The sequence below is a fragment of the Pelodiscus sinensis genome, chromosome 18 (assembly GCF_052426305.1).
Source record: "Pelodiscus sinensis isolate ZL-2025 chromosome 18, ASM5242630v1, whole genome shotgun sequence".
Lineage (NCBI taxonomy): Eukaryota > Metazoa > Chordata > Testudines > Trionychidae > Pelodiscus > Pelodiscus sinensis.
The window spans coordinates 31,770,724-32,037,972 of record NC_143069.1 but is presented as its reverse complement, the minus strand read 5'-3'; the positions used below and the strand labels follow the sequence as shown (position 1 = coordinate 32,037,972).

Sequence of the window (267,249 nt, the reverse complement as noted above, 5' to 3'; positions counted from 1 at the left end):
GTGTGTGTGTGTGTGTGTGTGTGTCTGTCCATCCATGCTGTGTGTGTGGGTCCATCTGTCTGTGCTCTGTGTGTGTGTGTGTGTGTGTGTGATGCCAGGCAGTGACAGCTGGCTCCCCCCGGCCTGCCCACACAAACTGCCTTTGTCCTTGTGGCCTGTGACATAACCGGCTGATGTGACACACGGAGGCAAAGCCTGGCACAGCCCCCCCCAGCGCCCCCCCCTCTGGGGCCACGGACCCCTCCCAGGGCTGGCAGGGGGAGGAGCGGGCGCAGTGGTGTCAGGGGAGAGCTCTGATAGGTCGTGACCTTCCCCCCCATTGCCTCCTCTCCACTTAACCCTCCGCCCCCCTTTTGCCCCCCCCGGCCTGATCTTACTTCCCCTGCCCCCCCACCCCCTTCCCCCTGAGGCCCTCCCCTCCCCCGCTTCCCCTGCCCCTCCCCCGCCCCCTTGGCCTCGCCCCCCAGGTACCTGGTGCTGGAGCACGTCTCGGGCGGGGAGCTCTTCGACTACCTGGTGAAGAAGGGGCGACTCACCCCCAAAGAGGCTCGCAAGTTCTTCCGGCAGATCGTCTCCGCCCTGGACTTCTGCCACAGCTACTCCATCTGGTGAGACCCCCCGCGGCTCGGAGCCCCCCCCACCCCCCGGCTCGGGGCGCTTTCCTTGCTGGCAGCGGTCGTAGGGCTTTTATCTCCTTCCCTCACTGAGAGGGCAGGGGCATGGCCAGGGTCTCATCTCAGCCCCCTGCGTTCAATCCGGAGTCACCCCCGAGTCCAGTGGAGAGAGGGTTCCGATCTCAGCCCCTTGTGATCAATCCGGAGTCGCTCCTGTTCGCCCTGGGGCAGGGCTGGTTCCGATCTCAGCCCCTTGTGATCAATCCGGAGTCGCTCCTGTTCGCCCTGGGCAGGGCTGGTTCCGATCTCAGCCCCGTGGGTTCAATCCGGAGTCACTCCTGTTTGCCCTGGGGCAGGGCTGGTTCCAATCTCAGCCCCTTGTGATCAATCTGGAGTCACTCCTGTTCGCCCTGGGCAGGGCTGGTTCCGATCTCAGCCCCGTGGGTTAAATCCGGGTCGCTCCTGTTGGCCCTGGGCAGGGCTGGTTCCAATCTCAGCCCCTTGTGATCAATCCGGAGTCGCTCCTGTTTGCCCTGGGCAGGGCTGGTTCCGATCTCAGCCCCGTGGGTTCAATCCGGAGTCGCTCCTGTTTGCCCTGGGGCAGGGCTGGTTCCGATCTCAGCCCCTTGTGATCAATCTGGAGTCACTCCTGTTCGCCCTGGGCAGGGCTGGTTCCGATCTCAGCCCCGTGGGTTCAATCCGGAGTCGCTCCTGTTCGCCCTGGGGCAGGGCTGGTTCCGATCTCAGCCCCGTGGGTTCAATCCGGAGTCGCTCCTGTTCGCCCTGGGCAGGGCTGGTTCCGATCTCAGCCCCGTGGGTTCAATCCGGAGTCGCTCCTGTTCGCCCTGGGGCAGGGCTGGTTCCGATCTCAGCCCCGTGGGTTCACTCCGGAGTCGCTCCTGTTCGCCCTGGGCAGGGCTGGTTCCGATCTCAGCCCCGTGGGTTCAATCCGGAGTCGCTCCTGTTCGCCCTGGGGCAGGGCTGGTTCCGATCTCAGCCCCTTGTGATCAATCCGGAGTCGCTCCTGTTCGCCCTGGGGCAGGGCTGGTTCCGATCTCAGCCCCTTGTGATCAATCCGGAGTCGCTCCTGTTCGCCCTGGGCAGGGCTGGTTCCGATCTCAGCCCCTTGTGATCAATCCGGAGTCGCTCCTGTTCGCCCTGGGCAGGGCTGGTTCCGATCTCAGCCCCTTGTGATCAATCCGGAGTCGCTCCTGTTCGCCCTGGGGCAGGGCTGGTTCCGATCTCAGCCCCTTGTGATCAATCCGGAGTCGCTCCTGTTGGCCCTGGGCAGGGCTGGTTCTGATCTCAGCCCCTTGTGATCAATCCGGAGTCGCTCCTGTTCGCCCTGGGCAGGGCTGGTTCCGATCTCAGCCCCGTGGGTTCACTCCGGAGTCGCTCCTGTTCGCCCTGGGCAGGGCTGGTTCCGATCTCAGCCCCGTGGGTTCAATCCGGAGTCGCTCCTGTTGGCCCTGGGCAGGGCTGGTTCCGATCTCAGCCCCTTGTGATCAATCCGGAGTGGCTCCTGTTCGCCCTGGGCAGGGCTGGTTCCGATCTCAGCCCCTTGTGATCAATCCGGAGTGGCTCCTGTTCGCCCCGGGGCAGGGCTGGTTCCGATCTCAGCCCCTTGTGATCAATCCGGAGTCGCTCCTGTTCGCCCTGGGCAGGGCTGGTTCCGATCTCAGCCCCTTGTGATCAATCCGGAGTGGCTCCTGTTCGCCCTGGGCAGGGCTGGTTCTGATCGCAGCCCCGTGGGTTCAATCCGGAGTCGCTCCTGTTGGCCCTGGGCAGGGCTGGTTCCGATCTCAGCCCCTTGTGATCAATCCGGAGTGGCTCCTGTTCGCCCTGGGCAGGGCTGGTTCCGATCTCAGCCCCGTGGGTTCACTCCGGAGTCGCTCCTGTTCGCCCTGGGCAGGGCTGGTCCCGATCTCAGCCCCTTGTGATCAATCCGGAGTCGCTCCTGTTCGCCCTGGGGCAGGGCTGGTTCCGATCTCAGCCCCCCTGGGTTTCTAACCCCCCTCTCCCCACATTGCAGCCACCGGGACCTGAAGCCGGAAAACCTGCTGCTGGACGAGAAGAACAACATCCGCATCGCGGACTTCGGGATGGCGTCCCTGCAGGTCGGGGCCAGCCTGCTGGAGACCAGCTGTGGGTGAGCCCCGCAGGGCGGGGGGCCGGCGGGGCCGGGGGCCGAGAGCCACGGGGACCCGGGGGTCTGGCCAGCAGGGAGCAGGGACTGCCGGGGGCGCTGTCTCCCACAGAGCCCCCATCCCTGCCCCGGCTGGGGGTGGGGTGTCTCTGGGGGGTGGGGCGGGGGGTCCGGGCCTGTGTGACTCAGCCGCCCCCCTCGGGACTGAGCCTCCTTTTCACTCCGTCTCTCCCTCTGTCTGTCTGTCTGTCTCTCTCTCTCTTGCTCCCCCCATTGCTGGCCCCCCAGCTCTCCCCACTATGCATGTCCCGAGGTGATCAAGGTAAGTCCATGGAGTCCCGTCCCTCTCCCTGCCCCACACGCCAGCCCCACGGCCCATTGGCCCCCATATCCTGCCCCCTCTGTGCCCCGCACACCAGCCCCATGGCCCATTGGCCCCCATATCCTGCCCCCTCCATGCCCCACATGCCAAAACCCATGGCCCATTGGCCCCCCATCCTGCCCCATGGCCCATTGGCCCGCATATCCTGCCCCCTCCCTGCCCCACACGCCAGCCCCACGGCCCATTGGCCCCCATATCCTGCCCCCTCCCTGCCCCACACGCCAGCCCCACGCCCCATTGGCCCCCATATCCTGCCTCCTCCCTGCCCCACATGCCAGCCCCATGGCCCTTTGGCCCACATATCCTGCCCCATGCCGGCCCCATGGCCCATCGGCCCCTATACCTGTCCCCTCCCAGCCCCACGCATCAGCCCACCTGCCAGCCCCATGGCCCATCATTCCCCTGGCCCCCACCCCCTGTTCCACATGTCTGCCCCATGCCCATTGGCCCCATATCCCGACCCCTCCCAGCCCCACACACCAGCCCCATCGTTCATTGACCCCGGTGTCCGGCCCCATAGTCCTCGGAATCCCATATCCTGCCGCCTCCCAGCTCAGCCCCACGGCCCATGGAGCTCGGTGCCTGGGGGCTGCGGATGCTGGCTTGCGGGGAAGGGACGGACGGATGTTCGTGGGGTCTCCAGGCACTGGGGATGGCAGCCGGTGCCGAGTGCTGCCAGGGCAGTGGGGGGTACGGGGCAGGGGGGGAGTTTCCCTCCAGGAGGGTGGGGTGAGGGCGGGGTTCTTTCCCTGGGAGGGGGCCAGGCTGTGGGTCCCTCCTCCCCCTCCCCCTCTGTTCCCAACCTGTCCCCTCCCCCTCGTCTTGGGGCCTGTGGTCCTGCGTGTTTGGGGGGGGGGTTGGGTTCCCAGGGAGGGACAGGGCTGGGGGCGGAGTCTGGGCCCTGGGAGGGTGGGGGCGCATCTCGGGGGGAGGGGCGGGGGGGCGTCCCTGGGGAGCCCCCTGCCCGTGCCAACCCCGTGTCTGTGCCGCGCAGGGCGAGAAATACGACGGGCGCCGGGCGGACATGTGGAGCTGCGGGGTGATCCTCTTCGCCCTGCTGGTGGTGAGTGGCCCCCGCCCCCGCCCCCCGCCCAACCCCAGCTCCGCTGCAGCCTGAGCCCCGGGTCCCTGCCCCACCCCCTCACTGCCAGCGCCCCCAGTCCCCCTGCACCTCCACCTCCGACCCCCCTATTGCCGCCCGGGCCCATCGCTGAGTCCCCGGACACCCCTGAAACCAGCCTCCTGCGCCCCCAGACCCCACTGTACCCCCGTTCCCAGAACCCCTCCACCCTGCACCCCATCCCCCACCCCAGACCTCCAGACCCCACCCCATCCTCCATCACCTTTCCACCCCGAACCCCAGCCCCGTATCCCATCCCCCCCCCCTAGAGCCCCTCCACCCCTGCCCCTTTGGCTCCCCACTGCCCCTAGGTCTGGGGGCTCCTACCCCGGGTGGGGTCTCAGGGTGCCCCCCGCTGAGGCACGTCTCCCCACTGGCCTGCAGGGGGCGCTGCCCTTCGACGACGACAACCTGCGCCAGCTGCTGGAGAAGGTGAAACGCGGCGTCTTCCACATGCCCCACTTCATCCCCCCCGACTGCCAGAGCCTCCTGCGCGGCATGATCGAGGTGGAGCCCGACAAGCGGCTCAGCGTGAGTCTGCCGGGTGGGGGCAGTTGTGGGGGGTGGGGGTAGTTGTGAGGGAGTGGGGGGGCGGGGGCAGTTGTGGGGGGTGGGGGTAGTTGTGGGGGAGTGGGGGGGGCGGGGGCAGTTGTGGGGGGCGGGGGTAGTTGTGGGGGAGTGGGGGGGTGGGGGTAGTTGTGGGGGGTGGGGGTAGTTGTGGGGGAGTGGGGGGGCGGGGGCAGTTGTGGGGGGCGGGGGTAGTTGTGGGGGAGTGGGGGGGCGGGGCAGTTGTGGGGGGTGGGGGTAGTTGTGGGGGAGTGGGGGGGCGGGGGCAGTTGTGGGGGGTGGGGGTAGTTGTGGGGGAGTGGGGGGGCGGGGCAGTTGTGGGGGGCGGGGGGGGGCGGGGGGGTAGTTGTGGGGGACTGGGGGGGCTGGGGGCAGTTGTGGGGGGTGGGGGTAGTTGTGGGGGAGTGGGGGGGCGGGGGCAGTTGTGGGGGGCGGGGGTAGTTGTGGGGGAGTGGGGGGGCTGGGGGCAGTTGTGGGGGGTGGGGGTAGTTGTGGGGGAGTGGGGGGGCGGGGGCAGTTGTGGGGGGTGGGGGTAGTTGTGGGGGAGTGGGGGGGCTGGGGGCAGTTGTGGGGGGCGGGGGCAGTTGTGGGGGCGCAGGGAGTGGCTGGGGGTAGTTGTGGGGGGACAGGGGGCTGGAGCAGGTGTGGGGGCCGTGCCCGGCGGGCTAATTCAGCTGCCATCTCCTCTCCTAGCTGGAGCAGATCCAGAAGCACCCCTGGTTCCTGTGAGTATCCCACGCAGCCAGCCCTGGGCCCATCACCCTTGTATCCCGCCCCTGGGCCCATCACCCTTGTATCCCGCCCCTGGGCCCATCACCCTTGTATCCCCGCCCCTGCCCTGCCCCTTGGGCCCATCACTTGATGTCCAGCTCCTGCCCCGCCCCTGCCCCGCCTCGCGGGCCCATCACCCGGGTGTCCTGGCTTCTCTGGTTGGTGCCAAGTTAATTCCTGCAGCTGAATATTTTTTTATGACCCATGAGCTGCAGAAATTTCCCCACCCCCAACTTATCCTCTCCCACCATGACCCCCATCCAGCCCTCCCCCTGCCTCCCCTGGGCCCCCCGCAGTCACCCCCCCCACCAGGACCCCCATCCAGCCCTCCCCCCGCCTCCCCCGGGCCCCGGCAGTCACCCGCCGGCCGGTCGCAGAGTGGGCTGTTCTACAGGGGAGGGAAGAACGAGCCGGAGCCGGAGCAGCCGGTGCCGCGGAAGGTCTCCATCCGGCGCATCCAGTCGGCGAGCGAGCTGGACCCCGACGTGCTGGAGAGCATGTACTCGCTGGGCTGCTTCCGCGACAAAGGGCGTTTGCAGCAGGAGCTGCAGGTTGAGGGGTACGGGGGGGCTGCGGGCTGAAGGGCATGGGGGACCAGAAGCCGAGGGGTACGGGGGGGGGGGCTGCGGGCCGAGGGGTATGGGGGACCAGAAGCAGAGGGGTACGGGGGGCTGCGGGCTGAGGGGAATGGGGGACCAGAAGCCGAGGGGTATGGGGGGGCTGCGGGCCGAGGGGTATGGGGGACCAGAAGCCGAGGGGTACGGGGGGGCTGCGGGCTGGGGGAGGTGTATGATGGGGGACCAGAAGCAGAGGGGTACGGGGGGGCTGCGGGCCGAGGGGTATGGGGGACCAGAAGCTGAGGGGTATGGGGGGGCTGCGGGCCGAGGGGTATGGGGGACCAGAAGCCGAGGGGTACGGGGGGGGGCTGCGGGCCGAGGGGTACGGGGGACCAGAAGCCAAGGGGTACGGGGGGCTGCGGGCTGAGGGGTATGAGAGACCAGAAGCAGAGGGGTATGGGGGGCTGCGGGCCGAAGGGTATGGGGGACCAGAAGCAGAGGGGTACGGGGGGCTGCGGGCTGAGGGGTACGGGGGACCAGAAGCCAAGGGGTACGGGAGACTGCGGGCTGAGGGGTATGAGAGACCAGAAGCAGAGGAGTATGGGGGGCTGCGGGCCGAAGGGTATGGGGGACCAGAAGCAGAGGGGTACGGGGGGGGGCTGCGGGCTGAGGGGTACGGGGGACCAGAAGCCAAGGGGTACGGGGGGCTGCGGGCTGAGGGGTATGAGAGACCAGAAGCAGAGGGGTATGGGGGGCTGCGGGCCGAAGGGTATGGGGGACCAGAAGCAGAGGGGTACGGGGGGCTGCGGGCTGAGGGGTACAGGGGGGCTGTGAGCCAAGCCGTATGGGGGGGCTTTGGGCTGAGGGGTACGAGGGGGCCAGCAGCCAAGGGGTACGGGGAGGCCTGCAGGATGAGGGGTACAGGAGGGCTGTGAGCCAAGCCATATAGGGGGCTGCAGGCCAAGGGGTACAGGGGGCACAGCTGTGGGGGAGGGGAAGAGGGTTGGGGGAAGGGGGGAGGGGCTGAACAGCAGGAACAGGGGTGGCCAACGCCCCTGTGGTGCTGCCCCCCCCAGGGAGAACCAGGAGAAGATGATCTATTACCTGCTGCTGGATCGCAAGGAGCGGTACCCCAGCTGTGAGGACGAGGACCTGCCACCCCGTAACGACGTCGGTGAGACCCCCCTGTGCCCCTCCCCCAGCGCCCCTTCCCCCCAGAGCCAGCCCCACCGCCGGGACCCCCCCTGCCCCTACCCCGGAGCCAGCGACGCACCTGGCACCTCTCCTTGCCAAAGCCAGCCAGACCCACGCGTCCCTCCGCCCAGGGCCAGCCACCCACCTGGCGCCCCTCCCTTCCAGGACCAGCCATGCCTCCGGCACCCCCCTGCCCCTACCCCGGAGCCAGCGACGCACCTGGCACCTCTCCTTGCCAAAGCCAGCCAGACCCACGCGTCCCTCCGCCCAGGGCCAGCCACCCACCTGGCGCCCCTCCCCTCCAGGACCAGCCATGCCTCCGGCACCCCCCCGCCCCTACCCCGGAGCGAGCGACGCACCTGGCTCTCCTCCCCCCCAGAGCCAGCCCCACCTCCGGCACCCCCCCACCCCTACCCCGGAGCCAGCGACGCACCTGGCTCTCCTCCCCCCCAGAGCCAGCCGCACTCCTAACCCCCCCAATCAATCACCCCCCCCCCCAGCCATGTGCATCCAGTGTCCAAGCCGGCCCCACAGCCCTCAGAGCTGGCTGTGTGTCAGTCCCCATACCCCCCCAGGGCCGCGTTCCACACTCACCCCCCCATTCCCTGGCAGACCCCCCCCGGAAGCGGGTCGACTCCCCGATGCTGAGCCGGCACGGGAAGCGCCGGCCCGAGCGGAAGTCCATGGAGGTTTTGAGCGTCACCGACGGGGGCTCCCCGGTCCCGGCCCGACGGGCCATCGAGATGGCTCAGCACAGTCAGAGGTGAGGGGGCACCGGAGTGGGTGGGGGGACTCTCATCCCTGGCCCAGCCATACCCCATTGCCCCCACCTGTCCACAGGGGGCCCTGCAGCTCTGTCATCCCCCCCCCCCCCGTCCTAGCCGTGCCCCCTCGGAGCATCCCCCATTGTGCTGCAAACACGCTGTGTGTCAGAGCCCCTGTACTGCTGAGGGGGATTCCCCGTCTGTGTCCCTGTTGCCCTCCAGTTCGGCACGGCCTAGTCCCCTACCCCTGTGGGGGGAAACCCCAGAGCTGGGCCTATCTCTGCCTCATGCCCCCTCCCCCCCCGTGCCCCTCACCCAGGTCTCGTTCTGTCAGCGGCGCCTCTACTGGCCTCTCCTCCAGCCCGCTCAGCAGCCCCAGGGTGAGTGACTGATGGGCCCCTAGCTGGGCGGGGGTGGGGGGAAGCTAGCTGTGTGGAGTGGGGCAGGGGGACTGTTCTGGGGGCAGGGCTGGGGGAGGCTCCATGGACCAGGGACGGGAGGGGGGGATTGCTGTGGGGCCAGGGATGGGGCAGGGACCAGGGGACTTGGGGGGGGAAGGGGGGGTCACAGACCCTGCAGCCTCATTCCACCTCATTCGTCCTCTGTGCAGAAAGAAGAGGGCGGGGGGAAGGCTGGTGGGGGGGAGAGATCAGGGCTTGGGCCTAGCTGGCGGGAGGAGGATAGACGGGGGATGGGGATGGATGGGGGAGAGGTGGGTTTTGGGGGACTGAGGGGGGGGGGTGGGGTTGTGGGTGGGCAGATGGGGTGTTCAGGAGCTGGGGAGGGGTATTGGGGGCTGTGGGAGAGGGGTTGGCAGGGAAGTGGCGGTGGGAGAAAAGTGGGGGGCTGGGGAGGAGAGCTGGGGCGGTGGGGGTGTTGTGGGGCTGGGAGGTAGGCTGGCAGGGCAGCAAGTGTGGGGGGTATTGGGGGCTAGGGGAGGGGAGCTGGGGACAGATGGGGTGGGGGAGGGATGTTGGGGGTGGGGAGGTAGCTGGTGCGACAGTGGGAGCAGGCGAGGGGTATTGGGGGCTGGGAAGGTTGGTGGGAGAGTGGAGGCTGTAGATCAGAGTGGGGGTGGGAGGGGTTTGGGGGGCTGGGGAAGTGGGGGTGGGATGGAACAGGGAGGCAGAGAGGAGGGGTGGAGGTGTTGGGGGACTGGGGGAGGGGAACTGGCATGGCTGTGGGAGGCAGTGGGGGCGTAGGGCATTGGGGGATGCGAGCTGGGGGTCAGTGGAGGTAGGAGGGGTGTTGGGGAGCTGGGGGCAGTGTGGGTGGGGGGGATGTTGGAGGGCTGGAAAGAGGAGCTGAGGGGCAGTGGGGTGGGGGAGGGGTATTGGGCTGGGGAGGAGAGCTGCGGGGCAGCAGGGACGGGGCAGGGGCATTGGGGGGCTGGGGAGGGGAGCGGAGGGGCAATGGGGATTGGGGAGGGGAGCTGTGGGTCACTGGGGCGGGGGAGGGTCATTGGGGGGCTGGGGAGGGGAGCAGAGGGGCGGTGGGGGAGGGTCATTGGGGGGCTGGGGAGGGGAGCAGAGGGGCAGTGGGGGGTGGGGGAGGGTCATTGGGGGGCTGGAAAAGGTGGGGCAGCGAGGGTGGTAGACGGGGGGCTGGGCTGACAGCTGGGGGGCGGGGGGGTCATCGCCGCGCCTCACGTTCACCCCATCTCACGGCTCTCCCCTCCTGCCCCCTCCCCCCGGGGGGGCCTCTCTCTGTCCCTCCTTCCCCTCCCCAGAGCCCCGTGTTCTCCTCCCCACCCCCGACGCCGGAGCCCCCCGCGCCCCCCAAGACCCAGACGCTGCCGGCCAAGGGCAGCCTGGCCGGGGGGCGGGGGCTGCACCAGAGCCGGCGCTCGGCCCCCTTCCCGCTGCCCCCCGCCGCCTCCCCGCCCCCCGCTCCCTCCTCCCGCTTCCGCTTCCCCCCAACTAAGCCCCCCCCCGCCTCTGTGCCGCAGGTCACCCCCCACCCCTCCCCCCGGGGCAGCCCCCTCCCCACCCCGCTGGGCACCCCCGTCCACACGCCCAAGGACAGCCCCTCGGGCACCCCCGGGGGCACCCCCCCCTCCAGCCCCGGGGCCGCCGGCCTGGCCTGGAAGAGTCGCCTCAACTCCATCAAGAACAGCTTCCTCGGCTCGCCCCGCTTCCACCGCCGGAAACTGCAAGGTGAGGGGCCGCGGGGGTGGGGTGCGGTGGGGGGAGGGGTGCGAGGGCGGGAGGTTTGGGGGAGGGGTACGGTGGGGGGTGGGAGGTTCGGGGGAGTGGTGTGATGGCTGGGGAGGGGTACGGTGGGGGGTGCGAGGTTCGGGGGAGGGATGTGATGGCCGGGGTGGGAGGTGTGGGGGAAGGGTACAGTGGGGCTAGGTTCGGGGGAGGGGTGTGATGGTGGGGGTGGGAGGTGTGGGGGAGGGGTGCAGCGGGGCAGTGGGAGGTTTTGGGGGAGGGGTGCAGTGGGGGGTGGAAGGTTTGGGGGAGGGGTGTGATGGGGGTGGTGGGAGGCGTGGGGGAGGGGTGCGGCGGGGCGGTGGGAGGTTTTGGGGGAGGGGTGCAGTGGGGGGGTTGGAGGTTCGGGGGAGGGGTGTGATGGGGGCGGTGGGAGGTTTTGGGGGAGGGGTGCAGTGGGGGGGTTGGAGGTTCGGGGGAGGGGTGTGATGGGGGTGGTGGGAGGCGTGGGGGAGGGGTGCAGTGGGGGGTGGGAGGTTCGGGGGAGGGATGCAGCGGGGGGGGCTCGGTGGTGTCCCGCTGCTCTAACCCCCCTGCCCCCACAGTCCCCACCCCGGAGGAGATGTCCAGCCTGACGCCGGAGTCCTCCCCAGAGTGAGTGTGGCCCCACCGTGACCCCCGGCCCCGCCCCTTCCCTGAGCCCCGCCCCCAGCCCAAAGCCGCCTCCCCCAGCGTGGGCCTGGCGAGGGGTGTCTCCGAGGGGGGCAGCCAGAGGGGACTCCCAGCCCCCTGGCAGGGAGAGCTGGAGGGGCTGAGGCGACAGGGACCCAGGGCAGCCCAGCCTGGGGCCCAGAGCCCGGAGCCAGGCCCTGCCCCCTCCCTGCCCCCTAAGCCAGCGAGAGCAATTCAGCCCCCGCCCAACATCCTCGCCCCCTCCCTGGCCAAAGGCGCCGCCCCTCCCCCCCAGCTTGGGGTACCAGGGCGCTGGCCGGTGTGTACGGGCTGGACCGGGGCAGCCTCCCTCAGCGAGCCCCACCCGGAGTTCCCCTCCCCGCCTAGGGATTGGTGCTGCTCCCGGGGAAACTGAGGCACACACCCGCGGTCACTGGAGGACAGGACCTACCGGACACTGTATGTTATGCAGCATAACACGAGGAATAAACCGCCTCCGGGCCCTCTTTGGGACTCCCCCCCCCGGCCCTGACCCCTGCACCAGCACTCCGCCCCCCCAGCCTGGCCCCCTGTCCAGCCCCCCCCAGCTCACCCAAGCCCCAGCCCCCTGGCTCACCCACCACCTCGCTGCCCCCCCCCCCCCGGTCTGGCCCTGGCCCTGGCCCTGACCCTGCTGTGTCCTCTCCCCCCCCCCCCCCCCCGGCCTGACCCTGCTGTGTCCTCCCCCCCTCCCAGGCTGGCCAAGAAGTCCTGGTTCGGGAATTTCATCTCACTGGAGAAGGAGGAGCTGATCTTCGTGGTGATCCGGGACAAGCCACTCGGCTCCGTCAAGGCCGACATCGTCCACGCCTTCCTCTCGGTGCGGGGGGGGGGGCTAAGGGGCGGGGGGCCAGGTGTGAGAGCCTGGGGGATGGGGGGCTGGGCTGGGGACGAGGGGGCAGGGCAGCAGGGTGAGCGGCTGGGCCGGGCGAGCCGGGGAATGGTCGTGGAGACCCTGACCCCCCCATCTGCCCCCCAGATCCCCAGCCTGAGCCACAGCGTCCTGTCGCAGACGAGCTTCCGGGCCGAGTACCGGGCATCGGGGGGCCCATCCGTCTTCCAGAAACCCGTCCGGTTCCAGGTGGACATCAGTGCCTCGGACGGGGGGGCCGCCCCCAAGGACAGCGGGGTGTTCTCCGTCAGCTTCACCCTCATCTCAGGTGGGGGGCCAGGGACCGGAGCCCCGGCGCCCCCCTTCCCCCTGGGACCTCTACTACCCCAGCACCTCCTCTCTTCCCCTGGGACCCCTTCTCCCTGCACCCCCTTCCCTGGGACCCTGTTCTCCTGGGACCCCCTTCCTCCGCTTCTCCCTGCACCCCCTTCCCCTGGGACCCCTTCTCCCTGCATCCCCTTCCCTGGGACCCTGTTCTCCTGGGACCCCCTTCCTCCGCTTCTCCCTGCACCCCCTTCCCTGGGACCCCTTCTCCCTGCACCCCCTTCCCTGGGACCCTGTTCTCCTGGGACCCCCTTCCTCCGCTTCTCCCTGCACCCCCTTCCCCTGAGACCCCTTCTCCCTGCACCCCCTTCCCCTGGGACCCTGTTCTCCTGGGACCCGCTTCCTCCGCTTCTCCCTGCACCCCCTTCCCCTGGGACCCTGTTCTCCTGGGACCCCCTTCCCTGGGACCCTGTTCTCCTGGGACCCCCTTCCTCCGCTTCTCCCTGCACCCCCTTCCCCTGAGACCGCTTCTCCCTGTACCCCCCTTCCCCTGGGACCTCTGCTATCTCCAGCACCCCCTTCCCTCGCCTCTTTCCCCAGGACACCCCAGTACCTCCCTCTACTGCCCTGGGACCCCCAAAACTTCCCCCTCATGCCCCCAACGATCCCCCAACCCACTTCCCCGGGACCCTGCACCCCCATTTTCCCCAGACCACAGACAGGCCCCCCACCCTCCTTTGACCTCTCCCGTTCCCTCCCCAGGTCCCAGCCGTCGATTCAAGCGGGTCGTGGAGACCATCCAAGCTCAGCTGCTCAGCTCCCACGACCAGCCCTCGGTGCAGGCGCTCGCTGGTGAGTGGGGCTGGGCTGGCAGGGGCTGCAGGACAGCAGTGGGGGCGCCGGCAGGACGGGGGGGCAGGGCTGCAGGGCGGCAGTGGGGGGCAGGGCAGCAGTGGGGGCGCCGGCAGGACGGGGGGGCAGGGCTGCAGGGCGGCAGTGGGGGGCAGGGCAGCAGTGGGGGCGCCGGCAGGACGGGGGGGCAGGGCTGCGGGGTGGCAGTGGAGGGCAGGGCAGCAGTGGGGGCGCCGGCAGGACGGGGGGGGCAGGGCTGCGGGGCGGCAGTGGGGGCACTGGCAGGGCGGGGGGGGCAGGGCTGCAGGGCGGCAGTGGGGGCACTGGCAGGGCGGGGGGGCAGGGCTGCGCGGCGGCAGTGGGGGCGCCGGCAGGGTGGGGGGCAGGGCTGTGGGGCGGGAATGGGGATGCTGGAGGGGCTGGGAGGGGCAGGGCTGTAGAGCGGCAGTGGGGGCACCGGCAGGACGGGGGGGCAGGGCTGCGGGGCGGCAGTGGGGGCACCGGCAGGACGGGGGGGCAGAGCTGCGGGGCGGCAGTGGGGGCACCGGCAGGACGGGGGGGCAGGGCTGTGGGGCGGCAGTGGGGGGCAGAGCTGCGGGGCGGCAGTGGGGGCACCGGCAGGACGGGGGGGCAGGGCTGTGGGGCGGCAGTGGGGGGCAGGGGCTGCGGGGCGGCAGTGGGGGCACCGGCAGGACGGGGGGGCAGGGCGGCAGTGGGGGGCAGGGGCTGAGGGGCGGCAGTGGGGGGCAGGGGCTGCGGGGCGGCAGTGGGGGCACCGGCAGGACGGGGGGGCAGGGCGGCAGTGGGGGGCAGGGGCTGAGGGGCGGCAGTGGGGGGCAGGGCTGCAGGGCGGCAGTGGGGGCGCCGGCAGGATGGGGGGCAGGGCGGCAGTGGGGGGCAGGGGCTGCAGGGCGGCAGTGGGGGGCAGGGGCTGCAGGGCGGCAGTGGGGGCGCCCCTTTCCCACTCCATGTCTCTGCCCCCCCCCAGATGAGAAGAACGGGCAGCAGCCCCGCCCGCCGGGCACCCCCACCCGCGGGGCCCCGCCCTCCCGGCGCTCCGACCCCGACGTCTCGGAGCAGCTCCGCCGCGGCTCCTGCAAGGACAAGAAAGTCGTGTCGTCCAACGGGACGCAGGCCCCCCCGCCCCCGCAGCAGCCGTGAGCCCGGGCGCACGGGGAGCCCAGCTCCGGTCTGGATCCGGACCCCGTCCCAGCCTGCGGCCGGCGCCGGGGGAGAGCAAACGAAGAAAGACGCCCAGGGCCGCGCGTCCGCCCGCCCGCCCCGGCTTGGTCTGGAGGGGGCTTGCAGCGGGGGGGGGCCCTGGAGATCGAACCCCCCCAAAGGCTGAGCAGGCACCGCCGTGCCCCGCCCGTACTGTGAACCTGTAAATATTTCAAACAGAAAAGACACCCCCCCCCGACACAGCCCGACGCAAACGAAACTGAAAACGACACCGCACCACGAAGAAATTCACCGCTCGTAACAAACCGAACCTGGGGGGGGGTCGGCTGGCTGGCCAGGGCGGGAAACGAGACTGGAATTTCATTTATTTAGTGGGGGGAGGGAGTGGGGGGGGGGTTTCTTTACGTCCCTCTCCTCTTGCTTTCTGCGTCCCTTCCCTCGTTCACCCCCCTCCCCCCAACACCTCCACCTACCCCAGTTTGTCCCCCCCCAACATAGGCTGGCGTTTCCTGGACCCCCCCCATCCCCGCCGGCTATGCTGACGTGAGGCAGGAGGGTCAGTCCCCTCTTGATCCCCCCATGGGGGGAAAACTCCCCCCCCCTCCTTTCATATCCTGGGCCGCGGCTCTGCTGGACGCTGGCTCCGGCGGGCCCCCCTTTCTGCGTGGGCTCGTGCCTCGCCGGACCCGTGGCACGAAGGGACCGTGGGCAGAGCAGGCCAGCGGGCGTTGGGGCAGCAGCCCGTCCGCACGGTCTCAGCCATGGACCCCCACGCGGCCCGGGGCGCCCCTCCGCAAGCACTCGTCATACTGGGCTCCTCCCGCCTGCCCCCCATTTCTCCGTGCCTCCTTTGCGAGGCGGGCGGCTGAAAATCAAAGGCTTCCCTGCGCTAACGATCCCCCGGCAAGCTGCCCTAGGCCTCGGGGGCACGGCGCCTGTTCAAAATCAGTTTTGTTAAACCGGAGTGAGACCCCTTGCCCGCTCCCAAGTGTAGACGCACGGCAGCCCGCTTCTGGCCGGGGAAAAGCACAGGGGCCGAGCCAATGGCTTTGGGGGTTCTAGCTGGCCCGAGAGGGGTCTGTTCGGGGGAGTGAGTGAATAGCCTAGTGGTTCGGGCCAGGTTCAAAGCCCCCGGCTGCTTGATGCCTTCCTGGCCGGGGGTCCAGCGAGCGATTTAGACACAGAAGTGCTGCTCTGCCCAGCTGGGGGGGGGAGAACGGGGACGACACATTGCGTGGCCCGTCCCAAAAGCAGCTCCCCCTAGGGTGGGAACGAGCGCCCTTAATGAACCAATGCACCTGGGGTGTGTGGCACCCATGTCAAAGTCAGGTTTGTTAAACTGGAGTGAAACCCCTTTCCCGCTCCCCCGTGTAGACGCGCCTCCTCCGGTTTCCCAGCCGCCCTGTCTCACACTGCATGAACGTTGGCCCAGTTGGTCAGTCCGGACTAAAGCGGACACTTTCGCCCAGAGTCACCAGCCCCCTGCAGAGACCCGGCGAGCTCTCTCACTTAGGGCTAACCGCAAGCCCATCCCCCACCCTATGGGAAGCCACTAAACCAGAGTGAAGCCTGGTTCAAACCCAGGCCCAAAATGGTGCTCAAGAGAAACGCTGCTCTGGGGCAAAGCTGGGGGGGTGAATTTTCCCCACACCCTACTTGGGGGGGGGGGGTAGCAGGCCTGAAAGGGGCAGCATCTGTCCATGCCATAGCTACATGAGAGGCTGGAAAATGGAATCAGATTGAAACAAAACCAATTTGAAACTGGATTAAGAGCATTTACATTGGGGGGGGAGCAAAGCCATCAAGTGTCCAGGTGTAGCTCAAAGGTGAAGCGCTTCCCCCACACTCCACTTCCCCCTCTGCTGCCCCCCCCCCCCCAGTTCCCAGCATGGAGCCAACCAGACCCACTGTCCCCATGAAGGGGGGGCATCGGACTGTTCCCCCCTCCCCTGCAGGATTCCTTTTCAGCCTTGGAGCGATCATGAGATGCGGCTCCTCTGGGGAGGGGCAGGGGCTGCTTAGGACAGGAAGCGAAGGAGGGGCCAGGCAGGGGGGCTGCGGGTCGGGAGTGAGGGGCACCTGGTGGGGTCACTGCAGCTCAAAAGGAATCCTGCAGCCCCCCCCCCCCGGCCGGGTGTCTCCCCCCACTGGTGCCCCCCCGGAGGGGCGATGGGGGGGGGCGCTGGAGTGCATGCTGGCGTGCTGCTGCCTGCGAGAACTGGCCGACCCACCCCCTGTCTGCACCCCCGCGTCTGTCTCTCGCTCTGTCCCCCCCATTCCACTCTCTGGGACTCAGTATCGCTCGAAAAAACCAGAAATACAAACCGACAACAGATCATGAACCAACCCCCCACGGCGGGGGGGCCTGGCCCTGTTTGTTCCCCCCACACACACACACCTTGGGTCTCAAGCCCCGCCCCTTCTCCTCCAACCTTCCTCAGTTCCTCCACCCTGCCCCCCCCGGGGGGTTTCTCTCCCACCTCACTCAACTCCCCCTTCCCCCAATCCCATCCAGCCCCCCCACAGCAGGGCCACCAAATACAGGGTCCTCCCCATGCTGGGTTTGAACCCACAGTGTGAGGAATGGGAGGGGGAGAATGGACCACAGGGTCCTGTAGGGGGTGCCAGCTCCCACCCGGGGCAGGGGCCTGTCCCCTCCAGGGGGTGCCACCCCCCCCACATGCAACACAGGCAGCAGGTGGCAGAAACTGCCTGTTTATTGCAGCCCCACCCTGTGGGCCAAAGCCGGGGCTCCGGGGGGGTCACTGGCGGGGGCTGATCCAGCTGCTCCCCAGGTGTGGGGGGTGGGGAGCAAAGGCGCCACCAGTCTCAGGGTCAACCAGCCCCCCCGCTGTGAGCTTCCCTTGGCAGTGCCCCGAGCTGAGGGCGGCCCACGGGCGCCAGGCCCCGCGCGGCTGGCAGCCGGCCCTAGAGCGCCAGGCTCTGTGTGGAGGTGGCCCCCAGCTCGTGGGGCGGGGCAGGCGCCCGGCGCTGCAGGCGCAGGGAGCACGACGCGACGTGCCGGAAATCCACGGCGAAGAGGCCGAAGAGCAGGAAGAGGGCGAGGGCCAAGGCCCACTCGCAGCAGGCGGCTTCCGACCGCAGGCCCAGCCCGTGCAGGGGGAACACGGAGCCCGAGTCAAGGGGCAACGGCTGGGCGGTGCCCCCCCCCCCACCGCAGCCCTGCCCCCCCAGCCATGCTGGTGCCCCTCACTCCTACCTGCCCTGCCCCTTGCTCCCCCCCGCAGCCCTGCCTGCCCCCCAGTCATTCCAGTGCCCCTCACTCCAGCCCTGCCAGCCCCACCCTGCCCTGCCAGCCCCCCTGGCTCCCCCCCACAGCCCTGCCAGCCCCCCAGTCATTCCAGTGCCCCTCACTCCAGCCCTGCCAGCCCCACCCTGCCCTGCCAGCCCCCCACTGGCTCCCCCCCCACAGCCCTGCCTGCCCCCCAGTCATTCCAGTGCCCCTCACTCCAGCCCTGCCAGCCCCCCGGCTCCCCCCCCTACAGCCCTGGCAATGCCGCTCAGTCCCAGCCCAGCTCTATGCCAAGGATACTGGCCACCAGCAGGGCCGTGCTGGCCGCACTGAGACAGAACCGGGTTGGGCCGATCCAATTGCCCCCATGACGAGGCTTCATCCGATGGGTCAGCGCAGCCTGGACCCAGAAGTACACGACGCCCAGGACGAAGGCCAGAAAGGCACCGAACAAATGTGTCTCCAGCTGGTTACTTTGCTGCCGGGGCGGGAAGGGAGCAGGTGGGAGGGCGCCCCCTGGGGGGAGCCGCCCTACAGCGTGCCCCCCTCATAGCGCCCCCTGGGGGGAGCCCCCCTACAGCGCGCCCGGGACACAGGCCCCCCTCATAGCGCCCCCTAGGGGGAGCCCCCCTACAGCGCGCCCGGGACACAGGCCCCCCTCATAGCGCCCCCTGGGGGGAGCCCCCCTACAGCGTGCCCGGGACACAGGCCCCCCTCATAGCGCCCCCTGGGGGGAGCCCCCCTACAGCGCGCCCGGGACACAGGCCCCCCTCATAGCGCCCCCTGGGGGAGAAGCCCCCCCTACAGCGCACCCAGGACACAGGCCCCCCTCATAGCGCCCCCTGGGGGGAGCCCCCCTACAGCGCGCCCGGGACACAGGCCCCCCTCATAGCGCCCCCTGGGGGAGGAGCCCCCCTACAGCGTGCCTGGGACACAGGCCCCCCTCATAGCGCCCCCTGGGGGGAGCCCCCCTACAGCGCGCCTGGGACACAGGCCCCCCTCATAGCGCCCCCTGGGGGAGGAGCCCCCCTTCGCAGCAGGCCCTGGGGGAGGAGCCCCCCTACAGCGCGCCTGGGACACAGGCCCCCCTCATAGCGCCCCCTGGGGGAGGAGCCCCCCTACGGCATGCCTGGGGCACAGCGCCCCCTGGGGGAGGAGCCCCCCTCTCAGCGCCCCCTGGGGGGAGCCCCCCTACAGTGCGCCCGGGACATAGGCCCCCCTCATAGCGCCCCCCAGCACCTCCTGGGGGAGGAGCCCCCCTTGTAGTACCCCCTGGAGGTAGCCCCCCTACAGCACACCTGGGGCACAGCGTCCCCTGGGGGAGGAGCCCCCCCTCTCAGCGCCCCCTGGAGGTAGCCCCCCTACAGCACACCTGGGGCACAGCGTCCCCTGGGGGAGGAGCCCCCCCAGACTCCCACCCATTTCCCCCCCGAGCTCCCGCCCAGCCCCCTACCTGGAAGTTGCCCACGATGGAGGCTCCCAGGGCACAGAGCAGCCCCAGGGCGAGGCCGGCCGTGTTCAGGGCACAGGAACCCCCCCCGTCCCGCACCTGCTGGAACCTCAGGTAGCTGATACAGACGACTGGGAGGGAGAGAGCCCAGGTCAGAGGGGCCGGTGCCCCCCAGAGGAGACAGGCCCCTCACTCTGAGCCAGCCAGGCCCTGCCGGGGGAGGGGAGCCTGGAGGCATCACTCACCGAGGAAGGCCCCCATGTTCAGTATTTGGGCGAAGATGCAGCTTTGGGGAGGGTCGGAGCCACAGGTGCTGGGGAAAGAGCAGAGAGACCCCGACAGATGCACGGCCAAGCCCTGCCCCTGCCCCACGTTCTGCAGTCCCAGGGGGCGGAGATCAGAACCCCGCCCCCCCCCCAGTGCAAACAGGACTGACTCTGGATTAACCCAAGGGGCTGAGATCAGAACCCCACCCCGCCCCCAGTGCAAACAGGACTGACTCTGGATTAACCCAAGGGGCTGAGATCAGAACCCCGCCCCGCCCCCAGTGCAAACAGGACTGACTCTGGATTAACCCAAGGGGCTGAGATCAGAACCCCGCCCCGCCCCCAGTGCAAACAGGACTGACTCTGGATTAACCCAAGGGGCTGAGATCAGAACCCCGCCCCGCCCCCAGTGCAAACAGGACTGACTCTGGATTAACCCAAGGGGCTGAGATCAGAACCCTGCCCTGCCCCCAGTGCAAACAGGACTGACTCTGGATTAACACAAGGGGCTGAGACCAGCCTGTGACCTACCTACCTGATATACGGGAACACGACTGTGACGTTCACGGACCCGTTGGCCACGGCCATGGCGTAACTGCGGGGGAAAGGGAGGGAGACAGAGCTGGCCCGATGGAAGGGGAACCGGAGTTCAGCGTTGCTGCTCAGCACCCTCCCTCTGAACCATCCCGTGGAGAGGACAGGCCCCGGGCCCCATTCCCTACCCCCCCTGCAGCCAGTCCCTGCTCTGGGGCCAGATGGGAGCCAGCACCCCCTCGACGGACAGGCCCCTGCCCCATTCCCACCCCAGGCAGGCAGGGAGCCCCAGGCAAAGCAGCCCCCCATGTTTTACTTACACCACCCAGAAGCCCACGGTGCCCGAGATGGCCAGCAGGATGGGGAGCAGGGCCCAGCCCCACATGGTAGAGACCTAAGCAGGGGAAGGGGGTGAGACGCTAGGGAAGGGGGGAGAGCCCCCCCCTTTCCCTCTCCAGAAGGCTGGGCTCCCTCCCCCCACCAAAGAGAGGCTGTAGCCTGGGGAGCCCTTTAAAACATCCCCCACCCCACCCCACCCCCTCCTGCTATTTAAAGGCACGGGGTGCCTCTTATGTCCTTCCCTCTTTGCAAGAGTGTGGGGCTGCCCTGGGAGAAAGGGGAGGTGCTGGGGGATCTTGGAGGCACCTGCTGAGGTATAATTAGGAGCATTAAATATACACACACACACCCCACCCCCTGGCCCCGGGTCAGGTCTGGAGGAGGCAGCCCCCCCCACGAGTCAAGGGGTCTGGGTTCTCTCCCAGCTCTGAGCAGGGAGTGGGGCCTAGTGGCAGACAGGACTCCTGGGTTCGCTCCCAGCCCTGAGTTGGGAGTGATGTCTAGGGGTTAGAGCGGGGGGGGCTGGGAACCCACGTTCCTTTCCTGCTTTTGCCATTTCTGACCACCCCATCTGGGTGCCTCAGTTTCCCCCCGGTGAGCGAGGGTGGATGTGTACCTACCCCTCAGCTGAGCCTCTGGCACAGAAACATTGTCTGAGCCGGCTGCCTGGCTCCTCTGTCCTGCCCCTGCACCTGGCTGGGGGTACAAGGGCCCTGTCACCTGCTATGGCTCCACCCCGGGACAGAAAGCAAAACTCTGTGACAGCTGGGGCCAAAGTGCAGCACGCAGAGGGCTGTAGTGCGGAGGGACTCTCCGTGCGGGCGGGGCTCCCCCTGATACATCACAGGCGGTTCTGGGGCCCCAGCTAGCTTCCTCCATCATATTGGCTTGCATGGGACCCTGGGCAGGTGAGTGTTTAATGTTCTTAAAAACACAGACTCAGGACTCCTGGGTTCTCTTGCCAGATCTGGGGGGGGCAGTGGGGTCCAGTGATTGGAGCAGGGTCTGGGCACCCTCTCCCCCTGGCCTGGAGCCAAGTCAGGAGTGGTGCTTCCTAGAGAGAAAAGATCCTGTATCCTGCCCCACAGTCAGCCTGTCCCCCCCACCCCTTGATCCCTCCCTCGCCAGCCCCATGTGGGCCTCACCAGCGGTTCGGGGTGGTCTGCGTGTCACTTGGCAGCACTCTCCATCCTAACCGAGCCCAGGCGGCTACCCAGCGCATCTCAGCTGGGAGCCGTGAGTCCTGCCGCAGCTTGTCACAGCCAAATTCCTGTTGAGTATGGAGACTGGCTTGGCCGTGCCCCCAGGAGCGACATTCACTGCCTGGCCTGCGGGAGCTGTGCGCATAAAGGAACTGGCACTGAAATGCAACCGCCTCTGGGGTGGGGAATAACGGGGCTGGTTATCCAGGAATCCCCTTGCCTGCCTTAATAGCTGCTTCCCACCCGTAACTGTTCTGTCGCCTTCTCAGCGTGTGGCTTTGAGGCGCCTCCTTCCCATGCGCCCTGTTTGGGTCCCCTTCCCGCCTCTGAAATCTCCTCACTTGGATGTAATGGGTGGTGAAGATTTATGTTTACAGTAGGGCCTACCAAAACTGGAGGCCTGGGGGAGGCTTGCAGGATGCAAACCCATCTATCTTCTATTGAGCCTGTTTCCATTGTTTAAAATTTATGTGACACGCGAAAAATATTTGTGAGGCGTTTACAGTAGGACCTACAAAAACCACAAGGCCTGTACCTATCTGAATGGGGTGGGGTTAAACCAGCTGGGCCTTGATCAGATGGGCCTTATTGACCAGCTGCCCACTCTCAGTCTTTATTTACACCCAAGGGAAGGAACACACAGTTCATCAGTGTTTATTGTAGGGCCTACAAAAACTCAGGGCTCTGTGTCGTCCCCTCCCCCCCAGCAGTGTCAATAAAGTTTTGTGGAGATACTCCCCCTTCCCCCCACCCGACTAGACACTCACGTGAGCTACCTGGCTAACAATAGATGATTGACAACTGCTTGGGCCAATAATAGGAGACAGCGGGCCAATCAGGGCGGAACAGGGGTGGGCTTGCGATTGGGTGTGACAAAGGGTAATGACAGCCAGATTGACTGTCCAATAGAAGAAGCCAGAGGACGGCCAATCAGAGAGGAAACTAAAAGTATGAGGCGGGTATAGAATGATAGACAGTGGCTTCGGCCAATAGACGCTGGTAGAGACACAGAGGCGCACGTTTCTCGGTGAGTGGGCGGGAGTGAGATTAGATTGATAGTTGAGAGACCAATCGGAGAGGGAGAAAGATAGCGAGCGACCAATGGGCGCCCAGGGCAGGATGGACAAGGTTGGCACCCGAGCAGTCCAATAGGAGGCGGCAGAGGTGTGCGTCGGATGGCAGTAGCCTGTCAGGCGCCCAATGGGGAGCGAAGGGGCCGGACGGAAACGGACAGACACCTGGTTTCCCCAATGGGCAGCGCGGGAAGCAGGGCGTCCCGCGGGGGCGGGGGGAGCGTGTGACAAACACTCCGACCGCCCAACGGCCGCGGGCGGGGGCGGGGCGAGCAGCGATAGGCAGCCGGGCTGGCCCAATAGGAAGCGGCGCGGCCGGGATAGGGCCCAATGGGCCCCGTGGGGGGCGGGGCGAAGGCCGCGAGGGCTCCGCGACGGGCGGGGGAGGGGGACACACAGAAGCGGCGGCGGCTGGGGCAGGTGAGGCGCGAGCGGGCGCGGCGCGCGCGGAGCGGGGCGGGGCCTCCCCAACGGTCGCTCGCGTAGCCCCGCCCTCGTCATGCCCCCCCCATGGTGCCAGCCCCTCCCCCACCCCCTGACCCCCCCAGACCCCCCCATGTTGTCGGCCCCTCCCCCACCCCCCTGAGCGCCCCCCTTATTGGTGCCCGCCCCTCCCCCACACCCTGAGCCCCCTCCCCCACCCCAGAGCCCCCCGTGGTGTCAGCCCCTCCCCCACCCCCTGAACCCCCCCGACACCCCATGGTGTCAGCCCCTCCCCCACCCCCTGAACCCCCAGACCCCCCCATGTTGTCGGCCCCTCCCCCACCCCCCTGAGCGCCCCCCTTATTGGTGCCCGCCCCTCCCCCACCCCAGAGCCCCCCGTGGTGTCAGCCCCTCCCCCACCCCCTGAACCCCCCGACACCCCATGGTGTCAGCCCCTCCCCCACCCCCTGAACCCCCCTGACCCCCCCATGTGTCAGCCCCTCCCCCACCCCCTGAACCCCCCTGACCCCCATGGTGTCAGCCCCTCCCCCACCCCCTGAACCCCCCCGACACCCCATGGTGTCAGCCCCTCCCCCACCCTGAACCCCCCTGACCCCCCCATGGTGTCAGCCCCTCCCCCACCCCCTGAACCCCCCCCCGACACCCATGGTGTCAGCCCCTCCCCACACCTAAGCCCCCCTCCGTGGTGCCAGCCCCTCCCCCACCCCAGACCTCCCCCCCCCCCGTGGTACCAGCCCCTCCCCCATCCCCTGAGCCCCCTCCCCCCCCCCCCGTGGTGCCAGCTCCTCCCCCACCCTCAGAGCACAACCTATGGTGTCAGTCCCTCCTCCACCCCCCCCAGTGCCAGCCCCTCCCCCCTGACCCCCAGTCCTCCCTGTGGTGCCAGCTCCTTCTCCCCCCTCCCTTGGTGACAGCCCCTCCCCCAATCCTCCCTGAGGTGCCCTGGCTTCCCCAGGTTCTCCCGGGTGCCCTCCATCCTCTTCGCCCCACGTGGTGCTGCCCCCCCCCCCCCCCCATGCCGGGCTCTTCACAGAGGTGCAGCGGGTGCCTGGTCCCTGGCCCCAAGGAGCAGAGGCCCAGATGCCCAACCTGCCCCCCAGCTGCCTGTGTGTGTGGACGCTCACATCCCTGCACACGCCCTTCCCCGCAGCCCCATGGGCAAAGCCGCTGCTGACAACTTGCCCGGCTGAATGTGGGGAGCCCTCCCCAGCGGGCGCCTGAAATTGGCGGCTTTTCCCGGTGTCCCCACAAGGGGGCCCCCGTCTGGGGGGGGTGGCGAATCGAGGCAGAACAGGGTGAATTTCGTGGCCTCATGTCTTGCCGTGAAGCTCAGCTGAGGACTCGTTTCACGCTGGGTTCGGGCAGCGTCTGGTCTGGCACGGCCGGGGTCACAAAGGCTGGGTCAGGGGCGATTGGTAATTGGCTGTGAGCTGGCCCTCCCTGGACCGCTTCTGGGCGCTGGGCTCCGCTCAGGGGCTGCCCCGTTGTGCTAGGGGCTGGCCGAGCGAACAGCTCGCTCCTTGTCAGGACACCTGGGTTCTCGTCCGCTGATCATCTGGATGTCCAGCCAAGCAAGGCCCCTCTGTGCCTCGGTTTCCCTGAGTCCCTCTGTGGCTCCTGGGCTTCCAGGAGGAGGGAGTTCGAGCGGCCCGGCCGAGCTCTGTCCTGGGGGTCTGTGCAGATACTACTGCAGTGGGTGCGCCCAACCAGTTTCTAATACACAAAGCGCTGTGGGGAAGGGAGGGCTGGCTGGGGGTGTATGAGAGGAGGGGACAGGGATGTGTGGGCCCCTCTGCTGATGCTACAGCTTGGGCAGTCCTCATCCCAGCTGGAGTGGGGGTGACTCATGCGCTGCGATTGGATTCACACATGGGGCGGGGGGGGGGGGGAATGGCTTTTGGTGGCTGGATGGCTGCTGGCCCCCTGCCCCATTCCCCGCCCCCCTGAGCCAGGCAGGCCCTGCCCTGCTTCTGTTCCCCTCAAATTTCCCCCAGCCAGGGTCAGCAGCTGCTCTCCGCTCAGTCTGGCAGTTGTTGCTATGGGGCAGGTGGGGGGGGAAGCCTCCCAAATAGGAAATCCCTCCCCTCCTTGTCAGACAGCCGCGAGTCCTGGCTCCCAACCCCCACTAGGCCTCACTCCCCTCTCACAAGCAGGAGAGAACCCAGGAGTCCTGGCCCCAAGGCCCCTCGGGTGATTAGCGGTGGAGCTGCAGTGGCTCAGGGGCTCCCCCCCCCTCCCAGATGTTTTCAGTGTTCCTGCGGGGTGGGCCAGGCTGGCTGCAGGGAGGCTGAGTGGCTCGAAAGAGCCCAGGGCACAGTGCAGGGAGATGACCTCAGACAGGGATTGGAAGCTAACAGGAGGGTGGGGCTCGGACTCCGGGGTCCTCTCTCTGGGGGGTGCGGGGCCGAGAGCTCCGACTCCGGGGTCCTCTCTCTGGAGGGTGCGGGGCCGAGAGCTCCGACTCCGGGGTCCTCTCTCTGGGGGGTGCGGGGCCGAGAGCTCCGACTCCGGGGTCCTCTCTCTGGGGGGTGCGGGGCCGAGAGCTCCGACTCCGGGGTCCTCTCTCTGGGGGGTGCGGGGCCGAGAGCTCCGACTCCGGGGTCCTCTCTCTGGGGGGTGCGGGGCCGAGAGCTCCGACTCCGGGGTCCTCTCTCTGGGGGGTGCGGGGCCGAGAGCTCCGACTCCGGGGTCCTCTCTCTGGGGGGTGCGGGGCAGAGAGCTCCGACTCCGGGGTCCTCTCTCTGGGGGGTGCGGGGCCAAGAGCTCCGATTCCGGGGTCCTCTCTCTGGGGAGTGCGGGGGGCTGAGAGCTCCGTCTCCGGGGTCCTCTCTCTGGAGGGTGTGGGGGGCTGAGAGCTCCGACTCCGGGGTCCTCTCTCTGCGGGGTGCGGGGACTGAGAGCTCCGACTCCGGGGTCCTCTCTCTGGGGGGTGCGGGGCCGAGAGCTCCGACTCCGGGGTCCTCTCTCTGGGGGGTGCGGGGCCGAGAGCTCCGATTCCGGGGTCCTCTCTCTGGGGGGTGCGGGGGGCCGAGAGCTCCGACTCCGGGGTCCTCTCTCTGGGGGGTGCGGGGCCGAGAGCTCCGACTCCGGGGTCCTCTCTCTGCGGGGTGCGGGGACTGAGAGCTCCGACTCCGGGGTCCTCTCTCTGGGGGGTGCGGGGCCGAGAGCTCCGACTCCGGGGTCCTCTCTCTGGGGGGTGCGGGGCCGAGAGCTCCGACTCCGGGGTCCTCTCTCTGGGGGGTGCGGGGGGCCGAGAGCTCCGACTCCGGGGTCCTCTCTCTGGGGGGTGCGGGGCCGAGAGCTCCGACTCTGGGGTCCTCTCTCTGGGGGGTGCGGGGGCTGAGAGCTCCGACTCCGGGGTCCTCTCTGGGGGGTGCGGGGCCGAGAGCTCCGACTCTGGGGTCCTCTCTCTGGGGGGTGCGGGGGGCCGAGAGCTCCGACTCTGGGGTCCTCTCTCTGGGGGGTGCGGGGCCGAGAGCTCCGACTCTGGGGTCCTCTCTCTGGGGGGTGCGGGGACTGAGAGCTCCGACTCCGGGGTCCTCTCTCTGGGGGGTGCGGGGCCGAGAGCTCCGACTCCGGGGTCCTCTCTCTGGGGGGTGCGGGGCCGAGAGCTCCGACTCTGGGGTCCTCTCTCTGGGGGGTGCGGGGGGCCGAGAGCTCCGACTCTGGGGTCCTCTCTCTGGGGGGTGCGGGGCCGAGAGCTCCGACTCTGGGGTCCTCTCTCTGGGGGGTGCGGGGACTGAGAGCTCCGACTCCGGGGTCCTCTCTCTGGGGGGTGCGGGGACTGAGAGCTCCGACTCCGGGGTCCTCTCTCTGCGGGGTGCGGGGACTGAGAGCTCCGACTCCGGGGTCCTCTCTCTGGGGGGTGCGGGGACTGAGAGCTCCGACTCCGGGGTCCTCTCTCTGCGGGGTGCGGGGACTGAGAGCTCCGACTCCGGGGTCCTCTCTCTGGGGGGTGCGGGGCCGAGAGCTCCGACTCCGGGGTCCTCTCTCTGGGGGGTGCGGGGCCGAGAGCTCCGACTCTGGGGTCCTCTCTCTGGGGGGTGCGGGGACTGAGAGCTCCGACTCCGGGGTCCTCTCTCTGGGGGGTGCGGGGACTGAGAGCTCCGACTCCGGGGTCCTCTCTCTGGGGGGTGCGGGGCCGAGAGCTCCGACTCCGGGGTCCTCTCTCTGGGGGGTGCGGGGACTGAGAGCTCCGACTCCGGGGTCCTCTCTCTGGGGGGTGCGGGGCTGAGAGCTCCGACTCCGGGGTCCTCTCTCTGGGGGGTGCGGGGCCGAGAGCTCCGACTCCGGGGTCCTCTCTCTGGGGGGTGCGGGGGGCCGAGAGCTCCGACTCCGGGGTCCTCTCTCTGGGGGGTGCGGGGCTGAGAGCTCCGACTCCGGGGTCCTCTCTCTGGGGGGTGCGGGGGCGAGAGCTCCGACTCCGGGGTCCTCTCTCTGGGGGGTGCGGGGCTGAGAGCTCCGACTCCGGGGTCCTCTCTCTGGGGGGTGCGGGGCTGAGAGCTCCGACTCCGGGGTCCTCTCTCTGGGGGGTGCGGGGCTGAGAGCTCCGACTCCGGGGTCCTCTCTCTGGGGGGTGTGCGGGGCTGAGAGCTCCGACTCCGGGGTCCTCTCTCTGGGGGGTGCGGGGGCGAGAGCTCCGACTCCGGGGTCCTCTCTCTGGGGGGTGCGGGGCTGAGAGCTCCGTCTCCGGGGTCCTCTCTCTGGGGGGTGCGGGGCTGAGAGCTCCGACTCCGGGGTCCTCTCTCTGGAGGGTGCGGGGCCGAGAGCTCCGACTCCGGGGTCCTCTCTCTGGGGGGTGCGGGGCCGAGAGCTCCGACTCCGGGGTCCTCTCTCTGGGGGGTGCGGGGCCGAGAGCTCCGACTCCGGGGTCCTCTCTCTGGGGGGTGCGGGGCTGAGAGCTCCGACTCCGGGGTCCTCTCTCTGGGGGGTGCGGGGCCGAGAGCTCCGACTCCGGGGTCCTCTCTCTGGGGGGTGCGGGGCCGAGAGCTCCGACTCCGGGGTCCTCTCTCTGGCGGGTGCGGGGCCGAGAGCTCCGACTCCGGGGTCCTCTCTCTGGGGGGTGCGGGGCCGAGAGCTCCGACTCCGGGGTCCTCTCTCTGGCGGGTGCGGGGCCGAGAGCTCCGACTCCGGGGTCCTCTCTCTGGCGGGTGCGGGGCCGAGAGCTCCGACTCCGGGGTCCTCTCTCTGGAGGGTGCGGGGCCGAGAGCTCCGACTCCGGGGTCCTCTCTCTGGGGGGTGCGGGGCCGAGAGCTCCGACTCCGGGGTCCTCTCTCTGGCGGGTGCGGGGCCGAGAGCTCCGACTCCGGGGTCCTCTCTCTGGGGGGTGCGGGGCCGAGAGCTCCGACTCCGGGGTCCTCTCTCTGGGGGGTGCGGGGCCGAGAGCTCCGATTCCGGGGTCCTCTCTCTGGGGGGTGCGGGGACTGAGAACTCCAACTCCGGGGTCCTCTCTCTGACTCTGGGAGGGGGGCGGTTGGTGATTAGAGGGGAGGGGCTGAGGGCTCAGACTCCGGGGTCCTGTCTCTGGCTGAGGAGGGAGCCTCAGAGCTCCGATTCCTGGGTCCTCTCTAGAAGTGGGGGGGAGTCTCCAGGAACCAGCTGTTGCGGGAGGCCCATGAGGGGTTCCCGCCGGTGCTGTTGTTTTCTCTCTGTTCTTTGTCCCTGTCACTTGCTGCAGGGAAGCCCCCAGGGCTGGGGGGCGGAGGAGGGGCAAGCCTGCCCCTAGCTGTGGGCAGCAGGTGAGGGCGTGTTTTCCAGTCGGGGTCCCCGGCTGCGCAGTCCTGGGCGCTGGGGCTGTGGGATGGAATGGGGGCTGGGCTGCAGGGCGCACAGTGGGGGAGGAGTCCCCTTGGCACACGCTGGAGGGGCTGTGTCCCGGCCCCAGATGCCCCCTCTGCCGGCATGTGGTGGGGCAGAGATGCCGGGGACACCCAGGAGCTGCAGGATCCCCCCCGAGTGGAGCTCCAGGGCGCCCCTGTCTGGCTTTCTGACACCCCTCCCCCGCCGCAGGCAGCAGCATGCGTCTGGTCGGACCATGGGGTCCACGCGGGTGACGGCCAAGGAGCTGTGTGAGAATGACGACCTGGCCACCAGCCTGGTGCTCGACTCCTACCTGGGCTTCAAGACCCACAAGATGAACGTCAGGTCAGGGCGTGGCTGGCCGGGGGACAGGGGCTGTGGGGCGGGAGTGAGGGGCACCGGGAGGGGCTGCGGGGCAAGAGTGAGGGGCACGGGCTGGGCTGGGCTGGGCTGGCAGGGGCTGTGTCAGGAGTGAGGGGCACTGGCAGGGCTGGGCTGGCAGGGGCTGTGTCAGGAGTGAGGGGCACCGGCAGGGCTGGGCTGGGCTGGCAGGGGCTGCGTCAGGAGTGAGGGGCACTGGCAGGGCTGGGCTGGCAGGGGCTGTGTCAGGAGTGAGGGGCACCGGCAGGGCTGGGCTGGCAGGGGCTGTGTCAGGAGTGAGGGGCACTGGCAGGGCTGGGCTGGCAGGGGCTGTGTCAGGAGTGAGGGGCACCGGCAGGGCTGGGCTGGCAGGGGCTGTGTCAGGAGTGAGGGGCACTGGCAGGGCTGGGCTGGCAGGGGCTGTGTCAGGAGTGAGGGGCACTGGCAGGGCTGGGCTGGCAGGGGCTGTGTGTCAGGAGTGAGGGGCACCGGCAGGGCTGGGCTGGGCAGGCAGGGGCTGTGTCAGGAGTGAGGGGCACGGGCTGGGCTGGGCTGGGCTGGCAGGGGCTGTGTGTCAGGAGTGAGGGGCACCGGCAGGGCTGGGCTGGGCAGGCAGGGGCTGTGTCAGGAGTGAGGGGCACCAGCAGGGCTGGGCTGGGCTGGCAGGGGCTGTGTCAGGAGTGAGGGGCACCGGCAGGGCTGGGCTGGGCTGGCAGGGGCGGTGTGTCAGGAGTGAGGGGCACGGGCAGGGCTGGGCTGGGCTGGCAGGGGCTGTGTGTCAGGAGTGAGGGGCACTGGCAGGGCTGGGCTGGGCAGGCAGGGGCTGTGTCAGGAGTGAGGGGCACTGGCAGGGCTGGGCTGGGCTGGCAGGGGCTGTGTCAGGAGTGAGGGGCACCGGCAGGGCTGGGCTGGGCTGGGCAGGCAGGGGCTGTGTCAGGAGTGAGGGGCACCGGCAGGGCTGGGCTGGGCTGGCAGGGGCGGTGTGTCAGGAGTGAGGGGCACGGGCAGGGCTGGGCTGGGCTGGCAGGGGCTGTGTGTCAGGAGTGAGGGGCACTGGCAGGGCTGGGCTGGCAGGGGCTGTGTGTCAGGAGTGAGGGGCACTGGCAGGGCTGGGCTGGCAGGGGCTGTGTCAGGAGTGAGGGGCACGGGCTGGGCTGGGCTGGCAGGGGCTGTGTCAGGAGTGAGGGGCACGGGCTGGGCTGGGCTGGCAGGGGCTGTGTCAGGAGTGAGGGGCACCGGCAGGGCTGGGCTGACAGGGGCTGTGTCAGGAGTGAGGGGCACCGGCAGGGCTGGGCTGGCAGGGGCTGTGTCAGGAGTGAGGGGCACCGGCAGGGCTGGGCTGACAGGGGCTGTGTCAGGAGTGAGGGGCACCGGCAGGGCTGGGCTGACAGGGGCTGTGTCAGGAGTGAGGGGCACCGGCAGGGCTGGGCTGGCAGGGGCTGTGTCAGGAGTGAGGGGCACCGGCAGGGCTGGGCTGACAGGGGCTGCAGGGCAGAAGTGAGGGGCACTGGCAGGGCTGGGCTGGCAGGGGCTGTGTCAGGAGTGAGGGGCACCGGCAGGGCTGGGCTGACAGGGGCTGCAGGGCAGAAGTGAGGGGCTCCGGCAGGGCTGGGGGAGCCCAGGGCTGGGGTGGCAGGGGTGTGATGAGGACTCTCTGCCCCCCAGCCCGCTCCCCGCCATCAGGAGGCAGCACCACCTGCGCGAGGCGGTGGAGGGGTTCCGCCGGCGCCGGGACCTGGAGGCCGCGTACCGGGCCCTCATGCTGGGCGAATGGGCCGGCCCCTACTTCAAGAGCCGTAGCCGCCAGCAGGAGACAGCGCTCAAAACTCACGTGAGTCCTGGGGCCTGGCCTGGCGAGGGGCAGGGCAAGGGGTCCAGTGGGTGGAGCAGGGAAGGGCGGGGTGGGGCTGGGCTGGGCTGGGCTGGGCGCTAGGACTCCTGGGTTCTCAGCCTGGGTCACGGTCCCTCTCGTGTTCTCCCCAGATATTCCGCTACCTCCGCATCTTCCTCCCTGAGAGCGGCTTCGCCATCCTGCCCTGCAGCCGCTACTCCCTGGAGACCAACGGGGCCCAGGTGGTGTCCACAAAGTCATGGTAGGAGGCTCTCGACTCCCTGCACCCCATGGGCAAAGGGCTCCCTTACGCCTGTCCCGCCCCAGAGCAGCTGGCTCCCACACTGGGCAAGGGGTCCCCCTACGCCTGCCCACCCCCCAAAATGACTGGGTCCCATGCTAGAAGGGGTCCCCCTATGCCTGCCCATCCCCCAGAGTGGCTGGGTCCCGTGCCAGAAGGGGTCCTCCTATGCCACTCCCCCCCCACCTGCCCCGAATGGCTGGGTCCCGTGCCAGGCGAGGGGTCTCTGTGTATCCAGCCTCCCCACCCACCCCCAGTGCCCGATGGGGGGCTGTGCAGCAGGCCCTTACCTGCCCCCCAATGCCGCAGGAGGAAGAACGACAAGCTGGAGCTGCTGGTGGGCTGCATTGCGGAGCTGACGGAGCCAGACGAGAGCCTGCTGCGGGCCGGGGAGAACGACTTCAGCATCATGTACTCCACGCGCAAGCAGTGCGCCCAGCTCTGGCTCGGCCCCGCCGCCTTCATCAACCACGGTGCGGGCAGCTGCTCCCGCCCTGCCGCCCCTCCTGCCCACCTCGCCGGGCCCCTCGCCAGAGCCCCCGCCCCTCCCGCCCACCTCGCCGGGCCCCTCGCCAGAGCCCCCGCCCCTCCCGCCCACCTCGCCGGGCCCCTCGCCAGAGCCCCCGCCCCTCCCGCCCACCTCGCCGGGCCCCTCGCCAGAGCCCCCGCCCCTCCCGCCCACCTCGCCGGGCCCCTCGCCAGAGCCCCCGCCCCTCCCGCCCACCTCGCCGGGCCCCTCGCCAGAGCCCCCGCCCCTCCCGCCCACCTCGCCGGGCCCCTCGCCAGAGCCCCCGCCCCTCCCGCCCACCTCGCCGGGCCCCTCGCCAGAGCCCCCGCCCCTCCCGCCCACCTCGCCGGGCCCCTCGCCAGAGCCCCCGCCCCTCCCGCCCACCTCGCCGGGCCCCTCGCCAGAGCCCCCGCCCCTCCCGCCCACCTCGCCGGGCCCCTCGCCAGAGCCCCCGCCCCTCCCGCCCACCTCGCCGGGCCCCTCGCCAGAGCCCCCGCCCCTCCCGCCCACCTCGCCGGGCCCCTCGCCAGAGCCCCCGCCCCTCCCGCCCACCTCGCCGGGCCCCTCGCCAGAGCCCCCGCCCCTCCCGCCCACCTCGCCGGGCCCCTCGCCAGAGCCCCCGCCCCTCCCGCCCACCTCGCCGGGCCCCTCGCCAGAGCCCCCGCCCCTCCCGCCCACCTCGCCGGGCCCCTCGCCAGAGCCCCCGCCCCTCCCGCCGGGCCCCTCGCCAGAGCCCCCGCCCCTCCCGCCCACCTCGCCGGGCCCCTCGCCAGAGCCCCCGCCCCTCCCGCCCACCTCGCCGGGCCCCTCGCCAGAGCCCCCGCCCCTCCCGCCGGGCCCCTCGCCAGAGCCCCCGCCCCTCCCCGCCGGGCCCCTCGCCAGAGCCCCCGCCCCTCCCGCCCACCTCGCCGGGCCCCTCGCCAGAGCCCCCGCCCCTCCCGCCCACCTCGCCGGGCCCCTCGCCAGAGCCCCCGCCCCTCCCGCCCACCTCGCCGGGCCCCTCGCCAGAGCCCCCGCCCCTCCCGCCCACCTCGCCGGGCCCCTCGCCAGAGCCCCCGCCCCTCCCGCCCACCTCGCCGGGCCCCTCGCCAGAGCCCCCGCCCCTCCCGCCCACCTCGCCGGGCCCCTCGCCAGAGCCCCCGCCCCTCCCGCCGGGCCCCTCGCCAGAGCCCCCGCCCCTCCCGCCCACCTCGCCGGGCCCCTCGCCAGAGCCCCCGCCCCTCCCGCCCACCTCGCCGGGCCCCTCGCCAGAGCCCCCGCCCCTCCCGCCGGGCCCCTCGCCAGAGCCCCCGCCCCTCCCGCCGGGCCCCTCGCCAGAGCCCCCGCCCCTCCCGCCCACCTCGCCGGGCCCCTCGCCAGAGCCCCCGCCCCTCCCGCCCACCTCGCCGGGCCCCTCGCCAGAGCCCCCGCCCCTCCCGCCCACCTCGCCGGGCCCCTCGCCAGAGCCCCCGCCCCTCCCGCCCACCTCGCCGGGCCCCTCGCCAGAGCCCCCGCCCCTCCCGCCCACCTCGCCGGGCCCCTCGCCAGAGCCCCCGCCCCTCCCGCCCACCTCGCCGGGCCCCTCGCCAGAGCCCCCGCCACTCCCGCCTGCCCTGCTGGGCCCCCTGCCGGGCTCCCCACCACTCCCGCCCGCCCCGCTGGGCCCCCCGCTAGCCTCCCCACCCACCCACCCTGCCGGGCCCCCCGCTGCCTCCCCGCCCCTTCCGCCCGCCCTGCCGGGCCCCTCGCTGGACCCCCCTCCACTCCCGCCCGCCCTGCCATGTCCCCCGCCCCTCCCGCCGTGCAGGGCCTCCCGCCACTCCCACCCACCCTGCCAGGCCCCCCGCCGGACCCCCCGTCACTCCCGCCCCCACTGCTTCCACCCACCCGCCCTGCTGGGCCCCTGCTACTCCTCCTACCTGCCCTGCCAGGCCCCTGCCGGGCCTCCCACCCACCTTGCCAGATCCCCACTCTTGCCGCTCTGCCAGGCACCTGCTGCCTCCACCCGCCCACCCCGCCAAGCCCCTTTCCTGCCCTGCCGGTGCCCCTCAATCCTGACCTGCAGCCCCACCCTGGGCTCCCCCAGCTCTGCCCCATCCTCCTGTGGCCCCTCCCTCCCAGCCTCTTTGGGATCTCTCAGACCTGTAGGGGGCCTCTCAGTGGTGCCCCCCGCACTGGGGGGGGTCATTCAGCACCAGCTCTGCCCCTGGCACGGCTGATCCTCTCCAGCCCGTAGGTATTGGCAGGGCTGGGCGGGGGGGAGGCTTTGTCCCACCCTGGTCCCCGTGGCGGCAGCCTGTGGTCACTCACCTGGGGCGGCAGGGCTGGGGACGTGCTGTGAGCCGGGGGGAGTGGCAGGCGCCTGACCCTGTCTTCTGCCTTCTCTCCACTCCCGCTGCTCCTGGACTGCCGGGGGACCCACCAGACTGCAGGCCCAACTGCAAGGTAGGGATCACAGGGGGCCAGCCTGGCTCCTGCAGGGGAGCAGGGCGGGGGGCCGGGTGGCTGAGGCGGAGCCAGGACGTGGGACCCCGGGGAAGGGAGGGGCAAGAAGTTGCCCCCGTTGGTAAGTTGGGGCGGAGGGTGAACGAGCCTTTGCCCAGGGCTGGGAGATCCCTGCTGGGGGGTGCAGCTGTCGGGGGTTATGGCCCCCCCGCTGACGCCTCGGTCCCGCCAGTTCGTCCCGACGGAGGGGAACACGGCCTGCGTCAAGGTGCTCAGGGACATCGAGCCGGACGACGAGATCACCTGCTTCTACGGCGACGGCTTCTTTGGGGAGAACAACGAGCTGTGCGAGTGCCGCACCTGCGAGAGGTGGAGCGGGGGGCCAGGCCGCCTGGCTCGGGAGGGGAGCGGGGGCTAGTGGGTAGAGCAGTGTGGTCAGGAGCCAGGACGCCTGGGGAGGGGAGCGGGGGCTAGTGGGTAGAGCAGTGTGGTCAGGAGCCAGGACGCCTGGGGAAGGGAGCGGGGGCTAGTGGGTAGAGCAGTGTGGTCGGGAGCCAGGACGCCTGGGGAGGGGAGCAGGGGCTAATGGGTAGAGCAGTGTGGTCGGGAGCCAGGACGCCTGGGGAGGGGAGCAGGGGCTAATGGGTAGAGCAGTGTGGTCGGGAGCCAGGACGCCTGGGGAAGGGAGCGGGGGCTAGTGGGTGGAGCAGTGTGGTCGGGAGCCAGGACGCCTGGGGAAGGGAGCGGGGGCTAGTGGGTGGAGCAGTGTGGTCAGGAGCCAGGACGCCTGGGGAAGGGAGCGGGGGCTAGTGGGTGGAGCAGTGTGGTCGGGAGCCAGGACGCCTGGGGAGGGAAGCGGGGGCTAGTGGGTAGAGCAGTGTGGTCGGGAGCCAGGACGCCTGGGGAGGGGAGCGGGGGCTAGTGGGTAGAGCAGTGTGGTCGGGAGCCAGGACGCCTGGGGAGGGGAGCGGGGGCTAATGGGTAGAGCAGTGTGGTCGGGAGCCAGGACGCCTGGGGAGGGGAGCAGGGGCTAATGGGTAGAGCAGTGTGGTCGGGAGCCAGGACGCCTGGGGAGGGAAGCGGGGGCTAGTGGGTAGAGCAGTGTGGTCGGGAGCCAGGACGCCTGGGGAGGGGAGCGGGGGCTAGTGGGTGGAGCAGTGTGGTCGGGAGCCAGGACGCCTGAGGAGGGGAGCAGGGGCTAGTGAGTGGAGCAGTGTGGTCGGGAGCCAGGACGCCTGGGGAGGGGAGCGGGGGCTAGTGGGTAGAGCAGTGTGGTCGGGAGCCAGGACGCTTGGGGAGGGGAGCAGGGGCTAGTGGGTGGAGCAGTGTGGTCGGGAGCCAGGACGCCTGGGGAGGGGAGCAGGGGCTAGTGGGTAGAGCAGTGTGGTCGGGAGCCAGGACGCCTGGGGAGGGGAGCAGGGGCTAGTGGGTAGAGCAGTGTGGTCGGGAGCCAGGACGCCTGGGGAGGGGAGCGGGGGCTAGTGGGTAGAGCAGTGTGGTCAGGAGCCAGGATGCCTGGGGAGGGGAGCGGGGGCTAGTGGGTGGAGCAGTGTGGTCGGGAGCCAGGACGCCTGGGGAGGGGAGCGGGGGCTAGTGGGTGGAGCAGTGTGGTCGGGAGCCAGGACGCCTGAGGAGGGGAGCGGGGGCTAGTGGGTAGAGCAGTGTGGTCAGGAGCCAGGATGCCTGGGGAGGGGAGCGGGGGCTAGTGGGTGGAGCAGTGTGGTCGGGAGCCAGGACGCCTGGGGAGGGGAGCGGGGGCTAGTGGGTAGAGCAGTGTGGTCGGGAGCCAGGACGCCTGGGGAGGGGAGCGGGGGCTAGTGGGTGGAGCAGTGTGGTCGGGAGCCAGGACGCCTGAGGAGGGGAGCGGGGGCTAGTGGGTGGAGCAGTGTGGTCGGGAGCCAGGACGCCTGGGGAGGGGAGCAGGGGCTAGTGGGTGGAGCAGCGTGGTCGGGAGCCAGGACGCCTGGGGAGGGGAGCGGGGGCTAGTGGGTAGAGCAGTGTGGTCGGGAGCCAGGACGCCTGGGGAGGGGAGCAGGGGCTAGTGGGTGGAGCAGCAGGGCCGGGAGCCAGGACTTAAGGCCTCTGTTTGCGCAGGAAGGGGGAAGGCGCCTTCCGCCTGCGGAAGAAGGACCCCTCGCAATCTACCTCAGCGCAGGAGAAGTACCGGCTGCGGGAGACGGACGGGCGGCTGCAGCGCTGGAAGGGGCGGGTCTCCAAACAGACGCAGCAGCCGGGCGCGCGGCGCCGGCGGAAGGCCCGGCGCAGGAGGGAGCGTGCCCGCGGTAGGCGCCCCGCCTGGGGGGTCGGCGGTGGCGCTGTCCCGGTGCCGGGGGTTTGCCTGACCTCTCCCTTTGTCCTCTTGCAGCTTCCCGGCTCGGAGCCCGGAGCCGCGGGCTGCCCTGGTCTCTGGTGGCGCTGAAGGACCTGCGGGTCGCCCTGCACGACTGTGTGGCCTGCCGGGGCGCGGGGCCAGCTGGCTGCCGGCTGCGGAAGCCCCTCTGGGTTTCCCTGCCGCGGTGGGAGCCCAGAGCCGGGCGGACGCCGGCCAGCGCCGAGGGCTCCGGCACCGTCCTCCGTCGCTCGCTGCGCAGACGCCGCCCGGCGCACTGGGACGACAGCTGCTGCACGGCCACCGGCCTGGCCGGCCCCCGCCTGGCCCCCCCCAGTCCCAGCTGCGCGCTGCGTCTGGGGCTGGGGGGCAGGCTGCCCCCAAGAGGACTGGCTGGGCAAGGCTCAGGGGCTGGGGGGCCACATGGGGTCCGCTGCCCCAGCCGAGGCCTGCGGGAGACCCTGCCCTCCATGAGGCTCTCGGGGGGAATTCTGGAGCTTCGGGCTGGCCTCACTGGGCCCCCTTGTGGAGCTCTGAAGCTCTGTGCTAGAGACATGCGGCTCCACACTGGGGATGCGGGGCCCTCTGGGGCAGCGCTGGGGGCCAGGGACATGGGACCCCCTGGGGTAGCGCTGGAGCCAGGTTCCAGGGACACGGGGCCTCCTGGGGTAGCGCTGGAGCCGGGTTCTGGGGACATGGGGCCCCCTGGGATAGCGCTGGAGCCGGGTTCTGGGGACATGGGGCCCCCTGGGATAGCGCTGGAGCCAGGTTCCAGGGACACGGGGCCCCCTGGGGCTGCGCTGGAGCCAGGTTGCAGGGACGCGGGACCCCCTGGGGCAGCGCTGGAGCCGGGGACTGGGGACTTGAGGCCCCCTGGGGCCATGCTGGAGCTGGGGGCCGGGAACGCAGGACCCCCTGGGGCAGCGCTGGAGCCAGGTTGCAGGGACGCGGGGCCCCCTGGGGCAGCGCTGGAGCCAGGGGCCAGGGACGCGGGGCCCCCTGGGGCTGCGCTGGAGCCAGGGGTTGGGGACGCAGGGCCCGCTGCTGGAGCTGTGAAGCACCGCGCCGGGGACACAGCTCCCCAACCCCTGACCCCCCCAGCTCCCCCGCCCCCGAGCCAGCTGCTCTGTCGGACCAGGAGTATGGCCCGGCAGCAAGCCAAGGCCACGCTCCCTGCCAGCCCCTGCTCCCACCCCCCGAACCGCCAGCAGCCGGCCAGCCAGCCCCCCCCGGGCAGAGACGACCCCAAGCTCTCCCTCTACGCCCACGTCCGCCTGGAGGCGGGGAGGCTCTGCCGGGCGGAGCAGGAGCCCAAACGGACGGTGACCTTCCACCCCTTCACCCCCCCCAAGCGCCTGCGGCTGGTGGTGAGCCACGGCTCCATCAACCTCGACATGGCCTCCAGCGAGGAGTCGGCCTGAGGCTCAGGGACCTCGCCTGGCTGCCGGCCCGTGGGCCGGGGCCCCAGCTCTCTGAGGTGCATGCCTGGGGCGGCGCTGGGCTCCCCCTCCCCTCGGGCTGGGGCCGGGGGTCATTATCCCTCTGACGAGTGCAGAGAACCAGCAGGGCTGGGGCCTGGCTCCTCAGCTGGGGCGGCAGGACCCCCTTGCCTGCAGGGGAGCCCTGTCCTGGGGGGCGGGCGGGCCCCGCTCTCGCCTGGGCGGTGCTTGCACAAGAGAGTGGAAGGGCCGACCTCCCCTCCCCCCCCCAGCTCTGCAGGCGTCTGGGGCCGGCGGCCGTCCCCTCCCTCTGGTGCTATTCGGGCTTTCCTCCCTTGCCCCCCCAGCCCCCGGAGGCACAGTCCAGCTGTGGCCCCGGGAGGGGGTGCTCAGGGACCCCCTGCCCCCGATCAAAGGGCCCCAGTGTTCTTACTGCTTGATGCTGTTCTCAGGGCTCACTGGGCCAAGGGCCCCTGGTGGATTTGGGGTTGGGGGGGCGAAGGGGCTAATTTCTCACAGAGTCCCGAGCTGGGGGTGTGTCCCCTGCCCTCCAGGTGGTGGCTGATCCCTGCCCGTGTCACTGGACCTCGGTACAGACGATGGATCGTGGGGCAGGAGCGAGCCCGGACTCCTGGGGGCTGCAGCCAGCTGCGGGAGGGGAGTGGGGGCTAGTGTTTGGGGGGGGGCAGGACTCCTGGGTTCTCTCCCCAGCTGCACCTTGGCTTGGGCCCAGTCATCACTTGTGTGCCTCGGTTTCCCCATCTGGAAAATGGGTTTCACACTTACCTACCTCACTGGGGAAGGGAGGAGGCAAAGCCATTGGCCAAGTATCCGGGCCATTCCCCTGGTCACCTGCAGTGCCCCCTTTCCCTGCCTCCCCCAGCTGGAGACCCCCAGAGCTTGGGCACTGCAAATGGGGGGGGCTCCCATTCTAGCTCAGCTGGCCTGAGACTCCCATGTGGTTTGTAACGACCCCCCCACCCCTCTGGGTCCAAGGCAGAGGGTCGCTGGCCCCAGGGCTCTTCTGGGGGGAGGCAAGGTGCTAATGCTATTAGAGCTCCCCCCAGGGGCCTGCACTGCATGAGGGGGTTGGGCTAGAAATGTGGGGGACATTTGCCCAGGCCAAACCCACAGCTGATCCCAGGGGGTGGGGGGTTGGATTGGTGCTAGGGGCCCGTGGGGTACGGTGGGGGTGGGAGACGCCCCATAGGGGAATGTGCCCAGCTCTGGGGAAGGGGGGTATATGAGGGGGTTCCCAGCCCCCCTTTGGAGCTGGGGCCTGTGGGGAGGAGCCGGGCAGCGCGCGTTTGGGGGGGGTGTAGGGAGTGGGGCAGAAAACCCACTTTTGAAAATGGACAAACAATGGTTGGAATAAAGATTTTGTAAAACATTGTACCTGTGTCTGCTCTGAGAGCAAGGGGGCTAGGAGCCAGGGCGCCGGGTTCTCCCACCTCTGGGGGGGGGCTTGGTGCCCATCCCCTGGCTGGGGCATGGGGGCGTCCCATGGATTGCTCTGGCTGCAGAAACTTGGGGGTTGCTTTTCCTCTTGCAGGAGATAGAGCTGAAATGCTCCCCCACCGCATCACACTGCCCGGCACACTGGGCTGGCAGGGGGTGCGGGTCGGGAGTTAGGGGCACCCCCAGGGCTGGGGAGGCAGGGGGTGCGGGTCGGGAGTTAGGGGCACCCCCAGGGCTGGGGAGGCAGGGGCTGTGGGTTGGGAGTTAGGGGCACCCCCAGGGCTGGGGAGGCAGGGGGTGCGGGTCAGGAGTTAGGGGCACCCCCAGGGCTGGGGAGGCAGGGGCTGTGGGTTGGGAGTTAGGGGCACCCCCAGGGCTGGGGAGGCAGGGGCTGTGGGTTGGGAGTTAGGGGCACCCCCAGGGCTGGAGAGGCAGGGGGTGCGGGTCGGGAGTTAGGGGCACCCCCAGGGCTGGGGAGGCAGGGGGTGCGGGTCGGGAGTTAGGGGCACCCCCAGGGCTGGGGAGGCAGGGGCTGCGGGTCGGGAGTTAGGGGCACCCCCAGGGCTGGGGAGGCAGGGGGTGCGGGTCGGGAGTTAGGGGCACCCCCAGGGCTGGGGAGGCAGGGGCTGTGGGTTGGGAGTTAGGGGCACCCCCAGGGCTGGGGAGGCAGGGGGTGCGGGTCAGGAGTTAGGGGCACCCCCAGGGCTGGGGAGGCAGGGGCTGTGGGTCGGGAGTTAGGGGCACCCCCAGGGCTGGGGAGGCAGGGGCTGTGGGTTGGGAGTTAGGGGCACCCCCAGGGCTGGAGAGGCAGGGGGTGCGGGTCGGGAGTTAGGGGCACCCCCAGGGCTGGGGAGGCAGGGGGTGCGGGTCGGGAGTTAGGGGCACCCCCAGGGCTGGGGAGGCAGGGGGTGCGGGTCGGGAGTTAGGGGCACCCCCAGGGCTGGGGAGGCAGGGGCTGCGGGTCGGGAGTTAGGGGCACCCCCAGGGCTGGGGAGGCAGGGGCTGCGGGTCGGGAGTTAGGGGCACCCCCAGGGCTGGGGAGGCAGGGGGTGCGGGTCGGGAGTTAGGGGCACCCCCAGGGCTGGGGAGGCAGGGGGTGCGGGTCGGGAGTTAGGGGCACCCCCAGGGCTGGGGAGGCAGGGGGTGCGGGTCGGGAGTTAGGGGCACCCCCAGGGCTGGGGAGGCAGGGGGTGCGGGTCGGGAGTTAGGGGCACCCCCAGGGCTGGGGAGGCAGGGGGTGCGGGTCGGGAGTTAGGGGCACCCCCAGGGCTGGAGAGGCAGGGGGTGCGGGTCGAGAGTTAGGGGCACCCCCAGGGCTGGGGAGGCAGGGGGTGCGGGTCGGGAGTTAGGGGCACCCCCAGGGCTGGGGAGGCAGGGGGTGCGGGTCGGGAGTTAGGGGCACCCCCAGGGCTGGGGAGGCAGGGGGTGCGGGTCAGGAGTTAGGGGCACCCTCAGGGCTGGGGAGGCAGGGGGTGCGGGTCGGGAGTTAGGGGCACCCCCAGGGCTGGTGAGGCAGGGGGTGCGGGTCGAGAGTTGGGGCACCCCCAGGGCTGGGCTGTGGGTCAGGAGTTAGGGGCACCCCCAGGGCTGGAGAGGCAGGGGGTTGACTGAGGCAGGGAACAGTTGGAATAGGGCTGGGAAGACCCGTCCTCTGCTCCTCCCCCTTTCAGCCCACTCCCCCCGCCTTCCAGGCCAGAACCTCCTTCCCTCCCTTAGGCCATGACGGCCCCAGTCGCCTGGGTCCCCTTCCATCCCTCCCCCCCCCGTGGCTCCCTGCTGGTCCTGGCCATCGTGGTCTCCATGTTCGGCCACCTGACGGGCTGGTTCCTTGTCTGAGGTCAGAGGTTCGCCTCCCCGCACACCCAGGAACGGCCCCCAGCCATGGAGCTGGCCTCTCCCCATGGTAGAATGAGAATCTGGTGGAAAAGACCCGGCTACCAACAGGATCTGCCGGGACAGCAGGCCAGCCCTTGGCAAGGGAAGAGGCCGATGGGCAGGTCAGGGTGTATCTGAGCAGATGTAGATCAGGTGCAGGGAGGAGTCAAGCAGACCTGGGTTTGCTCTGTGGGCCTTCTCCTAGGATCCCCCCGAAGGGAGCATCTTGTTCCTTGGCTGAACTGTGACCACAGGGGAGCTGGGAGTCAGGCTCAGAGGGGAAGTAAAGCCAACTATCACAAATATTGGGGTGGTGGGTAGCAATGTATATAAATCTGAAGGGAGGAGATGTAGAAAATTGATAAGGGAAGCAAAAGGCAGGAAGGCCACGTCGCTGGCCCACAGTGTTAAAGACAATTAAGGAGCTGTTTTAAACATAGATTAGGAGCACAAAGAGCTCTGCCATTGCTATGGGGACATTGTAGATGGAGAGGGTAGAAATTTCAGTGCTGCCACGAAGGGAGAATCTTTCCTTAAATATTTCTTGTGTCTGCGCGTGGAAAAAGTACACTGTCAGGGTGGTCAAATATTGGAATAAATTGCCAAGGGAGGTGGTGGAATCTCCCTCTCTGGAGATATTTAAGAACAGGTTAGATAGACATCTGTCAGGGATGGTGTAGACGGAGCTTGGTCCTGCCTTGAGGGCGGGGGGCTGGACTCGATGACTTCTTGAGGTCCCTTCCAGTCCTATTATTCTATGATTCTATGATTCTATGATGTTGCCTGAGCAGGTGATGATGGTGGGCAAGCTCTTGGTTCTTCTCTTGACTCAAGTGAAAGTAAAATAGCAGGTACAAAAGGAAATCACCAAGAGTTTGAAAAGAGCTGGCCGAGGCATCCGGAGCCCTCTTTGGGCTGAGAAAGCTAACCTTGGGCCAATGTTTTAAATGGGATTTGGGGATCTCCCAACTAATTGTGGACCTGTCGTCCTGACATCAAGCCCGGGGGGATAATGGGAGGGCAAATCCGTGCTTCAATTAATACAAATTAAAGGAAAGTGCCATGATTCCTCAGCATGGGAGTATGGGGACTCGCCCCCTCACACTGACCAGCTGGGCTCTTTTGCTGCGATGCCCCGTTTGGCTGAGGAAGGTCACGGGGCAGAGGCAATGAAGCTTGGGGAGGGACGCCAGCTGGGATCACTCGGCTGTTGGCTGGCAGCTGGGTTGAGTGGTTAGAGCCCATCGCCCTTCCCTTGGCCTGCTCCACCCCCCATGGCAGCCACAGAGCCCGGGTGCTATTGACGGGGGTGAGGGGGTTAGCCCTTGCATTCCTGCCCAGCTTCCCTGAGCCTCCCACGTGGTGTGTGTCAAAATCGTCCCCCGCTCTGCCTCTCCCAGGATCAGCCTCACCTGCCCCCCCCTTCTCCCCAGCGAATACGTCAGGGCTCATGCCTGGCCCAGCCCCTGCAGGGCTTCTTCCCTAGGGTGGGGAAGCCGCTGACCCAGAAAACCTGGTGAACTTTGTATCCTGGGGAGGGGGGGAGGAGCCAATTTCCCCCACGGCTGGGCTCCGCCCCCCAACCATCCAGGGTGGGTGCTCCCGAGGGACACGCCCCTCCCGAGGGGAATGCGCCCAGCTCTGGGGAAGGGAGACTTTGGGGCGGGGGTGTAAATCTTGGCGGGAATCGGGGTGTTCTGGCACCAGGGGTGCGCCTGTTCCTCCGGCCCCCGAGCAGGGGGGGGCCTGATGGTCGGGGGAAGGGCTGGGAGCCAGGACTCCCGGGCTGTCTCCCGGCGGGGGCTGGCGGATGGGTGTCGATTGGCGTGGGGAGGAGCAGCCTGCAGCTGCCTCTGGCCCGGCGCCAGCAGGCTCAGAGCCCAGCAGGGGGCGCTTTCCCCTGGCCCAGCTGCCCTTGTGCCCAGAGCAGCGCCCGGGGGGAGGGGGGCTTGGAGCTGCAGGGGGCGTCCGCTGCCTGGCTGGCTCCGGGATTTGGCTCCGGGACTCTGGGCTCCCCCCCGAAGAGACATGGAGGCAGCGAGGAGGCGCAGATCCGACTCCTGGCACCAGGCTCCCTCTGGCTCTCCCTGGTCCGCCCCCCCCTCCCCCTCCGCCCGGCAGGGACTCCCAGCGCCTCCCCATGCAGAGACAGGTTCCCCTCCCATCTGCCTGGGACGCAGCCGCCTGAGCCTGGAGCCGCCGGAGCCACCGGCATCCCCGGGCCGGCTCCCTCCTGCTGCCAGGTGCGGCGGGTGGGACGAGCTGAGCGAACACTGCACAGGGTGCGGAGGTTCGGGGGGGGGGGGGTGAAGACAGGGGAGGGGGCAGGGCTGGAGGGGAGACCCCAGGGGGCGGCCATGAGGGCCTGGAACAACGACCCGGTCCCAGGTGAGGCGGGGAGGGAAGAGAACCCAGGAGTCCGGGCGCTCTGCCCCGCGATAGACCCAGTGACTCTTCTCCTGCCCTCGGGCCGGGGCCTGTTTCGAGCTGGGCTCAGACCCGCTGCAGGGCACCTGACGGCCTGGCTGGGCGCCCCCGGACGCCTGGGTTCTCTCGGTGGCCCTGAGAGGGAAGTGGGGTTCTGCTCGGAGGGACGGGGGTTGGGGCTCGGCGCCCCTCCCCCGCCAGGGTCACCAGGAGCTCCCCGGATTGCTCTGGCGGCCATAAATGTTTGGTGTTTGCTTTTCCGTGGGTTGGATCTGGAGAAGAGGAGGAACTTCCCTGTTCTACACCCCATAGAGGGGTCCCACGCCCTAGTATAGCTCCGGCACTAAACCAGGGCTGGGCTGGCAGGCGCTGCGGGGCAGGAGTGAGGGGCACCGGCAGGGCGGGTGGGGGCAGGGGCTGTGGGTCTGGAGTGAGGGGCACCGGCAGGGCTGGGGGCCACAGGGCCGACAGAGGGAAAGCCAGATCGGTTGGGACCCTGGCAAGGGTTAGAATCGGGCCAGAAAGACCCCTCCTCTGATTCTCCCCCTTTCACCCCACTCCCGCCCCCCTTGCAGGCCAGAACCTCCTTCCCTCCCTTCGGCCATGACGGCCCCTGTCGCCTGGGTCCCCTTCTGGCCACCCCTGCGGCTCCCCGTCATCCTGCTGCTCCTGGCCATCCTGGCCTTCTCCACGTTCGGCCACCTGAAGGGCTGGTTCCCTGCCCAAGGTCGGAGGTTCCCCTCCCCGCACGCCCAGGAACAGCCCCCAGCCACGGAGCGGGGCATGTGGACTGTGAACTCCATGGGGCGCCTGGGGAACCAGATGGGGGAATACGCCACCCTCTACGCCCTGGCCAAGATGAACGGGCGCCAGGCCTACATCCCGCCGGAGATGCACCAGCAGCTGGCCCCGCTCTTCCGCATCACCCTGCCCGTGCTCTCCAGCGGCGTGGTCCAGAGCATCCCCTGGAGGGATTACGCACTCCACAACTGGATGTCGGAGGAGTACAGGCACATCGAGGGGAAATACGTCCGGCTCACGGGCTACCTATGGTCCTGGACCTTCTACCACCACCTCCGGCAGGAGATCCGCCAGGAATTCTCCTTCCACGACCACATCAGGGAGGAGGCCAACCGGTACCTGGCCGGGCTGCGTGGCCAGCGCCGGAACGTGACCTACGTGGGGGTCCACGTCCGGAGGGGGGACTACGTCCGGGTGATGCACCAGGTCCGGAAAGGGATGGTGGAAGACAAGGCCTACCTGGACAAGGCCATGGGCTACTTCCGGGCCAGGTACCAGGAGCCGGTCTTCGTGGTGACCAGCAACGGGATGGACTGGTGCCGGGAGAACATTGACGCCTCGCGGGGGGACGTGTATTTCTCGGGGGACGGGAAGGAGTCATCGCCGGGGAGGGATTTCGCTCTCTTGGCCCATTGCAACCACACGATCATGACCATCGGGACCTTCGGCATCTGGGCCGCCTACCTGGCTGGGGGGGAGACCATCTACTCGGTCAACTACATTCTTCCCGATTCCCCCTTCCTCCACTTCTACAAGTCCACAGCCGTCTTCCTGCCCGAGTGGATCGGGATCGACGCCAATCTCTCCCTACTGTTGAATGGGAAACAGGCAGAATTGAACTGACCTGCAGGCTACCAACAGGACCCTCTGAGATAGCGGCCCAGGCCCTGGCCAGGGAAGGGGGCATTGGACAAATCAGGGTGTATCTGAGCAGATGTTAGTGAGGTGCAAGAGGGATCAAGAGGACCTGGATTTGCTCTGCCGAACTTTTCCTAGGATCCCCCAAAAGGGACCATCTTGTTCCTTGGCTGAACTGTGACCAGAGGAGAACTGGGAGTCAGACTTATAGAAGACGTGAAGTCAAGTATAAAAAATATAGGTGTCCTGTGTTACAATGGGTATAAATCTGAAGCTAGGAGATGTAGAAAATTGATAAGGGAAGCAAAGGGAGATAAGGCTGTGGATAAATCCCTGTAATTATCACTCTCATATAACTTTGTATTAAGATCTTATCCTTTTAGATAAATATTTGTTAAGTGTTCTTATAGAATCTCTGTGACATTTCTCCTATAACTTCCTATTAAGAGAAACTTTCCTTTTTATATAGATAGATCTTGTAAGAGAAAATGTCTTTTGAGCTCTTCCCCTTTCCTTGATGGTCCTGTAGAAATGAATGAGGTGTGAATAGAGACTGAAAGGGGAGCACCTCCAGCAGCAGTTGCAAGGGTGGAGAAGGTCTGGGAGCCAGATCTAAACAATACCTGCAAAGTGAGCGCATGAAGAAGACTGGACATACAGAGGCCTTGGGAGTGAAGCAGCAAGTGCCTGCCCTTGGAAGAACTCTCTTTGAAGCAGCATTAAGAAAGCCGAGGTGATGACTAATTGGCTGCATGAGAGGGATAAATAGGAGGCATCTTGCAGAGGGACCCCGGGTTTTCGGCTTGTCCACATGGGAGCATCGATCTGGATCGACAGAAGCCCAGCTCCACCCCTCCCCCATCTAACTCACCTGGCCAGTGCAGTTAGGGGGAGCAACTTTTGGTAACAAGAAAATGGAGTGTGCTTGTGTGTGTGTGTGTGTGTGTGTGAGTGCATGCGTGTAATGTATCCTATGCATATGATAAATATTGATTGATCTATGTATGTTCAATACATGTGGCGTGTTGCCTTATCCCCCTGAAAAAGATCCCGGGTGCTTCTTTTAAGCACAACAAGGCCACGTCTCTGGTCCACATAGTGAAAGAGAATAAAAAGGCGTTTTCAATGAGAGTTAGCAGCAAAATGTGTCTGGCCCATGCTATTGGTCCATTTTTAGCTAGAAGTGATGGAATTTTTAATACCGCCAGGAAGGCAGAATCTTCCCAGAAACATTGGTAGTCTGTGTCAGGAAAAAAAATACGCAGGCGCTGTCGTCGTAGCAGATGATAATGAAAGCCCTCGCTTGTTTCCACGCGGGCCGCGGGGGCTAGTTAAATAGCAGCTACAGAAATGAGACATTTCAAAGGGTGGAAGAGTTTGAAAAGAGCTGGCCGAGGCATCCAGAGCCCTCTTTGGGCTGAGAAAGCTAACCTTGGGCCAATGTTTTAAATGGGATTTGAGGATCTCCCAACTAATTGTGGACCTGTTGTCCTGACATCAAGCCCGGGGGGATAATGGGAGGGCAAATCCGTGATTCAATTAATACAAATTAAAGGAAAGTGCCATGATTCCTCAGCATGGGAGTATGGGGACTCGCCCCCTCACACTGACCAGCTGGGCTCTTTTGCTGCGATGCCCCGTTTGGCTGAGGAAGGTCACGGGGCAGAGGCAATGATGCTTGGGGAGGGACGCCAGCTGGGATCACTCGGCTGTTGGCTGGCAGCTGGGTTGAGTGGTTAGAGCCCATCGCCCTTCCCTTGGCCTGCTCCACCCCCCATGGCAGCCACAGAGCCCGGGTGCTATTGACGGGGGCGGGGGGGTTGGCCCTTGCATTCCTGCCCAGCTTCCCCGAGCCTCCCACGTGGTGTGTGTCAAAATCGTCCCCCGCTCTGCCTCTCCCAGGATCAGCCTCACCTGCCCCCCCCTTCTCCCCAGCGAATATGTCAGGGCTCATACCTGGCCCAGCCCCTGCAGGGCTTCTTCCCTAGGGTGGGGAAGCCGCTGACCCAGAAAACCTGGTGAACTTTGTATCCTGGGGAGGGGGGGGAGGAGCCAATTTTCCCCACGGCTGGGCTCCGCCCCCCAACCATCCAGGGTGGGTGCTCCCGAGGGACACGCCCCTCCCGAGGGGAATGCGCCCAGCTCTGGGGAAGGGAGACTTTGGGGCGGGGGTGTAAATCTTGGCGGGAATCGGGGTGTTCTGGCACCAGGGGTGCGCCTGTTCCTCCGGCCCCCGAGCAGGGGGGGGCCTGATGGTCGGGGGAAGGGCTGGGAGCCAGGACTCCCGGGCTGTCTCCCGGCGGGGGCTGGCGGATGGGTGTCGATTGGCGTGGGGAGGAGCAGCCTGCAGCTGCCTCTGGCCCGGCGCCAGCAGGCTCAGAGCCCAGCAGGGGGCGCTTTCCCCTGGCCCGGCTGCCCTTGTGCCCAGAGCAGCGCCCGGGGAGAGGGGGGCTCGGAGCTGCAGGGGGCGTCCGCTGCCTGGCTGGCTCCGGGATTTGGCTCCGGGACCCTGGGCTCCCCCCCGAAGAGACATGGAGGCAGCGAGGAGGCGCAGATCCGACTCCTGGCACCAGGCTCCCTCTGGCTCTCCCTGGTCCGCCCCCCCCTCCCCCTCCGCCCGGCAGGGACTCCCAGCGCCTCCCCATGCGGAGACAGGTTCCCCTCCCATCTGCCTGGGACGCAGCCGCCTGAGCCTGGAGCCGCCGGAGCCACCGGCATCCCCGGGCCGGCTCCCTCCTGCTGCCAGGTGCGGCGGGTGGGACGAGCTGAGCGAACACTGCACAGGGTGCGGAGGTTCGGGGGGGGCGGGGGATGAAGACAGGGGAGGGGGCAGGGCTGGAGGGGAGAGAACCCAGGAGTCCGGGCGCTCTGCCCCGCGATCGACCCAGTGACCCTTCTGCTGCCCTCGGGCTGGACTGGACTGCAGGGCACCTGACGGCCTGGCTGGGCGCCCCCGGACTCCTGGGTTCTCTCGGTGGCCCTGGGAGGGACGTGGGGTTCTGCTCGGAGGGACGGGGGTTGGGACTCCCATAAATGTTTGGTGTTTGCTTTTCCACTGGTTGGATCCGGAGATAAGCAGGAACTTGCTTCCCTGCCCTCCGTCCCATGGAGGGGTCCCACGCCCTAGTATAGCTCCGGCACTAAACCAGGGCTGGGCTGGCAGGGGCTGTGGGGCGGGGGTGAGGGGCACCGGCAGGGCGGGTGGGGGCAGGCGCTGTGGGGCGGGGGTGAGGGGCACCGGCAGGGCGGGTGGGGGCAGGCGCTGTGGGGCGGGGGTGAGGGGCACCGGCAGGGCGGGTGGGGGCAGGCGCTGTGGGGCGGGGGTGAGGGGCACCGGCAGGGGCAGGGCGGGTGGGGGCAGGGGCTGTGGGGCGGGAGTGAGGGGCACCGGCAGGGGCTGTGGGGCGGGAGTGAGGGGCACCGGCAGGGCGGGTTGGGGCAGGCGCTGTGGGGCGGGAGTGAGGGGCACCGGGGGCGGGTGGGAGCAGGCGCTGTGGGGCGGGAGTGAGGGGCACCGGCAGGGTGGGTGGGGGCAGGGGCTGTGGGGCGGGAGTGAGGGGCACCGGCAGGGTGGGTGGGGGCAGGCGCTGTGGGGCGGGAGTGAGGGGCACCGGCAGGGCGGGTGGGGGCAGGTGCTGTGGGGCGGGAGTGAGGGGCACCGGCAGGGTGGGTGGGGGCAGGGGCTGTGGGGCGGGAGTGAGGGGCACCGGCAGGGCTGGCGGGGGGGGGGGGGTACAGAGGTAGAGGCAGAGGAAAGAGCTGCTCAGCTGGAATCGGGCCGGGAAGACCCCTCCTTTGATTCTCCCCCTTTCACCCGATTCCTTCCCCCCTTGCAGGCCAGAACCTCCTCCTCTTGACTCAGCCATGACGGCCCCTGTCGCCTGGGTCCCCTTCCGGTCCCCCCCGCATCTCCCCGTCATCCTACTGCTCCTGGCCATCCTGGCCTTCTCCACGTTTGGCCACCTGAAGGGCTGGTTCCCTGCCCAAGGTCAGAGGTTCCCCTCCCCGCACGCCCAGGAACAGCCCCCAGCCACGGAGCGGGGCATGTGGACTGTGAACTCCATGGGGCGCCTGGGGAACCAGATGGGGGAATACGCCACCCTCTACGCCCTGGCCAAGGTGAACGGGCGCCAGGCCTACATCCCGCCGGAGATGCACCAGCAGCTGGCCCCGCTCTTCCGCATCACCCTGCCCGTGATCTCCCGGGACGTGCTCCAGCGCATCCCCTGGAGGGATTACGCACTCCACAATTGGATGTTGGAGGAGTACAGGCACATCGAGGGGAAATACGTCCGGTTCACGGGCTACCCGTGGTCCTGGACCTTCTACCACCACCTCCGGCAGGAGATCAGCCAGGAATTCTCCTTCCACGACCACGTCAGGGAGGAGGCCAACCAGTACCTGGCCGGGCTGCGTGGCCAGCGCCAGAACGTGACCTACGTCGGCGTCCACGTCCGGAGGGGGGACTACGTCCGGGTGATGCCCCAGGTCCGGAAAGGGGTGGTGGCGGACAAGGCCTACCTGGACAAGGCCATGGGCTACTTCCGGGCCAGGTACCAGGAGCCAGTCTTCGTGGTGACCAGCAACGGGATGGACTGGTGCCGGGAGAACATTGACGCCTCGGGGGGGGACGTGTATTTCTCGGGGGACGGGAAGGAGTCGTCGCCGGGGAGGGATTTCGCTCTCTTGGCCCATTGCAACCACACGATCATGACCATCGGGACTTTCGGCCTGTTTGCCGACTACCTGGCTGGGGGGGAGACCATCTACTTGGCAAACTACATGCTCCCCGATTCCCCCTACCAGCGGTTCCTCAAGCCGGAAGCCGCCTTCCTGCCCGAGTGGATCGGGATCGATGCCGACCTCTCCCCGCTGCTGAATGGAAAACAAAGGCAGAAAAGGTCTGTCCCACAGTCTACGGAAAGGACCAGTCAGGATAGCGGGCCTGCACCTGGGCACTGAAGGGGGCCTTGGCGTGGTCAGGGTGGTTCACAGCAGATATTGGTCAGGTCCAGAGTGAGGTCAGGGCAACCTGACTCCCTTCTGCCAAATTTTTCTTAGGTTTCCCCAGAAGGGGGCATCTTGTTACTATTTTGAAATAGTTAGTGCAGGGAAGCTGGGTGTAAGGATCAGAGGGGAAGTGAAGCCAGCTGTAAATGGAACAGGGAATATGGAAGATATATTATAGTTACGTCAGAAATGGGGGATTGTAGAAAATTGATAAGGGAAGCAAAGGGACACAGCGTAATATCTGTGATCAGCAGAGTTAAAGCACATGGAGCAGGGTTTTTTTTAAAATGCACGTTAGGAACAGAGAGAATGAGGACGATGATACTGGGGCGTGGCCGATGGAATTTTCAGTCCTGCAAAGGAGGCGGAATCATTCGGTTCCTATGTCTGCTCTGCGGCTGGACAAATAAATGGCCACTGGGTTCAGCTAGCACAACGTGAGTTGAATGCCAGCCAATTGTGGCCCGGATCCCACCCCACGCCAGCCAGCTGTGGCCCAGATCCCACCCCATGCCAGCCAATTGTGGCCCGGATCCCACCCCATGCCAGCCAGCTGTGGCCCAGATCCCACCCCACGCCAGCCAATCGTGGCCCGGATCCCACCCCACGCCAGCCAATCGTGGCCCGAATCCCACCCCACGCCAGCCAATCGTGGCCCGAATCCCACCCCACGCCAGCCAATCGTGGCCCCTAAGGCCGGCAACCCCGTTGTGGGGAGGAGGGTGGGCGTGGCCATGCAAATGCGATCCGCTCCTGGCGTGCTCTGCCCCCACTCGCCCCTAGGGGGCCGTGGCCAGGTGTCCCTGCGTTTGGAGCCGATCGGGGGGGGGGGGGGGGGGGGGGGGGGGAAGTTACAGACTCACAGTGGAAATCGGGTGTTCAGGGCGACTCGTTCTCCAGTTTCGCCCGTGGAATGTCTTACAGGCCCTGTCCTATCACGGCCACCCCGCTTTGGGGAGCTTGGGGGGGGGGGGGCGCTACGACAGCACCTGTGAGAAATGTAAGTGGGGGGGGAGTGCAGGGGTCAGGGCAGTGGGGGGGCTGTGCATGAGTTAGGGCAGGGGGCTGCAGGAGGCAGGGTTGGGTATAGGAGGGGCTCCACCTGGGGGGGTACAATGAGGAACTCAGAGTGACAGGGGGCGGTCACAGACGCTCCCTTTGGGGTCTTCCCGGGGTGCTGGGAAAGCCACTGACGGGCTCTGTGTTGCTCCTCACTACCCCGTCCTGCTGGGCCAGGTCGCCTGGCCTCCCCCAGCCAAGGCCGAGATCTGAGACCCCCCCCCCCCCGAGCAGCAGACGCTTTTCAGGTCTGAGGACAATGCAGTTTCGGGCCCAGCACCCAGGGCTGCCAGATGGTTTCACAAAAAATCCCGAACCCCTCCCCCCAAAAGAACAGGCCGGGACAAAATTCTGTTGAGCAAAAAAGGAAAAAAAACAATTCCCCAGGCCTCTCCCTCCTCCCCAGAGCTGCCCCGCACGTCCCCCGGGGCCTCCCGTCGAGCCGGGCCTCGGGAACACCAGAAAACGCCGCACATTTCAGATGGCCGATATTTGCTGAATTTTCATACCGGACGGAAGGCGCAAATACTAGGCTGTCCGGTTCAATGCCGGACCCCCGGCAACCCTGCCAGCCCCCAGGAACCCAGTCCCCTAGCGGCACCAGGACCCCGAAGGAATTCCTTGGGGAAGCCCCTCTAGCCAGGACAGGAGGGTGTCACTCTGATTGCTCCCCCGGGTATTTCCCTGGGGCTTGCTAGTGCAGACAAGTGCTTTTATTCAGTACACGCAGTAGGGTTTAAACCAGGGCTACTCCACTTTGGAAGCCGCGGGGGCCACACGGATGCTCCCAGCACGTACCGAGCGCCGCAGCTCGAGTGTGGTCGCATAGACTGAGGCAAACGGGGTGACGTTTAATAAGGACGAATGCCAAGTGCTCCACTTAGGAAGGAACAATCCGTTTCACACACAGAATGGGAAGCGACTGTCTAGGGAGGAGTCCGGCAGAAAGGGATCTAGGGATCGGAGTGGACCACAAGCTACATATGAGTCAACAGTGCGATGCTGTTGCCAAAAAAGCCAACGTGATTCTGGGACAAAAGACAGAACTATGTAGCACTTTCAAGACTAACGAAGTTTATTACGAGAGCTCATCACCTAAGAAACCATCTTGTTAGTCTTGAAAGTGCTACATAGTCCTGTGGTTTTTGTTTCAGCGACACCAGACTAACACGGCGACATCTCTATCATGAGTCTGGGAGGCATGAACAGGTGTGTTGTGAGCCAGACACGAGGAGTCGTTCTGCCGCTCTGCTCTGCACCAATTAGGCCTCAGTTGGAGGATTGTGTCCAGTTCTGGGCGCCGCATTTCAAGAAAGATGAGGGGAAACTGGAGAGGAGCCAGAGAAGAGCAACTAGAATGCGCAAAGCTCTGGAGAACATGAGCTATGAAGGAAGAGTGTAAGAATCGGGCTTGTTTAGTTTGGAAAAGAGAAGATTGAGACGGGAGATGTGTGACGGCGCGTCGGGGTTCCCCCGCCTCCTGCACCCCCGTAATGGCACGAACAGACTCCACCAGCCAGTAGACTAGAGGGAGTTTATTGCTTCTCCAGGATACAGCACAGCACAGATGTGATCTGGTTACAGGGCCAGGCCTAGGATGCCTCAGCCCCCCTTGAGACGGGGGAGTCTGGGCCCCTAAATCCCAGCCCCCTTGCTTAGGTTGCTTCCTCCATGATACCAGCCAGAAACTAAAACTCTCTCCCAGCCCTGCCCCCCAGCCAGGTGCGGGTCTCCTCCTCCTCCCTTTGTCTCTCTCCCTGGGAGGCGACCTGTCGGACAGGTTGGGAGCCCCTTGCCTAGTGACTCATCCGCTGTCCTGTTGGGCTGTGCTACAAACAGCCGCCAGTGGGGGTCACCCACTGCCCAAGCCCAGCAACCAGCAAGGCCCCCCCATAGCACACTGGGTTATAGACACGCCCCCACTACCGCACAGACAGGAGAGCGGTTTTCAGGTATCTAGAAGGGTGTCACAAGGAGGAGGGAGGAAAATTGTTCTGCTTCGCCTCTGAGGACAGGACAAGCAGCAAGGGGCTTAAACTGCAGCAAGGGGGGTTGAGGTTGGACATTAGGAAAAAGTTCCTAACTTTCAGGGTGGTTAAACACTGGGATAAATTGCCCAGGGGGGTTGTGGCCTCTTGCTCCTTCCTCTGGCCTACTGAGCCGTACTTTGGCGTCCCGGTTTTCCCTCTCGGAGAGCGGGGGTGGGGGAATCGGTAGTGACCTGGGGCCACCCACTACTCCGGGTTCATAAAGCGGGGGGGGGGGGGGGTTGTGCCATTCAGAACGGGGGGGGGGGGCTAAGGGCTGGGTGCAGGGTTCAGGTCAGGTGGTTCAAGGCAGGAGGCAGGGGGGCTCAGGACAGAGAAGATAGGGGTGGGTGGGGTTCAGGGCAGGGCGCTGGGGGCACAGTGCAGAGAAGATGTGGGGGTGGGGGGCTCAGGGCAGGGGCTCAGGGCAGAGGAGATGTGGGGGGTGTGGGGCCCAGGGCAGGGGGCTCAGGGGCGAGGAGATGTGGGGGGTGCAGGGCCCAGGGCAGGGGGCCCAGGGCAGAGGAGATGTGGGGGTGCGGGGCCCAGGGCAGGGGGCTCAGGGGAGAGGAGATGTGGGGGGTTCAGGGCAGGGGGCTAAGGGGAGAGGAGATGTGGGGGGTGTGGGGCCCAGGGCAGGGGGCTCAGGGGAGAGGAGATGTGGGGGGTGTGGGGCCCAGGGCAGGGGGCTCAGGGCAGAGGAGATGTGGGGGGTGTGGGGCCTAGGGCAGGGGGCTCAGGGGAGAGGAGATGTGGGGGGTGTGGGGCCCAGGGCAGGGGGCTCAGGGGCGAGGAGATGTGGGGGGTGTGGGGCCCAGGGCAGGGGGCTCAGGGGAGAGGAGATGTGGGGGGTGTGGGGCCCAGGACAGGGGGCTCAGGGGCGAGGAGATGTGGGGGGTGTGGGGCTCAGGGCAGGGGGCTCAGGGGCGAGGAGATGTGGGGGGTGTGGGGCCCAGGACAGGGGGCTCAGGGGCGAGGAGATGTGGGGGGTGTGGGGCCTAGGGCAGGGGGCTCAGGGGCGAGGAGATGTGGGGGTGCGGGGCCCAGGGCAGGGGGCTCAGGGGAGAGGAGATGTGGGGGGTGTGGGGCCTAGGGCAGGAGGCTCAGGGGAGAGGAGATGTGGGGGGTGTGGGGCCTAGGGCAGGAGGCTCAGGGGAGAGGAGATGTGGGGGGTGTGGGGCCCAGGGCAGGGGGCTCAGGGGCGAGGAGATGTGGGGGGTGTGGGGCTCAGGGCAGGGGGCTCAGGGGCGAGGAGATGTGGGGGGTGTGGGGCCCAGGGCAGGGGGCTCAGGGGCGAGGAGATGTGGGGGGTGTGGGGCCCAGGGCAGGGGGCTCAGGGGCGAGGAGATGTGGGGGGTGTGGGGCTCAGGGCAGGGGGCTCAGGGGCGAGGAGATGTAGGGGGTGTGGGGCCCAGGGCAGGGGGCTCAGGGGCGAGGAGATGTGGGGGGTGTGGGGCTCAGGGCAGGGGGCTCAGGGGCGAGGAGATGTGGCAGTGCGGGGGGCTGGGGGTATAGGAGTGATTTGGGGGGCAAGGGCACCATGTTGTGGGGGGGGGCTGCAGCTGCCTTTACCCAATCACTGGGTGTTTTGTGCCTGTTCGCTGTGACTAGGGAGCGGGGGCGAAGTGCAGAACCTGCCCCTCCCCTGGGCAGCCGGGGGGGGCGAGAGGGACGTGGGGGGCTGCCCGCCTTCCCCCCCCCCAGCCCCAGTGACGTGCGATACACACACAGCACCCGGGGAAGGGCAGCGTCCGCCCCCCCCGACCAGCCCCTCCAACCTGCCGCCCCTCCCCCAGCCGGCCGGCCTCGTGCCGGAGCGCGGCACCTGGGCGCACCTGCTTGCTTCCGCCTCGGAGACCCGCCCGCTGATCAGGGCAGACGCAAACCCCACGTCGTCAGGAGCCCTGGAGCTTCAGAGGGGAAGTGGCCCCGGGCAGGAGAGGGCTGAGCCGGGCCCTTCACTGCTGAACGCACTACAAAGGCAATTCCCTCGCGCTGCGTTTTCACATCTCCACCCCTGGCTCGCTCGGCCGCCTTTGCGCAAGGGCCCTCGCGCTCCGGCTGCCCGTAGAGACCCCCCCGCCTCCGCGAACGCCGCTCCCGCACGCCGGATGAAAGCGAACGCCCTTGTCAGTCTGGGAGTCTCTAGGGGGCGCCGGGGCGCCTCGTTATCCCCCGGCCTGGGCTAGGCACGATCCCGAGACTTCAAAGAAAGAATCTACCTGGCGATTTCGGCGCGGGGCTGGGGTGGACCAAATCCGGCCCGCGGCTCGCTGGGACGCTCAGGCGGGAGCCGTGCCGGCTGCAGTCCTGAGCCGCTCAAAGCAGCCGGCTGCTGGGGCCGCGTGCCCCTTGCAGTGGGGAGATGTGCGCTGCCCGGCCCCCCAGCACAACCCTCGCAGCTCCCATTGGCCGGTTTCCGGCCAATGGGAGCTGCGAGGGTTGTGCTGGGGGGCAGGGCAGCAGGCAACGTCTCCCCCCTTTCTGGGCACGCAGCACAGAGGTACTTGGTGCCGGGGACTCTGCTCCAGGTCCCCACCCAAAACCTCTGCTCCAAATCACACCCCTCACCCCCCCCCACCTCTCCCCTAGGCCAGAGTCCCACGCCAAACCCAGAATTCCACGGTGACCCCCCACCCCATGTGGACACGCGTCCCTGGGGTTCGTCCGTGCTGCTCGCCCGGGCCCCGCGCCGGTGGGGGCGCCTTTCACGCGTCTCCTTAACTCTGCCCACCGTCCGCCGCTCTCCCCAGACAACGTGCCGCGAAACTCCTGGCCACCAACCTTTGCGGCGACGTCAGCCCGGCGGCCGGTTGGGGACGGAAAACCCAGCGGGACCGGGAACGCCGAGAGGAAAGGAAGCGCACGGCGGCCGGCAGGAGCGCCGGGGCTTACAAGCAAATCAGGGTGCAGGGTTTATTGCTGCCGTGGCACGTCTGTTCTTGTACCAACCGTGACGGGGGGGGCCACAGACGACCCCTCGGGGGCTGACACGGCCACTGCCCCTCGCCGTCCCGCTCTCTGGGCTCCTCACCGCCCGGTCCGCTGGTCCCCCCAACCACGGCCCCGAGCTGAGGCCCCCGCCCCCCTGAGAGCAGCACAGACACTGAGCCTGTTAAAGGCCGAGGAGAGTGAAGTTTGGGGTCTGGCTTCCCAGGATCCCACTCCCCAAATGGGATCAGACCCCAAACAATTAGGTGAGCCCCCTTTAACAATGACAGGGGAACATGCACACTGATCCCCCCCCCCCCCGGTAACAGGGGAACGTGCACACTGATCCCCCCCCCCCGGTAACAGGGGAACGTGCACACTGATCCCCCCCCCGGTAACAGGGGAACGTGCACACTGATCCCCCCCGGTAACAGGGGAACATGCACACTGATCCCCCCCCGGTAACAGGGGAACGTGCACACTGATTCCCCCCCCCGGTAACAGGGGAACGTGCACACTGATCCCCCCCCGGTAACAGGGGAACATGCACACTGATCCCCCCCCGGTAACAGGGGAACGTGCACACTGATCCCCCCCCCGTAACAGGGGAACGTGCACACTGATCCCCCCCGGTAACAGGGGAACGTGCACACTGATCCCCCCCCGGTAACAGGGGAACGTGCACACTGATCCCCCCCCCGTAACAGGGGAACGTGCACACTGATCCCCCCCCCCGGTAACAGGGGAACATGCACACTGATCCCCCCCCCGTAACAGGGGAACGTGCACACTGATCCCCCCTGTAACAGGGGAACGTGCACACTGATCCCCCCCCCGGTAACAGGGGAACGTGCACACTGATCCCCCCCCGGTAACAGGGGAATGTGCACACTGATCCCCCACCCGGTAACAGGGGAATGTGCACACTGATCTCCCCCCCGTAACAGGGGAACGTGCACACTGATCCCCCCCCATAACAGGGGAACGTGCACACTGATCCCCCCCCGTAACAGGGGAACGTGCACACTGATCCCCCCCCCGTAACAGGGGAATGTGCACACTGATCCCCCCCCGGTAACAGGGGAACGTGCACACTGATCCCCCCCCCCGGTAACAGGGGAACGTGCACACTGATCCCCCCCGGTAACAGGGGAACGTGCACACTGATTCCCCCCCCCCCGGTAACAGAGGAACGTGCACACTGATCCCCCCCAGTAACAGGGGAACGTGCACACTGATCCCCCCCCCCCGGTAACAGGGGAACGTGCACACTGATCCCCCCCCCGTAACAGGGGAACGTGCACACTGATCCCCCCCCGTAACAGGGGAACATACACACTGATCCCCCCCGGTAACAGGGGAACGTGCACACTGATCCCCCCCGGTAACAGGGGAACGTGCACACTGATCCCCCCCGGTAACAGGGGAACGTGCACACTGATCCCCCCCCCCAGTAACAGGGGAACGTGCACACTGATCCCCCCCCGTAACAGGGGAACATACACACTGATCCCCCCCGGTAACAGGGGAACGTGCACACTGATCCCCCCCGGTAACAGGGGAACGTGCACACTGATCCCCCCCCCGTAACAGGGGAACATGCACACTGATCCCCCCCCCCCAGTAACAGGGGAACGTGCACACTGATCCCCCCCCCGTAACAGGGGAATGTGCACACTGATTCCCCCCCCCCGGTAACAGGGGAACGTGCACACTGATCCCCCCCCCAGTAACAGGGGAATGTGCACACTGATCCCCCCCGGTAACAGGGGAACGTGCACACTGATCCCCCCCCGGTAACAGGGGAATGTGCACACTGATCCCCCCCGGTAACAGGGGAATGTGCACACTGATCTCCCCCCCCGTAACAGGGGAACGTGCACACTGATCCCCCCCCCGTAACAGGGGAACGTGCACACTGATCCCCCCCCGTAACAGGGGAACGTGCACACTGATCCCCCCCCCCGTAACAGGGGAATGTGCACACTGATCCCCCCCCGGTAACAGGGGAACGTGCACACTGATCCCCCCCGGTAACAGGGGAACGTGCACACTGATCCCCCCCCCGGTAACAGGGGAACGTGCACACTGATCCCCCCCAGTAACAGGGGAACGTGCACACTGATCCCCCCCCCCGGTAACAGGGGAACGTGCACACTGATCCCCCCCCCAGTAACAGGGGAATGTGCACACTGATCCCCCCCGGTAACAGGGGAACGTGCACACTGATCCCCCCCCGTAACAGGGGAACGTGCACACTGATCCCCCCCCCCGTAACAGGGGAATGTGCACACTGATCCCCCCCCGGTAACAGGGGAACGTGCACACTGATCCCCCCCCCCGGTAACAGGGGAACGTGCACACTGATCCCCCCCCCGGTAACAGGGGAACGTGCACACTGATCCCCCCCAGTAACAGGGGAACGTGCACACTGATCCCCCCCGGTAACAGGGGAACGTGCACACTGATCCCCCCCCCAGTAACAGGGGAATGTGCACACTGATCCCCCCCCGGTAACAGGGGAACGTGCACACTGATCCCCCCCCGTAACAGGGGAACGTGCACACTGATCCCCCCCCCCGTAACAGGGGAATGTGCACACTGATCCCCCCCCGGTAACAGGGGAACGTGCACACTGATCCCCCCCGGTAACAGGGGAACGTGCACACTGATCCCCCCCCCGGTAACAGGGGAACGTGCACACTGATCCCCCCCAGTAACAGGGGAACGTGCACACTGATCCCCCCCCCGGTAACAGGGGAACGTGCACACTGATCCCCCCCCCCGTAACAGGGGAACGTGCACACTGATCCCCCCCCGTAACAGGGGAACGTGCACACTGATCCCCCCCCCCCCCCCGTAACAGGGGAACGTGCAAACTGATCCCCCACCCCGGTAACAGGGGAACGTGCACACTGATCCCCCACCCGGTAACAGGGGAACGTGCACACTGATCCCCCCCCGGTAACAGGGGAACGTGCACACTGATCCCCCCTCCCCCGGTAACAGGGGAACGTGCACACTGATCCCCCCCGGTAACAGGGGAACGTGCACACTGATCCCCCCCCCCCGGTAACAGGGGAACGTGCACACTGATCCCCCCCCGGTAACAGGGGAACGTGCACACTGATCCCCCCCCAGTAACAGGGGAACGTGCACACTGATCCCCCCCCGGTAACAGGGGAACGTGCACACTGATCCCCCCCCCGGTAACAGGGGAACGTGCACACTGATTCCCCCCCCGGTAACAGGGGAACGTGCACACTGATTCCCCCCCCAGTAACAGGGGAACGTGCACACTGATCCCCCCCGGTAACAGGGGAATGTGCACACTGATCCCCCCCGGTAACAGGGGAACGTGCACACTGATCCCCCCCCCCCCACCCAGTAACAATTACTGACACGGGGTTTGGCAGAAAATAGACATGTCATGATTTTCTGAAGAGGAAGTGGTTGGGTTTACTAGGTAACAAGTGAGAACGAAGTAGGTTCCAAATCAAACAACACAAACACGCTCGGCCAATTCTACCCTGAAACCTCCGCTCAGCCTGAAAGCGCGTCTCCCGCAGCCCCCCCCCACCTGGCCTGTCCCCCCCCCGGGTTCTCAGGCTCCTTCCTTCAGGTGCAGCGCAGCCTAAGACCCCGGCCTCCCTCCCCTGTTCTCTTTGTTAAAGAATCCAGGCCCCTCCCGGCCGGAAGGACAAACGAGATCGTTTAATCAACCCCCCATGTCTCCCATTCACACACGGAAACCCCCAAAGTCGCCCCGCGCCGTGGGTCAGGCCGCCTCAGACAGCTGGGACCCCCCACCTGAGCCCCTCCTCACCCCCCATCCCCACACCCAGCCCCCTGCCCCAACTCCTGAACCCCCCCAGCTCCCTGCCCTGACTCCTGCAACCCCCCCACCAGCCCCCTGCCCTGACTCCTGAACCCCCCCAGCTCCCTGCCCCGACTCCTGAACCCCCCAACCCCCTGCCCTGACTCCTGTACCCCACCTACCCCAGCCCCCTGCCCTGACTCCTGCACCCCCCCACCAGCCTCCTGCCCCGACTCCTGAACCCCCCCAGCCCCCTGCCCCGACTCCTGAACCCCCCAACCCCAGCCTCCTGCCCTGACTCCTACTTGCCTGGATGTGACCCCCAAGGCTCAAGCTTCCCCCCAGCTCACTCCTGCACCCCCTACCTCCTGTCCACATCCCAAACCCACTTCCCAAGCCCCCTCCTTTACCCAGAACCCCTTGTTTTCAGCCTCACCTGAGAGACTGGGGGGCCCACGAAATCTCCTAGCCAGGCCCCACTGGGCTGTGGTGTGGGGGGGGGGGGCATGTGGGGGCACGTCTTTCTCCTCAGCGGGGGACCACATCCGTGAGGTGGGTTTTCCCCCCTCGCTTCTATGCCCCCCCCAGCGCCCCCCTCCCCCCGCGTGCAACGCTCTGCCACCGACTTGAAGGGACCAACGCGATTATTTCGCCCAGGCGTCGCTCTGAGGTGAAGCTGCCCTTTGGGCTCCGAACCCGCAGGGAGGGCGACCCACGGGTGTGCCCTGCCCACAGGGGCTACCAGGGCTGGGGTTCCCGGCTTGGCCCCTCTGAGCCACGGCGCCGGCTCGGCACAGGGCAGCGACAATGGCTCTATTGTCACGTGAGGCCTCACACCACCGGGGAAGGGGAAGTTTCCCGGGGAAGGGCTTCGCCCCCAGATCTGTCCTACCCTGGGGGGGAGGGGTCTTGTAATTAGAGCTGGGGGGGAGGGGCTGGGAGCCAGAACACCTGGGTTCTCTCCCAGGTGCACAGGGAAGGGCATTGTTCAGTGGGGACCTTCCCTGGTCAGGACTTGGCCAAGCCCATGTACTGGGGGAGATCCGGGGCCAGGGATCGGCTTTGAGGGGTGGGGCTGGCCCGGATTATGGTGTTTTATTACACTCATTTTATTATCCCTTGGAAAGATCCCATGTTTGGCCTTTAGTTCTGGATTTACAGCCCTGTGCCCCCCCCCCCCCACACACACACACACACGTGCTCAGACATGCCCTGCCCTCTCCTCCTCCCCCCCCCCCCCAAGCCATGTCCCAACCCGGAGGCTAAGATAGACCCAGGTGTCCTGGCTCCCAGCCCTCCCGCCTGCTTTTTTTCAAAGGGTCAAAATCACCCAGCTGAACAGAATGAGGAGCCAAAGCAGCCTGGGTGATGTGGGTGAAAATTGGAGCTTCTTTCCCCAACACCTGACTAGGAGCTCCCCACAGCTGCCGTTGTACACTTGAGGAAGGAGGCCATGCCGGTTTCAGACTGACCTGGTTTGGAGGGGCAGAGACGGCTGCAATAACACATGGACGCACAGGGGAAGCGGAGAGTATACAAACTAGAAACTAAGGATTGTAGGAAACTGATAAGGGAAGCCAAAGGTTAGTAGAAGAATTCTATAAGCAGCAGCAGACAGGCCTGGGCCCAATGCCCCAGGACAGTGCCAGAGCCATGAAGAGCCAAACCCAGGTGCCAGATGAGCCAAGAAACAAATTCAGCACTGTGCCCACCCCAGAAAGCAGAGCTCGGATCCCCTCTCATCCACTGGGGCACAGCCAACCCCAGCTGCTTTGAACAGTGGACCCTGCTGCCAGCCCCGGGTGGGTGGGAGAAGAAGGGAGCCCAGTTGTGGGGTAGGAGAGGCAGGGACGGCGGGAGCAGTGTATGGGGGCGAGAGTCCCATGCCCCCCTAAGCGAAAGAGGGTAGGGGGAGTTTCCTCTGGGCTCAGGAACAAGGGAGTGAGACACGCCAGTGGAGAAAACCCAGGAGTCCTGGCTCCTAGCCCCCAGCGTTCCAACCACTAGACCCCGCTCCCCTCCGACAGCCGGGCTGGTTTGTGTCTCTCCGCCAGTGGCTGGTGAAGGGTTACTGGAAGGGAAGGAACATCTGGGGCAGAGGTGGCATTTGGCTCCCACCTCCTCCTTCTCACGCTCCCAACTCCAGGTGGCTCAATCCCATGGCTGGGGAATAGGAGCTAGGAAGAACCCGGCTACAAATAGATGCCCAAAGGAAGGGGGAGGGGAGAGGAGTGGTTAGAGTGGGGGAGGGTTGGAAGCCAGGACGCCTGATTTCCCTCGCTGACTCCGGGAGGGGAGTGGGGCCTAGTGGTTAGAGGGGAGGGCAGGGGGGCTCAGCGCCTGGCCCGGACTGTGTCCTGTTCTCGGCGGCTCTGGTGACTCTCCCGGCTCAGGGGAATGTTCCTTGTTTGCTTTTCACCTGATCTGATCGGGGACTGGGCAGAAAGCCGTCCCCCGTCCCCCGTCCCCCGTCCCCACCCCCCCGCCTCAGCCGGGCCACGCAGCAGGGGCCCTGTCTCGGGGGGGGGGGGCTTTAACCTTGATCCCAGGGCCCCCAGACACCTCGAGGGCCGCCCGGAGCGCGGGATCGGAAGCCTGCGCTGGGGGAGACAATGAAACACTCGTTAGACCCACCCCCGGCGCTATCGGCTTCTCCCATCTCGTGGCCGCTTCTGGGGCCCGGCTCCATTGAACGCTCCGGAATGCAACAATGGGAACCCTCGTGGGGAACCGGCCAGCTGGGCTGTCGCTCGCTGGGGCCCTTCCCATCGCTCTGTAACCGGGGAAAACACCTGCCTGGCCGCCCCCGCCCCGCCCCCGTCTGTGGATTTCCACGGCCCCTGCCCGGAGCTGTCCGGGCGTTACCGCGCTTCGGAGACCAGCCTAGAAACTCACCTGGAACGGCAGCGAAAGCGGCACCCTCCCGGCCCGAGCCGTCCCGCGTCAGCCTCCCCGGGATCCCCAGAGTCCTTCACACCCATGCGATTGTGCAACCATCATAGATCCGGGCGGGAGGGGGGAGGTTCCTTCGCTTTGCCTTTGGGAGCCTTTAGGGTGCACCGGGGTCACATCTGGAAGCGTTCTGCACAGCCCCGAGGGCGAGAAATCCCCCCCTTAGCCACCTGAGTCCAGGCGCCGGGGCTGTAAGGAAAACAACAATTATCCAGAGGCTGGTGACAGAACCGTGACTTTCCAGGAACCCCTTAGGCACAACCCAAGGGTGACTCACAGGTCTCCCGGGAGAATATTTCAAACCAAACTCCAAGAAGCGTCTGTGTTTTCCCGTCGAGAAAAACACCGAGAATGTGGGGGTCTCTCAGGGCCACTGGTGTAGGCAGGAAAGGAAAATAACCAGTCCCCTAGCTCTACAAGTGGGGCATTTTGAAATCAACCGGTGCTCCCAGTAACATGACTCCAAGAGTTTGAAAGGAGCTGACCGAGGCTCATTCCTCGCATGCGTCCCGTTGTGTTTGCATGGAGGGTGGAGATTAAGGTTGTGCTGAGTTTTAAAAGGAGCACAGGGATTCGCCTGCACAATTACGGGCCCATCAACCTCGAATAGATGCCAGGGAAGGTAACGGGCCGGCTGATCCAGGAGCCGGATACTGAAGGACGCGCTGAGGGTGCCGCAAACCAGAGCTCTCCCATGACCCTGCGGGCCTCTTTCGCTGTGCTCATCTGTTTTGCCAAGGACGGTCCCATGGCTTTGCCTCCACAGAGGCAAGTTCGGCGCCGGGCCCCATGACCACTAGGAAATGAGCGTGACCCACATCACGGGGGTCACCGCCAGCCCGCTGACCGGTCTCCAAACGTACCGGTTGGTGGAGACCCGCAGTGGAGTGGGAGGGGCCCTGAGCTCGTTAACGCCTATGACAGGGGCCACGTTTGCAGAGGCCAGCAAACCTGCGGTGGGACCCCCCCAGCCGGGATGTCCCGCTTATCTAGTGGTTAGAGCCAGGACGAACCCCAGCCCTGGGAAGGGAGTGGGGTCTAGTGGTTAGAGCAGGGAGCTGCAGCTGTCTCTGCACTGTGTTGCAGGGAGCCCGGTGTTGCCAGCAGGGCTCAGCAGGAGGCGCTCTCCCCTTGCAGGTGCAAGGGTCTGACGCAGAAGGCCCCCACTGGGGACTTGGGTGGGTATTAATTAGCCGCTGCAAAAATGAGACAACTTAAAACCAGCAGGCTTCAGCAATATGCACTGAAGAGTTGTAAAGAGCTGGCCAAGGCGTTCACTGCTCTGTTTCTGTTGATTTTCCATCTGTTTGGGGGCCTGGGACCCATCCAGAAGAAAGCTAAGAGTGTCTGGCCAAGTGCCATAGAACGGGAGAGGGGGGCGGCGTTTGCGTGGGGAGGTTCCACGGCCGGGGTGTCAGAGCTCGGCTGTGAGTTTGCTAATGTCACTGACGCGGAAGAAACAATCAAACCTCACCAATCAAGTTTGCAGAGGCCACACAGCCGGGGGAGGAGGCCTCAGCTGGGGGCGATTGGTCATCGCTCAGCAGTGGGGTCAAGTGGTTAGAGCCGATTTCCCTTCCTCTGGTCCCCAGCATGGGGCCTGTACCAGGTGTGGAGACCGGACGTATTGGAGCCAGACATTTTCGACAGGGGGGGGCTCTCACGTTCCAGCCCAGCTGCCTACACCACCCACTTGGTGTGTGATAGACAGAGGGATCCCCTCCTGCTCTGCCTCCCCCCAGTTCAGCCACCCACAAGCCCTCGGGCCAGGGTGGAGCCCAGATATGCCCCCCTTCACAGAGCCATGTAAACCCATCTCAATCCTGTTCCAAAAGCCTTAAAGAGTTCCAGGAGTCCTGGCTTGCAGCCCCGCCTCCTGCTGTTTCAAAGGCTCAGTTTCACCCAGTTGGAACCAAAGCAGCTGGGAGGAAGGATGTAACCAGACCCACGTGGGTGTTAAATTGAGGCACATTTCCCAAACAAACACCAGGTTAGGAGCACTCCCACAACTGACGTTCCACGTTCGGGGAAGACGCCCATGCCGATTGCAGACTCTGCTCTGGGAAGTCGTGGTTGACAAACCAGCGAAGGGGTTCACACAGTGCAACTTTCATTGGGGGATGGAAACTCCTAGTGTTGGCGACAAAAAACGTCCAGCCCTAAGAGAGACTATTGTCTTTTTCCCTCCCTTGGTGGTCAACAAAGAGCTGGTGTGGAACTAGCTTCCACCAGTATCCCTCAATGCCTGCCCTGGTGGCTGTGCCCAGTGTTCTGTGATCTCTGCTGCCCTGCAGGCCTGCACCCCTCCCCCTACAAAGCTCCAGGAAGTATAAGGCAGGTGAGTGAGCTGCTCCATTTGGGGAACAAAGAGCAATTCATTGGAGCGCACCTGTTCTGCCCTGCCCTGCTAGGAGCTCAGTGGCTGCCAGGCTGCATTGCCCCTTTGACATTCCTCACCACGAGAGCTCCCAGACCTACGCAGAAATCCAGAGAAGCAGGGATCAGCTCTGCCTCTTGATACCTACTAGACCTGTGCTCTTGGGGAGCCAGGGAGTGACGCTCATGGACAGGGCTTGACGAACGGCGGCGAAAGCCGCTCGTCGGCCCCACACTGCGCAGGCACAAGACCCATATTGCGCATGCGCGTGCCGGAAACAAACAGGGCGCAAGGCTGAAATCTACTCACCACGGGCGAGTAGGCTCAAGGCTTTGTCGAGCCCTGCATATGGAAAAACCATCCCCCTCCCCCAGGCCTCTGCTAGAATCACAGACAAAGCAATGGAAAGGCCGGGGAAGACCCCTCCAGACAAGGGGGATAGAATTAAGGAAACAGCCCGGCCTCTTCTGCATGGAAGATAGAACCTAGAGACATCTCCATTAGCTCTTCCAAAGCAGGAACCGCACTGAGCTATGGGATACCGCAAGCAGAGAAGCACTGCCTGATGGGAAATCTCTGCTCCAGAGGCTAATGAACCCAGGCCTGCTCACCCCCAAATTAGTCATGATCAGCCCCATTCTAGTCATGGATCCTATTGACATCCAAAAACTGAAACTGCCCAGTTGCATTGTGAGCTCCTTCAAGGAGCATCACCCACAGCCAGGGGTGCTCGGTCTATTGTCTCGCCTCTGTTTACCCAGAAACAAATCCAGTGTCCTCCTCCAACTATTGTCCTGAACCTACCAAAACTCCTACCCTTGCCCAAGAAAAACTGTCCCGGGGTCTCTCTTTCTGCCCCACGTCCCCCACAAACTGGATACAATTTTGTGGTGACCTTGAGGCTTTTTTTCGCCGCCTCCGTCTCCGAGAATATTTCCAAACCACCACTGAACATCAATCTGATCTACCAGATCCCCCCTACCAACACCAAAGGAAAAATAATTCTATATGGACTCCCCCTGACGGTCGGAATTACAATCTGGATTTCTATATACACAGCTTCCGCAACAACGCACAGACTGACATTATTCACAAACGACAACAAGCGACACACAATCTTAGCCGCGCTGAACACCATGCCATCCAGAGTCTCAAAAACAACCTGGACATTGTAATCAAACCAGCTGACAAAGGGGGTGCTGTGGTCATTATGAATAAGGCCGACTATAACCAGGAGGCAACCAGACAACTCTCGAACACCACATTTTACAAACCTCTCCCCTCTGATCCCACCTTGGACTACCAAAAGAAACTACACTGTCTCCTTAAAAGCCTCCCCACAGCTACTCGGGAACAAATCCTCACAGAATCACCTTCTGACCCCCGACCAGGATTGTTCTATCTACTTCCCAAGATCCATAAACCTGGGCACCCCGGACGTCCCATCATCTCTGGTATTGGCACGCTCACTACTGGTCTATCCAGCTATGTAGACACTCTTCTCAAACCCTTCGTAACCAATACCCCCAGCTATCTCCGAGACACTACTGACTTCCTAAGGAAATTACAAAACATCGATAACCTCCCCAATAATACCATCCTTGCCACCATGGATGTAGAAGCTCTATATACCAACATCCCACATGAAGACGGATTACAAGCAATTAGAAACACTATCCCAGAGGACACTACTGCCAACCTGATAGCAGACCTATGTAACTTTGTTCTCACCCACAATTATTTCCGGTTTGAGAACAACTTATACCTCCAGATCAGCGGCACAGCCATGGGTACACGCATGGCCCCACAGTATGCTAACATCTTTATGGCTGACCTAGAACAACGTTTCCTCAACTCCCGTCCCCTTTCACCCCTCCTCTACCTACGGTACATCGATGACATCTTTATGATCTGGACACATGGCCAAGAAACACTGGAGATATTCCACAGAGATTTCAACAACCTACACCCCACCATCAACCTCAGCCTAGACCATTCTACACGAGAGATCCACTTCCTGGACACCACCGTACAAATCAACAATGGAAAATTAGACACCACTCTCTACAGAAAACCCACTGACTCATACAGTTACCTACATGCATCCAGCTCCCATCCAGAACACACCACACGATCCATCGTCTATAGCCAAGCCCTTCGATACAACCGCATCTGCTCTAACCCCACTGACAGAGACCAGAAGCTTCAGGATCTCTACCAAGCATTTATAAATCTCAACTACCCACCCAGAGAAACAAAAAAGCAAATTGAAAGAGCCAGACGAATACCTAGAAACCATCTACTTCAAGACAGACCCAAGAAAACCAACAATAGAACACCACTTGTCATCACCTACAACCCCCAACTTAAACCTGTCCAACACATTATCAAGAAACTACAGCCTATATTGGAACAGGATACCATACTCAAAGAGGCTCTGGGAGACAGACCCATAGTCTCCTATAGACAACCACCTAACCTCAAGATGATTCTTACCAACCACCACAGGACATACCACACTAATACCAACCCTGGTACCTTCCCTTGCAACAAACCCCGTTGCCAGCTTTGTCCACATATTCATTCTGCTGATACCATTATTGGACCTAACCAAGTGAGTTATAAGATCAAGAACACATATTCCTGCGCATCCAGAAATATAATCTACGCTATCATGTGCCGAAAGTGTCCGTCTGCTATGTACATTGGACAAACATCTCAGACACTTCGCCAAAGGATTAATGCCCACAAAACAGATATTAGACAAGATCACAAAGAGAAAACAGTTTCTTGCCACTTTAACCAGAAAGGACACTCTCTAAATGACTTAGCCACCTGCATTCTGCTACAAAGACCTTTTACATCTGCACTTGAAAGGGAATCCTCTGAACTGTCATTCATGTTAAAATTCGACACTTACCACCAGGGACTTAACAAGTCTTTGAACTTTCTCACCCATTATCAAGACAGTTTCCCCAATTATCACCTGTAATACCATTAACTCACAAACATCCCACTCTCCCTACCTTTAATATCAGCAATTCACAGACACTTACCTTCCTTCCTCCCCCTTCCCACCCCCCCGCATCCTCCTTCTGTTCTGCAATGTGATTTGTCCTTTTCATATTTGTTCATTTTTTTAAATTGTATCCTTTGGTATATATGGTTGTGACTACTTTCTTCCACTATTTGATCTGAGGAAGTGGGTCTGGCCCACGAAAGCTCATCATCTAATAAACCATCTTGTTAGTCTTTAAAGTGCTACATTGTCCTGCATTTTGCTTCAACTACCCCAGACTAACACGGCTACATTTCTATCACTGTTCTGATACCTGGATTTAAACTGTGTCCGTTCCATTGAGACGTCTTCATCTCCTGCCTGATCGTGCTGGGGGCTCTGGTCTGCTCGTCTCCTGCCCTCGGGACCCCCGGGTCCCATCGCCACCTGGGAACCCCGATCAGTGCAAGCTCCATGGAGTGGTGAGGTCTCTCTGGGTCTGTCTACACTGCCACCCTAGTTCGAACTAGGGTGGCTAATGTAGGCATTCGAAGTTGCAAATGAAGCCCGGGATTTAAATATCCCGGGCTTCATTTGCATCTTGCCGGGCGCCCCCATTTTTAAATCCCCGTTAGTGCGGACTCCATGCCCGCGGCTACACGCAGCACGGAGTAGGTAGTTCCAATTAGTTCGAGGTGTACCGGTAGTTCGAATTAGAAAGCCTAATTGGAACTACCTACTCCGTGCTGCGTGTAGCCGCGGGCACGGAGGCCGCACTAACGGGGATTTAAAAATGGCGGCGCCCGGCAAGATGCAAATGAAGCCTGGGATATTTAAATCCCGGGCTTCATTTGCAACTTCGAATGCCTGCATTAGCCACCCTAGTTCGAACTAGTGTAGACAGACCCCCACTCTCTCTCTTCCTCAGGGGCGGATATAGGGCAGGGCGAACGGGGCGGCCGCCCCAGCCCCCGCGCTTCAAAAAGCCCTGCGCATGCGCCGTGGCAAAGGGGGCCCCCGCGAAATTATGCTACCCGGGGCCCCGCAAAACAGTCATCCGACCCTGCTCTTCCTCCTCCCCACCTCTCTCTAAGCATAGCCACCAGACCTTGCCCTGTGTAAACTGTTCTGTGGTTAGCAAGCCCTAACATTTGTAACCAGTTCCAATTTAGATTTAATATTGTAACGGTTTTGTGTGTTTGGCTCCCTATTTATCTATTCACTACCCAGAAGTAAATCACTTTCATTGGTAAGCTGGTTGCTTCTCTCTCTTTCCTTCTCTTTCTCTCCCTCTTCCTCAAGGGGTGTTGTTTGGGCTTCCCCATTCGCTCCGCAACAACCCTTCTTGTACCCAAGCTAAAGATTCTTGTGGTGCCCAAAGTCCTGTGGGGTTTGCTCATGGTGTGGTTTATGTGTGATGTGAAAGTGGGGACGGGGAAGTGCTGAACCTGGAGGCATATGAGGAAGGCAGCTTAAAGTGCTGTTTAATCCAGCCCTCTGAGTCCAAAGGCACAGGAGGGTGCAGTTTGGCATCGCTGTGAAAGCAGCCTGCTGAGTCCAGGGACCTATGAGGGGTCAGCGTGTGAGTGCTGATGACCCAGTCCTCTCAGATGAGCTGTTAGTGGGGGTGAGTGTCCGTGTGTTGCTAAGGTGGGAAGAACCCCGTCCTGAGGAACCTAATTCCTGCAGGAAAGCTCCAGTGAGAGGGGGAATTGGCAGCAGGGAGAATTCAGCTCCATATGAGAGCACAAGCAGCACACGGATAGAATTGTGAACCTCCGCCCCAGTCCCATAAGAGTAACCCTAATCAATGAGCACACCCCAGAGTATTGGACAAATCTGGTAACACTTCCCACCACGCTGCCCTGCAGGCTGCTAACCCACAGTGCTTTGCTCTATCTGTCAGCAGGGCGCTAGCCATGTGGCCAGGAAACGTGACAATGGGAGGCACTTACACTGGTGAGACCAGTTTTTACTTTTGGCAACATTTGCATGTCGACAGCACTTTTGTGGCCAAACCTTCCCCATGTAGCCACAGCCTGACCTGGTTCAGTGGGGAAGTGAAAACTGCAGTCACACATGGAAAGGGGGGGGAGGGGATAGTGTATAAACCAGAAGCTAAGTATTGTAGAAAATTGATAAGGGAAGCAAAAGGACAAAAGGCGACAACTATGGCCAGCAGAGACAAGGATAATAAGGAGGCTGGGTTTAAAAAAAATATATATTAGGAACAATCATATTGGTCGATATTAGATGGAAACGGTAGAATTATCAATAACATCGAAAAGGCAGTATTGTTCAATAAATATTTTTGCTCTGTGTTTGGGGAAAAACATCCAGATGATCTTGTACCCTCTGCTGACAATAACACGCTTTCCAGTCTGCTTATATCTGAGGAGGTTTCTAAGCAGCACTTACCAAAGTGAAACATTTTAAAACCAGCAGATCCAAACACTTTCCAGTCAAGAGTTTTAAAAGAGCTGCCTAGGGAACAAGCTTCAGGATGGACTCATTTGGGGTGCCCCCCCCAGGAGGAGGTTGCCAGAGTCAAGATCTTCTCGACCCCCCCCACCCGCCTCCATGCCCAGGAAAGGTCCATGCTGATGTCCCTTAAACTCCAAAGCACCGTCTACCCTAGCTGGGCACTGAACAACTGTTCCAGTGTATTCTGCTGGTGGCCTGTGGGCGGCTTCATTTCTGCCCTTATGTCTTGCCCCGTAGTGGGGAGAGGTCGGCGTCGATCCCGATCCACTCGGGCAGGAAGGCGGCTTCCGGCTTGAAGAGGCGGAGGAAGGGGGAATCGGGGAGGGTGTAGTTGGACAAGTAAATAGTTTCCCCCCCAACCAGGTAGCCAACCCAGATGCCGAAGGTCCCGATGGTCATGATCGTGTGGTTGCAATGGGCCAAGAGAGCGAAATCCCTCCCCGGCGACGACTCCTTCCCGTCCCCCGAGAAAAACACGTCCCCCCGCGAGGCGTTAATGTTCTCCCGGCACCAGTCCATCCCATTGCTGGTCACCACGAAGACTGGCTCCTCGTATTTGGCCCGGAAGTAGCCCATGGCCTTGTCCAGGTAGGCCTTGTCTGCCACCACCCCTTTCCAGACGTTGGGCATCACATGTACATAGTCCCCCCTCCGGACATGGATGCCCACGTAGGTCACGTTCCGGCGCTGCCCACGCAGCCCGGCCAGGTACTGGTTGGCCTCCTCCCTGACGTGGTCGTGGAAGGAGAATTCCTGGCTGATCTCCTGCCGGAGGTGGTGGTAGAAGGTCCAGGAGCAGGGGTAGCCCGTGAGCCGGACGTATTTCCCCTCGATGTGCCTGTACTCCTCCGACATCCAGTCGTGGAGCCCGTAATTCCTCCAGGGGATGCGCTGGAGCACGTCCCGGGAGATCACAGGCAGGGTGATGCGGAAGAGCGGGGCCAGCTGCTGGTGCATCTCCGGCAGGATGTAGGCCTGGCGCCCGTTCATCTTGGCCAGGGCGTAGAGGGTGGCGTATTCCCCCATCTGGTTCCCCAGGCGCCCGATGGAGTTCACGGTCCACATGCCCGGATCCCTGGCGGGCGTTGTGGCGGGGGGCGGGGTGGGGGTTTGGGCGGGAGGGCCCTTGGCGTGCAAGGGTGGAAGCCTCCATTCCATGTCGGGGAACCGGCCCTTCAGGTGGATGAAGAGGGAGAGGCTGAGGATGACGAGCAGGTAGAGGAAGACGTGGAGGGGCGCCCGGGAGATCATGCAGGGGACTGTCATGGCGCCCGGCGGTGGTGCAGGAAGGGGCGCCCGGCCTGGGGAGAGAAGAAAGAGCGGGCAGTGAACGGAAGCGGGGGAGCTGGGGAGGGGGACGGTCAGGGGCAGATGGGGGAGGGCTCTCCCACGCCCAATGACCCCTGTTCTGCCCCCTAGGGGTCGCCCGCTCCGGCCGCATGTCATGAGAGAAGCAGACGGACCAGGTGTCTGGGGGCCCAAGTCCCACAGCCCCTTTCAGCCCCAAGCGGACACGGGGCCAGGCAAGAGCAGTCGGAGGAATAGTGCCCCCCCAGCCCTGCCGGTGCCCCTCCCTCCTGCCCTCCGAGCCCTGGGCTCCCCCCACCACCACCCTGCAGCCTCTGCCAGTCCTGCCCTGCCAGTGCCCCTCCCACCTGCCCTCTGAACCCTGGGCTCCCCCCACCCTCCTGGTGCCCCTCACCACCACCCTGCAGCCTCTGCCAGTCCTGCCCTGCTGGGGCCCCTCCCTCCTGCCCTCCGAGCCCTGGGCTCCCCCCACCACCACCCTGCAGCCTCTGCCAGTCCTGCCCTGCCAGTGCCCCTCCCACCTGCCCTCTGAACCCTGGGCTCCCCCCACCCTCCTGGTGCCCCTCACCACCACCCTGCAGCCTCTGCCAGTCCTGCCCTGCCGGTGCCCCTCCCTCCTGCCCTCCGAGCCCTGGGCTCCCCCCACCACCACCCTGCAGCCCCTGCCCCCCCAACCCTGCCGGTGCCCCACCCTTCTGCCCTGCAGCCCTGCCCCCCCAGCCCTGGGCCTTTCCAAACAGACCTGGGAGGTGGGGGTGGGGGGGGGAGCTCCATTTGAGCAAGGAAGGGGCGACAAAGAGCAGCCGCCCTGCCCGAGTTGCCCCCCCCCCCCGGAGGGGGTGAGGCAGCTCCCAGGTGGAGCCCTGCGCCGAGCCCAGCCGAGGGGTGAGAGGTCTGCAGCAGGGAGGGGCCATGGGGCAGGAGCCATGGTTGCTGGTAAACAGAGGCAGGGCCCTTATCACTAGCAAGGGCTGGGGGTCGAGGGGGCTCTGGAAATCCAGCCTGCAGAAGAGCCCCCCCCCCCTGCCTGGGGGGGACAGGGGGTGCACGGGGGGGTTCCATAAAAATCCCGCCAGGCCTTGGCACCGCTCATTCAGAGCCGGGGAACTCCGCGGGCAGGGGGGCAAAGCAGGTGCCCACCCCCGGGCCGGGCCGGCTGGCTACCGAGGCGTTCCCACTCTAGGTCTAAGCGCCCCTCGAGGTCTAACTCCCCCCCACGCCCGGCTGTTCTCCCCCTGGGCCGGGCCGGGTGGGGCGTTCGCCGCCCCCCGCCGGATTTTCAAAGCGATTCAGTCTAGGGGGTTCGGCGCTTTGGAAGCCCCACCCCAGCCCCCGCTGCACCCTTGGGTGCCCAGAAGCGCTTGACATTCGGGCCTGGAAGGCCCGGGGCTGCGGGGAGGCGAGAAGTCCATGGCTGGAGAGGGAACCAGGTCTCTCAGCTCCGTCGCGCACAAGGCAACAGCCGCCTCGCTCGGCGAGATGGGAGCATAACCAAGGCGACCGGCTCTCGGCGGCTCCAGCGGCCCGTCCCCGGAGGGCCTCGCGGAGTTAGGAAGGACGCAGAAGGCGCAGCAGGTGAGAGGAGAGCTCTGGCCTGCAGCAGGTGTTGCCCTGCGCCGGGGGCGCACGACGGCTGCCAGGCAATTGGGCATCGTCCTGCAGACCCGGGTTTTGTGGGGAGGACGGGAGAAGGCGCAGAGGGGAGGCGCCATGGCCGGGTCGGACACGGAGGCTTTGGACCCAGTTCTACCCCGGCCCCACGCCCAGAACGTGCAGCCCCAGAACCGGGAACAGTCAACTGTTCCGGGCGCGGTTTCTCTTGGTCGCCGGGCACCCGGTGAGCACAGAGCCGCCGGGAAATGTATCCCGGGGCCTGCGGGTATCCAGCGGGCAGCCCCGGGGGGCCTGGCTCAGAGAGCTGAAGCGGAAAGTTCCCAAACGCGTGTGAGTTCCCACGCGGGGCGGCGCTGGTGGAAATACAACCCTGGCTGGAGGACGGACGAGAAGCCGCCAACATTCACGCGGAGACCTGCCCAGAGGTCCTGCGCCGCTTTCTTTCCCTTTCCTGCCCGCCGTGGTCCCGAGACCCCCCCAAAGTCTCCGCGTTAAAACGCGGACGCGTCTTGGAGTTTGCGTTGGAATATTCTCCCGGAGACCCGCGACTCGCGGTTGGAGGCGCTCGGGCTTCCAGGAAAGCCGCGAGCCGCTAAGCAGAAGGGACAAGCAGCGTTACGAGCTCTCACGGTTCTGTCACCAGCCTCTGGATAATTGTTTTCCTTACAGCCCCGGCGCCTGGACTCAGGTGGCTAAGGGGGGATTTCTCGCCCTCGGGGCTGTGCAGAACGCTTCCAGATGTGACCCCGGTGCACCCTAAAGGCTCCCAAAGGCAAAGAGAAGGAACCTCCCCCCCCCCCCGCCCGGATCTACGATGGTTGCACAATCGCATGGGTGTGAGGGACTCTGGGGATCCCGGGGAGGCTGACGCGGGCCGGCTCGGGCCGGGAGGGTGCCGCTTTCGCTGCCGTTCCAGGTGAGTTTCTAGGCTGGTCTCCGAAGCGCGGTAACGCCCGGACAGCTCCGGGCAGGGGCCGTGGAAATCCACAGACGGGGGCGGGGCGGGGGCGGCCAGGCAGGTGTTTTCCCCGGTTACAGAGCGATGGGAAGGGCCCCAGCGAGCGACAGCCCAGCTGGCCGGTTCCCCACGAGGGTTCCCATTGTTGCATTCCGGAGCGTTCAATGGAGCCGGGCCCCAGAAGCGGCCACGAGATGGGAGAAGCCGATAGCGCCGGGGGTGGGTCTAACGAGTGTTTCATTGTCTCCCCCAGCGCAGGCTTCCGATCCCGCGCTCCGGGCGGCCCTCGAGGTGTCTGGGGGCCCTGGGATCAAGGTTAAAGCCCCCCCCGGAGACAGGGCCCCTGCTGCGTGGCCCGGCTGAGGCGGGGGGGCGTGGGGGGACTGAGGCGGGGGGGTGGGGGCGGGGGACGGGGGACAGCTTCCTGCCCAGTCCCCGATCAGATCAGGTGAAAAGCAAACAAGGAACATTCCCCTGAGCCGGGAGAGTCACCAGAGCCGCCGAGAACAGGACACAGTCCGGGCCAGGCGCTGAGCCCCCCTGCCCTCCCCTCTAACCACTAGGCCCCACTCCCCTCCCGGAGTCAGCGAGGGAAATCAGGCGTCCTGGCTCCCAGCCCCCCCCCCCCTGCTCTAACCACTCCTCTCCCCTCCCCCTTCCTTTGGGCATCTATTTGTAGCCGGGTTCTTCCTAGCTCCCATTCCCCACCCATGGGACTGAGTCACCCGGGCCTGGGAGCGGGTTGGGGGCGTGAGAAGGAGGAGGTGGGAGCCAAATGCCACCTCTGCCCCAGATGTTCCTTCCCGTCCAGTAACACTTCGCCAGCCACCGGCGGAGAGACACAAACCAGCCCGGCTGTCGGAGGGGAGCGGGGCCTAGTGGTTGGAACATCGGGGGCTGGGAGCCAGGACTCCTGGGGACTCTGCCGGCTTGTGTCACTCCCTTGTTCCTGAGCCCAGAGGAAACTCCCCCCCCTCCCTCTTCCTCCGAGGGAGGGACTCGCCCCCCCCCTGCATCCCCTGCTCCCTCTGTCCCTGCCTCTCCCCTCTCCGCTCCCCCCCATCCCGTACCTGGGCTCCCTGGCTCCCACCCGGCCCGGCAGCACCTGTCAGCAGGAGCGGTCCAGCCCGGGGCTGCCAGCAGGCTCCAGTGCCGGGTGCAGCTGGGCTCGGCTGTGCCCCGGTGGATGGGAGGGGACCGGAGCCCTGCCTCCGGGGGTGGGGCAGGGCTGACTTGGTGCCTTGACTCACCTGGCTTCCCGGGCCCGGTCGCTCACGGCCCCAGCTCCTCCAGGCCTGGCAATTCCTGGCTGCCGGTCCCCTGCCAGGGGAGAGCGCCTCCGCCTCCCTGCCCTGCACTGGGCCCAGCGGGACCGGCCTGGCTCCCCCTCCCCCGGCCGAGCCTGTCCCCAGGGAGAAGGAGGCCGCCACCGTCCGGGGCCGTGCCAGGCTGCGCTGCTGGCCCGGTGCCACGCATTGCGGCTCGGGGTGAGGCCGGAGTATCCTGGAGCCTGGCCGGCCCCACACACCTGCCCGGGGTCCTGTGCACCTGTGGGGGCCAGCAGGGAGTGCCAGGGGGCGCTGTGGTGCTGGGCTGATTGCTAGGGGGCGCTCTCTGCTCTCCGGCAGTCTGGGCCAAGCCCTGGAGTAAATGTCACCCGGGGAGAGACCCCTGAAGTCCCCGATCCAGAGCCATCTACTCCCCTTCCCCCGATCTCTTGGAGGACAGCCAGCGTCTGGGGGGGACCGTATCCATGAATGCGACAACCCTGTCGGACTAGTTTGACCCTGAACCGGGAGCAACAGGACTCCTGGATTCCCTCTCCGGCTCAGGGAGGGGAGTGGGGCCTAGCGGTTAGAGCAAAGGAAAGTGGATCTCCTGGATTCCCTCTCCGGCTCAGGGAAGGGAGTGGGGCCTAGCGGTTAGAGCAAAGGAAAGTGGATCTCCTGGATTCCCTCTCCGGCTCAGGGAGGAGAGTGGGGCCTAGCAGTTAGAGCAAAGGAAAGTGGAACGCCCGGATTTCCTCTCCGACTCAGGGAGGGGTGTGGGGTCTAGCGGTTAGAGGACTCTCGACAAAGAATCCCAAGGCCATATTGCCCCTTTAATGCCCCACCCGGGCCTAAGCTGGCTGGGCTTGCAGGGGCTGTGGGGCGGGAGTGAGGGGCACCAGGAGGGCTGGGGGAGCCCAGGGCTGGGCTGGCAGGGGCTGTGGAGCGGGAGTGAGGGGTCCTGGCAGGGGGTGTGGGTCGGAAGTGAGGGGCACTTGCAGGGCTGGGGGTGGGGCCTGGTTAAGAGGGGGCTGCAGGTCAGGAGTGAGTGGCACTGGCAGTCCGCAAAGCTGTAGGCTTGAGGGGAACCATGTCAGATGGGGGAGGGCGAACTGTGCATGCCCTGAAGGGGCGGGCACGAATGAGAGCATGGGGGGGGCAGACCGAGGACAGCAGCTTCAGCAGTGTTACTGAGCACGCTCAGTACAAGCCAAGCAGAAAATTGGGGGGGGGGAACATTCCATTTGTCCCCTCTCCCCCCACATAACACCTCTTTCTGGGGCTACTAAGGCACCGGGCACCTCTCGGTTTTTGGCAGCTCCGGAGCCGGTCTGGCGGGAGCCCTGTATTGATCGCCTATATACAAGACAGAACATGGAATTAATATTAGACCCGCTCAGCTGACACTAGCATGTCCTGGCATCTTGCAGCGCGACACGGAAGGGGCACTGGTTAGCCTGAAAGTTTTAATGTATCCTCTTTGCTACTAACTGCCCCAGTGCCCCAGGGCAGCACTAGGGGGCGCTGTGTTGCAGGGAGCAGGGCAGCGGGGCCAGCAGGGGGCGCACTCCCCTGGCAGGCAGGGCTGCCTCGTTGCCCCAGCGCTAGGGGGCGCTGTGTTTCAGGGAGCAGGGCAGGGGGGCCAGCAGGGGGCGCACTCCCCTGGCAGGCAGGGCTGCCCCGTTGCCTCAGTGCTAGGGGGCGCTGTGTTTCAGGGAGCAGGGCAGGGGGGCCAGCAGGGGGCGCACTCCCCTGGCAGGCAGGGCTGCCCCGTTGCCCCAGCGCTAGGGGGCGCTGTGTTTCAGGGAGCAGGGCAGCGGGGCCAGCAGAGGGCGCACTCCCCTGGCAGGCAGGGCTGCCTCGTTGCCCCAGCGCTAGGGGGCACTGTGTTTCAGGGAGCAGGGCAGCGGGGCCAGCAGGGGGCGCACTCCCCTGGCAGGCAGGGCTGCCCCGTTGCCCCAGCGCTAGGGGGCGCTGTGTTTCAGGGAGCAGGGCAGCGGGGCCAGCAGGGGGCGCACTCCCCTGGCAGGCAGGGCTGCCTCGTTGCCCCAGCGCTAGGGGGCGCTGTGTTTCAGGGAGCAGGGCAGCGGGGCCAGCAGGGGGCGCACTCCCCTGGCAGGCAGGGCTGCCCCGGTGCCCCAGAGCTAGGGGGCGCTCTCTGCTCTCTGGCAGTCTGGGCCAAGCTCTGATAAAATGTAACCCAAGGGAGAGACCCGGAACCAGAGCCAGCTACCCCCTTCCCCCTGCTCTCTTGGGGGGGCGGCCAGTGTCCGGGGAGGGGAGGGCAGAGCGGTATCCATGAATGCGACAACCCTGTCGGACTAGTTTGACCCTGAATGGGAGCAGCTGGACTCCTGGGTCCTCTCCCCAGCTCAAGGACAGAGAGAGAGAGAGTGTGTCAGGACTGTCGTGGGGTTCGATTTATTTTAGATCCAAGGGAAACCAGGACACTCCAGGGCTACTGAACCGTTTTCTTCTTTGTTGCCAGCTTTAAGCTTTAATACAGTTGTGTAAGTTTTACAAGCCTTACAAACCATTGCGACACAATGTAACCCTTAACCGCGATAGATTCTAGAGCAATGAATACAGCCCAAAGCAACCCAAAAGCAGTATATAGAAGAGCGACGATACCAGCAGCCCCCGACTTACGAATGGGTGACGTTCCGAACACCTGGGCGTAACTCGATTTGGTCGGAAATCGGAAACACCCTTAAACACGCTGCCCGCGCTGTTCGAAAAACTTGACGCACCTGGTTCTCAACGTGAAAATATTGTAATGGGTTAATGGGAGGTTGGTTGTAAGTACAGACGGTCGTAAGTCGGCGTGTTCGTAAGTCCGGGAGTGGCTGCAATACAATCAGAAAGCCTAGTTCACTGACATTTCACCTGTATGCCACCTACAGTGCCAGGCAGGAGGTCCTACCCGTCGGGACGCCAGGCACTGGGTCGCCGGTGGGAAGGGGCTATTTACGTCTAGTTACAATGAACAGGACGTGTGGGTCACCCCTGTCCATTCCCGCCTGTCGATTGTTCTTCCTAAGCCCGCGTTCTAGCAAAGCGAGACTCGGTCGTTCTAATACTATTTACCAACTGATTACGTGTTGGGTAGGATACATCGAATGCCCCTATGGAGGTATATCCTGCTACTCCGGATCTTGCAAAAACGGTGTGCGTAGTTGACAGTTTTATGGCTGTCTCTGTCATTTTTGCTTATCAGAATCTGAAATACCAGGACACGGTGGCTTGGCCTGTGTTCTCGCTGGGCGCTTAACCTGCATTGCTATGCAAAACATTCCTGCCTCCCAAAGCGCCCCCCCACCCCTCCCAACCTTGCCTGGTGCTTTTGTGCACCACACTTGAGACAGGCCTGGGTTTTGCTTTTCAGGGAGCCGCACTGTGGTCGAGGCAGGATGGTCCTGGCTCCCCTACACAGGACTCCTGGGCACTCTCTCAGTCCTGGAAGGAGAGTGGGGTCTAGTGGTTACAGCAGGGGGGCAGGTACAGCTGGATTCTATATGGGTCAGTCCGATGGTCCATCTTGCCCGGTGCGCTGTCTGCTGCCAGTGGCCAGTGCCAGGTTCCCCAAAGGGAGTGAACGGAACAGGGAAACATCCCCCGCTCTCTCCCGTTGCCCGTTCCCAGCGTCTGGCCTCCGAGGGCGAAGGGCCGGCTCGCACGTCTTCTCCCTCGCCTCGGCGCCTCTTGCCTGCCAGCTGGGGGACGGGGAGAGGCGGGTGTGGGTGGGGATGCGCAGGGCAGATGCGGCCGTTCCTTGCCGGCAGACACAAGGCCTGGTGAAGCAGAAGGGCGACGCCCCAGACGCGCCGGGTGCCAAAGTAAACGCAGAGTCACTGAGGAGCAAAGTGACGTGACTCCCGGGGAATTAGCCGCTTGCTCCCTTGCTGTAGGGCTGGCCTGGGCGGGCTGGGAACAGGTACAGGGTTCAGGGACCGGGAGGGGCTCCCCGGGGAGCAGGCTGGGACAGGGGGATGGGTGGGCCCCCATAAGGCCCCCTTGTCCGATGCTTGGCTGGAGACGAGGGGGGCTGCGCTCACAGGACACAGCCGCATGGGGGGCCCCGCGCCCAGCCCGCCGGCGTGGAAGCCCCCGGAGCCGTTCGGGAGCCGCTCGGAGAAAGGCCCCGGCCAGCTGCCCCCGCCGTCCTGCACGGCGTGGAGCCGGGTGCATCGCCGGACGGGGTCTCCCCTTCGCTGGGGGGCCGGGAGCCACGGCAGCCCCCCGCACCGGCGAGCGCCCGGGGAGAGAGCCTGCGCGCAGAGATGGGACGTGGCTCCGGGCAGGAAGTGGGAGTCAGAAGCAATAGAAGGGGTCTCTCTACTGCTGGCCGGATCCCCCCAGAGGTGAGTGGGGGGCTAGCGGCTGATGAAGGGGGTGGGTGTGGCCGGCTGGGGGCCGGCTGCTCCCCTGGCCGCAGAGAGCCAGCCCCTGGTCGGATAATTCGGCTCCCTACAGCCTGGCTGGCCAGCTGCGGCCTCCCCCCACGGCCTCTGGCGGGGCTGGCCCCCAGGGGAAGCTCCCGCCCTCTGGCCAGGAGGAGCCAAGCCTTGCGTGTGTCAAAGCCCCGCACTGCGCCGGCAGGGGGAAGATTCTCCACCCCTCAGCTATGCTCCGTTGCAGCAGGGAGGAAGCTGGTTCTGGCCTGTTTGCTTAGCACCCGCTTCGCGCCTTCCCCACCCTCCCGCCTGCCCCCAGAGATGTGGGGGGCTGCTCTGTCCCCTCCCCGGCCGAGCTCCCCTCTGGCTGCAGGTTCCCGTCCTCGGGGCTTCACCCCTTCCTGCCCACGCTGTCGCCAGGAGGCGGCTGGGTTGTGCTGGGGACCAGCATCAGCCTGGCAGCCTGAGCTGCCTTTCGACTCCCTGTGGGGGAGGGGGTTGAGTGGCTTCCAGCCACTGTGGGGGGAGGGGGCAGGAGGGGAGAGGCAGCCTCTGGAAAAACATGGGCCAAGTCAACCCTACGCCCCAACCCGTCGGCTGGCAGCAGCCCCCGTCCCGCCGAAAAGCTGCTGGACGGGGCGAGGGGGGGGGGTGTCTGTGACCCCGTGTCTCCCCAGTTGCCTGGAGAAGATGCAGCATCAGGCCCCAGGAGAGGCGGGTTCATGGAGGGCGGGGAGCACTGGGTCGGCCAGGGCAGAGGAGTCCCGGGTTCTCTCCGAGGGCAGTGGGGGCTAGTGGTTAGCGCAGGGAAGGGCTGGGCGATTGGTGCAGGGGAGCTGTGCGTGCACCCGCTCTCCGTGCAAGCCTCAAAGACAGGAAGGTGGATACAGAGAGGCAGCCCGGGGCAAGGCGGTGGCCTGAAATAATAATAGAAATGGCAAGAACTCGACGGAGCAGTTCTCCCCCCCCCCCCCGCCACACCCTCGATATTGCAGCACACGACAAAGAGGTTTCGCCCTTGAAATCCGGGCCCGTCCCCTCTGCTGAAATCTCTGCATGTCTTGCCGTGTAGGCAGGGAGGAGATAGAACCAGGCTCCCCCCTCCCTCCGTGCTCTGTTTTACGCCCTCGGTCCATGCAGAGCATTCAAGTCCAGGCACGGCTGCTGAGCCTCTCACCCCATACGCTGAGCTCTTGGGGAGATTCCAAAGCCGCCCCACTCACTCGCTGAGCGCCCAGCCTGTTTTGGTGGGTGGTGCACACCCGCACCTGTGTATGTGACAAAATTTATTCTGCACATGGGCGGGTAAAAATGTGAAAGGGACGGGTGGGCCGTGCGCAGGGGTGTCTCTGGGGAGCGAGTCATTGAATTGCAGCTGCCTCGCGGGACAGGGCGGGTGATGCCGATTCAGCACCCAACCCAGGGGCTGGGGACCTCCCTTGTCCCCCAGAGCTGTTCTCTGGGCGCTTCCCAATCCCCGTTCTCATCACGTCTGCTGCGTGCGCGAGGCTCGGCTTTCCCCAGCTCAGGACTTGCAGCCTGGCCTGGCCTTGTCCCCACGAGACACAAAGGAGGAATTGGGAGGGTGGCAGGTTGTGACCTCAGAAATGTCCCAAATTGCATTGTGATGCTATAGGGAGGGGGAAAGGATGCAAGGGGGTGGGAGGGGGCAGAGCGGGGACAGGAGGACTGTAGGCCTCGCCTGTGAAAGCAGAACAGGGTAAAGGCACACCAGGCCAGGTTTCATGGGAGGAGACCAGCAGGAGGCATTTTTTTGGCCTGAGTTTGGTGTGGCCCTACTAATGACTTTGCAGAAGGAAGCTGCTGACCTCACACGCCCGCCTCTCTCCTTTCTTTCCCAGGCGAGATTTGCATCGAGCCGTGGCATCGAGCGTGTCGGTGCCCGCACGTCCCCTCCCTCCTCCCCGTGACAGGAGTCAAACAGTATCCAGGAGATGGTGGCATCTGTGGTTTCCATGGTAGCCAACTCCCAAGACGGCTTTGGCAACGCGTCTGGTTCCTCAAGGATTTACCTGCAGCCTCTGCCCTGCGTGCCCCGCGAGGCTGGAGGTGAGTTTCTCTTCATCTCGCACGCTGCAGTTGCACACTCGCTCATAGCCAGCCGTCGGGCCTTTGCGCGCAGCACGAGAGGGTATCGTGGCTGCCAACTTTGTAAGTGGTGTATGTACGGCAGAGGGCAGGGGAGGGAACGGGCTGCTTAGCACCAGCGTTCCCTCTCATCTTTTCCAGCCGCATGTGGATTTTTTCCAGCCACATACGGATTTTTTCTGTCCGTGTGCGGAATAATTTTTTTTATGTGCACCCAGGCATGTGCAAATGTGCACCACCCATAGAGCCGCAAAACCTCACTGTGGACAATGTGGGCGCTCTGCTAATTAGCTGATTATTCAGCACATGGATGGAAAAGATTAGAGGGAATGCAAGTGCGTGGCTGCCAGGGGAACATTGCTTGGCACCCACCAGCCAAAAGCAGGAATGGGACAACATCAGTGCTGCTCACAGCTTCTCCCCGACAGGGAGGTTGTTTCCAAACCGAGGCGGGGGATTCCGATAACGAAAGAGTTACCGTTCGATTAAATGAAGGATCCTTCCCTGTCCCCGGGAGCACGGCCAGGCACCCTACTTAAAAGAGAGGAAACCAAAGGGTCCCATCTATGAATGGAGAGAAAGAACTAGAGGTGCCTCTCCCAGCGCAGATGCGCCATTTCAGATTTTTTTGGGGGGGTGTACATGTGGCAATGGGGGGGGGTGGAGTGAGGGCCTGGGGCAGGGCAGACTGAGAACAGGGGCTTTAGCTGTGTTACTGAGCATATTCAGCACAAATCAACCCCCCCCAACTTAACCCCCCCCAGATCTCCCCTTTCCAGGAGCTACGAACGCCCTAGAACTGTTTCCCAATTTTGTTTGGCCATGGAACCTTTTAAAAGGAATGCTAGGGAAAACTGGTCGACCAAAAAAAAAAAAAAAGTAGAAAAACTGTCAAGCAAAAATCCCCCCCCCCCCAAAAAACCCGTTGGCCTGCTCCTAAAACTGGCTCGGGGGAGGAAGGGAGAGTAGGTTCACACAGAACCCTTACTTTCACTTCGCAGAAACACTGCACTAGAAAACTCTAGGGTTTTTTGGGGCAGATATGTAGCAATTTGCTGACCGGAGCACTGTATCTAACGCCTATAGAAAAGAAAAGAAATTAAATAAATATTAGACCCACTCAGCTCTCACACTAGCATGTCCTGGCATCTTGCGGCAAGTCACTTAAGGGCCTTAAAATTGTATTGGAGTGGGGTCTGGTGGATTAGAGCCGATAGATCTGGGCTTTATATAAGAATATCAGACTGGCCAGATTGGGTCAGGCCCATGGTCCGTCTGGTCCAGTATCCTGCCGACAGTGGCCAGGGCCAGGTGCTTTTGTTGTACTTAAAAGAAGTACTTGGGATCTTTTTCAGAGGGATAAGACAACACGCCACATTTATTGAGCATATATATAGATTAATACTTATCATATGCATGTGACACATTACACTCACACACACACACACACAAGCACACTCCGCCTTGCTGTTACCAAAAGTTGCTCCCCCTAACTGCACTGGCCAGGTGAGTTAGATGGGGGAGGGGTGGAGCTGGGCTTCTGCCAATTTGGATCGTTGCTCCCATGTTGAAAAGCCGAAAACCCGGGGTCCCTCTGCAAGATGCCTCCTATTTATCCCTCTCATGCAGCCAATTAGTCATCACCTTGCTTTTCTTAATGCTGCTTCAAAGAGAGTTCTTCCAAGGGCAGGCACTTGCTGCTTCACTCCCAAGGCCTCTGTATGTCCAGTCTTCTTCATGAGCTCACTTTGCAGGTATTGTCTTAGATCTGGCTCCCAGACCTTCTCCACCCTTGCAACTGCTGCTGGAGGTGCTCCCCTTTCATTCTCCATTCACACCTCATTATTTCAACAGGACAATGGAGGAAAGGGGAGCGCTCAAAAGACATTTTTTCTTACAAGATCTATATATCTTAATACAAAGTTATAGGAGAAATGTTACAGAGATTCTATAAGAACACTTAACAAAGATAGATCTAAAAGGACAAGATCTTAATACAAAATATAATATCACAAGGATTTATCCACACCTCAGCAGGCATGAACAGAACAGGGAATCAATCATCAGATGATCCATCCCCCGTCGCCCATTCTCAGCTTCTGGCAAACAGAGTCTTGGGACCCCATCCCTGTCCCCGCTGGTTAGTAGCCATTGATGGCTCTGACCTCTATTAACTTATTTTGTTCTTACTGGAACCCTGTTATAGTTTGGGCTGTTCCCCCTGTCATGGCTCCTTCCCCACTCTGGCATTATAAATGCAGACGTGGGGGCCAGCAAGTGTACCCCAAAGCCTTCTCTACCAGGCTTTGGTATAAAACTTCCCCCAAAATCTTAATAACCTAGATTTTGGGAATAAAACTTCCGCTGCCACCACCCAAATATTAATAACGAGATTAGGGGAAAGATCATTTGGGAAATCTCGCCCCTATTATAAAAATCAGGACACACAAGTAACCAATGCCAGGTTAATAAAAAGAAAAGAGAAACTTTTATTATTACAATATTCCTGTTGCAAGCATAAAGATCAGATGGAAAGGTAACAAAATATACTCATGGAGGAATTACACCATGGGCTAAAACTTAGTTAAAAAGAAAGGCCAAACATCTCTTAAGCAGTGCCAGATCTCAGATCCCATACCCAACCCTTAAAACAATAAAGCCTAACGAAACTACCTAAACTTTACCCTACTTACAGGAAATGAAGAATGGTGTCTTGGAGAGAGAGAGACATGCTTGTCCCTCTCTGTAGCTGCAGAGAACACACCCCGAGAGACAAAAGAAGAAAGAAAAAAACCCAAATTTCTTTGTTCCAGTTTGAAAGTCCCACCTACATTCCTACTGGTCACTCCACCTGGCTAGGTGTACTTAACCCCTTAATCCCCAGGCTGCTGGCTAACCCTCATAATCATGACACCCCCGTCCCTTGGCAATGAGTTCCACAGGTTAACCGGGTAGAACTAATTTGGTTGGTTTGTTTTAAACCTGCTGTTTGTACAGTCCATGGGGTGAGCTTCTTGTGTCATGTTATAGCGAAGGCATAAAGAACATTTCCTTATTCTATCCATCTGTGATTTTCTAGACCTCGAACACATCGTCCCTCCTTTACCCATGTCTCTTCCAAGCTGAAAAGTCCCAGTCTTGTTAATCTCGCCTCCTACGGAAGCTGTTCCTTACCCCGAATCATCTCCGTCCCCCTTTCTGTCCCTTTTCCAAATCCAACAGATCTGTTTTTAAGAGGGACGTGATCAGATCTGCAGGCCGTATTCAAGCCATGACTTGATATACAGGCAAAATGATATTTTCTGTCTGATTATCTAGTCCTTCCCCAACGATTGTCAATTTCCGGTGAGCTTTTCCCACCGCCCCTGCGCACCGAGCGGATGTTTTCCGGGAACTATCTACACAAGCGTCCCAAGCTCTCGCTCTTGAGTGGGAACGGCTATTTCAGACCCCACCGGTTCTGTATCGGTAGCTGGGATTCGGTTTTTCCACGTGCGTCACTTGCCGACACCGAATTCCACCTGCCCTTGGGTCGCCCCCTCGCCCAGGTCTGTGAGGCCCCCTTTGTGGCTCTCTGCAGCCAGCTGTGTGCTTGAGGAGCTTGAGTAATTGTGTGTCCTTGGCAAATTTTGCCATCTCCCCGGTCACCCCGGATCGTTTCTGAAGAGCGGCCCCAATGGAGCTTCCCTGTTCATTCCTGCCCTTCCTTTCCTCTCTTTCCTGAGGAGAACCCGGAAATATTTTCCTGATCTTCTAAGGATCTTTCAATTACTGGAATGACAAGTCCTTTATTACCTCCAGCAGCCTGCCTCCCTCTGCTTATGAACAAACTCCCTGCCCCCGGGTAAAGCGGGAAGCAACCCAAGTTTGGGCGCAATTAAGAGCTACCTCTGAAGACAGGGCATGCGATTTCAGTAGACTTCAAGTATGAAACTCAGGAGTTCCAACTTCAGGAGGGCTGCAGTCCCCTCTTGGCTCCCCCAAATGGTGCTTCCGCCCCAGCGGCTTGTACTGGGACAAGTCCTAGCCATAAATGGGCTGCAAAAAAGGGGGGGCAGGGAGGTCCCAAAGTTTGCAGCTGATACAAAACTACTCAGGCTAGCAAAGTCCAAAACAGACTGCAGAGGGTTTCAAGGGGATCTTCCAAAACTGGGTGCCTGGGCAAATGGCCAGCGAAATTTGGCGTTCAATGCAAAGCAAAGTAGCCTCACAGCCGGATGATTCAGCTGCAGAAGTGAGCTCGAAGGGCAGGTCTACGCAGCCGGGCTGACGTCGGAATCAGCCCCGCAAGTTCAGCTACGTCAATTTCGGCTTTGGCCACTGTCTACGCCGCAGGAAGTCGGAGAAAGCGCGCTCTTCCTCCGCCTTCCCAGGCTCCTTGTGACATGAGGCTTATGGAAGCCGGAGGAAGGAGTCCTCCAGCACCCTGTTATTCCGAAATCGAGGCTTGCAGCGGAGACGCACGCTGCGTGATCTCGGAATCATGTCGTCCGCGATGTGGGTGCGCCCGAAGGCGCTGCAGGACAATGCGTCGTTTTTTCCGGGGTTTTTTTTCAGGAAGGCCATGCCTAGACGGCGGTGCGATTTCGGGATCCCGCAATAGCCATTCCGCGTCTTTGCAAGCAGCCTGTGATCTCGAAATAGCGTTCGAAATAACGGGCGCGCTGTTCCGGTATCCCTGCAAGCCCTCCTCCCACGACAGTTAAGGGGCCTTTCGGAAGTGCGGCCGAGTTCGAAAGCTGGCGCTGAGCAGACCGCGCCCGATTGCGCAATAAGCTATTTCGCCGTGAGATTGAAATAAGCGCCACCATCTGCGCCGCTGAAATGGCGTTTCCGGGAAGGAGGGAGAGGTGGGTCTGGCAGTGTTGGGGCTAAACAAAGCTTTTCTACCCAACCAACCCCGCCCTGTTTTACCTGCCGAGTCGTGCGGATCGATTTATTTTAGATCCAATTGAAACCAGGACACTCCAGGGCTACTGAACCCCTTTCTTCTTTATTGCCAGCGTTAAGCAGTTAATACAGTTGTTTAAGTTTTACAAGCCTTAAAAACCATTACTACACAATTCACACCTTGGGGGGAGGGAGAGGTCAGCGGTTTGAGCATTGGCCTGCTAAATCCAGGGTTGTGAGTTCAATTCCTGAGGGAGCCATCTGGAGCAAATCTGTCAGGAATAGTAGCTGGTTCTGCCATGAGGGCAGGGGAGTCCATGACCTCTCAAAGTCCCTTCCAGCTCTATGAGAGAGGTAAGATATATTCTAAAGCAATTAATACAGCCCAATGCAAAAGCAATTAATAGATCTACAATAATAAAGCCTAGTTCACCTGTATGCTACTTGCAGTGCCAGGCAGCAGTGCCAGGCAGGAGTTTGTGGTCTCTTTGGTCCTACCACCTAGCAGGCCCAGGATGGAAATTTCCACACCTGCTGAACCCAGCTTAGTATAGGTGGACCCCTGCAAGCTCAAACAGCAGCTGGACTTTATCAGCTCCAGCCTGCGACTTGAGCTGGGAAACTACTGAGCAATGAACAAGTTTGATCTTAGCTTAGAAGAATGGTGATAAGAATGGCCTTGAGCCAGGCACATGCACACCCAGTAGGCAGTAAACAATAGGATGTGAGTAGGAGGCTCCATTACTAGAATTGGTCTGAGAATGATTCATTAGGGGGTGAGCAGGCCTGGGTTCATTAGCTTTTGGAGCAAAGTTTTCCCTTCTGGCCGTGCTTTTTTGGTATCCCATAGTTCAGTGCGGTTCCTGCTTTGGAAGAGCTGCTCTCCATTCTGTATGCTAATGAGTTCTATCTTCAATGCAGATGAGGCTGGGGTGTTTCCTTAATTAGTTTAGGTGGGTCTTCCCTGGCCTTTTCCTTGCTTTGTCTGATTCTAGCCAAGGTCTAGACCAGTGGTCTCCAACCTTTTTACACCCAAGATCACTTTTTAAGTCTCAGAACAGGCGAAGATCTACCGCCCCGCCCCTTCCTTGAAGCCCCGCCTACATTACATGAGGAAAGCTAATGTAAATGTACTGCGCAGGTGCGCAGTTCAGAGAGGGCTCAAGAGCTACTCTGAGAGTCCCTGAGATCGACCGGTAGATCGCGATCGACTGGTTGGTGACCACACGTCTAGGGAAAGGGGGGATGGTTTTCCATGAGTCTCACTCCCTGGCTCCCAAGAGCACAGGGCTGGTAGGTAACACTGGTATATGCATTGCGCTTTGTTGTATGACTTTGCAGGAGCTGTGTAACCATCTGGCAGTATTAAGCCTGTAATAGTAGTCAGATTAATAAAAGCAACTTTCTATCCCTAATTGACTCTGTTTTGTAGCAAAGCCACAACCCCGTTGTTCCCTGGCCCTGTGACTTGACAGCCATGCACTGGGGTCGCCGGTGTGAAGGGCCTATTACGGTGATTCTTAAACTTTTTAAGACTGAGGAACACCAAACAATATTTTTTTTAATGAGGAACACCAAAGATTTTTTGTTGAGCCAAAAAAAAAGGGGGGGGGGAGTCAGGGGAAAGATTGTGAGAAAAAAAAAGTCGCCCCTTTAAGGGCGGCCATTTTTAATTCTGTTGTTCTCCATGGCACATGGTGTGACCCGGAACGCAGTTTAAGAAACGCTGGTCTATTACTTCTAGTTACATCGAGCAGGACCTGGGGGGGTCAAACTGCTCCCTCCCTCCCATCGATTCTATTTACTAAGTCCATTTTATAGCAAAACGGCACTTAATCGTTCTAATACTATCGACCAATTGATTACCTATTGGGTAAGATACCTACAGTGCTCTATTTGGGGGACATCCTGCTATGCCAGATATTGCAAAAACTGTGTGCATAGTTGATAGTTGTACAGCGGCCTCTGTCATTTTTGCTTATCAGAACCAGAAGTACCAGTACTAGGTTGCTTGCCTGGTGATTTTGACGTGGTTTCGCTGGGACACTTAATCCACCTTGTTATGCAAAACATTCCTGCCTCCCAAAGCTTCAGCCTCGCCTGCCTGCTACATGCACCAGACTTGAGACAGATTTGGGTTTTGCTTTTTAGGGTGTGATGGCACGTCGGGGGGCCCCCGTCTGCAGCAAGATGGGACTCTGCCAGCCAATAGACTAGAGAGGGTTTCTTGCTTCTCAGAGACACAGCCCAGCAAATGCTTGAGAGGAGTGGGGTCTGGTGGATTAGAGCCGATACATCTGGGCTTTATATAAGAATATCAGACTGGCCAGATTGGGTCAGGCCCATTGTCCATCTCGCCCAGTAGCCTGTCTGCCGACAGTGGCCAGCACCAGGTGCCCCAGAGAGGGTGGACCAAAGACAATGATCAAGCGATTTGTCTCCTGCCATCCCTCTCCAGCCTCTGAAAAACAGAGGCCAGGGACACCATTTTATCCCCTGGCTAATAGCCTTTTATGGACCTAACCTCCATGAAATTATCCAGCTTCTCTTTAAACTCTGTTCTAGTCCTAGCCTCCACAGCCTCCTCTGGCAAGGAGTTCCACAGGTTGACTACACGCTGTGTGAAGAAAAACTTTCTTTTATTAGTTTTAAACCTGCTACCCATTCATTTCATTTGGTGTCCTCTAGTTCTTCTATTATGGGAACTAATAAATAACTTTTCTTTATGCACCCTCTCCTCACCACTCATGATTTTATAGACCTCTATCATATCCCCCCTCAGTCTCCTCTTTTCTAAACTGAAAAGTCCCAGTCGCTTTAACCTCTCTTCATAACCCTTGAGGGGGAGGGGTTCACAGGCCCCTGAACCCCGTATACTGGTTTTAGTCGGATTCCTCCCTGCTTCCCCACACTCAGTCTGCCCCTTCTCCAAACCACCGAACACTCATTTCCCCACCCCCACCCCCCATGTAGCCACACCCCTTCCTTGTTCAACTCCTTCCCCTGGGCAGGTGTGAAGTTGCTAGTCAGGGTCTATGTCATGGGTTTCCAAACTGGGGGGGGGGGCGTGAAGAAATTCCACCGGGGGTGCGAGGCAACCCAGCCCCCCCCCCATCAAGTTTTCCTGCCCCAGAAACAAGTTTTGCTGTTGGGGGGCGGGGGCATGAGGGTTTTTCAAAAACCAAAAAGGGGGCGTGATGCCGAAAAGTTTGGGAACCACTGGTCTATGTGCACTGTCCTCAGGGACACCCCGCCACCCCCCCCCCCCCGGCTGGGCAGTGCTTACAGACACAGGCCAGTAGGGGTCACCCATAGCACAACCCAGCAACCAGTGAACGCCCAACCACAGTGGGCCCAGGGCCCCCCCCACTTTGTCACATAGGGGTCCACACTGTGATTAAGGCAGACATCACCGCCTATTGTCAAGGCAGGGTCCCTCCACTGCAGCCCACGCCAGGCCTGGAGGGAGGATAAAAGAGAGCAGCCTGGCTCAGTTTGGGGCTGACCAGAAGAGCCTCCCCCTGGGGCGAAGGGGGAGAACCTACGGGGAACCCTCCCTGAGCGGGGGAAATTGGACTCTTGGGGCCACGCCCCAAACTTAAGAACTAGACTCAGATAAGCGGCCGGCGTTCCTAGGCCTGGACCCCAGCGGCTGGGGCCCACACCCCTTTGCCACCGGCTAACTCCGGCTAGACCCGGCCAGCGTGTTTTATTTCAAGGCGCCGCGATAACGCCGCCTTCCGGACTAGCACGGCCGCCCCTCGGAAACGTTTGCCCTCAACGAGCCGTGCGCAAGGGCGGGGCCCACGGCAGCGGCTGCCCATCAGGAAGAACCGGCATGCGGGTGAGAACCGGGTGCAAGGGTTGTCACGGCACCAGGCTGCGAGTTTGGCAAGGACCCAGATACCAGCTCTCCAGAGACAACAAAGGAGGCTACCAGCACCTGGGTGGATGCTCAAAAGACACCAGCAGCCTCCCTACGGCCAGGTGTTGTACTTAAAAGAAGTGCTCGGGATCTTTTTCAGGGGGATAAGGCAACACGCCACATTTATTGATCACACATAGAATAATTAACAGTTATCATATGCATATGATATATATAAATATAAGTCACTCATGCACTCACACACACACACAAGCACACGCCGTCTTGCTGTTGTTACCAACAAGTTGCTCCCCTTAACTGCACTGGCCAGGTGAGTTAGATGGGGGAGGGGTGGAGCCAGGCTTCTGCCGACCCGGATCGATGCTCCGATGGTGACAAGACGAAACCCGGGGTCCTCTGCAAGACACCTCACTTTTATAGCATCCCTCTCCTATGCACATATATATCCCAGATTCAAACTCTGGGTCTGTGTCCCTTGGTCCCTTTGTGCTGCAGAGAGGGTGTTTTCCAGAGAAGGTGCCTGCTTCTAATCCCCAATATGTCTGCTCTTCTTTCTTCAGCCCACTTGACACCTTGGGTCTGGCTTCCACCCCCTCTTCAACTGGTGTAGCTGTCTGGAGGGGCTTGGCTCCCAAGTCTTACTCATTCTCACCTCATTCATTCAACAGGGCAATTGATTACAGAGTGGCGGAAAGAGAGGGTATGTCTACACTACCCTCCTATTTCGAACTAGGAGGGTAATGTAGCCATACCGCAATTGCAAATGAAGCCCGGGATTTGAATTTCCCGGGCTTCATTTGCATAAGCCGGGCGCCGCCATTTTTAATCCCGGCTGGTTCAAACCCCGTGCCGTGCGGCTACACGCGGCACGAACTAGGTAGTTCGAACTAGGCTTCCTAGTACGAGGAGTAACGGTAGTTCGGACTAGGAAGCCTAGTTCGAACTACCTAGTTCGTGCCGTGTGTAGCCGCACGGCACGGGGTTTGAACCAGCCGGGATTAAAAATGGCGGCGCCCGGCTTATGCAAATGAAGCCCGGGAAATTCAAATCCCGGGCTTCATTTGCAATTGCGGTATGCCTACATTACCCTCCTAGTTCGAAATAGGAGGGTAGTGTAGACATACCCAGAGTGGGGGGAAAATCTTATTCTTCTACAAGTTTTCTATGTAGGGTTCTAATACAAAGTTACAAGGTTCTATGGATTTAGGTGTTACAAGGTTATATGGATTAATACAAAGTTTCAAGGTTATATGGGAGAGGCACAATTTCAAGTCATATGAAGCAATATATAATACATAGATTTATATGAAGCAATATATAATACATAGATGTATCTCCACAGGCAGCTATAATTCAATGAGTAACTCGTCGGAGACACCCTAAACCGTGCCCACCGGCCCTGCCTGGACTTGTCCTCCGAGCCTGTGGATGAAGGGTGTGAAGCAGAGCACGGGGACCCCCAGCCCGGCCTTACCTCCTCCCCCATCTTCCCTGCGACTCAGCCGGACTCTCAGAGGACCCAGGTTACCAGGGGGAACCCGGGTGCTCTGAGCAGGCAGGCCTAGTGGGGCGAGAGGAACGGCTTCGTCTGGGGGGTGCCCCGTCTCAAAAGGGGTTTACACTGGTGGGGGGCGGGATTCGGGGCCCGAACTAAAAAAGGGCGCAAGCAACAACAAAAAAGAAAAAGCTGGGGCGCAAGGTGTTATGATGCTGTGTGTTTGATGGGTCCAAAGAGCCCGGTTCCACCACGCCGAGGGATTTCGGGGCCTTGTTTCCCAGCACTGTGTGGGGCGAGCCCGGCAACGGAAGAGAGTCAGGAAATGAGTTTTGACCGACAGATTCCTTACGCGGTGTATTCACACCCACCGGTGCCATTCACAACTGTATGTCCTCCCCCCCACCTCCCGTCGCCGGGGCAGGGCCATATTTGGGGGAACGGGGGAGCAACGGGGTTTGCTGAGAAACAGCCGGGGTGAGGATTTGCAGGACAGACTGCATGCCCCCAGAAAGGGGCGGAGCCTCGGGCAGAAGGGGCGTGGCTGAGGACCTGCCGCCCAGAGCATGGTGCTGGTCCCCCTTGTTCATCACGCGCCCACACAGTCGTGCAGAGTTGCCCTGGGACGTCGGGTCCGACTGGGGGGGGGGGCTTGCGTTTCCTCTTCCTTTGGTAGCTCTGCTCTGTCCCCTGGGGGTGGGCGTAGGAGGGTGAATTCCAGAGCTGCGCGGCGGGGGTGGGCGGGGGCCTTTCTCCGCGGCTCTGGGTGCGCCCATGGGACCCGGCGGGGCGCCAGATGCCGTGGTGCTGCAGGATCGCAGCCCTGGAGGGGTTTGCTGCTTGCTGGAGAATTCAGGGGGCCCAGCGGTCCCACAGTCCCCAGCTGCACCCCGTCACCCCCAGCCAGCCAAGTCAAACATGGGGAGGATGAGCTACAACGGTATTCACCGTCTAAAACGGCACCAACTCGGTAAAGGAGGTGCAGCCATGGAACAAACCACGCCCACCAGCGTGGATTGGTGGCTGGAGGAGGGGCTTACGGCGGAATGTGGGCGGGGCCTCAGAGAAGGGCAGGAAACAAACTCAGCTGCGTCTATGTGAAAAGTTTTACGCATCCCGGGAGGCCAGACGGATTCCCTGCCGGGTCGAGGAAGAGCTCAGCTCCTCCCCCAAGACCCGCGTCCAGCTTGCTCTCACTAACGAGCCGGAGCTTGGACCAACGGGCAACGCGGGACTGAAGCATCCTGGCTTATGAATATGCATGCGCATAGCTCCAAGAGGCCCTGTGCGAACGACATCACGGGACTTGTCCTTGTCAAAATTGTCGTCTGCTGAACCTGCGTGTCCTGTGTGTGTGTGTAACCCACACGCCTCCTGGGTGAGCGCGACTGGCACTTAGCCCACGTACAGCGAGAGAATGCGTTTGCTCTACATAAGAACATCAGACTGGGTCAGACCAAAGGTGCACCCAGCCCCGTGTCCTGTCTGCCCACGGCAGCCAAAACCAGGTGCCCAAAAGGGAGTGAACAGAAACAGGGAATCAACTAGTGATCCCTCCCTGTCACCCATTTCCAGCCCCTGACAACCAGAGGGCAAGGGACACCATCCCTGCCCGGCCTGGTTAAGTAGTATTCATGGACCCTCCATGAATTTATCTGTTAACGTCCTGGTCTTCACAACATCCTCTGGCAAGGAGTTCCACAGGTTGTCAACGACCTGTGAATGGGTTTGTTTCTCCCGAGAGCCCAAACTGTGGTTGGTCCTAGAAAGACATGTGACGAGAACACCTGGGGCTGGACTCCATCTTGAATCTGGTATTTTTCCATGGGCACAGGGAATCTAAACAAAGGGTTCCCATCCTGGGGGAAAGTCAGTTGGAGGAACAGAAAGCAATCTGGCTTTTTTGGGTCTTCACCTGGCTTTTGAAACTGCTTCCCCTTTGTAAGAGGAGACACATGAAGAAACCTGAAAGCAAGGAACTCTAAAGATCAGAGAGCAGTCAGCCCGGGCCAGACAGAATAAATGCCAGCTTTTCCCAGAAGCGTTTTCCATGTAATAGGGAACAAAGGTGAGGCACAGACTTTGCATGTAAAACCCACTTAGTGGATTAGGGTTAGTGGATTAGAGTTTTGTTTGTTTTGGCTCAGTGACTCACTCCCATCTGCTTTCACTTGCAAGGCGTTAAATCCCGTATTTGATACTTAATAAAACCCTTTTTGTTTATGATCATGCTCAGGGTACCTGGGGAGGGGAGAACCACCCTGTGTCTCTCATTGATAAAGGGGGAGGAGCTTATGAGCTTCCTCTGGGCAAAAGTTTCTCTGAGGGGGACGGACTGATTAGGGGGTTCGGTCCCCTTTGGGGGGCTGGGTTCCGGGGGGCTGTCATCAGCCTTGTAGCTGAGCCCTCCCTGATCTGAGCTGGTTCAGCCTCTGTGCTGCTCTGCTGGGGGGGGCTGTTACCCCCCTCTGGGCCCGGCTCTCCTGGGCTGAAGAAGCGGCCGCCCAGCGCGGCTCAGAAGCCGGTTGTGTTTCCGAGGTACGTGCAGGGACTCGGCTGCCTCGAGCAGCGTAAGTCCTCAAATGGGGGGGCAGGGCATGAAGGAAGGTTGCAGGGGTGGGGGAGACTCGGGCTGGCCCCAGAGGGAGCAACACGCAGCCCCGCTCTGTCCCAGCTGCTCTCAGCCCCGCCCCCAGCCCTCTTCATAGCCCCACCTCCAACCTTGGGCCCTATCCTAGATGGAGCTCCTGGCCCTAGCCCTGCCCCCAGGCCTGCCCCCAGCCTTGGGCCTGGACCTTCACCCAGCTCCTGGACCCTGCCCCACTTTCAGCCCCCCCCCAGCCTTAGCTCCACCCTCCACTTCAGCCCCAGCCCTGCCCCTCACCTTAGCCCCGCCCCCAGCCTTAGCTCCACCCTCCACTTCAGCCCCAGCCCTGCCCCTCACCTTAGTCTCAGGCCCTGACCCTGGCCCACCTGAAGCTCCAGCCTCGGCCGGACCCAGCTCCCGGGGGGCACAGCCGGGGTAAAGGAGGTGGCATGAAAAGTTTGGGGCCCACTGGCTTAAGGCCTCTACCACTCAAAAGCCGGTACAGGCTCCACAGCAGGGCAGAGCCAGGGCTGGGCAGGCAGCATAGTCCCCGCCCCCCCCAGGCCGCTCCCTTGCTTGGCCTGGCTTCCGCCTCCTCCAGCCCATTCACATCGGAGCGGCCCAGGACACCCAGCCAGCGCCAGCTTCTAATGTGCCCGCCCCCTGCTCCTGCCCCAGCTGTGTATGGCGGCAATGGGGCGCGAAAGGCGGGTGTGGGGCATGAAAGGTGGGCGGGGGTGTGAAAGGGGCGGGGGTGTGAAAGGCGGGCGTGGGGCCCTCCACCCACCCAGGTTCAATGCCACCAGCAGAGCAGGGAGCCAGGTTCCCTCCAATGGCGTCCGTCCGCGTGCGGAATAAATTGTGTGCCGTGCGCCGAGGCAGGCGCGGGTGGGCAGTGCCCGGAGAACCGCGAGCGCTCTGCCCGCCAGCTGGGCAGTACGAGACTCTCCCGAGCGAACGCTGACGGGAGCCAGGCGGAGCCGGGTGTATCCCCCACGCTCTTCCACTCCAGGGCCGTTCCTGGACTGTGGGATGGACAGATCTCCCCTCCCCCCCCCGCACTCCCTCCTCCCTCAGCTGTACCCCCCCATGAGCTCACCCGCCCCAGTTTAGAACAAAGCTCACTGACAGGTGCACAGGGACAGCGGGGGGGGGGGGTAGATCAGGCATCTGGGGAGAGAACCCAGGAGTCCTGCCTCCCCCCCCCCCGCCCCCGGCCTCTTGGCTGTGCTTGGGAATGCGAAACATGGAGTCTGAATTACCCCACTTGTCAGCCCAGCCCCGCCCCCGCCCCGAGCTCTGCCTGGTGCCCCTCTCTCCCACCCCACAGCCCCTGCCCCCCTGCCCTGGGCTCCCCCCCCCCCCCGGCTATGTTTGTCTCCCCTCTGACAGCTGCAGCGGCTCGGGTTACCCTGACATTTCAGCCCCGGCATCCCTGGAACAATGGACTTCGAGGTGTCTATTCTTTCCCCCACCCCCACCTCCTGGCCTCCTTGTTGCGGGCACTGCTGCAGGGAAGCTCGCAGCACTGGGTTCCCCAGCTCACAGCACCGGGGTCCCCTCACTGGGGGTACTGTTGTGGGGAAGCTCGCAGCACCCCTGCCCCCAAAATCTGTTTGGTCATGTCCCCCTATTTCTATTAATAGGATTCCCCCCCTCCCCCGGGAATTTTCTGATGACATCACCAGTGTGTCACACCCCTTCTGACCAATCATGTGGGAGGGAGCTGGGGGCCCAGTGTCCAGTTCCCCCTAATAAATCCCCCCCCAGTGCAGACAGTGACTGTGCGGAGCCCTGAACCGACTGCCCATCCCGAGGTACCAGGGCGGGGAGGGGGGGCCTGCAGGGTGGGGGCACTGGGGATCCCCCATTGGGGGCATCTTGGGGGACCTATGGTCAGAGACAGAACTGCCATAGACCCCTGCACCCCATCACCCTGACTCCCAATCCTTCCCCTGAATGCTCCCCACAACCGGCCCTCAAACTCCCCAAACCTGTCCCCAAACTCCCCCATCCCCCCAAACCAGCCCCTCAAACTTCCCCCATCCCCCCAAACCAGCCCCTCAAACTTCCCCCATCCTCCCAATCTTCCCCCAAATTTCCCCAGCCCCCCAAACCAGCCCCTCAAACTTCCCCCATCCTCCCAATCTTCCCCCAAACTCCCCATCCCCCCAAGCTCCCCCATCCTCCCAATCTTCCCCTCAAACTCCCCCATTCCCCCAAACCAGCCCCTCAAACTTCCCCCATCCTCCCAATCTTCCCCCAAACTCCCCCATCACCCCAAACCTGCCCCCAAACTCCCCCATCCCCCCAAACCAGCCCCTCAAACTTCCCCATCCTCCCAATCTTCCCCCAAACTCCCCCATCCCCCCAAACCAGCCCCTCAAACTCCCCCATCCCCCCAAACCTGCCCACAAACTCCCCAAACCTGCCTCCAAATTGCCACATCCCCCAAACTTGCCCTAAACTCCTCCCAACCTTCCAAACCTGCCCCCAAACTCACCCCCACACCCACCAGGCCGGGGTCATGAGGGATGGCTGAGGCAGGAGATAGCTGGAGCGTGGGGAGCGGCATGGAGGGAGGTAGGGGTGCAGGGTTGGCTGCGGTAGGGCGCAGGGGGCCTGGGTGGGAGGAGCAGGGGGGCAGAGGTGGCTGGAGCGGGGGGCTGTGGGCCGGGGGAGCAGGGTGGCTGGCTTGGGGATGCAGGGCGACTAAGGGGGGGCTGCGGGGAGCGCTGGGGTGGGCACACGGAGGGCAGCCGCCCCACAGGCCCAGGGAGCCGAGCGACTGCTTCTTCCCACCACTGAGGCCCTGCAGAGTCAGCTGAGGCCGGGACGCTCAGCACAGGAGTGACAGCTGCTGGGGGGCGGGGCGGGGGGGGGGGGCTGGCAGAGGGGCAGACGCCGGCAGCTTGGCCCCCCGCCCACATTGTTATCTGCAGACACAGAGACACAAATGCCGGAGGAGACAATAGCTGCCAGACCCCAAAATAGCCATGACCTTTCAGCAGCTGCTGCCCCTCCCCCCGCGCACCCCTAGCCCTAAGGGCACCCCAAGGACAGCCCAGACCCCCCCACCCCCAAGATCAGGCCTCGGCCGCTGCCCCTCAGGGCTGGGGCTGGCATGGGGCTGCGGGGCAGGGGCAGGGACGTTAAATATCGGTTCATTGACTAATCAATTCCCCTTGCGGGCCAGCTGCCAGTCACCCGGTGCTGCTGCCTCTGATACAGAGGCAGCAGTGCAGGTAGCAGCAACCCTTCTCTGGGGGGGGGGGAGGTGTCTGAAGTTGGGGGGGCAGGGCTGGGCCAGCAGGGGCTGTGGGTCATGAGTGCGGGCACCGGCAGGGCTGGGGCAGGGCAGGGCAGGCAGGGGCTGGGAGTCGGGCGTGAGGGGCACGGGCAGGACTCGGGGGGCGGTGGATACATTACAGCGCTCATGCAGGTTCCAGCCCTCCCCCCAATCGCCAACCCACTTCCCAGCATGCTTTGCTCCTGAATCTTCTGCTCCTAAACGCCGCCCCCCCCCAAAGTGCGAATTTGTCTATTTCTCTCCCCCCAGGTGAACTCCACCAGCCCCCGCCATGTCTGACGCTGAAGAAGTGGAGTATGAGGAGTAAGAGAACGGCCCCCCACCCCCACCCCTGAGCCAGCCACCCCTGGGGCCGGGCAGGAGATGACGCCCCCTAGAGGAGACAGACCCCGCGCCCCATTGCTTGCCCCCCTGAGCCAGCCAGTCCCTGCCCTGGAACCGGGTGGGGCTGGCGCCCCCTAGAGGAGAAAGGTCTGTGGTCTAGGGCCGGGTGGGAGCCAGCGCCCCCTGGAGGGGAACAGCACCATGCACCATGTGCCATTCCCCACCCCCCTGAGCCAACCAGGCCCTGTCCTGGGGCCGAATTAGTTCAGGCTGCCCTGTGGGTCAGTGGGGGGGGGAAGAGGAAAAGGGGGCAGGTTCCTGGCCTGCAGCAGCCCTGGATGGGTCGGGACCCAAGCCAGGTGCTGGGTACACTAATGAGCAACAAGCTTTTCTTTCTCTCTCTCCCCCCCCCCTCTCCTTTTCTCCCCAGGGAGCAGCAAGAAGGTAGGTGGCGCACACACACGCGCGCACACACACACACACACACGTCACACTGGGCACCAGGCACTCCTCCCACGATCCCCCGACCTCTTGCTTCCTATTAGGGCAAAAGTCCAATCTAGTCTTGTTAATCATCCAAACGTAGCCAATCTATGGTTGAATTCCTGTGTTACTTGCCTCATTGGGAGGTGTGTTATAGACTAAGGGTCAATGACAGGGAAGTATCACAGGAATTTAATCATTGATTGGCCACTAATTATTTCCAGTACCAAATGGTGAAACATTTACTTCTTTTTAGATGTTAATATTGAAATATTCATTGGTGGGGATACGTATGAACAATAACAAATAGTTTAAATATTACATAAATAGTTTAGAATTCCAATAGCTAATAATTACAATCAATAAAGCAGGTAACTTAATTATTATACCCAATTGAAATATGTACATAGTCCACGAGAAGTGGTTACTGAATACGATCTATAGTAAATCGTTAATAAAACGATTATTTAAAGATTTACTATTTAAATATTTAATGATAGTGAGGTAATTACTGCCCAGGATAAATGTACAATAATTTAATTATTCTCCACAGATTTTAACAGCTAATTATTTAATGGCCAATGGCTGACAGTTATCAATAACAAATGGTTAAGAATGTATTATATACATTTTAAATATTTTAAATATCAATATCAACTATAAATCATAATGGTTAATCATTTAGTTGCATGCTTTGTGTTCAATAACAGATGGCTAATCAATAAAAGTGATTCATTTACATACAGATTTGATATTCAGATGTTCACTGATCGGTCTCAATAATCAATTATACATTATTACTAATATATTAAATGCAGATTTGAATGGTTAAGGACTGGAATTTAATCATTACCATCAATCAGAAATTATTTAGTAGTAAGTAGCCACACTTGCTACTTTCCCTTAAAGGATCTTCATTATGGGTGTTATTAATTGTTCCTTGAGTTTTATGGCTATTCGTGTGACTCACAACTTATGGCTGCCCCATATGGACTTTTGGCACCTTGGCAGGGGTTGGGTTTTGGGTGAATCTTTCTTAGACTCCTCCAACTCCCCTTTAATTTGTAAATTTTTGTCTTAAGATAAGTATTGGTAGGGCCTTCCTTCTGAAAGGGAAAGTCACCACCCCATGTATTCTTTTGGGGGCTCTACCCATTATCAGCCCTCCCCTCCCCAAACAGCAAGGCAAAGTGGCTTCCTTAGATCCCCTTTAATTTTGTCAATTTCTGTCCGCAGACAAGCCTTCTTAAAGGGCAAGTCCGTGTGGCTGTCCTTTCATAGATTTTAGCTGCTTTTTTGAATGAAATCAGATTGGGGAGGGAGGGGCTTAATCCCCGGGTCCACTTTAAATAATCCCATTTGTGTCTGAAGACAAATATTCTATCGGTCTGGCCCCAGCACAGTGGGGAGCGGGAAGGGTGTGGGGGTGGGGGGCTGGAGGCAGAGCAGGGTGTGGGGGTGGAGAGCGGGTATCTGGGGATGGGTGGATGGGGGGGGGGAATGGAGCAGGGGGAGGGATGGAGGATCCCTGCTCCCCCCTCTCCCCGTCTGTCTCTGTTTTCCACCCTGCACAGAGCAGGCAGCCACAGGGGAGGGGACAGAGCCACCGGCTTCCTGGAGGGGCTATCGCAGCTTCGGGGAGATCCTGCGAGGCCTAGTTCCCCCGCCCCATAACCCTCCTGCCCCCTAGCTCCTGCCCCAACCCGCTGCACCCTCCCCGGCCCCAGCTCACAACTCCCTCCTAGACCCTGCACCTCCCCTCCTCCCAGGCCTGCACCCCGATCCCCTGCCCCAGGTCACCCCCCTTCACTCCCGCTCCGACCCCCCACCTCCTGCACCCCAGTCCCATACCCCGAGCTCCCTTCTGTACCCGCCCTCCCTCCCAGACCCCACACCCCTCCATAGAAAAGTGCGGCCTTCGCCCACTGACCGAAGCCTTGGAATGGGGCTGCCCATTAGCAATTATTGCCCGTCCCTGTTCTTGCTAATCCCAAAGGATCGGACTCCATCCCTCCTCCGAGCATGTTTCACATCTGGCGCCAAACGCAGGCTCCTGGCTAGACCTTCATTGGTAACTCTGAGCACGAGGAAGCAAAGGAACAAGAAAGCGCCAATGGCTTTCCCTGGTCACAGCTCCAGCTCCTAGTGCCGAGGGCTGCGAGTTTATAAATGTCTCTCTGGGATCGAGCCGATGGACTATAGCCCTAGAGACAGCTCCGGGGCAGAGCGACTTCCCTGGTAATCCAGGCGTCTGCCTGGAGACCTTGGTCCTACAGCCCGGTTAAAATGTAAGTGGCTCTGAGACAACAGGGTCAGGCCCGAAGGTTCCTTTGCAGCTGAAGCCAGGTGGAACGGCAGGTTTCGAGAGATGAGGACGGTTCCATTATTCCACCGCGGATCAGATTTTCTCTCTGAATTGCTAGCAAACAGCGAGGGAACATTAGGGGACAGGTATGGGAGGCAGCATATACATGCTAACTCGAGCCTGCCGGTTGTTGTCAGGAGACAGAGACACATTTAGCAATGGCCCTTTGAGTCTCCATCAATGCAGGCAAATGGGCGAAAGATTTGAGGCTATGCAACATGACTCCAATACCCGTCTACCAGAAACGGCCCTGTTCACCATGACTGTGCCCTTTCGAAACGTCCTTAACGTCGTCTTCCGCATCAGCCATATCACTGCTGACTGTTCAACCTTCGCTGGTCCAGCACAGCATCCCCACAATTGTCTGCCCCCCAAATCTTCCCCCCCAGACAACTTATTCCCCCCTGAGATCTGCCCCGAGATCTGCCCCCACAGAGCCCAGCACTAATGCTGCTTTCTTTTTTCTTTCTTTCTCTCTTTTTTTCTTTCTTTCCTTGAAGAAGAGGAGCAGGCCGAGGAGGAGGAAGGTGAGACGGATGCAGCATGCACCCTGTGTCACAGAGACCCCCCCTTCTTCCTTCTAGGTCATCAGAAGCAGAGACCTCCCAGCCCCAGCTGTTGTCTGGAACAAGCAACTTGATGGGAGCAGCGGCTAAGGGTAGAATGGGGGGCTGGGAGCCAGGACTCCTGGGTTCTTGCCCAGCCTCTGGGAGTGGAACTGGGAGTGGGTGGAGCCAGGACTCCTGGGTTCTGTTCCCATCACGTTAGCTCTCTTGTCCATGTTAATTTTTCTCTTCACAGGCGCCTTCCCCTCTGGTTTGTCGGCTGAAGGGTTTTCTCTTCCCCGCGTGGCTGGAGGGGGGCGGGAGGGGAGCAGCCGTGGGCAGTTCAGCCAGGGTGGGGGCAGTGTGGAGGATGCCTGTGGTAGAGCCAGGCATGTTCCTGACCTGGCCTCCCCCACCCCGGCACTGGGTCACTGCAGGGCCCTTCTCCCTCTCCCCACTGCATCATTCAGGGCCCTCTCCCCTCCCCCCACTGCATCACTGCAGGGCCCCTCTCCTCTCCCCCCACCGCATCACTGCAGGGTCCCTCTCCCTCCCCCCAACCCATCACTGCAGGGCCCCTCTCCCCTCCCCCCACTGCATCACTGCAGGGCCCCTCTCCCTCCCCCCAACCCATCACTGCAGGGCCCCTCTCCCTCCCCCCAACCCATCACTGCAGGGCCCCTCTCCCCTCCCCCCACCGCATCACTGCAGGGCCCCTCTCCCCTCCCCCCACCGCATCACTGCAGGGCCCCTCTCCCCTCCCCCCACCGCATCACTGCAGGGCCCCTCTTCCCTCCCCCCACCGCATCACTGCAGGGCCCCTCTCTCCTCCCCCCACTGCATCACTGCAGGGCCCCTCTTCCCTCCCCCCACCGCATCACTGCAGGGCCCCTCTCCCCTCCCCCCACCGCATCACTGCAGGGCCCCTCTTCCCTCCCCCCACCGCATCACTGCAGGGCCCCTCTCCCCTCCCCCCACCGCATCACTGCAGGGCCCCTCTTCCCTCCCCCCACCGCATCACTGCAGGGCCCCTCTCCCCTCCCCCCACTGCATCATTCAGGGCCCCTCTCCGCTCCCCCCAACCCATCACTGCAGGGCCCCTCTCCGCTCCCCCCAACCCATCACTGCAGGGCCCTTCTCCCTCCCCCCACCGCATCACTGCAGGGCCCTTTGCCCCTGCTTTACTTCCCCTCCCCTCCCATTGTGAATGTGTTGGGGGCACACTGTGATCTCACCCTGAGAAGGGAATGGGCAGGAACACTGGAGGGGGCCGGAGGGGGCAGGCTCCCCCCACTAACAAGTAACAGGATTTAACTGGCTCCCACCCAGGCTGTCTTGGTTTAACCGGCTCTCCGTTTCTCTCCCGCGCTCGCTCCCCCACCCCCTCTCCTCTCCCCCACTCTTCCCTCCCTCCCCCACTCCTCCCCCCATGGCTGTGTGCAGTGTCTGAGGAGCCCCAGCCAGCTGCAGAGCCAGGTATTTTCCTGCTTCGCTTCCTTCTTGGAGAAATACCCCAGAGATGGGGGTCGCGGGGGGCACCCCCTGCCAGCCTGGCCACTGCTGGGGATGGGCAGAGCAGGGCGGGGCCCCACACCCCATGCCCCACACCCGGGGATGGCTGGCTGGCTGGATACGGAGAGTGAGGGTAGATGGATGCATACGGGGGAGGGTGAGTGGATGGGTGGATACGGAGGTGGATGGCTGGATGGACGAATGGATACAAGAGTGGATGGATGGATGGATGGATGGATGGATGGATACAGGATGGATGGACAGACAGGTGGATGGATGGACAGACAGGTGGATGGATGGATACAGGATGGATGGACAGACAGGTGGATGGATGGATGGATGGATGGATACAGGATGGATGGACAGACAGGTGGATGGATGGATGGATGGATGGATACAGGATGGGTGGACAGACAGGTGGATGGATGGACAGACAGGTGGATGGATGGATACAGGATGGATGGACAGACAGGTGGATGGATGGATGGATGGATACAGGATGGATGGATGGATACAGGATGGATGGACAGACAGGTGGATGGATGGATGGATGGATGGATGGATACAGGATGGGTGGACAGACAGGTGGATGGATGGACAGACAGGTGGATGGATGGATACAGGATGGATGGACAGACAGGTGGATGGATGGATGGATGGATACAGGATGGATGGACAGACAGGTGGATGGATGGATGGATGGATGGATGGATGGATGGATGGATACAGGATGGATGGACAGACAGGTGGATGGATGGATGGATGGATGGATGGATGGATGGATACAGGATGGATGGACAGACAGGTGGGTGGATGGATGGATGGATGGATGGATACAGGATGGATGGACAGACAGGTGGGTGGATGGATGGATGGATGGATACAGGATGGATGGACAGACAGGTGGATGGATGGATGGATGGATGGATGGATGGATACAGGATGGATGGACAGACAGGTGGATGGATGGATGGATGGATGGAGGGATGGATACAGGATGGATGGACAGACAGGTGGATGGATGGATGGATGGATGGATACAGGATGGATGGACAGACAGGTGGATGGATGGATGGATGGATGGATGGATGGAGGGATGGATACAGGATGGATGGACAGACAGGTGGATGGATGGATGGATGGATGGATGGATACAGGATGGATGGACAGACAGGTGGATGGATGGATGGATGGATGGATGGATGGATGGATGGATACAGGATGGATACAGGATGGATGGACAGACAGGTGGATGGATGGATGGATGGATGGAGGGATGGATACAGGATGGATGGACAGACAGGTGGACAGACAGGTGGATGGATGGATGGATGGATGGATGGATGGATACAGGATGGATGGACAGACAGGTGGATGGATGGATGGATGGATGGATGGATGGATACAGGATGGATGGACAGACAGGTGGATGGATGGATGGATGGATGGATGGATGGATGGATGGACAGACAGGTGGATGGATGGATGGATGGATGGATGGAGGGATGGATACAGGATGGATGGACAGACAGGTGGATGGATGGATGGATGGATGGATACAGGATGGATGGACAGACAGGTGGATGGATGGATGGATGGATGGATGGATGGACAGACAGGTGGATGGATGGATGGATGGATGGATGGAGGGATGGATACAGGATGGATGGACAGACAGGTGGATGGATGGATGGATGGATGGATACAGGATGGATGGACAGACAGGTGGATGGATGGATGGAGGGATGGACGGATACAGGAGCGGATGGACCGGGTGGCTGGAGACACAGTTACACTGGCATGGAGCGATGGCGCCACCTAGCGGCCGAGGTCGCTGCACCAATGACTGTGCCCGGCCCGGCCCGACCCGCCCTCGCTCTGCCCAGCCCAGGGCGGCCCCGCCGTACGTTTCTCTATATATCTCAGCCCGCGGGGGCGGGGCGCTTCCCGTGCTGGGCTGCGATATATACATGGGCTCCCGTGAACCCCGCGTGCGTGGCCGGCGCTGCATGCGTCCCCGTGCATGGGTGGCGAGTGTGCTCCCATGTATCCGTGCCGAGTCGGGTGCGCAGCCCGGGCGGGACTGAAGAACGTACCTGTACGCCCAGCGGCCGTATGGGGTACAGTTCGGTTCCCCGGTGCATGGCCAGGACCCAAATATACATTCACGGGGCTCTGTTGTTGCAAGGGAAGGTCTGTGCTCAGCTTCCCCTGGGACCAATCTGGAGTCACCCTGTTTGAAATGGGCATGGAACAGGGTACTCGTATCATCCCCCAGGACAATCGGGAGTCACTCCTGTTTGCAGTGGGGACAGGGAAGGGTTCTGGTCTTACCCCCCAGGTCAATCCGGAGTCACTCCTGTTTGCAGTGGGGACAGGGAAGGGTTCTGGTCTTACTCCCCAGGTCAATCCGGAGTCACTCCTGTTTGCAGTGGGGACAGGGAAGGGTTCTGGTCTTACTCCCCAGGTCAATCTGGAGTCACTCCTGTTTGCAGTGGGGACAGGGAAGGGTTCTGGTCTTACTCCCCAGGTCAATCTGGAGTCACTCCTGTTTGCAGTGGGGACAGGGAAGGGTTCTGGTCTTACTCCCCAGGTCAATCTGGAGTCTCTCCTGTTTGCAGCGGACCTGGGTTCTAATCTCAGCTTCTCCAGGACAATCTGGAATCACTCCCGTTTGCAGTGGGGATGGGTCACGTCTCCCAAATCTGGAGTCACTGGAGAGAGGGCTGCAGGGGAGGGCGGGGCGGGTGGGGTGCTGAATGTATATGAGCCTCTGTCCATACAGAGACCAACAGCTGCAGTTTGCTCGCTTCTAAAACTACTCACGAGATACAAGGTCTGGGTCCCCTGGGGGGGGGGGAATGTTCAGCCCCCCCCCAAAATACCTTCCATTGGAAGGACTTTTTTGCCCCCCTACAGCCTCCTCCATCTTTGCCCTCCTCCAAATCCTTTGTGGCTATTTCCGGTGCTGCTCCCTGCTCCTGCCCTTGCAGCTCCCCAGACCTGATGGATTTTCTCCTTCTCCTCAGGGATGCATTTTTCTTCCTCTGTTCCCCCCCTCTCTGGTTTTATTTAACAGCCCGGTTTGCTCCCCGCGCCGTGTCCCCGCCCCCCCCCCCCCCAATTCTCATCCCGCCCTCGTGAAGGCGCTCAGCTGCAGACAGGCAGAGTATCGGGGCCTTTCTTGCTACAAGGGTTTTGGGGTGTCCCCCCCCAGCCCCCTGCAAGCTGTTTCCCTCCCTCTAATAGTGTTTTTCTTGTTCTCTTGACAGAAGAGGAGCGTCCCAAACCCAGGTAACTGGGGTACCCATGGGGGGTCAGATAGGGGATCCCTGCTTCCTTTTATCCCTGGGGTGCAGCTAGCACCCAAGAAATCAGAGCAGAATATGCCACAGTCTGGACAGAAGTGCTGTCCCCCAAGTGACTGTGTACCCAGCCCCTGTGCTCCACCCCAGAGGGGCCGCATTGCAGTACCGGGTGTGGGGGCCCTGTGTACCCAGCCCCTGCACTCCACCCCAGAGGGGCCGCATTGCAGTACCGGGTGTAGGAGTCCTGTGTACCCAGCCCCTGCGCTCCACCCCAGAGGGGCCGCATTGCAGTACCGGGTGTAGGAGTCCTGTGTACCCAGCCCCTGTGCTCCACCCCAGAGGGGCCGCATTGCAGTACCGGGTGTAGGAGTCCTGTGTACCCAGCCCCTGTGCTCCGCCCCAGAGGGGCCGCATTGCAGTACCGGGTGTAGGAGTCCTGTGTACCCAGCCCCTGTGCTCCGCCCCAGAGGGGCCGCATTGCAGTACCGGGTGTAGGAGTCCTGTGTACCCAGCCCCTGTGCTCCACCCCAGAGGGGCCGCATTGCAGTACCGGGTGTAGGAGTCCTGTGTACCCAGCCCCTGTGCTCCACCCCAGAGGGGCCGCATTGCAGTACCGGGTGTGGGGGCCCTGTGCACCCAGCCCCTGTGCTCTGCCCCAGAGGGGCCACATTGCAGTACCGGGTGTAGGGGTCCTGTGTACCCAGCCCCTGTGCTCCACCCTAGAGGGGCCGCATTGCAGTACCGGGTGTGGGGGCCCTGTGTACCCAGCCCCTGTGCTCCACCCTAGAGGGGCCGCATTGCAGTACCGGGTGTGGGGGCCCTGTGTACCCAGCCCCTGTGCTCTGCCCCAGAGGGGCCACATTGCAGTACCGGGTGTAGGGGTCCTGTGTACCCAGCCCCTGTGCTCCACCCCAGAGGGGCCGCATTGCAGTACCGGGTGTAGGAGTCCTGTGTACCCAGCCCCTGCGCTCCACCCCAGAGGGGCCGCATTGCAGTACCGGGTGTGGGGGCCCTGTGCACCCAGCCCCTGTGCTCCACCCCAGAGGGGCCGCATTGCAGTACCGGGTGTAGGAGTCCTGTGCACCCAGCCCCTGTGCTCCACCCCAGAGGGGCCGCATTGCAGTACCGGGTGTAGGAGTCCTGTGTACCCAGCCCCTGTGCTCCACCCCAGAGGGGCCGCATTGCAGTACCGGGTGTGGGGGCCCTGTGCACCCAGCCCCTGTGCTCCACCCCAGAGGGGCCGCATTGCAGTACCGGGTGTAGGAGTCCTGTGCACCCAGCCCCTGTGCTCCACCCCAGAGGGGCCGCATTGCAGTACCGGGTGTAGGAGTCCTGTGTACCCAGCCCCTGTGCTCCACCCCAGAGGGGCCGCATTGCAGTACCGGGTGTGGGGGCCCTGTGTACCCAGCCCCTGTGCTCCACCCCAGAGGGGCTGCATTGCAGTACCGGGTGTAGGAGTCCTGTGCACCCAGCCCCTGTGCTCCACCCCAGAGGGGCTGCATTGCAGCATTGGGTGTGGGGGCCCTGTGTACCGAGGCCCCATGCTGCACCCAGAGGGGCTGCACCTCAGGGAGCAGCGAGGGGATCTGAGCTTGTAGCTGTTGTAATATTCCAAGCGTGAACCCCTTTCCTCCTTGTCATGTTTCCTATTCCTCCCCCTTCCCCCCCAGCAGGCCGGTGGTTCCCCAACTGGCCCCCCCGAAGATCCCCGATGGAGAGAGAGTGGACTTTGATGTGAGTGCTGCAAGAGAGCCCCCACTGGGCTGCAGGGGGCAGGATGGGGAGTCACTGGGGGTGCCCTGCCCTGGCAGTCAGTGCTGGCCCAAATAATGCAGGGGCGCTGGGCTGCAGGGGGCGGGGGCTCAACAGGGCGTGCTGGCCTGGGGAGAATGGGGGGCCAGCAGGAGGTGCTCTCCCCGCTCGGGCCAGCCCAGCTGATGCGGTCCCTCCCCCCAGGATATTCACCGCAAGCGCATGGAGAAGGACCTGTTGGAGCTGCAGACACTCATCGACGTGCACTTTGACCAGCGCAAGAAGGAGGAGGAGGAGCTCATCGGCCTGATGGAGAGGATTGTGGGTGCCAGGGAGAGTGGGGAGCACAGTGGGTACATGGGGGGGCCACTGTGTGTCCCGGGGGATACGAGGGGCAGGCAGGGGAACCGTGAGGGCGTAGGGCGCAGCATGGGGCGTGCCAGGTGGGTGGTGGATACGAGGGGCATGCCAGGTGGGTGGCTGGGGTGTGCAGGGCATGCCAGGCGGGTGTCAAGTCCAAGGGGTGTGCCAGGCGGGGTCAGCTGTGAGGGGCGTGCCAGGCGGGTGGTGGATACGAGGGGCATGCCAGGTGGGTGGCTGGGGTGTGCAGAGCATGCCAGGCGGGTGTCAAGTCCAAGGGGTGTGCCAGGCGGGGTCAGGTGTGAGGGGCATGCCAGGCGGGTGGTGGGCATGTGGGGTGAATGGCAGATGCGTGGGGCATGCCAGGCAATTGTGGGGAAGAGGCAGGGTAGGTCGGGGGCACTGTGGGTGGCCGACCACCCTGACCCAGGCCGGGCCCCTGGCAGGAGCGCCGGCGAGCGGAACGGAATGAGCAGGTGCGGTTCCGGACGGAGAAGGAGCGAGAACGCCAGGCCAAGCTAGCGGTGAGTCCTCCCAGCTGCCCTGGCCTGGTGGGGGAGCATCCGCTCCCATCTGTGCCCTCCATCGCTGACAGCTCCCCCCCATGCAGGAAGAGAAGCTGCGGAAGGAGGAGGAGGAGGCCAAGAAACGGGCCGAAGACGACGCCAAGAAGAAGAAGGTTCTGTCCACCATGCCTCATTTCGGCGGCTATCTGGTCAAGGTGAGCGGGGTGGGGACACTGCAGGGGGCTGCAGCCCCAGAGAGCGGGGGGCTCTGGAGTCAAGGCTGTCCCCAGGGCTGCAGTGGGGGGTATGGTCTAGAAATCACCAGCCGCCCCACCCCAGAAGCAGCTGCATGGAAGCGCCAGGCGAGCAGTCCCCGCAGAACCAGCCCTTGTGCCCCACACCAGAGAGGCCACGTCCCGGTGCCGGGCCAAGGGCCCCCCTGCACCCAGCCCCCACCCCAGAAGGGCTGCCTCTAGAGGGAGCCTGTGTTGACATGTGTCCCCCCCCCCGTGCCGTTCGCCAGGCCGAGCAGAAGCGGGGCAAGCGGCAGACCGGGAGGGAGATGAAGAACCGGATCTTGGCCGAGCGACGGAGGCCCCTAAACATCGAAAGCATGAGGGAGGATGAGCTGAGGTACCAGGGAGCGGGAGGGGGGGCACCAGGGGACTTCATTTCCCATGATGCTCTGTGCTTGGTTCCTATTTCCCAGCATCCCCTGGGCTTAGCCGCTGTTGCTGCCTTGGGCATCTAGGCTACCCTTTCCCATGATGCACTGCACTTAGCCCCCCCCCCCCATTTCCCATGATCCCCTGGGGTTATCCAGTATTGCTACCTTGGCCCTCTATGCCCCTATTTCCCATGATGCTCTGCAGCATGTTTCTGTTTCCCATGATGAGCCTTTGGGGTTCACCAGCTGATTGCTACGTTGGTCATTGGTGTCCATTTCCCAAGGTGCTCTGCCCTTTCCTCCCATGATCCCCTGGGATTGGCCGGCACCGCGCCCTTGGCCGTCCACGCGCCGCTTTCCCCCGCTGCCCTGGTATCAGCCAGCACCGCGCCCTTGGCCGTCCACACGCCGCTTTCCCCCGCTGCCCTGGTATCAGCCGGCACCGCGCCCTTGGCCATCCACACGCCGCTTTCCCCCGCTGCCCTGGTATCAGCCGGCACCGCGCCCTTGGCCGTCCACACGCCGCTTTCCCCCGCTGCCCTGGTATCAGCCGGCACCGCGCCCTTGGCCGTCCACGCGCCGCTTTCCCCCGCTGCCCTGGTATCAGCCGGCACCGCGCCCTTGGCCGTCCACACGCCGCTTTCCCCCGCTGCCCTGGTATCAGCCGGCACCGCGCCCTTGGCCGTCCACACGCCGCTTTCCCCCGCTGCCCTGGTATCAGCCGGCACCGCGCCCTTGGCCGTCCACACGCCGCTTTCCCCCGCTGCCCTGGTATCAGCCGGCACCGCGCCCTTGGCCGTCCACGCGCCGCTTTCCCCCGCTGCCCTGGTATCAGCCGGCACCGCGCCCTTGGCCGTCCACACGCCGCTTTCCCCCGCTGCCCTGATATCAGCCAGCACCGCGCCCTTGGCCGTCCACGCGCCGCTTTCCCCCACTGCCCTGGTATCAGCCGGCACCGCGCCCTTGGCCGTCCACGCGCCGCTTTCCCCCGCTGCCCTGGTATCAGCCAGCACCGCGCCCTTGGCCATCCACACGCCGCTTTCCCCCGCTGCCCTGGTATCAGCCAGCACCGCGCCCTTGGCCATCCACACGCCGCTTTCCCCCACTGCCCTGGTATCAGCCAGCACCGCGCCCTTGGCCGTCCACGCGCCGCTTTCCCCCGCTGCCCTGGTATCAGCCAGCACCGCGCCCTTGGCCGTCCACGCGCCGCTTTCCCCCGCTGCCCTGGTATCAGCCAGCACCGCGCCCTTGGCCATCCACACGCCGCTTTCCCCCGCTGCCCTGGTATCAGCCAGCACCGCGCCCTTGGCCGTCCACGCGCCGCTTTCCCCCACTGCCCTGGTATCGGCTGGTCCAGGACACCCTGGCGCTGTGCGCGCTGCTTTCCCATTGCGTTCTGGGCACGAGGGGCTCTGACCAGCTCCCCTCCCCGATCCCGACGTGTCTCCCTCTGGCCCTGCAGGGAGAAGGCCAAGGAGCTGCACGAGTGGATCCACCAGCTGGAGTCAGAGAAGTTTGACCTCATGGAGAAACTCAAGTACCAGAAATACGAGGTGAGGGAAGCGGGGCTGGTCCTGCCGGGCTGGGGATGGGGGGGAAATTGGGGCAGCTGGGTAATAACCCGCTTCCTCCCCCCCCAGATCAACGTCCTTTACAACCGCATCAGCCATGCCCAGAAGTTGTGAGTAGCCTCCCTTGCCTCGGGTCTGGGCCAGAGACTGACCCCCAGCCCCCTCATCGCTGGTCCCCAGGGGGGACGGGGGCACTGGGATCCGGGGGGGAGGGGCATAGAGGGCTGGGGGGGAAGGGACGGGGGGGCGGGACCCCGGGGGGCGGGGCACAGGGGGAAGGGCCGGGGGGGGTCGGGATCCGGGGGGGGAGGGGCACAGGGGGAAGGGCCGGGGGGGGCCGGGATCCGGGGGGGGAGGGGCACAGGGGGCAGGGCCGGGGGGGTCGGGATCCGGGGGGGGAGGGGCACAGGGGGCAGGGCCGGGGGGGTCGGGATCCTGGGGGGGAGGGGCACAGGGGGAAGAGCCGGGGGGGGTCGGGATCCGGGGGGGGAGGGGCACAGGGGGCAGGGCCGGGGGGGGCCGGGATCCCGGGGGGCGGGGCCAAGGGCGCTGGCTCGTGTCTCACCCTCCCCCCTTTTCTCCCGCAGCAAGAAGGGGGCGCCCAAGGGCCGCCTGGGCGGACGCTGGAAATGAGCCCGGAGCCGACCCCCCCCCCCGCGCCCACGTGGGCGGACCCCGCCCCCCAATAAAGCGGCCCCGCCCCCCGCAGTCGTAGCCTCCGCGTGGTTTGTGTCGGGGGGGGGGGGGAGCGGGACACAGCCCCGCCTCCGAAACATTGAGGGGGCGGGGGCTGTGTGAGCCCCGCCCACAAGGGGAGGAGCCAGGAGGTCGGCACGCGGTGGGGGGGCGGGCCGGTGCTGCCAGGGCCAAAGAAGTGCCAGGCATCCCGTGAGCCTTTGCGGGGGAGGCGGTGCTGCAGCTCAGCCGGTAGGGGGCGGGGCCGAGCTCAGAGGGCGGGGCCGGCTACAGAAGCCGGCGGCGAAGCGGGGGGCGGGGCTAGATATGGAAGGGGGCGGGGCTAGTTACGGAAGCCGGCGGGGGGCGGGGCTAGTTACGGAAGCCGGCGGGGGGCGGGGCTAAGTACGGAAGCCGGCGGGGGGGGGCGGGGCTAACTACGGAAGCCGGCGGGGGCGGGGCCGAGTACGGAAGCCGGCGGGGCGGGGCGGCCCGCCGGGAAGATGGCGGCGGACGGGGGCGCGGCGGCGGCGGCCCGCGAGCGGCGGCGCGAGCAGCTCCGGCAGTGGGAGGCGGCCCCGGCCCCGCCCTGCCCCCCGCGGCCGCCGCGCGCCCGGGCCGTGCGCTTCGAGCGCGCCGCCGAGTTCCTGGCCGCCTGCGCGGGGGGGGAGCTGGGCGAGGCGCGCGCCATGCTGCGGGGGGGGCCCGGGGGGGCCGCGCCCGGCCTGGTCAACGGCACCAACGCGGACGGGATCAGCGCCCTGCACCAGGTGCGGCCGGGGGGGCGGGGCCGGGGGGTTCGGGGGGGGGCGGGGCCGGGGGGGATGCGACTTGGCCCCGCCCCACAGGCAGGTGAGTCCTGGCTCCAGTGGCCCCGCCCCCATCCGCCGCGGGAGCCCCCCCCCCCCCGGGCCCGCTGGCTCCTCGGAAGCCCCGCCCGGGGGGGGGGGTCTGCAGCTTGTGGGGCGCCCCCAGGCCTGGCACACGGGGGGGGCTGCCCTGTGACCGACCCCCCCCCGGCCCCTGTTCGTTCCTGTCCCGCTTGTGCCAGGCTGGGTGATGGGGGGGGGGGGCTGCCCCGGCTCAGACTCTCCTCCTGCCCCCTGGCAGCCCCCAGCTCTGCGGATGCCCCTTCCCCCAGCCTGCCTATCCGCCCCCACCCACAGCCCCTGCCAGCCCGGCCCCACGCTGCCCCCGATCCTGCCAGTGCCCCTCGTTCCCGACCTGCTGCCCCACCCCACCGTGAGCCTGGGGGGCTCTAGACAAGCGACCCATTGGCAGGGCCTGTAGAACAGGGGGTGGGTTGTGTCCATTCACCGATATCCTGGGCCTGTCTCTCCCCCCCCCGCCCCCCAAGCCCTCATGATCCAGCCAAGCTCGTCTCGTCTCTCCCCCGCCCGGTCTGGGAGGTTATTTAAGGCTCCAGCCCTTTTCTGGGTTTCTCATCAGAGAAGCTGCCTCCCCCCCCCCCCCCCGCCCCAACTTTCCATGACTTCATTCCCCTGACGGCCTTGGCTTCCTTCCCTGGACCCCAGCCTCCCTCCGCCTCCTGCTCCTCCCCTCGTGGCCGGCAACTGACCGCCTCTGCCTCGGAGCGGGACGGGGGGCCGGTGCCCCCACAGGGAGCCCCCCGCCTGTTGCAGAGCCCCCTGGGCATAGTTGGAGGAGAACTGGGGGGGACTGTTAGCTGAGAGGGGCAGGCATGGATTATGGGGTACTACCCAGCCTGCCCCCAAGTGGTTACACACCCCAGGGTGTGTGACTTCTGGGCTGAGGGCCCCTGAGAGTGATTTTGGGGTCTCCCACGGCAGTGATTTTTGGGGACTCCCCATGGAAGAGGGGTGCCTCACCTCTTAGTCATGGGATGCCTCATAGCTTTCCATCCCATGGCATTTTGGGGGGCCATGGCGCTTGAGGGGTCCCCATGGCCCCTCCTTTTGTGCCCCCACCCCCAGATCCCTGATCTTCCATTGAGGCAGCTTTTTCCAGCACCCGGTTTGCCAAGGAAAGGGCCGCGGTTGAATTGAAGGCGTTTCCAGATCCTCAGGGCTGCTCGATACCCCATGGGGGCTTAGGGGATGAGTCGGGGGATGGGGGTGAGCCCCAGCTCAGCAGGGCAGTGATTGGCCAGAGCCCCACGGCGATTCCAGCCCCACAGAACTGAGGGCCCTTGGTGCTGCGTCCACTTTCAGTCCCTGTGCTTGGCATCTGCCCCTGCTCCTGACCCCTTCCACCTGCTGCCCTGCTCTCCCCCGGCGCCCCTCGAATCCCCCTGCCCCTTGCGTGGCTGCATGCAGCAGTTGCACCTGTAAGCCTGGCCCAGGGCCAGTGGGGAGCAGGGATCCCCCAGTTCCTCAGCTCACGGGGGCCAGTCACTGCGTGTATCTCCCCTAGGCCAGGCTCAGGGACCCCCAGTGCTCAGCCAGGAATGGCGCAGCACAGACCCCACTGGGGATCGGGGTGGGAGTTTGGTCCTCAGTGCTCTGAGGAGCCTACGGGTCGAGACTGGGGCTCGGGACGAGGGCAGGGTTAGGGTAGGGCTGTGGGTCAGGAGTGAGGGGCACCAGCAGGGCTGGGGTGAGGCCCCTGCTGCTCCTGTTCTGGACCTGGGCTCCTGCCCCCCACTCCGACCCGCAGTCCTGGCCCAGGTTGGTGAGAGCCAGGCGAACCCGCCCCCCTCAATCTATTTCTAGCTGGGCTTTGGGAGCTGGTGCTGATGCAGGATCCCACGTTCCCCCCCTCGTGTCCCAGAGGCTGCAGGGCCCAGTGAACCTGGCCTGGCCCAGGGCTGCTCTGGCCCCAGGCCAGACAGATGGCTGAGAGGGATCAGCTACCGGGAAGGGTGCCTGAGTTCTGCCCCAGCTGTGGGAGAGGAGTGGTGCCTTGTGGGTAGAGCCAGGGGCTGGATCTGCTCAGGCTCTGACCTGCCCTGCTGGCTCCCCCAGGCCTGCATTGACGAGAACCTGGAGGTGGTGCAGTTCCTGGTGGAGAATGGAGCCAACGTGAACCAAGCCGATAATGAGGGCTGGACGCCCCTGCACGTCGCCGCCTCCTGCGGCTACAAAGAGATCGCCCAGTGAGTGGGATGGGGTATCCCGCCCTTCTCTGCCCCATGGGCCCCTCTGCCCCGGTATCCTGCCTCCTCCGTGCCCCACGGGCCCATCTGCCCCGGCATCCTGCCTCCTCCGTGCCCCACGGGCCCATCTGCCCCGGCATCCTGCCTCCTCCCTGCCCCATAGGCCCATCTACTCCAGTATGCTGCCCCAGTCAGACCCCTCCTATATTCACACTGGGCTGGAGCAGGGGGTATGGCTGTGTGGGTCCGTGCCCCTGGTCCTGGCGTGCAGGAGGGATCCCGCCCCAGCTGGGCCCAGCGCAAGGCACATCTCCCGGAGGGCAGGCTGTGGGGTGCCAGGTGTAAGTAGCAGGCCCCCCGGTGCTCTCCTCTGCTGCCCGCCTGCACAGCCAGCCCTGTCGACTCGTCACTGGGATCCTGGCTGCCCGCTGCCCCCAATCCCCCCCCCGCCCCGTAATCCCTGTCGGGTGCGCTAATCCCTGGTCATGGGCCATGTAATCCCCTCTCCCGGCTGTAGAGACCTGATCTCACCCCTCCGCCAGCTCCGATCCCCCCCCTCCCTGCAACCATCGCCCCCCCTAACACATCAGTGTCCGGTTTCTTCCCGCAAGGGGGGCAGGAGCCGCCTCCTTGCTTGCTCCTCGAGGGGCTCCTGGGGGAGGGAGCTGGTGTCCTGCTGCCGTGGGCAGGGCGGGGCTCCTCACAGACCCAGCACAGCCCAGGCCCCTGAAATCGTTGTGCAGGGCACAGCAGGCGATGAGGAGGGAGGGGGCAGCCTTGGCCCCGCCCCTTCTGCCTTGGCCCCGCCCCTTCCCGGAGCATGGGTCCCCCCCCGTTGCGACGCTCTTGCCCCCTCCCCAGGTACCTGCTGGCCCACGGCGCCCACGTGGCAGCGGTGAACAGCGACGGCGACGTTCCCCTCGACATCGCCGAGGACGACGGGATGGAGGCCCTGCTGCGGGAGGAGATCGCCAAGCGAGGTGGGGGCAGGGGCGGGAGGGGGCGTGGCCGCTCCAGGAGGCGGAGCCAGGGCGGAGCCCCGGGCGCCTGGCCCCGCCCTGACCTCGCCCTTCCCCCGGCCTGTCCCCGCAGGCGTGGACGTGGCGGCCGCCAAGCGGGAGGAGGAGGAGCTGATGCTGCAGGACACGCGCCAGTGGCTGAACGCCGGGCGCATCGAGGACACGCGGCACCCCCAGACCGGGGCCAGCGCCCTGCACGTGGCCGCCGCGAAGGGCTACATCGAGGTCATGAGGTGAGGGGCCCCTCCCCACTCCCTGCCCCCCTGCGCCAGCCCAGCCCTGCCCTGGGGCCGGGTAGGATCCGGCGCCCCCCAGCGAGGACGGGCCGTGTTCGCCAGCCCCTTGCTGGGCTCCCTGCTGCACGTTCCCTTCTGGCCCTCGGGCGTTGCTGGCAAACCGGCTGGTGGGGTTCTGCTCCTGCCGGCTCCCGCCCCCACTGGGCTGCTCTGGGGCAGCCGCCTGCCTCCCAGAGGCTGCCGAGTCCTACCCGCCCAGCCCCCGAGGGTTGAGCTGCCCCTCCCTGTCTGACCAGCTTGGCAGGTCAGAGGGGCGCCGAGTCATTGCCTTGGGATTCGCAGACGCCACCCCCCCCCCCCCTTCCAGGACGTGTTCATAGCCTGCCCAGCCCCCTTTCCCTGAGCAGCATGTGGGGCTGCAGCATGTGGGGCTACACCCTGGGGAGACCCCCGTACCCCACCCTCGGGCAGTGCGTGATAGGAGTGGCCCGTGCGTTCAGCTGGGGAAACCGAGGCACAAGATGGGGAAGTGGCTTGGCCAAGATTAGGAGAGTAAGAAAGCTGGAGACTCTGCTCCGAGTCCCCCCCCTGCTCTAACCAGTAGACCCCACTTCCCTCCCTGAGCTGAGAAGAGAACCCCTTGTCCCCCCCCACTACTGCTCTAACCACTAGACCCCACTCCCCGAGCTGAGAAGAGACTCCCCCCACCCCCCCGCTACCCCCCCCCCCCCGCTGCTCTAACCACTAGACCCCACTCCCCGAGCTGAGAAGAGACTCCCCCCACCCCCCCGCTACTGCTCTAACCACTCGACCCCACTCCCTGAGCTGAGGTGAGAACCCAGCAGCCCTCACTTTGTTGTGCTTTCCCCCCCCCCCCCCCCCCCCCCCCCCCCACGGCGCAGACTGCTCCTGCAGGCCGGCTACAACCCCAACGTGCGGGACAAGGACGGCTGGACCCCCCTGCACGCGGCAGCCCACTGGGGGGTGGAGGAAGCCTGCCGCCTGCTGGTGGAACATCTGTGCGACATGGACACTCTCAACAACGTGGTGAGGAGCTGGGGTCCCGGCCGGGGGCGGGGCTGTGGGGAAGGGAGGTGGGGGGAGCAAGATCCACTGATCCCAGCAGCCCCGGCGGCTTTGGGGAGAGGGGGAGGAGGCCTGGGAGGGTGGAGCTGCTGGGGAGGGAGGTGTGGGGCAGGGCATGTGGAGCCTGGTGACCCCTGGCTCCCCATCAGGGCCAGCGGCCGTGCGACCTGGCGGACGAGGACACGCTCAGCCTGCTGGAGGAGCTGCAGAAGAAGCAGGAGGATGTGAGTTCATCCCCCCCCCAGTGTTCTCCCCCCCCTCCACACCGGGGCAGCACCCACATTGCAGCTTGGCAAGAAAGGGTTAATCCCAGGCAGGGTTGCTCAGCTCCCGGGGCTGAGAGGAGCCCCTGACTCCCGGTCCTCCCAGCGAGGGAGGGTCATAATGGAGGCCCCCCCCTCACTGGCCACCCGGCCCTAAGCCCACCAGTGTCCCCCGGCCTGGCGGGGAGCTCGGGGGGAGCTCACAGGGGCCCTGGGAAGGCCGTGACCGAGCCACCCCCGTCCCTCCCCAGCTGCGCAGCAAGAAGGAAGCTCACCTGAAGCAGGCGGTGATAGACACCAGCATCGAGCAGCAGCCGGTGTACAGCGCCAAGCACAGGCGGTGAGTGCGCAAGCCTGCGCTTCGGGAGTGGGGGGCGCCGGCAGGGCTGGGGGCCAGGGTGGGATAACGGGGGGGCTGTGATTGGAGAGTGGGGGGCGCCGGCAGGGCTGGGGGGCAGGGTGGGATAACGGGGGGGCTGTGATTGGAGAGTGGGGGGCGCTGGCAGGGCTGGGGGGCAGGGTGGGATAATAGGGGGGCTGTGATTGGAGAGTGGGGGGCGCCGGCAGGGCTGGGGGGCAGGGTGGGATAATAGGGGGGCTGTGATTGGAGAGTGGGGGGCGCTGGCAGGGCTGGGGGGCAGGGTGGGATAATAGGGGGCTGTGATTGGAGAGTGGGGGGCGCCGGCAGGGCTGGGAGGGCAGGGTGGGATAATAGGGGGGCTGTGTTTGGCGAGTGGGGGGCGCTGCGGGGCGGGATAACGGCGGGGGGTCTTCGGGGTGGGAGTGAGGGGCACCAGGAGGGCTGTGGGGGCTACGATTAGGGAGTGGGAGGCGCCGTCAGGGCTGGGGGAGCAGGGAGGGTATAATGGGGGGGCTGCAGGTGGGGAGTGAGAGGCGCTGGGAGGGCAGGGCGAGATAACGCGGGGTGGGGGTTGGAGTGTGTGTGAGGGGCGCGAGCAGGGCAGAAGGGGCAGGGCAGGATAACGGGGGGGGCCCTCAGCGTGGGAGTGAGGGGTGCCGGCAGGGCTGGGGGGGGCTGCGGTTGGGGAGTGAGGGGGGCCAGCAGGGTGGCGGGGGCAGGGCAGGATAACGGGGGGGGGCTGCGGTTGGGGAGTGAGGGGGGCCAGCAGGGTGGGGGGGCAGGGCAGGATAATGGGGGGGCTGCGGTTGGGGAGTGAGGGGGGCCAGCAGGGTGGCGGGGGCAGGGCAGGATAACGGGGGGGCTGCGGTTGGGGAGTGAGGGGGGCCAGCAGGGTGGCGGGGGCAGGGCAGGATAACGGGGGGGCTGCGGTTGGGGAGTGAGGGGGGCCAGCAGGGTGGCGGGGGCAGGGCAGGATAACGGGGGGGGCTGCGGTTGGGGAGTGAGGGGGGCCAGCAGGGTGGGGGGGCAGGGCAGGATAACGGGGGGGCTGCGGTTGGGGAGTGAGGGGCGCCAGCCCCGTAGGAGTCTGGGGCTCGCTTTGAGCACCGTCAGGGCTGTGGGGGGGGTGGCCCCATTGCCTGGGGGAGCGTAACAGGCCCCCACTGCCCCCCAGGAGCTCCGTGTGCCGCATGAGCAGCCGGGAGAAGATCTCGGTGCAGGACCAGTCCAAGGAGCGCAAGACTCTGGGCCCCATCGTGCCTGGGGACGAGGAGAGCAGCTCCGCCTCCGAGGGGGAGGGGCCAGAGAAACCCACTGGTAGGTGGGGCTAGCAAGTTGGCGGAGGGGGTGGGGCAAGCACTACAGGGAGGACCTGGGAGGGGGGTGCTGGGCTGGGTAGGTCCGTCAGGGCGGGGGGGCTGAGCAGGGGGGTGCCAGGCTGGGGGGGAGGTGCCAGGCACCCACATCACCCCGGCTCCTTCGTGCTCCCCACAGAGGCCGGGAAACCCTCCCCCCAGGAGAGCAGTGGCCTGAACGGGGTCGCCCTGCCCCCCGTCTCTCCCACGCCCACAGGGCCCAAGGTGAGTCCCCTCCAGCGCCCGGTCAGAGGGGTCGCCGGCCCCCTTCTCCTCCCCCCCCCAGGGCTGGATTGTGGGGCCTGAGCAGTGCTGGTGTTTCCTTGGGGGGCGTGGCATAGGGCTGTGGGGGCGTGGCTTCATGGGCGGGGGCGGGGGCATGGAAAGGGATGTGGTCAGGTGACTGCTACCCCACAAATGCCTCCCCCCATTACAGCCAGGCCTTGGCCATAGTGATACCATGGGAGGGGGGCTGGGAGCCAGGCCAATGCACCCCCTGTGGAGACCCCCCGCCCCCCAGCACGCTGGCACCGCCCGGGTTCTCCCTTCCCCCAAAGGGCCGGCTCTTGCACCAACATCTGCTTATTACACGCGAGGGGGCGGGGCTGCCTGGAGTGGGCGGAGCATGGAAGGAAGCTCAAACCTCCTCCCCCCCCTTCTTACCACTGGTGGGGAGGGACTGAACCTGACCAGCCAGGAACGGGGTTGGGGCCCCCCGACCCTCCATCTCTGCTCAAACCCCCCTGCCCTAAGCATGAGCTAGGGGCCTGGCCCCACCCCTCTCTGTTCTGGCCCCGCCCCTCCAAGCTGGCCACCTCTGGACTCTGTTTGTTCTATCTCTGCCCTACTTTCCCCCTCTCGCCTGCACCCCATATTTGTCCTGCTGCTGCTCGGATCCCCCTGCCTCCCACCTCGACACGCCCTCAGCCCCAGCTGGCCTGCCCCCCTCCCCCCCTGCCCGCCCCGGACCCCCTGGGGCCTTCCTTGTGGCGCCAGAGCCTACGCAAGACGGGCATCGTCCTGGTCCCCCAGGGGGGCGAAAAAGCCACAGTGAGCGCCTCCTTCTCTCCCCCCCCCGCCTCCCCCCCAGCACGAGAGGCTCTGCGCTCTGCCCCTCGGGCGAGGCCTTTCCGAGGGCCTGCGGCCTGGCTCTCACCACTACGTGCTGCCCCGAGGATCTTGGGGCAGGATCGACTGGTTGCAGGGGGTCTAGCGCGTCCAAGCTGGGGCAGCAGGACTCCTGGGTCAGGAAGCCGTGAGCCCCAACCCCCCAGGCTACCTGGCTCGCCATGCTGCTGTCCCTGCTTCATGAGATATCGGGGTTCACTCCCCCCTCCCCCGTGTCTCTAGCCTGGGATCCCGCCCCAGCTGCGAGCGATCTCGGCTCTCCTGTGGGCGCCGCCTCGGCTGGATCCGTCCCCAGGGCACGGCTGCTTCCCGCCGGGAGTTTGCTGTTCTGATTCGTCCCCTGGGGTCGATGCAGGCTCCGATCCTGCTCCCGTGGCCCCGGGGAGGCTCGCGGGTGTCCCGGGGAGGGGGTGGAGGGGTCCCTGCTGGCCGTTCGACCCCCGCACACCTGACGTCAGCAGCGATGCGGAGACTAGGTGGGCGGGGGGAGCCCTTCGCTGATGTCATGCTCCTTTGGCTGGGGAGGGCGCAGGCCTCACTCTGTCCCAAGGGCAGGGACTGGCTGGCGAGGGGGAGAGGGAGGGAACGGGGCAGGGGGAAGCCCATGAGGCAGCCTGTCCTGGGTGTGCAAGGGGGGGTTCCCCTTCTGTGGGGGATTAGGCTGCTCGCCCTCCCCCCTTCTCACCCTGGTTAATTTCTAGCTCACTCCCCTTGTGTTTGAACTAGACTAGAGACCCCGCGTTTAACCCTGTCCCCGTAGAATTGGGGGGAGCAGACTGGGAAGAGGATTCCTGCTTCCCCCGCCCCCTCCCCCGTTGTGGTGGGGGGCAGGTGGGGAAAAGGCTCCCCCAGCTCCTTCACCCTGCTTCTACCCGTAGCCTAGCACACAAGGCGATCGAAGGCCGGGGGCGCTGGCGGCGAAGGGTTCATTAATGACCCCCCCCCTTCCCAGTTTTGTGACATGAAGATGGCAATGTGGGGGAAGGGAGTGGCGCATGTTGGTTCCTATGGGGGATAGGGTGTGGGGTCCGTGTTGGATGGGGGGGATCAGCGGGTGTGGGGCAAATGGGGGGGGTCGGGAGGCAGGGAGGAGGGGGGGTGCATGGGGCAGGCCATACCCACTGGCTTAGCACGTCCGCTGCCTTTCGATCCCCTTCCGCGACCCCCCTCCCCCCGAGGTTCAGCTCCCTGCGCCCGTCCTGACTCCGCCCCCTTCTCCACCCCCCCACCTCCCCTCCCCATTTTTCTCGTCCGCCCTCCCCCCACACAGTTCTCCGGAGGCCCCAGCCGCCCTGCCGCGCCGGAGGATTCGGCAGCGCCCGCCTGGAGGGCGGGGCTACGGAAGACAGGCAGCTTTGGGGTGCTGCCGGACGCCCGGCTGGACGAGGAACCCCTCAAGGAGGCTGGGATTAGGCGCTCGGCCTCCAGCCCCAGGCTGGACACGGAGGAGAAGGTGAGAGCCGGCTGGGGAGGGGGAGAAACGCCAGCGGGGTCAGCCCGGGAGCCGTGGGGCGGCCCCGACACTAAGTGCCACAGCAGAGAGGATCCTGGGAGAACGGGGCTCCCCATAATACAAAGCGTGGGAGGGCAGGTGTTCTTTTCCCACAATGCAAAGCGTGGGAGGGCAGGTGTTCTTTTCCCACAATGCAAAGCGTGGGAGGGCAGGTGTTCTTTTCCCACAATGCAAAGCGTGCTCTTGCTCCTGTCTGTCTGTCTGTCTGTCCCACTAACTCTCCCGCTTTCCCTCCCCCTCAGCCACAGGACATCTGGGAAATCCTTCAGAAGTGGAACAGGACTCTGATTGGCCAGGAGTTAGCCAATAAGAGCATAGCCTCAGAGCTAGCCAGTCGGGAGGAAGGGAGTTCATCAGGTGACCGGGTAGGAGGCTCCGCCCATAGAGGAGTGGCCTTATTCCCTACCCACCTGCTGCTTAGCGTGTGTCAGCTGTGTCCTGATGCATTCTGGGACGTTTTAGGTCTAGTGACGGCTGTTAGGTGCTTAGTTGGAGCTGCCTTTCCTGAGGATCCGGGGGGGCCTGTTGGAAGCTGGGGTCCCCGTCCTGGAGCATCAAGCAGGGATCACATAGGATCCCACTGGATCTCTCAATCCCGATGCCTGTTTTCCCCTTAACTCTGCCCTCCCTCCAGTCTATATCTTGCTCTTTAATTTTCCTGATTCCTGACTCTGTGACCTTAGATGCTCTCCCCTCCCAGAGCTGGGATGGAACCCAGGTGTCCTGGCTTCCAAGCCCAGCTCCCCCTCACCACTAGGCCTTCACCCTTGCTGCGGCAGGGAGTGACACCTGGCTCCAGAGGGTATCCGCTGTGCTCTGGGCAGCGCCCCCTCCTTCCCGGAGCCTGGGCTAGCCCTGTACGTCCAGCCTCGGCCAACACATTCACGGCCCCTTTCTCTGTTTGCTCGCTAGAGCAAGGAGCCGCGGCTGGCACGGGTCCCCCCGACACCCACCCGGCGCATCTTCACCCTGCCCGACGCAGAGACACGCCGAGCGTGAGTCCCCCGGGCGCTGGCCTGGCTTGGGGAGGCGGGGCTAGTGGTTAGACCAGAGGGAGAGCCAGGACTCTTGGGGTCTCCCCAGGCCGTGGTGGGAAGTGGGGTTGAGTGGTTAGAGCAGGCAATGGAGGGCAGGGAAGTGGGGTTGAGTGGTTAGAGCAGGCAGCGGAGGGCAGGGAAGTGGGGTTGAGTGGTTAGAGCAGGCAGTGGAGGGCGGGGAAGTGGGGTTGAGTGGTTAGAGCAGGTGAGACTGGGCGCCAGGATGTGGGTTCCATCCCATCTCGGGGAGGGGGGTAGTGATTATGGTCTGGGGGCTGGGAGCCAGGTCTCCGGGGTCTCTCCCAGCTGTGGGGAGGGGAGTGGGGGGCCCCGGGGTGGCAGTGTGTCTGATGGATCAGTCCCTGCTCTCTGACGCCCCCCCTCCATATGCCTTGCAGCGGCAGCTCGGAAGGCGGCCTGCAGATGAAAATCGACGTGGGGCCTGTCCCCAGCCAGCCCCCCACTTCCGCTGGCGGCAGCTCCAGCACAGACCTCCGCGAGCGCCGAAGGTGGGGAGCTGCCCGGGGCCTGCAGGGTCTGGGTCGATGCAGACGGACCTCAGGGTGGGGGGGCACCATGTCTGCTGGGGAAACCCTCTCCTGTGGCCCCCTGTCCTGCCAGCCTGGGGCCTACCCCAGCTGGAGCAGGGCTAGGGCAGGCGGTGCTGTGTGGGAGAGAGCCCATGCTTGGTAACTGTTCCCCACCCCAGAGAGGCCGCATCCCAGCCCCGGGCAAGGGCTCCCCCTATTCCTGGCCCCTGCGCCCCACCCCAGAGAGTCTCACTAACCCGCCTCTCCCAAGCAGATCGTATCAGACCCCCGTGCGGGACGAGGAGTCGGAGTCACAGCGCAAAGCCCGGTCACGTCTTATGAGGCAGTCCCGGCGCTCCACCCAGGTACTTCTGCTGAGGACATTGGGGGCTAGTGGTTAGAGCAAGGGGCTGGGAGCCAGGACTCCGGAGTTCTCTCTGGGAGGGGAGAGGAGTGGGGGCTAGTGGTTGGAACAGGGAGCTGGGAGCCCTGGACCCTTCATGCCCGTCCCTTCCTCTCGGGGTGTGTTGTGGCCGCAGTGATCTGGCCCACTTCTGGGGGGGTGCTGTGGACTCAGCATTTCCTTTCTGCTCCTGTACCCCCGGGGTGCCAGGCCTCTGGCCATGCCGGGGTCCCGGCTCGCCTCATGCCCCTCTTTGACCCCTCTGCCCCTCTCCCAGGGCGTCACCCTCACAGACCTGAAGGAAGCTGAGAAGACTATTGGCCGATCCGGGGACACCAGGGCGGCGGAGCAGCGAATCGGGGAGGATGAGAGGCGGGACCGAGAAAAGGAGCAACCGCCGGAAGCCACGGTGAGGGCAGGGGCGGAGCCGGGGGCAGTCGACTCCGCCTCCAGCTGCAGCCCTGCCGTTAAGCTGTGGGACTCCCTGCTGCAGTCGGGGCTGGGTTTGGGATTCGGTGACATCATGGGGGGGGGGAGCACCAGTGTTGATGGGCCCGTGCATCTGACCTTCCGCTTTCTGAGGCTGTTACCCAGGGAGGGGGGTTGTGGGCCTCTGTCCTGCTCTCCTCCCGCCTCCGAGCTTCCCCCACATCTGTGGGTCATTATCCCCCCGCTGTAGGACTCGGCCAGACGCTGCCGACCGGCCCCCTCTGACGGCGCCTCGGTTTATACTGTGAATCCCATCGTGGGCAGCTCTCAGGCAAAGAAAGGTGAGTCTCCTTCAGCCAGCCCCTTGGGCTGCCACTGCCGTCCCCCTTCCCGGCCCGGTGGGGGCCCGGTCAGTACCCAGGCAGCCTCCTCAGTCCGGGGGGCGGATCTGCCCTCGTGGGCCCAGCCCAACCCCTGGGAACTAGCCCAGGGTTCAGGTTGGCTGCTTCGGGTAGATCCTCCGGCCTGCTGTCTCTGGCGGTGGCCAGCAGAGGGCAGCGCTGCGCCGTGTTCTGCCCCATGTGGGGTGGGGCTGGGTGCCAGGACTCCCGGGGCGGGGAGTGGGGTCTAGTGGTTAGAGCCGGGAGGGGGCTGGGAGGCCCAGTGGCTCGTTCTGCCCTTGGGACCCCTGCTGCCATCTGGAACTAGCAAAGCGGCTGAGGTGGGTACGGCGAGGGGGGGGGGCTGTGCCAGGGCCTCCCCTGCCCCCCTGACCGGCTCCCCCCACCCCCCGTCTGTGCTGCAGGGCCAGAGCCCGAGGGGCCGGGGATGGGCTCCGAGGCGGAGGCCGAGCTGCGGAACCGGCTGGCCGTACGGGACCGGCGGAAAGGCCGGCGGGAGCGGCGCTCCACGGGCATGGTGCCAAACGCCGAGGTGAGCGGCGGGGACCCACAGGCGGCCTCCCGGGGGGTAATAACGGGGGGGAGGGGGTTCCGGGGGAGGGGCTGGGACACTCGGCAGTGGGGGAGCTGGGGTTTCGTGTCGGGAGCTACAGGGGGGCTGGGGGGCCGGTATCGCTTGTCCCATGGACTCCTGCCCCTCGGCCTCTCTAGGGCGACGAGAGCGAGGAGCCGGAGCAGCTGAACGACACGAGCCCGGGATCCAGGTACCTGCTGCCCAGGGGCTCGGGGAGGTGGGCACCCACCTGGACTCAGCATGGCCCCGGGGAGACGCTCCTCCCCCAGCAGGCAGGGCTGGTCCTAGGGCCTGTGGAGGCCTAGCAAGCGCTGGGCTGCAGGGGCGGGGGCCTAGCAGGGAGTGCTGGGTTGTGGGGCAGGCGGGGGCCCAGCAGGGAGCAGGGTGGGGGCCCTGCAGGGGGCGCTGGGCTGCGGGAGGCCCTGCAGGGGCCCGGGTGGGTGGGTGGGGGCCTAGCAGGGAGTGCTGGGTTGTGGGGCAGGTGGGGGCTCAGCAGGGGGCTCTGGACTGCAGGGAGCAGGGTGGGGGCCCAGCAGGGGGCGCTGTGCTGTGGGGAGCCCTGGGCGGGGGGGGGGGGGCGCTGTAACACAGCTGTGTCAAACTAGAGGGTGGTGCCAGCCCACCCCAGAGGTGGCTGCATCTTGGTGCCGGGTGAGGAGCCGGGCGTGCTAGATGGGGGGCAGTACCCCCCCCGCCCCCTCCCTTCCCCCGTGTTTGCAGTAAGGGGACTGTCTGTCTGTCTGTCTCCCCAGTGTGTCCAACCACCTGAACAGTCTCCTGCCCAACCGGACGGGGGCCTGCGGCTGCAGCCGGCTCAGCAGCGGAGGCAGCCCTGGCGCTGGGGAGGAGCATGACTACAAAAAGGTGGGGCAGGCGTCCAGGAGCTGAACTCCACCCCCTTGGCGTGGGGAGGGGAGTAGAGTCTAGTGGTTAGAGCCGGGGGCAGGGCGGTGGGGAGCCAGGACTCCTGGGTCTGGGGGAAGAGTAGAGTCTAGTGGTTAGAGCTGGGGGTGGCTGGGAGGGGAGCGGGGCAGGGGGTGAGAGCGAGGGGGATGGAGCCAGGGCCCCTGGGAGGGAGGGCTAGTGGTTAGAGCCGGGGCGGCCGGAGCCAGGACTCAGCTCTGTGCCCCGCCGGCCCCCAGCTCCATGACGATCTCCGGGCGGAGAACGAGCAGCTGAGGGAGCAGCTGCAGGAGACGCAGCTGAGGCTGACGCAGACCAAGCTGGAGCTGGAGCGCGTGACCCAGGTGAGAGGGCCTGGGCTGGGGTAACACGGTTCCCCCCCCCCCAAAGGATTGTGGGACAGCAGGAGGGTGGAGGCATGGTGCCCCAGGGCATTGTGGGGGACGGGAGAATTCCAGGCAGTGGGGGAGCGTCCCTGTGGGAGGGACACACTGTCCAGCGAGGGGGGGGGGACACACTGGAGGGGGAGGGTGACACTGCCCAGCGAGGGGGGGGACACACACTGCCCAGTGAGGTGGGGGGGGAGGGACACTGCGGGGGAGGTGGAGGTGGACACTGCCCAGCGAGGTGGGGGGGAGGGACATACTGCCCAGCGAGGGGGGGGAGGGGCACTGCGGAGGGAGGGGGAGGGTGACACTGCCCAGCGAGGGGGGGGAGGGGCACTGCGGAGGGAGGGGGAGGGGGACACTGCCCAGCGAGGTGGGGGGGAGGGACACACTGCCCAGCCAGGCCTGGCCGGATGGATCCTCAGTAGAGCAGACACTGGGCCTGGCTGCTCGGGGGCAGGGGCCTGTCCCGTCCAGAGGCACCGGCTCCCACCCGGCCCAGGGGGCAGGGAACGGGGCAGGGGCCTGTCCTGGTCGGGGGGTGCCAGCTCCCATCCTTGGCTTTGTGTTCTTGGCAGCGTCAGGAGCGGTTTGCCGAGCGCCCGGCACGGCTGGAGCTGGAGAGATTTGTGAGTACCCGGCCTGCAGAAGGGGGACCCCCCCCCCGGCACCGTCCCCCTCCCAACTGGGGTCCTCGCTCTGTTCTGGGGAGGAGACCCTCTCGGAGCCTGGGGGCGGGAGCTGCCCTGCCCCCTCCTCCCCCCCAGCTGGCTGGGGATGTGGCGTCTCCTCTCAGGCCCCTCTCTCTGGTCCCCAGGAGCGCCGGGCCTTGGAGCGGAAGGCGGCTGAGCTGGAGGAGGAGCTGAAGGTAATGAGCGCAGCACCCAGCAGGATGGGCCCCTGTGGGCGGGGAGCAGGCAGGATACCGGGCCAGATGGGCCTGTGTGACTGGTCCAGGGTGGGGAGGGGAGGGAGAAGGCAGGATACCAGGGCAGATGGGCCTGTGTGACTGGTCCAGGGCGGGGAAGGGAGGGAGCAGGCAGGATACCAGGCCAGATGGGCCTGTGTGGCTGATCTGGGGGGGAGAGGGGGGAGAAGGGAGCATGCACAATACTGGGCCAGATGACCCTGTGCAGCTGGTCCAGGGCGGGGGAGGTGAGCAGGCGGGATACCAGGCCAGATGGGCCCCTGGAGCTGATTGTGTGCTAACCACCATCCTCTCCCCCAGGCGCTCTCAGACCTGAAGGCCGATAACCAGCGCCTGAAAGACGAGAACGCAGCTTTGATCCGGGTCATCAGCAAACTCTCCAAGTGACGCCCCCTGCCCAGGGCTGGGAGTGGCCCCCGCTTTCCGGGCCAGCCCCTTCCAGCTGCAGGGAGCCCCCCACACTCCAGACCAGCCCCCCCAACCCAAGCACCCTGGCAGGGGGTATATGGACCAGAACCAGCCCCAACAGGAGCACCCCCCCGTGCCTCCCAACGCAGGGACCTTGCTGATGTCCCCCCCCCAGATCTTTCCATGCGGGGAGGGGTGTCTAATCCCCTGATGGTCGGACCAGCCCCCCTCTCGCCCCCCAAACCCTGCCTCTGGGGAAAAGCCAGTCCCCGCCCTTGGGACAAATATTTATTATTTGTGTCTCTTGACGTTCTTCCCGCTACTTGTTCAGTGATGCTGGTTCCCAGGAGGGTTTCCACCAGGTGCCCCCCCCCCCTCCACACCCACACACAGTCCTGGCCTTTGAGGGGTGTGGATCCCCCCCGGCCTCCGTTACCCCAGGAATCTCCTGTTAAAAGCCAAAATGCTGCCCTCTCCCACTGCTTGTGGGCCTATTAGTGGGGAGGGCAGGCCCCCTCCCCCCCCGCTCAGGTTAGGGGCACATCTGCCAAGACAGGGGGGACCCCACTTTCAATTCCTTCGGTTACACAAATTCCAGGCCGTGAGCTTCCTGCCTGGCTCTGCTCCGCAGCCCCCCTGTTGATGCCTTGCAGCTGCCTGCCCCATGGGTGCGCCCTTCCCTGCCCCCCCCCCCCCCCCCGGCAGTGAAAATGCCAGCTGAAAGGGGGGGTGCGTACCGCTGCGGTAACAGGAGGCTAAGTCAGTATTCGGGGCTCTGGGCATCAGGGCTGCGAGGGGCCCAGCGAAGTCGGGGGACAAGGAGACCCTGTTAGAACGCTCCCATTGGGCTACCTCCGGTGTGGCTACCTGCTGGGGCAAAAGGGGGCGGGGCCTATCGGTGGTGACTCCTCCCACATTCCTACCTTGGTATCTTAGGGTTAAAGGGGGCGGGGTTTTCTAGTCCCCTCCCCTGTAGTCTCTGGGCCAAACCATGTGCATCAGGTGTCGGGGGGGGGGGTCCTAATTGTTCCTCTCAAGGGCTGCTTCCGTTGTGGATTTGGAGCAGTGGCAGGCACCAAATAACCACATGACCAAAGTGTGTGGGGGGGTGCCCCCCAGCTCTCCGCTCCCCTCCCCCCAACACCCATAGCCTCAAACCAGGACTCCTACTTTGCCAAACTCCCCTCTCCCAGCCTGGGGGAGGGGCCCCCAGGGTTCTGGGGTTCAGGTAAGACAAAGGGCATTGCTGATCTTGCTTCCCCCCAAATGTGTGGGGAGGGGGATGCAGATCTCCAAACCAGGGCGCTGCTTCAGCCGCCTCCAACTTGCTGTGGGAGGGGGGTGGGCTCAGAAGCCAGCCAGCCCTCTCTCCCCCCCCCCCACCCCACCCCCGAACATACCCAAAGGCTTTGGGCAGATCCCAGTGCAAAAAAAGCTTCCTTTAAAAACGGCCGTGAACTGAATGGAGTGGCTTCCCTCTTTGGGGGAGTCGGCGGCCCCCCCCTTCTCTGTGCTGGGCCGTGCCTCTCTCTGGAATGGGATGGGGCACCGCAGCTGTCCATGCCACGTAACACACGTCCCCCTCTTCAGAGTCCCCCAAAATTCCCGGGGGACCCCAAAATGTTCCGTGCCATGTAGCTGACTTCTCCCTCAGCCAGAATGCCCCCCGAGATGCTCCATGCCATGCAACTGAGTTCCCCCACAGCAAAAAAAGCCCCCCAAAAGTGGGGGACCCCAATATTACCCTGCAATGGAAGGGTAGCCGCCCCCAGGTGAACATATCTGTATATAAAGGAAAGTATTTTCTCTAGTGCCCCGCGCCCGCGCCCCGAGACAGTGCAATACGGCAGGAGGACTATTTTTCCAAGGAAATTCTCTATATTGTATTTGTTTATTTTAGCAGCGCCGCTGCCGAACTGTAAAGCACAGGGACCGAAGAACAGAAATGAAAACCGAAAAAAAAAAAAAAAAAAAAGAATTTTAACCCCCGCCCTGCTGGCTCCGTTTGTGCCTGGGCCCGTGAGCCGGGGAGGGGGGGTGTGAATAACGGGGGGCCTGGCCCAGCTGTGCCCCTTTAACGACCGCTCTGGGGGGCTGACTCCAGCAGCTGGGGCGAGCCAGCTTCCCTGCAGCCTGGCCTGCGGCTTTGGGATTAAAGCAGGCCCCGAAGGGCTGTGGGGGCCCCAGTGGAAGCCATGGGGGGAAGGGCTCTGGTCCCCACCGAGTCGCCTGAGCCCTGGCCCGTTTCCCAGGTCTTGCCGTTTACCCTGCTGTCAGCTGGCCCCGGGCATTGTGGGGGCTGCTCTGGGTGCTCCCCCACAAACCCACAGGGGCAGGGAACCCCTCCTGGTCCGCTGGGGGCCCGGGGAGCCGCCCACAGGCTCTGCAGCTGGGCTCCGAGGTAAGAGCCTTGTGCCGCAGGACTCCCGGCTCTCTGGCCTCAGCTGTGACGTGCCGGCAGGGGCGTTTGGCTGGGGAGGGCTCCCACTGCATCCGAACCTGGCAGCCCCATCTCCTCGCCCGGGGCTGTGGGGAGAATCCAAGAGTCCCTGCTCCCAGCTCTGGGGCCCGGCGCCGGGCGGGGAGCTGCTCTCCGCCGTGGGAGAAACAGGGCGATTGCTCTCCGGCGCAGAGCACGAGGAATCAGCCGCGTTTTGGGCCCAGCTCGCTGGCTCCCCTCACTTCCCTTGCCCCCTCTCCTGAGCAACGTGGGACCCCCCCACATGCCAGGCAGGAGCTGGGGGGGCCTGTGCGTTGGGCTATTGCTGGGTGAGGGCCCCTGTAATCGCCGGGGTCCCTCCCATCCATAGGACAGTGCCCCAAAAGTGCAGCGGATTCAGCCGCTGGCCGGGTTGGCTCTGGCTGGCCCGGTTCGGAGCCTGGCTTCCGGCAAGGTGGTCTCCCAGGCCAGGGGGCACCATGGGATTACGTCTGAGCTCCGCAGGCCCAGCCTGGGCCCCTGGCGTTTGTCCTGGATGGGTCAGGGTTGGGCCTTTCCCTGCCCCGGCGCCTGCTCGCTCCAGCCGGGTGATTCACCCGGTTCTTTGCTCCTCCCAGCCTGCCAGGCGTCAGGCTGCCCCCCCCCCCCCCCCCCGCCCGTCCCTCTCCCTGCAGCTGTGTGAACCCCCTGGGCACCAGGCAAAGCACAGAGGGAAACTGAGGCACTGCGCGGTACAGGATGTGGGTGGGGCAATAAACTTCACAGTGACTTCCCTGCATGCGTCTGCCAAACGGCTGGTCCCACCCCGGCCCCATGGCAAACCTGATTTGGAGTGGGGTCGGGCCCTGCCTTTCCCTGCAAGGAGGAAGAGGCCTTGGAGCAGAGAGAGGTTCCTTCCCTGGAAGGTGTGTACACCGGGTATAAAATCCCTTCTTGGGTAAAAGAAACTCGGCTCCAGGGAGCGCACTGCCCAGCCCCCCGGCCCCTCCCCCACGCGCCAGGAGCTGTACAAATCCGGCCCTGGAGTGTTTACACGCTCGGCTAAGGCCAGAGCTGGCCAAGCTCTATGGGCGTGTCCCCCCTTGGCACGCCCGGCCGGAGCGAAACCAGAGCTGAAAATAAACCGTCAGTGGTTCCAAGGGGGAGACTGCAGGGAGGGAGGCCGGACGCCAGGCCCTGGCTGGAAAGACGCCCGCGCAGAGGAAGAAGTGGGGCAGAGACACCCCCCCCCCAAGCTGCAGCCTGAATCGTAGAGTTAGATTCCCCCCACCCGGTCCTGGCCCACGACCCGCAGAGGCCCCCACCCGTCCCGGGGGCGCTGTGGGCGGGTGGACTCGCACGGAGCGATCCACCAGCCCCCGCGTCGTCGGCTCGCTTCCTGGCCCGAGCAGCCAGCCCCTGATCTGGGGGCTCCTAGGGCCTCAGCCCCCAAAGCAAAGCCAGCGCCGGCCGCTAGCAAACTCCGGGGGCTTTCGCTAGGGAAAAGGAGCGAGTCCTTGGCCGGTTCACGCCAGCGATGGCAACGTGTCGCCTGGGCGGCGGTTCCCAAAGGGGGCAGCTCTGTCTGCTGGGGACGACGCTCCCGCTAAGGTGTCCGGTTGGCGTGCAGAATAAATGTTGTGCTGTGCGCCAAGGCATGTGTGGATGTGCACCACCAGGAGGCCCACACGCTGCTGGCTGGGGGTGGCCCTGCTACGCTGCCCGGCGTCCAGGGAGCCCTGCCCAGAGGGTCTTGGTGTCTGAGAGGCCAAAGTCCTCGCGCCCTCGGCTTTTAGTGTCTGCTTCCAGGCCGGGAGGGGCCGAGCCTGCGGGGAGCGACGGCTCACGCTTGCCTGCGCCGAGGCGCCCAGGAGCCAGCGATTCAGAGTCTAAACGTGCAGGGAAAGGCCCAGGGCCCACCTGAACCGGGCCAGGCGCAGGTGAAACCGAGGGGTTCCCAGAAACGAATGGGGCAGTGCTCAGCTGAGATCTAAAGCCTTAGGAAAGGCCAGCCGCTGACAGGCCAGTAGCATTCCCAGGACCCCTAGTTCCCCGCCTACTCGAGCCAGGGAGAGAGCCCAGGCACCCAGCCTTCCTGCTGTAACCACTAGGCCTCACTCTCCTCCTCCCCCAGCCAGGGGGAGAACCTAGGCTCCCAGCCTCCCTGTTCTAACCACTAGGCATCACTCTCCCCCAGCCAGGGAGAGAACCCAGGAATCCTGGCTCCCAGCCCCCCCATCTCACCACCAGTCCCCACTCCACTCCGGGAGCCCAGGCGAGAAGCCAGGAGTCCAGGCTCCCTGCCCCACCCTGGGCTGCGTGGGGCGGATGCTGGCGCTCCCTGCTGAGGGTGTTGGTAAAACAGGGCCCAGCCCCCGAGAACAAACACACGCAGGCACCTCGCCCAAGTCAGCTCCACCTGCCTGAGCCTGGGCCCTGCCAAGCCGGGACGTGAACTCCCGAGCGAGCCAGCGGGACCCGCCCTGCGGCCCCCTCTGCCTCCCAGCCCTCCCCCCCGGCAGGCCAGGCCAGGCAGGAGCAATCCCGCGGAGAACCCCGGAGTCCTGGTGCCCAGCCCCCCACTCTCTGCTCCAACCACTGCCCTCTCCTGCCAGCCAGGCCTGGGAGAGAACCCAGGAGCCCCGGCTGTGGAGTTGAAGGCCAGCTGGGGGGGAGGAGGGGAGGCTCTGCAGCAAGCCGTGGGCGGGAGTGAAAGGGTTAATAGCCCTGGGTCCGGCCCAGCGAACATGGGATGGGAGGCGCACTAGGGCAGGCAGGGATCTGGGCAGAGAATCCAGAGGTCCTGGCTCCCAACGCCCCTTCCCTCCGCCCTGCTCTAACCACTAGCCCCCACTGCCCTCCCAGAGCTGGGAGAGAACCCAGGAATCGCCGGCTCCCTCCAGACTGGGCTGGGCTCCCCTTTCCTTCCCTTGTTCTCCCGGCTCCGGCGCGGTGGGAATGGGATCCTGCTTCATCCACTCCCAGCTGGGGCTGGCTGGTCACTCTGACCCTGGCTGCAGGGAGCGGGGGTCCAGCAGGGGGTGCTGGGCTGCAGGGGGCAGGGCGGGGAGCCAGGGAGCGGGGGTCCAGCAGGGGGCGCTGGGCTGCAGGGGGCAGGGCGGGGACCCAGGGAGCGGGGGTCCAGCAGGGGGCGCTGGGCTGCAGGGGGCAGGGCGGGGACCCAGGGAGCGGGGGTCCAGCAGGGGGCGCTGGGCTGCAGGGGGCAGGGCGGGGACCCAGGGAGCGGGGGTCCAGTAGAGGGTGCTGGGCTGCAGGGGGCAGGGCGGGGACCCAGGGAGCGGGGGTCCAGTAGGGGGCGCTGGGCTGCAGGGAGTAGGGCGGGGACCCAGGGAGCGGGGGTCCAGCAGGGGGCGCTGGGCTGCAGGGGGCAGGGCGGGGACCCAGCAGGGGGCGCTGGGCTGAAGGGGGCAGGGTGGGGACCCAGGGATGCAGGGAGCAGAAGCTGGGGTCCAGCAGGGGGCGCTGGGCTGCAGGGAGCAGGGCGGGGACCCAGGGAGCGGGGGTCCAGCAGGGGGCGCTGGGCTGCAGGGGGCAGGGCGGGGACCCAGCAGGGGGTGCTGGGCTGAAGGGGGCAGGGTGGGGACCCAGGGCTGCAGGGAGCGGAAGCTGGGGTCCAGCAGGGGGCGCTGGGCTGCAGGGGGCAGGGCGGGGACCCAGGGCTGCAGGGAGCGGGAGCTGGGGTCCAGCAGGGGGCGCTGGGCTGCGGGGTGCAGAGGCCTCTCCCCTGCAGTCAGTACTAGCTGAGGGGTCCCTGTACAAACACCCCCGCCCTGCCCCACCCCAGAGGCAGCTGCACCCCAGAGCCGTGGGGCTTGCCCTGTCGGGCCAGTATTTCCTGCTCTGTGCCCTGTCATTGGACACACCCAGATCTCTGGCCCTACTGGGCCACGAAGGCACACGGCGGGTGGGGGGGGGGGGGGCAGGGCTTTTCTAGCCCCCAGTGTTTGTCTGTCTCTGAACCCCCCCAGAGCTGGGGAGAGAGCCCAGGAGTCCTGGCTCCCACCCTCCCTCCCTCCCTCCGCTCTAACCACTAGGGAAGGGAGAAGGTTATTTTCAACCTTGACTTCACAGCTGGCTGAGCAGGCAGGGTGGGGGGGAAGCATGGGGGTGGGGCCCAGGGTTACCTGCCCAGGTATGCTGGGGGTGCGGCCGAGTTGGCTGCACACCTGTGCCCAGGTGACGCCGGAGAAAGAACAATTCCCGGGGAACCGAAGAGCGGCCGGCGCTGGAGGGAACTGGGGGTGGAGCCCCCCGTTGTCATTAGCTGCCCCCCACCGGAGATGCCTTTCTCCCACCCCTGGGGGGGCAGTGTCTGAGTAGCCAGCGAGAGAGCAGGTAAGTTGGGGGGGAATAGACGGGAGGAGGCCAGGCCAGCCCCCCAATGGGGGGCAGGACTGAGGGGGACACTTAAACCCCCCCCCCCCCCCGCAGATCAGCCTCATGTTGGTATCGGGCCTGAATCAATATTGCCCTGGTTCCTTCACCTGGGAGGAGATTGGGGGGCTGTTGGGATGGGAGATGGGGGGAGCCCCCTGGGATGTGGGGGGACCCCCGGGAGGAGGGGTTGGGGGAGATAGTCGGTTGCTGGAGGAAGAGCCCCACGCCCTTAATAAACAGGCCAGCCCAACAGGAGGGGGGGGCAGGGGAGGCGTGACGGGCGGGGCCCCACGCCTGAGTTCCCTCCCGGCTCTGGCACTGAGCTCAGTGCGGGGGCGAGGCTGGAGGTGCGGGCTCCCTCCTGGCTCGGTGTGCGGGGGGCGGGGAGGCGCCACCCCCAGACTCGGGCCGTGATTCTCTGCCTCTTTGAACCCCCCACCCCTAGGTGAAGCGTGGAGTCTCATCGCCATGAGTTCCTCGGGCAGGTGAGTTGGGGGGCTGGGAGCCCGGACCCCTGGGTCCTCTCCCTGGGCCTAGGAGGGGAGTAGGGTCTAGTGGTAAGAGGGGGGGGGCTGGGAGCCCGGACTCCTGGGTCCTCTCCCTGGGCCTAGGAGGGGGGAGTAGGGTCTAGTGGTAAGAGGGGGGGCTGGGAGCCCGGACTCCTGGGTCCTCTCCCTGGGCCTAGGAGGGGAGTAGGGTCTAGTGGTAAGAGGGGGGCTGGGAGCCCGGACCCCTGGGTCCTCTCCCTGGGCCTAGGAGGGGAGTAGGGTCTAGTGGTAAGAGGGGGGCTGGGAGCCCAGACCCCTGGATCCTCTCCCTGGGCCTAGGAGGGGAGTAGTGTCTAGTGGAAAGGGGGGGGCTGGGAGCCCGGACCCCTGGGTCCTCTCCCTGGGCCTAGGAGGGGAGTAGGGTCTAGTGGTAAGGGGGGGGCTGGGAGCCCAGACCCCTGGGTCCTCTCCCTGGGCCTAGGAGGGGAGTAGTGTCTAGTGGTAAGAGGGGGGCTGGAAGCCCGGACTCCTGGGTCCTCTCCCTGGGCCTAGGAGGGGAGTAGGGTCTAGTGGTAAGAGGGGGGCTAGGAGCCCGGACCCCTGGGTCCTCTCCCTGGGCCTAGGAGGGGAGTAGGGTCTAGTGGTAAGGGGGGGGCTGGGAGCCCGGAACCCTGGGTCCTCTCCCTGGGCCTAGGAGGGGAGTAGGGGTCTAGTGGAAAGGGGGGGGGCTGGGAGCCCGGACCCCTGGGTCCTCTCCCTGGACCTAGGAGGGGAGTAGGGTCTAGTGGTAAGAGGGGGGGCTGGGAGCCCGGACTCCTGGGTCCTCTCCCTGGGCCTAGGAGGGGAGTAGGGTCTAGTGGTAAGAGGGGGCTTAGGAGCCCAGACTCCTGGGTCCTCTCCCTGGGCCTAGGAGGGGAGTAGGGTCTAGTGGTAAGAGGGGGGCTGGGAGCCCGGACTCCTGGGTCCTCCCCTGGCCCTGGGGTGGAATTGGGCCCCCAGAAATCCGCCCCCTCCTCCCCGTTATCTGGCTCTGTTCTTCTGCCGTTTTAACTTTCTCTCGCCTCTGCCCCCTTTCTGCAGTGACGTCTCCAAGCTCAGCGCCAGGGAGATTTATGGTGAGGCTCTGACCAGCTGGGGGGTGGGGGTGGGGGGTGGGAGAGCAGCTGGGCTGCGGTGTTATTGTAGGGTCTCTCGCGGATCTGTGGCGGGCTGCTGCGCTGTCATGTAGGGTCCTTCTACTGGGCCGCGGAGCCTGGCGGGTTCCTTTGTTATTGTAGGGTCTCCCGCACGCTGCCGAGTCGCTGTAGGGTCTCTGCTGGGCAGAGGGGCCGGGGGGCTGCGGGCCCCTGTGCCAAGCTGCCGTGTTATTGTAGGGTCTCTCTGCTGGGCAGGGCAGGCCGCTCAGTCACCGTGCTGTGTTATTGTAGGGTCTCCTGTGGGCACCCCCCTAATGGCTGGTCCAGGGGCCAAGCTGGCAAAAGTCCAGAAGGAAACAAAGTTCTCCCCCCGCTCCCCACCCCTGTGTATCTCTCCCTCCCCCTTCTCCGGCTCCATCCCTCACCAGGGCCGGCCCCCCCACCCCGCCCCAGAAGGGAAATCGAAAGAGAAACAGGTGGGAGGGGGGGCTAACGGGGGGGGTCACAACCAAACTGGTTTCCCCAGGGCATTCTGGGACACTCACTCCTGCCCCATTCCCTGCCCTCCGGACCCTGCCAGGCCCCGCCCTGGGATCGGGTGGGGGGGGGGAGGGGACAGGCCCCTGCCCGGTTCTCCGTTTATAATTTGCCGTCTCGTTTCACAGAGCAGAGGAAAAAATATTCCAACTCCATCCTGCAGGATGTCTCCCAATACACCGTCAATGTGAGCTGGGGCGCTGGGACGGGGGGGAGTGAGAGAAATGGGGGGCATGGGCCCCTCTAGGGAGTGGATGACTGGGGGGCACTGGCACAGGGAGGTGTTGGGAGCTGGGGGGGTGCATGACGGGGTGTTTGGCTTGGGGGCTGCTGGGGGCCATTGGGAGCTGGGAGGCTGTTGTTGGGTTGTGTGGGGGGGGGGGGGTACTGTGAGCCAGGGAGCTGTGAGGGGACTGTGGGGGAGGCTCCAGGGGTCACTGGGAGCGGAGTGATGGGCGGGATCTGGAGGGGTTGGGGGGGGGACTGCACAGGGGGATGGGCGGGCTTGGGGGATTGTGGGGTGGCTGGGGGGGACCACTGCCAGCGGGGGATGGATGGGTTGTGTGAGAGGCTGTGGGGGGGCACTAGGAGTGGGGGGGATGTGCAGGCTCGGGGGGGCTGCACTGGGGGTTGCGTGGGGGTGGTTGGGGGGCTGCGTGGGGGCAGCTGGGGGGGCTGCGTGGGGGTGGCTCCGTGGCTCACCTCCTGCCCCCCCCAGCACCTGGTGACGTTCCCGATGCGGGAGGCGGCGGAGCAGCGCTTGGCGGAGGACGCTCTGCGCAAAGTGGCTGCCATGGAGGCCAAGGGCCAGGTCTGGGCCCAGGAGATGCTGCTGCAGGTCACCAGCTCGGCCATCAGGCTGCTGGACGTGCACACCAAGGTGTGTGGGGCTGGGGCTGGGGCTGGGGGGCCAGGAGGAGTTTGGGGGGTGCGGGGCCCGGGGGATGTTGGGGGTGCTGGGTCTGGGGGTACCAGGCCCTGAGGGTTCTGGGGGTGCCGGGCCCAGGGGGTGCTGGTCCGGGGAGGTTCTGGGGGCAGCAGGCCAGGGGGTGTTCTGAAGGCGCCGGGCCCGGCGGATCCTGGGGGTGCCAAGCCCGGGGGATTATGGGGGTGCCAGGCCCTGAGAGCTCTGGGAGTGCTGGGCCCAGGGGGTGCTGGTCCAGGGAGATTCTGGGGGCAGCAGGCCAGGGGTGTTCTGAAGGCACTGGGCTCAGGGGATCCTGGGGGTGCCGGGTTCCGGGGGTCCTGGCGGTGCTGGGCTCTGAGGGTCCTGGGGGCGCCGGGCTCTGGGGATCCTGGGGGTGCTGGGCACCGGAGGTCCTGGGGGCACCGGGCTCTGGGGGTCCTGGGGGCGCCGGGCCACCTGTGACTCTGTCGCCCCCTGCAGGAAGAGCTGGAGAACTACGGGCTGGGGGGGGTGCTGCGCTGTGACGCCCTGCCGCCCAGCGCCCACGCCCGCTCCCTGCTGCTCCTCCTGTGCCAGGACGCCGAGCAGGCCCAGCCCGACGCCCACGTCTTCCAGTGCGACCACATCGGGGTGAGGACACCGGGGTTCCTACTCTGCCCTGGGGGATCCTGCCCCTTTAAGTGCCACTGGCCCCGCCCCTTTGGCATAATTAGCCCCGCCCCTTTCCATGGACAGCATTGGCCCCTCCCCTTTCTACCTGCATTTTTGGGCTCCTCCTGCCATTCCCTCTGGGCCTGCCTCGAAATGAGGCGGGGGGGGGGACTACTGACCCCACCCCCTAAATTATTCTCATTAGCTCCGCCCCTCTTCCTCCCCCAGGGTTACCCCAGACTCCTGGGTCCCCACCATTCGCCCGCTGCCTTCCTATGGCGCTGGGATCTCGCCCCGCCCCCTCTTGCTGCCCCGGCACCCCCCCAGAGTGCTGGCCCCCCTGGACTCCTGCCCGGGCATGGGCAGGGACGGCTCCACAGGGCATCAGGGGCCGGTCAGCTCGCGGTCTGGGCGCCACATTTCAGGGAAGAGGTGGAGAAATTGGCGCAGGCCCAGGGAGGAGCAAGGAAACGGGGAGAGGCTAGAAAACAGGAGCTAGGAGGGACGAGTGAAAGAATCGGGCTTGTTTAGTTTGGGAAGGAGAAGACGGAGAGGGGACCTGGGAGCAGCTTTCAGGTACCTAAAAGGGTGGGGTTTTTTTGGGGGGGGGAGAATTGCTCTCCTTGGCCTCTGATGGCAGGACAAGCAGCAAGGGGCTGACGCTGCAGCAAGGGAGGTTTGGGTCGGACACTAGGAGCGTCCTGCCTGTCGGGGTGATGAAACACTGGGATCAATTGCCCCAGGGGGTTGTGAAAACTCCGTCACTGGAGATATTTAAGAAGCGGTTGGACTGACGCCTGTCAGGGATGATCTGGATGGAGCTCGGTCCTGCCATGAGGGCAGGGGACGGGACTCGATGACCTCTCGAGGCCCCTCCCAGTTCTATTATTCTAAGCCCCGCCTTCTGATCCCATATGGCATCAGCCAATCAGCTTCCAGAGCCATGATTTCCGTAGTCATGGAAGGCTAATCGAGGCTATGGGTCATGCCATTGCAGGAGATCCTGCCTTCTGGGGAAAGGGGCGTCCCTGTGGCATCAGCCAATCACTTCCCTACGGCTGTCCAATGAAGGAAGTCCCGTCCCCCAGTGGGAGGGACTTCTCTACTGCATCAGCCAATCAGCTTCAAAGGTCCAGAGATGCATTCCAGGAAGTCCTGCCCCCCATGAGTGATTGACAGCTGTCAGCGCCTCCCCATAGGCGGGAAGTTGGGGCCTGACTCGAGGGAAAGGGGAGGATCCTTTGCTGGAAAGGGAAGATGTTTTGTCTGCTCCCACCACATGCTTAGGGGGCTGGCCACCCCGAGGTGGCGTGGGTGTTCTGGTCCGGGCAATACTGACCCACCCAAAATGACCAAGTGAATACCAGCCCACCCTATCTTCCCAGCCAAACCAGCCCCAGAGACCCATCCTAGAATCCTGCCCCCTTCCCACAAATTCATGGGCCCATCTACCCCGGTATCTGACCCACGCCGTTCTCTGCAGGCGGAGCCGATCCGGGAGGACATTAACAGTGCCCTGCTAGACTTCAAATCAGGGGGCAACAGTCAGAGGAAAGAGGCACTCAGGTGGGATGGGAACCCCGGATTCTGGGGGACTTGGGCTGGGTGGGTGCATTGGGGGGCACCCCGCAGGGGAGGGGCTATACTGGGACAGGGACCAGGGGATTGGGCGGTCTGGCCTGGAGGCAGCTTACACACCTTGGGGTGATGGGGAGTTCTCAGAGGAGTTCTGGGGGGCTGAGCTAAAGGGGGGATCCCCAGCAGATGAGGGCGGGCCAAATGGGTGAAGTTATAGGGAATCCCACAGAGGCATAAGGAGGATCCTGTTGGGGGGGTCCCCATAAGGGCTGGGACCCCTGGGGTAGCTGGAGCTGGGGGGGAAGTTCGTAGGGTGCAGAGGGGTGTGGGTCGGCCCCCCAGACAGATGAAACTAGAGCGGTGTGGGGGAAGCCCTGAGGGGACCTCGCTAGGGAAGGGGCAATGGGACACACTGGGGAGCCAGGGGGGTGTCCCTCTGGGGTGGGGAGACACCAGCTGGCTTGGCGGGGGGGGGGGTCAGGTACATTGGTGGGTGTTTCCCATCCCCCCCCATATCTTTTGCAGAGCGAACCAGGAGAAGATGCAGAACGGGGACCCACCTGCCCCGGGGCCCAGCTCCCGGCCCCCACCCCCTCACAGGAAGTTGGTGATCACCCCCTTGGCCCCCCAGGATGAGATGGAGACGCAGAGCCAGAGAGATGCAGGTGGGGGAGGGGCAGAACCAGGCGAGAACCCAGGAGTCTGGGCACCCTGCCACCCCCACCCCTGCTCTAACCACTAGCCCTCACTCTCCTCCTCGAGCCCAGGGAGAGCCCTTAGGGTTGGCAACTGTCTAATGGCAGAAACCCAAGCACGTCTGCCCTGCCCCTTCCCCAAAGCCCCGCCCCTATCACGCCCTCCCCCCTCCCTCCATAGCTTGCTCTCCCCCATCTCTGGGAGGGGGCTCAGGGCTGGGGGGCAGGAGGAGGATCGGGTGGCAGGCTCTGGGTGGGGGCTCAGGGCTGGGAGCAGGAGGAGGATCGGGGGGCAGGCTCTGGGAGGGGGCTCAGGGCTGGGGGGCAGGAGGAGGATCGGGGGGCAGGCTCTGGGAGGGGGCTCAGGGCTGGGGGGCAGGAGGAGGATCGGGGGGGCAGGCTCTGGGAGGGGGCTCAGGGCTGGGGGGCCGGAAGAGGATCGGGGGCAGGCTCTGGGAGGGGGCTCAGGGCTGGGGGGCAGGCTCTGGGAGGGGGCTCAGGGCTGGGGGGCAGGAGGAGGATCGGGGGCAGGCTCTGGGAGGGGGCTCAGGGCTGGGGGGCAGGAGGAGGATCGGGGGGCAGGCTCTGGGAGGGGGCTCCGGGCTGGGGGGCAGGAGAAGGATCGGGGGGCAGGCTCTGGGAGGGGGCTCAGGGCTGGGGGGCAGGAGGAGGATCGGGGGCAGGCTCTGGGAGGGGGCTCAGGGCTGGGGGGCAGGAGGAGGATCGGGGGGCAGGCTCTGGCAGGGGGCTCAGGGCTGGGGGGCAGGAGGAGGATCGGGGGCAGGCTCTGGGAGGGGGCTCAGGGCTGGGGGGCAGGAGGAGGATGGGGGGCAGGCTCTGGGAGGGGGCTCAGGGCTGGGGGGCAGGAGGAGGATCGGGGGGCAGGCTCTGGGAGGGGGCTCAGGGCTGGGGGGCAGGAGGAGAATCGGGGGCAGGCTCTGGGAGGGGGCTCAGGGCTGGGGGGCAGGAGGAGGATCGGGGGGCAGGCTCTGGGAGGGGGCTCAGGGCTGGGGGGCAGGAGGAGGATCGGGGGGCAGGCTCTGGGAGGGGGCTCAGGGCTGGGGGGCAGGAGGAGAATCGGGGGCAGGCTCTGGGAGGGGCCTCAGGGCTGGGGGGCAGGAGGAGGATCGGGGGGCAGGCTCTGGGAGGGGGCTCAGGGCTGGGGGGCAGGAGGAGGATCGGGGGGCAGGCTCTGGGAGGGGGCTCAGGGCTGGGGGGCAGGAGGAGGATCGGGGGGCAGGCTCTGGGAGGGGGCTCAGGGCTGGGGGGCAGGAGGAGGATCGGGGGCAGGCTCTGGGAGGGGGCTCAGGGCTGGGGGGCAGGAGGAGGATCGGGGGGCAGGCTCTGGGAGGGGGCTCAGGGCTGGGGGGCAGGAGGAGGATCGGGGGCAGGCTCTGGGAGGGGGCTCAGGGCTGGGGGGCAGGAGGAGGATCGGGGGGCAGGCTCTGGGAGGGGGCTCAGGGCTGGGGGGCAGGAGGAGGATCGGGGGCAGGCTCTGGGAGGGGCCTCAGGGCTGGGGGGCAGGAGGAGGATCGGGGGCAGGCTCTGGGAGGGGGCTCAGGGCTGGGGGGCAGGAGGAGGATCGGGGGGCAGGCTCTGGGAGGGGGCTCAGGGCTGGGGGGCAGGAGGAGGATCGGGGGGCAGGCTCTGGGAGGGGGCTCAGGGCTGGGGGGCAGGAGGAGGATCGGGGCAGGCTCTGGGAGGGGGCTCAGGGCTGGGGGGCAGGAGGAGGATTGGGGGGCAGGCTCTGGGAGGGGGCTCAGGGCTGGGGGGCAGGAGGAGGATTGGGGGGGCAGGCTCTGGGAGGGGGCTCAGGGCTGGGGGGCTGGAGGAGGATCGGGGGGGCAGGCTCTGGGAGGGGCTGTGCTACTCCCTGCCTGCCCTGGACCCTGCCGCCGGCAAGTCCCTACAGCCCCTACCTAGGTGGGGGGTCCAGGTGACTCCTCCCACTCCCTGAGCCTGCAGGCCCCGCCTCAGGCGCTCCCATTGGCCGCAGCTCCGTGTATTTGGCCAATGGGAGCTGCAGAGTTGGTGCTTCGGGTGGGGCCGTGCTGGGCGGTTCCAGGAGCAGGGAGGGGCCGGGAGGCTGCTCTAACCCTCCTGCACCCCCAGACGTCAGCCCATCGACAGCAGGAGCCTCCGAGAGATTGAGCCTGAATCCAGGAGAGTCCCTGAGAAACCGGGGGGGGGGGTGGGGTGGGGGGGGGGGCGGTTGGCAACCCTAGAGAGAGCCCAGGAGTCCGGGCTCCCAGCCCCTGCTCTAACCACTAGCCCCCACTCCCCTCCCTGAGCTGGGGAAGACCCAGGAGTCCTGACCCCCCGTCCTTTGTGCCCCCAGCTGAGCCCGCGGACCCAGCGTCGCTGCGGACGGAGCGTGAAGTGGTGAGTTGAGGGGCTGGATTGGGGGGGGGGGCTGGGGTTGAGGGTGTGGGGGAGGTGTCACGGGCTGGGGGGCAGAGAGGGGAGAGGCAATTGGAGGTGCGGGGGGAAGAGGTGGGGCTGGGTTCACATGATCAGCCCGGCCCCTATGGGGCAGAGGTGGGGGTCAGACCTAGTGCTTGGTTGTGGGGGGGGGGAGCTTTGCCATGTCCCCTGATGGAGGGGGACAGGCTGGGCCTCTTTCCCCAAGCAGGCAGGGACTGGGGGCTGCCCACCCCCCTGCTCACCCCCAGCCCCTCTTCCCCCCCAGGAGCTGCTCAATCGGATTTTCGACGAGATCGAAGTTTTCGTGGGCAAACTGCAGAAATCGGCTGAGGCCCAGCGGGTCCTGGAGCAGCTGAAACGCTCCAGCCGGGGGCGCCACCGCCAGCCAGGCGGTGAGGCCCCAAGACCCCCCCCTGCCGTCTGCCCCCAAGACCCCTCATCTGCCCTTCCCTGTGCCCCCCACCACTGGGAACTGCCCATGCCGAGGGGCTGGGTGGGGGGAGGTCCCCCTTTCTTCCCCCCCATATTGCAGCCCCTCCCCCACGCTGTGCGGGTGCCCTGTTGCCGGGACGTCCACCCATTCCACAGACACCCCCACACTTACCCTGCCCCCCCCCCGGCAGAGGATTAACCCTTTCCTGCCCCCGCAGAGGGGCTGCTGACCCTGCGGGCCCGGCCGCCCCTCATGGAGGAATTCGAGGACACCCTGGCCAAGATGAAATACTGCTTCAGCCTCCTGGTGAGTGACCGCTGGGGACGGAGCGCGCAGCCCCTATCCCCCCGCCCGCAGTTGGGACCCCCATTTCCCCCCCCAGCCAGAGCCAGGGATGGGACCCAGGAGCTCCCAGATCCCCCCCACCCCCCCACATAGTCCCCACTCCCACCTCCCTAGGGAAAGAACTCAAGAGTCCGGTCCCTCTCCCACCCCTCCCCCAATCTGGAATTTGTAGGGTTCACTGACCCCCGATTGGGGGGGGTCTCTCTCCCTTCCCCTCCCCCCCAGGCGAGACTCCAGCCCAACATCTTGAACCCCACTTCGGAGGAGTTGGTGCACTTCCTGTTTGGCCCCCTGAAAATGGTGAGTGGGGGGCAGAAGTGGGGGGCTGCCATAGGCTGTGGGGCTGGGAATTTCTGGAGCTGGGATTGGGAGGGTGACCCCAGTGGGGGAGGGGACCGGAGGGGTTGGAGGGAATGTGGGATCCCAGCTCCTGGGGGGGCTAGGTTTTTTAGGGAGCTCTGAGCTAGGAGGGAGGCAGATTGGGGGCTGCAGGGTCTGGAATTGTGGGGTTCTGGGTGTGGGAACAGGTCCCAGCATGGGGGGGGGGGGCTTCCCAGCATCTGGGAAGGGTGTGGCTGGAGGGGGTTAGTTGGTGTCTCTTGAAGGGCTGGGGAGTGAAGGGAGAGGGGATATCAGTGGGGGAGTCTGGGGGAGACGACAGCAGAGGTTGGGGGCTGGGCAGCAGGGGGACTGGAAGGGGTGCAGCTGTGGCTGTGTATCCCAGTGGGGGGAACAGAAGGACTTGAGAGAGCCCGGGGTGTCTCTTGCTGACCCTGATCGAAGGGGGGCTACCCTCTCTGCTCCCAGGTGGTGGAGGCATCGGGGGGCCCGGAGTTCGCCAGCGAGATCCGCTCGCCCATGCTGACCCGGGAGGCCATCGCCCTGCTGCGGGGCTGCCTGGGAGCCCAGGAGGCCGAGCTGTGGGGCTCACTGGGCGACAACTGGACCCGGCCCCGGTATGTCACTTGCTCTTTTTTGAACCCTGTTGCGGTCCTGGCCTTCCCAACATCCTGTAGCGAGGAGTTCCACAGGTGAACGGTGCCTCGGGCGATGTGCTTCCTTGTGTTGGTTTTAAACCTGTTGCCTTTTCATGTCATTGGGTGACCCCTCGTTGTCTCTCTCTCTGCCCCAGGGTGGATTTCCCCCGGGACCACGCCGCCCCCTATAACCTGAGCTTCCAAAGCGGCTGGGCCCCGCCACGCCTGGGCCCCGATGGGCAGCCCTGGGAGGACCCCGTGGAGACTCAGCACTTACACGAGGCTCGCCGGGAACAGGTGAGTGGCGGGGGGCGAGGTGACCCCCCCATCTGAGGGATGAGAGGGGTGGGGAAAAGGATGGGGAGGGGAGGAGGCAGGTGGGGGAGGTGCCAATAAAGAGGGGAGTTGGGGGATGGGAGAAGGGGTGAGGGAGAGATGGGTGAGGCTGGGGGGTTTGGGGGTGGCTAGGAAATGGGGCGTATGAGAGATCGGGGGCAGAGAGCTGGGGGTGCAGTGGGACAGGGGAGGGCTGTGGGGCAGGTCCTAGCAGGGGGGGGGTCACTCACCCCCCACTCATGTTCCCCCTTCTTTCTGCAGCAATCGGCTCCTCCAATCGCAGCTAACGGGTACGTAGCTCCCCCTCCGTGTCCCCCCCACGCTGCCCCTTCCCCCATACTGCCCCCTGCCCCCCTCCCCCAAGCTGTCACTCCCCCCGGCATGGGGGGCAGGAGTGTGGGGGGTGCTGGAGCTCAGAGAGGGTCCGTGGGGAGTCCGTGGGGGGAATGGGAAGGGGCTTGGTGCAGGGAGGTTGGGGGGTTCCCACAGGGGGAGGGGGAGGTCCTGGGGTCTGGCGGGCTGCCCAGGGGCTATTTGAGATGAGAAACTAAAAAAGGCCTTTTCTTTGTTTTGTCTTTGTTTCTCCTTGGGGGGGGGGCAGGTGGGTTCGGTGGTGAGGGGGGCAGGCTGGGGGGGTGGGGGGAGGCTGGGGGAGGGAGGGGAATCGGTTTGTTGCTGCAGAGAGATGGGGGCTCGGGGCTGGTTGGGAGCAGAGGGGGTGGGGTGCAGGGAGGGGATTAGATATTGGGGCACAGGGGCTGCAGTGGAGTGGGGGGGGTCACAGCAGACCCAAGTTCTCAGTAAGGGGCTGGGGGGGCTGGGCTGGGAGGTGCCGGGGGCTGTACCTCAGCTGTCAGAGCAGGGGGGCACCTGATGGGGTAGAGAGGAAGGAGGGAACGAAAGAGGAAGACATCGGAGGAGAGCGCGAACCCGTCCCGCCAACACCCCCCCCAGCAGCCCAGCCAAGGTAGGGAGAGGGGAGATTCAGGGCGGGGGTGCAGACCTTTCTCCCCCCTTCCCTCCGACTACTGCATGGGCTTGGCTGCTGGGGGTCCCCTCCCTGTCCCCCCGCTTGCCTGGTGCAACCCCTTGGGCCCCGGTGTGGCGCTGATGCTCCAAACTTCGCTGCATGTGTACGGCTGGGGGGGGGGGGAGTTCTGCACCTGAGGAAATGGGGCAGTGGGGGACTAAGGGGCGACCCCTCCCAGAGCTGGGGGGAGAACCCAGGAGTCCTGCCTCCCAACCCTTCTCTGCTCTAACCACTAGACCTCACTCCCTTCCCAGAGCTGGGGGGAGAACCCAGGAGTCCTGCCTCTCAGCCCTTCTCTGCTCTAACCACTAGACCTCACTCCCTTCCCAGAGCTGGGGGGAGAACCCAGGAGTCCTGCCTCTCAGCCCTTCTCTGCTCTAACCACTAGACATCACTCCCTTCCCAGAGCTGGGGGGAGAACCCAGGAGTCCTGCCTCTCAGCCCTTCTCTGCTCTAACCACTAGACCTCACTCCCTTCCCAGAGCTGGGGGGAGAACCCAGGAGTCCTGACTCCCAACCCTTCTCTGCTCTAACCACTAGATCCCGCTCCCCCTAACCCAGTTTTGCTCCCTTCTTCCCCCCAGCCATCAACACACAACAGAAGGCCAGTTTGTGAGCTGCACCTATGACTTTGTAGCCAGGAACAACAATGAGATGTCTGTGCTGCAGGGGGAGACTCTGGAGGTGAGTCCCTCTCCAGGTTCTGACTGCTGGGGGCAGGGCACTGCTAAAGGGAAGCTCACAGCAGTAGGAGTTTGTCTGCAGACATTGGGGGGGGTGTGTGTGTGTGTGGTGTGTGTGTGCGTGCGCGGTGGGGGGGAGAAGCTCACAATGCTGTGGCACTGCTGAGAGGAAGTTCACAGCATTGGGTCCCTGTCTGGCCGTCTGGGGCACTGTTGGGAGGAAGCTCACAGGATTGGGGTCCCCATCTGGGGCACTGCTGGGAGGAAGCTTGCAGCATGGGGCACTGCTGGGAGGAAGCTCGCAGTATCGGGGTCCCCATCTGGGGCACTGCTGGGAGGAAGCTCACAGTATCAGGGTCCCCGTCTGGGGCACTGCTGGGAAGAAGCTCGCAGTATCGAGGTCCCCATCTGGGACGCTGCTGGGAGGAAGCTCGCAGCATGGGGCACTGCTGGGAGGAAGCTTGCAGTATCGGGGTCCCCGTCTGGGGCACTGCTGAGAGGAAGCTTGCAGTATCGGGGTCCCCATCTGGGGCACTGCTGGGAGGAAGCTTGCAGCGTGGGGCACTGCTGGGAGGAAGCTCGCAGTATTGGGGTCCCCGTCTGGGGCACGACTGGGAGGAAGCTCTCAGGATCGGGGTCCCCGTCTGGGGCACTGCTGGGAGGAAGCTTGCAGCATGGAGCACTGCTGGGAGGAAGCTCGCAGCGCCAGGGCACACCGCCTGTGGCTCAGCGTCTCTCCCTCCAGGTGCTGGACAACTCCAAGAAGTGGTGGAAGGTCCAGAACCGCTCCGGCCAGCAGGGCTACGTGCCCTACAACATCCTCAGCCCGCTCCCCGCCAGCCAGAGCCACGGCCTGGGCCACCTGCCCCACGGGACCGGCAGCCCCAGCTCCAGCCCTTGCCAGACCGGCCTCCCGGTGAGCCCAGCAACGCAGGGGCGGGTCTGTCCAGGGGGTGCCGGCTCCCACCTGGCCCCAGGGCAGGGCCTGGCAGGCTCAGGGGGGCAGGGAAGGGGTGTGGCACAGGGCCACGGGGCGCTAATTTTTCTTCTCCCTGCCTTCCATCCTGACTAGGACCCCCCAGCCCTGCCGGCTCCGAAGAAAAACACCCCCACCCCGAATGGGACCAGGTGGAACGGCTCCGAGGGGGTTGGCCAAGACCCCAGGGAGAGAGGTAAGGCGCCCCCTGTCTGTAAGGGGAGGGGGGCAGTGCCCCTAGGTGTGAGGGACTGAGATCCCCCCTAGACACCCCAAGTCCTATCCCTTGTGTGGGGGGGAGAGGGGAGAGCATCCCCATAGAAACTGCAAGCCCTGCCCCCTATGTGTGGGTAGGATGGGGGTGAGTCTCCAAGCCCTGCCCCCTATGTGTGGGTAGGATGGGGGTGAGTCCCCAAGCCCTGCCCTCTCCTTCTGCGGTCGGGGGGGCTGTATCCTAGAGAGGGCCCCCAGGCCCTGCCCCATATATGGGGTTCGGGGGGGGGGGTCCTCTCCCAGTGCATGCTGGGTAACGGCGGCTCTCCCGTCCCGCAGAGCGGCTGAACGAGGAGCTGATGCAGCGCCTGGTGGCCGGCCGGGGAGCCCCCGCCAAGCCCTTCCTGGTGCAGCGGGCACCGGACACGTCCGTGCCGCTCGACCACGACTCCAACCCCGCCCAGGTCCAGGCCTGGCTGGAGGCCAAAGGATTTGGGCCCTTGTGAGTGGGCACTGGGCATGCTCTGATTGGTTGCTTTGCTATGTCTGTGCTTCCCCATTGGCTGGCTTGGCACCTCCTGGCTTCTGATTGGTGGGGGCATCCTGCCTTTCTCTTCCAGTCTAGCTCTGCTCTCATTGGCCGGATCACCATCTCCTGGCTTCTGATTGGTTGGTTGGGGAGGGGGACCTGTGACATTCTTGACTGCCTCACATGGCCTTTCTCTCTGCGCTGATTGGTTGTTTTGGAGCCTTGTGGCTTCTGATTGGCTGGAAGAAGTCACAACATTCCCCCCCCCACACACACACTATTATTTGAATCAACTTTCCTCTTTGTTCTGATTGGCTGGCTCTTCCCTGCCTGAGGCGCCTACTTGGTCTCTTGCTGCTGCCTGATTGGTGGTGGCTCAGAACCGCCATTGGCCAGCTGGATCCCAGGCGAGCCGTGATTGGATGGGGCCTTCCTGTGGAATCCTTCATCATTGCATTTCATTGGGCAGCTGGGGAAGCGGCAAAAAAGATGCTAATGACTCATTGGACCAATCGGAAAAAAGGGACAGGAAGGCATTAATCCATCAGTTGACGGACGTTGTGCATTGCTGTTTGTAGCCATTCTTGCTTCAGCATCCACCGCATCGTGGCTGGGGAGGGGGCCACTGCCATGGGGAAGCTCACAGCACTGGGAGGGAGCAGCAGAGGAGGTCCCTGTGGGGCTCTGGGCCTGACTACCCCTTCTTCCTCCTCCCCTCAGGACGGTGAGCGCTCTGGGGGTGCTGAACGGGTCTCAGCTTTTCTCGCTTGGCAAGGCTGAATTCCAGGCCATCAGCCCCGAGGAAGGAACCAGAGTCTACAGCCAGGTCACGGTGCACAAAGCCATGCTGGAGGTACTATGATTTCCCCCCAACCTACCCGCCTCCCCCTTAAGGTGCCTGGGTTTTCTCCCTGGTGCTGGGAGGGCAGTAGGGTCTAGTGGTGAGAGAAGGAGAGGCGGGGACCAGGACTCCTGGGTTCTCTCCCAGCTCAGCTGTGGGTTTCTAGGCCCATGGCTGACACCGTCTTTGCCCTTCCAGGACGTGAAGAAAATCTCCGAACTGGAAGCCGTGATGGAAAAGCAGAAGAGGAAATTGGAGGGCACAACAGACGTGCCTCCCTCGTGAGAAAGCCAAGGACCCGGTGGCCCCCGGCTGGCAGAACTCCACTGCTCCAGGAAGGTGCCACGTGGGGGGCTGGCCTTCCGGATCCCCACCCCCCACTGTCTCCAATGGTATCTCCCCACACGCTAAGGACCTGCACACAGGCATCGATTTGTCACTGGCCTCTGGCTACCTCCCGCTCCATTTAGGTTGCCACGCCTCTTAAAGGCACAGTGCGCACGTGCTCACTTCGGTTTCCTACCTCTCGGCTTTTTGTTGTTGTTTTTTACTTCCACTATTTATTTAAGGAAGGAGGCAAAGTTTAAAATGTACCGGCCCTTTCCTCCCCTCAAATGGTACAACCTTCCTTCTCCTCAATTCCCCCTCCACTCCCCTCTCAGTGGTACAACTCCTATCCTCCAACTCCCCCCATTTCCACCAAAGTGGTATGCCCCCCCCACATGCGGCACAGTTCCCCACCCCACAGTATAGCCTTTTCCTCTCACATGGTATATCCCCCATGCTCTACAATCCTCCCCCCATTTCCACCAAAGTGGTATGACTCCCCAGCCTTGGAAACTCCCCACTGCCCCTGAATGGTACAACCTCATTCTCCACCATGCCCTCTCCTTGAAATGGTATGACCCCCACCCATGGACCAATCCACCCCCCACCTCCTGTTCGGATTGGTGCAGACCTGGGCCTAGACAGGGAATGGAAGAACCTCCTGGCATGTAGTCCCCCCTGTGGCCACCAGAGGGGGCTGCCCTGTGTCAGTCAGTCCGGCCCTAAGGGTGCTTAATAGTTTCCATTCCAACCCCTGGTTTTTGGGGGGCAGCTTATAACTGGGCCAAACCGTAACGCTCGGGGCTGAAATTTCCCAGGCTGCATCTCTGCAGCAGGCTGGGTTGGGGACGGAAGTTTGGGGCGAATCGGTTCAGCTGTTTTCGAGCGAGACAGACGGGGAAGAGGCAGACCTGTTGATTTGCAGAGTTGCTGGGTGCTGTGATGCGGTCGGCAGGCCCGGTTCCACACCGCTATGCACCCTTCGCGGCTGTTCCTTGCTGGCGGGGGGGGGGGGGGGGGGGGGAGTTAGGGTTAGGAGGGGAAATTGAGAAATACTGGGAACTGTGGACCATTTGGGGCCTTTCAGAAGTGCAATATTTATACGGGCTGGTAAATCAGGGTCGTGTTTATTTTGTGTGAATTAAAACATGCTGCAGATGTGAGACTCATGTGTGGTCTGAAATTGTGCTTACGTGGGAACAGCCCCATTCTATAAGAACATAACATAAGAACTTAAGAACGGCCATACTGAGTCAGACCAAAGGTTCATCTAGCCCAGTATCCTGTCTGCCGACAGTGGCCAGCACCAGGTGCCCCAGAGGGGGTGGACTGAAGACAATCATCAAGCAATTTGTCTCCTGCCATCCCTCTCCAGCCTCTGACAAACAGAGGCCAGGGACACCATTTCTATCCCCTAGTTAAAAGCCTTTTATGGACCTAACCTCCATGAAATTATCTAGCTTCTCTTTAAATTCTGTTCTAGTCCTAGCCTTCACAGCCTCCTGTGGCAAGGAGTTCCACAGGTTGACTATGTACTGTGTGTAGAAGAACTTTCTTTTATTAGTTTTAAACCTGCTACCCATTAATTTCATATGGTGTCCTCTAGTTCTTCTATTATGGGAACTAATTCCCTGCCCCATGGTGCCTGCCTGTCTCTGCCCTGGGGCCGGGTGGGAGCTGGCGCCCCCTAGAGGGAGACAGGCCCCGCATCCCATTCCCTGTCCCTTCCAGCCAATCTCGGAGCATTCCTCACACGGGACAGCAGGTGTCGCCTGTCCACATAGTCCGGTTGCTGATTCTCTGCCTTCTCAGCCACAGGACTGCTGGGTTCTCTCCCTGGCTCTGGGAAGGGAGTGGGGCCTAGTGGTTAGAGCCAGGCCTCCAAGGTTTGAGGCCGGATGTTTAGAGAGAAGATTCCTCTCATTCCTGATGGGATGCCCTGGCTGAGGCGGTGTGTGTGTGAAAGGCTGCAAGCACAGAGTAGCAGTGCAGTCTGGAAAAATCACAGCCTCTCTCTCTCTCTTCCTTTCCTTCTTTCCCTTGATGATTTTTCCTTTTGCCTCCCTGCCTGTGATTCCGTCACCTCCTTCCTGTTTTCTTTTCCTCCTTCTCTCGTTCAGCCTCACCCGCCCTCCTCCAGTAGCACTCTGTCAAAGTTAACTAGGTGCTGTGGGTTGGGAGAGAGGGGCACTGGCCAAGCTGGGGAGAGCCCAGGGCCTGGCAGGGGTGAGGGGCAGAGCTGGGCTGGCAGGGGCTGGGGGGAGGGGCTGTGGGGCACCAGCGGGGTTGGGGGGCAGGGCTGGCTGACAGGCACTGCGGGAGTGAGGGGTGTCAGGAGTAGGGAGAGAGCATGCGGATGGATCCAAGGCCGGCTGTGGCTGAGCTGGGGGCGGGGGGAGGGAATCCCAGGACACAATGGTCCCTTCCTAGTCCCTTCCCCTGCCCCCCTAACTCTCAGCACCCCTGCCTGGATCCCACTGCAGCTCCCTCCAGCTACTGCAGCTCCCTCCAGCCTGCCCCACTGTGCTGGCCTCAGGCCTGTGCCACTGGGGTGGGGGAGCCAGCGCCAGGGAGAGAGTGGAGACCAATGGTTAGAGCGGGGAGGGGGCTGGCTGCTCTGGCGCTAGGGAGCCATGGGCCCGAAGCTGCATCTCTTTGGTATTTCGGGAGGGGGACAAGTCACTGCAGGGGCCCTGCCAGGAGAAACAGCTGCTGCCCTTAGCTGGAGCCCCAGCCGGCTGCAGGCAGCTGGGAGCGAGGGGCCGGCCAAGGCCGCAGCTCTGGCTCTCAGCCAGGCCTGTGGTTGTAGCGGGACCCCTGGCCTGGCGCTGGGATGCGGCTGGCTCTGGGGTGGGGCCGGCTGCCTTCTCCGGACTCCGGGCGGGGGAGTCTGCGCCAGCCCCTCCTGCCTCTCCCCCCTCCAGAAACTGGCCGAGCTGGGCAGCTTCTAAACTCTCGCTTCTCTTGCGCAACTTGGTCTGTGCGCCCCCCCCGGCCACGTACCCCGGGAGGGGGGAGGGGGCAGCCTGAGCCGGAAATGAACTCCAGCTGTTCGCTTATCGCCAGGATGCGGCCGAGCCCCCAGGGGGCCAGATCGCAGGCTCCGTTCTCCTCCCTGGGCGGGGGTCCAGTGTATTGATGCCAGCTCTAACCACTAGACACCACTCCCCTCCCTGAGCCCGGGAGAGCCCCCAGGGGTCCTGGCTCCCAGCCTCCCTCCCTGCTCTAACCAGTAGATACCACTCCCCTCCCTGAGCCCGGGAGAGCCCCCAGGGGTCCTGGCTCCCAGCCTCCCTCCCTGCTCTAACCAGTAGATCCCACTCCCCTCCCTGAGCCCGGGAGAGCCCCCAGGGGTCCTGATTCCCAGCCCCCCTCCCTGTGCACTAACCCGGAAGGCTGATGCAGTGAGTGGGGGGAGGGGCGTGTGTGTGTATCAATCGCCCCTCCCCCAAGGCGTGAATGGGGCTGGGCGGGGCTACCTGGCACCTGAGCGTATCAATTGCCCCTCCCCCAAGGTGTGAATGGGGCTGGGCGGGGCTGCCTGGCCCCTGAGCGTTAAGGGGGGAGGGGCTGGGAGCTGGTGTGACTCTGATACACACGGTGACCCCCCCCCCCCACGTAGTCCGCCCCCCCTTCCCCCGCAGGAGCAGCGGCCCGGGCCAGGAGCTGGCAGCAGTAGTAGGCTGTTAGCTTCCATGCGCGGCCGCTACAGGAGCAGGGAGCCTGGCTGGGTGTTTGTCCCCACACCCAGCTGAGCAGCGGCCCTTCCGCTCCCCCCGCCTGGCTCTGGTCCTCCCTGCTGTCCGGGCTCTCAGGGGTTAATCCTTCCCGTAAGGATGCTGGAGGCAGGGAGCCGGGCGGACCCGGCGCTTCCTCCCCCTTGGGCCCCCGCTGCATTTCCTGCCTCTGGAGCCGGAGCCGCTCCAGAGTCCACCCCCCCCCCCAGCTCTAACCACTAGACACCGCTGCCGCCCAGCGCCAGGGAGAGAACCCAGGCGTCCGGCCGCCCAGCCCGGTCCACAACCCCTAAGCCCCATTCGCGTCCCAGAGCCAGGGCCACATGCCACGGGGGATAGCCCGGTCCACTCGTGTAGCTGATGGCTGGCTGGGGAGGAGGCTGCGTCCCTCGGGGGAGGGATGGGCGGGGGGTGAAGGGATAAGGGGAGTGGGAGGAGAGATCAATCTATCTAGGCCCTTTCATCCATCCATCCATCAACCTCTCTCCCTCCCTCCCTCTATCCCCACCACCCCTCTATCTATCCCCACCTACCCCCTCTATCTATCTATCTATCTATCTATCTATCTATCTATCCCCACCCCTCTATTTCTCTATCTCTTCCCCCCCCCCCATCTCACACGGGGTCTGGAAGTTGTTACTAGCTGGGAAGCCCCGCGCCCCCCCCCCCCCGTTCAGGAAATGCCAGCGCGGGGCGGGGGGGGGGGGGGTTCGCTCCCTCCCCGTTCCCTTCTGCCCACAACTTTTTGACGGGCGGCGCCAGATCCCCCCCCCTTTCCCCGAGCGGCTCACTAACACAAAAAGCCGAAGCGCAGTCTGGCAGCCCTTAGGACTAAGAAGCGCCGTAGACGGGGTCATGGGCCGCGCCCCCTACATGTGTTGTGAGTCTGGAAGGGGCCACCAGACGATTCGTAGTTTAAGTTTTTCTCCGCCCCCCCCCCCCCGAAACTTTAAAGTAGGCGAGGCTCGGTCTCTTTAAGAAAGTTGGGGCAGGGGGCGTGGCCGGGGCGAGGCCACGCCCCCTTTAACCCTTCACGAGGGAGAGGGTTTTTTTTTTTTTCCCAGCCGGTCGCTGAGTTCCTCGCCCTTTGCGCGGCGGGACCCCGGCGGGGCGGACCCGGGCCACTGTCCCCCGCGGAGGATGCACGCAGCTGCTAGAGGTGGGGAGCGGGGTACGGGCTGCTGAGGGTGGGGGACTGAGGCTTGGAGAGAGCAGGGGGGCTGGGGCGGAGGCAGCTGGAAGATCTGGGGGGCGAGCGCAGGAGGCGGCAGCTGGGGGCGGGGATCTAGGCGGGGAGAGCCCCAGGGAGGGATCTGAGAATGGGGGCAGCTTAGGGGATTTGGGGGCGCTGTTGAGACTCTGAGGATAGGGAGCAGCTGGGGCGCAGGAGTGGGGCTGGGGGGGCAGCTGGAGGAAAGGGGGTTTTCCTGCCCCGCCCCAGCTGAAGAAGTGAAGTGAAAACTTGGGCAGAGAAAGGAAACTTGGGGAAGGGGGGGGGGGAGAAGAGAGTGAAGAAAGATGCGGGGGAGGGCGCATGGGGGGGGAGGCACACACACACACACATGGGGGGGAGGCAGGCTCTGTGTGCTGTCTCCACCCAGCCAGCCCCTGCCTTACCCTAGGCAAGCCCCTACTGGTTCCCACCCCTGCCCTGGGTCACAGGGCCAGGACATGTTCTAAGCATGTTACAGCCCTGCCCATCTCTCCACCTGGGTGCCAGGCGGGTGCCAGCTGTTACGACACGGGGCGGGGCGTCGTGTTATTTGATAACATGAGGTCTCCAGCGCTGTTGCTGGCTGGTCACGCGGCCGTCCCCTGGCTGGGCTCCTTTCCCTTCCATTCCTTCCTTCGCCAGCTCTGGCTTCGGCTCGCTCCATGGCTTTGCCCTCTGGCCGCCCAGTCCCTCTGGCCATGCTGCCATCCAGCACGTGTGGCTGGTGCCCACGGAGCCCGTGGCCAGCTCGTGATTAACGCCTCGGCTGGTGAGTGGCCTAGCAAACCAGCCCCGTCCAGGCCCGCTGGAAAATTCGGAGCCTGTGGCACGGCTGGTTCCCAAGTTTTCGGGCAGCGGTGTTCAGGGCCGGGCAGCGTTCCTTCACGCTGGGATCTGTTTGCTAAGGGATTGGTTTGCTCTGTGATTTACTGGCCAATTTCCTGTTGACGTGCTCGCTGGCCCTGGAAAAGGCTTGCCAAGAAAGCGCTGATGTATGTGCCAGCGCGCTTCATAACTGACTTGCTCGCAGCCTGGTTGGCGGTTTGATTCCTTGGCGTGTTTCCTTTCGCCCGGTTTGGATCCGGTTTGAGGATTGTTCGGCGGGGGCTGGTTGTGCCCCGGAACCGCTCGGAGACCCAAACTCAGCCTGGCTCCCAGCAGGGGCTGCAAACAGACCAAAAAGGGGGTGTGCTTGGTACCCCGGGCACCCCTACCCATCCCACCAGGCCCCAGCAGAAACCGCACCCTGCGTTGTCCCAGGTCTGGTGCAAAACAAAGCCCCTGCCTCCCCCTTGCCCCATAGATCTATTCTGACCCGAGTTTGGCTTTGACCCCTCAAATCAGCAAAACCTCGAGCTGCGGGATTCAAAGTCTGCATGCATTCCGGGTGAGATTCAGCCGAGCATTTAAACGGGGTCCCAAGTGCTGACCGGGGCAGGGCAGAGGGGAAAGGAGCTCGGATTCCTGGGTCCTGTACTGGCAGAGAGGAGATGTGGGGCAGGCAGGGGGAAGGGAACCCCGATGTGCTTACAGTTCAGCTAGACGGCACTTTGCATGCTTTGAGCAGCCTTAACTCTGCCCCTCAGCCGGTTATCGACTTGGTCCCCGAGGGATTTTGACCTTGGCTCCTTGACGCTGTGGCAGCGGGTTGGCTCGTGTCTGAGCATGTTTCTTTGCCGTCCCTTTGCACCCCCAATAACTTGGCCTAGGCCGGCCCCATGGCAGACTTGACTCTGCCCATCCCTTGTTCCGTCCCTGGGCTTTTGTCTCTTCCTGCTTTTCCTGGTTCCTGACAAGTGTGGCCAAACACGTCTCTCTGTCTGTCTGTCTGTGTGTCTATCCCCACCCACAACATCTACCTATCTCTCTGTCTGTCTGTCTGTGTGTCTGTCCCCACCCACAACATCTACCTATCTCTCTGCCTGTCTGTGTGTCTATCCCCACCCACAACATCTACCTATCTCTCTGTCTGTCTGTGTGTCTATCCTCACCCACAACATCTACCTATCTCTCTGTCTGTGTGTGTGTCTATCCTCACCCACAACATCTACCTATCTCTCTGCCTGTCTGTCTATCTCCATATTTTAAAATCAGTCCCATAACTTAGTCTTTTTCACATCAGTAAGGAATAACTACTTTTAAAATACCAACATTTATTCCCTCCCCACACCCCCTATCCAATTCTCCCCCCCACACACCTCATCCGTCCATCCATCCATCCCCATATCCATCCATCCATCCATCCATCCATCCATCCATCCATCCATCCATCCACACTCCCTATCCATCCATCCCCACACACATCCCCATCCATCCATCCTCACACCCCCCATCCATCCATCTATCCATCCATCTATCCCCACACACCCTATCCATCTGTCTGTCCATCCATCCAACCACCCACACACCCCCACCCATCCATGCACACTCAGTATCTCTCCGTCCCCACCCTCCCTCCGTGTCACTAGCTATCTCCAGACACCCTGTCTCCCTGCCATCCCCACATTCTCAAGCAGACCCCCCAGCCTGCGCTCCCCTCCCGGCCCCTTCCTTTGGAAATAGACGCCCACGCCCCGGTGGCTCCCCGGCCCTGCTGGCAGACAGACCGTTGGCGCGCGTAAGTCCGGCGCGGCAGAGAACTTGCATCCCCCCCCCCCCCCGACTCATGTTTGCTCTGACTTTGGGATCTTGGCGTTCCGGAGGCCGGCTCCGTCCTGCAGGCCGGGCGTTGGGCTTGCGGCCGCTGAGACGGCTCCTTTTCTCGAGCCAGGTAGCTGAAGCGCCGACCAGCGGGGCGAAGGCAGCGTGGAGCAGATGCCAGGCTGAGAGCGGCCAGCCCCCCTGGAGATGGCTGGCTAGGGGAGCGGACCCCGGGCGAGGGGCGGTGGAATCATCCCCGGAACAGCGAGCCGTGTCTGGAGGACAAAACAGGAAGCCGGAGGCTCTGCCTGCTCCGGACGTTACTCGTTGATCTCTGGACCCGGGCTTCGTACAGGGTGAGTGAAGGAATTTTTCCCCGGAATCTTGATGGCGACAGGGGAGCAGGCTCCATGATGGGACAGAGCGGGTGCCTGGTGATGGCTGAGCCGGTGGGTCACGGGGAAGGAAGGGCCATGGGTCAGGCGGGGAGGGTGGGGTTGGGGGGGCGAACTGGGTTCCAGGGAGATGAAGGAAGCTGGTGGTTAAACCTGAGGGAAACCATGGAGCCAGGGCCCCTGGGTTCTTTCCCTGGCTCTAGGAGGGGAGAGGGCTCTAGTGGTTAGAGCAGGGGGAGGGAGGCTGGGGGCCAGGATGTGAGGGTTCTGTGCCTGGTTCTGGTGAGGGAGTGGGGGCTAGTGGTTAGAGCGGGGGGGGGAGGGGGGGCCAGGGCTGGGGGCCAGGGGGGGGGAGGCTGGGGGCCAGGATGCGAGGGTTCTGTGCCTGGCTCTGGTGGGGGGGGGAGTGGGGGCTAGTGGTTAGAGCTGGGGGGGAGGGAGGCTGGGGGCCAGGATGCGAGGGTTCTGTGCCTGGCTCTGGTGAGGGAGTGGGGGCTAGTGGTTAGAGCAGGGGGGAGGGAGGCTGGGGGCCAGGATGCGAGGGTTCTGTGCCTGGCTCTGGTGGGGGAGTGGGAGCTAGTGGTTAGAGCGGGGGGGCTGGGGGCCTGGGTTCTCTCCCCAACTCTGGGAGGGGCGTGGGGTCTCTTGCAGAACTCCTGCGTGGGAGGGGCTGGGGGCTGGGTGCGATTATCGGCGACCCAGGGGAACGGGTCGTTCTTTGGCTCGGAGGGCCAGGATGGGAGTGGGAGCGTCCAGCAAACAGCCCCAGAGACCCTCTTGGCCCCGCCCCTCCCTCCCGTCCAGCCCCACGGCCACCAGGAGTGAGGGGCCCGCGCAAAACGAGGAGGGGGCCTTAGCACCCCTGGGTCCCGGACAGGCACTGGGAGAGAACCCGGGAGTCCTGGCTCCCTTCGGACCCCCACCCCCCACCCTCCAGGCCCTCGCCCCACAGCACTAGCCCCCCCCCCCCCCCCCCGGAGACGCAGGGGCGGATGGTGGGAGATCCAGGGCTCCTGGGTCCCATCCCCAGCTCTGGGAGGGGAGTGGGGTCTAGTGGTTGAAGTGGGGGGCTGGGTTCTCCTGCTCCTCTAACAGGTCCTTTGGGGCGTCCTTTGGAAAATCCCTTTGGTGCCCATGTGGTCCCCGGCCTCCCTGCCCCTCCTCCGCTCTCCCGCGTCCCGAGGCTGGCCAGGCGCGGCGACCCCGGCGCGGCCCTGAATTCGGGTCGCTCGGAACCCGCCCCGTGCCCTGGGCAAAGGATCCCGGCTGCAGATCTTTGTCGGTGCCGGGTTCGAGTCCTGAGAACCTGGCGTCTCTCGCTTTCCCGCGGGCTCCCTAGCCCTTCAGTCGCCCTCGCGCCGCTCCTCTGCCCCGTCTCCGGCCCCCTGACGTCTTCCAGGTCCCCCCGGCCAGGCCCTGGGGGCACGTCCCAGGAGCCAGGTGGCCCCTTTTGGCGAGCTGGTCTGGTCGGCTGTGGAGCTCTTCATACCCCCACCCCCGGCCCCTCTATCCACCCCGCTCCCTCCTCGCCATGCGAGGACCCTGTCCCCCTCCCCGGCCCGTAACCTTGGGCTTGTCCGGTGCCGGGGCCCCTTGGGGCTTCGGCCATTCTGCCCCTGTCCAGGTGCTGGGCCCGTGGCCGAAGGGCTGAGCCGCTCCAGTGGGGGAAACTGAGGCTGGAAACATTCTGATGGGCAAAGAGGGGCCAATTTTTAAGAGGGAGGAGAATTACCTGCAACTTCCCGGGGGTTCTGCTCTAGCAAACGGGCCCTGGCTCAGGGCCGTTCTAGGGCTTGGGGGATGGAGGAGATCAGAGAGGGGGTCCCAGAGAGAACCCAGGAGTCCTGCCTCCCTGATTTTCCCCTCCCAGAGTTGGGGACAGAACCCCAAAGTCCTGGCTCTCCATGTCTGCTGCTGTAACAACTAGCCCCCCCCTTCCCCTCCCAGAGCCAGGAGAGAACCCACGAGTCCTGGCTCCCAGCCCCACTGCTCTAACCACTACACCTCACTCTCCTCCCAATGCCAAGAGAGAACCCAGGAGTCCTGGCTCCCAGCCCCACTGCTCTAACCACTACACCTCACTCTCCTCCCAATGCCAAGAGAGAACCCAGGAATCCTGGCTCCCAGCTCTAACCACTACACCTCACTCTCCTCCCAATGCCAAGAGAGAACCCAGGAGTCCTGGCTCCCAGCTCTAACCACTAGACCCCCTGACTTTGGCATTAGGGAACATCTCTAGGCCAAGTGTTTTCCTGTCCATCCACACACACTCTGCCTCTCACACCCCAATTCCTGCCTCTTCCTTTGCCCGGCCCATGGCACACACCGGCCAGCCCCGTTCTGGGCAGCCCCGCCACCTCCTCTCTGTGTCCTGCCTGCCGCCGGGTCTCCCCCGTGGCTGCCTCCTGATCCTGTCCCGACCCCCTGCTGGGGTCTGCCTCTGGGTAACGGCCCAGGAGCTGCCTCTGCCCTGCACTGGCCAGTGGGGCCTTGCTCTTGGCGGGCGCCGTCTGTCCATCTGTCCGTCTGTTGCCCCTGTCCTGCGCTTGGCTCCTTGGGTCTGGGTTTGTAAAGGGCGGGGGGGAGGAGCTACCATAATACACCTAATAGCAATGAAATGTACAGCGCCTGGCACCTAGGTCGGGGCTACAATAATATATGTCCAGGATGGGGGAGTCTACCGTAATACACCTAATAGCAATGAAATGTACAGTGCCTGGCACCTGGGGGCTACCGTAATACACCTAATAGCAATGAAATGTACAGTGCCTGGCACTTGGGGGTTACCGTAATACATCTAATAGCAATGAAATGTACAGTGCCTGGCACTTGGGTGGGCTACCGTAAGTAATTAAATGTGTGCTCCCCAAGGGCTGCTGTAGTACATCCAATAGCAATTGAATGTACAGCGCCTGGGTGGGGCTACATAATACATCTTATAGAAATGAAATGTTGGGTGCTCAGACAGGGGAGGGGTTTACCGTAATACACTTAATAGTAATGAAATGTCTGGTGCCACCTTAATATACTCAATGGCTACTGTAATACACCTAATAGCAATGAAATGTACAGCACCTGGTGCTCTGGGGGTGGGGCTTAGGTGCTACCGTAATACACCTAATGAGTAACTTGCAACATGTTGCACAATGGGGTGGTGGTCCAGTGCTGGGGTGCCTGGGAGCTACCGTAATACACCTAACAATGTGCAGCACCTAGCTCAAGGGGGAAATCAAGATGCTACCGTAATGCACCTAGTGACGTTCAGTACCCAGCACAGTTGGGGCCTGGGCCCGGCCGGGGGCTGCTGGTCACAGTTGTGGGGGGAAGAGTGGGGGACCCTAGGATGGGGGGAGGGAAGAGCCCCGGCAGGGGGCACTGCAGGAAATTCCTGGGCTAGCGGTGGGAGTAGCCCCTGGCGGTGCGGGAGTGGCGTAAAGCAGAGCTTCATGAGGCCTGCTAGTACCAAGAGTGGGTTAGAACTGGGGGGCGGGGGGGGCAGTTGGGAGCTCAGGCTCCTCGGTTCTCTCCCAGCCTCTTGGATGGGAGCGGGGTCTAGTGGTTAGAGGGTGGGAGCAGGGAAAGTCAGGACTCCTGGGTTCCGTCCCTGGATCTTGGATGGGAGCGGGGTCTAGTGGTTAAAGCGAGGGGGGGCAGGAGGAGCCAGCACTCCTGGGTTCTGTCCCAGGCCTCCCAGACCTGCTGACTCTGCTCCCAGGACCAGGCTCTGCTTCTTGTTCCCACTTGCCGGGGCTGGCGCGGGACTCAAAGCGCCCCTGCCCCTGCCCGTGCAACCGGCCTTCCCCTCACGCCTGAAGCAGCCCTGCCCAGTCGATCAGCTCCCTGCCTGCCGCCAGGAGCGGGACGCATTGGAGTGACTCACAGCCGGGGAGAGAACCCAGGCGTCCTGGCTCCCTGCCCCTCCCCCCTGCTCTAACTGCTCCTCCCGCTCCCCTCCCTGGGGTGGAACCCAGGCGTTCTGACTCCCGGCCCTTCCCCCCCCCCCACACCCTGCTCTAACCACTAGTCCCTGCTCCCCTCTCTGGGGTGGAACCCATGCATCCCTGCTCCCCGCCTTTCCCCGCCCCCCCCCCCACCCTGCTCTAACCACTAGTCTCCATCCCCCTCCCTGGGGGACGCACCCCAGGCATCCTGGCTCCCAGCCCCCTGGTTAATTCTGGCCACAGGCTCAGCCCAGATCCGGGTCCCCTGGCAGCCAAGCGGAGCAGGAATCTGGTCAGACAGGTTCCCTGCCCCACTCCTTTCCCAAGGGGAGCGGCACAGGGGTGGGGTGGGGGGCGGTGGCTCATGGGAACCATGTGGGGGTGGGGGGGGTTGGCCCTGCTCCCTGCCCCCCATTTCCCCAGCTAGAAAGGGCCGTGCTTTCCTTGCTGCTGACTCCTTCCCCCTTTTCCTCCCCTCTCTCCTCCCCCTCAGGCTTCCCCCCCATTGCACCCAATCCCCCCCCCTCCCAGGCAGATCCATAGGGCACCCACGAGGATTCAGACAAAATACCCCCACCTGGCGCCGTGGGATTATTTCAGAGGGGAGGCTGGGGGGGCTGCTCCAGTGTCCAGCGGTGGTTGTGAGATGGGAGGGGGGGTGTCTTGGGGTGTCAGCCCCCCCCACCTTGTTCCTCCTCTGCCTTGCCTCCATTTGGTCTGCTCCATCCCTGTCCCGCCCCCCCCAGCAACCCCAGTTGTCCCCCAAACCCTGCCCCATTTCCCCCCCCAACCCAGTCTGGCCTCAACCCCGAGCCTTCCCCTTCCCGCTCTGATCTGGCACAGCGCCCCAGCTCCAGCTGGCTGGGGAGGACTGGGGGAGACCAGCCAGAGGACGCTGACTTCACTTCCCCAGGACAGGAAATGCTCCCCCCCAGCCCAGCTGCCCAGCCCTCCCCCCACCTCGGAGAGCCCATCCCGCTCGGTCCCCACTGGCCTGGAGCCACCACGTCCTCGCTCCTGCGCTAACCACTAGACCCCACTCCCTCCCAGAGCCAGGGACAGAACCCAGGAGTCCTGGCCCCGGGCCTCTCCCTCTCTAACCACTAGGCCCCGCTCCCATGGCGCAGGGTGGGGGCTATTTTGTCCGGATTAAACACCCTGAGTGGGCGACCCCCTATTATTGTCATGTATGAGGGGGCAGGAGACCAACCCTTTCTCCATGCCCCATTCCCTGCCCCCCTGAGCCCACCAGTCCCTGCCCTGGGGCTGGGAGGGAACAGGCGCCCTCTAGAGGGGACAGGCCCCTGCCCCATTCCCTGCCCCCATGAGCCCCCCCCCAGTGCCTGCCCTGGAGCTGGGGGGGGGGAGCTGGCACCCCCTAGAGGGAACAGGCCTCTGCCCCATTCCCTGCCTCCCCAGTGCCTGCCCTGGGGCTGGGGGGGGAGCTGGTGCCCTCTAGAGGGGATAGGCCCCTGCCCCATTCCCTGCCCCCCTGAACCCCTCAGTCCCTGTCCTGGGGCTCGGGGGGGGGGAGCTGGCGCCCTCTAGAGGGGATACGCCCCTGCCCCATTCCTTGCCCCCCTGAACCCCTCAGTCCCTGTCCTGGGGCTCGGGGGGGGGGGGAGCTGGCGCCCTCTAGAGGGGATAGGCCCCTGCCCCATTCCCTGCCCCCCTGAACCCCTCAGTCCCTGTCCTGGGGCTCGGGGGGGGGGGGAGCTGGCGCCCTCTAGAGAGGATAGGCCCCTGCCCCATTCCTTGCCCCCCTGAACCCCCCAGTCCCTGCCCTGGGGCTGGGGGGAGCTGGCCCCCTTAGAGGGCAGAGCCGCCTCTCGCTGACCCCCACGTGTCCGTCTGTGTCCCCAGATGCCGATTCTGAAGCAGTCCCCCGTCTCGCAGTCGAAGAAGAGGCCCCGCATCGACCGGGACATGATCAGCGCCCCGCTGGGGGATTTCCGGCACACCATGCACGTCGGCCGGGGCGGGGACGCCTTCGGGGACACCTCCTTTCTCAGCAACCACGGGGGCCCCCAGGCCAACGGGCTTCCCCCCGCCACCGAGGCCCCGGCGCCCTCCCGGTCCCCCAGCCGCCTCTCGGGCTCCTCGGGCAGCCCGGCTGACTTGGGGGGCAGCCCCGCAGCGCTGGATTTGCCCTCGGTTGGCTGGGAGCAGGAGCTGCCCCACGCCGAGTCCCTGTTCTCCTTCGAGCTGGATCTGGGGCCGTCCATCCTGGACGAGGTGTTGGGGGTCATGGACAAAGGCGGGGCGCCTGGGACGCCGCCCCAGAGCAAGGACGCCGGGGGGGAGAGGCCGGTGGGGGGGCAGGGGCTGGGCCATGGGGGAGCTCCCCTGGCAGGGGAGGAGGAAGAGGAGGAGGAGGAGGAATGCATGGAGCAGGCATACACATTTGACGAGGAGCTAGATGATGAAATTGGGCTATAGGAGAGGGGGCTCGGCTTCCCCCCCACCCCTTCATCCACACCCCCCTGTTTTGGCCGCCCCCTTCTCCCTGATGCGTTCTCTCGCCTCCTTTCCCTTTTCCAGTCTCCCTCTCCCTCCGTGCGTGCCCTTCCCTCGTCTCCTTCCTTCTCTTCCACCGGTTTTCCTTTTATTCCTCCCTCCACTCTCCTCGCCAGCCCCCTCCCCAAGGCAGCACCGTTTCTTTGAGGACGATGATGGGATCTTGAAGCTGACAGGTTTGCTCCTAATTTTCACCTCATCTGTATGGATTTCTGGCACCCCGCCTCCCCCCATTTGTTGACTGCTCAACCCTAATGTCTAATAATCAGTGGCCCCTCAGCCCAATCAATCAATTGCCCAGTCAAGACATGTCTTCCCCAATCCACCCCTCAATCCATTTGTCAATCAACCCTTCAGTCGCTCAACAATCGATGGACCCGATCAACAGTCAATCAGTTGGCCCATGGACCCATCCACAACCCATCCACCCATGGACCCGTTAACTAAGTTATCGACCAACCCATTGACCAATGGAAGGGTCAACCACCAACTAAGAGACTGGGACTAGTCAAGGATCAACCTATTGAACGACCAGTCAGCCTGCTGATGAAATAGTCAACGATCACCCAACCCATTGATCGATGGAATGGTCAACGATCACCCAACCCATTGATCGATGGAATGGTCAACGATCACCCAACCCATTGATCGATGGAATGGTCAACGATCACCCAACCCATTGATCGATGGAATGGTCAACGATCACCCAACCCATTGATCGACGGAATGGTCAACGATCAACCAACCCACTGTTTGATGGAACAATCAATGATCAACCAACTCATTGATCAATGGAATGGTCAACAAGCAACCAGTCGAGAATGGAATAGTCGACAATCGAGCCACCATTCAACCAACCAATGGAAGACTCAACCAACCAATTGATCTATCATCCCATCGCTCGACTCAACGACTGACCAAATAACCCACCAGTCAGACAGCTTCCCCGCTGCTCTCCCTGCGTTTCCCTCGGTGGGAGATGGGTTTCCTGAACTGAAAGGAGGGACAGATGGATGTTGGTTTTGTGTGTCGCAGGCTGGACTTTGAACTCGCAAGACATGGACTTGGGCAGAAGCAGTGCCACCGGGGGGGGGAGAGGCTGGCTCAGCCATGAGAGAAGTGGGCTGTTCATTAGGGCAGCGCTGTGAAAAAGACCGGGGTTCCCTCCTCCCCCTATTTCGCGGCTGTGGCTCCCCCTCACATGGAAGGAGAGTTGCGTGACCATAAATGGGGTATTTTTTGGGAGGAAGGCACGGGCTCGTCTAACCTGCCAGAGGGGAGGGGGGCTGGGAGCCAGGGGACATGAGTGATTTCTAGTGGATTAGAACAAGGTTGGGGGGCTAAGAAGCAGATTATCTGTATTCACCCTGAACAGGGCAGCAGAGGGATTCATTCCCCCTTCCTTTGGGGCAGGGGCATTAAGCTGACTTTCCCTGCTCCAAAGCCAGTGGGGGGGGGGGGGGTTCTTAGGTGGGACAGCATCTAGAAGGGGTCCCTAGTCTAGGCCCATGAACCACCGGGTCATCCTGAGCCAAAGCAGTGTGGTTCTGTCGCCCCCTAGTGGACTGAGAAGGTAGAAAGGCAGCTGCTGCTCTTCCAGTGGAAGGTTCGAGTCCCTGCTGGGCAGGGGGCCTGGACGTGGGAGCCGTCCCGGAGAGAGAGATGGTTAAAAGGGGGGGAGGGAGATTGGTGGAAAGCAGGAGCCAGAGAAGGGAGGAAGAGAGGAGGAAAAGGACAAGAAAGAAACAGTAAAAGGTGGGTGGAGGAAGAGGGAGGTGGGAAAGTGAAAGGATGGGAAGGGATGACTGGAGTAATATTTAACAGGACTCCTGGGCTCAGGAAGGGGAGTGGGGTTGGGGGTCTGGGAGCCTGGACTCGTGGGTTCTAGCCCTGGCTCTGCCATCTGACCGCAGGCAAGTCCGTGTGCCGCCGTGTGCCTCAGTTTCCCCCCTGGAGTGACACTAATGCTGCTGGCTCCAGGAGGCAGGGGTGGGAGGGCTCGGTGTTTCTCTGCTGGGGTGCTATGGATGCTCCTAGCTCCCAGTCACTGATGGCAGCCCCTTGGGGGGGCTAGACTCTGATTTTGGTGAAGCTCTGACCTGGGGCAGATTCCCAGCCCCACCCCTTGGTGTTGTACTGTGAGCCCAGTGCCTGGGGTGCTGGTCTTACACCCCCCCCCCCCATTAAATAGCGGGATGGATCTCTGCGTATATTTTTTTATATTTCTGTATATTTCCCCCCTCCCGTGTATAAACCCCCCCTCCCAGGCCTGCGCGGATTTCATTCCACGGCAGAGCGGTGCAGGGAGCGACAAGTGTGTGTATTTCTCACCATTAAAGAGCTGCCTTTGGTTCAGGCTGTGTGGGTGTTTGAGGGCCTTCGCCCCGAGAGCCTTTCTCCCTCGCCAGGCTAAGCTGCTGCCTGCAGTGGGGAGAGGACACAGGGAGAGCGGGTGGGTCAGACTTGGCTGTGAGTGTGTGTGTGGGGGGGGGGGAACCAGGGGGTGCTGTAAGGGGCACAGGTAGGAGCCAGGACTCCTGGGTTCTCTCCCTGGCTCTGGAAAGGGAGTGAGGTCTAGTGGTTAGGGTAGGGGGGATCTGGGAGCCAGGACTCCTGGGTTCTCTCCCTGGCTCTGGAAAGGGAGTGAGGTCTAGTGGTTAGTGTAGGGGGGGATCTGGGAGCCAGGACTCCTGGGTTGTCTCCGGGGCTCTGGAAGGGGAGCGGAGTCTAGTGGTTAAAGGGGGGGGGGGGGTTGGCTGCCAGGACTCCATCTCCCTCCATTGGGCTAGTCCCTTGGTGGCCCTGGTCCCAGGCCAGCGCTGGCAGGGTCTTGGCACCAGGCAATTTCCCGTATACAGGGTGTGTGTGTAATATTGGCCAGGCAGTGAAACTGATGGGGGGGCAGAGGCCTGTCCCCTCCGGGGGCCGTCAGCTCCCACCCAGCCCCAGGGCAGGGCCTGGCTGGCTCATGATTGGGGGGGGGGGGGGAACGTGGGGCCTGTCCCCTTGCAGTGGGGGTGGGGCTTGTGCGTTCTATCCCTGCTCCGGGAGGGAAGTGGTGCCTAGTGGTGAGAGCAGGGAGCGGCTGGGAGCCCGGGCGCCTCCATTCTCTCCTGCAGGGGGGTGTCAAGCCAAAGACCGGCGGTGCCTGCGGAGAGGTCGGTTCCCCGCCCCCCCTTTCCCGCCCGGCCCGGCCCATGCAGGCGCGTTGCGGGCACATGACGGGCCGCAAGGGTGGGGCTGCAACCGAGACCGGCCTGGGAGCCAGGCAGGGGCGGGGCGGGGCGTGGGGCTTAGTGGTTAGAGAGGGGCGGGGCGCCTGGGTTCGCCGCCGGCTCCGGGCGGGGCGTAGGGCCGAGTGGTTAGAGCGGGCGGGGCGGGGCGCCTGGGTTCGCCGCTGGCTCCGGGCGGGGCTAATCAGCGCGTTACTCATTCACTGCGGAGGCTCTTTGCCCCCTGCTGGCGGCCCGGGGTTCAGCGCCATAAGCCCCGCCCCTTCCCAGCGGCCTTTGCTACGCTCTTTACAGCCGGGCGGGGCCGGGCGCAGCAGCTGGTCCGGGCGCAGGGAGCGGCGTGGCCGGGGCAGGTAATTCCCGAGCAGTGCGCCAGGATCGGGCGCTGCAGCCCCCCCCCCCCCCCCCCCAACCAGCCCCTACCCTGGGGCCGGTGGAAGCTGGTGCCCCCTAGAGAGACCAGGTCCCTGCCCCCTGAGCCAGCCTGTCCCTGCCCTGGGTCTGGGTGGGAGCTGGGGCCCCCTAGAGAGGCCAGGTCCCTGCCCCCTGAGCCAGCCTGTCCCTGCCCCGCGTCTGGGTGGGAGCTGGGGCCCCCTAGAGAGGCCAGGTCCCTGCCCTGGGTCTGGGTGGGAGCTGGGGCCCCCTAGAGAGGCCAGGTCCCTGCCCTGGGTCTGGGTGGAAGCTGGTGCCCCCTAGAGAGGCCAGGTCCCTGAGCCAGCCTGTCCCTGCCCTGGGTCTGGGTGGGACCTGGTGCCCCTGGGAGGGGGAAGACCCCTGCCCCACTGCAGGGGGGACAGGCCCTCTGCTAAGTCTCTCTTTGCCTTGCAGGCCCAACTCTGCTGCAGCCATGGAGGGCCAGGGCCCATCCGCGGGGGGGGACGTTGCTTCCTCTCTAGCTGACCCCCCCGGGGCAGCCCCAGAACCGGGTCCCGACAGGCTGGGGGTGATGGAGCCGGCCCCCGGGATCAACGCCCCCTGCCGCTTCTTCCTGGCGGGTGGTTGCCGCTTCGGGGCCCGCTGCCGGAACCCCCACCCCGGCGCCCCTCCCGCCACTCCGCAGCCCCCCCCAGAGCTCCCCTCCCCCAGCAAGAAGCCCCCCATGAAGACAGCGGGGGACGTCATCTCCCGCATCCTCTGGGATCCTCGGCTGCCGCCGGGCGCGTTCACCGTGGGCCACCTGGACCGGTTCTCCGGCGTGCGGGAGGACCCCTTCACGGCCTTCTCCTGGGAGGACCTGGCCTCGGTGGGGCCAGAGGTGCTCGCGATCCCCCAGCACCGGATCCAGTACTTCAAATACGGCAGCCGCGTGGTGTGGGACAAAGCCAGACGGCTGGACGACGTCTTCGGCTCCACGGGGGGCGGGCGGACCATCCTGGAGGTGTTGGAGGAAGAGGCCGGGCACCAACAGGCAGCGGGCACGGCAGGCGGCGGATTAGCTGGAGGATGCCAGTCGGCCCTGGCAGCTGGGGCCGAGGGGCCGCCCGGCGGAGCTGGGGTATCCCAGGGGGCTCTGGAGAGTGAAGAGGAAGAAGAGGAGCCGGAGTCAGGAGCCGGGAGCCATCCCCCGGCAGCTCCCCCGCCCTCCCGTCCCACTCACTTCGTGGCCGTGCGCATCACCAGCCCGGAGCTCCGGCAAGCAGTGGCGCAGTTCCAGGAGGCCCTGACCCGAGCCAATCCCGCCGTAGCCCAGTTCTGCACCCCGCTGCCCACGCTCCACCTCACCCTCTGCCTCCTCCGGCTGGCCGGCCCTGACGAGATGCAGGCGGCTGTGACCACCCTGCGGGAGCTGCAGCTCGAGCACCGGCGCCTCCTGCCGCCCGCCCCCCTCCTGCGCTTCCGAGGCCTGGCCACTTTCCAGGGCCGTGTGCTGTACGCTGACCCCGGGCCCAGCCCTGAGCTGGTTGGGCTGGCCCACACCCTGGAGCGGGGATTTGCCAGGAAAGGGCTGAGTGTGGTCAAGCTACAGGGCCACGACTGCTTCCACCTCACCGTGGCCAAGATCCCGGCGGGCAGGAAGCCGCGGCCGAGCCTGCCCCTGGAGCTGCCTCCTGCCGAGAAGCTGGGGACCCAGGCGGTGGAGTCGCTGTGTCTGTGCCAGGTGGGCAGGGGCAGACGGACGGACGGGTTCTACTGCACCCTGGTGGAGCTGGATCTGTACTGAGGGGTGCCCCACACCCCTTGCCACACCAGAGCTGGGCTCTTCTACCTCGAAGCCTCCCCAAACTTAGGGGGAACCCAAGGGAAATTCTGGCCTCCTCCCGTCAGGTGGGAGCCAGGCCTCTGGATTCTACTCCACTGCAGGGAAAAGAGAGGAGTCTACTCCTTCTAGGGGGGCAGTAGAGTTGAGTGGTTAGAGAAGGGGGACAGGGAGCCAGGACTCCTGGCTTTCCTAAACGTAAGCTCCCCATTTCACCTTGCCCATGACCTCCTCCCCCCAGGCAGCAGCCTCTGGGGAGCGACTTCCGGGCAGGATGCAGGGTGTGACTCATGGGATAAGCTGGCAGGGGTGGGCCCTGCCTCTGGGCTGTGAGGCCCAAGCTCCTGCCAGCAGAAGGTAGAGTCCAGCTCAGGTCTGCTCCCCCAGCCCGGCAGGTTTGCACAATGCGATTCTCCCCTCCCCTTGGGATACTGGTTTGTTATTTAGCAATTGTCTCTCCTCCGTTCTCACTTTTATACCCACCTGGCAGCAGCCAGGGCAACTCAATACCAAATAAATACGGCGCGCGGGCAGGTTTCTCTCTGCCTCTGTGGCCTGGAACGTGCTTTGTCTTGTGTGCACACGGGTAAACTGGCACCTACGGGCTGGTCCCAATAACAAGTTAACCCTTTCCGCCCTCTTGCTAAGGATGCAGGCAGGGAGATACGCAGTTTGCTGGTACTAACAGAGGACTAGACAGTAAGAGCTGCTCTAGCTCAGACAGGAATTAATTCACGGCAGAGGCGGCCTTCTAGAGTTGACTTCAAGATGACTGACAGAGCGAGAAGTAGCCAGACTATCAACCAGAGTTTTATTTAATGTGCTTAACGAGTAGTGGGAATAAAGACAAAACTCTAACTCTGCCAGCTGCCCATCTCCAGGGAGCAGGGAAGAAGAGTCTTCTAGGACTGCTTTGGGTCTATAGCGGATGTCAAGACTGAAAATTTGGCTACATCTACACTACCAAGTTCTCAGCAAAACAAAATGCTAATGAGGGACTCATTTGCATGAGTCAATCTCATTTGCATATTGTATGCAGATCCAGTTTTGCCCAAAAACAAGAAGTGGGGCTTTTATCTTTTTGCACAAAAAGAAAACGTCCACGCTGCTTGTTTGTGCAAAAACAGATTGGCAGAAAAGATGCAAATGAGATTGTGACTCATGCAAATGAGTCCCTCAGTGTATTTTTTGCTGAGAACTTGTAGTGTAGACATAGTCAAAGAGATCAGCAGGATCCTTGTGTCAGTGTGATCACACTGTTGCTCTCAGGAGTAAGTAGAATAGGGAGTGTGTTTATAAAGAAATTATAATGAACACATTACAAGTTTGTACTAATAGACGCTTTGAATTAGGAATTAGATTGATACCTTCATTGTGTCCCTTTTCCCATGTGTGAAATGACTGTGTAGCTCCCAGGGAGGGGGGAGTGAATGGAATGTGAGAGAACACAACTTGGAGGCCCAACAGTTTCAGGGCCCGGACAGTGGAAGAGGGGAGGCAGCTGGAAGACTCAGAGGCGTCACAGTTCCATAAATTGGGCCCAATACAAAGCAGACCGACAGAGGCCACACAGACGGCCTTGGAGTGTTAAGAAACAAGCTCTGTTACAAACAAGACAGCCTTGAAATAACACTGGGAAGGACACACCAACATACAAATGTCAGAGTAAAGAATAACTCCCAGATAACCAGATATTGAGCGGAATGGATGATGATTAAGAGCTGACAAAGCAAAACGCATAGACCCGAACGGGAGAAAAGTCCTATAAACGATGAGAGCATCCTGAACAAATCTCTGGGTCCCGTCAACTTCGGAGAGTGGGTCCGGACCTAGAGAAGCCCCCGTTCCTCCCTCTCGCATGTAACTTGCCTGGCCTGTAAGATGTGAGCAACAGACTGGTAACCTTAAGCAATGACGAAGACTGTGTGTGTGTGTGGGGGGGGGCTTGTCTTTATAAAGCATATGCCGCATTTCTACTGTATTCTCAGTAAATGTGGCGTGTTGCCTTTTCCCTGGAAAAAGATCATGTGGGCTTCTTATAACAAGACACCTAATGATGCGGCAAATTGAGCAGAATTCACCGACCAAGCTTAGCACACGGAGGGTTGAGCAAGTCGGGCACCTGGAACCACTTTGTGCCATGTTAGGTACCGCACCTCAATGCCTTTGGAAATACGGTCCCAAGCATTTTGTCAAGGTTACTGTCCAAAGTCCCACAAGCGTCCCCCCAATCCATCCTCAGGAAACAAAGCCAGCAAGAGGCATTTCTGTCTGTGTTTGTCGTTTTTATTAATTTTCAATTTTGAGAAAAATACTCCTCAAAAAAGGAAGTTTCTGGAAAGAAAAAAAAAAGCGTTTGAAATCCAGCAATTCATGCTGCCAAGTGCACATCAGAAAGTTACATATGTCCAACAAAAGAAAGGAAGGGGGAAGGCTCGGAAGGAGAATGAGATGCTAGAGAGACTATAGGAAGAAAGGAAAATAAAAAAAAAGACAAACGGAGAATGAGGAAAGGGGAGGGAATGGATCATTACCAAGTTACCTGTAAAGAAACTGAGGAAAGGCAAAAAATAAATAAAAATCAACTAAACTGAGCATAGACAAAAAAAACTCCAGGACACAGAAACGGTGAAACTTAGACGTGATCAGAAGATTTGCTGGTGACTGGTTGAATCCATTATTGGAAGGACGACCAATTCCTGGCAGCCATGTTGTCTGCATCACCCCACTTTTCACTCTCTCTGCCTTTGGTTCCCCAATTCTTACAAAGTCTTTAAGCAACAGTCTCTGAGGTGGGGTGCTGGCCGATTGCGGCTCGCTCTTTCAAATTTCATTCTCCTCCACTGCTGTTTCAGCTCTTTTTGTTTGTTTTCTCTTTTTTGCCCAGATGTGCCTTTGGGGGTTTTTTGGCGCTCTTTCGAAGGCTGGCCAAAAAGCTCAGAAGCGGGGAGAAAAGAGAAAGAGAAAACTGAGACAACGTTAGTTTCAGATCAAGGTGGAAATATACACAACATCCAACAAAGGATCTACTCTTTAAAAAAAAATTTCAACAAAAGAAAAAGTCACAACCCGACCTGCTGAAGTTTAGAATTAAAAAAAGTAGAAAAGATACTTTACAAAATACAATGAATTTCTCTCCTTATTTACATTATAGAAGGGGGCGGGGGAGTTTCCTGTACAGCATATCCTGAATATATACAGAGAAATCTCATTTCCAAGAAGAGATCAACATTGCACAGAGGAAAGAGTTTCCTTGGCTTTTAAAGTGCCCAGAGGATCTAGACTACAGCTCTCCCGACCGGCCGACTCTGGACGTTCGCTTCCTTTTGCTAAATCTGTTTAATTAGGCAGCCCAGTGAAGCTGCAGGTTTTTCTTTCCTTCCAGAGGTCACTTCCGATTGCTCCGGGATCGGAGCGGAAGGGAGGGAAAGAGCTGCGTTTCGGACCGGATTCCTCCCGAGACAGTTTGCACGGTTGCGTGGGGGTAGGGGCGGGTCTTCGAACACGCGCGTGCGCAGAGCCGAAGATTGAGGCTGCGCAGGGACGGCGTTCGCACCAGGCGAGGGCATTTTGCTGTGGAGGACGGGTCTCCCCACCTCAGCCCCCCGGAGAACGATCCACTGGCAAGAGAGACTAAACAAAAGCATTAGGATTGCATGGGCCCCTGCCCGGCACGCTATGGAGAAGCTGTCCAGCGGCCGGCCGTCTTACCCGCTTCTGTCTGCGGAGGTGCGGGGGGGCCGGGGCGAGGCCGGCAGCACAGAGTGAGCCGCCATTACCCTTTGGCTGCGATTAGAGGGGGTTTGGAGGAGTGGGCTGGGTTAGAAGTTGGCCAGGACTGCTAAGCTCTGCCTGCAGTCAATCTTGGATGCGTCGCTGCTTGTGTACACAAGAGCCAGAGCGGCCAGGAAGAGCTGGCACTCCTCGGCCGTCTCGAAGGCCAGCTCTGACTGAACGTAGGAGACGGGGAGCACCGGGCGGAAACTGAAGGAAACAAAATGAAACAAATAAACAAAACCCACCACAGAACGGGGGGAAAGTGCAACGGGAGGCAGTTTGGGACAAGCACAAATTCAAGAGCCACTTTCCGGACCTCAGCGGAGGGGGAGGTCGGGGGGGAGAGGAAGAGAAGTAGCCAGTGCAACCTGCACCCCAGATCTGCCCCCAAGCGGCCTGCCCCCTCAGATCTACATTCCAAACCACTAACCTCCCTACAAGTGGCCTTCTCCTCTAGATCTGCCCCTCACCCAACACCCTGCCCGCCCGGTCCACCCCCACGTGTCCTGTCCCCTCTCTCAATATCTGCCCCACTAGATCTGCCTTCCATGCCTCCCCCAAGCAGCCTGCCCCACTAGATCTGACCCCTATAATGCCCCTCCTGGACCTGACCCTCAAGTAGCCTGCATGCGCACTAACATAAGAGCGGCCAGACTGGGTCAGACCAACAGTCCATCCAGCCCGGTGTCCTGTCTGCCCACAGTGGCCAGTGCCAGATGCCCCAGAGAGGGAACACAACAGGGAATCCTCACATGATCCCTCCCCTGTCACCCACCTCCAGACAAACAGAGGCCAGGGACACCATTCCTGCCACCCTAACTAATAGCCATTGATGGACCTAACCTCCAGGAACCTATCCAGCTCTTTTTTGAACCCTGTTTACGTTCTAACCTTCACCACATCCTCTGGCGAGGAGTTCCACAGGTTGACAATCCCACTCCCAAAGCTTGGATTCCATTCCCTTCCCAGATTGGACCCCCAAGCAGCACTCCCCCCAACTGAGCTCAAACCCAAAAGGGCTCCGAACCACTAGTGCTCCCACCTCCCAGCACCTACCCGCATCCCAGGTCAAGCAGTGGGGAGCAGATCCACCCACGCTCTTCAGGGGGCTGCCCCCCACACTCCTAAGAGGCAGCATGAGGCCCCTTGTTTCAAGAGCAGGGAAGGTAGCTGCTATCAGGGGCAACCGGACTCTCCATGGAGCAGGGAGACTCTTATGGTGGCCCCAAGCCGCTGGCCTCCCTCTCTAGCTTTGCCTCCTCACCCCCACAGGAAGCTTGCCTCCATCCCCTTTGGCAGCAGCCCGGCCCCTCTAAGTGACAGCGCCGGGCCGGAGCGGGGAGGCAGCCCAACCCCCCGCACTCCCTGTGCTGGAAGGGAAACACCGGCGCTTTCCGAACCAGCTGGGAGAAGGGTTCAGATCTGAACTCTGGGGCCACCCTGATCCTGATCTGGGGGGCTGGAGCTGCCAAGCCAGTGAGGCTCCTCCCCCCCAAGTCTCCTCTGGGGGCTATAGCACAGGACCTTGGAGCTGCCTTCCTGTGAATTAATCCTGCCCCCTCCACCATCCGGAAGGTTTGCTGCCAGGCTGCAATCCCCACCCGTCCCACGAAGGTGCTAGCAGCAGCCTTAGCCCATGCACAGCAGGCCGGCCCCAGCTCCCCGCTTCGGAGCGGAGGCAGAATCTGGGCACGGAGCCGACGAGTCACCTACAGGGCCCTCCGCTGCACCCTGGCTCGGTTCTACTTACCTGCCGCAGGGAGACGGCTGGTTAAGATGACGGGTGACCTCCCCCGCCCCCCACCAAGTTAGGCTGCCCCCCCACCCAATCAGGATCCTTCCTACCCCCGCCCTAGCTGGGCCAATCAGATCCAGCTGTACTGTCAGCTGGAGAGGTGACTGGCTGTGCCCCCATTCCGCCAGCAGGGGGCGGGTTAGAGGGCGGGGCGCCCTCCCGGCCTGACATACGTTTTGATCATGGCTTTGAGGGCCGCCTTCCTCTCCCGCTCGGCGAACTTGTCGATGAGGTAGCCAGACATGCACGGCGCCTGGCGGTAGAGCCCAAAGAAGCGGTGGTAGTTGGACAGGGCCCAGGCGGCGCGCAAGGACAGCGCGTGGCCCACGCAGGGGTCTGCCTTCAGCTCCTTGGTCAGGTAGGCCAGCTCCGTGGTGATGTCTGCAGGAGAGGGGAAGGGGGGGGTTATTGTGGCTGGCCCCAGGCTCCCCCCACAGGCCCACTCCCTGCCCTGGGGGCGTGGCAGAGTGGGTCCCGGCTGAGGATGTGAAACGGTGGTTATCTGGCTAGTGGCGGTGCCGATACAATTCGTACGGACCGCACGCTCGGTCCAGAAGGGCCGCTCTCCGGAGCCGCAGTGGGGGAGTCCCAGGAGCCAGCTCGAGCTGGGACTGAGCATTTTAAATGGAGTGAGAGGAGAGCCGCCGGGCTCTTCCGCATTTTAAATGCAGAGACGCAGCGTCCCGGACCAGCACAAGCTGGGACTCCTTGGTCCCGGCTCGCACTAGCCAGCCCAGGCTGCCGCAAACAGGGGCTGCTGCTGGAGCAGCTTCCACCCACCATGGGCTTCCCCTATCTGTCCCCCTACCCCCACCCCCACCGAATCCTTGAGGAACCCTTCACAGCTCACCGTAAGGCACCAGACTGGACCAGGGTGATGGGGGGGCACTTACATGGGCAGCCACTCTAGGCACAGCTCTCTGGGCAAGGGTAGGACTTGAGGGACCCCACCCCAGTGCCAGGCAGCCCCCCTATGGCCAAGGGCGAGGTTGGGGGTGGGGGACACTGCTGAGGCAGAACCTCCATTGTTAGGGAAGAAGGGAGTCCGCCCCCACTCACCGCCCGAGTTCTTGGTGAAGATGTAATAGAGGATGCGGTAGGCGGTGAATTCCCCCACGTTGCCTGGCAGGTTCTCGGCATAGAGAGACTTGAGCTGGGTCTGGCATTGGTTGAATTCCTCGTGGTCTCCCTGGGAAGAGATGGGAATTCCTATTGGTGGGGCGGTGAGAACTCAGGGGTCCCGGCTTCCAGCCCCCACTGCTCTAACCACTAGATCCTACTCCCCCCCCCCCCCAACAGCTGGGGATAGAACCCAGGAGTCCCACCGACTGCTCAAGCTCACTTGTCCGTTTTGCACCCCCCCCCCCGACCTCTGGCCCATTCTACTTCACCTCCCCCCCCCCCCCCACGCAGGGGGTTTCTGACACAGCCGGTCCCCCCCAACTCCCGACAGCTCCCTCCAGCAACCCAGCTCCTCCTCACCTTCTCCAGCGCTATCCGGGCGTGGGTCTCATACACCTCCACCGTGAACTCCGTGCGGATGCCCTGTACCTGCACGGGGCAGAGGAGAGGGGTCACTTTGGGAGCCCCACGGGACGGTCTACCACCTGCGTTATCAGGCCAGGTTCAATCCCAACTCCCCTTGCAGCGAGCACCCTGCCACCAGATGGTCCCGCAGAGCCGCTTCTCCTGTGCCGAGCGCGGAAGTCGGGGGTGGGGGGGCTCCTGGTAACCTGGCTGATGGAGCAGCTTCCGCCCGATAGTTCTGGCCAGCTGCTCCATTGGCCACAGCCGCCAACAGAGCAAAGCAGCTGCACTCAGCAGCCCCCGAGAGCGAGGAGTTAACCCTGGGGAGCCGAGGGCCGGGAGGAAGAGGCTGAACACACAACAGTGATGCGGTAACGCAGGAGACCACCTGCCCTGGAAGTGACAACTCCTCTCCCAACTCAAGACAGGAAGTGGCTGGGGTGTCACAGCCAGCGAGGGGTACAGCTGGACAGAGGACCCAGGGGTGCCGGCTCTCAGCCCCTCTGCTCTAACCACTGGACCCCAGTCTCCCCCCCGCAGTCCCAAGCTGCACCGTATCTAGCCACGTGGGGCCTGTCTATCCGGCGGAGCTGACCGACCCGACGACAGCAGGACTCCGATCTGGGAGCCATTCGCTCTGCTTGCAAAGCGGCTGGATCCCCCCGCAAAGGAGCCCTTTGAGGACACTAGAGATGCACAGTCTTAAGGAGGGGCCTCTGCCCAGACCCGGTTTGCAGTTCAGCCCTCCCCCCCCCGGGCTCCCCCCACGGCTGCCTGCGACCGGGAGAGGGGCAGGCAGCTCACCGTGAGATCCTGCCGGATGGATTTCATCTGCTCGCACGCAAAGGCGTAATCCTGCTTCTCCTTCCAGTGCGACTTCACCATGGAAAGGGATTTCTTCAGCACCTGGGGAGGCAGAGGGCCGGGTCAGCAGGGGACAGAAGTGGCTGTGTCCTCGCTGGAAAGGATGGGTCAGAGCCCCGGCTCGTCACAGGGAGCAGTGTGCCGGGCCCAGGGCTTCGTGCGACAGCAGGCTGGCCGCAGGCTGATCGGTGCTTTGCATGGGTTGCCTTTGGGGGAGGCACATAGTGCGAGCGGCTGCCCAGACCCCAATCCAACCTCAGCCCCCCCCCCCCATGGGCTGCCCCCAGCTGAGATCTGGGGCCCACCACCGCCCTCTCCCTCCCCATACAGATCCCACCCAGACCCGGGATGCTGTTGCACTCCCTGACCTAAGCCAACCCCCTCAGGGCTCCCTGGGACACCAGACCCCCCCCGCCCCTCCGGCTCCGACACAAACCTGCCAGGCAAAATTAGGGGCTCCCCGTCACGCTGCCCAGGCCACAGCTTAGACCAGAGGCCCAGCGTCCGGATGTGGCCTAGACAGAGTCCCCCATGCTGGAGAACTGCACAAAGCCTGGGAGGGGAAACTGAGGCCGGGAGCAGGGAAGTAATTTGCCCCCTCAGGCATGCTGGACCCAATCGGGTGCACGGTCCCTGCCAGAGATTAGCTCCTCCCCTTGCCCGGTGCCCCTGTAGCTGTGGTCCGAGCTGGGGTCCCAGCCTGCGGGAGGCTCGGGGCGGCTGGCTGGCACTCACCGGGACGGGCCGGACGGTGGAGGGGTCCGGGGCGCAGGTGAGCCGCAGGTAGTGCTTGGTGATCTCCTGACAGGTGCCCAGGATCTTCAGCTCGTTCCAGTCCAGGCTCTCCGAGCCGGCGGGGTCCAGGCTGTTGATGGACAGGATGAGGGGCTCCAGGCGCAGCTTCTTGGCGTGGCCGTGCTGGAAGCGGGCCGCCCGCCGCTGCTTCTTGAACTCCTTCTCGGGGTCCTCGTAGTCCATGGCGTTCCGCCGGCGGTTGCGCTTCGAGGGGCCCTGGTCGTGCCTGAAAGGGACACGCGGGCGGCTCAGCTCAGCAGCCGGGGGACAGTGGACTCGCACAGGGTCAGAACCCAGGAGTCCTGGTGCCCGCCCCCGACCACTAGAGCACCCCCCTCCCAGAGCCGGTCCAGAACCCAGGAGTCCTAATGACCCCCCCCCCCGACCACTAGAGCACCCCCCTCCCAGAGCCGGTCCAGAACCCAGGAGTCCTAATGACCCCCCCCCCCGACCACTAGAGCACCCCCCTCCCAGAGCCGGTCCAGAACCCAGGAGTCCTAATGACCCCCCCCCCCCCGACCACTAGAGCACCCCCCTCCCAGAGCCGGTCCAGAACCCAGGAGTCCTAATGACCCCCCCCCCCGACCACTAGAGCACCCCCCTCCCAGAGCCGGTCCAGAACCCAGGAGTCCTAGTGCCCCCCCCCGATCACTAGAGCACCCCCCTTCCAGAGCTGGTCCGCGCATCGAGGTTCTATCCTTGCTTCTTTGCACAGCCACAGCTTAGCCCCCAAGTGCCTCATTAACTAAGCCCCCTCCCCACCCCGCTTCCTGCCCGTACCTTTTACCCCTCTGCATCCTCATCCGGCCCCGCTCCATGTGTCCCCCTCGGCCCCGGTTTTTCGGCACGTTCCTGCGGTTGGCCACACGACTCTCGTTGCCCGAGTAGGAGCTGTCGGAGTCCGAATGGGAATCGCTGCCGAAAGAGGCACAGTTAGTGGGCAGCCTCTCGGCCCTGCCCCCAGCAACCCTGGGGCCCCTCCCCTGAAATCTGGCAGGGGCTAAGGGCTCTTCCCCAGCGCCTGCCCCCATTCTCCTGGTAGGGGGGGAGCGAGGACCCCTCAGGAGGAGAAGCTCAGGGCTGCTCGCAGAGCTGTGGGCTCAGGCTCTCTGCAGACTCAGGCAGTCGCACTTGGATCCCATTTCCAATATGGTCTCCCCTCCCGTCCGGGCAGCGGGTTAACTTGGTTTCTGACGCCCTGTGGGGGGCCCGGGGGCTGAGCTGGGCTGGGGACAGGGCCGCCAGCTTGGCTGGGCCCCTTAGTCCCACGTTTAACACCATCAGGTCCTCAGAGTCTAGCGAGGGCTCCCTGATCTCAGCCCCCTTGCACCCTGGCATGAGTAACGGCTCCCCGAGGCCCGGCTGGGCAGGCCTGGCCCTAATGCCCCTACCTGCGCCGGAAGCGGCGGCCGGGCGAGCGTGAGGACGAGCGGGAGCGGGACCCGGCGCTGGAGGACGAGCTGTTCTCCTTCATGAAGACGTTGCGGTTCCCGAATTTGGTGGGGAAGCTGCTGCTGCCTCGGGCCCGCCCGGCCCCGCCGCCCCCCCCACGCTGGGACTGGGAGCCTATCGCGCTGCCCGCCCCGCTGCCCCTCTGCTGCTGCTGCTGCTGCTGCTGCGACAGGCCGGAGGGCACGGAGCCCCGGGGGGCATGGAGAGAAGACACCTCCCAGCGCTTCTTCTTGGGGCTCTCCGCCATGCTGTCCCTGCCCAGGCTGGAGGGGAGAGCGGGTGTTATGAGACAGGCCGCCGGGCGTCAGAGCATCACTGGCGTTCGCTGAGGGAGCCTCAGCCACCAGCTCTTCCCTGAGCCGGGAAGACCCCACAAATCCCGACTCAGCCCCCTCCCGACCCCCGTCCCGCCGGCAGGGGGGCTCACCCCGGCAGCGGCTCCCTGCTCCAGTCGATGGTGTAGGCCGTGCCGTCCTGCAGCCTGGCTTGCAGCACCTCCTTCAGCAGCTTCTCCGTCCGGTCCTTGTCCTCCTCCGACTCGCAGGCGGTGAAGCAGCGCTGCACGTACTCCTTCATGTCCTGGGGCCAGTCCTCCGGCTTGCCAGCCGACGAGCTGCGGGAAGGACAATGAAAGCCGGACGTTAGAGGCCTGGCACGAGCCACTGAAGGAGGGTTTGGGATGGGAGAGAAAGGCCTGCGGTCCAAGGCGTAGACCGATCCCCAGCTGATGGGCAAACCAGGGACAGACCAGTTAGGTGTTTCCAGAAGACACAGGAAGTATTGACGCCATTGGACAAGCCCCCTGCTGAAATCCTGCGTCCCATTTGATGCCCCCATGGATTTCCCGTCCCCTCCCATAGATTCCACAGCCGGAAGGCACCTTTGGACTGAGAACTCCCTGGAAATAACTCCAGGAAGAGGAATCCAAGTCAGACCGGGGGCTGAGACGAGTTACTAGGACAATCAGAGGGGAGGAGAGCTGGCCCACAGAGTTCAGGGGCAGCGGTGGGATTCTATTTCGGAGCGCTCACTCCCCGCCCTGCACGGCCTCTGCCTTCGCCGGTGGGCCCCAGGCGTGACGGACGGACGGCGCGGCCGGGCAGCGAGACACGTACCCTTGGTTGTGATGTTTCTCCGAGTTCTGCTGCGGCCCAAAGTTGCTGTGCTGGTCTGAGGCACCAAAGTTCTGGTTCGTTAGCACAAAGGGGCGTTTCTGGATGTTGAATTTCAGGCCGCCGGCTCCAGGGGCGTCTGTGGAGACCAGAGAGAGGTTTACTGGATAGCTCGAAGCAGGAAGGGAATTCTGAGTTTACTGAATCCTTGGGCTAGAGGGACTCACTTGAGAAGACACCCCCAAACTACATTTGATTTAAGCCAAACACACACCCTCTCTCCGATTTTACTTGGAACCCTCTCCTTCAATTCCTGTCTGGAACAGCTATGTCGTCTTTGTCGTGCTGATGCCAGAACACATACCCTATCCCTGCGGAACCCCGGTATAAACAGCCCTGCATCCCACCCCAGAAGTGGCTGCATCAGCTGAAGGACCCCGGAAAGCCAGTTCCGTGCCCCACCCCAGGGGACTGCATTCAAGCACAGGGCAAGCAACCCTGAGGTCTCCGAGGGGAGGGGAAGGCTTGGCTTGGAGAAGGCAGAAGGCGAACATGTATTATGCCCCTTAGAGGAAAGTCTCCACCGCAGAGCGCCCCCCTGTGGTGGGGAGGGGAATTTCCACCGTTTTACAGACAAGGGAATGAGTCCGAGGCGGGGCTACGGGTTTGTGATGTCTGTTTCTTAGCACACATGCGCATCGCCAGACTCCACAAGTGAGGCCGGGCCCCCACGACTCTCTCATCCGCCCCCAGCAAAGGGTGAGCGACGGGAACCATGTCAAGAGCTGGCGCGCTGCAGGACAGCTTTGTGCTGCCAGCTGGTCCGAGTCAGCGGCGCGAGCAGACGCGAGGACCGGAGCCGGCGAGTGACATGGCATTCTTACTCGGGATGTTAACGGTTAACCGGTAAGTCTCACCCTTAACAGGCGAGGCTTACCAGTTATGATTAACCGGTGGGGGCTGGGGCAGTCCCCCACCCGCCCTGGGCAAGGGGCTTCTCCAACCCTGCAGGGCGTACTGTGGGTAGGGTCGGAGCAGCCTTTGTCCGCAGTTGGCGGCACCCGCTCTAGCCATCCCTCATGCAGTCGGTTAACGGGTTAAACGTAACACGTAGCCAGTTAACTAATGAAACGGGATCGTACATCTCTCCTTGTGACAGTCATTCATGAGAGCCGTGCGCCAAGAGCTGGCTACGGGCGGTGACCATGAACCCGGGAGAGCCAAGCACCCGTCTCCCTGTTCCAGCCCTCTTCCTGCTTTAACCCCCAGAGCCGGGCACAGAACCTGCAAGTCTTAGCTGCCTGCTCAAACCACTAGTCTGCACTTTGCTGCCTTCCCGCCCCCTTCCCCCTGTTCTAACCCACCAGACTGAGCACCCAGGAGTCCTAGTTCCCAGCCCCACTCTAACCCGGGCCAGACTCACGTTTCATGCGGTTCCACAGCTGCTGCCCCTTCTTGGGCTTGGGCCCCTCGGCGTAGGCATGCTGGTTGTAGGAGGCACCCGAGTTCTGCTGCAGGTGCTGGTTCCCGGACGGGCTGCCCTGCTGCTGGCCCATGCTGCCCATGGGGTGGCCGGCATGCTGCGGAGGTGGCTGAGGTGGGTTGGAGGCGGCCATCTGCTGCTGCTGGTTGGGGTAGCCCATGCCGTCCTCCATGCCAGGCACTGGGGGCTGGAAGGGAGAGACAGACACGCTCAGCGGAAAGTGGCACATGCCTGCCCTAGACAGGCGTCAAGGCCCAGTGAGAAGCAGATGAGTAGATAAACTGTGCCCCCCCATTCCAGATGGGCCGGGTGGGAGGGGGGGAGGAGAGAACAGCCTGTTGTCTTAAGAATCGGGGCAGCCAAGGGTTACAAAGCCCTGACTCAAGAAAAGTCTGTCGCTCAGTTTCTTGCCTGCTGTCACACAACCAGTAGTTAGCAGTGCTGACACTCGGCCCCTACCTGTTACGGCTCCTTCCTCACTCTGGCACGATACATGCAGGAGTGGTGGCCAGCAATTACCCCAAAACCTTATCTACCAGGCTTTGGTATAAAACTTCCCCCCAAAATCTTAAAAACCTAGATTTTGGGAATAAGACTTCCGCTGCCACCACCCAAATTAAAAAAGAAACCAGGGGAGAGACCATTTGGGAAAATCGCACCCCTAAAGTAAAAAGCAGGACACTACCATCAACCAAAAGGAAAAGAGAAAACTTTTATTAGCACCACAACATTCCAGATGGAACCTCCATGGGCCTAGAACTTAGTTACAAAGAAAAGCCGAACATCTTTTAAAAAGTGCACAGGCAGCAGATCCCTACCCAAACCATAACACAATGAAACCTAATGGATTTATCTAAACTTTACCCCACTTACAGAAAGTGAAGGAAGAGTCTTTTCTTGGAGGGAGACATAGTGTCTGTCCCCCTCAATAGCTGGAGAGAACTGCCCAGAACAAAGGAGGGAAAAACCAAAATTCCTTGGTCCCAGTTTGAAATTCCTACCTACACTCCTATTGGCTACTCCACCTGGCTAGGTAAAGGACATAGTTAACCCGAGTCCCCAGGCTGCTGGCTAACCCTCATGATCATAATACGACCCCACCCCATTTCCAGAGCTGGGAGATAGCACCCAGTCCCTCCTGCTTTAGCCACTAGACCCCACGCCCCTCCCACAGCCGGGGAAAGTCCCAGATCCCAGCCCCTCGCTATAACATTCTTGCCAAGATCTTCACACAGAACCCAGTCAGCTCTCACTCCTGGCCCCTACTGCCCCAACCCTCAGGGATCCTTGTGCCAAAGCCTCTTCTAACCACTAGCCCACAATCCTGATGCGAATCCTGGCCCCAGGGGGAGCAGAGAAGCGAGCGCGGTCCAGAAGGCCTGGCAGCAGGACCCCTGAGCATTCAGACCTACCTGATTCATGTTCCCTTGGTGCTGGCCCGGAGCTGGCGGCTGCTGGGCTGCCGAAGAGGAATACGACCCTGCGACCCCATATTGGCCGGGGAAGCTGTAGCCTGGGTAGACATTCTGCAGAGACGAGCCAAGCCCCACAGAGCCGCATCAGTGCACTGCACTTTGCAAGTGTTTAACAAATGCTGGCTAAACCCCCTCCCCCCCCCCATCACCCCTGCCATTAAAATCCCCCCCCCCCCCCCAAGCACCTCCCATTGGCTGCTCCCCACCCCAGCTCTTGCCAAGAGATCCCGAACACAGGGCAGTGGGTAAATCGCTCACCATTGGGTAACAGTAATTGTAGGGATATCCGAAGTTGTACGGCTGGTACCACTGGTAATACTGCTGCAGCGCGTTTGGGTCTCCTTGCTGGGATGCATACTGCAGAGAAACATACAGGAGCATCACAACGGGCGGTGAGAAGGGAGCATGACCTGGACCTGAGCCCCACTAGTCCCCCACTGGCTATCCCAGTGTGCACCGCACCAGGTAGCAGACAGCAGCAAACCAGGTTTTTCCCAGCATGCACCGACATACAAGAAGGTCGTGCGGGCACATAACAAGACTGAGTTTAAAACCAGCATGTGGACACAACCCAACCTCTTCGGCCAACAGAGCAGACGCTCACTGGGTGCCGGGACCATCTTTTCGTTCTGGGTTTGTACAGAAGCTCGCGCAACAGGGCTCGGCGCCTCGGCTGGGGCTTCCGAGGGCGGCAGCAGCGTAGAATAAATAAGAGCAAATAAGTATAATTGGCAGGGCATAAAATGTAGTCTGCTGAAGGGATCGACCAGATGGTGGCCCTGCCATGCTTGGCATTGGCCCTGCCCTCGAAAGCTTTAAAATCAAAATCTAAAGAGAGGCAGAGGAAGGGGACGGGAGAAGTGACTTCTCCAGATTCACCCGTCCAAGCCAGGTCTCCCACGGTCTAAGCCCATGCTCGGTTGACCAGCCCTCACTGCCCCGTAACGAACTAAGCGCAATGGCATGGAAATTCACGTTTTAACCCTTCTCTTGGGCACTGGGGCCAGGTAAGATTTCCCCGCATGCTGGTGCTCAGATGAGGACCCCATGAAAAAGCGGGGGGCCTGTTACCTGCGTATTAGCTGGTCCATTGTTGGAGGCCTTGCTGGTCCCAGAGGCAGCATTGGCTTTGCTGATACTAGCCAGCGCCTGCCTGGCTTTCTCCCACTCAGGGTTCTCATGCGCTGGCCCCTCCATGTTGTTCTCCCGGGTGGCGCTGTTCCCTAGATTGTACTGGGGAGCCCTGGATGGATCAAGAGAAAGCCGAGGGTTAAGCTTGGAGTCTGGGCACATGAATCCCTCTGCCCTGACTGCAAAGGTAAAGGTTAGCCAGATGCAGCCAGGGTTAAAGCAAGCTGCAGCTTAAGCTAGGTCTGAGCAGAAAGGAGGCAGGAGTGCCACCCAGAGGATAAACAGAGCCATTCTCTCTTCATTCATGTATTCGTGAGTCTCCCTGCTTCACACACCTTCACTCACCGCTGTGCCCCCTCCTCCACTCTAGGATCGCCTGCTAACACAGCGCAACCTCTTAGTCATCATATGACACTCACCATCTCTTAAGCACCGCACAATCTTAATGCGTCTACCCCCACAGCAGCCCCTCACCATCCTCATGCTACAGAGAGGAAACTGAGGCACAGAGAGGCGGGCGTGGGGGAAGGACCCCTAATCACTAGGTCCATGCTTCTCTGGAAGTCGTGTCTCCATCACCCCATAGTTAAATCCGATATGGAATCTGGCCTGCCCTGAAAGAGGTGCACTCTAACAAGCCACACCAGTCTCACCAGGGCTATTTCACAGACACAAACAAGCTTGCGCCTTTACAGGTGAGTCAGAGGGCAATGTTACAGTGTGCGTTGTGACTCTGGCCCCCTCCCCTGCATTTTATCCCTTAATCCACCAGCTTCCAGAGTTATTCTCTGCATCACACCTGAGTGGCTTTCAAATAACTGTCACTTTAGTTCTTTAAAAAAATAAAGGAGCCTCTAAAATAAAAAGAAAAAAGTAGCAACATGTTCCCCACTCCGAGATTACCCCGCTTATTTGAAGTTGTCCAATATTTAGCAAGCACCCAGGCTTAGAAAACACCCAGCTGAACTATGAAAACAACTCTGCAAAGTCATCTTGCTTGGCCAGGGAGAGGCTATTTTAAGGAAGTTGTCTAGACCGCCCCTGAACTGATCAGATTTCATGGCAATTGTGTGTCTCCTTCTGCTTCTAAGGCAAGCTCCTAAAGGGTTTGTGTTAGAAATTTGTGCCTTATCTACCCAGTTCTTTCCTGGAAGACTTCAGGGCTGACTGGAGAACAGGGTGGATAAAAATCAGATTTATAATTATTTAAATGTTAGTAAGATTTTCTTTAAAAAAAAGTTTAGAGTGAAATCTGAATTTAATACAAGATATGCCAGGCCTAAAGTAACTAAATACAATTTGTGACTTAACGAGCTTATATCAAGAAACCTCAGTGTGTTACAGCCTGCTTTTCTACATAAAGATGTTTTCCGCCAGATTCTAACTTTTTGTCACACTTCATATATATATGGCACAATAGTAGCACAAAAGCAAAATCTCATTCACCTTTTCTTAACATACTAAAAGTGTACAATTTAACAATCTGAAAATATGAAGCTCTATAACAGTTTAAATAAGTGTCTATAGCTATACTGTAACAAACCACTGTAAAGGTACTGTTATTTGTAAATCTACATTTTAATGGCTCTATCGACCAGTGAGAATACACCTGTCATAAGTACAAAATGAAAAAGTTAATTTAAAATCGAGGGTTTAACAGGAGGCATTCCAATTAGCGATTCCAATCATGATTTAGATTCAATCCCCCAGCTGGAGAACTGGCAGGATTATGACATCACAGGTATGGAGACAGTACAAAGGTTTGCATTCCGTTCTGTACACTTCCTGTTCTGCGTTTGCAAAGCGCCTAACGCAACAGGTCTCAAAGCAATGCAACCTGTTGCTTCACTTGTCACTGTAACTTGGTCTGACTGAAGTCAATGGGACTAAATGACATAAGGAGAGAGGGAAGATTGCCAGACAATCTCTCCATCACTGATACGACAGAGAACTGATTGTTAGGAGAAAAGATTTTGAGTCTTTATCCAACATGTCAGTCTCTGTCTGTCTCTCTGGTTTTGACCCACATTCCCTAGAACAAGGCAGCACAAAACCCAATGGCTGGAAGATAAAGCCAAACCAATTAGAAATGCAGCATTCCTCACAGACGGACAGACGGGGTTTGCTAATCTATGGCTCCCTTGCTTACCACATCAACCTTCCCCCTCCCCCCCCAAAAAAACATTGAGATTTACCTGATTAATGGCAAAACAGTTGCATATATCACAAAGACGAAAAAACAAAACCACCCTCAGTTTTCCTCCTGTCCCCAGCAATCTTTAAACCCTGCCACATTCTAGTAAGCAGCAAAATGATTCACACACAGTTCTGAAGCTTTTTAAAAAAAAGAACTAAAAATTGACACTTCCACCCCAAGAGGCCCAATCCCGCAATGAGCTCATCATGGGCCCCTCCAACAAAGTTGACAGGGGACCCGCGTGGGCCAAATGGTCTTGCCTGTGAAGAATCTGTTGCAGGACTGGAAGTCAGAACTTTACCGTGCTAAACCCAGCACACAAATCATGAATATTACACTCAGTACCAAAGTCGATCAAATAACGTATTAGACTAACATTAATTTGACAGATTCTCCTACTAAGGCTAAGCCCTTCACTTAAATGTTTTTGACAGAAAAACCTCCCCCTAAAATAAAGTGGTCTGTGGATTTCACCTAAAAGGTTTGTATGGCCATTCTTGATGAGCCTTTTAATCTGCTTCTGGTTTATAGTCATTCTGATTGGCTCTTTCAGATGCGTGCTCAGGCTTTTATCCCCACACCATTAGTGCTAAAACACACTTCAACATACAGAAGCATTTAAAGGATGTTCATCCAGCTACACTACTCACACCGGACATATAGAAGCAGCTTAGGTGCAGCAGTTTAAAGGCTTGTTTACAGACAAAAGCTTTGATACCAGTATAATTTATGTTAAATTGTGGTTATTTGGCTAATTATGTAGTCGACACCATTTGTTGATAAGGGAGCGGCTCTGCAGAGCTGCAGTGGGGGTAGCTCTTGTGCCTGCTGGGGCTCTGCATTTTAAACAGTAAGAGCTGCCAGGCTCTTACATTTAGAAAACAGAGCCGCAGCGGTCCGGAGCCAGCATAAGCCAGGACTGCTCAATCCCAGCCCCAGGAGCCACCTGCACTTGAAATGTACAGGTGGCCCCCGACTTGCGATGCGATTGGTTCCTGGGGAATCGTTACAAGTCGGGGGCGTCATAACTTGAACCCTCATTTACAATAGGTGCCAAGCGCAGTTGTAAATGCTGGCCAAGGACTAAGTCGGGGTTCTTCAGCCCCTTCTGCACTTAAAAAAATGGTTGTAAGCACAGGGGGTCGTGACTCGGGCGGTCGGAAGTCGGGGCTTTCCTGTAGCAAGAGCCGCTGAGCCCTTATTGCATTTTAAATGCAGAGGCGCAGTGGTCCCGGATCGGTGTGAGCCGGGCCTGCTCGATCCCAGCTCGCTGCAGCCGCGAGCAGGGGCTGCTCCAGCAGCAGCCAGAGCAGCCTCTGAAAGAGGCAGCAGTGGGGAGATAGGGGACAAGTGGCACTGCAGAGATGGTGCTTTTAAGCTGGTAACACCCAGCACCAGTTTGTTTCCCCTCCACCCTGTTGCTGCCTCTCATACAGAGGCAGTGAAGGAGGGAGAGCAAGTAGTGGAGTACTCCATTCAACTACCCAATAAGCTTATCCGGTAGTCGAGCAGTCGATACTTGCTTACATCCCTAATTAAAATCCAGCGCATAAATCTTCCCCAGAGTGGATGAAACTATCAAGGTGCTCATAAAAGTACAGATTATTCTCATGAGGGAAATCAGCTTTACTGGTAGGCTTTTATACTGGCCCAACTACGTCCACTCTAGAGGGGTGTACTGGTATAACTATTTCAAAGCAATACCTCTAACTGAAAAAGCTATACTAGTACAAAGTCTGTGTGGCTTAACCCACTAGCCTACCCCCACACAACATTTCATCACCCCATTTTCAAATGCCTTAAAAATATGGGCTTGTCTATGGTGCAATAGAAAAAGAGTCCCCTGCAGCACAGATAAGTCTAGCCTTAAGGAGTAAAGAACCCTTCCAAGACATTTAAAATTACAGGTACAGGAGATGAGGGTGATTGCACTGCTACTAGCTGTTGCTTCAGAGGAAAGAGCACAGACAACCACAATGTACAGAGAACAAGGATCTGTTCCTGTCCCATCTGAGTCACTAGTTTATGCTCTGAAAAAGAAGATTCCTTTGTCACTATTTGGTGACATGCTGATCCAGCCTGCTGACTAAGACATGTGGCAGCCTGGGAGAATGAGAGCTTAGTTTGCTTTGGCCCATGAATCTGGGCTTTTGTCAAAGGAACGCCGTCATTGCTAGGGAGCCAATTCACTGCTCCCCTCTACTCCCCTTCCCCGCCAAAGTCAACCTGAAGCAGCAGCAGATTAACCAGCGACCTCTACAGCCCCCACCCAAGCACCCAAAATGCAATGATCACCATTCAGGAGATCGCTGGTCGCCTAGGTTGGTCGCCATCGTTCCGTCGCTGGAGGTGGAAAAGCTGGGATTATAGCAGTGGCCCCTGCGCCCGGCTCCGTAGACACACCGTGTGGGGTCGCCGGGTGCAAAGTCACAGCACCCCGAACAGTCTGTGCCTCCTGGGCGTATGGCCGGGCAGGAATCCAGGGGTGCCCCCCTTCGCTCTGTATCGGTGGGGGGGCGGCTCAGCCTCCTGGGTGCGGGCGGGCGAGAACTCGGGGGGCCCGGCCCCACGCTCCAGGGCAGGAAACAGGAGGCCCTTCGGGTCAGGATGGGGAGCGCTCGGCGGCTCCCCCTTGAGTCAGTCTTCTCGGGGGTACAGACCCGCTGCGGGGCCCCCACCTTCCCCTTGCGCCTCAGGCCCCGGTTACGGCCCCTCTCAGCCCCCCCCAACGTCCGCACCAGGCTCCCCTAGGCCGCGGCCTCCCCCCCCCCCGCAGCTTTTCAGCCCCCCCCGGCTCCTCCAAGCCTTAAGGGCCGGGCCCCTGCGAGCTTCAGCCCCGCGAGCGCCCCCCCCTCAGGGCCTCTCCTGCCCCCCCCCACACACACTCGGCCCCCCCCCCCCCGCCTCTCCTGCCCCCCCCCACCCCCTCGGCCCCCCCCCCCCGCCTCAGGGCCTCTCGTGCCCCCCCCGCCCCACCCCCCCCCCGCCCTCGTGCCCCCCCCCGCCTCGGGCCCCCCCCCCCGGCCTCTTGCCCCCCCCCGGGCCCCGCCTAGGCCCGGGGTCCGCTCGCGCCGCGCTCCCTCCGCTCTCCCAAGATGGCGGCGGCCTCCTGCTGCTGGAGGGGTTGGTGGTTTGTTTTTTTTTTTTTTTTTTTCTCTCCCGGCCTCGCGCGCGTCCTTCCGGGCCGCCTCGCGCCGCACGTCGCCGGACGCCCGCGGGAGACGCGGCGCAGAGACGGGGCGCGTGCGTGCGTGCGGGCGTGCGCCGGCGGGGTGACGTCAGGAGGCCGCGCGCTTCCACCCGCCCTTGCTAACCCCGGCGCGACCAATCGGCGGGGGAGGAGCTGGGCTCGGATTGGCGGGAGGCGGGCGCGCGGCGGGAGGGGCCGGAGAAGGGCGAAGAGGGCGGAGGCCCCAGGGAGGGATGGTGGCCGGCGAGGGTCAGGCCCCTTCAAAGGCGGAAGCAATCAAATGGGGGAGGGGGCTCTGGGCCAGGATTTCTGGGTTCTGCGCAGTCCGGGGAGGGGGGGCCTAGTGGTTAGTGAAGGGGAGCCAGAATTCCTGGGTTCTCTCCCAGGCTTGGGGGGAGCTGGGAGTCAGTGGTTAGAGCAGGGGGCTGGGAGCCAGGGGAAGAGGGGCTAGTGGTTAGAGCAGGGGGCTGGGAGCCAGGGGAGGGGGGGGCTAGTGGTTAGAGCAAGGGTCTGGGAGCCAGGGGAGGGGGGGGGGCTAGTGGTTAGAGCAAGGGTCTGGGAGCCAGGGGAGGGGGGGGGGCTAGTGGTTAGAGCAAGGGTCTGGGAGCCAGGGGAGGGGGGGCTAGTGGTTAGAGCAGGGGGCTGGGAGCCAGGGGAAGAGGGGCTAGTGGTTAGAGCAAGGGTCTGGGAGCCAGGGGAGGGGGGGCCAGGGGGCTGGGGAGGGGGGGGGCTAGTGGTTAGAGCAAGGGTCTGGGAGCCAGGGGAGGGGGGGCTAGTGGTTAGAGCAGGGGGCTGGGAGCCAGGGGAAGAGGGGCTAGTGGTTAGAGCAAGGGTCTGGGAGCCAGGGGAGGGGGGGCTAGTGGTTAGAGCAAGGGTCTGGGAGCCAGGGGAAGAGGGGCTAGTGGTTAGAGCAAGGGTCTGGGAGCCAGGGGAGGGGGGGCTAGTGGTTAGAGCAAGGGTCTGGGAGCCAGGGGAGGGGAGGGGGGGCTAGTGGTTAGAGCAAGGGTCTGGGAGCCAGGGGAGGGGGGGCTAGTGGTTAGAGCAAAGGTCTGGGAGCCAGGGGAGGGGGGGCTAGTGGTTAGAGCAAGGGTCTGGGAGCCAGGGGAGGGGGGGGCTAGTGGTTAGAGCAAGGGTCTGGGAGCCAGGGGAGGGGGGGGCTAGTGGTTAGAGCAAGGGTCTGGGAGCCAGGGGGGGCTAGTGGTTAGAGCAAAGGTCTGGGAGCCAGGGGAGGGGGGGGCTAGTGGTTAGAGCAAGGGTCTGGGAGCCAGGGGAAGAGGGGCTAGTGGTTAGAGCAAGGGTCTGGGAGCCAGGGGAGGGGGGGGGGCTAGTGGTTAGAGCAAGGGTCTGGAAGCCAGGAAAGGGGGGCTAGTGGTTAGAGCAAGGGTCTGGGAGCCAGGGGAGGGGGGGCTAGTGGTTAGAGCAGGGGGTTAGGAGCCAGAGGGGGGGGCTAGTGGTTAGAGCAGGGAGTTGGGAGCAAGAGAACGGGGTTAGAGTGGGGAGCCGGGGGGGAGGGGGCGGCTAGTGGTTAGAATGGGGACTGGGAGCCACGGGTGGGGGTGGGGGTGGCAGGCTAGTGGTTGGAGCCAGGGGAGGGGGGGCTAGTGGTTAGAGCAGGGGGGTTGGGAGCCAGGGGAGGAGGGGCTAGTGGTTAGAGCAGGGGGGTTAGGAGCCAGAGGAGGGGGGGCTAGTGGTTAGAGAGGGGAGCTGGGGAGGCTAGTGGTTAGAGCAGGGAGTTGGGAGCCAGAGAACGGGGTTAGAGTGGGGAGCCGGGGGGGGGCAGCTAGTGGTTAGAATGGGGACTGGGAGCCACAGGTGGGGGTGGCAGGTTAGTGGTTGGAGCCAGGGGAGGGGAGCTAGTGGTTAGAGCAGGGGGCTGGGAGCCGGGGGCTGGGGACTAGTAGTTAGAGCTGGGGGATGGTGTTTGGGAGCCAGGACTCATGATGGCCAGACTGGTGCCAGCCTTTCTCGAGTGGGCCTCCACTTAGCACTGACATGCTCATTGCTGGAAATCCAACCCTGCTCCCCTGGGTATCAGGAGGGCTCAGCTGGGTGCTGGGCTTATAACGCCCCTCCCCCCCCCTTGACTTTATGCAATAGTTGTCAGCATTAGCGTCACTTTGAATTTTTCTCCCCCTAAGATTTTGCTTCCTGCCTGTAAGAAAGTTTGCACGAGATCCATGACCCTGCCTGCAGGAATCTGCTCCTGCCCATCCCCGAGGCTGGTGAAACAGACAATCACAACACAAAGACGTTGCTAATTGCCCCGGCGCACCCTCCCGCCAACCTGGCTGGTCCCATCCGCTTGAATTCTGGAAGGAAATAAAACCAGCTGCCAACTTAAGAACATTTTTGCCTGGTCATGCGTATGTACAGGACACCAGCGTCTCTGCCTCCCTCGGGTGTGGATCTCCCCCTCCCTTGGGGGTGTGGAGCACAGTAGTTACATCTCAGCACTGTGGGGGGCAGAGCGAGGGGGCTCCTTGAGGGGGCTCACAGAGGGGGTCTAGTGCTTGGAGCACCTGGGGGATGGGGACCAGGGCTCCTGGGTTCTGTCCTCAGCTCTGGGAGGGGAACCGGTGGGAGTCAGGGTTCCTGGGTGTGATGGTGGCCAACCACCTACTACTTCCCCCCACCCCTCTAAGGAGTGTTAATGGTGGGGACCAGCCTCCTGTCCCCAGGGCAGCCCCCACTAGGGGACAAAAGGGCATTCAGGTTCTCGGATTGGCCTGACAGGACTGTGCTGAGACCACCTGATCTCCTTTCCTCTGGGGCTGGGTGGAAACAGGCCCTCCCTAGAGGGGGCAAGGCCCCAGTCCCTGCCCCCCTGAGCCAGCCAGTCCCTGCCCCAGGGCTGGATCAGAACCAGGCACCCCCCAGAGGACCCGCAAATCAAAGCCCACACGCAGTTCCCTTTAAAACAAAAGTTTCCCTTTTATTTCTCGCTCCACTGGGTCAAATGCTCATTAGTGGCCGAGGCTCTAATTGGGACGGCAGGCGGGGTCCCCCCTCCCCCTTCCCCGCTCAAGCCGGTCACCTCTCTCCTCTTCCTATAGATCTCTGCTCTACAGCCCGGGGGCTGGGGGCTGGCCCCCCTACAGTGGGGGCGGGGTTAAACGTTAAGTGGGGCTGGCCAGGCCCATCTGCTGCCGGCTCACTTGTCTGTCTGTCTGTCTGACCAGCGCGCCGCTTGTCCGGTTGCTCTCTAGTCCCTTCTATCGGTTGACTCCAGTTTTGCCATGGGCTGCTTTACGTTTGTTCTTTTTCACTCCTTCCTTCCTTCTTTCCCACCCCTCTTCATTCATTCATTCATTCATTCATTCATTCATTCTCTCCATCTTTTTTCGCTCATTCATGCCTTTCCTTTCTTTTCTCCATTCGTTCCCCTTTCACTTCATTCCCGCCCCCATTCAGTCCCTCATTCTTTCCCTCTTCTCTTTCACTTGTTCTTTCCTTCCCTTTCACTCTCCCTTTCATTCATTCGCCCGCCATTCATCCTTTCTGCCTTTCCCACGCATTCTTCCACAGCTACGGTCGCCCTTTCGGCCCCCACGTCCATTCTTTCACTTTTCCCGTTTTTTCTCCCTCTTGGGATTATTTTGGGGGAGCCCTTCTACTTTAGCCCCCCCCTTTCTCCGGGGCACAGACCCCTGGCCTCAAACCCAGACAGACGGAGGAATGGTTCAGCAGGAATCAGCTGTTGTAGGGGGGCAGCTTCGGTCTCCTTCCCCCTCCTGGTTTGGTTCTGTCGGGCCCAGCAGCGCTTGGGGGGGCAGGGCAGCCGGTCCGTGTGTTAGTCAGGGGTCGGGTGGTGGGTCGGATTCTAGGTCAGGAAGTCCATTCGGTATTGGGGGCCTGGATTCTCTTGGCTTGCACTGGCGTAGGATGCCTGCATGCTGGGTGAGTACTGGGGGAAAGAGAGAGATGGGCGTTAGAGGGGCCATTGCAGAGGGAGGATGTGACCCACAGCGGCGCCCCGGATCCCCCCCCGCTGGGATGGGGTGACGTTCAGCCGAGAGCCTTCCTTTGAAAAGCTCCGATCCGTCGGACACCGGTCTCCCGCTGGACGGCGTGAGCTACCACGGCCCGGGGGGCTCTGCCGTTTTGCTCTGGGCATGTTACTGAAATACAGACGCCGGGTGCTTGGGCGTCCTCCAGTGCTGCTCAGCTGATGAGGTTTTGTGTTCAAACACACAACAGGAGGTTTAAAACAAAGCTGGACGGTCCTGGCTGCTCCGAGTCCCTGGGCTGACAAGTCTGTGCTGCCCTGTGTCTCCGGGAATCAATACTCCTTGTTCTCCCTGCTGGCTGGTGTCCCGTCTGGCTGCGGACGGGGGCGCAGGACCCGGGGGTGCCCCACTTCTCGGTGATGGGCCGTGACTTGCGGGCTGGTGACACCGGGCTGATGTTTCACACCACGCACGGCAGCTTCAGTGGAAGCAGTTGCGGGGGGGAGGGGGGGAGATTCCCAGGGCCGGTTAACGAGGGGAACTAACGAACGAGCTTGCACCATCCAGGGCACTCACGAGCAGTGGAGGAGGGTGTGTCGGGGGGGGGACACAGGGCCCCACTTTGCAGAACCCCGCAGGGTGGCTCGGGGAGCCGTCACGCCATGTTGGGGGATACCGGGGGGGGGGGGGGTGCTGCTGCTGGGTGAGCCACAGAGCCAAGGGGGCACAGTGGTCCCACAGTGCCAGTTGTACCCTGGGGGGGGGGCCCAGGCTGGCGGGGGGACTTACCGAGGGGGGTGGGGAGTGCCGGTCGAGGAGCGGCATGTTATCATATCGAGGACTGCCACTGAACAAACCGCTTGGATTCCTGCGGAGGAGAGCGAGACGAGCGGTAGCGGGGGGGCAGGGGTGTGAGAGCCCCCCCCGACAGCTACACCCCCAACAAGGGGCGGTGACATCACTCTACCCCCAGCCCCGGCTTCCCACCCCCCAAGCCACGCAGAGCTGCCCGCTGGTGCCTGGGGGGTGGGCAGAGAGAAACAGGGGGCGGGGCTGATGGGTCAGGTTGGGTGTCTTGGCTTAGGGCAGGAATCTGTTGAAGAGATTGGCTCTGACACGAGGCAGCAGCCGGGACACCGGGGTAGAGGGGCCCATGGCTCTGATCGGGCGGGAACAACGCTAGAGGCCCCAGTCCCCCACTAGCTGGGATTGTTCTAATGGATCCTTTGAGCTCGCCCCAGGGTATCTGGGCAGGACAGGCCCTACAACCACAGGATGGGGCGGTGGGGAGGGGAGGCAGGAGGTTGCCTTACGCCCTGGGGGAACAGCTTTGATTTCAGGCAGGGCCAACGACGGGCTGGAGGGGCACGTCTCACTGACGATAGGTGGGGGGGTTCCCTGGGCTGCCCCCACCCCGATCCAGCAGGGCAGGGCGGAGGCTATATGGAGGGAGCCCCCATCAGCCTGACAAAGGGGGAGCGAGGGGCAGCTGGGAGGGGGCAGGAAAGCTGGGAAAGGGGGATGGACGGGGGGTGGATGAGAAGAGAGACAAGGAAGGAAGGACAGAGGGACAGGAGGGAGGGGCAGCGGCCGGCTGGGGGCTCAGTTGGAACAGACAGATGAAGAGACGGAGAGACAGGTGCAGTGTGGACAGACAGATGGAGAGTTGGGGCAAAGGGACGGAGAGATGGGGCAGAGGGGACAGATGGATGGAAGGATGGAGAGACGGTGCAGAGGGGACGGACGGACGGAGGGCTGGAGAGGCGGGGCAGGAGGGACAGATGGACGGAGGGATGGAGAGGCAGGACAGAGGGGACGGACGGATGGAGGGATGGACGGAAGGATGGAGGGGATGGACAGATAGGTGGACGGAGGGATGGAGAGGCAAGGCAGAGGGGACGGATGGACGGGAGGACGGAGGGACGGAGAGGCGGGGCAGAGGGGACGGACAGACGGGTGGATGGAGGGATGGAGAGGCGGGGCAGAGGGGACGGATGGACGGGAGGACGGAGGGACGGAGAGGCGGGGCAGAGGGGACGGACAGACGGGTGGATGGAGGGATGGAGAGGCGGGGCAGAGGGGACGGATGGACGGGAGGACGGAGGGATGGAGAGGCGGAGCAGAGGGGACGGACAGACTCGTGGACGGAGGGATGGAGAGGTGGGGCAGAGGGGACGGACAGACGGGTGGACGGAGGGATGGAGAGGTGGGTCAGAGGGGACGGACGGAGGGACGGAGAGGCGGGGCAGAGGGGACGGACAGACGGGTGGACGGAGGGATGGAGAGGTGGGTCAGAGGGGACGGACAGACGGGTGGACGGAGGGATGGAGAGGTGGGTCAGAGGGGACGGACGGAGGGATGGAGAGGCGGGGCAGAGGGGACGGGAGGACAGAGGGACGGAGAGGCGGGGCAGAGGGGACGGACGGAGGGATGGAGAGGCGGGGCAGAGGGGACGGGAGGACGGAGGGACGGAGAGGCGGGGCAGAGGGGACGGACAGATGGGTGGACGGAGGGATGGAGAGGCGGGGCAGAGGGGACAGACAGATGGATGGACGGAGGGATGGAGAGGCGGGGCAGAGGGGACGGACAGACGGGTGGACGGAGGGATGGAGAGGTGGGTCAGAGGGGACGGACGGAGGGATGGAGAGGTGGGGCAGAGGGGACGGACGGAGGGATGGAGAGGCGGGGCAGAGGGGACGGACAGACGGGTGGACAGAGGGATGGAGAGCTGGGTCAGAGGGGATGGACGGAGGGATGGAGAGGCGGGGCAGAGGGGACGGGAGGACGGAGGGACGGAGAGGCGGGGCAGAGGGGACGGACAGACGGGTGGACGGAGGGATGGAGAGGTGGGTCAGAGGGGATGGACGGAGGGATGGAGAGGCGGGGCAGAGGGGACGGACAGACGGGTGGACGGAGGGATGGAGAGGCGGGGCAGAGGGGACGGACGGAGGGATGGAGAGGCGGGGCAGAGGGGACGAACAGACGGGTGGACGGAGGGATGGAGAGGTGGGTCAGAGGGGACGGACGGAGGGATGGAGAGGCGGGGCAGAGGGGACGGGAGGACGGAGGGACGGAGAGGCGGGGCAGAGGGGACGGACAGATGGGTGGACGGAGGGATGGAGAGGCGGGGCAGAGGGGACGGACAGATGGGTGGACGGAGGGATGGAGAGGCGGGGCAGAGGGGACGGACGGACGGGAGGACGGAGGGATGGAGAGGCCGGGCAGAGCGGACGGACAGAGACATGGACGGACGGACGGGGCAGTGGGGACAGAGAAGCCCAGCGGGCCCGGCTTGCAGGCGGGGAGGATCAGGGAGGGGGAGGGGGAGTGAGGCCCCGCCCCCGCCGGTCCCCAGCCCGGCCCCCGGCCCGGGTCCATGCGGGGGTGGGGCGGGGCGGGGCGGGGCGGCTACTCACATGTACTGTGAGACGGGGGCGTTGGAAATGGGCGGGGCCGAGAGGCGCAGGCTGGAGCGGGGCGGGGGGCTACGTGCCTGAGGGGTGAAGGGGTCGTCATCCTCCGCGTCCTCGAACTCCGCGTCCCTGCCGGCCGGAGAGCAGGGGTTGGTGGGGGGCTGCTGGGTCATGCTCCCCCCTCCCCCATGGCTTGCCCCCACCACTGCCCCGGCCCCCACACCCTGCTGCCCTGCCACAATGAGCCCCCCATCCCTGATGCACCTGCACCAGAACCTGCTGGCCCGCATGACAGGCTCCGCCTCCTGCCCCACCCAGCAGCCCAGATGCCCCGCCCCCACAACCAGCAGCCCCTCCCCCTCAGCCTGGTCCCACCCACCTCCTGGCTCCACCCCCACAGAGGCCCCGCCCACCTGCTGCGGAACCTCTCCCAGGCGCGGGGCAGGCTGCAGACGGCCGTGGTGAAGGCCAGGGCGGAGAGGAGGGAGAAAAGCAGCAGGAAGAGCAGCCCCTCCATGCCGTCGTAGCAGAGCCCCTTGAGCGCGTCCACGTAGTCCTGGGGGAGAGACGGCGTCACCAGCCCCGTGCGGCCGGGGGGAGGGGCTGGGAGGGCCGCCCAGGGGCCTCCCCCCGGGGAAGGGGGGGAAGGAGCCGGTACCTTGTGAAGTCCCCGGCAGTTGAGCAGCGCCACCAGCTGGTGGAAATTGCTCTCGGTGGCGTTCAGGGTGCCCTGCACCGAAACCAGGTTCCTCTGGAGGAGAGAGAGGGGTGGAAGCCAGTTGTCCGGGCTCCCAACCTGCCCCGCCCCCCAGCTCTAACCACTAGACCCCACTGCCCTTCCATTGCCGGGGAGAGAACCCAGGTGTCCGGGCTCCCAACCTGTCCTGCCCCCCAGCTCTAACCACTAGACCCCACTGCCCTTCCATTGCTGGGGAGAGAACCCAGGTGTCCGGGCTCCCAACCTGTCCTGCCCCCCAGCTCTAACCACTAGACCCCACTGCCCTTCCATTGCCGGGGAGAGAACCCAGGTGTCCGGGCTCCCAACCTGCCCCGCCCCCCAGCTCTAACCACTAGACCCCACTGCCCTCCCATTGCCGGGGAGAGAACCCAGGTGTCCGGGCTCCCAACCTGCCCCGCCCCCCAACTCTAACCTCTAGACCCCACTGCCCTCCCATTGCCGGGGAGAGAACCCAGGTGTCCGGGCTCCCAACCTGCCCCGCCCCCCAGCTCTAACCACTAGACCCCACTGCCCTCCCATTGCCGGGGAGAGAACCCAGGTGTCCGGGCTCCCAACCTGTCCTGCCCCCCAGCTCTAACCACTAGACCCCACTGCCCTTCCATTGCCGGGGAGAGAACCCAGGTGTCCGGGCTCCCAACCTGCCCCGCCCCCCAGCTCTAACCACTAGACCCCACTGCCCTTCCATTGCCGGGGAGAGAACCCAGGTGTCCGGGCTCCCAACCTGCCCCGCCCCCCAACTCTAACCTCTAGACCCCACTGCCCTTCCATTGCCGGGGAGAGAACCCAGGTGTCTGGGCTCCCAGCCTGCCCCGCCCCCCAGCTCTAACCTCTAGACCCCACTGCCCTTCCATTGCCGGGGAGAGAACCCAGGTGTCTGGGCTCCCAGCCTGCTCCGCCCCCCCCCCCCCCAGCTCTAACCACTAGACCCCACTGCCCTCCCATTGCCGGGGAGAGAACCCAGGTGTCCTGACTCTAAGCCTCCCCCGCTCTAACCTCTAGACCCCACTGCCCTTCCAGAGCGGGGAGGGGGGAGGGTTGTTCCCCACACTGCCAGCCCCACACTCTGGCTCTAACCACTAACCTCAGCCGCTGGGAATTGTGGGATGGCTTCTCGCTCCAGGCCCTGCAGCTGGGAGTGGATGCTGGACAGTGCCCGCTGCGACATGGTCAGCCTCTGGGGGTGGCAGTGGCATTGTGGGGAGCAGATGGGAGAGGGGGTGCAGCCCCCCCTTGTGCAATCTATTCCCCCCACCTCCACCACCAGCGACATAGGGCCCTGGCGCCCTCTAGTGCTGAATTCAGGTAGCCCCACCTTTTATTTTTAGCTCAGCCCCCAGCTGTGCTGGTGCCCCTCACTCCCGCCCCATAGCCCCTGCCAGACCGGCCCTGCCCCCCCAGCCCTGCTGTGCCCCTCCCTCCCGCCCTGCAGCCCCTGCCCCCCACCCCCCGGCCGTGCCGGTGCCCCTCCCCCGTACACACACACAGCCCCCAGGGTGCCGGCAATTTGGCAGCTCAGACCCCAGGGTCCAGGCCTCCCTGCGGATGCTGGTGGCGAGCCCCTCCCCCAAAGGAGGAGGGCTGAGCCCCACCCTGCTCAGCTCCGGGGTGAGCGTGGGGGTCTCACCTGCTGGAAGGGGTTCAGGACGTCCGGGCTGCAGACGAGATAGTACTGGAGGATTTCTGCCAGGCGGGGAAGGAAGGGGTTAATAACAGGCTCCACCAGTCCCATGGGCCCATCTAGCCCGGCCACCGGCCTCTGGGTCCTACCTGGGCTAAGATCCGTCTGGGCCTGGGTCAGGTTCAGGGTGTAGCCATCGGGGTCAGAGCAGAAATCGCTGAGGGCCTGGGTGGGGAGGGGGAGTTGGGGTTACGGAGCCAGTGCTGGGGTGGAGCGCGAGGGGGCAGAGAAGCAACCAGCTACAAGCCAGGGCCGGGCACAGGGGGACGCTGGGCGGGAGTGAGGGGCACCGGCAGGGCTGGGGGGAGGCGAGAGAATGTAATCGGCTGGTCTGGGGTGTCTTTAATTAGCTGGGACAGAGGAGGAATTAATTCTTTCATTGCATCCCCCTTGGTAATATTCAGAATGAGTGCCGGTGCCCCTCCCTCCCTCCCGCCCTGCAGCCCCTGCCCCACAACCCTGCCCCCCAGCCCTGCCGGTACCCCCCCTCCCTCCCGCCCTGCAGCCCCTGCCCCACAACCCTGCCCCCCAGACTGCCGGTGCCCCTCCCTCCCTCCCGCCCTGCAGCCCCTGCCCCACAACCCTGCCCCCCAGACTGCCGGTGCCCCTCCCTCCCTCCCGCCCTACAGCCCCTGCCCCACAACCCTGCCCCCCAGCCCTGCCGGTGCCCCTCCCTCCCTCCCGCCCTGCAGCCCCTGCCCCACAACCCTGCCCCCCAGCCCTGCCGGTGCCCCTCCCTCCCTCCCTCCCGCCCTGCAGCCCCTGCCCCACAACCCTGCCCCCCAGCCCTGCCGGTGCCCCTCCCTCCTGCCCCCCAGCCCCTGGAGGCAGTGATCTCTGGGGAGAGGGGGTTTGGGACCCAGCCGCCCCCCAGCCCGCACTCACCACAGCAGCTGCTGTCTCCAGCCCTAGGGAGCCCCAGCTCAGGAAGAGAAGGAAGAAACTCATCACAGCCATTCTGGGGGGCAGGGGTGGGGTGAAACACAAGAGTCAGCACCTGGGAAAGGCCCAACGCAGCCCCTCCCCCAACCTGTGGGGCAGGGAGACCCAGCCTCTGAACCCGCCTCCCAGAGCTGGGGCAGAACCCAGGAGTCCTGGCTCCTACTCTAACCACTGCCCCCCACTCCCCTCTTCTGACAACCAGCCAGCCCCACCCCAGGCAAGGGGACTGCAAGAAGGGAGGAGGGGAGGAGGGACACTAGAGGGTTGTGGGGGCAGAAAGGAGAGGCTGGCTGTGGTGGTGAAGGGAAGATGGGGGCTGTGGAGGAAGGAGGAGCTGTGGGGGGCAGTGCGGGAGGGGAAGTGTGGGGCTGTGGGAGGCAGTGGAGGGAAGATGGGGGCTGCGGAGGCGGGGGGGCTGTGAGGGGCAGCGGGGGGGAAGATGGGGGCTGGGGGGCTGTGGAGGCGGGGGAGCTGTGAGGGGCAGCGGGGGAGGGGAAGATGGGGGCTGTGGAGGCGGGGGGCCTGTGAGGGGCAGCGGGGGAGGGGAAGATGGGGGCTGTGGAGGCGGGGGGCTGTGAGGGGCAGCGGGGGAGGGGAAGATGGGGGCTGTGGAGGCGGGGGGGCTGTGAGGGGCAGCGGGGGAGGGGAAGATGGGGGCTGTGGAGGCTGGGGGGCTGTGAGGGGCAGCGGGGGAGGGGAAGATGGGGGCTGTGGAGGCGGGGGGGCTGTGAGGGGCAGTGGGGGAGGGGAAGATGGGGGCTGGGGGTATCAGGCCTAGTGAGCGCAGGCCCCCCCCGACTCACAGGACCACCAGCCACTTGATCTGCTTGGCCAGCCCCAGCAGGGTGAAGAGGCAGACGAGCAGGTCCAGCAGCAGCAGCAGGACGTAGCCCAGCCACCTGGGGGGGAGAGGGGTGAGCCCAGCCCCCCAACAGCCCCTGCCCCCCAGTGCCCTGGGGGGAGGGGCAGCCCAGCCCCCTGCCCGCTGCCCCACGGCCCCCGGTCTCACCTGTAGTCCTCCAGGAAGGCCAGGCCGTGGGCCAGCCGGCTGGGGCCGCTCCCCAGGTCCCCCCAGAAGGGGAGGCTCCCCAGCGTCTGGGCCACGGCCTCAGCCTGGCGGCGCGTGTTGCGCACGATGGCCACGAGCTCAGTGCGGGGGCCCAGCACCTCCTCCAGCTGCGTCAGGTCCCCCCCCACGGCCCCCGCCAGCAGCTCCCGCGTCTGCCAGACCTGGGGGAATGGGCAGGGGGTCAGGTGCATGGCACACACGTGTGCTACTGCCACGCCTCCCTTCGCACGCGTGTGCCGTTACGCCTCCCTTCGCACGCGCGTGCCGTTACGCCTCCCTTTGCACGCGCGTGCCGTTACGCCTCCCTTTGCACGCGCGTGCCTTTACGCCTCCCTTCGCACGCGCGTGCCGTTACGCCTCCCTTTGCACGCGCGTGCCGTTACGCCTCCCTTTGCACACGCGTGCCTTTACGCCTCCCTTCGCACGCGCGTGCCGTTACGCCTCCTTTCGCACGCGCGTGCCGTTACGCCTCCCTTTGCACGCGCGTGCCGTTACACCTCCCTTTGCACGCGCGTGCCGTTACGCCTCCCTTTGCACGCGCGTGCCGGTACGCCTCCCTTTGCACGCACGTGCCTTTATGCCTCCTTTCGCACGCGCGTGCCGTTACGCCTCCCTTTGCACGCGCGTGCCGTTACGCCTCCCTTTGCACGCGCGTGCCGTTACACCTCCCTTTGCACGTGCGTGCTGTTATGCCTCCCTTTGCACGCGCGTGCCGTTACGCCTCCCTTTGCACGCGCGTGCCGTTACGCCTCCCTTCGCACGCACGTGCCGTTACACCTCCCTTTGCACGCGCGTGCCGGTACGCCTCCCTTCGCACGCACGTGCCGTTACGCCTCCCTTTGCACGCGCGTGCCGTTACGCCTCCCTTTGCACACACATGCCACTGCCACGCCTCCCTTTGCACATGTGTACCATTGCCACACCTCATGCCTTTTCCACGCCTTCCTTCACACACACACGTGCCATTACCATGCCTCCCTTTGCACATGTGTACCATTGCCACACCTCATGCCTTTTCCACGCCTTCCTTCACACACACACGTGCCATTAGCACGTCTCTCTCTGCACACGTGTGCTATGGTCACATCCCCACACGTGAATATACCCACATTCACCGTTATGCAGCTCACCTGCCACAGTCACACTTGCCTTCCATGTGCATGTGCTATCCTCAGGTTTCTCCACCCCACACATTTGCCCCAGGCTGGGTTCACCATCAGGGCCCCCTACATGTGCATGCTAGACCTTGCCCATCAACACCTCTCCCCTATTCCTGGCCTCCTGGCTGCTCCTCCCAGCCCCCCCAGCATGAGGCGCAGGGCCGTGCCCCCAACATGCCTGCTCTATGCATGTTGCGTGGCGCCCCCGCCTAGGCCCGTGTCTCACACATGCCTTTGCCCTGTGCCATCCCTCCCACAGGCCTGCGTGTTGCCATGTGCTCTCTCACACGCCCCCCCCACGAGCACTGTGTGTCTGTGCAGCCTGGGGCACACGGCACACAGAGACCCCCCTGCCAACGTGGGGCAGGCTTGGGGGGGTCGTTTCCCGGGCAGCTAGCAGGAGGCACAGGGGGGTGCTGGGAGGTGGGGGTGGTGAGGGGGTGTAAGAGGTCATGGGGCAGCAGGGGGGCGCTGAGAGCTGTGGGAGGCTGTGGGGCAGTGGGCAGGCACAGGGGATGGGGGATTGTGGGGCAGTGGGGGGCACAGAGATTTGTGGGGCAGCAGGGGGCACAGGCGCTGGGGGTTTGTGGGGCAGTGGGGGATGTGGGGCAGGCACAGGGGGCAGCAGAGGGCAGAGGAAGCTGTGGGGTAGCGGGGGGCACAGAGGATTGTGGGGCAGCGGGGGCACAGGATTGGGGCACAGTGGGGGATGTGGGGCAGGCTCAGGGGGCAGAGGAAGCTGTGGGGTAGCGGGGGGCACAGAGGACTGTGGGGCAGCGGGGTGTTGTGGGGCAGGCACAGGGGGCAGTGGAAGGCAGAGGAAGCTGTGGGGCAGGCCTGGGGGCTCCGGGGGGCTCACCAGTGCGTCGGCCCCAGCTAGGGTGAAGTTGGCGTCGAGCAGCGCGGCCGTGGCCTGCCCCACCCCGTCGTTGGCCTCGCTGTTCCCGTAGAAGCCGACGCCGATCCCTGCACTGGGGGGCACAAGAGGGGCTCAGTATCTGGGGGAAGAGCCCCCCAGCTCAGCCCCGCCCCCCCAAGCGCTGGTAGGGGGCAGGTAGGGTAGGGGGCAAGGAGCAGCGGCTGTAAGCTTCTTAGCGGGGGGGGGGGCGGGGATCTGTGACACCCCCCACACCCAGGCTCAGGCAGCTGTCACTGCCCCCCCCAGGAAACAGCTGACTCCTGACAGCCGGACCCACCCCCCTGCGATTAGCATCCTGGGAGGTTAATTACAGCTCTGCGGGTAACGAGGGGGGTGCCCGGGCCCATCACCCCCTGAGCTCCCATCTTCCCAATCCCCCCCCAGCCTTCCCCAGAGCCCCCCCTCCCATCTGTCTGTGTGTGGCTGGCTCCCAAAATTCTGCTGCCATGGCAACCTCCCTCCCCCTGGAGGAGGCAGCCCCATTGTCATGCTAACGAGGCCCCTTCCTGGGCAGGAGAGGGGGGCATGGAGAACAGGGAGGGACACCCGTTTGAGCTGGCTGGGGGGGGGGGGACCTTGTTCATGCCCCCACCCTGCAAATCTGGAGTCCTGGCTCCCCAGCTCTAACCACTAGCCCCCGCTCTCTCCCCAGAGGCAGGGACAGAGCCCAGGAGTCCTGGTTCCCAGCCCCCCTGCTCTGACCACTGGACCTCACTCTCCCGGCCAGGAGCTCATGAGCATGCCTGGGTCGGTGCCCAGGGCGATGCCCTGCCCCCAGCCCCTGGCAGACACAGGGGCTCTTTGTCCGCTCTGAATAGCCGGGGGCTGGTCTGTCAGTGGGGCCCGTCTCCCCCCACACGCCCATTGTCAGGGGGCTGCCTGCGACCCCAAGCGACCCTGGTGAGGAGAGGGGGCGGGCGAGCGTCTGGGGGGCTGGGGAGGGACCCAATGACCCAGGTATGAGGATGGTACGTCTGGTGAAACTAGCCACCGTGACGGGGGAGTGGGGTGCAGTGGTTAGAGCGGGGGCTGGGAGCCAGGACTCCTGGGGTCCCTCCCTGGCTCTGGTGCCTGACGGGGGACAACGGGGCTATTGTCCCGTGAACTTGGCTTTGTGCCGTGACTGGTGGGGGTGGGAAGTTTTGTTTCCCTCTGTGGCAGCAGGGGGGGGGGGGCTGTCAGGACGGGGAGGGACCAGGGGACCCTGCGGGGGGGGGGGGGGGTCTGTGGCAGAACAAAGAGACAAAGGAGCCGGGGGACCCAGGCGGGGGCCGGGGCCAGAGAGGAAGGGAACAAGGCCGGGAACAAGCGGCTCTTTATGGTGGCTGGGGGGGGGGGACCCGAAGGCCAGCGAGCGCCAGGCAAAGCCAGCACCATGGGCAGCCCAGGGAGGCTGTGGCGGGAGGGAAGGAGGCAGAGGGAATGAGCAGGGGGAGGGGGAAGAAATGGGGGAGCAGGGGCCTCGCCCCTCTAGGGGGCGCTGACGACTCAGGGGGACTGGGAAGGGGGCAGGGGCCTCTCTCCTCTAGGGGGCACTGACGACTCGGGGGGGCAGGGAAGGGGGCAGGGGTCTCTCTCCTCTAGGGGGCGCTGATGACTCAGGGGGCAGGGGCCTCTCTCCTCTAGGGGGTGCTGATGACTCAGGGGGGCTGGGAAGGGGGCAGGGGCCTCTCCCCTCTAGGGGGCGCTGATGACTCAGGGGGGCAGGGGCCTCTCCCCTCTAGGGGGCGCTGACGACTCAGGGGGACTGGGAAGGGGGCAGGGGCCTCTCCCCTCTAGGGGGCGCTGACAACTCAGGGGGGCTGGGAAGGGGGCAGGGGCCTCTCTCCTCTAGGGGGCGCCGACTCCCACCCAGCCCAGTCTGGATCCATCCATGCAGCGAGTTTGCAGAGGCCTCAGCCTACATCCCCCTGCCATTCTCCCCCCTCCCCAGGAGCACATGGGGGGGGGTCCGACTCTCAGCCCCACGTGCCCCCCCGCCCAGGTCCCTACCAGCAGACGACGACGGCGGCCACGCAGCTCCAGGTGACACAGCAAACCCCCCGCGTCTTGGGCTCGTCCTCGTCCTCCAGGCCGCAGCAGCAGAAGCGCACCAGGTAGACGCAGGTGAGAACCAGGCTGACGGCCAGGCACAGCCCGGCCACGCTGGCCAGGAGCAGCAGGGCCTGGGGGGCAGACGGACAGCCCCTCCCCCAGCGTCGGGAGAGAGGAGGGGGACTAGTGGTTAGAGCAGGGGGCTGGGAGCCAGGACTCGCCCTGAGGCTGTTCCCTGGGGGGGCTATTCTCCTAGCCAGCCCCCTTGTCTCCCCCGACCCCCCAGTGAACATGGGCCCGGCTCAGCGGGGGGCAGTGAATGTGCGTGGGCCGGGCCCCCACCCCCGCAGCTGGCGGAGGCGCAGGGGCGGAGGCACCGGAGGGGGGGCAGGAAGAGGGGGCTGAGAGACATTTCCCAGTCTGCTCCTGCGGGAGAGAGCTCAGGGCTTGCCAGTCAAAGACATACAGATCATCTGTCTGTCCTCCCTCCGTTCCCCCACCCCGCCCCTCCCCACACACCCTCCCTCCGTCCCCCCACCCCGCCCCTCTCCACACACCCTCCCTCCGTCCCTTCCTCCTTCCATCCATCCGTTCCCCGCGTCTGTCTGCCTGCCTCCTTCCATCCCCCCACATCCGCCCCTCCCCACACACCCTCCTTCCTTCCATCCATCCATCTCCTATGTCTGCCTGTCCATCCTCCCTCCGTCTCTCCACACCAGCCCCTCCCCACACATCCTCCCTTCCTCTCTTTCTACTTCCAGCCATCTAACCCCCACCTCTGACTGTCCCTTGCTGGATGTGTGGGGATAGACGGACGGACAGAGAGGTGTGTGTGGGGAAAGAGAAACAATCCAGCCTGGCAGATGGCAGGCAAGGGGCCTCATGACTGTGTGGGATGGGGGATGTGTGGGGGTGATAGAGCGAGGGATGGAGGCTGTGTGGGGGTGGAGGGAGGGAGGGATGGAGGCTGTGTGGGGGTGAAGGGAGGGAGGGATCGGGGCTGGTTGGGGTGGAGGAAGGGATGGGGCTGTGTGGGGGTGGAGGGAGGGAGGGTTGGGGCTGTCTGTGGGGAGGGAGGGTTGGGGCTGTGTGGGGGCGGAGGGAGGGAGGGTTGGGGGCTGTCTGTGGGGAGGGAGGGGGGCTGTGTGGGGGTGGAGGGAGGGAGGGTTGGGGCTGTCTGTGGGGAGGGAGGGATGGGGCCGTGCGGGGAGGGGGGCACACGGAGGTGGGCGCGTGGGGGAGGGACGCGTGGGCGGCTCTCCACATTCCCCAGAGGCGGGGGCTCTGGCTCAGCGGCGCGGCCCCCGGTGACCTACATAGCAGCGAATCCAGAGCTTGGCTCCTTTCTCTGCCCGCCTGGGGACTCACCGGGCCTGGAGCCCCCCCCCCCCCCCGATGCGTTGGGCCCTCGAGTGACCCAGCCCCCCAGCTGGATAATGACCCCGACGTGACCCCTCCCCGTGGGGACACCCCCAGGGTCTCATCAGAAACGGGGCCGCCTGGCACAACGGCCCCGCGCTAACGGGAACATGCTCCGGGGACGGTCACCGCCCGGCCGGCTCATCCGGCCCCTCCTCACTGCGCCCCTCTGGGGAGGGCAGGTCCCCCACGCCCCCGGTATCCCCCCACCTCCGCCATGATCCCCCCACCCCCGCCATGATCCCCCCACCCGCCATGACCCCCCCGGCCCAGCCAGGCCGGTATCCCCCCACCCTCGCCATGATCCCCCCACCCCCGCCATGATCCCCCCGGCCCAGCCAGCCCGGTATCCCCCCACCCTCGCCATGATCCCCCCGGCCCAGCCAGCCCGGTATCCCCCCAACCCCCACCATGATCCCCCCGGCCCAGCCAGCCCGGTATCCCCCCACCCCCGCCATGATCCCCCCGGCCCAGCCAGCCCGGTATCCCCCCAACCCCTGCCATGATCCCCCCGGCCCAGCCAGCCTGGTATCCTCCCAACCCCCGCCATGATCCCCCCCCCGGCCCAGCCAGCCCGGTATCCCCCTACCCCCACCATGATCCCCCCCGGCCCAGCCAGCCCGGTATCCCCCCAACCCCCGCCATGATCCCCCCGGACCAGCCAGCCCGGTATCCCCCCAACCCCCGCCATGATCCCCCCCCGGCCCAGCCAGCCCGGTATCCCCCCAACCCCCGCCATGATCCCCCCGGCCCAGCCAGCCCGGTATCCCCCCAACCCCCGCCATGATCCCCCCGGCCCAGCCAGCCCGGTATCCCCCCAACCCCCGCCATGATCCCCCCGGCCCAGCCAGCCCAGTATCCCCCCAATTCCTCCCCAGATCAGACCCCTGGGCCCAGCCAACCCAAGATTCCCCAACCTCTCGCGGATCAGACCAATGGTCCCTGGACCCCCCCCACCATTTGTCAGAGCTCAGCCTGGGGGCCTAGCAGGACAGGCGCTCCCCATCACACCCCGAGTACAGCAGAGGCTGGGCCCCCCCCCCACGCACACGGGGGGCCCCTCCTCCAAGCCCTCCAAGCCAGGAGTCTCTGGGTGCTGGATTCCGCAGGAATCGGCCCCATGTTTAAGGCTGCCAGCTTAGAGCTGCACTTAGTAAATCTTGGCCCCCCGCCAGTCCCTAGAGAGGGGAAGGATGGTGAACAGTGTTCCCCGTAGGCTGGGCGCTTGGGCAGCCACCCAGGAGAGATTCAAGTGCTCCCCAGCTGATCAGCAGAGCACCCCCAGCTGGCAGCCTGTGCGTCTCTGCGTGGTGCACATCCACACATGCCTCAGTGCACTGAACAAAATGTATTCCACACAACAGGGGGAAGGGGGAGAAATGAGAGGGCACATTGGTGGCAAATGGGTTCCCCAGCAGCTATTCCCTCCGTGGGGTGGGGAAGAGGGGAAGAAATATTAATTCAAGGGAAGAGAGGGTCTGAGGGGGGAGGGAATGTGGGAAGGGAGGGAAGAGAGGGAGGGACGCAGGGGTGTAGGAAGGGAGGGATACAGAGGAATGGGGGGAAGGAAGGATGTAGAGGTGTGGGGGAGGGAGAAATGGATGGAGGGGTGGGGGGAGGAAGGGATGGAGGGGAATGGGGAAGGGAGGGTGGGATGGAGAGGTGTGGGGGGGAGAGAAGTGGATGGAGGGGTGTGGGGGAGGGAGGGTGGGATGCAGAGGTGTGGGGGAGGGAGAAATGGATAGAGGGGTGTGGGGGAGGGAGGGTGGGATGGAGAGGTGTGGGGGAGGGAGAAATGGATAGAGGGGTGTGGGGGAGGGAGGGTGGGATGGAGAGGTGTGGGGGAGGGAGGGTGGGATGCAGAGGTGTGGGGGAGGGAGAAATGGATGGAGGGATGAAGGGGAATGGGGAAGGGAGGGTGGGATGGAGAGGTGTGGGGGAGGGAGGGTGGGATGCAGAGGTATGGGGGGGAGAGAAGTGGATGGAGGGGTGTGGGGGAGGGAGGGACAGACAGAATCACAGACAAGCTGCCTCCTGCCCTGTTACAGGCGACTCCAGACGCACATTAATCCCCAGCTAATTTGCATTTTTTTTTAAAAAAAGCACTTTCGACATTTGCATCTGGTAATCCCCAAGAGGGGATTGAGGGTGGAGGGAGGGATTTGGCCTTAATCCGCCCACAGAGAGAGCCTCAGATGGGGTGTGTGGGGGGTGCACACTACCTCACCACAAATCAGAGGACAGAGTCCTCTCCTCCTGTCGAGCTGGGGTCACCTTTTCCTGAGGACGAGTTATTGGGAGTCCTAGATTTTCCCAGGGACCATTGAGGCTTAGTGCAGGACATTGGATTTTCATCCCGTCACCCCACAGGGAACCCAGTAACTTATTTTTGATTCAAGTATCTTCTGGAAAGGCCTAAGGTCTTGATCTGCAGGTATCCAGAGGTGGAATCTACGACTTCCCTCGGTAGCTTGTTCGACTCCGTTGAGTTAATGCTCCCAGATGTTCAAACCAGACCTCTTCTTTCCAGCCTCCATGTGTCTGGCTTCCAACTGCTGGTTCTTCTTCTACCTTCCACCACTAGATAAAGAGCCTTTGGCATCTTATAATTACTCCCTGGGAAGATACTTCTACATTGTAATTAAGTTACCACTTGATCTTTTTGATTAGCTAATTTCTTTTCTTTTCTTTTCTTTTCTTTTCTTTTCTTTTCTTTTCTTTTCTTTTCTTTTCTTTTCTTTTCTTTTCTTTTCTTTTCTTTTCTCGATTCACACTTTGTTGCTCTGATTTGAGTGGTACATGGCCACCCTTAATTCGATAGACAGCCATTGAGTCGAGTAAATGCCTTGAATGGTTTGGCTCTCAAAGCTACCAATGCAAACAATGAGAAAGGCCTAATCCACGGGCAATTTTGTACCCCTGGGAATGCTGTTTGTTACAGAGCCGATGTACATTGTCAGCATCAGAATCAAACTCCCAATGTCTTTCCCTACCAGAGGAAGAGCTAAGAACTCCATAGTGGCATGGGAGAACCATCACCCATGTAGTTTTCATCCTACTCTTGTAGTGGAGAACTTGGTTTAAGCCTAAGGTCCGAATTTCTATGTATTCCTGCAACCATTCTAAGTGATAGAACTGCTTTAGCTAAACCAGAATTAAAGTAGGACAATGACTGTGTGTAGCTAGATCTTTGACTATGGGTCTTAAGGAGTGCTGAGAAGGCATTTCGACTCAGTTGAGTTGATTCCTGCGTACTAACGTGACGGAAGAAAACATCCAGTAGATCACACTCCAAGGAATGGAGAATCTATCCCATCTGTAGAGGGAGTTGTTGTTTGTCCTCGACTGTAAAAGTTTGCACTTTAGATATTTCTCATCTGGATTGATGTCACTTTAGCTTTGCAGGGATGACGTCCACACAACAGGTGTGTTGTAAGCAAAACTCGTGAAGTCATTCTGCCGCTCTACTCTGCACTAGTTAGGCCTCAGCTGGAGTACTGTGTCCAGTTCTGGGCGCCACATTTCAAGAAAGATGTGGAGAAATTGGAGAGGGTCCAGAGAAGAGCGACAAGAATGATTAAAGGTTTAGAGAACATGACCTATGAAGCCAGGCTTCATGAACTGGGCTTGTTTAGTTTGGAAAAAAGAAGATTAAGGGGGGACATGAGAGCGGTTTTCAAATATCTAAAAGGGTGTCACAAGGAGGAAGGAGAAAATTTGTTCCTCTTGGTTACTGAGGACAGGACAAGGAGTAATGGGCTTAAAGTGCAGCAGGGGAGGTTTAGATTGGACATTAGGAAAAAATTCCTAACTGTCAGGGTGGTCAAATATTGGAATAAATTGCCAAGGGAGGTGGTGGAATCTCCCTCTCTGGAGATATTTAAGAACAGGTTAGATAGACATCTGTCAGGGATGGTGTAGACGGAGCTTGGTCCTGCCTTGAGGGCGGAGGGCTGGACTCGATGACCTCTCGAGGTCCCTTCCAGTCCTATTATTCTATGATTCTATGTCTAATTCTGGCCTCCCACCGGCAAGAACAAGAAACCCAAACTAGACCAGTTGCCAGGATGATCCGGAGACCAGATAGTTGATTTTACAAGAAGCAACTTGAAGAATTTGACGTGTTTAGCTTAAAATGGAGGCTGGGAGGGGATCCGACAGCTTTCGGGAGGGCCAGGGGAGGCAAACAGCACGGTGAAAGAAGGGGTATTGAAACCGAAAGGCAATGCTGGCTCCAGAACAAAGGGCATGGGGAAACCGAGGCTGAAAATGAGAAGAAAGTGTCTAACCAAACGTGGGTTGAAGATGGAGCTCTCGACCTTTATGAACGGGCCGGTACGATGACATTGCCTGTGAGAGCAGGGAACTGCCCTCTGTGATCTTCCAGTCCTGCATCCTTCTGGATTTCTAGACCATGGATAAGCCGCGCTTGGCTGGGCCCACTCAAGTGAACACTGCAAGTCTCTTTCCCTTCCAGAACTAGGTTGGATGTGCTGTCCCGATTCCGGAACGGGTCCCGGGGAGGGGCCATGTTTCCACCACATTCAGAGGGTACCCAGAGTCCGGTCCAGCTTCACCCAGCGGCTTGTCACTGACCAATCACCGGATATGGGGGCTACCGGCTTCCCCTGGGTGTGGATCGCCTTGTGGGTGCACCTCACCAAGAGGGCATCGCCTCCTGGATGCACTGGGAATGAATTCCTCCCAGGTCTGACACCCCTTCCCATCATGTGGTTGTATGCAACGCAGCCTCTCTCTTGGCCCCTTGTCGTGGCTCACTACATGCATTCCCCCTCCTGGGGTATCTAGATCCATCCCACAACCTTTACCCCTTACCCAGAAGCCAGTGGGGGAGCCCCGGGCCCACCCTTCACTCTTAGATCTACTGTGGGGACCCCTCTTACCAGCGGCCACGGTCTGCACTGTTGCAGCTGGAGGTGGCTCAAGTCAATTCCCCTCCTCTGCGGGATCACCCTTCTCAGCCTCGTGTGGGGCGGACCCCCCCCTCCCAAGGCAGGCCAGTCCCTCCCACTGTCTCTGGGGCTGTAAAACGTGAATTGACGGCGGATTCTTGTGCTCAAAGCAGGCGTGAGCAGGTGGGACCCCCGGAGTACTGAAACTGGCGAAGGTCCAGAGAAGAGCAGCACAAATGACGAAAGGTCTAGAAAACATGACCTGGGAGGGGAAACTGAAAGAACTGGGTTTGTTTAGTCTGGAGAAGCGAGGACTGAGAGGGGACATGAGAGCGGTTTTCAACTATCTAAAAGGGTGTCACGGGGGGGGAATTGTTCTCCTTGGCCTCTGAGGACAGGAGAAGGAGCAATGGGCTTAAATTGCAGCAAGGGAGGTTGAGGTTGGACATTAGGAAAAACTTCCTGCCTGTCCGGGTGGTTCAGCACTGGAATAAATTGCCGAGGGGGTTGTGGAATCTCCATCCCTGGAGATATTTCAGAGCAGGTTGGACAGACGCCTGCCAGGGATGCTCTAGATGGTGCTGGGTCCTGCCGTGAGGGCAGGGGATGGGATGGATGTCCTCCTAAGATCCCTTCCCGTTCTGGGAGTGTACGATTTTATACAAGCTCTACCAGTTCGTTTCCTACACCAACCCCAGTTAGCGTTTGTCCCGCCTGTTTTTAAACCCCCCCAAGAACCATCCCCGAGGTGGGTTGTAGGGGTCACACTGGGCACGTCACCCGGGTGATTCAGAGGAAGGTCTGAGGCTGCAGACACAAGAGAACCGGCATCCATGCCGTTTTCAGCCTGACCGCGTAGCTACCAGCTTGGCGTAAACCTGAGGTTTCATGGCCCTGCTGGAATTTTGATCCTCGTTAATGGGAACTCTTGGTGCCCAGCCAGCCCTCCTCACTTGCTAAGTTCCTGCCCTTTTCACCGTCCTGTGGCCATGAGTTCCGCAGGCCAACAACGCTTTGACTTGGATCTCTTGTGAAGTCACAAGTCTAATTTCTCAGGACGCCCAGGCTCTTGTTCCCTGGAGCTCGGAGCATCCTCACGGCTCTTCCCTCAAGAGATTTGGGGGCAGCCGCACCACCCTCTCGCGGTTATAAGTTCATGGGCTCCATGCAGGAATCTCTCTGGCCTGCATTACTCTGGGAACTCATCGATGGACAATCCCAGCCATTCCCACAGTCATCGGTGTCTGGGAATCAGTCCAGATGGGAGCTGACTTTCATGTGTAAAGCCGAAACATCCTACCGCTCGACACGTGGGTCAAGTTCTCCACCTGGGAGCGCAGAGACCCTCTGCTCCTGAGCACAGGTGGCTCTGCAGTCTCCCCAAAAGCCCCATTGAGAGATGTCACGTTCGCAGGGTGGGGAACTAGGGGGCAGCTCAGAAATCACAGGAAGAGGTTTTTTTTTGGGGGGGGGAGCCATTGAGAGGTAACGTGTGAATGTAATTCTATAAATAGCTCGTCTCTGATTGGGTGGTTTGAAGTGGGAATGGAAAGATCGATGGATGGAGAGGTGGGGATGGAGATGGAGGGATGTGGGATGGAGGGATGGAGAGAGGCAGGGACAGGGGATGATGGAGGGGGGATGGAGGTAGAGAGGGGATGGAGGGAGGGAAGGGCAGGGGATGATGGAGGGGTGGAGATGGAGGGATGGATGGAGGGGCAGGGGATGATGGAGGGGTGGAGATGGAGGGATGGATGGAGGGGCAGGGGATGATGGAGGGGTGGAGATGGAGGGATGGATGGAGGGGCAGGGGATGATGGACGGGTGGAGATGAAGATTGTGGGATGGAGGGAGGGAGGGAGGGAGGGTGGGAGAGACAGGATGATGGGAGGATGGAGGTGGGGGGATGGATGGAGGGATGGAGGTACAGGGGATGGATGGAGGGATGGAGGTGGAGGGGGGATGGAGATAGAGGGGAGATGGAGGGGTGGGGATAGGGATGTGGGACGGAGAGAGGGATGGGGGCAAGGGATGATGGGGGGATGGAGATAGAGGGGAGATGGAGGGACAGGAGATGATGGAGGGGGGTGTAGGTGGAGGGGGGATGGACACAGGGTGGGTATGGGGTGGATAGAGGCCAGTGCCCGGGGACTGACAACCCTGGGGGTAGATGGACACAGACCCTCCCCCCCACTCGATTGTAGGGAAGGAGATGCCCCATTGGGGGCTGGACAGTCACATTTGAAAGAGGCTACGACCTGCCCTCGCCCCCCCCCCCCCACAGCAGCTGGCTCCCAGCATAACAGGATTCACACACAGCCCCCCCTTCCCCCGCTGACCCCAACGCCCGACCCGAGCCCAGGACACAGAGATCCCCCCCCCCCGCCCTTCTCTGCCGTTCTGCGACCCCACTTCCTACCCGTCCGTCTGTCCGTCCGTCCCCTCGCTCACTGGCCCTTCTCCTCCTCCCTCCAGCCACTGTCTCCTTCCCCTCCCCCTCGGTCCCCCCTCCCGCCTGTCGGCCCCTTTTCTGCCCCCTCCCTCCCTCTCTCCTGCCCCTTCCTCCCCATCCCCTTCCCTCCAGCTCCACCCCCTTTCGCTCCCCCATCGCTTCCCTCCCTGTCTCCTTCTGTCCACCCCCCCGCTCCGTCCCCTGTGCCCCCCCCGCCCGCGCCCCCTCACCTCCTGGTACTCCCGCTCCTGCGGGGCGAAGTTGCTCTCCACCACCTCGAAGTGGAAATTGGTGCGGGGCAGCTGGTGCAGCAGATAGACCCACCAGGACGCCCGGTACTCCTGGGGGGTCCCCATGGCACCGGCCCCGCCGCGCGGGGGGGCACCCTCTCCCGGGACGCCTGGGTCCCCCCGGCTCAGCGCCTCGGGCCGCCCATGGGGCTGGGGGTCGGGGAGGGCGCAGGGGCGCCCGGCGGGCAGAGAGATGGAGGGCGAGTGAGCCAGCGGAGGTGGTAGGGGGGATATTATGCAGCCGGGGAGATTGGGGGGGGGGGGGGGAAATGGGGAAGGGCAGCGCCACCTGGTGGCGACAGCCTGGAACTTCCCTGCACCCCCCCCCATCCATGGGGGACCCCTTTAAATTAACCCTTCGCCCCCCAGCCCATGGGGGATAAAGCGCCAGCTGGTGGTGACGTGCGGGAGCTTCCCTGATATTCATTCACCGTCCCCCCCCCATCCCTAAGACGGTGGCCCCTTTAAATTAACCCTCCGCTCCCCGTCCCATGGCGCCACCTGGCGCATTAGCCTGGAACGTCCCTTAGGCCCCCCCACCCCATCCCGGGGGGACCCTTTTAAATTAACCCTCCGCTCCCCGTCCCATGGCGCCACCTGGCGGTGACAGCCTGGACCGTCCCTTAGGGCCCCCCCCCAACCCATCCCGGGGGGACCCTTTTAAATTAGCCCTCCGCTCCCCGTCCCATGGCGCCACCTGGCGGTGACAGCCTGGAACTTCCCCCTAGCCCGCCTTCCAGCACTGCCAACCCCGGGGGGACGGGGGGACCCTTTTAAATTAACCCTTCCTTTCCCAGCCCAGGGGGATACAGCGCCAGCTGATGGTGATCCCTGGCGGTTTCCTAGGAAGTCATTAAATCAGCCCCGGGGAGTGGGAGGGGACAGTTTAAATTAACCCTTCATGCCCCTGTCCGTTGGGGGGGGGGGATATGGGGAGGTGGAAGCACCCCTAGTGTTGCCCATATAATTCCCCAGATGTTCAGGTTCCTCCCCCCACAACAGGGACCCTTTACATCAGCGACTCTCACACTTTACAGCATCACACCCCCCTTTTTGATTTTTGAGGAACCCTCACCCCCCCCCCCTCCAAATAGCAGCAAAACTTGTTGAGAGAGAGAGGAGAAAAAAAAAAAAGAAAAAGAAAAAAGGAACCTACCCAGGACAAAAAACAAAAATAGCAGCACAACTTGGGACAGGGGGATTGACAGGGGGAGGGGGGCTGGGTTGCCTCGTGCACCCCCCTGGAATTTCTTCATGCCTCAGGGGGGCACGCCCCCCAGTTTGGGAACCCATGCTTTAAATTAACCCTTCTCTGCCCCTCCCCGCCTCCCCCCCCCCCGCTACTCACAATCTACCCTCGCTGTCCTTAAGTCTTTCAATACTGATATTCGCCTTGCACCAGGTTTTAGCCGAGCTGGGCCAGGCCGGACCTGCACCGGGCGCTGTACAAAAGGGAACGAAAGGAGGGGGGCTGCCCCTAAGGATCTTGCAATCAGCGTCTGTGAGTAGTGACGGCTGGTGGAGACGCACCGCCCCACTTGTGGGCATGGAGAGCCCAAAGGAACAGGCTGGCAGCATTCCCAGCAAACCAGCGGCCCTCAACCGTGCCCACAATCACATAAGCATCCTGGCAAAAGGGCAGTTTGGAAACGGGGAAGCTGCTGAATCCTTGGCCTTGTGCAGGATCCTGTGGCAGTGAGTTCCACAGGCCAAATGCAAGTCAAGGGGAAGGCGGAAGCCCTCCCCCGAACCCCATCCCTAGTGTTTGCAGGGTCAGGGAGTGGTCCTATCCCAGCCACTGTAACCACTAGACTCCACTTCCCATTATAAAAAGGCCCTACTGACTTCCTGGTTCTTTTTTTGTTTTTAAATCCAGAGAGAAAGTTCCCTAAACCCTCTGTGTCTGTGACCCCCCCCTCGAGGTGGGGGTGACTGAGCCAGGGCGGCCAAGCACCAGGTTGTTCTGTCTACACACAGCTGCCTCATGCAGGGCCAGGCGCTGGCTGGACATGGGCCACATTTGCTCTCACTGGCGTGAGACTGGAGGGAATGTCATAGTGCGACACAGCCAGTCACCTGGTTGGACCCCAGAGACCCTGGGGAGCTTGGTTCAGTATCCCTGCTCCCAGCCCCACACCCAGCCAGACCCTCAGTGGGGTTTGGACCCCAGGGGACCCTCAGAACCAGGTTCTGGCCAGAGCGCTGGGCCTGGCAGAGGGGACACTTAGCCAGGGAGCAGGATACATCACTGGGGTGGGGTTCTCAGTGCAGGGGGCAGCAGAAGGTTCGGGGCTGAGGGAGGGGCCAGCCCGGCTCCCAGGTGAGCTGCAGAGCAGGGGGCCTTTCCTGGGGGGGGGGCAATTCCCTGCTCTGGGGATGCACAGAGGAGTGAGTCAGGGTCCAGGGGCAGCCCAGCCGGCACCACCCCCAGCACCGAAAATCCCCCCGCCCCAGCCATGAAACCCCCCCACTCCTGGGAATGGCTGTGACCACGGCTGCTGAGTCGAGATGGGGGGTGATCCCTGAGTCACTGTTCCAGCCCCTCCCTGATGGCTGCTGGTTCTATTCCAGCGCAGCTAGGTGGGGACACCGGGTTACAAAGCAGACAGCCCCCCACTACGATCCAACCGATCCAACCCAGCCTGGAGCAGCACTGGCTCCCACCCAGGAGTTGGGTTGACTCATATTTAGTTTAGTTTGTGGTCCCCTCTGGCTCCTAGATCCCTTCCTGCAGCATCCTTCCTAGACAGTCACTTCCCATTGGGTGTGTGCGACACTGACTGTTCCTCCCTACGTGGAGGACTCTGCATTTCTCCTTACTGAACCTCAGCCTGTTTGCCTCAGACCATTTCTCCAGCTTGTCCAGATCAGTCTGAATCAGGACCCCTCCTCCAAAGCACTGGCAACCCCTCCCAGCCTGGAATCATCTGCAGACTTAATAAGCGTCCTCTCTGTGCCAATAGCGAAATTGCGGATGAAGAACATTGAACAGAATCGCCCCCCAAAACAGACCCCTGCAGAGCCCCGCTGGCTATGCCCTTCCAGCATGACTCTGAGCCACTGATAACTACTCTCTGAGAACGGTTATCCGGCCAGTCACGCGCCCTCCTTACAGTAGCCCCATCTAGGTTGTATTTCCCTCGTTTGTTGATAAGAAGGTCATGAGAGACCATGTCAAATGCCTTTCTAAGGTCTAGGTATCCCACATCCACCGCCTCTCACAAGGCTTGTCATCCTAGCAAAGAAAACTATGCGACTGGTCTGACATGATTTGTTCTTTACAAATCCATGTCGGCTGTTACCTCTCATCTTATTATCTTCCAGATGTTTGCAGATGAATTCCTTAATTACTTGCTCCATTATCTTCCCTGGCACAGATGTTAAACTGCCTGGTCTGTAGTTCCCTGGGTTGTTCCTATTTCCCGTTTCTAGCTGGGCACTATCTTTGCCCTTTTCCAGTCTTCTGGCACCTCTCCCGACTTCCATGACTTTTCAAAGATGATAGCGAAAGGCTCAGACACCTCCTCTAGCGGCGCCTGGAGTATTCTTGGATGTGTTTCACCAGGCCCTGGGGATTTGAAAGCATCTCATTTTTCTAAGGAATTTTTAACTTGTTCTTTTCCTATTTTAACTTCTGAACCTGCCCCGTTTCCACAGGCATTCCCTATGTCAGGCATCCCGCCACCACCAGCCTTCTTGGTGAAACCCGGCACAAAGAAGTCATTAAGCACCTCTGCCATTTCCATGTTTTCTGTTATTGTTTCTCCCTCCTCACTGAGCAATGGGCCACCTGTCCTTGGTCTTCCTCTTGCTTCTAATCGATTTGTAGAATGTCTTCTTGTCACCTTTTCTGTCTAGCCAGAATGAGATCGTTTTGTGCCTCCGCCTTTCTAATCTGGCCCCTACACACGTGTGTTATTTGCTTCTATTCATCTGTGTTCTTTGTCCGAGTTTCCACTTTTTGTAGGACTCCTTTGTGATGTTTAGCTCATTCAAGATCTCCTGGTTAAGGCAGGGTGGTCTCTTGCCAGGTGCTCTATCTTTCCTACGCTGCGGAATGCTTTCGTCTTGGGCTCTTAATAATGTCCCTTTGAAAAACTGCCATCTCTCTTCAGTTGTTTTTCCTCTTTGTCTTGCTTCCCATGGGCCCTTATCTACCAGCTCTCTGAGTTTCCTGAAGTTTCCTGAGTTTCCTGCCCACCCTGGGGCTGACCCTGGTTAAGGCCTATTTACAGCCACCTGAAGGGGGTGCCCTAGGTGAGGTGACCCTCCCTTCTGTGCTACTCCCCTCAGGGTGATATGGGCCCCTTTAACCCATCATCTGTCTGTGCCCCCAGGAGCCTGGATGTGGCTATGTGGAGAAGAGACTCTCCTAGTGCATGAGTCTTGCACGGTACCTGGGCTCGTGTCGCACGTGGACAGGTTTGCCGAGTGAGCAGAGTCAAACCCTCCAGCACCAGGAAATGCTGCAATTATGATTTCTTGATCACCCTTAACTCTGCCCACCATCCTTTAATTGCATGATCTATGTGCCTATATGGGTCATGCAATATTGTGGGTTTGCGGAGAGGGCAAAGTCAGTGCGAATTGCTTAAAGAGAGGGCTACTTACAGCCCACGACTGGGGGTCCTTCTCTATAAGGCACCAAACCAGTTGCAAGTTGCACTCCTCTTTATCACGCTGGCCAGCAAGGAGTCGCACAAGCAACCCTCTTAGACACTCCAGTTTTCCTGTGCCACAGCCAGCACTGCACCTTACACAGATGAGAGGCTACAAGCAACAATCTCACCAAATCCAAACAGGTTCTCCCGATCCCAAAGGACTAGCCACAGTCCCCGGTCAATTTATACATCAGATGTTACCCACAATTGTGCGCTGGGCCAGCCCTTTAGAATCTAAAATCTAAAGAAAGAAAGAAAGAAAGAAAGAAAGAAAGAAAGAAAGAAAGAAAGAAAGAAAGAAAGAAAGAAAGAAAGAAAGAAGGGTCGAGAGTCAAATTATTAAAGGAATCAAATTCTACATGCCAGTTACAAAATTCTTGGTGCAGGCTTGTAGCAGAGATGGAATAATCCGCTGTCTTGTAAGTTGTCTCTGGCTCACTTCCTCTTTTAGGAGGGCTCATCAGTCCTTCTGGGCCCGGTTCACAGGAAAGACGCTCCCAAAGTGATGAGCTGGAATGACGACAAAGAAGGAGGAACCCCTTGGGTGCTTTTTATACTCTTGCCCATGTTCAGAGAATCCAATTGCTCTCCTTGGCTACGACTACACTGCCGGGTTTTTTTGGGCAGAAGATATATAAATCACGCTCTCCTTTGCATATCTTCGGCCAATCCCTTTTGCAGAAGAGGTTTGTCAGAAACAAAACCCTTTTGCTCAAGATCCCTTATTCCTCAAAAAACGAGGTTCACAGGATGTCGCGGAAAAGGGTTTTTTCCGACACATGGCCCCATCTGCACAGGGCTTTTTAGCGGCAAAACCTCTTCCACAAAACGGATTGGCTGAAGGTATGCAAATGAGAGTGCAATTTGCATATCTTCTGCTAACACCGCCCCCCCCCCTTGTGTGAAAGTACCTCGGTGACGTAGTGGGGGGCGGTCTGCTTTGTAACCTGGTGTCCCCACCGAGCTGCGCTGGGATGTGTGATTCCCACTGATTCACCCACATGTGGATTGGCTCAGCCTGAGCAGTTAACAAGGCTTTTCCCAGAGGGAGAGACAAAGGAAGGGAGGTGGAGACAGCCACCTGGCTGGGGGGCAGGGCCTGGGAGCTGGGCAGCCTTAGCCGGACAATCATGAAGAGACGGGACTAAATCGGGTACTGGGGGGTCAGGGGCCTGTGGACCCCACCCCAAGGGGGGTGAGGCTGCCTGCCCCTTACTCCAATGTCCACAGCGAACCCGGGCTGGGCTGTATCTCAGAGAAGCAATAAACCCTCCCTATTCTACCGGCTGGCGGAGTCACGTCTTGCTGCGGACAGGGGTGCAGGGTCGGGGGTTCCCGACGCGCCGTCACAACCTCCCACAACGGACTTTGTCCCATGAGCAAGTGGCGTGTGCATGCAAGTGTGGCGACGTGGGGATTGTATCCGCTCCGCTCTGTCGCAGGTGAGTTCAACTGTTCTATAGTAACCCCGGGTATGTGCCTCAGTTTCCCAGGGCACTGCACTAATACTTGGATGGGGGAAGCCATCCCAGCCACAGCAAGTACGCAGTGGCTCATCCCTTCGTAACCTGAGCCCAGGAAAGAGAACAAAAGGCAGAGGAGAGGTTCAGGGGGCCAGGCTGTCAGGCTGAATCGGTCTCAGTTGGCTTGGGGTGCAGGGAGCTGCTCTCGGCCCCCTCTCCCGAAGCTGGATGGTCCTGCCTGCTCCTGGTTCCAGTGCTGACAAGTCTGTGCTCCGCTGTGTCCCGGCTGACTCATATACCATCCGTCCTCCCTGCTGGTTGAGGGCCCCCGGCTGTGGACCGAGGCGCAGGGCCCTGGGACTCCCCCACTCTTGGGTGACAGTACGACCCTGCAGCAGTTGTCCCGGGAAAGTGAGGCACACACATGGGGTTACTATAGGACAGTTGAACTCCCCTGCAACAGACCAAAGTGAATACAATCCCCATGGTGTGAACGTTCACAGCAAAGTTCTTCCAGCGTGGACTGGCAGCACCTGAGGTGCATTGTCAGTCAAGAGCTGCTCCTCACTTGGCCAGCCGCCCTTTCACACTAGGTGGGCGACGCCCGGTGATCATCTCCCAGGAGCGAACATCTGACCTACAAGTACAGAGCCAAGACTCCTAACTTCAAGTCCAAAGCTGACAGATGCACATGAGCCGTGTACACAGAACCGGCGAATCGCGAGCTTCCGAGAGACGCCTCACGCGACGCACTTAGCACAAGAGTCGGCGCAAGCGCGGAACGGGGGGTGCAACAACGGTTTGTGTGTTCCCATCACAACCCAGTGATGTCACAGGTCGCTGGCTGCTTGAACCCGGCATGTCACGGGGGAAGGGGATCTGCACGGAGCTAGCGACCAGACCCAGAGATCTCCTGGCTCCCGGCCCACCTGCCCCGAGTCTGCAGGGCACACAGAGCATGAGCTCTCCTCACCCCCGCACAGAGACTCGGCGAAGCTACGAGCTACGTGACGCGGGGCCAGGCTGGCGGTCCCAGGGCTGCCTGGGTGTCACAGGGACTGCTGCTTATTTTGCCTCCAACAGATTTGGCCGGCAAATTAGAGACAAGAAGTGTGGGATGCAGGAAGGAATGAGCCATCCCCGGCTTCCTGGAGGTGCAGCCACCAGCCGAGTTCCTCATTCGGGGCTCAGTGGAGCCGGGCACCAGGGCGTTGGTGGAAGCGCTGAGGGGACCCTCACTGCCCATCATGGCATCTGCTCTCAGCATCCTCTTCCTCGGTGAGTACTGGAGATACCCAGAGCGTGTGCCCATGGGGGGTCTGAGACCAGGGCGTGTGCCCATGGAGGGGGGGAGGGAATCTGAGACCAGGGCGTGTGCCCATGGGGGGTCTGAGACCAGGGCGTGTTCCCATGGGCGGGTCTGAGACCAGGGCATGTGCCCATGGAGGGGGGGAGGGAATCTGAGACCAGGGCGTGTTCCCATGGGCGGGTCTGAGACCAGGGCATGTGCCCATAGCAGGGATCAGAGACCAGGGCGTGTGCCCATAGCAGGGATCAGAGACCAGGGCGTGTGCCCATAGTGGGGAATGGAGACCAGGGCGTGTGCCCATAGCAGGGATCAGAGACCAGGGCGTGTGCCCATGGAGAGGGGGAGGGAATCTGAGACCAGAGCGTGTTCCCATGGGGAGGTCTGAGACCAGGGCATGTGGCCATGGGGGGAGGGGAGTCTGAGACCAGGGTGTAGGGCAGGGGTAGACAAGACCTGGGTGAGATGCCGAGGGCCGCACTCTGCCATGACCTTAGTGGCAGGTGCAGGTCTGGGATGGAGGTTGGTTGCCAGAGGGAGGCGGGGGCAGGGGATTGGGGGCCCATAGTATGCTCCAGCTCGCAGCGTTCACACACCAAAGGGCCCTGGCGTGGGATCCACTTGCTCAGGGCTCTGGCCCCTAACGACCCGTCTCCTCCCCAGGCTGCTGGCTGGCGGGGCAGAGCGGGGCGCGGGGAGGTGAGTACCCCTGGGGCTGGGGAGACTTGATTGTGAAGGGGGGGAAGAGCTGAACCCTCCCCCCAACCTCAGTCCAATCTCCTTGTCAGGGCAGTCGGGGGTGACTCCGGATTGACCCGGGGGCTGAGATCGGACCCAGCCCGCTGGGCCCCATGCGGGCAGGGAGGTGTCTGTGACCCTGGCGCTGCCCCTGGGCCTGGGCGCGAGGGGCCGGTCACAGACACACGGGAGGGGCTGGGCTCTCCCCAGCTCACTCCTATTTCTGTGTGAGCGCAGAGCCCCGAGTCTCCATCTCCGCCAGCCCCGGCGAGGTGATCGCCCCGGGGGGAGCCCTCACCATCCGCTGCCGCTGCCAGTTCGGGGGCCGTTTATTTCTGTATAAAGACGGAGCCGAATTCCGGGAGCTGTATCCCGCCGGGGACGGGGGCGAATTCACCATCCGCAGCGCCAGGCAGGAAGACGCAGGGAGCTACAGCTGCGAGTCCCGCGCCGGATGGTGGCTGTTCCAGTGGGCGTACGACTCCGACACCCTACACATCAGTGTGGCAGGTGAGGGGCCCGGCCCGGCGCCCCCACCCCGCGCTGGGGGAGTCAAGGGGGCACTCGGGCCAGGTGCTGCCGTCAGCCCAGCAGGGGGCGGGCGCCGTGACCGTGCCGGGGTCTGTCTCACGGCCTGTCCCTTTCCCACTGCAGAGACCTACTACCCCAAACCCTCCATCTCCCTGCGCCCCAGCAGGCGGGTCGCCCTGGGGGGAGCCGTGAACATCTGGTGCTGGGGCGGGCCCCAGAACATGAGGTTCCTGCTGTCCAAAGAGGGGACCCTGCACGCGCTGCAGGAGGTGGAGCCCGCGAGGGACGTGGCCGGGTTTCCCATCCGCAACGTGAGCCGGCAGGACGCGGGGAGCTACCGCTGCTATTATCGCACCCCGTGGGACCCGGCCGTCCGGTCCCGGCCCAGCGACCCCGTGGAGCTGGTGGTAGCAGGTGAGGGGCCCGGCTCAGCATCCCCACCCCCGGCTGGGCCCTCAGGGGGTCGAGGTCCTGACGGGACGCTCAGAGGTGGGCTCTGTCCTTGCCCGGACAGGGAGCGGGCACCGAGCCGCTGGGGGGTCCCCAGACAAGCGGCCACAGCAGCCGCTGCAGATTCAGGGCTGAAGGAGGCAGGGATCCCTGCCCCGGGCGGAGCTGCAGGTCAGAGGGGCTTTCCCAAGGGGCTGCTCCCCCAGACTTGTCCTTTGGGGACACATAGGAGTCAGGTCCAGGGGCTGCCCAGCCATCCCCAGCCCTGAACACACTCCCCCCCCCCGGGCAGTTATAGCTCCTGGAGGGCGAGGGGTGGGGGTGGGAGAAGGATTCGTGTGTGTGTGTGGGGGGGGGGTTGTTAGGGACTTAGGAAGCCCCCCCCATGCAGACAGTGGTCTACCCCAAGCCTGTCCCATTCAGCCCTGTCCCCACATCCCCCCATCCCCTTGTGTCCCTGCAGCCCCTGTCCCCAGACTCAATGCTGTCACCCCACACTCTGCATTCAGAACCCCAGTGTGTGACCCCCCCAGCAGCCCTGTGGGCCCCTCCCTGTCCCAGCCTGGCTCCATGGGCAGGTGCTGTCAGGGACGACTGGTATTTTCGGGGGAGGGGGGGGAAGGCCCATGCAGGGAGGGGACATGTGGGGCATCCCATTAGGCAATTAAAAGTTTGGTGGGCTCACAGGGGGACGGGGAACCCGCCGAGGGCTACCCCGGGTCACCTATGGGTGCCACGAGGAACTTCTACTGCTGGGGAAGTTCTGCTGCCCTGGGGAGGCCTGGAAATCCTCCCCCCTCCCCCGTCCCACCCGCCGCCCGCCAAAAATACATTGTGCCCCAGAAGTGCTGCAGTTCCGCCTCTCGCCACCAGGGGGCGCGGAACGGCCCGCGGAGCTGCAGGCAGCCGGCTGCTCTGGTGCCATGGCGCCCTCTGGCGGGGGAAGGCGGAACTGCAGCACCGCCGGGCCAAAGTGTATTTTCTGCGGGGTAAAACCAAAGCGACGCGCGGGGCACATGAATTCTGCGCGTCCTGGGGCTGCCAACCCTCCAGGACTGGCCTGGGCTGTCCAGGAGTGAGCTGGGCAGGCCCAACCCCTCCCCGTGTGTCTGTGACCCTGGCGCTGTCCCTGGGGGCGTGCGAGGGGTCGGTCCCAGACACACGGGGAGGGGTTGGGCCTGCCCAGCTCACTCCTGTCCCTGTGTGAACACAGAGCTCCCTGCGCCCAGACCCTCCATCTCCGTCAGCCCCAGTGGGGGGGTCGCTGGGGGGGCAGCCGTCACCATCCGCTGTCCATGGCGGTGCCGGGGCAGGAGGCTGTGGCTGTGTAAAGATGGAGTCGGAATCCGGGAGCTGGACGTTGCTGGGGCCGGGGCTGAATTCCCCATCCCCAGCGCCGGGCGGGGGGACGCAGGGAGCTACAGCTGCCGATCCCGCTCCACATCGGAGCCGCCCGACTGTTCGGAGCCCAGTGACGTCGCCTGGGTCTTTGTAGCAGGTGGGGGGCCTGGCCTGGCACCCCCACTCCCAGCCCTACAGCCTGCCAGACCCCCAGGGGGTCTCCGGGCCCAGCTGAGGGGACCCCTGGCCAGGGAGCGGGACGGTCTCCCTGGGGGGCTCCCAGCCCATGAGTTTGGGGGCTCATGAAGGGGGGACCCTGCCCCCAGGGGACTTTGGGGTGTCACTAGACCTGCCTGTGCCCCCATTTCCCCTCGTATGAATGGGGAAGTCGCTTTGCAGCCCAGACAACTGATGCCGTAACAAACACCGGGTCATGGGGCGAGCGGCCCCGGCATGTCAGCCCCTCCCCCGGGGCCGGGTGCTCGGTCCCCCCCCCTCCCACCTAACGCTCGTTTCAATCCCACAGAGGGAACCGACCTGGCTTGGCCCCAGCAGCCGGATCCCCCCACGACGGCGCCGCAGGGAGCAGGTGAGCGGGAGAAATGGAGCAATTCACCCCCAGGCACAGGGCTCCTGCTCAGACACCCTCAGGGCCATTCGGGCCTTTGGAGAGGGCCGGTCCCTGCAGAGAACCGACGGGCTCAGCTCTTCTGTCGGGGGGACGGACAGACCCGGGGGACGCCCGGCCGAGGGGCAGTGGGGATGTGGGGCCCGGGGAGCGCAGGGCGGTGGCTGGACGGGTCCGCAGGAACTCCAGGGGGGAGTGAGCCCCCCACCCAGCCAGGGAAGGGGCCTCACTCCCCTGCCCCTGCTGCCTCGCTGGGAACGGCCCTGAGGTCAGATGCTGAGAGCTGGGCTGGGGGGGACCAATCTCCCCAACAGACACTGGTTCTATTCCCGCAGGGGGAACCGACCCGACCCAGCCCAGAGTGGCGCCGGCTCCCACCCGCCCGGGCAGCACACGGCCAGGTACCGGCACTGGGGGGAATCACCATCAAACCCTGGAAACAGCCACGCAGGGCCCAGGGGCTGGGACAGGGGACGTGGATCTGGGGTGGGTGGGGTCCAGACACCACAGGCAGGTGCTCATTGACACGAGGGGGGGGGGGTAGACCGACAGCCCCACCGCCCCTCCCCCACTGCCAACTCCCCTGCTGCCTCCTGCCCTGCAGGTCAGGGAGTGGGGAAGGGTCCGGGGGAGGCGCAGGTTTGGGGGCTGGGTCCTGCTGGGTGCAGGGTTACTGGGGATAGAACCCCCCTTCTGAGCCCCATGCCACCCCCCGGCAGATGCAGTTGCCTTTACCCACAATTCCCTCTCCTTGCCCCCCCCCCCAGTGGATTCTCAGGGGATCCCCCACCCACCCCCATAGAGGTCCTGCTGCCTCTGGCTGGGCCCGGCCACAGTGGTGTGGGCGTGGGGGAGTGAGTGACGTCCCAGCCTCCTGCACGGCCTAGCTGTGTCTGGCAGCAGCCGTGACGCCTCGGGGATGGGCTCCTAGCAGGGTAGACAGGCCGGGCACAGGTGCCTGTGGAGAGCACAAAAGGGTCGCTGGGGGGCTCAGGGGACAGGTCACCCACCCAGGCACACCAGAGCAGCAGGACACTGCCTCCCCATGAGGAGTCTGGCCCCAGGGAGACCCCAGAGCCATGACACCTGGGACACCCCCAGAGAGGGGCCAGGCTGGACCTGCTGGACAGGACTTGGTGGCTCCATTTCTGGGGCTCCGCCAGCTGCCGATCTCCCTGTCCCAGCACCGAGTGACTCTCCCCTTCCCCCACAGCAGCCCCTCCGGAGCGTCCCGATTTCACCCACAGCAACATCGCCCGCCTGGGACTGGGTGCCGGGGTCCTGCTCGCCCTGGGGCTGATCCTGGCTGAGGCCTATTGCAGCCGCCCGAGGGGAGCAGCCTAGGTGAGGTCATAGAATCATAGAATAATAGGACTGGAAGGGACCTCGAGAGGTCATCGAGTCCAGCCCCCCGCCCTCAAGGCAGGACCAAGCTCCGTCTACACCATCCCTGACAGATGTCTATCTAACCTGTTCTTAAATATCTCCAGAGAGGGAGATTCCACCACCTCCCTTGGCAATTTATTCCAATATTTGACCACCCTGACAGTTAGGAATTTTTTCCTAATGTCCAATCTAACCCCCCCCGTCTGTGCCCCGTGCTCCCCTCAGGGGCTGGCCCAGGGCGACGGGGGCCCCTCTAACCCACCGTCTCTCTGCGCCCCCAGGAGCCTGGATCCAGCATGCGGGGAAGAGACTCTCCCGGGGACGAGCTGCTGCCCCTCGGGGGGCTGAGTCCAGTGTCCCGCTCAGCTTTGTCGTCCACGAGCCGAATGAGTTTTGCCTTGTGCGCCGATATTGAGGTCGAGGGCACCTGTTCGGACGTGCGCCGCCAGCGCCCAAGTTATTAGCCAATACCTGATGTACAGGGACAGGATTTCAAAACGCTGTGGAAGAGGGACCCTGGAACGGGGACACTCACACGGATCCTGGCTTGGAACGTTCATTGAATGGGACGTCCAATCGGAAGAGCATTAACGTGCCCAATTTTCAGTAGCCAACGTCCTCTGTTTATAGCCCCTGCTAGACCCTCCCCCGGCTGGGCGGCCTCCTCAGTTAAGTCCAGCTCTCCTTTCCGGGGACTGTTCATTGGCCTTTCTGAGCGAGGGTCGGATACACTCTCCTAGCCAAGGGCTTAGTGAATATTTCTCTGCCGGCACGCTGGCTCTCAGGGCTCCATTTCATCGTGGAGCAGAGGTGACGTCAACCCAGGATCGTAGAATCGTAGAACCCGGGGGCTGAAAGAGACCTCAGGAGTCATCGAGTCCAGCCCTCGGCCCACAGCAGGACCAGCCAGAGAATTCTAGACAGTTCTTTTAATTTAGGACCTATAAAAAGCCAACCGTCAGTAGATTTATGGACTGTCCGTAAAACAGTAGCTGAAATTGGCCATGTCTGTAAGAACAGTAGGTGTCCGTAACTTTCGTAAAAGTGCAATAAAATTTCAAAAAACAACAATTACTCGATTGCATTTACATTTAGTCTGTGCTGCTTCAGCCATTTTACTGCAGGCAGCTTGGCCCAGCCAGGCAGGCGAACGCCGGGGGCTCCCGGGGCCTCAGGCCAGGGGCCGCGTTTCTCTGATAAAACACATTGTTGGCAGGAGGGATGTAAAATCCCCTTGAATCAGAGAGCGGGTTAAGTGCAGCTCCTGAGCGGTTAACCGACTAGAGACAAGGTGGGTGGGTGGGTGGGAGGCGCCCCAGCCCAGCTGGAGTGAGGGGCTGTGAGCAAGGACCCGGCCGGCAGCAGGACCCCCCAGAACGGATGGGAGGGGAGGGAGCAGAGAAGGGACAATTGACCCATCTCTTTTAAAAGTGGGGATCCCAGCAGCAGAGCTCACAGACGGGGCTGTCCCTTTAAAACGGGACGTCTGCTCCCCCTGTGGATTGCACCTCGATGTAGACGCCTGGGTGCAGGGTGATTTCGCCGCTGGGCCCCCAATGTCAGGGAGTTGGGGGGAGCTAGCTGCGGGGGAATTTGAGGGTTTTGGGGTGAGGCCGTGCTGACAACGGCCCCGTATCGCTCGGGACACCCCGTCTGTTCACGGCCAATGGCCTGTCCCACTCACATCAGCCCTGCCGGGCGCCGGGCACAACAGGCCGTTTGCTTTGCCACCGGCTCCCGCCGAGGACACGTTGGTCCGTGCGCAGGACACCCCGGCTCGGGAGCTGTATGCGGCGCCTGCCAATGGCAGCAAGGCCGACCTGGGCCTGCCCACAGACGGGGCTCGGTTCCCAGCTGGTACCTGAGCCCGGCCACACGCCCACGGGCAGCGTCTCCCTCAGCCGGGGGCAGGGTCTCTGCGGGGGCTGGGCAGGTCCCTGGGTCTCTCCCGGCTGGTGACCCATTGGGGGCCTGGGATGGAATTTCTCTGCCTCTGATTTTCCTTTGGACCTGGTCTGTTCAATTCACACCCTGAGAAAAGACCCTTAGAACCAGGCGTTACAGTGTAAAGACACCATCCCCACTCAGCTGTGGCACAAGGGGCCGCAGACCCAGGCGTTCCCCATCATGCCCGCTCCTCGCACGGTGTCAGGGCTCGTGTCACACATGGGCAGCTTTGCAGACTGGGAGGGAAGGCAGCAGAGTGAAATCCAGCAGAAGCAGGAAATGACAGTGACCAATTCCCAAACACCCTTAACTCTGCCCCTCGTTCACATGCCAACCTTTACTTGCATGATCACCCATTAATTTTGCCTACATGGGTCACTGGCCACTTGAACCCAGATGCTAAGAAAAGCTGCGGGGAGGGAGGGACATCTGAATAGAGATCGTGATTCGTGGAAGACGGAAGAATATCGCCTGAGGTTTCCTGGCCCCCAGCCTGGGGCACCTTCCTCATGCTGGCAGGGTGCGTTGAAGGGTGTCGTGTCCCCCTCCACCACAGAAACACACACAAGCTGGGGCTGCAGGAGGCCTGGCCAGGCTGCCGGTCCCAAGGTTTCCTGGTTTGTGCAGAAACTTGTGCTCACTGCGACCACCCTAGATTGCACCTGCAGATTAGGGCCAAGGTGAGAAGGACAGAGGAAGAGACAAGGCGTCATCACCTTCCTGTCTCTGCAGCCACTAGCTGAGCGCCATATTCGGGACTGGGTGCAGCTGTGCACCAGGCGTGGGTGGCAGTGCGGAGGGGCCCCTCACCGCCCCGCCATGGCGTCTGCTCTCACCGTCCTCTTCCTCGGTGAGTATCGGGGACAGCCAGAGCGTGGGCCCATGTGCTGGGTGGATCTGAGACCAAGGGGAGCTGAGATCTGTGGGATCCACTTGCTCTGAGATCCGGCCCCTAACGACCCGTCTTTTTCCAGGCTGCTGGCTGGCTGGGCAGAGCGGGGCGCAGGGACGTGAGTATCTGTGGGGCACGGGGCACCTAGGAGAGTTTCCCCAGGCAAGACGAGGGACCTGGACTCCCTCCCACAGCCAGAGGCTGAGACCCTGCCTGGCTCATTACAGGGATGGGCACCACAGCAGGAGGATTCATCTGCACCAAAGCCCCTCCCCCCAGGAAACACTGAGTCAGCCCCCCCAGCGCCCCACCGCTTTCTCAAACGGCCCAAACATGGGGCAGCAACCCGCCGGGTAGATCCCAATTCGCCCTCTGGCTGCCGCGGGGGCAGGGCTGGGGAGAACCTGGAGAGCTGCAGGAGTCAGGGGCTGGAAATCTTTCCCCTAGTCAAAGGCATAGCGAGGGTGTGATGTGCCTGGGGGCTAAGGCAAAATTTGCGCCCACCCCGCCAAATGATGGGGCCCCGAACCTGACGCACAGCTGAGCCCAACCTGGGAGGAGTGGGGGGAGCTCTTACCACATCTCATCCGACCCCCTCTAGTTTGGGGTGGGTCCCGCATGCACTAACCCTCTGGCAGAGGTGGAGGGGGTCGGGCTGGCGGCAGAGAGGCAGGGAGAAGGTAGCTCCAGCCAGTGGCGGCGGGCAGAGGAGGAGCAGGTGAGAGGGATGTCAGGGGAAGTGGAGGGGGACTATACTGGCCCCTCACTAGTGTGGCACCCAGGGGCCACTTCCCCTCCCCCCACACCCTTCTCACCACACCACTGTAAATAATCCACCTCTTAGGATAATTATTGTTCAATGCATTACTTATTTTACTAACTACAGACATATTAATTATAATGTTTTGTGGTTTACATTCTGGTAAATACTTTTTTCTCTTTAATTTGTTCATATCCCATTCTCATTAGGTTCATGTCTTCTACATAAAACATGTCCAATTCTTAAATATGTAAGTTTTATAAAACTCGAGAGAAATTAATGTTATACAACCTAAATGTGAATTTCATCACTATATTTCATTCAAGCATTTGAATGAAACCACTGTTATATTGCAAATGAGTAACACATTGCTTTAACGAATAAAAAGTTAAAAAGATTCTGAGCATATAAAATGTATTGTAATAGAGAGGTAGCCATGTTAGTCTGATCTTGGTAAAACAAAAAGAAAAAAAGTTATGTAGCACTTTCAAGACTAACAAGATACCTAACAAATATTGTAAGCAATCTGTAATGCTTTCTAACTGCCCATTTACTTACCTAGATAACCTAATTGTTTTTCATATTATTGCACAGCAAAAAGCTACACGAGAGTTATGAATGTAAGGGCATGTCTATACTACAGCATTAATTCGAACTAACTTAATTTGAATTAGTTAATTTGAACTAAGCTAATTCGAACTAGTGCATCTAGACCTAAAAACTAGTTCAAATTAGCGTTTTGCTAATTCAAAATAGCATGCCCACATTGAGTGGACCCTGAACCGAAGTTAAGGCTGGCCGGAAGCAGTGCCAGCAGGGCATCAGGTTAGGACTTAGAGTGTGGAGCTGCTGCCTCAGGCTAGCCGAGGGCTGTGCTTAAAGGGACCCGATCTCCACCCTGGACAGACAGTTCTCAGGGTTCCCTGCTTGCTTGTCTACCTCGATGAGGGACAGCACAGCAGTCTTGTCTTGGAGTGCCCTGAGTGCTCACACTCGGCACATCACAGCACTCGGCCATCAGCCCGGCTGCACTTGCTGCAGGCTGCCATCTGAGGGGGTCAATCGAGGGGCTGCAGGAGAGTTTCCACCCCGAGGAGCCCGCAGAGCCACCCCAGTCCTCCTCATCGGGGGCTAGTACCCGATTCCTCCCTCACATCCTTCCACTTACCCGTCCCTAAACCCCCTTCCTGATGTACAAAATAAAGGACACGTGTGGTCAAAAATAGAAACTCTATTTAACAAAACTGGGGGAGACTGGGAAAAGGAGGTGGGAGGGGGAAGAGAGAGGGTGGGAGAGGGGAGGGGGAAACCTGGGAGGAGGGAGCTGGAAGGGGGAAGCCAGGGGAAGAAGGAGGAGAGGAAGTATAAAATTATGGTACGCCATATCTTCAGTACTGTGTACGGATGTGGTCTCCTCACCTCAAAAGAGATGTTTTGGCCTTGGAAAGGGTTCAGAAAAGGGCAACTAAAATGATTAGGGGTTTGGAACAGGTCCCATACGAAGAGAGGCTAAAAAGACTGGGACTTTTCAGCTTAGAAAAGAGGAGACTGAAGGGGGATAGGATAGAGGTCTATAAAAGCATGAGTGGTGTGGAGAGGGTGCATATAGAAAAGTTCTTCATTAGTTCCCATAATAGAAGGACTAGAGGACACCAAATGAAATGAATGGGTAGCAGGCTTCAAACTAATAAAAGAAAGTTGTTCTTCAGAAAACAAATAGTCAGCCTGTGGAACTCCTTGCCGCAGGAGGCTGTGAAGGCTAGAACTAGAACAGAGTTTAAAGAGAAGTTAGATCAATTCATGGAGGTTGGATCCATGGAGTGCTATTAACCAGGGGGTAGGAAGGGTGTCCCTGGCCTCTGTTTGTGGAAGGCTGGAGAGGGATGGCACGAGACAAATGGCTTGGTCATTGTCTTCGGTCCATCCCCTCCGGGGTACCTGGTGTTGGCCACTGTCGGCAGACAGGCTACTGGGCTAGATGGATCTTTGGTCTAACCCAGTACGGCCATTCTTATGTTCTTATGTTCTAAGCTCAGGGCTCAGAGTCGGGGGGCTCACTGGACCACCTTGATTTTCATGCAAACCTGCAACTGGGTTTGCATGTGGCCTTTGGTGGCCAGGCTGGCAGCTATCCTGCCCTAGACGGCCACTTTTCTGTGCCTAGTGCAGAGGTCATGGATGAGGTCCACGATCTCCGCACTAGAGGGAGCCGCCAGCCTGGTCCCGGGAAGAGGAGGAGGGCTGGGTGGCAGCGGGTGGGCTCCGGGGCTGGGAGAGGGGCAGAAGAGTTTCCCTGGTGGTGCCCAGAGTGGCCACTGGGGCAAGCTGGGGAGGGCTAGCCTCCCACTAGTTCAAATAAGTGTCTACACAGCCCTTAATTCGAATTAGCGGAGCGCTTAATTCGAACTAGGCGTTAGTCCTCGTAGAATGAGGTTTACCTAGTTCAAATTAAGCGCTCCGCTAATTTGAATCACGGCTGGCTGGGCTGCTCTGCACAGGCATCAAGCGCCTGCCCACAGCTGGCTGCTGTGCTCACGCCTCCCCAGCGCCTGAGGAAGAAACGTGTGGCAGCAGCGACACTGGTTCCGGGACGCAGCCATTAGGTTGTGGGGTGGGGAGGAGGCATTGGGTTAGAGCAGGGGTGTGTGTGTGCTCTGGGGGAGCAGAGGGGAATTGGGTTAGCACGGGGATATGGGAGTGCCTGACTGGGGAGTGGAAGGGGATTTTAAAAAATATTTTGTGTTTTATTTATTTATTTCCAAGTAAAATCACAAAATGTATATTAATTTTATATCAAATAGATGTCCATTTTTTGCAATTGCGCGAATAATTATGTTTATGCAAAATTTCAAACTTACAATTTGAAGTGTCTGAAATTTTCACAGAAGCCTGTTCTATTTGATTGATCATGGTCTGTTCTTGTTTTTATTTCAACAAAACAAGTTATGTATCATATAAACAATTTCAAAGTACCTTACATTTATATTGAGATTACAAATTATTTTATGAGTAAATAACAATTTTACACATCAGATGATGTATTATATTAAAACAAGACCTAACACAATTTGATCAAATATGCCTAAAACATAACCTATCATAATAAATCCTTATAACTTTCCGACAGAAGTACATTTTCTTTGGTGTCCCTGAAAGTTATCGGTTTTCATTTGTGTGACCCTCAGTGGGCTTCAAGTTTGAAATGCCGGCTCTACATGTTTGTTAGTCTTTAAAATGTAGCCAGACTATTATTTTTAAAGGTTTTCCTTTTGTCATAAGGTATATTTATTTTTAAAAAAATTATAAGTAACCCCAATGCACCCACCTCTCCCCCAGCGCCAGGCTCCCCCAGCGTCCCCCCATCCCAATGCACTCACTCCTCTCCTAGATCCAGCCCCCCCCAGAGCCTCTCATCCCAAAGCACTCACCCCTCCCCCAGAGCCGGGCCCCCCCATCCCAATGCACTCCCCCCTCTCTCAGAGCCAGCCCCCTGGGCCTCCCATCCCAATGCACTCTCACCACCCTCCCCCAGAGGCACTGCCCCAGGACCCTCTATCCCAATGCACTCACCCTTCCCCCTGAACCAGGCCCCCTCCCACACCGGGAGCATCCCCCCATCAAATCCTCCCCCCCTCAGAGCCAGGCACCAGAGGAAGGGACGCGGGTAGGGAAATCTAACCTTTAAAGTGGCCGCTGCTGCTGCCCATCCCTGCAGCCTCCACTGGCAGCAGGGAGAGCCGGGGGCATGTAGCCGACTCCTGGGTCTCTGTTCAAAAGCGTCACATGGGCCAGAGCAGCGTGCGCTTTGCTCCCTTTGCCCCTCGTGTCTCACCCTGGCTGTGGCCGTGGGGCTGGGCCTGCACCCAGGGCTGGGTGAGGGGGAACCCGCTGGGCCCCAGACGGGCAGAGGGGGAAGCAGGCGGCCACGGTTTGTGTCGCCCCCACTTAATGCCGGTTTGTTTGTGTGTCCAGGGGAGCCCCACAACAAACCCTCCATCTCCGCCAGCCCCGGGGGGGTGATCCCCGTGGGGGGACACGTCACCATCCGGTGCTGGACTGAGCAGCGGGGCTTGAGGATCCTGCTCTACAAGGACAGGGCTGAGAAATATCTGAACTACAAAGACCCTGCCGGCTCTGAGGCTGAATTCACCATCCCCATCGCCAGGCGGGAAGACGGTGGAAACTACACCTGTCGCTATAGCTGCAGGACGGGAGCAGCTGGCTACTCAGTGTCCAGCGACCCCGTGCAGATCATGGTACTAGGTGAGGGGTTTGTGTTGTCCCCACTTAATGCCGGTTTGTTTGTGCATCCAGAGGGCCCCCCCCCAAACCCTCCATCTCCGCCAGCCCTGGGGGGGTGATCCTCGTGGGGGGACACATCACCATCTGGTGCTGGACTGAGCACGAGGCCAGGACGTTGCCCTCTCCAAGGATGGGGATGGGCCCTGTTCAGATCACAAAGACCCTGCTGGCTCCACGGCTGAATTCCCCACCCCCAGCACCCGGCAGGATGACGGGGGCAGCTACCGAACAGGCGGCTTCTCAGCGCCCAGTGCCCCAGTGCAGATCAGGGTCCCAGCAGGTGGGTTCCCAGCCCCTGAAGTGGTCCCTGGAGGTGGCTGGGGGCCGGAGGGGCAGATCTCAGGTGGTTCCCTGGATCCCAGCGGAGAACCTGCCCCTGCCCCGTTGCTGACACTCCAGGCTGGGGCCGGGTGCCGGGGCCGGACCGGGGTCTGTCTCATGCCCCGTCCCCCTGCCCCTGCACAGACCAGCTCCCCTGAACCTGACACCTCCCAGCGCCCAGATGGGCGAGGTTGCTCTGGGGGAGCCGTGACCACTCGGTGTGGGGGTCAGCGCCGGGGTCTGCAGTGTGTCCTGTACCAGGCGGGGGCCAGGCAGGCAGCGGGAGGAGGGGGGCGGGGACTCAGCTGGGTGGAATTTCCCACCCCCAGAGCGAGCGGGGCCAGCAGAGGCAGCTCCAGCTGCTACTGTCACCCACTGGGAGCCGCACCCGGTGGGAGTCCAGCGACTGCGGAGCAGGTGGGGACAGGTGAGGGGCTCCCAGCCCCACTTCCACCCAGAGACAGGACGCCTGGGTTTGGAATCAGAGGGAGAGTTTCGGGGAAGTTCTGTCCCCTGCCCACCGGAGGTTGCCCCTGATTGTGGCCAGGCCAGAGGATGGAGCCGTCCCCCTGGGGTGGCCCCAGAGCTGGGGGCTGTTGTTGGGCTGGGAAATGGCCTGTGGCACCTGGCCCAGCTCTGAGGGAGTGGAAACCAGCCATGGAGCCGTGGCTGGGCAGGTCCAGCTGCTCGCGTGTGCACCCAGCGCCCTGGGTCCGGCTCCTCTGCCTGTCTCCTGTGCGCAGATCCCAGCCTGCCCAGACCCTCCGCCTCTCTGAGCCCCACTGGGGTCATCGTCCCAGGGGCAGACGTCACCATCCGGTGCCACGGACCGCGCTGGGACGTGAGGTTCTTTGTGCACCAGGCTGGAGACCTGACCCGGCCGCGCCCCATGGACCCTGCTGTTGACTCTGGATCCTAATGATGGGGCTGTGAAGACAGGATAGGGGAACCCAGTCCAGGGAGGAGGGACCAAGTAACATGAGGGAGCAGCACCTGGAGGGAGTCCAGCAACAATGTAGCAGGCGGGGGCAGGTCAGGGGCCCGCCTCGGCCTCTGAGCTCCCAGCCCCACATCCAGCGGGACCTGTGTGTGGGAGGGTGTCTCTGCACCCAAGTTTCATTCATGGGTGGTGTGGGGGGGGGGGAAAGCCCAGCTGGAGAAAGCCAGACCCAGCCCTGCCCCTTCTCCCTGAGGCCCCGCCCCTGGAACCAAGCCCCGCCCATTCCCAGCCTGATACCTCCTGGCCATCGGGAGGGGCGGGGCTGAACTGTGGCTCCACCCCCATCACTCCCCAGCGAGTGGGGCAGGTAACCAATTTGGGGAAGTCTCAGAGCCAGGCTCTGCCCAGAACCCAGGGACCAGCCAGGGGGAGCCCAGAGCAGAATTCACCCCCCACCCACCTGGACACCAAAGTCATAAGAAACGCCGGGTCCTGGGGCAAGTGGCCCAGTCTCTGGCACCGTTTCAGCCCCTCCCCCGGGGCCAGGTGCTCGGTCCCGTCCCTCCCCCCCCCCAACGCTCGTTTCAATCCCACAGAGGGAACCGACCCGGCTGGGCCCCAGCAGCCGGATCCCCCCACGACGGCGCCGCAGGGAGCAGGTGAGCGGGAGAAATGGAGCAATTCACCCCCGGGCACAGGGCTCCCGCTCAGACGCCCTCGGGGCCATTCGGGCCTTTGGAGGGGGCCGGTCCCTGCACAGAACCGACGGGCTCAGCTCTTCTGTCTGGGGGGACGGACAGACCCTGGGGATGCCCGGCCATGGGGCAGTGGGGATGTGGGGCCCCGGGAGCGCAGGGCGGTGGCCGGACGGGAGCACGTCTGGGGAGGGACGGACAGACGGACTCAGACCGTGTCTGCGTGAGACCTGGGCCCCAAATGCCGAATCCCGTGTGGTTCCCGACCCCCCTGGGGAGCTCAGAGCCAGTCTGGCCTGGGGGAATTAGCGCCCGGGTGGGACCCAGCCCATGGGGCAGCCAAGCTCCCCTGAGCTCTGTGGGGACGGGGGGCTCCTCCCCCGCAGTAGGGACACCGCGCCCAGACCGGCCCGCAGGGACTCAGGGGGGAGTGGCCCCCGGTGGGCAGGGACCGTCCGTGTGTCCTGTGTCCGTACAGCACCGAGCACGCGGGGCAGCTGGCCCAGGACAGGGCTCCTGGCAATTGACACGCGTCGTTAGGGATTGTGGTTCCGGTTTCCATGGCGCCAGGCAGGGTCTGTGTCTGGCCGAGGGTCTGGCTGGGCCGATCCTCCCCGTCCTGAGATCCCGGGGGGATGAGCCGGAACGAATCCCCGGGTCCCGTCCTCTCCCAGGGAAGCGGCTCAGCCCGGGGAGGAGCCGCCAGTGTCAGATGGGGGGGGGGGGGTCTCTGGGTAAGTAGCCACAGACACGAGGGCTCCAGCTTTCTCACCCCACCCCCCATTCCCCCGCAGATGCTGGTTCTCCTCCTGCAGAGGGAACTGACCCGACTCTGCTGGAAACTCCCTCAGCCCCTTCCCCCTCCGCGACAGACGCTGGTTCTACTCCTGCACGGGGAACCGGCCCGACTCTGCTGGGAACTACAGCAGCCCCGACCCAGCCAGGTACCGGGGCTGGGGGCAGGAAATCCCCCTTGGCACCCTTAGAAACAGATTCATGCTGCACCAGGAACTGATCCCTGTGGGAGCCATGAACAGCTGCTGGGTGGGACGGGGCGGATCCCTCCAATGAATGACCTGTCTGGGCTGAGGCCCGCTGAGACTCATTTCATATTCCGGGGGGAGGGGGGGGGAAATTTAATAGACAGGTGCCAAATTGGCTTGGTGAGTGCAAGTCCCAAGAGAGGTTCCCCCAGCACAGCTCCTGCCCGGGTGCCCCCCAGACTAGGGTGCTGAGCTGCAAATGGGCCCTAGAGAGCCCCCAGCATGGGGCACAGCTCAGAGCGTATTCCCCTGGGAGAAGGGGGATGGAGAACTCGGGATAAGGGTCCTGTGTATCCCGTCTGTCTGCCTGACTCTGCAGAGAGCCTGGGGGAAGGGCTCAAAAGCAGGGATCCCCTCCGGAGGAGGGTGCCCAGCAGGGTGTTGACCCTGCGACCTTCCAGCCCAGAGAGACATGGAGTTAACACTTGTACCCACCCATTCACAGTGACATGTTCACTCTGGAACCTAGTGATGGCTAATGGAAAGACAGCACGCTTATGTCTTCCACTACTGATTGCTTCAGCAGAGCACAGTTCTTCCAACAATCTCAAAGGCCCTTCCCAGCCAAAATCCCTTCCCCATTACTATCCCCCCACTCCAGTGATCCTTGTGCCAAATTCCCAAGACAGGGGCGGAACCCAGGGGTCTGGGTTGTGGGATCTGGGCCCAGCTGGCTTCACAGAGCATCTGTGGTACCTCCCCCCTGTCTCGGCTCACAGGTCGTGTCCACACTTGGCCCCTTGGCTCCTGGGCAGAACCCCCCTCTCCAGGGTGGCAGCCCCCCACTCCACTTCAGCCTTTTCTCAGGGAGTGCACTCCAGTGTGGCAACCCTCTCTTGGGGTGCCCACTTTTACCTGGGGGGTCCACCTCTCAGGGCCTCCCGCACGCCTGTCTCTACAGTGAGCCCCTCGGGGGGTCCATTCTCTCTGGACCCCCAGAGCCTCCACTCTGAGAAGGAACAGCGCCCCCCTGTTCTCTAAACCAGAGCAACTATCAGCCAGCACAAAACAGAAGGGTCTATTGAGCTTGGAACACAGCAAGGGGTCTCTCAGGCCAGTAGGCCTGGACCCCCAGCCCTCATGTCAGTCTCTCCTGCACCCAGCTGAGCCTTCCCTGCTCGGCCTTCAGTCCCCCCCAAAAAAGCCCCCGGTCGCCCAGCAGAGCCTCCAATATCCCCAGCAACATCCCCTCCCCCGTCCATTGTCTTCTCCCCAGGTAAGAGGGTCCCCTGGCCCCTCGCTTCTCCGCCTCCTCTCCATCCAATGTTCTCCCCTCGCTGGGATCAGCTGGGCCGGTTGCCGGGTCCCTCTCTGCAGCCCATTGTCCGTCCTCTGGCCAGAACCGACTGTGTCCTCCAAGCAGGGTCGGGGTCACCAGGGTCCCACACACCCCGGCTCCAACTCTGGGCTGTTCTCGGAAACACAAACTCCCCCCTTTGTCACATTAAGCCAGTAACTTCTGGGCACTGAGTGCCCCCCTGTATGTAACCCCCCCTTTGAATCTCCGAAACTCCCCACTTCCTCACACCCCCCTCCCACCTCTTTCCCCCTAGGGCAGCCCCTGCCATTGGCAGTGAATGTCCCAACCACTCCTACCCAGAATCACCTCTGCTCTTTCCCCCCTGCACCAGCCCCATTGCTTGGGTCCTGGCGGGGGCGGGGATGGGGCAGCAGGTAACGAACCAGCCGCTCACGGCCTCCTGCTGCTTCCCAGGTGAATCAGGATCAGAACCGAACGGCGCCATCGTCGCTGGGGTGATCGTGGGAGCCGCCGGCCTCCTCCTCCTCCTGCTGCTCTTGGGCTTCCACCACCGCAGACGCACCCGAGCCCGTGAGTGTCCCAGCAAGGGAAGGGTTAAACCTGCTGCTAAGCAGGGCTGGGAAGGGGCAGGGCTTGGAGGGGAGACAGGCCGGGAACCCAGGGGTGGGGCAGGGGGCTCAGCAGGGGGCGTTGTCCCCTGGCTCTCAGTGCTGGTCCCATGCCCCCCGGGCAGCACTAGGGGGCGCTGTGCTGCACAGTGTGGGGCGGGGGGCTCTGTAGAGGCTGCGGGGTGTCTGTGGGAGGGGCTGAGGGGGTCGGTATGGGGCACAGGGATCTGTAGGGGGCGCTATGCAGCACGGAGCGGGGCTCAGACTGTCTCTCAGCAGCAAGAAGGATGGGGGGGTCAGGGCTGACAGAGTGTGTGTGTGGGGCGGAGGGGCAGGGCTGGCACAGGGACCCGGGTCGACTCGTGGACAATTCTGCTTTGTGTCTCTGCAGGGGAGGGATCAGCATCGAGGCAGAGCAGGTGAGACCCCAGTTCTGCCCCCCCCCATCTACCTGCCTCAGGACTCCTGGCTTCTCTCCCTGGCTCTGGGAGGAGTGGGGCCTAGTGGTTAGAGCCAGGGGTTGGAGCTGGGAGCCAGGGCTCCTGGACTCTGTTACAGTCTTTCTCTCGCTTTCTCCCTGCAGGGAATCCGAGGCTGCAACTATAGTGTGTAAGTTCGACAAGAGGGGGTGTCTATGGGGCGGAGAGGGAATGGGAGGGGCAAAATGTCCCCTGGAGGGCATGTTGATGTGGGATGCAGCCCTGGCTCGTTCTGCATGTTTGAGGGTGACCCTGCCTTGCTTCGTGCCTCAGTTTCCCCATAGGACTAGTGCCCCTGCCCCTCCCCGGTGTGCTGGGGGCAGGCAGGCCAGTTTGCAAAGGGCTCGCATTGGGGCTGCGGGGTTGGGTCCAGGGCCTGATGTGGGCCCAGCCCCTCACCAGGGGGGTGTCTCTGTTCCACAGATGCACTCGTGGGCCACAGGAAGCAGCAGGATGTCCCGGTAAGTGCCCCCCCTCACAAGCCCCTCCCCTCGCCGCCCCATGCCAATGCACCCTGCACCCGCCCCCCCCCCCATCTGGGCCTGCATAGGTTTCACTAGGGCCATGATGACACCGTCCCCACAGCCTCTCCTGGGCTCCTACATCCCCACGGACAGACACCGACACTGGGGATCTGCTCCCCTCCCCCCACCCCGGTATCGGGGAAGAGAGGAGGGGGCCGGAGGCCCAGAACACAGAGAGTCAGAGCCTGGCCCTGCCCCCCACATTCACCCTGAGCCCCTCAAAGCTCCCCCCAAAGCTTTGTGTGTGTCTGAGCTTTGCAGGGGCCAGCGGGACTCCGTGGGGGCAGGTGCGAAGGGGGGGAGGGGCATTCCCTGATTTCTGCTGTGGGGCTCTGGGTGTCAGGGCCAGGTAGTTGCATGTGTGCACGTGTGTGTGCGTGTGCTGCTGTTGGCACACACAGTGACTCTCCCCTCCTAGCCCCAGGAGCCCGACACCGGCGCCGAGGGACTCACCTACGCCGAGCTGGATCGCCAGGTGCTGCAGGCAAAGCGGGAGGCCCAGGCCCCTGCTCTCGAGCCCATCCTGTATGCCACCGTCAGCGGGAGTCAGGGGACCACACTGCTACCCCCGTAGACTGAATCTGGGCAAGTCACTGAGATGACGGGGCAGGGACCGTTGCCCCCAGGGAGTGACGCAGTGACCCCCCCAGGAAACAAGTTAATCTTATGGTCTTCCCATAACCCCTCCCCTGAAGCTGGTGCTGCCCCACCTAGCCGCACAGACCCACACCCTCCCCCTTGGACACATGCCTCAGCTTCCATACCATGGGCACACCCCCTGGTCTCAACCCTCCCTCCCCCATGGGCACCCGCCCTGGTCTCAGATCCCTCCCATGGGCACACGCCCTGGCTGTCTGCAATACCAACCGATGAAGAGGATGGTGAGAGGAGATCCCAAAATGGGGCAGTGAGGGGCGCCACCAGCACCCTGGATCTGAGCCCCACCCACCCCAGATAAGGAGCTGAGCTGGTGTTTTCAGCCACAGGAAGCCGACCCTATTTCATCTCTTCCTGCCTCTATCCCGCCTTGTTGCTAATCTGCAGACAAAATCTCGTGTCGTTAAAGTCATCAGAGGTCTCTGCAAAACCGAGGAAAGCCTGAAACTATCAGCCTGGCCCAGAGCCTTGTAGCTCCAGCTTGGCCTTGTCTCGGTGGAGAGGGAGGGAGGGTCTCCTTCGTCCTGGGGAGGGTGCACCAGGCTGGAGGCTAGGAGATCACCAGGTCAGATATTCAGGCTTTGCCTGACCATTATTTCCATGAGGATTTTCTTTCCTTCCTTGATTCAAGTGGCTGGTAACTTATGTAAATAAAATTAATCCCAAATAATGCAAATATAGGTAGGTGTCCTAAGGCATGTGAATGAGGGGGCAGAGTTAAGGGTGTATGGGAAACAGTAAGTGGCATTTCCTGGTTTTGGAGGCTTTGATTTTTCTCCAGCGGCTTTTGAAGATTCCCCTCCCCCTTTCTTTCGTTCTAGATTCAAGTGGATGGTGTCTCATGTAAATACAATGAATCTGTGATCATGTGGTTAAGGGAAGGTGTCCTGAGGGATGTTAGTGCGGGGCAGAGTTAAGGGTGTTTGGGAAACAGGAAGTGGGATTTTCTGGTTCTGGAGGGTTTCGGCTGCCTGTGTGTGGTACGAGCCCTGGCCCCATGCAATAAGAAACTCCTGGGTTTGCAGCCCCTTGTGCCACAACTGACCGGGGATGGCAGCTCTACCCTGTAATGCCTGGTTCTAAGGGTCTTTTCTCAACCTGGGAATTAAATCTGGCAGGTCCAAAAGAAAACGGGAGCAGGAGAAATTCCATCCTGTGCCCCCATTGGGTCTCTAGCTGGGAGAGACCCAGCCATCTTCCCATGCCCTCCACAGAGGCCCTGCCCTACCCTGCCCCAGGGCTGCCAGTGGGTGTGTGGCAAGGCCCCTTGAGAGGGGCATGACACAGCCTGTGTTTGTGCAGCCGCTGGCTAGTTGGCAGAAGGAAGCTGGGGGACAGGAAGGTTTGACTCTGTCATAACCCAGAGTACTGGCTTGGTGGCTAAGGGGTTAACCCTCCCTAGCCAGGTGAGTGGTCGGCCAGTAGAGATGCAAGTAGGAATTTCAAACTGGGACAAAGGAATTTTTGGTTTTCCCTCCTTTGGCTCTGGGCAGCTGTTTGTCTAGATACTGAGGGACTCTTCACCATCTGTAAATTGGGCAAAGTCCAGGTAAATCCGTCAGGTTTTATTGTTTTCTGGTTTGGGAATTTGGATCTGATGTCTGTGCTGTTAGAAATTATTGTTTTCTTCCCTTCTGCATCTAAGTCCTGAGCCCATGGGAATCCCCCATGAGTTTATTAATTTGTGTTTCGTTCCATCCAGTCACCTTAATTATGCTTGCAACAGTCGGATTGTTTTGGTAATAAAAGTTCTTTCTTTTTTATTAACCTGGTTTGGGTTCATTTCTGTGTCCTGGAAAATCTGTCTGTGGGTATCTCCAGGCCTCTGACTAGGAGGCAGCTACCACAGACTGAAATTGGTATTTTTTCTTTCTTTTTCGAGCTCTTTGGAAAAAACAGCTTGGGGTGTCCTTGCATTGGTTTCAAGTGTCCACCCCTGTTTGGGGGTTCAAAAGCACTTGATGGTGGCGCAGATTTTTATCCCCAAAGTCTAGGTTTTTAGGAGTTAGGGGGGAAGTGTTATACCAAAACCTGGAAAAATCAGGTTTTGGGGTACTTTTGCATTCATTTTGCCGGAGTGGGGATTATCCTTGACAGACTCTGATCCCGGTTCTGGCAGGGGAGTGGGGACTAATGGTTAGAGGAGGGGTTGGGAGCCAGGACTCCCATGTAACAGGTAAAAACTGAGCCCCTTCTGTTTGCAGAGTCTGGCTAGGCCCAGCAGCCCTTGGCCCTGCCATGCCCTTAAGCAACACACCAGCAGGGCTTCCCTCCAGCCACAGAATGATACAGATACCAAGAGCAGCTCTGGGCAGGCGAAGGGACCTGCCCCAACTCCAGGTGCTCCCCTCCTTTGGGGACAAACCCAATTCATCTCCTCACAGGCCCTGCCCACAGTTGCCCTGTCAATCCCTTGGGGAACCCACTTCAGGGTGACAGCCCCTTCCTGGGGGGGGGGGCAGTCTTGGGGCTTGTGCCCCTCTGCCTTCTGGGACCACCCCTCAGCCTCTCTCTGCCATGGGCCCCTCAGGATGGGGTTGAAACCCTCCACCTCTTGCACTGGGGGGAGGATACCTTATCCACTGGACGTGCCCCGAAGCCTTCCCACATTCGGGGCCTCCCTCATCCGTCCTATGTCCCAAGGGTTCTAGGTCCACACTGCTTGAGGGCGGGGCTCGAACCCCCTTGCTCTGGACCCAGGGTCCCCACCCCCAGAGGGAATAGCGCAGCCCTGTTCTCCAGCCCAGAGCGACTCTCCACCAGTGTCACACAGGAGGGGTTATTGTTTAGCGAACACAGCAAGGGAACCCTCAGGCCTGTAGGCCTGGCCCTCAGCCCAGCACGTCTGAGTCTGCCCTGCAGCCCGGTGGGCTCTGCCTGTTCCCCCGCCCGGTGCAGAAGCCCCCTTCTTCCAGCAGAGCCTCCAGTATCCATCCCCAGCAGCCCCTCCCCTGGTGTTTGTCTTCGGTCCAGGTAAACAGGGTTGCCTGGCCCCTGCCGCAGCCCAGTACAAGTGAGGGAGTGGGGAGAGTGATAACAGTTGGGTGGAGTGAGCAGGACGGGTTGAGGGAGGGTAGGGGCCTCGGGGAAGGGGCAGGGTGGATCTTGGGTGGCCCTTACACTCTGAACATGATCATGAGCATGACAAGGTGTTGTATCGTGCAAGCAAGGTACTAACAAATTTCAACACTCCTTTATTTACCAACAGTGAAACATCTTGACAAAGCTGCTGCTGCACCCCTCTGTAGCGCTCACTCAGCCCTGACTTATCTCCTCCCCACTCCTTCCTGTTTCCTGTGCTTCCAGACTCCCAACAGCCAGTGCTCCCCCGTTCTAATAATTACACGCAGCATCTAAAACACCACACGAGGTGGGGACACTGGTGCCCAGTCATGGTGACAGAGATGCACAAGTGTGGCCTTGGGGTCCATTCCCCTCCCCTCCCTGCCTCAGTTCCCCCAGACTCCCAAGGACAGAGGTGCTTTCTCCATCCCTAAGACTGAGGGGAGGGGGGGTGAGAGGAGACACAGCGGGAGCAGGTCAGATGAACAGAATGGTAAAGGAAAGCAGTGCAAAGTTACGCAGATCTATTTCAATACATGGGACAGTGAGCACAGACAGTAGAATAACACCTTTACCTAGGACAATACACATGCTACTCGGTTATAAGAATATGACTATACATGTACTTATTCCTATGAATCACACACACAGTTTCAATGCTGTTACCCTTATGATTATCAGAGGAGGTCGTGGCCTCTTCCTTTCCCCACACGCAGAGGCGTCCCGCAGTGGGAACTGGTTCACCCTCTTGTTGCAGTGAGTATGGTAGTGGGGACTCCTTACTCAATCCCTCACTCTTGCTCCCACCAGCAGCCAACAGCCAAGCACGGTGACCTGTGAAACCATTTCTCCCTCCGTCAGTTCGGTGTCACTATCCTCGCCTATCATGGCCCGGGGAGGTTGGGGAGCTGGGAGAATCCGAGTGAATGTCGCTAGGCGCAGTAACAACAGGAGTTTTTACAGATGCTGGAAGGGCGGCAATGGGGGGGGGGAGGGAAGGGGGTAGTAGGGCCCTGTTCTTCCAGCCTTCCATTGTGCCACTTTCCATGAGAGCCCCCTGCCAGCGCACATGGGGACAGGAGCCGGCGACTGCTCCTGTGGCCACTAGAGGGCGCTGCAGCCTCGCACTGACCCATTCACCAGCTAATCCAGATTAGTGATGCTCTGACCTGGTCCGGTCCAGATTCGATGGGATAAACGGGGCGCTGCTGGGGAGCAGCTGGAATAGTCCATGTGACTGGTGCTTTGCTGTGTTTACATGAGTAAGGGGAGCGACTCCTTAGCCCAGCCTGAAGCTACTGTCTGACTCAAAGTGTCTCCTGTCTGGGTGCAGGAGACACTGGGACGGGGCGGGGGAGGGGGGCGGAAGGGGGTGACAAACTGGAGACGCTTTGGCTTTGCAAAGAGACATTTTTGCAAAGAATATTCATCCAACTGGATTTTCCTGGTTTCACAAATCAACCTGTTTCCATTCAACATTTCCCACTGTCTCAATTCCTGGGCCCAGGGGGCCGTGTTGGGAGGTTTGCTGGCTGCTGGTTGAAGCTAGAGTGAGACCCGCTGGCTTTTCTCTCTGGCTCTGCCCTCACCCTGCTGTGTGCCCTGGGCTCGGGCTTTTCCCTTCTCTGCGCCTCAGGACCCCAAGCTGCCCAGTGAGAGAGAGACACTTGTGTGACTCCTGGCAGAAGTGAGTCGGGGCAGAGAATGGGCATAAAGCTCTGTGTACATAACATGAAGATGCTTTGGACAAAATGCCTCATGTGACCTATCAGTTGTAATGTCTCAGTCGGCTGGATCTGGATCTGGATCTTTTACTTTGGTGCATGTAGCACTCTATGTAAAGTTAGAAATATGGGGGATGGAATGGCTTATGGCTTTAAACCTGCAAATTAAAGCCATCAAAGTTGTTTCCAATGCTGGAACTCCTTAATGGCAGGGTGATCAATTTAACGGCTTGAGAACATCCTCCTTTCTCCTTGAAGTCTAAGCACTTGTTGGTCTTAAGGAGACACCCACCTGGTAGGGGCTGACCAGGTAAGTGTCCATGGGAGTTGAGAGATGGAACAATAGGTTCCTGTGTAATGTGGAAGCTATAAAACAGTGGGAAGTGAGCTGTCTGTTGGTCTTTGACTGGCATGACACACCCCAAAGAAGCCAGACACCCTGGGAAAAAAATCTTCCATGGCTTGAGGTTTGCCCAAAGTAAGAACAGTTTCAGGGTGAATTTGCAGTAAGTCTTAGGGTGTTAGAACTCACCATGCATTTTATTTTATTTTAAATTGGTGATTTACTTTGTTCTGTTCGTTTTCACTTGAAACCACTTGCTGCACCTTATGGGCCTGGCTCTCCCCTGGGACACTCTAGCCCTGATCCCAAAGCCGACATGCTGTGGGGGAGGCGTGAGCACAGAGAATTGTAAAAGATGAGTGAGGTGCTTGGATGGGAGGTGTCTGATGGATGTTTCTGTGCAGAAGTGGGTCTGGCCCACGAAAGCTCATCACCTAATAAACCATCTTGTTAGTCTTTAAAGTGCTACATAGTCCTGTTTTTGTTTTAGCTACACCAGACTAACACGGCTACATTTCTATCTCTGTGCAGAAGAGCGCAGTTTGCCCCACTGGTCTCCAGCCTCCTCCCCTTCCCCAAAGAGAGAAGGGGCTGTGTATAAGGTGAACCAAGCATAGAGTGTATCAGGGGATGATACAAAATCAGGGATTCGGGGCAGAGAGGTAACATACAAGCCAGTCAAACAACAAGGGGAATACTGATACAGAGTTATTCAGTGGGCTTGAAGCCTAGAGCCCACTGGGCAAACCCTGGCCCCGTCGGGTAAGTCAAGGTAAGGAGACCCCTGTCCAAAGATCTGATCTTGCGACTGATGGTGACTTGAAAGGTGCTCAGGACCTGCCCCCTATGGGCCCCACAGCGCCTTTGGGGAGGACAGCTGAGGGGCCGGTCGCTGTTATTCAGGGGGAAGGGAGCTGCAGAGGGCTCGGGGGGCAGGTGAGCTGGTGGGGAACGGGTGGGGTGTCTGCTCCTTCCCCCTCACAGGGCGGGTGGGGAGGAGTCTGAGGGACTGGGGCCGACAGCCGGGACTGGCGTCGTCCCGGGCTCCTCTGGGCGCGACGCCTGAGGGGAGCGGAACTCTCGCCAAGGCGGGAAAATCTGGTTGGAGCCGGTTCCCCAACGGTCTCGGAATGTTCCAGAGGGGGAGGGGAAAGCCCGGAATGGAGCCCAGGGTGACAGACTCCATTTTGTTTGACGTAAAATCGCTGTTTTAACATTAAGATCTTTAACATATAGTCATAACCATGCCACACAATTCTATACATATTCCAAACCAGCTACTAACGGAGGGGAGCAAGTCAGGTGCTCTGCAAAAGGCTCATCCTCATCCCCTGGGGTTGGGGCATGGGGCGGAGGGGAAATATCTGACTCAGGGAGCACAGAGGGGGAGGGGATGGGTGCCCCCAGGACAATGTGTGTCCTGCAGGTCACAGGTTGTCACTGTCTCTCCAGCTTGGGACCCTGTTCTGTTTGGGGGCTGGTCCCACCCTCTCAGCAGGAAGGGGACAGACCCCAGTTCCCTCTCCCCCTCTAATGTCCTTGGTGGGGAGCAGGGTGTGGCTGTGAGGACCCCCCCGGGTATCTCAGTGCTCGGAGCAGAGACGGGCTGACTCCCTGGGCAGCCTCCTGTTTCTATAGGAAGGAGCCTGGTTCTCAGAGCAGAGTCCCTTCTCCTGGCTCCCATCATGGAGGCTGAGGGTCTCTCTCGTTAGGCCGGCCTGGGGCCTGTGGTCAGTGCCTCACTGAGCCAGGCAGAGCTCTGGCTCCAAGTCCCAGCTCCTTCCCCTGGCTCTGAGGGAGGAAAGCCCCAACATTGCTTGGCGCTCGCTTCCCTGGCTGATTAGGGCCCAGTGGGATCCCAGCCAGCAGCACAGGCTGGAAAATGGATCTTCCCATCTCTCCTTCCCAGCTCTCCCCGGTGTCCCGGGAAAATTGACTATTCCAGGTGCTGCCCAGCAGGGCCCCGTTTATCCCATCGAATCTGGACCGGGCCAGGCCAGAGCATCACTAATCCGGATTGGCAGGCGAATGGGGCAGTGTAAACCTGCTGCGCCCTCTAGTGGCCACAGGAGGCGTTTCCGGCTCCTGTCCCTGTGCGCTGGTTGGGGTGTTCACATGGAAAGCGCCACAATGGAAGGCTGGAAGAATAGGGCCATATTGTCCCCCCAACAAGAGAGAGTAACCCCCGTCCAAGAAGGGGCTGTCGCACTGGAGGGGGTCCCCCAAGAAGGGACTGTCGCACTGGAGGGGGTTTCCCGAGAAGGGACTGTCGCTCTTAAGCGGGTTCCCCTGGGGACCGATGGGCCAAGGGTGGGTGCAACCTGTGGGCCCGTGAGGAGGCAAATTGGGTTTGTCCCCAAGGAAAGGGAGCACCTGGGTCGGAGCAGGTCCCTTCAGCTGAGCCTGCCCAGAGCTGCTTTTCTGTGGCTGGGGGCGGCTGGGGTGGCCCTGCGTTTGTGTTGTTGGAGGAGGTTTAAGAGCTTGGTTCAGCAAGGCAGGTCTCAGGGCTGCTGGGCCCAACCAGGCTCTACAAACAGAAGGGGCTTGATTCTTAGCTGTTATATGGCACCCCTCCTCTAACCATTAGTCCCCACTCCCCTGCCAGAACCAGGATCAGAGTCAAACCTGCCTGGCCCCAGCTTCTTTCTGCCCATTAACCAGTGGCTGCACAAATATAGCCTGTGTCAGGCCCCCCGCCCCCCAGGGTCCTGGCTGTTGTGCTCATAAGAAGCACACAGGATATTTTCTGGGGAAAAGGCAATACACCACATTTATTGAGAATACAGTAGAAAAACACTTTATATGCTTTAGAAAGACAAGCCTCCCCCCCCCAAAAAAAGTCTTGTGATTGCTTAAGGTTACCAGTCTGTTGCTCACATTAACTTACTGGCCAGGCAAGTTAATGCGAGAGGGAGGAGCGGGGGCTTCTCTCGGTCCAGATCGCCGCTTTGAAGTTGACAAGATGAGACCCGGAGATTTGTTCAGAATGCTCCATCTTTTATAGGACTTTTCTCCCATGCAGGTCTATGCGTTTTGCTTCGTCAGCTCTTAAGCAATCACCATCCCGTCTGCTCAATACGTGTTTATCTGGGAGTTATTCTTTACTCTGACGTCAGTGTCCTCCCCAATGTTATTTCAAGGCTGTCTTGTTTGTAACAGCTTGCTTCTTAACACTCCAAGGCCGTCTGTGTGGCCTCTGTCGGTCTGCTTTGTATTGGGCCCAATTTATGGTACGTTCACGCCTCTGAGTCTTCCAGTCCCCTCCCCTCTTCCACTGTCTGGACCCTGAAACTGTTGGACCTCCAAGTTGTTCTCTCCCCAAACACTCACATTCCATTCACTCCCCCTCCCCAGGAACTACACCATCATTTCACACATGGGAAAAGGGACACAATGGTTCACAGGAAGGTATCAATCTAATTCCTAATTCAAAGCTTCTATTAGTACAAACTTTTAATTCATTCATTATAATTTCTTTATAACACACCCCATATTCTAATTACTCCTGAGAGCAACAGTGTGATCCCGCTGACTCACAAGGATCCCGCTGATCTCTTTCTGTCTTGACATCAGATACAGACAGACGCAGTTTGCCTGATGCATCTTTACGAAGGGCTTAGGAGACTGTTTTTCCCTGCTCCCCGGAGAAGTGGCCAGCAGAGTTTGAGTTGTTTAACATTCACTCTCACACTACCCATTAAGCATATTACATAAAACATTATGAAACTCTGTTGTTTACATAACCACACACCCACTGGCAGCTCAGGGGGCAGGGTATCTGTGGGGCATGAGTAAGTCCCTGGGTCTCTCCCGGCTGGTGACCCACTGGGGGCCCAGGATGGAATTTCTCTTGCTCCCCTTTTCTTTTGGACCTGGTTGATTTAATTCACAGGTTGACAAAAGACCCTTAGAACCAGGCGTTACAGTGTAAAGCTGCCATCCCCGCTCAGCTGTGGTGCAAGGGGCAGCAGACCCAGATGTTCTCCATCACGCACGCTCCTTGCACGGTGCCAGCGCTTTTGTCGCACATGGGCAGGTTTGCAGGCTGAGCAGGAGACTTTGAAGAGTCAAAGCCTCCAATACCAGGAAATGCCACTTATTGTTTCCCAGACACCCTTAACTCTGCCCCCTCATTCACATGCCTTATGACACCTTCCTTAATTGCATGATCACAGTTTAATTTTATTTACATAAGTCACCAGCCACTTGAATCAAGGAAGGAAAAAAAAGAAAGAAAATCCTCATGGAAATAATAGTCAGTCAAAGCCTGAATATCTGACCCAGTGGTCTCCTAGCCCCCAGCCTGGTGCGCCCTCCCCAGGACGAAGGAGACCCCCCTCCCTCCCCACTGAGACAAAGCTAAGCTGCAGCTGCAAGGCCTTGGGCCAGGCTGATAGTTTCAGGCTTTCCTCAGTTTTGCAGAGACCTCTGATGACTTTGACAACACGAGATTTTGCCTGCAGATTAGCGACAAGGCGGGATGGAGGCAGGAAGAGATGAAATAGGGTCGGCTTCCTGTAGCGGAAAACACCAGCTCAGCTCCTTCTCTGGGACTGGGTGGGGCTGGGACCAGGGGTGCTGGTGGCACCCCTCACTGCCCCATTCTGAGATCTCCTTTCACTATCCTCTTTCTCATTTGGTATTGCAGACAGTCAGGGCATGTGCCCATGGGGGGGATCTGAGATCAGGGCGTGTGCCCATGCGATGGAAGCTGAGGCATGTGTCCAAGGGGAAGGGTGTGGATCTGTGTGGCTGGGTGTGGCAGAACCAGCTGCGCGGGGGAAGGGGGTGTTATGGGGAGACCACAAGCTGAGCCTGTTCTCCTGTGGGGGTCACTGCGTCACTCCTTGGGGGCCACACTCCCTGCCCCGTTGCTCCAGTAACTGGCCCAGGTTCAGTCTATGGGGGCAGGAGTGGGGTGTGATGGCTGTGTATAGGATAGATTCGGGGCAATGGTCAGGTCGTCTTGCTTGGCCTGCAGCACCTGTCTGGTCCAGCTCGGCGTAGGTGACTCCCTCGGCACTGGGATCCGGCTTCTAAGGCTGGGAGGGGAGAGAGTCACTGCGTGTGTCAAGTGAAACCTTCCCCCCCCACACACACACTGCAGCCCCCAGAGCTGCAGAAATCAGGGAAGTCCCCCTCCCGCCACCAGCAGCACCTGCCCCCCATAGAATCCCACTGGCCCCTGCAAAGCTCAGACCAACACGAAGGTTTGGGGGAAGGTTTGGGGAATGCAGGGTGTGTTTGAGGGGTGCAGGGCCAGCCTCTGACTGAGTTCTGGGCCTCCAGCCCCCTTCTCACTCCCTAATACCCCTCCATTAAGCCTTTTGCAGACTGGCCTCCCTGCTCCTCAGCACACCGGAGTGGGGCAGGGTCACTAGCTCCATGGGGAAACTGAGGCAAAGGCAGGTCACCCCCAAACATGCAGAATGAGCCAGGGCTGCATCCCACACCGACATGCCCCACAGGGGATACCCTGCCCCTCACATCACCCCCTCATGTCGAACTTACACACTGTGACTGCAGCCTCGGATTCCCCGCAAGGAGAGAGAGAGAAACAGTAACAGAGCCCAGGAATCATGGCTCGCAGCCCCTGGCTCTAACCACTAGGCCCCACTCTTCCGAGAGCGAGGGAGAAAACCCAGGAGACCTAAGATAGGTAGATGGTGGGGTGGAGGGAAGAACTGGGCTCTTACCTGCTCTACCTCAATGCTGGTCCCAACCCTGCCAAGACACAAAGCAAAATTGTCCAGGAGTCAACACTGGCCCCCCTGTGCCAGCCCTGCCCCTCCGCCCCACAGGGCAGCTGGGAGGAGAGGTTCCCGTCCTGCTCTGCCAGGGGATCCCCCACCGCTCCAGCCAGTGAGCCAGGGTACCCTAAGACAGGCTCAGCCCTGCCCCCCTGTGACCCCCCTGCACCACTACAGAGCCCCCCGCCCCACACTGTGCAGCACAGCGCCCCCTAGCGCTGCCCATGGGTTCTGGGGCCAGCACTGAGAGCCAGGGGACATCGCCCCTTGCTGAGCCCCCTGCCCCACCCCTGGATTCCTGGCCTGTCTCCCATCCAAGCCCTACCCAGGTTTAACCCTTCCCTTGCTGGGGCACTCACAGGATCGGGTGCGTCTGCGGCGGAGGAAGGCCAGGAGGAGGAGGAGGAGCAGAAGGATGAGGAGGCTGGTGGCCCCTACAATCAACCCCGTGACGATGGAGCCGCTCAGATTTGTTCCTGATCCTCCTGGGAAGCAGCAGGAGGCCGTGAATGGCTGGTTCGTTACCTGCTGCTTCATCCCCTGCCCCTCAAGCAATGGGGCTGGTGCAGGGGGAAGGAGCAGACGGGATTCTGGGTAGTAGTAGTCGGGAGGTTCTCTGCCAATGGTAGGGGGCTGTCTTGGGATGGACTGGATGGGAGAGGGGGATGTACCACAGGTGCCCTTTGAAGCCAGCTGGGCTCAGATCCTACAACCCAGATCCCTGGATCCTGACCCTGTCCTGGGGAATTCTGCACAGGGATCATTGGAGTGGGATGGGATAGGTGTGGGTGGGACTTTTGGCTGGGGAGCGGCTTTGAAATTGGTGGGAGAACCATGCCCTGCTGAAGTGATCAGTAATGGAAGACATAACTGCGCTGTCTTTCCACTGGCCATCACTAGGTTCCAGAGTGAACAATGTGCGATAACTGTTTTCAGAGCATAGTTATTAACAGTTCACACTCATGCTGGAAGGGCATAACAAGTGGGGTTCCTCAAGGGTCTGTTTTTGGGGTTGTTCTGTTCAAAATCTTCATCAATGGTTTAGATGATGGCATACGATTATTAGATGATGGTACGATTATTAAGTTTGCAGATGATACCAAGCTGGGAGGAGTTGCAAATGCTTTGGAGGAGGGATCCTAATTCAAAATCATCTGGACAAACTAGAGAAATGGTCTGAGGTAAATTGAATGAAGTTCAATAAGTACAAATGCAAACTCCTCCACTTAGGAAGGAACAAGCCATTTCACACATACAGAATGAGAGGTGACTGTCTTGGAAGGAGTACCACAGAAAGTGATCTAGGGGTCATAGTGGATCACAAGTTAAATATGAGTCAACAGTGTGACACTGTTACAAAAAAAAAGCAAACGTGATTCTGGAGGCATTAACAGGAGTACTGTGAGCAAGACATGAGATGTCATTCTTCCCCTCTACTCTGTGCTGATTAAGCCTCAGTTAGGCTATGTCTAGACTGCAGGCTTCTTTCGAAAGAGGCTCTTTCGAAAGCATCTTTCGAAAGAGCCTCTTTCGAAAGAGAGCGTCTAGACTGCACGGAGAAATTTCGAAAAAGCGGCTTGCTTTTTCGAAAGAAAGCATCCAGTGAGTCTGGATGCTCTCTTTCGAAGACGGCCTCTTTACATTGAAGAACGCCTTCTTTCGAAAGAGGAGCTTTCGAAAGAAGGCGTTCTTCCTCGTGAAATGAGGTTTACCGCCATCGAAAGAAAAGCCGCGTTCTTTCAAAATAATTTCGAAAGAACGCGGCTTGAGTCTGGACGCAGGGGAAGTTTTTTCGGGAAAAGGCTGCTTTTCCCGAAAAAACCCCTGAGTGTGGACACGGCCTTAGAGTATTATGTCCAGTTCTGGGCACCACATTTCAGGAAAGATGTGGAGAAATTGGAGAAGGTCCAGAGAAGAGCAACCAAAACGACGAAAAGTCTAGAAAACATGAGCTACGAGGGAAGACTGAAAGAATTGGGCTTGCTTAGTTTAGAAAAGAGAAGACTGAGGGTATGTCTACACATCAGAGTTTGTTCAGAATAACAGCCGTTTTTCCAAAAAAACTTCCCTTACATCCACACTGCAATCATGTTCTTTCAAAAGATAATCAAAAGCACAATGGGGTTTTTCCGACATTGGTATACCTCTTTCTACGAGGAAAGCTCTCTTTTGGAAAAAGGAGTATGTGTATGGGGAAGAAGAGTGATAGAAATGTAGCCGTGTTAGTTTGGTGTAGCTGAAACAAAATACAGGACTATGTAGCACTTTAAAGACTAACAAGATGGTTTATTAGGTGATGAGCTTTCGTGGGCCAGACCCACTTCCTCAGATCAAATAGTGGAAGAAAATAGTCACAACCATATATACCAAAGGATACAATTAAATAAAAAAGAGAACACATATGAAAAGGAGAAATCAAATTTCAGAACAGAAGGGGGATGCGGGGGGCGGGGGGAGGTAAATGTCTGTGAGCTAATGGTATTAGAGGTGATAATTGGGGAAGCTATCTTTGTAATACCATTAGCTCACAGACATTTACCTTCCCCCCCTCCCGCATTCCCCTTCTGTTCTGAAATTTGATTTCTCCTTTTCATATGTGTTCTCTTTTTTTAATTGTATCCTTTGGTATATATGGTTGTGACTATTTTCTTCCACTATTTGATCTGAGGAAGTGGGTCTGGTGCACGAAAGCTCATCACCTAATAAACCATCTTGTTAGTCTTTAAAGTGCTACATAGTCCTGTATTTTGTTATGGGGAAGAAGGAGTTGTTTTGAAAGAAGAGGGAAGAGGAAAAAGCACAGTTGCCCTGGTGGCTAGTCCGTCCATAGTAATCACAGCTTCTATGTGAGGTAGCGTCCATTCAGTGTGGACGCTGTCTGTCGAAAAAGCAGATGGCATTTTCAATGCGCTTTGGCAGTGTGGACACGCTCTTTCGGAAGAAGCTTTTTCAGAAAATCTCTTCCAAAAAGCTTTTTCTGAAAGAAACCTGCACTCTATATGTAGCCTGAGAGGGGACATAACAGCGGTTTTCAAGTTTCTAAAAGGGTGTTGTAAGGAGGAGGGAGAAAAATTGTTCGCCTTGGTGCCTGAGGACAGGCCAAGAAGCAATGGGTTACACTGCAGCAAGGGAGGTTCAGATGGACATCAGGAAAAACTTCCTGCCCATCAGGTGGATCAGCACTGGGATAAATTGCCTAGGGGGGTTGTGGAATCTCCATCCCTGGAGATGTTTAAGAGCAGGTTGACAGACATGTCTCCAGGATGGTCTAGTGGGTGCTTGGTCCTGCCGGGAGAGCAGGGGACCGGACTTGATGACCTCTCGAGGTCCCTTCCCACTCCAATGCTCTCGGAGTCCATGATTCATTGGGAATGGGCGGGTTCAAGTGTTAACTTCATGTATATCTGGGTTGGAGGGTCACAGGGTCAAAGCCCTGCTTGGCAGCCCCCCCTCCGCCCCCACGGAAGGGGATCCCTGCTTCTGAGCTGTTCCTCAGGCTCCCTGCCGACTCAGGCAGACAGACGGGATACATGGGGCTGTTATCTCTGGCTCCCCATCCCCCCCCTTCTCTCAGGGGGATACAAACTGGGTTTTGCCCCATGCTGGGGGCTCTCTGGGGCCCGTTTGCTATTCAGCCCCCTCGTCTCTTGGGACTTGCCCCTGCCAAATCAATCTGGCACCTGTCCAGTAACATCCCCTCCTCCCCCAGGCACCCAGGATATGCAATGAGTCTGGGCAGGTCTCAGCCCAGACGGGGAGTTCACTGGGGGGGGTCTGTTCCTATCTCATTCAGCAGCTGTTCATGGCTCCACTAGGGATCAGTTCCTCGTGCAACATAAATCTGCTTCTAGGGGATTTCCTGCCCCCAGCCCTGGTACCTGGCCCCGCGCTGGCTGGCTGGGTCGGGGCTGTTGTAGGTTCCAGCAGAGTCGGGTCAGTTCCCTCTGCAGGAGGAGAACCAGCGTCTGTGGGGAAATGGCGGGGTGGGGGTGAGGAAGCTGGAGCCCTCGTGTCTGTGGTTACTCCCCCAGAGACCCCCCATCTGACACTGGCGGCTCCTCCCCGGGCTGAGCCGCTTCCCTGGGGAGAGGACGGGACCCGGGGATTCGTTCCGGCTCCTCCCCGGGATCTCAGGACGGGGAGGATCGGCCCAGCCAGACCCTCGGCCAGACACAGACCCTGCCTGGCGCCATGGAAACCGGAACCACAATCCCTAACGACTCGTGTCAATCGCCAGGAGCCCTGTCCTGGGCCAGCTGCCCCGCGTGCTCGGTGCTGTACGGACACAGGACACACGGACGGTCCCTGCCCAGCCGGGGGCCACTCCCCCCTGAGTCCCTGCGGGCCGGTCTGGGCGCGGTGTCCCTACTGCGGGGGAGGAGCCCCCCGTCCCCACAGAGCTCAGGGGAGCTTGGCTGCCCCACGGGCTGGGTCCCACCCGGGCGCTAATTCCCCCAGCCCAGACTGGCTCTGAGCTCCCCAGGGGGGTGGGAACCACACGAGATTCGGCATTTGGGGCCCAGGTCTCACGCAGACATGGTCTGAGTCCATCTGTCCGTCCCTCCCCAGACGTGCTCCCGTCCGGCCACCACCTGCGCTCCCGGGGCCCCACATCCCCACTGCCCCACAGCGGGGCGTCCCCAGGGTCTGTCCATCCCCCCCGACAGAAGAGCTGAGCCAGTCGGTTCTGTGCATGGACCGGCCCCCTCCAAAGGCCCGAATGGCCCCGAGGGCGTCTGAGCGGGAGCCCTGTGCCCGGGGGTGAATTGCTCCATTTCTCCCGCTCACCTTCTCCCTGCGGCGCCGTCGTGGGGGATCTGGCTGCTTGGGCCCAGCCAGGACCTGCACAGGATGGTCACGGCTCCCCCAGGGCAACCCCCCCAATGGGTGCAGGGAGGGGGCAGGTTCAGGGGAGCTGGGCTGTGCAGCGGGAGGCGGTCGGGGCATGAGACGGACCCTGGTCCAGCAACCGTGCCTGGCTCCAGCTGGGAGTGTCAGTGATGGGGCAGGAGCAGGGTCTGCGCTGGGATCCAAAGAACCAACTGAGATCTGCTCCTCCGGCCCCCGGCCGCCTCCAGGGGGCCAAGATCTCTCCTCACTCAAACGTCAGGGGCTGGGCTTCCATCTTCTGGGAGCCTGGGCTGGGCTGGGTGTGGGGCTGGGAGCTGTGGGGCTGGGAAGGTCTCCTCACCTGCTACAATGGTGTGCAGAGGGTCGCTGGGCTCCTGCAAGATGGATGATTCAATAAAGCTGAAAAACCTGGAGATGTATTCCGGCAGTGCGCTGAAGCTGGGGAATGCGATCGCAGAGCCGGCAGGGTCTGTGTAGGCCAGATACTTCTTAGCCCCGTCCTTGTGGAGCAGGATCCTCATGCCCAGCTGCTCAGTCCAGCCCCGGATGGTGATGTGTCCCCCCACAGGGATCACCCCCCCTCCCCCCGGGGCTGGTGGAGATGGAGAGTTTGGGGCGGGGCTCCTCTGGATGCACAAACTGGCATTAAGTGGGGGCGACACAAACCGTGGCCGCCTGCTTCCCCCTCTGCCTGTCTGGGGCCCAGCGGGTTCCCCCTTGCCCGGCCCTGGGTGCAGGCCCAGACCCGCGGCCACAGCCGGGGTGAGACCCAAGAGGGGAAAGAAGATTTCCAGCCCCTGACTCCTGCAGCTCCCCAGGGTCAATGCAGCCCTTCCCCTGCAGCAGCCAGCAGGCGAATTGGGATCTACCCTGCCGGTTCCTGCCCCACCTTTGGGACTTTTGAGCAAGTGGCTCCCAGGAGGGGCCCTGAGACAAACACGTGTTACAACCCCCCAGTGAGGCTCACGTTTCCCTGTCTAGCCCGGGCTCACACGCTGGCTCTGCTCCCCCCAGCCGCTCTCAGGTGCAAGGGATTCAGCTCAGCTCCTGCTCCGGGGCTGCTATGGGACGTGGCCCAGGCTGTTCAAGGTGCGTTCAGAGCACCGAGCCGGGCGGAGCTGGACCCAGGAGCCAAGCAGGGACCCACATGTGCCGCCAGCCGAGGGCTAAGAACAACGGAGCCACACGACCCTCCGTCTGCGTGTGCACTTCTCCCCGCCCGGCCCTGCCGGAACCACTCCCCAGGCTGCTGCCAGAGCCCCGGGCAGAGCTGGGGGGCACTGCGGGGTCCCCTGATTCCATGTTTCCACCCATTGTGTTGCCCATCCCTGCAATGAGTGGGGCAAGGTCTCAGTCTCTGGCTGTGGGAGGCAGCCCAGGTTTGGCAGGATCATCTCTTGGGAGGGGGGGGGGTCTGACCCCTCACTCCACCCCCCCACGTTCCTCGTCCTTCATCTCCTCGTGCAGCATGAACCTGTTTCTAGGGTTCCCAGGGGATTTCCTGGCCCCCAGCCCCGGTACCTGGCTCTGCACTGGCTGGCTGGGTCAGAGCGGAGGGAGTTCCCAGCAGAGTTGAGTTGGTTCCCCTTGTGGGAGCAGATCCAGCATCTGTGGGGCAATGGAGGGGTGAGGGTGAGAAAGCTGGAGCCCTCGTGTCTGTGGCTACTTACCCAGAGACCCCCCCCCCCCATCTGGCACTGGCGGCTCCTCCGGGGGCTGAGCCGCTTCCCTGGGGAGAGGACGGGACCCGGGGATTCGTTCCGGCTCCTCCCCCCGGGATCTCAGGACGGGGAGGATCGGCCCAGCCAGACCCTTGGCCAGACACAGACCCTGCCTGGCACCATGGAAACCAGAAGCACAATCCCTAACGACTCGTGTTAATCAGGGGGGCGAGGTCTCAGCCTCTGGCTGTGGGAGGCAACCCAGGTCTGGCAGGCTCATCCCTGGGAGGGGGGCGGGTCTGCACCCCTCACTCCCCCCCATGTCCCTCGTCCTTCATACACAAATTCCCCCTCTGTCCCGCTCCCCACAGATACTCACATGCCCAGGCACTGCTCTGCCCGGCCAGCCAGCAGCCTGGAGAGGAGACAGGCCGTTAGGGACCAGAGCAAGAGGATCCTACAGATCTCAGATACCCACCTTCCCCCTTGAATACTGTGGTGGATCCCTCCCCCCGTGCTGTAAGACATTGTCTGCCTAACTCGAGAATGCTTTGAACAAAACGCCTCATGTCACCGATGGATTGTCAGGTCCCTGTCGGCTGGCACCGCCTCTCTTATATGGGGGCATGTATCCCTCTTGTGTGTAAAGTTAGGACTGGAGTAGGGACTAGGGACCGGCTTAGGCTTGGGAATGCGCAAACAGACGCCAGTAAGGGTGTTTCCCTCCATGTCTGGGTGACCAGTTTCCCTTGTCCTTAAGTCTAAGCAGTGGTTGGTCTAACGAAGACATGTGACCACCCAGATGGATAGGCACTGACCAGGTAATTTTCCATGGAAGGCTGGAATGTAGAAACAAAGAATTCCCGCCCCGTAGGAAATCTATAGCATGCAAAGTGTTTAGGCTCTTTGTCTTTGTCACCAGAGACTCCACAGGAAAAAGATCTTCCCTGGCTTGGAGCTTTGGCTGCAATAAGAACAGTTTGAGGATAAATTTGTAAGAAACTTTCATGTGTTAGGACTAGCCAGGCATTTTCTAGTCTCAGAGGAGTGGCCATGTTAGTCTGCCACTTTAAAAATAGTGAGCAGTCCTGTGGCACCTTAGGGTACTGGATACTGGAAGAATCCCAAAATAGCTATTCCGCCTCTAGTGAAGCAAATTTCAAAATAGATTTTGAAATAATGGGCGGCTTAGTCCCACATCCTGGTAGCCCTCATTCCACAAGGGCTAAGGGGAATTTCGGGATAGCAAGTTATTTCGAGCTAAGCGTGCTGTGTAGACGCATCCTTAGAGACTAACAAAAATATCCATAGCTTCATGAGCATTTGAGGGCAAAAATGACTTCCTGCAGATGCTCATTGGAGGAAGTGGGTTTTGCCCCTGGAAGCTCATGAAACTATCTACTTTTAGATTTTGAAGGGTTTGCTTGTTTCTGGATGTGTTTGTGCAAAATAAAGTCACGCGTCACAATTACCCAGATGCCCAATTTTACATAAGCAATCCTTCTACTTAAGGTAGCTGAATGCATTACTTTTTACACCAAAATATGCTGGGTGAAAGGTTTAAGTAATTATTTGTGGGTTTCATCGAAAAAACCACATGACCATTATGAATAGAGGTCGTAAGAAATAGTTGCTAACAAAATTAAAATCAAGTCTCCTCTTCAACTGTCAGTTTAGTTTAAAGAAAATGTTTACTGTTCCAAACCACAAAATCATTCCAATGAGTTACGGAAAAGAGTAATGGAACATGTAGTAGTTTCTGATTCAAATGTTCTAGGTATGGGAATTATTCAATAAAATGAATAATGTTGGAAGGTGAAATCCTGCAAATGTAAAACTCTTCTTCACCCTCCCTTTTGCAAGCACATTAATAAAAAACTCTATCACGTATTTCTTGAACTTTCCTATAGGTGTAATCTACATAAAATGACTTGGCCTGGCCATGGACAGGCCTTGCTTGCTAGTATATATATATTTATTAGTCTCTGAGGGTATGTCTACACTACTCCCCTAATTCTAACTAGGGGGGTAGTGTAGACATACCCTAAGGGTGTGTCTACACAGCACGCTAAACTCAAAATAGGAGACTCAATATGCACTATGCAAATTGCGTATCTTGTTTCAAATCTATTTCAAAATAGCTTATTTTGAAATTTGGTGCATCGGTGCACCGCCACATTTTGTAATAACGTGCTGTTTCGAGCCATCCTTTAACCCTCCTGCAACGAGGTTTCCTGGGATGGCAAAATAGCGCGCCCGTTATTTCAAAAAATATTTCACAATAGCGGGCAACTTGTGTAGACACAGGTTAGTGACTACTCATTGTTTTATACATTTTCTGTTCCTTTACATTTATAATTCACTTTGCTCTGCCTGTTTTCACTTGCAGCCACTTAAATCCTCCTGTGTGTAGTTAATAGAATCACTTTTCTTTACTAGCAAGCTCAGTGTAAATCATTGTTACCCGGGGGAGCAATCAGTGTGTACGTTCTCCTTTCGTTGTTCAAGGGGGCGAGCCTGGATGATTTAGTTGGGGTCCTGATCCCACTCGGGGTCTGGGTTTCATGGGTACTGGGCCCGAAACTGCGTTTTCCTCAGACCGGAAAAGATTCTGCTCCTTTGGGGAGGGGGGAGGGATGATCTCAGCTCTGGGCCTTGGCCTGGGGAGGCCAGGAAATCTGGCCCAGCAGGACAGGGTGGTGAGGACCCCACACAGCAAGGAGGTGCCTGTCAGTGGCTTTGTCAGCACCCCAGGAAGCACCCCCACAAGGAGTCTTCTGTGACTCCCCCCTGTCAGAGGCACATGCCTCCGCTCCCCTCCATGGTCCAATGCCCTGGTCTCAGATCTCCACACCCCCGCTCCCGGCATATGGGCCCACACTCTAGCTGTCTCCGATACTCACCGAGGAGAAGGACGGTGAGAGCAGATGCCATGAGGGGTCCCTCCGCGCTGCCACTGAGCCCCTAATATGGAGCTCGGATGCTGGCTGCAGCGACAGGAAGGTGTCGACGTCTCGTCTCTTCCTGTGCCTGTTGCACCTCATCCCTAATCTGCAGGTGCGATCTAGGGCGCTCACCATGAGCAGAGATCCCTTCACAGCCCAGGAAATTCTGGGACCCTCGGCCTGGCCAAGCCTCCTGCAGTTCCAGCTGGTCCGTGTCTCCCTGGGGACGGGGCCAGGTCACCCTCCGAGTGCCGGGCAGCCTGGGGGAAGGTGCCACAGGCTGGGAGCCAGGAGATCACAGAGACTGATGTGACGAAGGAGGGGAGGGAGTTTGTTGTTACAGGGAGCAGCACAGAACTGGAGCCCCCAGCAACGGGTGCCCGGCAGACCCAGCTCAGGCAGCACAGCCAGGTCTGGCCCATTGGAGGACAACGGGCAGCAGAGGAGGGATGCTAAAAGGCGGTTACTTTCCTAACCGAACAGGCGCTAGATCTTCCGTCGCCCAGCCGATCAGCCAACAGCTGGGAGCTGGTTGCGGTGCTCAGTTTGGATGCACTGAGAAACCTCCCTCGCTGTGATGCTTCAGTACCAAGTCGCTCGCTCGGCCCCTGCTCCACGAGTGTCTGTTCCCGCATCTCGCCATGCTAGCAACTTCGTGCGCCGGCTTTCCTGGGCGTGACAATGCAGAGCCACAGCAGCGGGGAGAGCAACTAGTTGAAAAGCTGATCGATAAGCTCCTGCTTATCGATAAGTTGACTGTTCGATCAGACCAGTGGTCACTGACCAGTCGATCGGGATCTACCAGTCAATCTTGGAGCCTCGGCCAGGGGATCCCGACTGGTTGGGGTGGGAAGCTCTCAAGCGCTGTCACTTCTGCTGCTCCTCCGCCCACGGTCCTGCTGCTCCTGCCCTCTGCCTTGGAGCTGCCCCCCAGAGCCTCCTGCTTGCTGTGCAGGATGGGAGGGAGAAGAGGGGCTGAGCTGATGTCAGGGTGTACCTGCCAGCTGCTTTCAGGAGCGGGGCAGGGCCAGGGCAAGAGTCAGCCACTTTAACCCCACTGCCCCACCCCCCAGAATCCGTCTCAGTTAAATGGTGCCCAGCCAGAGCCTGAACCCCTGCCCCAGCCCTGTACGTCCTACCCCAGACATGAGTCCCCCTGCACCCAAACTCCTTCCCAGAGCTTGCACCCTGAACCCCCCCCGGACTCCAATCTCCTGCCCTCAGCTAAGTCCAGAGCCCCTCCCACACGCCAAACCCCTTGGCCCAAGACTGCACCCCAACCCCCTACCCCAGCCTTGTGCAAGTGAGTGAGGAAGGGGGAAATAGGGGGATGGAGGGAGCAGGGGGAGGCCTTGGAGAAAGGGTAGGAAGGAGTGGGGGAAGGGTATTTGGGCTGAGGTGGATCTGACATTGCCCTTCCATTCAGCAAGTGACCTTGTGGTTAAAAAGGTTGGGGGCCGCTGGATTAGACTCCAACAGCCCTGCTGCAGAGAGAGGCTCCCGGGGACCTGCCCAGCAGCTTCCAGCCAGTGAGGAACAAAGGCCAGAGGAGAGGGGAGGAGGGAAGAGGAGCCCAGGTGACCTGGATAGAAGAGAAACGCCAGGGGAGGAGCTGCTGCGGCCGATATCGGAGGCTCGGCTGTAAGAAGGAGGCTGCTGGCCAGGGCACCACTTCCCTCTCCCCCCACCCTGCTGGCCTCTTGCTACCTCTGATACAGAAGCAGCAGGGCAGGGGTGGGGGCTTCCTGTAGTCATCTGGATTAACCTATAAACCCACGTAATCGTTTAAACATCTATACGCTGCCGTCCCTATTCAAAGCTCAATAGAACTGGCTGCATGATGCCGGCTGGGACTCGCTCTGGGCTGGGGAACAGGGCTGCGCCCTCCCCTCTGGGAGTGTGGCCCTGGGGCGTCCAGAGAGGGGGGGTTCAAGCCTCACCCTCAACCAATGTGGACCTGGCACCCTCGGGACAGATAAGGGAGGCGCAGCACGCAAGGGGATTGGTCCAGTGGATAAGGTCTAATCTCCACAATACAAGAGATTGAGGGTTTGAACCCCATCCTGAGGGGCCCACGGCAGAGACAGGCTGAGGGCTCACGGAGGGGGGTCCCCAGAAGGCAGAGGGGCCCAAGCCCTGAGATTGGCTCCCCAGGAAGGGGCTGTCACACTGGAGGGGCCCCCTGAGAAGGGACTGTTGGCCTGAAGTGGGTTCTCTGAGGAGCTGGCAGAGCAAGCGTGGGCAGGGCCTGTGAGTTGGCTGGGGGGGGCCGGTCCTGACTGTGTGTTGCTGGAGGAGGCTTAAGGGCTGGGGAGGGCTGCTGGGTCCAACCAGGCTCTACAAAAAGAAGAGGCTCAGTTCTTAGCTGTTACATGGGAGTCCTGGTTCCCAACCCCTCCTCTAACCATTGGTCCCCACTCCCCTGCCAGAACCGGGATCAGAGTCTGCCAAGGCTAATCCCCACTCTGGCACAATGAATGCAGAAATGGGGACCTGCAAAAGTCCCCAAAAACCTGATCTCTGAGGCTTTGGTATAAAACTTCCCCCCAAAAACCTAGATTTTGGGGATAAAAAAATCTGCTGCCACCATCAAGAGCTTTTGAACCCACAAACAGGGGTGGACACGTAAAACCAACCGAAGGGCACCCTCAAAGAGCTCGAAACAGAAAGAGAAAATAGCAACTGCAGTCCGTGGTAGGTGCCCCCTAGTCAGAGGCCTGCAGACACCCACAGACAGATTTTCCAGGACACAAACATGAACCAAAACCAGGTTAATAAAAAAGAAAGAACTTTTATTACCAAAACAATCCAACCGTTGCAAGCATAGTAAAGGTGACTGGATGGTCAGAGTCACAAATTAATAAACTCACAGGGGATTCCCATGGGCTTAGGACTTAGTTACAGAAGGGAGGAAAACAATAATTTCTAACAGCACAGACATCAGATCCAAATTCCCAAACAAGAAAACAAGAAAACCTGATGGATTTACCTAGACTTTGCCCAACTTACAGATGGTGAAGAGTCTTTTGGAGAGAGAGACATGTCTTCTGTCTCCCTCAGTATCTAGACAAACAGCTGCCCAGAGCCAAAGGAGGGAAAACTACAAATTCCTTTGTCCCAGTTTGAAATTCCTACCTGCATCTCTACTGGCCGACCACTGGCTAGGGAGGGTTAACCCCTTAGCCACCAAGCCAGCACTCTGGCTTACGACAGAATCAAACCTGCCTGGCCACCAGCTTCCTTCTGCCCACTAGCCAGTGGCTGCACCAACACAGCCTGTGTCACTCCCCTCTCTAGGGGCCTGGCCACATACCCATGGGCAGCTTAGGAGAGGTGGGCAGCAGGGCCTCTGTGGGCATGGGAAATTGGCTGGGTCTCTCCCAGATAGTGACCCAATGGGGGCACAGGATGGAATTTCTCCTGCTCCCGTTTTCTTTTGGACCTGCCGGATTTAATTCCCAGGCTGAGAAAAGACCCTTAGAACCAGGCGTTACATGATAAAGTCACCATCCCCACTCAGCTGCGGCACAAGGGGCCGCAAACCCAGGAGTTCCTTATTGCATAGGGCCAGGGCTCGTGCCGCACACGGGCAGCTGAAACCCTCCAGAACTAGGAAATGCCACTTCCTGTTTCCCAAACACCCTTAACTCTGCCCCCCACTAACATGCCTCACAACACCTTCGCTTAACTGC

At 62.2% G+C, this 267,249-nt stretch overlaps 15 protein-coding genes and 2 long non-coding RNA genes across 32 annotated transcripts in view; 12 read left to right on the top strand and 5 right to left on the bottom strand.

The window, feature by feature from the left end:
* The window catches only part of BRSK1 (BR serine/threonine kinase 1), a 26,944-nt gene extending 10,427 nt beyond the window's left edge, over positions 1-16,517 (top strand). Inside the window, exons 4-19 of one of the 2 annotated variants that reach the window (XM_089770090.1) lie at positions 468-608; positions 2,647-2,763; positions 3,049-3,082; positions 4,137-4,205; positions 4,647-4,793; positions 5,523-5,554; positions 5,995-6,159; positions 7,234-7,331; positions 7,964-8,114; positions 8,435-8,495; positions 10,064-10,271; positions 10,874-10,922; positions 11,676-11,799; positions 11,959-12,139; positions 12,898-12,987; positions 13,976-16,517. In XM_089770090.1, coding sequence (XP_089626216.1) covers positions 468-608; positions 2,647-2,763; positions 3,049-3,082; positions 4,137-4,205; positions 4,647-4,793; positions 5,523-5,554; positions 5,995-6,159; positions 7,234-7,331; positions 7,964-8,114; positions 8,435-8,495; positions 10,064-10,271; positions 10,874-10,922; positions 11,676-11,799; positions 11,959-12,139; positions 12,898-12,987; positions 13,976-14,148 — 1,840 coding nt within the window. In that variant the 3' untranslated portion in view covers positions 14,149-16,517. The remainder of the gene's footprint in view (positions 1-467; positions 609-2,646; positions 2,764-3,048; positions 3,083-4,136; positions 4,206-4,646; positions 4,794-5,522; positions 5,555-5,994; positions 6,160-7,233; positions 7,332-7,963; positions 8,115-8,434; positions 8,496-10,063; positions 10,272-10,873; positions 10,923-11,675; positions 11,800-11,958; positions 12,140-12,897; positions 12,988-13,975) is intronic. The other variant, XM_089770089.1, reaches the window with a different exon arrangement.
* Positions 16,518-16,886: 369 nt separating this feature from the next.
* Positions 16,887-20,766, bottom strand: TMEM150B (transmembrane protein 150B). 2 transcript variants are annotated; one of them, XM_075917608.2, is made up of 7 exons: positions 20,632-20,766; positions 19,993-20,066; positions 19,674-19,733; positions 19,118-19,185; positions 18,876-19,003; positions 17,723-17,900; positions 16,891-17,297 (listed from the first exon to the last, which is right to left on the bottom strand). In XM_075917608.2, exons 2-7 carry the CDS (start codon positions 20,055-20,057, stop codon positions 17,098-17,100), a joined length of 699 nt encoding a protein of 232 aa, XP_075773723.2. In that variant the 5' UTR covers positions 20,058-20,066; positions 20,632-20,766; the 3' UTR covers positions 16,891-17,097. The 2 variants fall into 2 exon arrangements, with proteins under 2 accessions (XP_089626225.1, XP_075773723.2); XM_089770099.1 differs by lacking the exon at positions 20,632-20,766 and having other exon boundaries at positions 16,887-17,297; positions 19,993-20,158.
* A 1,784-nt stretch (positions 20,767-22,550) lies between these two features.
* KMT5C (lysine methyltransferase 5C) lies at positions 22,551-39,114 on the top strand. 2 transcript variants are annotated; one of them, XM_089770088.1, is made up of 10 exons: positions 22,551-22,706; positions 28,740-28,874; positions 30,555-30,720; positions 30,873-30,982; positions 31,331-31,494; positions 33,934-33,953; positions 34,186-34,322; positions 36,048-36,235; positions 36,319-37,218; positions 37,261-39,114. In XM_089770088.1, the coding sequence occupies exons 2-10, from the start codon at positions 28,765-28,767 to the stop codon at positions 37,701-37,703; spliced, it is 2,238 nt and encodes a 745-aa protein (XP_089626214.1). In that variant the 5' UTR covers positions 22,551-22,706; positions 28,740-28,764; the 3' UTR covers positions 37,704-39,114. The 2 variants fall into 2 exon arrangements, with proteins under 2 accessions (XP_089626214.1, XP_075773707.2); XM_075917592.2 differs by having other exon boundaries at positions 36,319-39,114.
* A 3,611-nt stretch (positions 39,115-42,725) lies between these two features.
* LOC149523375 (galactoside alpha-(1,2)-fucosyltransferase 2-like) lies at positions 42,726-46,266 on the top strand. Of its 2 annotated transcripts, XM_089770086.1 has the most exons (2): positions 42,726-43,297; positions 44,057-46,266. In XM_089770086.1, the coding sequence occupies exons 1-2, from the start codon at positions 42,804-42,806 to the stop codon at positions 45,123-45,125; spliced, it is 1,563 nt and encodes a 520-aa protein (XP_089626212.1). In that variant the 5' UTR covers positions 42,726-42,803; the 3' UTR covers positions 45,126-46,266. The 2 variants fall into 2 exon arrangements, with proteins under 2 accessions (XP_089626212.1, XP_089626213.1); XM_089770087.1 differs by lacking the exon at positions 42,726-43,297 and having other exon boundaries at positions 43,377-46,266.
* A 1,046-nt stretch (positions 46,267-47,312) lies between these two features.
* LOC102460609 (galactoside alpha-(1,2)-fucosyltransferase 2-like) lies at positions 47,313-50,572 on the top strand. Its single transcript, XM_089769822.1, has 2 exons — positions 47,313-47,886; positions 48,977-50,572. The coding sequence occupies exons 1-2, from the start codon at positions 47,393-47,395 to the stop codon at positions 50,100-50,102; spliced, it is 1,620 nt and encodes a 539-aa protein (XP_089625948.1). The 5' UTR covers positions 47,313-47,392; the 3' UTR covers positions 50,103-50,572.
* Positions 50,573-70,518: 19,946 nt separating this feature from the next.
* LOC102460361 (galactoside alpha-(1,2)-fucosyltransferase 2-like) lies at positions 70,519-76,117 on the bottom strand. Of its 3 annotated transcripts, none has more exons than XM_089770084.1 (2): positions 75,926-76,117; positions 70,519-72,096 (listed from the first exon to the last, which is right to left on the bottom strand). In XM_089770084.1, the coding sequence occupies exon 2, from the start codon at positions 72,059-72,061 to the stop codon at positions 71,015-71,017; it is 1,047 nt and encodes a 348-aa protein (XP_089626210.1). In that variant the 5' UTR covers positions 72,062-72,096; positions 75,926-76,117; the 3' UTR covers positions 70,519-71,014. The 3 variants fall into 3 exon arrangements, with proteins under 3 accessions (XP_089626210.1, XP_089626209.1, XP_089626211.1); XM_089770083.1 differs by lacking the exon at positions 75,926-76,117 and adding an exon at positions 75,746-75,865; XM_089770085.1 differs by lacking the exon at positions 75,926-76,117 and adding an exon at positions 75,781-75,836.
* LOC149523374 (uncharacterized) lies at positions 73,038-88,751 on the top strand. 2 transcript variants are annotated; one of them, XR_016347167.1, is made up of 3 exons: positions 73,038-74,633; positions 82,200-82,407; positions 85,142-88,751. It is a non-coding gene; the product is annotated as an uncharacterized LOC149523374 (long non-coding RNA). The 2 variants fall into 2 exon arrangements; XR_016347166.1 differs by having other exon boundaries at positions 82,200-88,751.
* A 12,636-nt stretch (positions 88,752-101,387) lies between these two features.
* On the top strand, positions 101,388-112,715 carry TNNT1 (troponin T1, slow skeletal type). 2 transcript variants are annotated; one of them, XM_075917474.2, is made up of 11 exons: positions 101,388-102,313; positions 103,775-103,807; positions 107,116-107,137; positions 108,822-108,885; positions 109,108-109,224; positions 109,710-109,787; positions 109,874-109,984; positions 110,293-110,402; positions 111,899-111,989; positions 112,077-112,117; positions 112,595-112,715. In XM_075917474.2, exons 5-11 carry the CDS (start codon positions 109,126-109,128, stop codon positions 112,638-112,640), a joined length of 576 nt encoding a protein of 191 aa, XP_075773589.1. In that variant the 5' UTR covers positions 101,388-102,313; positions 103,775-103,807; positions 107,116-107,137; positions 108,822-108,885; positions 109,108-109,125; the 3' UTR covers positions 112,641-112,715. The 2 variants fall into 2 exon arrangements, with proteins under 2 accessions (XP_075773589.1, XP_075773588.1); XM_075917473.2 differs by lacking the exon at positions 103,775-103,807.
* Positions 112,716-113,170: 455 nt separating this feature from the next.
* PPP1R12C (protein phosphatase 1 regulatory subunit 12C) lies at positions 113,171-130,707 on the top strand. Of its 2 annotated transcripts, XM_075917471.2 has the most exons (23): positions 113,171-113,452; positions 115,628-115,758; positions 116,620-116,738; positions 116,851-117,010; positions 117,916-118,060; positions 118,249-118,323; positions 118,614-118,702; positions 119,898-120,040; positions 120,218-120,303; positions 122,477-122,659; positions 122,962-123,084; positions 123,632-123,714; positions 124,155-124,265; positions 124,561-124,651; positions 124,967-125,098; positions 125,369-125,459; positions 125,924-126,051; positions 126,231-126,283; positions 126,846-126,957; positions 127,236-127,340; positions 127,961-128,011; positions 128,200-128,250; positions 128,611-130,707. In XM_075917471.2, the coding sequence occupies exons 1-23, from the start codon at positions 113,186-113,188 to the stop codon at positions 128,695-128,697; spliced, it is 2,616 nt and encodes an 871-aa protein (XP_075773586.1). In that variant the 5' UTR covers positions 113,171-113,185; the 3' UTR covers positions 128,698-130,707. The 2 variants fall into 2 exon arrangements, with proteins under 2 accessions (XP_075773586.1, XP_075773587.1); XM_075917472.2 differs by lacking the exon at positions 122,962-123,084.
* A 4,576-nt stretch (positions 130,708-135,283) lies between these two features.
* Positions 135,284-151,921, top strand: EPS8L1 (EPS8 signaling adaptor L1). Its single transcript, XM_075917461.2, has 21 exons — positions 135,284-135,493; positions 135,981-136,020; positions 137,104-137,138; positions 137,825-137,883; positions 138,415-138,576; positions 139,084-139,233; positions 140,738-140,820; positions 141,358-141,497; positions 143,866-143,909; positions 144,217-144,343; positions 144,602-144,690; positions 144,955-145,029; positions 145,537-145,685; positions 145,862-146,003; positions 146,304-146,332; positions 147,657-147,756; positions 148,501-148,671; positions 148,828-148,927; positions 149,284-149,446; positions 150,194-150,326; positions 150,513-151,921. Exons 2-21 carry the CDS (start codon positions 136,004-136,006, stop codon positions 150,597-150,599), a joined length of 2,055 nt encoding a protein of 684 aa, XP_075773576.2. The 5' UTR covers positions 135,284-135,493; positions 135,981-136,003; the 3' UTR covers positions 150,600-151,921.
* Positions 151,922-155,388: 3,467 nt separating this feature from the next.
* On the top strand, positions 155,389-167,439 carry CDC42EP5 (CDC42 effector protein 5). 2 transcript variants are annotated; one of them, XM_075917469.2, is made up of 3 exons: positions 155,389-155,537; positions 158,362-158,587; positions 164,431-167,439. In XM_075917469.2, exon 3 carries the CDS (start codon positions 164,431-164,433, stop codon positions 165,004-165,006), a length of 576 nt encoding a protein of 191 aa, XP_075773584.2. In that variant the 5' UTR covers positions 155,389-155,537; positions 158,362-158,587; the 3' UTR covers positions 165,007-167,439. The 2 variants fall into 2 exon arrangements, with proteins under 2 accessions (XP_075773584.2, XP_075773585.2); XM_075917470.2 differs by lacking the exon at positions 155,389-155,537 and adding an exon at positions 156,034-156,360.
* A 1,018-nt stretch (positions 167,440-168,457) lies between these two features.
* Positions 168,458-173,535, top strand: LENG9 (leukocyte receptor cluster member 9). Of its 2 annotated transcripts, XM_075917467.2 has the most exons (3): positions 168,458-168,670; positions 169,146-170,415; positions 173,402-173,535. In XM_075917467.2, exons 2-3 carry the CDS (start codon positions 169,165-169,167, stop codon positions 173,495-173,497), a joined length of 1,347 nt encoding a protein of 448 aa, XP_075773582.2. In that variant the 5' UTR covers positions 168,458-168,670; positions 169,146-169,164; the 3' UTR covers positions 173,498-173,535. The 2 variants fall into 2 exon arrangements, with proteins under 2 accessions (XP_075773582.2, XP_075773583.2); XM_075917468.2 differs by lacking the exon at positions 173,402-173,535 and having other exon boundaries at positions 168,460-168,670; positions 169,146-171,079.
* A 73-nt stretch (positions 173,536-173,608) lies between these two features.
* On the bottom strand, positions 173,609-190,934 carry LENG8 (leukocyte receptor cluster member 8). The gene is made up of 15 exons (XM_075917466.2): positions 190,418-190,934; positions 185,866-186,037; positions 185,053-185,151; positions 184,732-184,845; positions 183,260-183,506; positions 181,840-181,975; positions 181,152-181,337; positions 180,664-180,987; positions 180,053-180,187; positions 179,213-179,498; positions 178,418-178,519; positions 177,569-177,637; positions 177,146-177,275; positions 176,260-176,467; positions 173,609-174,498 (listed from the first exon to the last, which is right to left on the bottom strand). The coding sequence occupies exons 1-15, from the start codon at positions 190,453-190,455 to the stop codon at positions 174,336-174,338; spliced, it is 2,409 nt and encodes an 802-aa protein (XP_075773581.2). The 5' UTR covers positions 190,456-190,934; the 3' UTR covers positions 173,609-174,335.
* A 3,284-nt stretch (positions 190,935-194,218) lies between these two features.
* On the bottom strand, positions 194,219-216,537 carry TTYH1 (tweety family member 1). 3 transcript variants are annotated; one of them, XM_075917458.2, is made up of 14 exons: positions 216,228-216,536; positions 207,172-207,344; positions 205,120-205,231; positions 203,041-203,261; positions 202,835-202,930; positions 201,975-202,047; positions 201,179-201,254; positions 201,036-201,091; positions 200,493-200,585; positions 199,331-199,423; positions 199,086-199,228; positions 198,676-198,801; positions 196,049-196,127; positions 194,219-195,216 (listed from the first exon to the last, which is right to left on the bottom strand). In XM_075917458.2, the coding sequence occupies exons 1-14, from the start codon at positions 216,351-216,353 to the stop codon at positions 195,133-195,135; spliced, it is 1,551 nt and encodes a 516-aa protein (XP_075773573.2). In that variant the 5' UTR covers positions 216,354-216,536; the 3' UTR covers positions 194,219-195,132. The 3 variants fall into 3 exon arrangements, with proteins under 3 accessions (XP_075773573.2, XP_075773575.2, XP_075773574.2); XM_075917460.2 differs by having other exon boundaries at positions 198,753-198,801; positions 216,228-216,534; XM_075917459.2 differs by lacking the exon at positions 200,493-200,585 and having other exon boundaries at positions 216,228-216,537.
* A 5,444-nt stretch (positions 216,538-221,981) lies between these two features.
* Positions 221,982-239,009, top strand: LOC142825587 (leukocyte immunoglobulin-like receptor subfamily A member 2). 2 transcript variants are annotated; one of them, XM_089770341.1, is made up of 8 exons: positions 221,982-223,689; positions 224,381-224,416; positions 224,693-224,965; positions 225,110-225,400; positions 227,304-227,366; positions 227,741-227,806; positions 228,619-228,749; positions 229,073-229,851. In XM_089770341.1, the coding sequence occupies exons 1-7, from the start codon at positions 223,659-223,661 to the stop codon at positions 228,747-228,749; spliced, it is 891 nt and encodes a 296-aa protein (XP_089626467.1). In that variant the 5' UTR covers positions 221,982-223,658; the 3' UTR covers positions 229,073-229,851. The 2 variants fall into 2 exon arrangements, with proteins under 2 accessions (XP_089626467.1, XP_089626466.1); XM_089770340.1 differs by lacking the exons at positions 227,304-227,366; positions 227,741-227,806; positions 228,619-228,749; positions 229,073-229,851 and adding an exon at positions 238,550-239,009.
* Positions 239,010-241,294: 2,285 nt separating this feature from the next.
* On the top strand, positions 241,295-244,983 carry LOC142825580 (uncharacterized). Its single transcript, XM_089770355.1, has 5 exons — positions 241,295-241,522; positions 241,952-241,979; positions 242,144-242,169; positions 242,463-242,500; positions 242,982-244,983. Exons 1-5 carry the CDS (start codon positions 241,354-241,356, stop codon positions 243,135-243,137), a joined length of 417 nt encoding a protein of 138 aa, XP_089626481.1. The 5' UTR covers positions 241,295-241,353; the 3' UTR covers positions 243,138-244,983.
* Positions 244,984-245,638: 655 nt separating this feature from the next.
* LOC142825595 (uncharacterized) lies at positions 245,639-262,235 on the bottom strand. Of its 2 annotated transcripts, XR_016347209.1 has the most exons (7): positions 260,992-262,235; positions 260,473-260,559; positions 259,292-259,420; positions 257,979-258,065; positions 254,460-254,585; positions 254,047-254,074; positions 245,639-253,392 (listed from the first exon to the last, which is right to left on the bottom strand). It is a non-coding gene; the product is annotated as an uncharacterized LOC142825595 (long non-coding RNA). The 2 variants fall into 2 exon arrangements; XR_016347208.1 differs by lacking the exon at positions 260,992-262,235 and having other exon boundaries at positions 260,473-260,968.
* Between the last annotated feature and the right edge of the window lie 5,014 nt (positions 262,236-267,249).

Excerpts from the sequence above, each read along its gene's own strand:
- TMEM150B (XM_075917608.2), bottom strand. The coding sequence starts at position 20,057 with ATGTGGGGCTGGGCCCTGCTCCCCATCCTGCTGGCCATCTCGGGCACC. Across the intron at positions 19,186-19,673 it reads GTCGTGTTCCCGTATATCAG|CACCTGTGGCTCCGACCCTC; the intron begins GTAGGTAGGTCA and ends CTCTTTCCCCAG. Across the intron at positions 19,004-19,117 it reads GAACATGGGGGCCTTCCTCG|TCGTCTGTATCAGCTACCTG; the intron begins GTGAGTGATGCC and ends TCTCCCTCCCAG.
- KMT5C (XM_075917592.2), top strand. The coding sequence starts at position 28,765 with ATGGGGTCCACGCGGGTGACGGCCAAGGAGCTGTGTGAGAATGACGAC. Across the intron at positions 28,875-30,554 it reads ACCCACAAGATGAACGTCAG|CCCGCTCCCCGCCATCAGGA; the intron begins GTCAGGGCGTGG and ends TCTGCCCCCCAG. Across the intron at positions 30,721-30,872 it reads AGACAGCGCTCAAAACTCAC|ATATTCCGCTACCTCCGCAT; the intron begins GTGAGTCCTGGG and ends TGTTCTCCCCAG.
- LOC149523375 (XM_089770086.1), top strand. The coding sequence starts at position 42,804 with ATGGTCGGGGGAAGGGCTGGGAGCCAGGACTCCCGGGCTGTCTCCCGG. Across the intron at positions 43,298-44,056 it reads CGGCTCCCTCCTGCTGCCAG|GCCAGAACCTCCTTCCCTCC; the intron begins GTGCGGCGGGTG and ends CCCCCCTTGCAG.
- LOC102460609 (XM_089769822.1), top strand. The coding sequence starts at position 47,393 with ATGGTCGGGGGAAGGGCTGGGAGCCAGGACTCCCGGGCTGTCTCCCGG. Across the intron at positions 47,887-48,976 it reads CGGCTCCCTCCTGCTGCCAG|GCCAGAACCTCCTCCTCTTG; the intron begins GTGCGGCGGGTG and ends CCCCCCTTGCAG.
- LOC102460361 (XM_089770084.1), bottom strand. The coding sequence starts at position 72,061 with ATGACAGTCCCCTGCATGATCTCCCGGGCGCCCCTCCACGTCTTCCTC.
- TNNT1 (XM_075917473.2), top strand. The coding sequence starts at position 109,126 with ATGGAGAAGGACCTGTTGGAGCTGCAGACACTCATCGACGTGCACTTT. Across the intron at positions 111,990-112,076 it reads TCAAGTACCAGAAATACGAG|ATCAACGTCCTTTACAACCG; the intron begins GTGAGGGAAGCG and ends CTCCCCCCCCAG. Across the intron at positions 112,118-112,594 it reads ATCAGCCATGCCCAGAAGTT|CAAGAAGGGGGCGCCCAAGG; the intron begins GTGAGTAGCCTC and ends TTTCTCCCGCAG.
- PPP1R12C (XM_075917471.2), top strand. The coding sequence starts at position 113,186 with ATGGCGGCGGACGGGGGCGCGGCGGCGGCGGCCCGCGAGCGGCGGCGC. Across the intron at positions 120,304-122,476 it reads CCACGCCCACAGGGCCCAAG|TTCTCCGGAGGCCCCAGCCG; the intron begins GTGAGTCCCCTC and ends CCCCCCACACAG. Across the intron at positions 128,251-128,610 it reads AGCTGGAGGAGGAGCTGAAG|GCGCTCTCAGACCTGAAGGC; the intron begins GTAATGAGCGCA and ends CCTCTCCCCCAG.
- EPS8L1 (XM_075917461.2), top strand. Across the intron at positions 141,498-143,865 it reads GCAGAGCCAGAGAGATGCAG|CTGAGCCCGCGGACCCAGCG; the intron begins GTGGGGGAGGGG and ends TTGTGCCCCCAG. Across the intron at positions 148,928-149,283 it reads CCAAGACCCCAGGGAGAGAG|AGCGGCTGAACGAGGAGCTG; the intron begins GTAAGGCGCCCC and ends CCCGTCCCGCAG.
- CDC42EP5 (XM_075917469.2), top strand. The coding sequence starts at position 164,431 with ATGCCGATTCTGAAGCAGTCCCCCGTCTCGCAGTCGAAGAAGAGGCCC.
- LENG9 (XM_075917467.2), top strand. The coding sequence starts at position 169,165 with ATGGAGGGCCAGGGCCCATCCGCGGGGGGGGACGTTGCTTCCTCTCTA. Across the intron at positions 170,416-173,401 it reads AGTCGCTGTGTCTGTGCCAG|ATGTGCCTTTGGGGGTTTTT; the intron begins GTGGGCAGGGGC and ends TTTTTTGCCCAG.
- LENG8 (XM_075917466.2), bottom strand. The coding sequence starts at position 190,455 with ATGGCGACCAACCTAGGCGACCAGCGATCTCCTGAATG. Across the intron at positions 178,520-179,212 it reads CCACCGTCCGGCCCGTCCCG|GTGCTGAAGAAATCCCTTTC; the intron begins GTGAGTGCCAGC and ends CTGCCTCCCCAG. Across the intron at positions 176,468-177,145 it reads CTTCACCAAGAACTCGGGCG|ACATCACCACGGAGCTGGCC; the intron begins GTGAGTGGGGGC and ends CCTCTCCTGCAG.
- TTYH1 (XM_075917458.2), bottom strand. The coding sequence starts at position 216,353 with ATGGGGACCCCCCAGGAGTACCGGGCGTCCTGGTGGGTCTATCTGCTG. Across the intron at positions 207,345-216,227 it reads AGGAGCGGGAGTACCAGGAG|GCCCTGCTGCTCCTGGCCAG; the intron begins GTGAGGGGGCGC and ends TCTGCCCCCCAG. Across the intron at positions 205,232-207,171 it reads GCCGCCGTCGTCGTCTGCTG|TGCAGGGATCGGCGTCGGCT; the intron begins GTAGGGACCTGG and ends TGTGCCCCCCAG.
- LOC142825587 (XM_089770340.1), top strand. The coding sequence starts at position 223,659 with ATGGCATCTGCTCTCAGCATCCTCTTCCTCG. Across the intron at positions 224,966-225,109 it reads CCTACACATCAGTGTGGCAG|AGACCTACTACCCCAAACCC; the intron begins GTGAGGGGCCCG and ends TTCCCACTGCAG. Across the intron at positions 225,401-238,549 it reads CGTGGAGCTGGTGGTAGCAG|AGGGAACCGACCCGGCTGGG; the intron begins GTGAGGGGCCCG and ends TCAATCCCACAG.
- LOC142825580 (XM_089770355.1), top strand. The coding sequence starts at position 241,354 with ATGGGGCAGCAGGTAACGAACCAGCCGCTCACGGCCTCCTGCTGCTTC. Across the intron at positions 242,170-242,462 it reads CGAGGCTGCAACTATAGTGT|ATGCACTCGTGGGCCACAGG; the intron begins GTAAGTTCGACA and ends TCTGTTCCACAG. Across the intron at positions 242,501-242,981 it reads GGAAGCAGCAGGATGTCCCG|CCCCAGGAGCCCGACACCGG; the intron begins GTAAGTGCCCCC and ends CTCCCCTCCTAG.